Here is a 244,851-nt window from a genome sequence, read left to right as displayed (position 1 = left end):
TGGGCACACAGGGTCGGAGCATAACACCTGACTCTACTTGTGGCAGATTTCACAGGGAAGGGACAGAAAGCACAGAAAAGGGAACCCTAGGCCCAGAGAGGAAGCAGAGGGGTTAGATGGAGCCTGGCTCCTTAGCTCAGCAGATCAGACCCACAGGACTCCAGCTTGGGACTTCTGAGTGCAGAGGCACCAGCAGATATGGGTAAGCTATGCCAGAGGCAAAGCTTCTCTCTGAGGTCTTTCGGCCATTGCTGAATCCAAGGATGGGGAACAGATTAGATGAACACCATGGGACCTTCTTAAGGTCTGTATTAGCTAGCAATGGCTGTGTAACAAGCCGACCTCCATTGCTGGTTGTTTCCTAGGTAACATTCTCCTTCACTGTCCCATGGTTTTGGAAATCCAGATGCAATATCAGAAATTGTGACTCAAGGTCACAATGAAGGAGGGCAGAGTCTCAAATGGAATCTGGGCTTGGCAGCTGGACATTTCCTGTAACAGCAGAGGTTGGGGAGGCTGAGGGAGGAGGAGCAAGTGTTTCAGGTCAGTGTCATGGCACCTGTGTGAAGGTCAGGGGACAACTTATGAGAGTCAATTGTTCTTTTCTCTATGTGGGTTCCAGAGATGGAACTCAGGTCGTTGGGCTTGACACCAAGCCCCCCTCATCTGCCCCGGCCATCTCGCCAGCCCAAACTAAATAGAGAAATATTATTTTTACAGATCTTAATTTCATGGGTATGAGTGTTTGCATTTAAGTTCATTACATGTGTGTACCTGCAGAGGACAGAAGAGGGCACTGGATCACCTGGAACTGTAGTTACAGGTTGTAAGCAGCCTCATGGATGCTGGGAACCTAACTCAGGACTTCTGCAAGAGCAGCCAGCACTCTTAACTACCAAGCTATCTCTCCATCCCCATAAAGCTGTTTTTAATATTTTAAATTTATTTTTTTTTAAATCTCATACATACGTAATTCCCCACCCCCCCTTTATAAATACTTTTGTTGTTGTTTGAGACAGGGTTTCTCTGTGTAGTTTTGGCTGTCCTGGAACTCACTTTGTAGACTAGGCTGGCCTCAAACTCAGAGATCTTTCAGCTTGTCTCCTAAGTGCTGGGATTAAAGGCGTGTACCACCACTACCGAGCCATAAATACTAATTTTTAAAAGGGCTGGTGTCACATGCCTATGATCCTAATATTTGAGGGGTGCTGAGGCAAAAGGATTATCACAGGCTTGAGGACAGCCTGGGCTATACAGCAAGACCCTTTGAAAACAAAAATCAAATGTGGGAGCCACTGGGGCTGTCTTTGGTGGGAACTCATAACAAGGCTTGGCTAACGCCTCCCAAGATGGTGTCCTCCCATGTCCACTCAGGGCTGGTGGCCTGTGGCCTCTTCATGGACTGAAGAGGTCCTCCTGCTTCTGCCTCCCCACTGCCGGAATACCATACGTGTGCCAGCACAGCACGCCTGCTGCACATTTAATTTATTTTTCGTCACAGAGTCTTACCATGTACTTCTGTCTGGCCTAGAACTCAGGATGATCCTCCTGCCTCTTCCTCCAGAGTGCTCTCATTACACATGTGAACCATGGTGCCAGCTTGAGCTACACATTTTAATTAACATTAAAATTATCCATACAAGGTGGGTTTAGAGGTTCATACCTGTTAACACTTAGCACCGCCGAGGCGGAGGCTGGGGGATCACAAGTCTGAGGCCACCTGGGCAGCAGAGCAAAACTTTTGCCTGGAAAACCCAGAAACAAAGCTAACTCTGGCAGCACAGGCTGTTGCCTCAGCTACTCAGAAGACAGAGGCAGGAGGATTCTGAGTTGAATGCCTTCCTTGGCTAAGTCTAAGGCTAGCCTGGGCAAACCCATGAGACGTTGCCTCAGAATAAAAAAATAAAAAGAGGGTTTTGTTGTTGTTGTTAGAAGCCCTGCGTTTGTGGCCAATGGTATACTTCAAGTTTCTCAGGTCGTTTCTTTTTTCTTGAGACAGTTTCACTCTGTGGCCCTGGCTAGCCTGGAACTCTCTCTGTAGACCAGGCTGGCCTTAAATTCACAGAGATCCACTTGCCTCTGCCTCTTGAATGCTGGAAGTAAAGATACTTGGACACACACACAATTTTCTTTTGTTTTTGTTCAATTTCCTTTTGTTCCTTTTTAAAATTTTTTAAAAATTTTTTTGGGTTGTTTGTTTGTTTGTTTGTTTTTCGATTAAATATTTTTGAGACAGAGTATCTCACTGAAGTAACCAGTTTGATGGGGCTACTAGACTGGCTGACCCTCAAGCCCCAGTGGTCCTGTTTGGGTTTTACATGGCTGCTGGGACTTGAACTCAGGGCCTCATGCTTGCACACCAAGCACTTCCCCTATCCTGCCATAGCCCTAGTTTATCTGGCTAATGTTTGTTGCTATTCATATTAACCACATGAATGGCTTGGGTCATTGACTTACTAATACTCTTGGCGCTGGTTAACCTTCGTTGGTATTGTTCAGTTGGTTTGATTTGGGACAGCGTCTCCTGTAGCCCAGGCAGATTTCCAACTCATTAGGTAGCCAAGGCTGGCCTTGAACGGATCCTCCTGTCTCCGCCGCTAAGTGTCCCTACCTCCCGTCATTCAGTGCACCTGGCTGATAGTTTGACAGTGACCTTGTTGACTTATAGAACCTGCTAGCTTAGGTTCAGTTGTCCTTCTGACCCGGCCACCTGGGTCCCTGCAGGTGGACCCTGAGCTGCTGCCCTCAGCAGGAAGGAAGGGCGGGTAGCCCAGCCCCAGGGAGTGGACAGACTGCTTCCGGCAGTCCCCGCCAGCCGTGGGAACTGGCGTCCTTCCCCCTCCCACCCCTCAGCCCTGCTGGGTGGAGGAGCTAGATCCCCAGGGGCGCACAACCCCGGGGTCGCTGCTGTCATCGCAGGGTCCCGCCTGGGAGTCCTTTGCCCTCGCAATGAAAAATGAAAAACACAAATAAATAGAAGACTCTGACGTTGCAGGGCTCTCAGGGAACCCGGACTGGGGCGGGCCCCGCCGGGTGAGCGAGAAGAAACTGAGCGCGAGGAAGGAAACGGGTTTGGGCCTCGGAGAAATCTGGCAGGCAGGGCTTGCCTGTGATTAAGAAGAGGAAGAACCACAAGTCTCCATTTAACTCAGCAGAGCTGCCGTCGGCTACGAGAGGGAAAGTGCTTGCGGCTGGCAGATTGCAGCCACCATCTGGCAAAGGCTGCCAATACCTGATGCTCCGCGCGCGCCTCGGGGCCACAGCGAGGCTGCAGGTACCAGGCAGTCGCCCCAGGTGTTGTAAAGGAGCGTGTTATGAGCCAATCAGGCTAGACTTCACCGAAGCCATCCTTAGATGCTGCGTCCCCAAATGGGGACACCTACCCCAGGCTCTGTGGCAGAGATCATCTGGGCCTTCTCTTTCTCGCGATTCTTCATGGCTCCCCGCCCCCTCTAAAACAAAAACAAACACAAACAAACAACAAGCCAAACCGGACTCAGCACCATGGCCTCCAAGACGGCACGTGTAGGCCGACGTGTTCCTTCTTTGTAGGTGGGGCCATGTCTACTTTCTAACAAGGCACCTTTAGGGCCTTTGCGTCTGCGCTGCTCTGGCTGGGAATGCCTCTCCTCCTCATCATGTGGGAGAGATCTCAGCTTAAATATTACCCAAATATTTCTCTTCCTGCGTCCCAAAGACAGCCCCTAAAGACAACTCCACAACGGAGTTGTCACCGGTGCTGTCTCCTAGCCAGAGTGCCGCCCCAACGAGGGAATCACTAACTTGTGTCTACAAGCACCTTACAGTGCCCATCACATCGTAGACATCGCCTTCGGGCGTTTTTTTTTTTGGGGGGGGGGTGGGCTTCTTCCAAGACATTTTGCTACCAGGCCCCTGCTTGCTGCCGTCCGATTGTAGTGGAAATCCCCACCTACGGGGGAGTCCCTTCCTAGGGCTCCAACGGCAGGCCCGGGGACCGAAGCTCGGTTGGTTAACTGCTCTAATGTGAGCAACTCACTTCTTCCAGTCCCTGAGTGGGCTGGGGACACGTGTTATTTCCATTTCATAGATGAAAAAACTGAGTTGGAGGGGGTCAAGTATTTGGTCCCACGCAAAAAGGGGAAGACAGTGGCTCCAGGGAGCCAGCGGCTCGTGGGAGCCTGTCGTCTGGGAAGGCTTGCAGTGGCCCCTCCAAGCTGGGGGCGTGGGCGGCCTGCTTCCTGTTGGGGGAGGGGGGGAGGGGACAGACATTCCTCTTTCCCCTCCCATCTTAGAGTCGCGGGGAAGACTGGCGTGCAGTGACTCCACTTCAGAACAGGGGCACCCCAGTGTTAGCCGCACCCCCTATGTGGCGACAGAGAAAAGGTAAAGGGCTAAGGGGCGCGCAGACGTGGAAGCTCTAAGGGCTCGGTTGCCAGGGATGCGGAGGAACTCTTGGAGAAGGTTTCATTAAGCTAGAGAGCGGCCGGGCGGCCAGGTAGAGAACAGCCTACTCGGCCCGGTCCGGGACTCCGAGGACCTTAGGAGGGGAGCGGAACACGAAAGGATGGCGCCGCCGAGGCAGGACGGCTCGGCGGAGTCACCGATAGTGGGGCCAGGGCGGGGCTGGCCCCCTTCTCCGGGAGGTGATGAAAGCCGCGGTCGCAGTTGCTAGACCCGGCCGGGGAAGCTCAGATAAGGCTCGGCTGGAGGGAGTCCGCAGGGGCGCGCCCCCACGAGGTTCCGAAGGTCGGGGCGGCCCCGCCCATCGCGCGCCTAGCCCCGCCCCACCCCTTCCAGGAGCCCCGCCCCACTGAGGCACGAGGTGACTGGCCAGCGCGAGAGGGGCGGGGCCGAGCACGCTCCTCCCCTTTGAGATTCTTTTCCCCTTCTTTAGGGGGCACGACGCTACTTGGGGTAAAGAGCGTGCCTTTTGGGGGCGGAGCTTGTCAATATTCTGCCTTCCACCGGACAGGAGGCGGAGGCGCGAGGGGAGGGCGGGGCCTGGATAGGCTCCGCCCCCGCCCTCGGCAGGCGGCACGCGGGGCGTGGCTCGTTGTGGCCACGCCTCTAGGCCACCCTCCTCTGCCGCGCGCGCGGCTCGCGGCCGGTTCCTCTTTACATAACGGCGTGGGGCGGCATGGGCTCGGGCCGTCGCCTCCGCCTGGCCGCTCTCCCGCCCAGACTGTCACGGGCCACGGGGGCCACAGCAGCGGCAGCAGCAGCGTCCCGGAGGCGGCCCGGGACCGCGTCCCCGGGCTGCTGTCAGGAGCTGGCGGCGGAAATGAGGCGCTGGCCGTTTTCCGAGCCGGGGTTTCCTGCCTGAGCGCCGAGAGGCCGTGCGACGCCATGGGCCGGCCGGGCCCCGACCCGCAGCTTGCGCGGTAAGCGCGGCCCGCCGAGCGTGTTGGAGGAACTGGGCCGGGCGGCCGGCCACCCGCCCGCGTCCCGCTTCTGTTTTCTGGCGTTTCCTCATTCTGTTTCTCTTCCCCAATCCCAGACCGCAGTGATGTGGGCGCGGAGGTCAGTGCTTGCAGCTGGGGCCTCCGGAGAGGAGCCTGGCGGGGTGCCGCGGGAGGAACCGAGAGCTGTCCCGGCACACAGCGTGCTTGGCCCCTGCCGGGGGGTTGGGGGTGGACACGTGTGTCACTAGGGCCCTGGTGATCCACAGGGGTGGTATGCGGAGCCCTAAAGGTGAAATCAGGCAGAGATGGTGGGTAGGGGGTGGGCCAGGCCATGACAGGCCAGGGCCCACTGGGGAAGTTGAGGTTGTGAGAGTTTTATGCTCTTAGGACACTTTCTGAACCTTGTCCCATAGGTCCCCTCTGAGAGGAAACGCCATCTGAGCCAAGGGGTGAATACATTCTGGGACTTGTGCAGTCCCTATGGGTGGTCAGCTAGGAAGGGGCTGGCCTGAAGCGGCAGCAGCTGTGGTCTGGGGATTCTCAAGGGCTGGTCAGGGGCAAAAGAGGAAACAGAGGGTCCTAGAGGCAGAACTTGTGTTCTTTCTCCTTTGCTTTCCAAGATGAGGTCCACGACCTCAATTTCCCCTCTGTTAAGTGAATAATAGATTTGCGGCGCAACCCCGTGTGGAAGGCACCTGTGCCTGGCAGGGAGATGGGCTCAATTGCAGGCTGTTGGTTTTCACGCTGTCCAGTTTTATTGACCCTGGCTGTGGGACCTTCCTCAGCTCTCCCGAGCACAGCTGCTCTGGGGTTTCCCAAGTCTGTGGGCAGGGAACTCTGAAGGACCCTGGGCAGGGTCAGATGACAACCCCTTCCTGGTCTCGGTTTCCTCCGTTGACACCTACTTGTGAGGGCCACCAGAGCACAGGATGGCTTGATCAGGAGGGCAGGCAGTCATGACAAGGGTGTTATCTGTTTTGTTGAGGTCATTTCTGCTCCTCTTCCTTCCTGATTCTCTGGCACCAAATGTCACCCAGTGCCTGGTCCGCCACACCGTTCAAAACGTTCTTAGACAATTGACATCCTTTCCTTTGGGTAGCTGGGCTGTGCAGTCAGCTTGTATGCTTCAGGCTATCTAGTCTAGTCAGGCCACCCTCTGGTTTCTTCCTCTTCTGGGATAGAGCTGGAGGTACTTGGGAGCCCCTTCTGGCTGTCAGGCCCAGGGTGCTGTCTCCATCATGAGCTGCTGAGGAGGCTTTTGATGGCCTCTCAAGGATCTAACTGCCTGGGCCTGTATTACACCCTTTGCATAGCAGGTCTCTGGGGGTCCAGCCCACCTTTTGAGGCTAGTCAGCTTCTGAATGCCCCATTGCTGTGACTCTCTTTGGGTGGGCACTTCTCTGAGGCGATGAAGTCATCAAGAGTGGGAAGGGTTTTAACTGCTGGCACACAGAGATGGAGCAGATAGTATTGTTAAAATGAGAGGTCTTTCCTATCAAGTCCCCACTTACTTCTCCCTGGAGCGGCACCCATGTGGAGACTATCCAGACTCTGTCAGGGATGAGGCCCTGGGCAAGTTACCTGACATCTCTTGGGACCTGCACAGTGTCAGGCAAGTCTCGTGCCCCTCTAGGGTAGTTGTGTACCATGGAGGAGCCCCACAAGGAGTAGGTTTGAGGTAGGTTGGCTATAAGTGGCCTGACTCTGAGGCCTTAGGTTTGGGTTTTGGCATCTCTGAGCTACAGGTGTTCTTGGAAGTCTGAAGGAGAGAGTTGTTTGGGGAGAGGCATGCAGTGTTGCCATGTTAGTGCTCGATACATTCAAGCTATTGCTATTAATCCAGGAGTGGTTGGCACTTAATTGCCAGGTTTCCTGGGAAAATGCTCCCCAGGGCCCCTGGGTGTTGAGCATCTCTGGTTGGGCACTGGAGGGCAGGGCAGGAAGCAGCTTCCATCTGGAGTGTCTGGAGGGGCTGCTCAATCTTGCCAGGCCTGTTCCCGGCCGCCCACCCTTCCCGAGGAAACTGAGGCTGGCTGGCTGCTTGGGGAAATGACTCAGTGGGGGTCACTGGCTGAGTCATGCCTGCTTGGACCCAGGAGCCCTGCACCCCAGCCCCCAGCTTCCGGGGCTTGAGGTCCCTCAGGGACTGGGTGGCTGCATGTCCTTGGGCACTGTTAGACACCATCTGCTTGGGCCCCATGATTTGGACAACCAGTGTCTCTTGGTCAGTGCTCTGGGGATCTCATTGACCCCCGCCACTGAGCTCTCCAGCCCAGTACAGTACCCTTCTCATGTGGACAAGAGACAAGTCCCTAAGGGACCTGACGGCCTGCCCCACCCTGGCCAGCCGGAAACCCAGCCGCTGAGCAGATGGCTGAAAGATTTTTCCTCCCACACAACCCTGTCAAGGGTCGGCAGGGGGGCCGGTCCCCTGGCTTCCTTGTGAGCCAGTCCTGGAGCCCCTTGAGGCCTGTCCGGATGTGCCCCCCCCTAGCTGATGGGGGGGTACAGTTTGGTCTCCTGGGAGGCCTGGAGGGAGGAAGTCTGTGCCCTGCTTATGGGGCTGACTCACAGCAGCTGACTGGGGGTGGGGCCAGACTTGGGTGTGGGGGCTCAGTGTAGCCTCTGGATGCAGGAGGTAGACTTGCCTTACACAGGTGGCATCTCCAGAGAGTCCCTAGGACTCATCTGGTGGGGAGGGGCACATAAGGTCCAGAGGCTGTCAGTGTTATCTTCCCCTAGGCCCCAGGCAGTTCAGGAGTTGGTGAGGCTCTCCCTGTCAGTGATACACATCTGCCGTCACTTCTGCCACTGTCAACCCTGGGGCTGGCAAAGGAAGCCCTATCTGGTACTGGGAGGGTACACCAATCTTGGGGGCTGTTCCCTGCTCACCCCACCTCCTGGAGCCTACTTATGATGATAGCTGTCTGGAATGTCAAGTTGTGTGTGTGTGTGGGTGCACCTGGGAGGTAGGGCAGAGGAAGCCAGTCGATACTTCCTATTCTGGCAGACTGGGCCAGCCTGGTGATCTCAGGATGGACCTTACTGGCTGCCAGGTGGTCTAACCTTCGTCTTATAGGGCCAAGCTGATTCCCTTGCACCCTGCTTCCTATGGGCTAGAATGTAGATATGTGCACTGGGTCTTCTGAGTTCTGCAGTATAGTCAGTTTGGAGGAGGCAACCTTTAGAGGATGGCCTGGGGTTTCCTGTCCCAGCATCTATGCCCTCCCAGACCTGCAGGTGGATCGAGCGCTCTCTCTCTCTCTCTCTGTCTCTCTCTCTCTCTCTCTCTCTCTCTCTCTCTTACACACACACACACACACACCCACCCACCCCTCCCTGGGCTGGCAGGTGGCACCTCCAGGTATTGAAGCTTTCTCTGCACCTGTGAGATGGGAGTGTTGGCGACCAAGCTAAGAAGTTGCTGAGCAGTGTTTGCAGTCGTGAGCCAGGGGTGGTCACAGAATCCTCCACCCCCAGCACCCTTCCATTCTTGATTACTGGACAGACCCTTTATGTCCTTGGGATGGTTGGGCCTGGGCAGGAGCACCAGTCAAGCTGTGGCTCCCAGGAACCAGCATTGCCTGTCTGGGCTGCCTGTGGCAGGGCAATGGGGGTATCCAGGGATGCTGCCTGCCTTGCTGACGGGGTGCTCAGGGATGCTGCCTGCCTTGCTGACGGGGTGCTCAGGGATGCTGCCTGCCTTGCTGACTATATTCTGACGTGCTCAGCATGTTTGCTTGTATATTTGGGGTTGGGGGAACAAGCTACCCAGGGCTCAGCTCTTTTTGTCACTCTGGCTCCTATGGGGGTGGGAATCAGGAGAAGCCCCTGAGGCTAAACTCAGGTAGGCAGATGAGACTGTATCATCTGTGGGTGAGAAGAGCCGTGCCTGTAGTCTCACTGACAAGGTGAGACTGACAGGCTGAACTTTGCTCCTTCCTTGTCATGGCTTCTCTACTCTGTCTCTGGGTTATCACAAGCTCAGCAGCTGTGCTTCATCTCCTAGCACATGGAAAGTGTTGTCAGTCACTGGAGGGGACCACCTTTATGCTCCCTAGCCTCCCTGGCCATTCAGCCTGGAGCCGCCTCCCCTGGGATTTCTGTGTTCCACAGCTACGCCTCCCATGCTGCCTGACCCAGAACTGGGTCCCTCCTGAGGCTTGGGCCTTGTAGGTGGGTGGCCTGACTCACCTCTAATGCTGTAAGTGTCAGCAGCCAACAGCACAGCTGCTCTCCTCTCCAGCCTGTGCCACTCCTCAGCTCTCAGTGCCATCAAAGCCTGCCCTGCTGCCCCTGGGCAGGGCTGGATGGAGGCTGTCCCTAATGGTATGGGGGTAGGTCCTAGGGGTGCTCTCTTCCTCCCAGGGGTGTTCCTAGAGTCCCATGTTGGAGTTGAGGTGGGTGGGATGTGACCTGAGCCTGGAGTGCCAGTCTGCCTTGCCCGGCTGCCAGGGATCTGGGGTACTTGATCTGAGCAGACTTGGAAGTGGCAGGTGTACCTCAGAATGGTGAAGATGGATGGGGCGCTGTGACTGACTGGAGCCTGTGCTTGTGAGCAGGCTGGTAGGGATCCCTGCCCTCTAGATGGCATGGCCCTTGAATAAGCCCACCTCCCTCCCATGCCTCCTTTCCCTGTCTCTGACTTAAGGACAGAACACCAGCAGTTTGTATTCAGGGAGCCATTTTCATGTGAGAGGATGAGCTTTGTCTGTGTGTTGCCACTATTTCTAAACAGTTGGTAGGTTTGGGCTGTGGACAGAGGTACTGGTCACTTTCTACTTCAGCAGAGCTGAGACAGTTCTTCACATTCCTGGCTCTCTGCTGTAAGCTCTGTAGGGAAGCAAATTAGTTCCTGGGGGTGCATCTGGGCACTTTGGAGTACTTTCCTTCTGTGAGTGCTGTTACTGGTCACACCATAGGGGTTCTGTGATGCCTGAACTCTGTCTTTGCAGGAGTGGTTAGAACAGTGGCTAGGCGTAGTGGACGCAATGTGAGGGCATTGGAGTGAGCACATGGCTGGGCCTGGCTGTTGGGGAGCGTGGAAGGTCCTGCCAGGGCCTGGCTGTTGGGGAGCGTGGAAGGTCCTGCCAGGGTCTGGCTCTGCAGCTGAGCCTTAGACCCTGGCATACAGAGTGAATAGACAGACACACATTCTAGATGAAGGGGCAGGTGTGGACAGCACAGGGTGCCCAGGAGGCGGGCAGGGCAAGATGGTGGCTGGTGGGTGATATTGATCAGCAGGCACTGTCTGTACACAGGTGGTTATTCTTAGTCTGGTGAATCTTAGTTGGTAGGTACTTAGCACGTGGGAAGCTCTGGGTTCCATTCCTAGCACCACAGAAGCCCAGTACATGCCTGTAAACCCAGCACTCAGGAGCTGGAGGATAGAAGGAGGCCATCCTAAAGAGAAAAAAATATTCCTTATTCATGTCAGGCCTATAGGAGGATGGTGTACCCAAGTCCAATCTGGTCTGCATGGTAAGACGTTTTTGTATGTGTCTTGGATCCCCTGCTATGGCAGGAGAGCAGGTGTGTTCTGGGTCCTGTAGAGATGGCCACTGACAAATCCCCACTGTTCAGGACAGCTGTGACAAGTGTGCTGAGGACAGATTCTGGACTTGCGCTCCTCTTGTGAGGAGGATGATGCAAGAACACAGCCCAGTGGCCCTTGCAGTTGGCAAATGGGGCTGGAGCTATGTGTGCACTCTGCTTGTGGGTCATCCAGGCTATGAAAGCTGCACCTGACTATTGTGTGTCAAGGCCTGGTGTCTGGGGTATGGCACTAACACATGTTTAGCCTATTTCTTTCTGACTCCTGGCTTTTGCTGTTATGTGCAAAGGACCTACTATGTGCTAAGGACCTTATAGTTTTGTGGCATGGTATGCAAAGTACTGACAGAGTGCAGAGTGCCTCCCAGTGAGGCCACAGGCCTTTGCATTAGAATTGAAGTGTCCTGTCAGGTGCTGGCCACCCTTGTCTGTTTTGGGGCGTGCAGAGCACAGGCCACAGAGGAAAAAGTGACTTGGGAGGTAGCGGCAGCAGAAAGTCCCATTCTAGCTAGGGATCCTGACACATATTTAATGAGTGGGAAATTGAGGTGGCCACAAGTTCTGTGTCTGGTCCTCTTGCAGTGAGCTCTGGGTTGGGGGACAAAGCTTGTCTTTTGTTTCTGTTTTGACAGGTCTCACAAGTCACAGGGTGGCCTTGAATGATCTTGAACTCTTTTTTTTTTTTTTTTTTTTTCGAGACAGGGTTTCTCTGTATAGCCCTGGCTGTCCTGGAACTCACTCTGTAGACCAGGCTGGCCTCAAAGAGACCCACCTGCCTCTGCCTCCCAAGTGCTGGGATTAAAGGCATGTGCCACCACCACCCGGCGATCTTGAACTCTTGATCTTTCCAGTACTGGGATTACAGCACAGGCTACCACACTAGCTAAGATGTTAAATCTCTTATCTGCTCACTGTTGTGTCCCTGGGCCCACTGCAGTGCATGGTACACAGTTGACCCTCAGTATTGTGGGAAGAACCTGAGGAAGCAGATGGAGGTGGATCTTGGACACCATGGACAGTGCAGGGTTAACCCACGGGCATCCTGACTTACACTCGTATCTCCCTGAGTTTTCCATCAAGCTTAGAGATGCTTGCATCCCTGAGTCTGGCCATTACAGGCTACTTTTCATCCTCCTCCCCCCCTTACCTTCTCCTTCTTGCTCTGCCCCCCCACTCCCTCCACCCCCCCCTTCCTCCTGTCCAAAGTTTTTTTTTTTTTTTTTTTTTTTTTAAATTATTACATGTAAGTACACTGTAGCTGTCTTCAGACACCCAGAAGAGGGCATCAGATCTTATTATGGATGGTTGTGAGCTTTGAATTCATGACCTCCAGAAGAGCAGTCAGTGCTCTTAACCACTGAGCCATCTCACCAGCCCTGTTTTTCATCTTTTATGTGGCTGTCCCCACACTGGCAACAACACTTACTATGTGAGGACAGCAGCCAGTCACACTGAACTTTCCCAGATTTTAAGCCATTCCTAATTGAGTCTTTGTAACACCCCGAAGTGGGCAGGATGAGTTCCTCTGACATGGGAAACTGAGGTGGAGAGCCATGTGAGGTCACTCAAGATCACTTAACTGGTGAGAGTGGGCCTGGGATTTGGGCCCATGCTTCTAACCATACTTTCTAGAGATACTCCTCTGCCTCAGTCACTCCCATGTACCCCAGATCTGCCCTCACAGTCTTCCATTTCAGGGTGGGTCTGCTCTCCAGGCCTTTCTTGTTCACCATTATGTGTTCCTGTAACAAATGTTTTCCCACACCTGTAAAAACTAGCTGGAAAAAACCGTGAGCCTTGGTTTGTGTGCTGAGTAAATAGGTCCTACAGGATGGAGGGTGGGTTTGAACTTGGAGCTTCCTGGAAGAGGTGGTAGATTGCCCCTTGACTCCTGCTACAGGACAAACCAGGGTACTTGTCTCCCCAGCTTTCCCTGCTAATCCGGGTTGTCAACAACAGCAGGGAGCTGGGGCTCTGGGCCTATGAGCAGTGTTTACCTTAAAAACCTTTAACTGTAGGAAGTGAGTCTAAAATTCCTCTTGTCAGACTGCCGCCCCCCTCCCCGCCCAGAAGCTGGACTGCTTTGGAGCACCCAGCATGGGCGGCGAGAGCCTGTGCTTTAGTCTTTACAAAGCAGCCCTGGCCATCCCATCAGCTTTTACTTGGGTGTGCTATGAGTAGCCAGTTTTCCTAGTAGGAAGTTCTCTTCATCCGATATTTCACTTCATATGGTCAACTGAGGCCTGAAAATACTGGATGGAAAATTCTGGAAAGCACCAAGCGTGGCTCTGAGTGGTGCTGAGCTCTCAGAGCTCCCCCCCACCCCCAAGGAGGCCGCGCCTCCCTGGTAGATCTCGCCTACCCACTGTATCCACTGCGTGGGAGCTGCAGGCCGGCTGGCTTCCACGTGCGGGATGTTTCCGGGGTGGTCGCGGGGGCGGGGACGTTCCCTGGGCTCATTGCCTTCTGACTTGTCTTCCAGCCCGGCCGCCCCGCCTGGCTCTCCACCATGAACGAGCCCACCGTGCAGCCGTCCCGCACATCCTCGGCACCCGCCTCGCCAGCATCCCCGCGCGGCTGGAGCGACTTCTGCGAGCGGCACGCAGCAGCGGCCGCACGGGAGCTGGCCCGCCAGTACTGGCTGTTTGCGCGCGCGCACCCACAGCCACCGCGCGCCGACCTGGTGTCGCTGCAGTTCGCCGAGCTCTTCCAGCGCCACTTCTGCCGGGAGGTGCGTGAGGGTCACGACTACCGTGCTTCTGCCCCTCCCCGCCCCGCACTGCCCAAGGCACGCAGCTCCGAGGACCTGGGCCCGCGGCCCGCCTGCGCCCTGCAGCACCTGCGCCGCGGCCTGCGCCAGCTCTTCCGCCGCCGCTCGGCTGGTGAGCTGCCGGGGGCTGCCAGCGACACCAATGACACCGACACCGTCGCCGTCACCAGGCCGGGCCCAGCGGCCCGCAAGTTGCTACCCTGGAGCCTGCGAGAGCCGTCCGCCGAGGCGCTCAAGGAGGTGGTATTGCGCTACAGCCTGGCGGACGAGGCGGCAATGGACAGTGGCGCGCGCTGGCAGCGGGGTCGCCTGGTGCTTCGGTCTCCAGGTCCAGGCCACGGTCACCTTCTGCAGCTCTTCGATCCGCCCAAGGTGAGCACCCTGGAGAGTGTGCCACAGCGTGCCCACAGCTCGATAGGCACCCTGTGGCCTAGACTCTTCCAGGACAGTGAGTCAGTGAGTTGAAGGACTCTGTTCGTGCTATTGATGGGTTGGAGCATGTTGGTTCTAGTCTTTAAAAGGCCACATATACCTAACGCGGACATTGGAGCTTTCAGGAAATCCATAAACTCCAGTCAGGTTGCCCTGACTTCAGTTACTCTGCTGGCAGGTGAGGCCTAGGGTCTCAGTGCTTCAGCCTGCAGCTGGCATCCATCCCTCCTGTGTGGGTGTGTGTGTGAAGCCTGGCTGCCTGCTGTGATTTCTTCAGTTCTCTGTGTAACAACCTGGCTGTAGGCTAACAGTGATGTGAGCCCAATTCTGCATGGCACTGCTGGTAGTGTTCATGCATATGCTGGGCAATGATCATGGGACAGATACTTACCTACTGTGTGCTAAGCACACATTAGGGGCAGGGAAGCTGTGGAAGGAGCAAGCTGAAAGAGCATACAGTTGGCACTGTTGTAGCAGAAAGGTGGCTGGGTGTGCTAGGGTGGCGAAGGGCCTTGTAAGGCATCTTCCCTGCTAATGACTGCCAGATGGTGGTGCTCTGAGATACTTTCTAGAGATACTCCTCTGCCTCAGTCACTCCCATGTACCCCAGATCTGCCCTCACAGTCTTCCATTTCAGGGTGGGTCTGCTCTCCAGGCCTTTCTTGTTCACCATTATGTGTTCCTGTAACAAATGTTTTACATTTGCCTAGTCTGCTCTTGAACTAGCTATGTAGAGGATGACCTTAAGGTTTGAACACGTCTCTTCCTCCTGGTTACTGGGATTACTAGCATGTCCCACCAGGCCGACTTGGTGGTGTTAGGCATTGGACCTGGGGCATTGTGCATGGTCAGCAGGACTCTACTCGCTGACTTACACCCTCAGTCCCTGTGTGTTTATCTTTGTGTGTTTATGTTCCGTATGCATCTGTGTGAGCACTTGTGTGAGTGCAGCTCAGAGGCCAAAGGTATCCAGTACCCTGGAGTTGGAGGTACAGTTGGTTGGGGGCCAGCTGGTATGGTTCTCTGCAAGGGCAGCAGATGCTCCTAACTGCCTAGCCCCCCCTCTCCCTAGTGTTTGCGTTCATCTTGTGCTGTATGCTTCTCAGTGCCAGCCCTAGCCCGCTCTGGTCGGCTGATGCCTGTTGTGCGCGTGGTTTGGTGGTCCCACTTGAGTGCTTTCTCTCCGTGGCTAGGCTCTTGCTTAGGTCCTCTTGCCTCAGCCTCCCAAGTGCTGGCACCACGAGCGTACATGCTCCTGTACTTGGCTTTTTTGGGACTTTTCTGAGTAATGTCACAGTGACATTCACACACAGGTCTCTGCAGGGCATGTGCTTTCGTTTCTCTTAGGTATATTCCTGGAAGTGACTTCTTAGTATTTCCTGGTGACACTATAACTTTTCCCAAATGCTTTGCCAGCTGGTGTCCTTAGTGGTGGTGGCAGAGAAATCCCTGCTTCTATAGCCTTACCCACTCTTGTCTCTGGTCAGTTCCAGTGGGTATGTGCTTGTCTCAGTGCCTCCTGTTTTCTTGCCGCCTGTGATTTATTCTTGTGAAGAGCCTGTTGTATCCCTACCCTACCCCATCCTTCCCTTTGTGTATCTGTGTTTGGGGGTGCATGTATGTAGAGGCTAGGAGACAACCTCAGGGGTTTCCCCCTTTGTTCTCTACCTTATTTTTTAAGACAAGCTCTCTGAACCTGGAGCTTATCAATTCAGTGAGCCCCAGAGGGTCAGTCTGTCTGTCTGTCTGTTCTCAATGCTGGGCTGAGTTCTTGAGGTCTCATGTTTTTGTGGGTCATGTTTTACCAGCTAAGCCATCTTCTTAGCCGCTCTGCTGCCTTTTCTAAGGACTTCCCGTAGCTTGTGTGTGGTACAGGCATTCCTGTATTGCAGATGTCATGACACACAGTGTGGACTGCCTTCTTATCAACTCAAGTTCCCACCTTTTATGGTGATTCACTCGCTGTAATTTAGGTGCTAGCAGGGATGGGAGGTGTGCCAAGGTCAGAGGGAAACTTGTTGGAGTCCTCTCCTGCCACCACCTAGGTCTTAAGGAATGGAACTCAGGTACCTGCTGAGCCATCTTGACAGCCCTTATTTTTTGAGAAACCATCTCCCTATGTAGCAGAGATTGGCCTTCAACTCTTGAATCTCCTGCCTCAGCATCTTGAGTGCTGGGGAGCATAGGCATGTGTCACCACACTAGACAAGCTCCCCATTTCAGTTCTTTCTGTATCCCATTTAAGAAATACTGGCCCACCGCAGGCTTTGTGGGCACTGTCTTTTCTTCTGGCCTTTCTGGTACACGTTATGCTATGGCACTGGGCATCTAGGCTGAGTTGGTTTGTGGGAATGAGGCGAGGGCACCACACTGTGCCTGTGGCTACTTGGCTGTATGCTGGAGAGACTGTCCTTCCTGTTAGTCAGGAACTGTGCTTCTGCTTCTGGACACCATCTGTCCTGTTGGCCAGTGCTCTAGTTTGTGACAACAGTGCTGACTAAACCACCAGTTTCACTGTCTTTCTTTTCCTCCCCTCCTTTCCCCCCATAAAGGGTCTCATTAAGTAGTGGCCTTGGTGGATCTGCAGATCACTATGTAGCTCAGGTTGGCCTTCAACTGAAGGTAATCTTCCTGCTCCAGCCCTAGTGCTGGGGTCATAGGCATGTGCTCCCACACTTGGTCACTTGTGAGTCTGAAGGGGAACCCACTGCCTGGCAATAGGGGACAGTGTGCCAAAGGCCCCAACGTAGGAGTTGTGGCACATATTTGAAGGGAAAGCCATGCAACTGCCTGGGTTGGGTAGAGGCTATGCTTAGGACTTAACACTGTGCCAGACATGCACACATGAGCAAGTGGACACCTTCACCCTCATTCAAAAGAAACTCTGGGGAGAAAAAATTGTGAGGCCTAAACTGGGTATGGTGGCACACCTGTAATCCCCACAGCTGGGCAGTGACAGCATTGGTTCAATATTAGTCTTGGTTACATATCAAAATATTAGTCTGGGCTACATGAGTTGCTACCTCAAAAACATTAAAAAAAAAAAAAAGACATAAGGCTAGATATGATAAATTCCCCCGCCCGCATTATCCTAGCACCCTGGAAGCTGAGGCAGGAGGACTGTGTGTTCAAAATAATAGGATACAAAATAAGCCCATCTCAAAAAAATAAAACGTCTTGAGACTGACACAGGAAGGTTCCAGCACCTAGCCTTATCTGTGTGGTCAAGTAGAGACTAAAGGGCATCACTAGCTGAGGAGTGGCTTCTCTCCCGGGCAGTGACCAGGGATGCTGTATTGCTGGGGCTGAAGACAGCCTTGTTCCAATGTATGCCCCAGCTGAGGGCACCACAGAGGTACAGGGAACTCTGCACTGCCCAGGGGACCAAAGGCTTTAGGTCGCTGGGCCCTACTGCTCGGCCCAGTTGGCAGGAGTGGTTTTCAGGCCTGATGCTTCTCCTAGTCCCTTGCAGCAGCAGGTCAGGCTAGGCTTAACTGGGATCCCTTTGGTGATCCTGAAAGCCTAGTGCTACCACTCTTTGTGGTTTTCTGTAGTGTCAGGAATGGGAGTGACTCTGGAGTGTGCCTGGGTCACAGCTGGTGGTGGGGGTGAGGGTCAGAGTGCAGCAGGAAGGGAACCAGGTGCAGACCATTCTAGTGCCAGTGGTCCACTTGTCTGTGGCCTGAGAAGTGTTGCAGAAGCAGCTGGGGTGGTGATGGGCACAGGGACAGGGAGGCCAGGAGGCCTGAGGAGCCTGGGACATGCAGGGACCTGGCCTCCCTTCTTCCTCACTGTGTGGGAAAGAGGAAGCAGAAAGAAAGGGCTGGCCACTGCCGGCCTGGCGGTTTCCTCTGGGCTGGGGAGGAGGTGGTGGGGAGGCAGGAGGCCTGGTTCCAGGCTCTGTGGCCCCATAGCCCCACCCCCACTCAGCCATGGGAATGACAGTTGACCCTTGAAAGCAGGTCCCCTCTGGGCCTTTTGAGCTGTTGTCCCTGGTGTAGTGCCTATCCTTTTACGGCTTCACTTTCCCTGTGATAAGCACTAAAGTTGACTCTGCCATGGAGTTCTCCCAAGGTACCTTTGAGGGGCCTATCATGAAGTCACCTCTCAGATGAGAAGACCAAGGTCACACAGCCTAGAGGTGGAGGAGGCAGAAATGGGGTCTTCTGTGAGCACAGGGCAGGGAACAGTAGTGTTGGGGTTGTGTTTAAACCCCCAGTTTGCAAAGCAAGCCCTGCCTGCAGAAGCCACATTCAGATGTCATAGTGCTTGACAGACCCACCCACCTTGGGCCACAGGGGCAGATGCCTACGCCTTTCTGAACTGTGAACAATTAAGGGGCTTGCTCTGTGCTTATGGGGCTGGAAGGAAGAGAGGAAAAAAAGGTGTCAGGGTTCCCAATGGGCAGTTTCTGCTCCCTTAATGGGTTCTGTGGAAAACTGGTGGTCACAGCTCAAGCTGGGCCAACACTGCAGGCAGCTGGTGACTCTCAGGCTTCTTTTAGCTCATTCTGTAAATCCAGAGTAGAACATGCCTGGATTGAGGGAGGTGCCAGTTAATCTCCACTCTGCCCTGGACACTGCCTGTTCATTGCTGCTACCGTCGGGGCTGTGGGCCCAGTGTTGGGATCATGGTGGGCACTGGGAAGGGCAGGTCTGAGCTCATATTTTGGCTTGTGTTCTTGGTCTGAGAACTCGAGTTTGCGAACCTCAGTTTCTCATTATGGCAGACAGAGTGCTCTGGCAAACTCCCATCTTGAGGTGCAGAGATGAGACTTCCTGCATCGAAGGCTCTAGACCCCAGGCCTGGGTCTCCTGGGGGCCTTCACTGTTAGTAGCTCCATGGCCACGCTGGGGAAATCCCCTGCCCACTGCTTTGTTGAGTGCAAGAGGAAACTAAGGCTCCAGAAGGATTCCAGCACAGCCCTGTGGGTAAGGGGGCTTCTAGCCCTCCCTCCTATGTCTCCTGGCCAAGGCTGGGTGAGTGAAGAGAGACCCTCCTGGGGGAGACCAGCCACCTGACTCTGGCCCCAACACAGGCGCAGTAACATTCTTGTTCCTAGGCAGTTGTCTGAAAGGGGCCAAATGAATGCTGCCACCACCTAGGAAGTTGATAAGGATTGTCTAAAGTGACCAAAACCATAGATGCATACTCCCTAACACTTACCTGTCTGTCCCTGGCTGCAGAGAACAAGTGCTAGTGTAGTAGGCAGGTGCTCTAATACTACAGTGGAGACACTAGGGCTGTCTCCCCAGTGCAGTTAACTCAGCGCTGAGCATCCCACCCTCGGCTCCTTGGGCCGAGCTCCTAAGAGGGCAGCATTAGGCTGGGCTCCTCGCAATCTAGGGTGCAGGGTCCACTGGAAGATGACCTCACACCATCAGTTCACTAGTCCAGAATGGCATGGCCATCAACCACCCTCCTAGACGTTAGCTTAGACATTAGACTAGACAAAAGGACTCAGGCTGGACATGACCTTTGTATATCTGTGTTATATCCTTTAGGAGGCTCCCAAGTCACATCCATTGTCTTGTTCCTGTTAATGGCCAGACAACAGTCCCTTGTATGGGCTCCCCATTATTTTCTTTCCTAATTTATGACTAAATGGAAATCAGGTTGTTTCCGCTTGGGGAGTTAGTGAATAATGCTTTGCTCCTCTGTGCAATGCATCTACTAGGTTGTTCAATCTATGCTTAACATTTTGAGGAGCTGCAAAATTCCAACACGGATAGTCCCACAAAAGCACACACAGGTGTCCATGTGACTCGTCACTGTCTATCTCCATATTGCCTGCAGCTGTTGGGGCCTGCAGGAGCTAGGACTGGACGTGGGTTTTGTGGCTGGCTAAGGGTGTCTTTCCTATGTGCGGTGACATTCCAATGCTCTGCTGTATCCTGTACCCTGTGGTGCTAGCACTGTCTGCTAACTTGTAACCCCCACTTTACACTATGGGTTCTCAGCTTAGCTTGGAATTTGTAAATTTGGAATTCCAGCTGAAGCTCAAGGTTTTATGTGCCTGTAGTGGTCAGAAGAGGGTGTTGGATCCTCTGGTGTGGGAAGTGACCATGGGTGCTGGGAACTGGACTTGGGTATTATGGAGCAGCACAAAGGGCTCTGAACTAACTGCTCAACTGTTTCTCCAGCCTAATCTTTTCTGGATATAAGTATGAGAGGCTTTTTTTTTTTTTTTTTTTTTTTTTTTTTTAAAGCAAGGTTTTTTGTGTAGCCCTGATTGTCCTGGGACTCAACTTTGTAAACCAGGCTGACCTCAAACACAGATCCACCTGCCTCTGCCTCCTGAGTGCTGGGATTAAAAGGTGTGTGCCAGCACACTCAGCTGTGTTGCTTTAACATACTTACACAGTTGCAAGTGTCTAATTCTAGATCTCAATTGAGAGGCGTGCACCTCTCAGCAGTCCTTCCTATGTGGGCGGGCCACCCGCTGCTTGTCTCTGGATGGATTCTGCTCCTGTTGTTTCTTGGCCATTTCATTGGAGCTTGGGCCTTAGGATGCATGCTGGGCAGAGTCTGTCACCAAGCCACACCCCAGCTACTCTTGTACTTTAGGTCTCAGTAGGCCACGACTTGCTTCTCTGTACCTTGAGCTCATGATGTAGTCAAGGATTACCTGAACTTCTGATCCTACTGAAATTTGTGCCACATCTGGTTTTTGTGGTGCTGGAGGCCAAATTAGGGCTTTATGCATGTGAAGCAATTTACCAGCCAAGCTCCGTCTCTAGCCTAGTGTCTCTTGCTGATCTGCCTCATGCCGTGGGTCCTGGTCCTGTCACGAGGCAAGCAACTCTTCTGAGCTCTCTGCCACAGTTCACCATTGCTGACTGCCTCCAGGGCTCAACAGTGTCACTTGTGTTCCAGCCCCATTCTCATCCGTAAGGTTTCCTCTGAGGACCCTGATGGGCAGAGTTCTGGGGCTCCCTTATACTTGTAAAGGGTGCTCATTGACTTCCTGTACTGGGAACAGTTGCCTAAGGGGTACTTGGGGCTCTTTTTAACAGGGTTTGCCCCACCTCTGGCACCCCCTTCCCCCCAAAGAGGCTTACATGATGTTGAGGGTTTGCTCTGAACCTTTTCTTTTCTGCTCCTTGGTCCTACAGGCTCTTTTCCCTCAGTTACGTACTATCTTTCCTGCGACTTCTTAGTAACTTTGACTAGCCTGCAAGCCCCATCTCTTGGAAGCATTCTGTTGGGCAGCCTCTCTGTTTCAGTACTAAGGATGCCCCAGCTATAGCTGTGTGTGATCACTGCCTCTGTGGTTGCTCTGGAGCATGCAGTTACGGCTCATGTTGTGCCCGGCCAGGGCCTGCTGTGCTGGGGCAGAGCACTTCCCAAGGGACCCTGGTACTAAGTCTTTTTGACCTGTTGGTAACCTTGGGGGAAAGAGGACTAGCAGAGCCATCGCAGACCTGGCAGGCAAGTGCCATGAGCCTGGAATTTGTAGACTTCCTTACTTGACTCCGATAGCCTAAGACGGAAATGAGGTCCACAATGGGAAAGAACAGAGTCAGGAAGGAGCATGGCCTCAACAGTCTGCAGCCAGACTTGTCTTCAGATTGACTTCTGGTTTGGTTAGCTCCCAAGTGTCTCTGTGTGACCCTATAATCTGACTGAAATCCATTTTGGAACAAAGCAGGGTATCTGTGTTTTTGTTTTCAGACAGTCACACACGCCAGAACTTAATTGCCCTGAGACCTCAGCTCTCTTCCTAGGTCAGTAGGCCCTATTTTTTGTCCTCAGGTCACAGGGTGATGATGGCAGTGAAGCTGGGCTCTAGAATGGAAGCTGTTTGAGCCTCGGTGAGAGTTCAGTAGGCACAGTCTTGGCATACGGCCATTATCATGGTCCTTTAGGTCCCCACACAGTGCCGTTCAGTGGAAGCTTGTGGTCTGCTGAGGCGGACACAGGTTCTTTCTTTGGTGGGTATGGCTTCCCTGGGCCAGTTATCTTCAGAGCCCTATGAAGATGGAGGTACCCTGATGAAATATCTTCAACAGGCTGTTGAAGATACTGCTGGGTGCCAAGACAGGTCTTTTCTGTCCCTTGACACATAATTTAAGAGTGACCAGAAATCAGTACAAGGACCCAAGAGGCAGTCATGGCTCTAGTGTTACCCCCGTTTCCCAGCGGGCTGGAGCTGCAGTGGCAGGACTCCTGGCCTGGCTTCTTTGTGATGTATCACTGTGCTGGGGCTATAGGGGACAGACAACTGTACCGTCATGGCTCACATTGACTGCCACCCCAGAAACATCTCAGGCCTTTAATTCCACCAATCAGACCCACATCGTCTGTCAGGTCTGGAGAGAATCAGAAGCCTGGGGCTGTAGAAGGGCAGAACTGTACCCTACACACCAGAGAGGGCAGGGCAGAGCAAAAGACAGAAGAAAGCCGAGATATTCTGACTTGGTCTGCAAGTGAATGGCATAGGATGTGGTAGTTGGTGCCATTCTGCTTCGAATGGCCCCCAGCCGCCCCAAGCTGGATCTGGGGAAAGCTACTTATTGGTAGGCTTGGCCAGTGAAGCATGTTGGTAAGAAAGAATCTAAGGCCTCCAAATGTACTTAGGGTTCGGGATAGATACTCCCACAACCTGCATTCCCTCAGAAGTCCAACCAGATATACATAGGCCAGTGCTTAGGCACTGACCCCAGCCTAGTATAGGGCCAGGCATCCTAGTAGGTAGCTCAGGACAGGCACTGTGACTCTGATCCTTTTAAGGTTTGTACAGGGAATTTGAAGAGTCTGGACTCTGGCCAGCACACAGCAGTTGTGGACAGGAGTTGGAGTCATGTCTTACCCACTTGGCCAGTCTCCAGCAGGTCCCCCTTCACGCCTATTAACAGGCAGCTGGCCAAAGCTGATGGCATGGGAGTGGACTCTGTTAAAACCCGGCTCTGATGCATTTTGCTAGAACACCTGGTAGTCTCTCTTAACCTGTGACAAAAGCCATGGAGGTAAGGCCTGTCAAGTCCTTTGTCCTTCCTACTTCTCTGGCTCTCCCAGTTACTTATCTCTCTTAGCTTCTGCTAAAGCTGGTCTTTAGCCCCCTCAGCCAACAATCTTACCCAAGAGGAATAAAGACCAGAGGGAAGGGAAGGGGTGGCTTCCCTCCTAGAACTGACCCTGAGAACTGGCATTTGTGGGACCAGCCAAACCCAGAAAGGTGGCATCTCCAAGCTATTATATATATGACTCTTGTGGCTTGCTGAGAACTGTTCCTACAGGTGGGAAGCTGCCAAGAGGAGGGTGTTCTGTGCCTTCTTCCTCTAGAGAGACTACAGACAACCTGAGAGGCCTGAGGGGCGGGTGGAGTTTGAATGACCCTCTTGTTCTCCTAGAGCTCAAAGCCCAAGTTCCAAGAGGCCTGCTCCAGCATCCGGGAGGTCCGACCATGTACGCGCCTGGAGATGCCTGACAACCTATACACCTTTGTGTTGAAGGTGAGTGCCAGGGCTATGGCTCCTTGGGAGACACTGCGCTCTCTTCAGATGCAGAGCTGATGCCTCCTCCTTTCCGCAGGTGCAGGACCAGACAGACATCATCTTTGAGGTGGGAGATGAGCAGCAGCTGAACTCATGGCTGGCAGAGCTCAGGGCAAGCACAGGCCTAGGGTGAGGACTGCCCCTACCCATCCTAGGCTCCCTTTGATAATCCTGGTCGGCTCCCTTCTCACCCAGCCTCTTCCCTACAGGTTGGAGCACCTGGACACAGAGTTACCTCTTTCCTTAGTGACAGAGCCTGGCCCATCTAGATCCCCAGGGGGAAGTACTGACTCCCTGGACCAAGGTATGTGTCAAATCCTTGGTCTCTGGGTGTCCTTGGACATGTGGCCGGCCCCATGCGGGTCACCACCACCATCTTTCTGCCAGGTGCTTCACCTGGGGTGATGCTGGACCCAGCCTGCCAGAAAACAGATCACTTCCTGTCCTGCTATCCCTGGTTCCATGGCCCTATCTCCAGGGTGAGGGCTGCACAGCTGGTTCAGCTGCAGGGCCCTGATGCCCATGGCGTGTTCCTGGTGCGGCAGAGTGAGTCCCGGAGAGGGGAATATGTACTCACATTCAACTTACAGGGCAGAGCCAAGGTAGGAGCAGGAACTGGTGGACCAGGGTGGGGCAGATGCAGCCTGGGCAGCAGGCTCATGTCTTCCCCTTTCCATAGCACCTCCGCCTGGTGCTCACAGAGCGTGGACAGTGCCGGGTGCAGCACCTGCACTTCCCCTCCGTGGTAGACATGCTCCGCCACTTCCAGCGCTCCCCCATCCCACTTGAATGTGGAGCAGCCTGTGATGTCCGACTCTCTGGCTATGTGGTAGTCGTCTCTCAGACCCCAGGTAGGAACCCCGAAAGTTGCTATCAAGGGGTGGTATCACAGCAAGTGCATACATGCACAGAACTTCTTTTCTGGTGCTTTCTTCAGTTTTGAGACTCATCCATGTCATCTCTCCAGGTTCCTCCAACACTGTCCTCTTCCCTTTTTCCCTTCCTCACTGGGACTCGGAGCTGGGTCATCACCACCTCAGCTCTGCTGGCTGTCCCCCCGGCCCTGGTGCGGAGGCTCTCCCTGGCCAAGTGACACCCCCTGAGCAGATCTTCCACCTGGTGCCTTCTCCTGAGGAACTGGCCAACAGTCTGCGGCAGCTGGAGCTTGAGTCTGTGAGCAGTGCCCGGGACTCAGACTATGACATGGACTCCTCATCACGGAGCCACCTTCGGGCCATTGACAACCAGTACACCCCTCTCTCACAGCTGTGCAGAGATGCAAACTTGTGAATGTAAACCATTTTCCTCCCCTCCAGAGAACTACAGGCTGCTGCCAGCCTTCCCCAGCTCAGATGTGCCCCGCTTCCCACACACAAGGCTGTCAGGCTTCCTGTCAGCCGCAGCTAGCCCCTGGCTTTCTCCCACTGTTTACAGATGTAGTTCTTGTGCACAGGTGCCACTACTGGTACCCTAGGCCTAGTCCCCAACCCAGAGGAGGTGGGGCTGCAGGCCCAGAGCTGGCAGTGGAAACTGACAGAGCTGATGACAGACTTCTTACCAGGTAGGGGCATCGGGAAGCACACAACACTAACAGTCCCTGGATTCTCACATGGTGTCCTTCCCTGTAGCTTCAGTTCTGAGGCAAGTCCATGTTCCATGCCACAGGCGATGGACGGAGGAATCCTGCTTCTACTCTTAGCTTCAGGACAGAAGCTCTGCCAGAGGGACAAGCTTAAAGATCAAAAATGATTTAAACATTTTACCTCAGAGTAATTTTTTTTAAAGGATTCAGGTTTCCATTTACTATTCTAGCTTACTTTTCTGCACTGCCCTACTAGAAGCCCTGCCATTCTGAAGTTGGGGGCAGCGAAGTACCCCTGCCTTGCTCACTATGAGCCAAGCTAGCATGCTAGTGTCCTTGTCTGCTCACCCTCAGGACAGTTGCCTGCTATGGGGTAGCCACTGTCCTCCCTAATGTAGAGAATGAAGTGTGTCACCCTTTCAGGGAAATCCAGGCAGCTTGGAGAGAGAGAGGAGGGTGGCAAGAGACATTCCACCCCAGTGCCTTATGCATTAAAAACAAAAACAGGACTCTGGTTTACACCAGCTTTGCAGAGGATGGGATGGATAGGCTGTGGGGTGCCGGGGGGTGGGTGGGGGAAGAGACAAACACAAAAGGAAGGGCTCCTAGGCTTGTTTAGTGAACCCACATTTATAGACTCTACCCCACCCTCCAGCATCTAGTGGCTTGTTGAGTTTGGCTCTTTTGTGAGCCAGAAAGGGAGCTAGCACCGTGCTATGAAGAAGCTCATGTAACAGCCTGTGTTCTGTCCCAGGTGCAGCAGGGGCTCTGGTGGAGGCTATGTTCCATACAATCTTTCCATCTAGACAGTGCCCATCCTGTGACCTTTCATTCATGGGCACAAACAGGCTTACAGCAGCGGCTTTAGGGAGTCACAGCTTAATTCCTAGACAGGTTCAGAGGCAAACATGCTGCTGCCCTGCTGAAGCCAACAGTACTGACCTCCTCATCTGGTCACTCTGTACTCTGCAAGTGTGTGTGTGGGCTTTGGCAAGGGAAGCAGCTGCACCTCCCCTTTGTGTTCACGGACCAAGTGGGTCCAACACAGGTGTGGATTCGTGTTCCATCTTTAAGATAACTAGCTTTCCTTCACTGTACATAAGGTATGAACCAAAGAGATATAAGCAATATTCAAACCAGTGGTCCCGATTGTCTCTAATCTTCATAGGATGGTTGGACAGCTGGGTCCCTGCACCTGGCCAGAAGCTAAACCAACTTCAAACTTGGGGCATTCATTTCTCCAGGGCCTTCAGAAGAGAGACTTGCCAGATGCTGTAAACCAGCACCTCCACCCATAGTGCTGGATTCACCCACTGTGGACAGCTTCCTTTCAAAAAAAATGTCCAAGATATCAGAAAAACGTAAGGCAAAAAAGTATTCTCGTGACTCTGGGACAGAGTGACAACACTAAGCCAACACCTTTTCTTTCTGCTTGAGTAGGTCCAGTTGGCTGAAGGGGACAGGCAGGTTTGAGAGGCCCCAGGCCAGATGCCCTCACCAGTGTGTCAACACCAGACACCATTCCCACCCCCAGCAGTCTTTACTGGTCGCTACTGGCAAGTGAGGCCACCTAGGCAGGAAGTGTCAGTTGACCCTCTAGAGACAAAGTGTAGCCCAGCAGTCCCCACACCCTTGCTTCCTTCTCCTGAGTACTCAACTACATACTAACAGTCACCAGCACCAAAGAGTTAGGTCAACTAACCTGCCTTGACTTTACCAGCAATCCATATGGCTTTATCTGTATAAGTCTTCTGCCTCTGATCATTTCTGGATGGCGTAGGAGAAAGGGATAGCGGTCATTACCATCTTGGGCCAGACAACACTATCTTTACCTAAGCTTCCTAACCTAAATTAAGGAGTCACCTCTTTCCTGAGGGCTCAGTCTCTTGTTGAAATGTTACCTTGGTGCAAATACCAAGTGATAAACTGTCATCACTGCTTCCTAATGAAGAGACATCTGGCCAGTGTGTGGCTGGAGTGAGCAGCACTGTGACCACGGTTATAGCAGAAGGTATGCATATTTGGCAAGTCTTTGTCTTATGTACTGTATGGGTAACTTATTCTTGAATAATGCAGATTTTGCTACAATGTACAAATTGCTATGTGAATTAAAAAGGTTTTCAGAATTACAACCATGATCTCTGTCTGTATCTACACCCCCCCTTCCGTTCTGGCAGCCCGGCCTCGCTCTGTGCGCTCCATCTCCCCTCTCCTCCCTTGCCGCACTAGGGACAGACAAGGCTCTGTGCTACTAGCCGAGTACTTAGCCATTAGCCACTAAGGACAAACCCCCAGCCTGGCCAGATTTCTTTGTTTCCTTTTTAAAGAAGTATCTTCTGCCCCCTGCTGGTAACAGGCCTGAACTGGGATAACGCAGATCAAGAAAGCTTGGTTCTCTAGAAAAGGAAAAATAAGCTTACAGAGTCTGCACCTGCTTGTAGATGTGGACTTTTGAACGCTGCCCACCTCTGGCCAGCCTTCCTTCTGCTGAAGCCAACTGCTAATCCACCCGAGAGGGAATCTCAGTCTTGACTTTTTCTAGATACCTTGAGCCAAAACTAAGGGTGAAGAAGAAAAGTCATTTGGTCAGCACCTCCGCAGAGACTGGCGCAGCACCCCCAGCCTGACTTCCCTGGGGTCCATCTCCCACAGCAGCAGGAGTCACACAAACACGCACTAATTGGGTATCAGTTTTTAAAACTTTTTTTATTTTTTAATTTTTTTTTAGTTTTTATTTTATATTATCTACAAAGTAAAAGTTTTCCCTTAACTTAAAAGTTGAACCACTGTAGACAGTGATCGCCTCATCAAACTTGATTTATAAATAATAATCCGTCAGTTTGGCGGTAAGAATTTACTGAACTTCTGTCAAGTTTAGTAAAAGGGCGTTCCAAGTCTTGATTTTTTTTTTTTTAAAGCGGTAATAGCAGCAAGAATCACTCTTGTTACTTCTGTTGCTAGCTGATGTGTTCATGACTCTCAAGGGCCATTAAAAAATAAATAACTTCCAGTTTCAGCAAGCAGAGCTGGGTACTTGCAGGACCCTGCAACAGCACATGGAATTATGGAACAGCCGCAAGTCCCTACATGCCTCTACTCGGTCCAAACCATCCTCCACTGCAAGTGAACTGTTAGCATTCCTACTGGATGTTAAATCAGTGTATCTTTTTAAAAAACAAAATAAATGAAGTTCTAGTTTTCTGTGCTTCCAGTTGGCAGAAGCAGTAGAAGGGAGGAGGGAATTTGGCCTTTCGGTTCCTCCAGGGCAGCCTTACAACTGCTGTTGGTGGTGGGCTTGTACTGTAAAAAAGAAAAGTGGCTATTTAAACAACACAGGCACCGCTGCCCACCAGCCTAGTGTCTGCAGCACGTGACTGTCAACTACTCTTGTGCTAGCTGAGTAAGACTGGAGGATTAATGCTGCCCCCTCGCCCCTCCAGCTGCAGCCAAGGTGGGGTTGGGGAGGGAAGGGGGGGTGAGGAGAAACAAACCAGTCAGACGTAAAACCACTTCAGATACAAGTCCTGGACTTGCTGCTTGTGGAGCACAGGCCTTCACACCCCCTCCCACTAATGCTAGCCAAGCACCACTGCTTTCCAAGTCACAGGGAAGACAGGTGTCGTCACAGCAGCCATCCAGTACGAGACATCATGGGTGTCCTGTGTCAGGGCACAGGCTGGGGCTAAAACTACACTCAGACCAGTCAGCACACAGCACGTGCTCAGCAGTGTTCTTCTCCAAGCTACAATCAAACTTGGCCATGGGCATGAACCCCCCACATCAGCCTATAAAGGACTCGGGAAGGAACACGCTTGCCCTGTCCAGCCTAGCATACATCCAGGAAGGCCAACTGAGTCCTCGGCATGCATCGGCTACCCAGAATGAGGCTGCTGCTTCTCAAGCCAACCCTGATACCAGCAGAACACACACAGATTCTGATGCTCCCTGACCATCACGATCCCTCCTATGCACACTTGGACGGGCCTTGCTAGTCAGGTTTGCAGCCTGAAGCACTGGTCCTGCCTGCCATTCTACCTCTACGAGCAGAACGCTCGGGGTGCCCCGGCGGCCCCTGCACACACACGCCTCACCTGAAGGGTGCGTCATATAGGGGAAATGCGCTGTTGTCGAGACTGGAATGGGCTGTAGTGCACTTTGAGCGAGGGCGGCCTGGGGACCGCCGGGTGGCTGTGTCGTCATTAGCATCATTGGCGCATGGGCAGTTGGATGAGAAGGAACCATTCCTGACTGTACATGAGCCTGAAACAGAGAGCTCTTTTACGCATACAGGCAACATCTCCTTCTTAAACAACAAGTCAGCTATTCCTTTCAGTGGACTAGGGCTCAAGAAGGGGCAAGATGGACTTCTTGGGTCACCTTGAGATAGATCCTGCAGGGCTAAGATGGGGAAGTTAGCTACAGGCTCCTACTCCAACATGTCTGCTCAGATTACCACACAGGGCAAGGTCCTCACCAAAAGCAGGCCTCTATTGGGGTCGGGGGAAGGGCACTTTCTTAGCTTGCTGTGGCACATAGCCAAAGATATCAATGCCCTTTTCAAGTCAGAAAGCAATTGACAAGGGCCTGTAAGGGGGCTGTCTCCCCAGCACCCTCAGCAGCTTCCTGAACCTCTCCTCTTCTGCCCTTCCCCAGTCGTGATGGGTTCCCCAAAAGTAGGGTGAAGCAGCACTTAGGCCCCTCACTTTAGCTGATGGAGCAAAGGCTGCAGTTAACTGGCTGCACTGAGATGACAGTGATCTGAAGTTGGGTCAACCCGGTGCTCCGTACCAAGTGGCAGCAAATTAGCAAGTTAGAAAGGTGATGTTAGCTAACCAGTTGGTAAGCTCAACCTCGGCTCTGCAGGGGTGGGCAGAGCAGGAAGAGGCTGCTTCCTGCCTCCCATCCTGTGCACTGCTCTAGACCATCCCCAGCGAAGCTGGTTCACACCTTCAAACAGCCCGTGGCTCTCAGCTTTCCCTGTTAGCCTCTCGTACGCAAACACACGAGTGAGGTTTGGGGGAAGCCCATCTTACACTTAAGTTCACAACCTCTGCTGGACACTTACAGGACCTTAAGTCTCACTCCACCAAATCACACTGACCAAACTGGCTACCCTCCCCACTGCTGCCAGCCAATCAACAGGAGCATAATCTACAGACACTCAGCTCTCGGGGAGGACAGTAACAAGCTAGCCCTTCTGCAAGAGACCCAACTACACAGCATCTTTAGCTCACACCTTGCCAGAGCCTCACTGGCACACAGACAGGAAATAGCATCATTCAGTAACTTCTAAGTGAGACCCACCTCAGGGAACTGTGATCAAAAGTAGCAGAGACATCCGATGCAGCCACCTTATGCTAATAGATACAGAGAGGCCTCCCCATGGCCCTGGGCTGCCCTGGCTCCATCAGCAACCACACCTTCCAACCTCAGACTTTGCACTGGGGGATAGAAAGCTCCAGATGATCCAGGGGCTACTCTGGAGCTTCAGTTACACTGCACCACAGTCCAAGGCCAAGCTCAGGAAGCACAACACAGGATCACAGCCGATAGAGGGAACCAGGCAAAACAACTGGGACACTTCTCAGACTTCCTGTGACTAACACTCACGCTAACAGGCCCAGTGCAGTCCCCTCAGAAAGCGAGAACCACTGAAGGCCTGCCTGCCATCCTGCTCTCAGGCTCCCATGTGTGCGTGTGTAGAGGTGTCTGTATGTGTACACATATACACATAGTGGTGAAGCTAGAGAGACGAGGCAAAGCAGACACAGAAAGGAAAGGACTGGGGTGCATTCCAGACTCAGAGTTTTGAGGTCTCAGCTGGGAAATGCTAAATCACAATTTCACTAGTCCATCACAAAATCATAGCAACATTCACCAAGGGCCAGAAGATCACGTACTAAGCAGGAAAGGGGCAGACAGGCAGATGGCACCACACACAGGGTTTCCTGGCTTGGGGAGCAACTGGCTCCTTGCTGCTTATCTGACCACCACCACTCCCTATGTGGCCTTCACAAAAACTTGGCTAGTGCTGGTTTACCTGAGGTACATGAGCCATGTGGGGTGGGGTGGTGTATGCCGGCTGGACGTGAGAAGGGTGGATGGTGAAGACAGTCTGCTGGGCGGCTGGGAAACTGCTCTGTGGAGACTGTGTGTTAGAGGCAGGTGTCATGGAAGGTGGTGTTGGTGCCAGCCCCGCATGATAAATGGCCGACTGCTGCTGTGGACTGGCCAGATGAATAGCCTGGGCGGCCTGGTGCTGATGATGCTGTAAAGCATTGGGAAACTTCTTTACCGAGAAGCCAGTGGAATCAGAGCTTTGTAGAATAAAAGCAACAGGCCAGCATACCCCACCACACCCCATGGAGATGCAGAAAAAAGGGCATGAGGCATCCCCTGTCCATATGGTCTTTTCTGGGTACTCAATCCCAAATCTCAGTTGGGCAGTTAGTTACAAGACCAAACAAGGCCTAAACTGCCCCATTAGCACATGTGGCTGAGGAAGCCAACAGGAAGGCAGCATTATGGCTTGGCTTCAGGAATGACATTCCAGAGTCCTTTATACTTAACTAAGAACGTCAGGATCGAGCAGCTTTTTAACACTTACGTTTCTGGCACTCACCCTTAGGGAATGGCCTACTCCACATGACATTTTCAAGACCTCCCCTGCACCCACAACTGCTCGAAGCTACTTAAGGATGGTGGCCCTGATCACATGGAATCTTGTAAGTAACAGGGACAAGGGAGCACAAGGGAGCAGCTGTGCACGCACAGGCCATGCCTCTCCTTACCTGAACAGGACTGGGTGCAGGATGACTTCCACCATGCTGGCTTTGTTGCTGTCCGGTGGGGGTGGCCGAAGGCTGAGGATGGGGAGGATGAGGATGCAGGGTGGCATTAGGATGTGCGTACTGCTGAGCGAGGGAGCCGGTGGAAACTGAGGTGAAAGGAAAAGGAACTGTGTACAATTGACACGCGCCGATGACCACCGTCAGCCTGCTATGCCTAATGCACAGTGCTTCCCCGAACCACTACAATATAACCCAGGCCACTGCTACTCCCTACAGCCATGTACAACAGGCAGAGTCTGGAAAGTAGATGGAAGGGTTCTGCTTAGCAAGGCCAGCATGTGGCCCATATGCTGTAGCTCTACATCCTACACTGTCACTGAGTTAGTCTGAATTTACTCAGACAGTTCCTGTTTCTCTTGGAGCTTAGGTAGAAACAACTCCAATAACCACACTGGCCCACATGAAGACAGGTGCAGCCTCTCTCTCAAGGTGAGCATCTGATTACCTCACCATGCTACTGCCCTGGAATGGTCCCTGTATGCACACCAGTGAAGAAGCAAGGACAATGTCACTGCCATCTCAATCAATCACAGTACCCACTCCACTATTCTGTTCCCTACTGAGGATCTCATAATATTAGCCTGGAGATGAAACTGACCACCCCATCCTGTTAGCTAGAAAAATACCCAAAGAACAGCTTTTTAACACTCTTAAAAACAAAGACCCACAGGCAGTTCTTTATCATCTAGGAGGACCCCACCTTGGTACCAAACAAGGAGATCAAGTAAGTATTAAGTGAACTTGTGCCTTTACAGAGCAGCAGCCTGAGAATGAAAAGCCCAGTAAGGTCTCAGTGCTCCTGTGACTCTGGACAGCTCATGGGCAGAAACTAAGTAACAAGCAGAAAATGGAATGCTCTCAAGCCCTATCTATTTATCTATCTCAGCATTGAACCCTTAGCCCTCCACAGCCAAGCCCACACACAGATGCTGTCACAATTTACACACTTTAGGTAATATGTCAGCAAACACAGATATGGTGCGGCAGAGAATCAGAACCACTTAGGGTCAGCACCAAAGCTCCCAAGAACAGCCAGCATAGAGGATTCTGGCTGTGTACCAGCTGAGCGATATAGAGGGTTAGGGACAGGAACCATTGAGATGTATTCTATTTCCAATGTGTGGTCTTGAATGGCGAATGCATCTGAGAGGGCAAAGCAGAATGCCAGACCTGGCATGGCCTGTGTATCCAACCGCCACGGCCACAGCCCTCAGCAGTGTCCCTCAGTATCCAGGTGAGACTGATGAAGGCAATTGTGTTTAGAACCTGGTAAAGCTCCCCCGACTGTATTAGTCAACCGATAATGAGAAAACCATAGCAGCCTAATGTCACAATGTTTTCAGTGAGTCAGGGAGAGCAGTCTGTCTTCTAACTCACCGACTGTGAAAAGCCACCCACAACCACCATAGCACTTAAAAACGACTTTTGTTCTTAGATACAGAGTCTGCTAATGTAGACTAGGCTGCTGAATGGTGATAACAGGTCCAAGTGTCTCATTTTAAAACCACAAACACTAAAACCCCATCCACTGTTTATTGAGTGTTTCCTTTATAGCAAGGTTAGGTCCCACTAAGGGAAAACAACCTTAGAATTCCATTTATGGGGTTTCATAAATACAGTGGATATAGAAGCTCAAGAGCTCTAAAATTCCATTAGTAATTAATTCCTAAGTATTCAGAATATAAAAAAGGTAAAAAAAATAAAAATAAAAGGCTTGGAGATACAGCTCAGTGCAGAGCTTTACGCAGAAGGCCCTGAGTTCCAGTCCCAGAACAGGTGGGAAAACAGGTGGAACAAATAACTCTGAAGGAAGCTCTAGCAAATGCTTCCCACCTCACCATGGGACACAGCCACTGCAGTCACAGCAACTATGTCCATCAGGTCTCAGAATTACATTTGCCCAGTGGGGAAATGTCAGTCTTCATACTCTCATCTGGAAAGAGAATTAAAAGATATGTGTCCCTATTTCTTTGTTCTTTCTTCTTTTATAGCTTAAGTTGGCCTGGAACCCACCATCCCCCTGACTCCATCTTCCCAGTGGATCCGCTCCCGGACACCATGCCCAGCCAGATCAGGATCAAACAGCTTTACTACTCACTTACTCAGAGTTTATGCTCAGGCTCAGAACCAGAGCCTCCTGCATAACAAGTACAGTCTACCACTGACCTACACTCTTAGCCATGTTCTCAAGATTTAATAATTAATTAGAGGCAGGGCTTGGTGGAACCCAAGCTACCCTCAAGCTTGACAGGCAGCTGAAAATGACTGTGGACTTCTAACTCAAATCATCTAGTTTTGAATTTTATTTTTCTATATAAGGACATTTAAAGAACAGGGGATGGAGTAGAAGGAGGAGACTCGGCTCTTAAGTGCAAGTTAGCAGAGGAGGTTGTCTCTTTCTACCTTTGTGTGAATTCTGGAGGTGACACTCTAGTAGCCGGGTTCTCACAGAAAGTGCATTTTTATCACTGAGCCATCTTGTTGGCCCTATTATACCTCTTTTAAAAAGATTTATTTTTGTTATATTTATTTTTGTAAGAGTGCAACACACATGTATACAATGCTCAGAGACCAGAAGAGAGTACTGGATCCCATGGAACTGTAGTTATGGGTGGCTGTAAGCGGCCATGTGGGTGCTGGGAACCAAACCCAAGTCCTCTGCAAGAATAACTCGTGCTCTGAACTGCTGAGCTGTCTCTCCAGGCCCACGAGTATGCAATTTAACTCAACACTTTCAGGAGCATCCATAGAAATGTTTTCATCTGCTCACTTTCTGGCTAACAATAGCACCTCCTGCAACCCTTTGCCCTTGAATATAACATGCAACATTTGGGAAATGGGAATCTGACACTGTAATTCCACCAGCAGCAAAGCTAAGGGTGAGAAAAAGTGGGGAGAGAGAAATTATACAAACAACAACAACAACAACAACAACAACAACAACAACAACAAAGCAGAGACAGGGAAGGCGAACAAGAGCAGAATTCTGGGATAATGGCCAAGGCGTTCAACTAAGGGTGGGATTAAATGGCTTCTTCTCTACTGGTTAATTTAACTACCTAGGAATGAATCCTCTCAGAAGCTCTGAAATCACTATTCACCAGCTGCACTGCTTACAAGGCTCGAGGAGTCTCCCGAGAGCCGGGTGAGGTGAAGACAAAGTGCTTCTTGACTTAAGTATTTAAAATTCTAAATATGCCAAATCTTTTTAACATTAACTAGATTCCAGAAATAGTCACTTAAGTCAAAATGTTAACAGAAGTGAATTCAGTCCACAGGGGCAGCCAGATGCTGACTCTGTAACCAGGCTCCATCACTGTGACGTTGGATGCATGTGTCACTGGTGCTCACCAGCACTTGGAGACACTGAGAATAAGCAGAAGAGGTTCCTGCAACTTCAACAATAATTCCACAAAGGGGATAGAACTCAAGGAGCAAATTTCAGGGGGCAGAGGGGATAAAAAACATCAAACTAAGCCAAGGCAAAATGGCAGTAGACTAGGGCAGAAACCTGCGATGACCGCTGGCTCCGGTGCTGACTTTTCATGCTCTGATCTTAGTGTTTAGGAAGAATGCCAGGGAAGTGGCTATGACTGTAGCCAGCAGGGCGGTAAGGACAATGGCATTGGAGAGCTCCAACTCTACATTCTCAACAAGATTCCTTTTCTAAGAGCATCGGAATGGACTCTATTGGTTAACTTGTCCTGGGCACCAAAAAGTAGCAACTAATTTTGGCTTGGCACAATTAATGAAAATTTAAGGTAAAAATGTTTCTGAAACTCTGTATCTGATGATGAGTAGTCATTCCAAAATAGCACAAAATTTAGTCCCTAAATCTTAATGTCTGCTAGAACTCATGTTTCATACAAAGTGACATCAGCACTACACATTTCTAAAAGGTCTCTTAGTAATGAGCAGACTAAAGCCCATGACCTGCTTCACTTTAAAACACTGCCCTGAAAACAGGAAACATCCATCTCTCAAGTTGACTGAGGGAAGAAGGCAGCTCAGACTGCAGACTGTTACAGGCTTCGAGGCCTGTGCTTCCCGAGGCCTTCTCATGCTGAAGGAAGCGCTGGACACAAGACTGCATCTGCTTCCAGTACTTTAAGCCTCTAGTCACACAAACACCAATATGGCAGAACTAACTATCCCTCTAACTCCTTCATCTGCCCTGTGCTACAGGGATCTCAGCAAGGACACTTCTCTGTAGTCCCAGGACACGACAAACCAGTGCTGTAAGCTTTACACAAGCTTGTGGCTTAGTAAAAAATACTATCAATTGTTCAGAAAAAGTTCCCCTGAATGAGGAAAACACAAGGTATTTCCCATATAGCTACACTCTTGCATTACATTCAAAACTGCTTCCTAAAAGAACTCAGTCTTTGACTCCAATTTTCCTAAGCTAAGACATAGTTCTGTCAAAACTCTGAATTATACAAACAGAGCCACAATTTATGTTTTTTGTACTAGGGAATGAATTCAGGGTCTGGTGCATGATAGAGTAAGTACTCCACCACTGAGCTACACCCCAGCCCAGACATGCATACTTTGAATGATTCTGTCTGGTAGAAAGAAAATATTCTCCAACAAGTTAGCTGCTTTAACATGTATCCCTTAAATAGTGTTTACTGTGTAATTAAAATTAGTATAAAAAACCCAACTCACTGGCAAAGTAGAAAGAAGGGCTTGTCTCCTTGTTGTATGGTAATTTGGGACATGCTGAATTTGGGAAATAGAAAGGTAAATTAGCCTCTTGAGGTGTGCATTCCTGATGTTTTCTGGAAAGGCCGACATATTCAGTGATCTTTTGTATTCACGCACGATTCTTTCTGACAGGGGGTGACCAGCACTGTAAATAAGCATTGCTGCAGAGATTTACAAGCGAACAGGACTGAACCGGAAGGCTTTCCTTCTGTACTGAGGTAGCAAGTCCGCACGCTGACTTGCTTAAATAAAAAGAATAAGATTATTATCCGATAGAGAACCATTAACTGATAAAAAGACCAACACGGCACCCATCAAACAGCCTTGATATAAGCAAAGTACCAGATAAAACAGTATTTAAGCAAATTCATGATACATATTTTTTTCACAGCAACACAAATGTCACCTCAAGGCCTTGGGGTAGTAAATCCCAAGGTTCATGATATAAAAATATAAACATAAGTATTACACTAATCATACTAAAATATGTCTGTCTAAAAGGGCATAATTAAAGCACCTGGGAGAATATATGAATATTAACAAGTAGATGTCAGGCAGAAGGATTACGGGGAATTCTATTTCTTTATGCTTATTATACTTAAAAAACACTTATCTGCATTAAACTATACATGTTAAAACTCTTTAGCTGGTGTGGCCTTTCACACCTCTAGTCTCAGTACTTGGGAGGCAGAAGCAGATGAGTCTGAATTCAAGGCCAGCCTGGCCTATATAGAGACAGCAGGGCTATATAGAGACCCTGTCTTCTTTTGGAGGACTCGGAGTGGGGAAGAGTAAGAACACAGTCAGTTCTTCTGGCTGACTTATCAGTCAGATAGCTCTATCATTGTTTCTGAAAGTGAAACCATCGCTGTAATACCAACTCAGATGAGACTGGATATGAGGAAAACAGAAGTTACAGTGACCACTTCAGAGGGCAGAGGCAACAAGGTGACACCACATAGTCCTCCTTAACACAAGGAGGGCCTCTGCCTTGATTGCATCAGTAAGTAACAACAAAAAGGCAAATCAGCAGCAGAACTGAGGACAAAGCATCACTACACTGTAAATCAACATCTTCAAGTATCTGATTTCTTGGGTTACAGAAAATACATACTTTTCAAAGGAAATGAAAACAAATGAGCACTTTCATACAACAGTGTTCAAATAGCATGCATGTTTGGCATAACTCATCTATCGAACAGCCAAAATAACTGAAACAACCGACAAGATAACAACAAACTTGTGGCAACGTATTAAAAAATGATTTGTGACTGTGGGAAAACCCCCAAACAATTCATTTCCTAGTGTGCTTTTTAATATAGGACCTGCAGGACAAAGGCAAACCCAGATCAGCAGCCCTGGAAAGACAGCTTCTGCATAGCACTGCACTGGCAGCCACACTGGCTGTTCCTAAAAGCACTAGAAACTTCGGCTCCAAAGTTTCCTCTTAATCCAATGGGAATATGCCAGAAACTAGCAGGAAAGAGGTGTCTCTTCTCCTTCTGAATCATGCAGTACTCAGCAATGTCCAAACGATTTAAGAACTTCAACTAAGCCTTTAACAAGCTGGAAAACTGTAGAAATGCATGCAAGGAGCAGGAAAGCCAGCTGGAGACACCACCAGGGCCTTTTCATACAAGGTTTCATCTAATCCCAGGGAGAGCACCTGAACACACGCTGGAGGACAGACACATCATGATGAAAATATAAACCAGGCCAGGATGCCACTTTATAAATCGAATTATAGGAGGACTTTTATTTGAGACAAGGCCTTGCTATGCCATGCAGACTGATCCTCCTTTTTCATGGTGTTCTCAGGGCTGAGATTTTTAGGCACTCTCACCATGCCAGGTCAACGGACTGACTGCTTGAAAGAAATGTTTTTTAAAGTACAGCCCTTATTTCCAATGCCTAGTACACACTGACGACGATGGTAGTGATGGTGATGAAAACCCCATGTTAATTCGGAACAAGCAGACTTCAGGGTTTTATAAAGGCAAGTGTTTTCCACAGCATGTATCCTAACTACAAATCAACCCTGGTGACAGGTGTGTGGTCATATCCACAGGGAGGATGCTCAGGGCGCTACTCTTAGTATGCCTGCATGTTAAACCATCAAGAATGATCAAGTGTCTTCCAGAACACAGACTCTTAACTGTCCTGCACATGCTCATTTAAGGCATCAAACTAAGAAGCTGAGACCCAGTATCTGCACAGCTGCATGCACTCTCAGTCCCATGGTATATACTTCTCAACTGATGAATAACCCAAACTTATCTAACATTCCAAAGAATTCAAATGTTACTAGGAAAAATATGTGTTAAGTTTGGTACAGTGCTGTCATTTCAAGTTGGGAGTAATTTAAGATGACTGTAAAATGCAAACAAGCATACTATCAGGTGACTTGACAACTCTCCATGGTAAGATGTGGGAAGAAGGAAAGGCAGTATGGCACACCCTTTCCTGCAAGGCTTAGGCCAGACAAGCACAAGTACATCTTTCTCCAAAAGATGCTCTCTCATTACACACCATCAGTCTTTTGTTTTTTAAATTTTTTTCCTGAAACAGGGTCTTACTATATAGCCCTGACTGCCCTGGACTTGCTTTGTAGACCAGGCTGGCCACAAATTCACAGAGATCCGCCTGCTCCTACCCCCAACCCCAAGTGCTGGGATAGAAGGTGTGCACCACCATACCCGGCTCATTTCATCATGTTTTAAAGAAGGAGAAACATATCAAGACAGGAATTGCAGGTACAAAGTAGAAATAAATTGCCAGTAAGTCAGACCTAAGGTTGCTTTTGTTTTAAGAGTCTCAACACTCACTGTTATAAAGAGTCAGGTTATTTTTACTCCTCCTTGTTTTTTTGAGGTAGGGTTTCTATGTTGCCCAGGCTTGTCTCTCACCCCTTGGCTCAAATGATCCTCTACTTTAGTTTCCCCACCACCACTTGCAGCCAGGAGCCAGTCACACCACTACACCTACCTCAGGCTACTCTTAAACAGAGAATCCTTACAGAGCTTTACACCTACAGTCATACACACAGAAAGGACAACGAAACGTTTCCTACCATACATCGCATGCGTCTGCTCATGAGCCCCGAACTGAGCAGCTGAAGACGACACTAAGCCAGGCTGAGCATGTGCTGGTGGCGCCATCATCCTAGCATTGCCTTGTATGACAGGGCTGTACACATGAGGATGCTGCGTTTAGACAAAAGAACATTAGACCAAAGGAATTCTAGTGTGGATTCTAGTTTAAATTCTTACATCTTTTTTTTTTTTTGTTTGTTTGTTTGTTTTTCGAGACAGGGTTTCTCTGTGTAGCCCTGGCTGTCCTGGAACTCACTCTGTAGACCAGGTTGGCCTCGAACTCAGAAATCCGCCTGCCTCTGCCTCCCAAGTGCTGGGATTAAAGGCGTGCGCCACCACCGCCCGGCCTCTAGTTTAAATTCTTAAAGAAAAAAAAAAAAAAAAAAAGATTCAGAGTGTGTGTGTGTGTGTGTGTGTGTGTGTGTGTGTGTGTGTGTGCAGTGCTGGGAGGAGCCTAGATAAGATATCAGAATCCCCTGGAATTACAGGAAGGCACAGGAAATTGTGAATGGCCATATGGGTTCCCTATCACTCACCTCTGAGCCATTCCTCTGCCCCAGTCACTTCTGATTCCTAGCTTCATGGTTCCCAGAAACATTTCAGAGTTCTATTTCTTGGGTGCTTCCTTTTCAATTTTTTTCTTTTTAATTTAAGATTTATTTTCTTTATGGGTATGGGCCTAGTATTTGTGCTCTGTATGTGTGCAGATGCCCATGGAGACCAAAGGATCTTCATGAAATAGGCATGGGGACATTGGGCCCCTGGGTGTCTGCAAGAGCATGTGCCCTCTCCAAATGGCTCCAAGTTCACCAGGTATGGCATGTGGTTTAAAACATGCAAAAATAATCATACACATAAAAAAAGAAACACATGTAAAAGGCCCCAATTCCTTAACTATCTAATACCTTAAAACAAAGCCAAAAAGCCCATAAACACAAACAGCGGGATGAGATGCTGCTTTTCTAAGGAGTGAGATGAGTTAGGCCACACTGGCCATACCTGAGACTGATAATGTGGCACATGCTGGACCAAAGGCTGACTGGGGAACTGCTGAGGGCTGTAGGCGACGTACTGCGTGGAGTAGGCGGGCGGGGTGGCTACGATGGGCGGCCCAGCGGCGGAGGCAGGGTGCATCAGCGTGCTTTGATGATGCTGGTCTTGTCGCTGTTGGGGCATATTTGGTACTGCAGGAAAGAAAAGGAAATATATTAAAAGGAAATGAAACCTCCTGGGTACAATGCATGCACCGGTGTGGTCTCCAAGGCCCTGTGTGACTTGACTCTGATCCTGCCTTTCAAAGCTGTCTTACCCAGCTCCCACCCCTCTGCAGCTGCTCTGAGCTGCTGTTGCCCTTAGCTTCAGGAAAGTGACTTAGCCTTCAGAGTTTAGCCATGGAGTGACTTTCCCTTCACCTGGTTTTCATAACATAAGATATGATATTAGGATGGTTGAAGAAGAGGACCACAGGGACTATCTGATACTTTAAATTATAAGTGTTTAAAAAGGTCACAAAAGGTTCCTTTCCAAAGAAAAACAAATGGCAAAAAGCCAATACAAACCCAACACCCACCACTCCACTCCTGCTTTATTCCCATCCAGTCTGAGCCACTAAGCTTAGGACCTCTGAGACTGAACAGGGGCTCCACCACTGAGCCACACCCCAGCCCAGCTCTCCTTTGTTTCATCCAATATCACACAGTACCAAGCACACCAAGTAGCAGATTTCTAATTAACACCTCCACCCCCATACTACACAAAAAGAAAAGAAAATTCGCTGTGTGTCTTCCGTATTCCTATAAAGGTTCTATCTCCTGACGCCAGCTAAGAACTGAGCACATCTTTAATCTTAACACGCAGGAGAGAGAGGCAAGAAGACCTGAGTAATGCTGACAAACACCCTCTGTATCACCTGCGCATTTCCTCCCATGACCGCACATCAACTGTAGCCATCATGTCTGTTCTGATGTTATGCTAACTGCAGGAGGAACGGCATGCTCATGAGGGGCATAGCACAGAGAACATGTAACGTGGCTTGTTTACTCGGTCAACAGAACTAAAGCAGCCTATTATTGTTGATGTGTTTATTATTTTAAATATTTAAAAAGGTTGGCTAAACATTTAATGAAACACTATTTTATCTATTTAGAAAGTAAACTTGAAAACAAAAGAAAGCAGTATAATAAAATTTTTCCCAAAATAATATTGATAGTCCCTATGTTAGAAAAAGGAAAGGAAATTTGATTGGGTGAAAAAAAACCCATAAACCGAAATATTACTTTTCTCAAATAAAAAGCTGTCTAGTTAAACAGTAAAATCTCTTTCCTACTTGTGCTATATCTTTATGTGGTGTCCTAAGTCCATCCTCGGCATCACATACACCAGCAGACAGTGCACACCTATACCAAGTCCATTCCCGGCAACACATACACCAGCAGACAGTGCACACCTATACCAAGTCCATCCCCGGCATCACATACACCAGCAGACAGTGCACACCTATACCAAGTCCATCCCCAGCATCACATACACCAGCAGACAGTGCACACCTACCTATACCAAGTCCATCCCCGGCAACACATACACCAGCAGACAGTGCACACTTATACCAAGTCCATCCCCGGCAACACATGGACCAGCAGACAGTGCAGATTCACTGTCATGCAAGAAAAGATGTCTTTTAAATGGTTTGTAGAATTTCAGAAGCCAGCAATTGACTTTGTAAATTTGAAAAATACTAGAAGTATCTTTTTCTAGCACCTCCATTTGTTCAGTAGCAGCACAGGAGTGTGGGGATATAGGAATCACAGAGGCAGGGATGTTCAGTAGCAGCACAGGAGTGCGGGGATATAGGAATCACAGAGGCAGGGATGGCTACTTTCCCAGAACTTTCTAAGTCACACCTTAGAAGATACAAACAGTTGATATTCTTAACAGCAGTTTAAGATGCAGAACCTGTGGAAATGCACGAGATCCTCCATTTATGCACAGAGCAAGTGTATTCTTATTTTCACCTCTGCGAAGGAAGACAATCTCCTCCAGGTTAGCTTCTAACTTTACTGTGTGTAAAGTTACCACCATAAAATATCAGCTAAAAAAACAAGTATGACATCCCGTAAGTTGATAATGCCCAAATATACAACGCATTATTTTTATCTTTGGAGACAGCCTTTAACAAGGCTTTGATAAACATGCCTGTGCCTCCTCTTCAGCTCCTGCGAACTCTACCTCAGGACAATCCACAGTTCTAATGAAGTAATGCTTTGCAACACACGAAGGCTCAGCTGGAAAGCAAAGATGGATGAAAGAAGTGTCACGGCATCACAGGGCCTAGTGACTGACTGAATTTGGGACTACAACATGGTCATCTATGGCAGCAACACAGGCAGGAAGTAGCTAGAAAAGGCATGTGGTGTGCCAAAATGGGGAAGGTGAGTAAAGGGTGTCATGTAGCTCAAGACGACCTTGTGCTCCTGACTTAACTCCTGATCCTTCTGCCTCAGTTTTCCAAGTGTTGGAATCATAATGTGTTCAATGAACAGTTACTGCTTTTCACAATGAGAGATGACATGACATGTCTGCACTGAGGACAGACACCATTCACAACCCAGCACAAACTGAAAGAATACTTCAGTCGGTGACTGTGGCATGAGCTTCAGGCTTCCTGGAACACAGGCAGAGTGTAAGGCTACCTGGGGCAACTTAAAGACTCCCCCCCCCCCCCCCCCCCCCGCCTCAATCATCACACATGAGGCCCTGGGTTCAGTTCTCAGAAATACCATCAGTACCAGAAAAACAAACTAACCAACACACACACACACACACACACACACACCCATCCTTTAAATGAGCACTACCTAACAAGGCAATGATCAGGATTGATATGCTGGAAAGCACTAAAACAAACAACAACAACACACTCAAGGGGATTACAAAAGACTCAAAGAAAAAAAGCTGTCAAGCAAAAGCAGTAATTAAAGTTTTGAGCAGGGAGAGCACTTGGGTCAACACTGTGCTGCTTTTGCATAGGAATAGGGTACTGTTCACAGCATCCCACAGCAGCTCATAGCACCTAGGACTCAGCTCCAGGACAGCCAACACCCTCTCTCTTCAGGCCTCTAAGGCCTTAGCTACATAGTTCAATGAGGCCAGCCTGGAATACAGGAGAATCTCAGGGATAGAGAGCAGCCAGTGTGGTGGCACACATGCCTTTTATTCTAAACATTACGATTACAGAGGAGGCCGAGGATCGCTATGAGTTTGAGGTTAACCTGGTCTACATAGCCAGTTCCAGAATAGTCAGGGTTACACAGTGAGATTATGTCTGAAAACAATTCCAAATAAACCACAAACAAAAAAATTTATGTTAAAATTTCATTAGACTTCAGGTTAAAACTTCTAAAATTTATTTCTTTTGGCAGAAAATACCAAACAGAGGCTAGAGAGATGGCTTATCAGTTAAGGTACTTGATGTTCTTACAGAGGGTCAGAGTTCAGGTTCCCAGCATGGACATGGGAGCTCTCCACTGTCTGTGACACAGTTCCAGGGAATCTACTGCCCTTTTCTGGCTTTCATTTCTGTCAATGCAGTACAAGTACAAACATGCGGGCAAACGTTCAGATATAGAAAACAACAATAAAGATATAAATATTTGTATGTGTATGAGTGTTTTGCCTGCATGTATGTCAATGCACTATGTGTATACCTGGTATGCATGGAGGCCAGAAGGGGGCATTAGATTCCTTGGGGCTGGAGTTAGCTACAGATAAGTTTCGAGGCACCATGTGGGTGCTGGATAACAAGCCTGGGTCCTCTGCAAGAGCAACAAGTACTCTTAAGCAATGATTCAATTCTCCAGCCTCAAAATGCATCTTTAAAAAGAAGGCTAGGTGTGGTGGGCACACCTTTAATCCCAGCACTTGGTGGACAAGACAGACTTATATGAACTCCACGAAAGCTTGGTCTATATAGTAAGTTCCAGGCTGGCCAAGGCTACCAAGTAAGAGGGAGAGAGAGGGGAGAGAGGGGAGAGAGAGAGAGAGAGAGAGAGAGAGAGAGAGAGAGAGAGAGAGAGAGAGAGAGAGAGAATGAGAGAGAATGAGAGAGAGAGAGAATATGAATATGTGTGTGTATGGTGGTGGTAAGAGGCAACAGGAATGGGGATGGGAAGGGACATTTTTTGGGGTGGCAAGATGGCTCAGCAGATAAAGGTACTTGTGGCCAAATCTGATGACCTGAGTTTGATCCTCAGAACCCACAAGGTGGAATTCCTACAGTGTTTCTTTTAACCTCCATGCACACTGTGCACACACACAAACAAACACACTCACCACATACAAAGTTTGTATGTATGTATGTATGTATGTATGTATGTATGTATTTTTCCCCCACATTACTAGGTGATCAAGAGGCACCTGAATACTCACATTGACCATCAGAAGTGAACACATGCCCTGTGAATTCAAGCTGAAGCCAACTACTCATTGCACACTGGTGCTTAATTCATGCAGCATGCAGACACAAGCAAAAACAGGCAGGGTTATTCTCACCTTTACCTGCTCTATATGTCTTGGCTTGGTTCACTGGCATGGGCGTCATAGGTATTGGGTATAAAGGCTTGAGGGAATTGAAAACACATCATTAGATTCATATGGTAACAATATATTCTATCACTGTCTTTTAATATGGTCTGGCCTTCGTTTTCCTGATTCCCTATGAGCTATTCAAATTAATACCCACAAATATAGGAACACCTCTGGACTAGAGTAAACATCAGCTTTAATCCTAAAACTCAGGTCCACATGCTAATGACACAACACACCAGCCCCTACCCACCATCAGGTGTCCACCTAGTGCCAACCGAGGACACCTATGCTAAATGCAAGCTATGGTGTCCAGCAAATCCTAACCCATGGAACTTACTTGCACGCCTGGGCTCACTGGAACGGGATACATCATATTGGGTGCAAAACACACAGGTTGAGTGTACACTGGAGCTGGCTGCTGATGACCCACCATGGAAGGGCTAGGTTGTGCTTGAGGCCGAGGCGATGTTGGGGTAGTAGAAGGCTTTGGCTAAAATAACAGAATTCAACTCAACAATGTCAAGATGAAATGCAACTATGAAAACAATCTTCACAACAGTTTCCCTAATTGTTCTACTGATTTGTTTCTAACTAGCACTTTTTATTCAAAAGATAAAACAAAGCAAGCAAACAAAACACCCAGAATCTAGCATGTAAGTAGCCGATTCAGTCTCCAGGGACTAAAAAGGGGAAAATTTAGGCTGCAGACATTTCTCAGTGTTGGAGGGCTGGCATAAGCAGCTTTGGTGTCAGCACTGTATCTATATCTAATCAAACTAAGATATTTATCAATGAAAAAAATATAAAAGTTGTAGTAATTTTACAAGGAACCAGAAAAGGTCAATCCATTTTCTTTTCATTTTTGTATTTTTGGGTAGGGTCTCACACTGACCAAACTCATGACCCTTTTGCCCCAGCCTCCTGTGTGCTGAGATTACAGGCATGCACTCCCACACCTTCCTGAGGAAATGTTTCAAAGGGCAGAAAACGGACTCTCTTTTGTGTAGTTAGTGGAGCGGGCATCCTTGGCCTGGCAGCCTCACTCATCAGCAAGTTTACATTGTGATCAGTCCTTACAGCTGCAGCTCTCACATGCACAGCGCGACTGAGAAGCTTGGGGAGACAGGCTGTTTCAGTGTCCTACGGCTGGGCTCAGTCAGATGGGGGCACAGCACAGGAGAAAACCATGAAGACCACAGGAAGTATCTTCAGAAACTTGCTATAACGGGCTATAACTCACCTGAGAGAAAGAACGAGGGTTGAACTCCTTTGCATTGGGATTCAATGTTGACTTCCTAACTTGCCTAAATGAGAAAGAAAACAGGCAAGCCAGTGAAACATGGGACTCATGGCTTTCTCAACGCTGCCTGGCACACTCATCAGCTTTCAGAGGACATAGACCAGATCTGAGTAATTCTCCGTGTTTCAGTCTCCTTCACTGAAACACACACCTCTGCTGCTCAATCTGACAAAGAAACTAATCACACAACAACAAATTAAAACCAAAGAAACCACATCCCTCAAAAGCAATCAAGGAATATTTCAACTGAAAGCGCAGTAATCCTGTAGAAACCCCCTTAAAAGGGTGCCTAATGGGGCGAAGAGACAGCTGAGCAGCTGCCCTCCACAGGACTGGGGTTTAATCCATCCATCTACAACTACAGTACAGGCATCTGACACCCTCTTCTGGCCTCTGAAGGCACAGCAAGTATACAGTGTACAGATGGACATGTAGACAAAACACATAAAAATAAATCCATTTTTAAAAAACCCCGACGCTTAATATGAGTTCACAGTATCTCTAATTGATGGGCTTTGCAATGGTTCCAGGCTGGCCTCAAACCTCGGATCAGCGGCCTCAGCTGCCCAAGTGCTGTATAACAAAGCCCTGCCACCATCTGCAGCACATGCAGCTCGCAGCAATTTTAAATGTGTCAAGATGTTTTAATCACATGCCTTGGGAAAGGCCATTGCTCTAGTAAAATTATTTTTCTGAAAATCAAGAATAAACAGTCAACAACCTATCATTCTAAAAGTTAAGGTACACTTAGGTTTTCTTTGTTATTCAGAACATAAAAAGAGTGGTAATGAGGTCTGCGGCTGGCCCTCTAGTATATTTAAGTGCTTTCATATGCCAGATGCACAGAAATAGGGTTTATAAAGATGTGTTTATCAACTCAACACTTCCTCAATGGGGCAGCAAACAGTCCTTGCAGACTGCAGGGTTGGGTAGAACCAGAGTCCCAAGACAGGGCCTTCAAATTTAAACTGTGTTTCTACAGAGGTAGCTTTTCTTACCCCCCACAGCTGCATACAACACAAAATGGGAAGAATCCTAAGAATTCAATGTCCAGATTCAGCTAAGATTTATACATAAGTTACTTTGTGAAAGAGAAAAATCCCTTAAAGCAGGTTACTTGGAGCGAGGATGTGCTAAGGCCCAGGTTACTCACTCAGTTGTGTCTTTCTTCTCTTCTCTGTCATCCTTCTCTTGTTTGCAGGCTGGACTGGAAGTCTGCACCCCTTGGGACGTGACCTCAGGCCCCCTCTTGTGCTCTGCATTACTAAGCACAGAGGGAGAGACGCTAGGGCTACTGGTCTTGCTGCTGCCACTGGTGCAGTTGCTGCTGCTGCTGCTGTCAGTGAAACCATCCTTAGCACTTGCTTCCGTTTTATCTTTGATCAAATCCCGTGACTTTTCTCCTTCTCTATTTTTGCTTAGTAGTTGATCCATAGATTCAGATGTAGAACTTGGCTGTAACTAAATAGAAGAAATAATTTCTCATAAGTATAAGCAAAGTAGTATGTGATGGCAATGAAAATGCTTTGAATAGGTTTTCTGCTCATATTTTCAGAATATGGCCTTTTTGGTTGATTTGTCTGTTTGTTGAGACAGGTTCTCTGTGTGTAACTCTAGCTTTTCTGGAACTCTCTATGTAAACCAGGCTGGCCCCGAACTCACTGTGATCTGCCTTAGTCTGCCTCCTGAGTGCTGGAAGGAACTAAAGGCTACTATGCATGGCTCAGAATATGTCTTTTTAAGGCACAAATAACAAAACGATACACAACACAACTTTAGCAACCAGTATCTAAGACTTAAGAGCTAATTATCAGTCAGGCTGAGCATGGTGGCACAAGCTCTCAGGAAGCAGAGGCAGGTCTGGGAGTTGTAAGCCACCTTAGTCTTCTCACAGTGAGTTCCAGGAGAGCAGGACTATGTAGAGAGACCCTGTCTCAACCTCTCACCCCTGCCTCCTCCACGGCACAACACAAAAGACTTATTAGACTGATGGTGGCTTATGCCTGCAATCTCTGAACTGGAGAGGCAGAGGCAGGAGGACTGGTCAGAGCTAGTCTGGGCTAATTTCAGAATTTTAAGAGGCAGAAACAGGACTGCTGGGCGTTTCAGGTCATCCTGGGCTATAGAGATTCTGTTTCAGGAGACAGAAAAAGAAGTAAGTATTTACTACAGGCCTCCAACACCAGGGCTGTGTGGCTAACAGTGGACAAGATGCAACAGTTCCAATCCCTTGGACACATGAAGGTGAAAAGTTATCATGTGAGGCAGAAAGAAAAAGCAGCCTCCCTGAAGGAACAGCTCCTAAGGAGACTAACATCTAATCTAAACAAAAACTAATTTTAAAATCCCAACAGCATGAGAAAGGGGGAACAGGAGATGGGATGGGCTAAGAGTGTATCATATACATTTATATAAATGTGCTATAAAACCTAGGACAATACACAATGTCCATATGACAATTAAAAATTAGGCCTGGAGTGATGGCTCAGTAGATATTTTGTATGTTCTGTTCTTGCAGAAGACCCAAGTTCAGTTCCTAGCATCTGCTGGGTCACAATTTCTAAAATTTTAGTTTCAAGGGATCTGGTGTCCTCTTTGGGCTCTATGGATACCAGGCACAAATGTAGTGCACTTACAAACAATCCAGGCAACACACCGACATAAAATAAAAATGAATCTTCATAAAAACACGACGGAAAGAGGCTGAAGAGAGGCTCAGGTCTGAAGATGTAAGCTCCGGGACTGGAACCCAGGTCAGCGTGGAAAGAACCAACTCACAGTCCTCTGATCTCTACACACACACGTGTACACACACACACACCCCCATACAAAAACCACACTAGTAATAAAATTTTTAAAAAGCATTTTCCATTTCTATTCTTATAATGGCAAAACTGCCTACAGATCCAAACTGCTTATGTTATTTGCTTAATCCACACAATGGCCCAAATTTTGATGTAGGTACTTTTTTTGTTGTTTTTAAATGTTTATTTATTTTATGTATATGAGTACACTGGAATAATGAATAAATAATAAAGAGAAGCCTGGGGGCAAGGGGCTAGGGTGGTTTAAGACAGGGTTTTTCTGCATAGCTCTGGCTGTCCTAAAATTCATTTCACAGACCAGGTTGGCCTCAAAGATCTGCCTGCCTCTGCCTCTCGAGTGCTGGGATTAAAGGTGTGCGACATTAAAGCTAGAAAGAATAGTCCTTCAAAAAAACATCATCTATAACACAGGGAGAACACATAGACACAGAAAGAAATGGAGACCAAGTACCAAACTTCCATATCTACAAGCAACTTTCAGTCAGAGTGGAGGTAAAAACAGTCCCTTTGTCAACAGATGATGCGGAGATGTGTGGCAGATACAAGTGTGAGCCTCAGTAAGGTGAACCACATAGATGAGAGCTCCCCAGTAAGTCTTTTTTGTTTGTTTGTTTTTGTTGTTGTTTTGTTTTTTTGAGACAGGGTTTCTCTGTGTAGCCCTGGCTGTCCTGGAACTCACTCTGTAGATCAGGCTGCCCTCAAACTCAGAAATCCACCTGCCTCTGCTTCCCAAGTGCTGGGATTAAAGGCGTGCGCCACCACTGCTCCCCACCCCCCAGGAAGTCTTAAGAAAGCAGTTAAGTGTTGTCATCTTCAGGAGATTTAAACAGTAATTTGCAAGATGAGACCCCAAACTCACAAGCTAAGTGACAACTGATACCAACCCCCCCCAAAAAAAACTAGATGTCATTAAATAAAGCCACGTCTCAAGGAAGAGAAAGTGAAAAGCCATGTATACTCAAAGCTTTATTCATCCAAAAAAACTATATCATTTACAGGAAAACAAATATAACAGGAGAGTATCAGATTGAGAAAATTAATTCAGAAAAGACATTTACTGCATGTTTTCTCTCACTTGGGAGTTTTAAGATTTAATATAGACATTTAAAGCATGTCTATATAGGTATATAAAAGCATGACTTTTCCTTCTAGAGAACTAAATTTCGAGACTCCCTGAGCTGGCATTTAAATGTGACTCAGTGGGAGGATGGTGCTCAGTGGTCACGAGCCTGTGCTGCTCTCCCAGAGGATTAGAGTATGGCTCCCAGCACCCAGACTAGGCAGCTCTAATTAGCTCTAGAAAAATATCCCACCACTGGCACCTCCATTCATGTGCCTATTCTAACACAGATACATATACACACAGGTAAAAATAATAAAAATAAAAACCAACAGTATGGGGGTGGGGGGGCTGGAGAGATGGCTCAGAGGTCAAGAGCACTGACTGCTCTTCCAGAGGTCCTGAGTTCAATTCCCAGCAACCACATGGTGGCTCACAACCATCTGTCATGGGATCTGAAGCCCTCTTCTGGTGTGTCTGAAGACAGATACAGTGTACTCATATATATAAAATAAATAAATATTTTTTAAAGATTGATTTATTTACTTCATACATGAGTAGTATACACTATTGCTGTCTTCAGACACACCAGAAGAGGGCATCAGATCCCATGACAGATGGTTGTGATGGTGCAGTGGCTAAAGAGCACTGGCTACTTTTCCTGAAGAACCCAGGGTCAATTCCCAGCATCTCCATGGCTCCTCACAAATGTCTCTAACAACAGTCCCAGGGGGTTCGACACACACACACTCACACAGGGAGAACACCAATGCACATAAATAAAAACAAAACAAAAAAAGATTTAAAAAAATAAATTAAATTAAATTAATTTGGTATCTAAGCTAAAGCTTTTTGTAAATCTTGTGTAGAAGAATGACAAAGTAACCAAGGAGGGCTCTAGAAGCTTGTCTTAGGATAGGAAGTGAGACTACAGGAACACTCTCACCAAGGGAATTCATCCCTGGGTTCAATCCTCAGCACCAAAAAGCATGAACGAACAAATGAACGAATTTACTCACAAATTGGAATGTAAGTGATCTCAGGACATTTGGACGCATTATACCTTCTACTGCACATATTACAAGTACTGGCATGGTTAGCTCTCAAACTTAAGACAAACTTAAGACAGTGAGCTCTAGTGTGCCACTTTCCAAAGTAAGATAATATCCTTTCATTTGTTACCTGCAGTCTTGTTACACACGCACACACACACAATTCAATTCAAACAAAAACCTTGTGACTTTAAGTTATTGTACTCAAGCCGGGCGGTGGTGGTGCACGCCTTTAATCCCAGCACTCGGGAGGCAGAGGCAGGCGGATTTCTGAGTTCGAGGCCAGCCTGGTCTACAGAGTGAGTTCCAGGATAGCCAGGACTACACAGAGAAACCCTGTCTCGAAAAACCAAAAAAAAAAAAAAAAAAAAAAAAAAGTTATTGTACTTAAAACAAAGACATCTATCTTTAAGAATAATTGTCAAGGGCTGGAGAGATGGCTCAGTGGTTAACAGTGTTTACTGCTCTTCTAGAGAATCTAAATTTAATTTCTAACACTCACATCAGGTAGCACTGTTGCCTTAACAGCATCTTCAAGGGTTGACAACTTCTTCTGCCCTTAGAGAGCATTTGAACTTCCAAGTATATACCCTACTCACAGACAGATAAAGCCAGATGTGTGCACACACACACACCCTGTAGGCTGAAGAGAGACATTAGCAGTTAAGAGCACTAGTTGCTCTTCCAGAGGACCTGGTTTCAGCACCCAAAACCTACATGGTAGCTCATGACCATCTGCAACTTCAATTCCAGGAAATCCAGTGTCCTCTTCTGGTCTCAAAGGATACCAAGCTGACCCATGTCTTACATATATAATAAAACACTCATATGCATGAAAAACAACTGAAAAAAAGTTTAGCTTGCTGCACAAATGACTTAAAACTAGAGCAAGAGTGTGTGTATTAATAGCATACTTTTGTGAGATGGTCATATAAAAAAAAAATATCACTGTTTGCTATTTCTTTTTTTAATTCTAACCAGTCAATAGAGAACTTACCCTAAAATCATTCTTAAACTTCTTTAAATCATCAATCTGTTTTCTGTGTTCAGAAACAACTGGTGACATACCTGCAAGACCAAAACCTGTTAGATTCCAATTTACTTCTAACCTTCAACTTAAAATTCTAAGCATGGAAAGTTAGAAACGAGAACAGAGGCCAGGTGTGTTGGTGCATGCCTCTTGCATCTTTAATCCAACACTGGGGGTGAAGGGAGGAAATAAGGAAGACATGAGAACAAATCTATCACCTGAAGACTAGCAATTTCAAGTATCCGTCTGGCTAAACACCTTTTCTATTTGTACAATTGTATCTAAGAACTGTAACAAACTCTAACCTTTGTTTTCAGCTTTTGAAAAGCTAGGTGATGTTTCATTTGCTTTAATATTTTCTTTATTCCCTGCAGCAGAGTTCTGCCTCTGATCTTGAAGCCTGGAATCTTTCGCTAGAAAACAAGTTTAAAAAAGCACAAAACCAGTATTAGACAGAAGCTAGGACAACAGTATGAGTAAACATCAAACACAACTTTCTGGTTTAGGGAAAAAATGGTTTCATTAACCATTTTTTCTAAAAATGGTTTCAGAATTTATTCCCTGTTAGTCATCACATCAAAACTCAGTAAGCATGCTCATACAACAGACATGTCACACTAGGACAGGTCAGAGCCTCTGATGCAGACAGTTAATATACCACAGACAGAAACTTGCATCCACAAAAGCATCGCTGTGCATTTGGAACATAGCTCTTGGCCATACACGGGTTACAACAGGAAGGGCGTCGGGTGCATACCCTCAATAGATGGGGTCAGAGCTCTGTTGGACGCAGGGCTGGCAGGAGTAGGAGATGCAGCGGGAACAGGCATGGAAACAGCTTCAGCAGGGATGATGCCAGCTTGGGGAGAAGCAAGCACAGGCCCACTGGGAGAGTTTCCAATGCTGTTCTGCCTGGGAGACCTGGGTCTGTGAGTTTTGGGAGATAACCTTGGAACTAGAAGCAAAAAGATACTCATTAAATTCTCAGAAATATCTTATGGCAGAAATCACCAATATCTAAGTACCACCATTGTTTCCCTTCTAATTAAAATGAGTTAACGTTGAAGTACTTTTAGTCAAGTTCAACACCTGAGTTCAATGACAGCCAAATCATACTTAAAAAAAAAAAAAAAAAAAAAAAAAAAAAAGCATCCAGAGTATAACAGTTATTTAAGGTGAGAGCTCTCTACCATGCCTCTCCTCTCCTTCCATCAATACAGGAAATAAAATTTATGGTAGCTTGCTGTCAAACCTATGTGCTTTTTCTTGCAACATAAAGATCCATGGCCAGTGCTGAAGGAAATTAGGTCGCACTTAGCCTCAAGGGGTGTGTAACACAGAATGAACGCCTTCTACATAACTGCTTAATGCTTTGAGGTCCATTAAAAAACCTATTTGCAGACTTCAGACTAAAGAGGTTAATGAAAATGGTTCAATTTGCAGCACTTTAGTGACTTTTCTTTTTGAAGTCACAAACATTATACAGAAGGAAACCATTCAGAACTCCAACTTTTCATGGAAAGACTAATCCTGTAACACGATTCTCAGTGTATTCCTCAACTGTCTCTATTCTCGAATTTATAATAAAGTTGCTTATTTATAATAAGGTTAAAACACCTCAAGATTCTTTTCTCACCTTCTATTTTCTTGTTACTCTTCAGTTAAAAAGGCCAAGAAAAACAGCACAAAGGAATTTACAGGGTAATTACTACAACTGCACACCAGATAGGGGTAAGCACACTATATGAAGGTATAGCAAATAAAACCAGCCATTTAGCAGTACTGCATTTTTTGTCTGTTTGTTTTTTAAGCTTACAGACCTCTTTCTGGTAAGAAACAGAACAGGCACAAGCTCAAGCTCTGCACTCCCAGGAGGAAGCACTAAAGACTGACAACAAGACTGCCTCAGCAGCCAGAGCAGTCTGGCCTGATTCTACACCTACTAAGCAGGACCCTGACTGCAGCTGCTGGTGGTCAGAGTGCTTCTCTTCTCAGGCACTCCTAATAAAGCTGAGCTTCTCCTGGTGTAGATGACTCCTTGAGGAGCACCAGTGAGTATCTGTCTACTCCATACACAGATACCATGGAAACATGCTGCAATAAGAAACCTAAACAGGTTTACAAAATGCATACAGGGACAGAGTTCCAGAATGATGGAACAGTTCCTTCAACTAGTGTCTTGAGTACCTGTGGTAATGGGCAACACCTGCTTATGCCACCACATTTAGTTTGTATCTCAGATCTTCAGCTCAGCCCTACTGTACAAGGACAGTCAGCTCTGTCACAGCGTCATACCTACCCCCACTAACCACTGAGGACCACGTTCCCCCTGCAGGACTGGTCCTTGCCACTGGAGGAGCAGCTGCTTCACTTGGGGGATTGTGGGATACAAATTCTAGGCCACTAGATATGGAGCCTCTCCCAGCGGAGACTCTGTGATTCCGAGGGTGCCGCTGTGCCTTTGGAGACATCCTTGGAGGGCCTGAGGAAGACATGAAAGTTGTCACACCAACCTGCAGCATCGCCTTATTGCTGTTTTGCTAGATATAGACATATATTCTTACTTCCTAACAGATTTTCATTGGTTAAAAAATGAATGACTCTGGATCAATTTTTGGCCACACTAAGAATTATCTTGTGGGATGTCAATCATGTAAATACGTTTTATTTTCCCCCTTTTACAATGTTTTCTTACTTTTAACTATCTTATGTGTATGTGTCTATGTGAGGGTATGTGCACATGAGTCCCTCTGGAAAAGGAGAAAGCTCTCTAACAGATGACCTGTCTTTCCAGCCTTATTTCCTTTTATTTTTAAAGCAAGAGAGAAATAAACTTGATGGTGAGAAATCAAACAACATGGCATAACAGTGGATAACTACATTTTGCATTAAAAAATATGTTATAATAAACTTTTAGTAGGAATCCCAGGTGTATGATTGGATATTATCATTTTACCTTTCTACCAGATTTTTTTAAAAGACTTATTTATTATGTAGACAGTGTTTTGTCTGAATGTACACCTGCAGGCCAGAAGAGGGAACCAGATCTCATTTATAGATGGTTGTGAACCATCATGTGGTTGCTGGGAATCGAACTCAGAACCTCTGGAAGAATAGCCAGTGCTCTTAACCTCTGAGCCATCTCTCCAGCCCCAGATTTTGTTACTTCCAAAATGAGACCCAAAAAAATTTATTTATTTATTTATTTATTTATTTATTTATTTATAACAGTGATAGGAACCAAACTGGGAACTCCATACTTGTTAGGCTATCATTCTATCTCTGAGCTACATCCTTTAGGGCTCCAGGGGGGGAAAATTTTTAAACGGAAACCTCAGTTCTTTCCATCTTTTGCCACAATCATCAATTTTACAAATCATGGCTCCGCACGTGTAAGTGGCTGCCATGTAAGAACAACAAGGACTCTGTGTAGAAAGCTGCACTGTGTGAGCTGATGACACTCACCCGCCATCACTGACTCTGGCAGCCAGAGACTGCTGTGACTACAGCCTGTAGCACAACCAGCCAGATTAAAAACCTAAGTCCAGAACTACCCCTCTCAGAGGCCATGAGAGGCTCCTAACACATGCTCTCTGCTGTGTCCTTAAGTGGGAACATAGACATGTGCTCTGAGAAAATGCTAATTCAAGTTAGGATTTTCCTCTTTTTTTTTTTTTTTTTTGAATTTTTAAAATGTATTATTACTATTCTATGTGTGTGGTGTGGGGTGGGTTTGTATGTGCCATGGCATGTATGTGCAGGTATGAAGTCAACTTTGTGGAGTTAGTTCTCTTTTTCCACCTGTACATGAGTTCCAGAGACCATACCCAGGTCATTAGGCTTGCATTGCAAGGACTTTCATCCACAAAGCCACCTTGCCAGCCTACTATTAGGGCTTTCACCTGGAGGAACCCGCACTCTCAAACTGTAGAGCATGCATTCTGGGCAGTCCAAAAGTAGCCCTTTCATCTCACTACGATGCAATGCTTACAGTTCACTTGTGCTCAGTCCTATCTGAAACATCCTCGTAGAATAAGCACCCTTACCCTAATGGTCTGCAATAGCTCCATGTTGCTGCTAGGAGCCACTATGAGAGCATTCATTAAAAGTCAGTGAAATTTGCCTTTGTGACATTGCAATCTTCTGCTATGAAGTTCCCTTCTGCCTGGGCAAAAATTTAACAATATTGGCATACAGTTTATTCCCAAACAGCTTCTTTAGAAAACTTTATCAGTCTTGATCAGCTATATTCATTATGACTTTACCAAGACAAGGTGATTAGAATATAAACAAATCCTCTGAACAAAGGACACTGTCATTTAGAACAAAGGATGTTTTAACTTATAAACTGCATTAAACCAGAATGCTACCTTTTTTTGGGCAGGGTGTCAGGGTGGCTAGGACAGTCTCACTGTATAGTCCTGGCAGGCTTAGAACTTATTATACAAGCCAAACTGACCTTGACTTTCGGCAATCCTCCTGCCTGTATTGTATACCAGGCACTGGGATTACAGACGTGCCATCAATCAAAGTATATGACATGCAACAATGGTGAATTAAGCATTAAATACAATTTGACAAGAGCCAAAAAGACAGAAAAGCCTCAAATCTATACCTGTTTTGTAATGGATAAACTTTAAATAAAGGTCTCCCTACAGATTAAAGCAGTCTTTCACTACAGTGATATTGTAAAACTAATTTAAAATAATTATTCAATTAAATTAGTAATTCCTCAGGCACTCTAAAAACTACTGTTACCTGAGGGCAAGTGTACAAGGCCACTACAAGGGATGTCATGGATCACAAAGGACCCCAAAATAGTACTCCTGCCTTTGGCCAACAGGAAGGTTCACCGGCACCATGACCAGGAAGTTGAATGTGGCGGCCCCCATACCCCACCCACCTCCAGGAGCAGAAAGTGCTCAGTTCGTTCCGTCCCTGTCCTGGGCTGCACAGGAGCACTATTGCTAGACAGGCCAGACCCATCCGTGCACCAGGACAGTGCAGAGCTTTACACGGCACTTAGCACACTTTACTCTAGTGAACAAAAGGTTAATACTTTTAATAAACTAAAGTTAAAACACAAAATTATAGGTTATTAAATAATGAAGAGGAAACTATTTTGTAGTCATAACCTCACAAAGGAGCTAAACAAAGACAAACAAAACCATGAACAAATCGTGGTATTGTACCTTCTGAAGACATGCGTTTAGGCATAGTAGAGACAGGAGCTGGAGAGCCATGAGCAGAGGGGTGAGACGGGGGTCTGGATGGCCTCGAGGGGGGCCTGGAGGGCGGCCGTGTAGGGGTGGCTGCCCGAGGTGGAAGAGAGTTGGGACCTGACTGGTAGCGAGAAGGTGGGCGAGAGGAAGGAGATGGGCAAGGCGATGGCCAGGGAACACCTGACAGAACAAATGATATGAAGGAAAGTATAAAAACTAAAGAAAAAAATGAGGGAAAAAGTAAACAGAAAAAAAAGTAAAATGACAAAAATGATTTCTTGTACATTTTAACCCTTTGAGGACAGTCATTTGATTTGTGATAAGTTTTAGCACAACTTAACTGACACAAATTCACATTTCACTTTAACCTCCTTAAATTTAAGTCTGTTTAAATGAATCCACGTTCCCAAAGGGTTAATTAGGATCTACACATACTACTGAAGAAGACAGTTAAGACTCTGCCTAGTATGCCTACTTCTTCAGCTGTTGTCAGCCATCACTTGTGAAGAGCATGTTGTACACACAGATAACCCCCTCAATAAACACAGTGACTCCTGCTCAGGAAGACAGCCCCTTCACTGGTCTTAGCTCTGAACAATAAACAGAAACAGCAGCCACTAGAGCCACTGTCAAAGCTCTTCTCCTACTCTCACCTGAGCTTCCTCAGGTCTACATCTGAACCAGAATGTCTGTTTCAAAGGCCACTAGGCATGTCCTGTTGAGGTAGAAATGAAACCTTCCTTCTGTTGATTTCTAGAATGCTAGAGTAACAGCACCCTGTGCTTCTGTAAAACGAATCTCATTCTGGCACACGGGAATGGGCCCTGCCTATCTATTGTCTATACACCAACAGTAACCTGTAAGCCGCTGGGCACAAACCTGACCCCAGCCCCGGCATCAGCCACTTCCCTGGTGCTTAGTCAACAGTCCACAGTTCCTCTCCAGCAGGCTAGGGGGCTCCACACACTGGAGTATTATACATTTCTCAGCCCCCTTCATGTTTTTAACTTGAAAATTCTGTTCATAAACAAGTGAAAATCTTCACTCAGTGAGCAAAGAAATTTCACCATCATTACTAAGTAGGGAAACTACTCAAGAGTGTTTCCTTGGAGAGGAATTCTGGAGAAAAGACTCAGCAAAAACAAACGAAACTGGAAACCTAGTGTTCTGCTTTCTCACGCTGACATTCTTCTCCCTCTCCCTTCTTTTCCATGAGGCCTCACGGGACCCAGGCTGACTCAAACTGCCTATGGAGCCTGACGGCTCCTCCTCTGCTCAGGCGTGAGCACCTACCTCATCCAGCTAGCACTGCTCTAACCTTCAAGCTATAATGTCGCCTGTCCACTCTCTTTCCCTGTCAGTTACCATATTTCCATCTTCCAGATTTCTACACACACCTATGATCTGTAGTCAACTGACTGGGGACACTACAGAAAGTGCCTTCCTACTTAGAGATCCAAGCTGATACCCTCTAACACCTACCCTCAGAAATCAAAGCTTGTCTGTGCCGTATTTGTAAGCACAATTCTCTGATGACTTTCGTCACATGACTCTTGCTTATTTCTGATATTACAAATGACCCCAAGTTCTTCCTTGAAGTAAGAGGATGGAATCCACCATAGTTAATGAAAACGAATCTGCACTAACTCAGTGTCTTCCTCATGAACTAGGCCCAGTGTCATTCCCCATTGTTTAGAAGTTTCCTGTCTGTCTGTGGAGTGTCTTAGGCCAAATGAGTAGGAGAGGGTGGAACAGCTCAGTACATGCTGCCACCCGACACACGACAAGGACAAATACAGTGTCATACTGTCTGGTAGCCACAAAACAAACTATATTATAGATAATAAAAACTACTCCAAAATATTCACAAACAGCATGCACATTCCTATCACATATGTAAACTCTTAAATGTTCAGCTCTGTATCTGATCAAAAACATAACAAGTATGGTCTAGCTCTGTATGCAAACAAAACATAACAAGTATGGTCAAAATACTTGCCTCCATTAACTACTCTTTGGTCTGAGCCAGCGTTCGGGTTGAAATCTGAAGTGTGAGCAGCAGCTCTTGATGGCATGGAACCTGGTCCAGGCTGGCCCATCCTTGGTGAGCTCTGTCTCCCACTTCCCCAGGATATGACTTCTCTGTTTCTTTGTCCAGGAGGAATATATTTATTTTCCCTGGAAATGAGAGATCCTCTAAATCATTTATTGTAAAAAGTACTGGACTAACAAAACACACTGAGAGGTCCATTAAGTAGAAGCCTGTCACAGAAGCTTCAGTCTCCAGGCTGCCTCACAGCCCTGCAGGTCTCGGCACCAGCACTTTAACAAGGTGTGCTCACTTTCATCCTAGCACTCTGTGATGATTAGGGAAATCGTAAGACTCAGCTGTGGAATCTTGACGGGAGAATCAGCTTTACCCACAATGCAGCAGGTTTTCTACTGTTTTGAATAAATGACAGTCCCACAGCCCTGTAAATGCACGCAACCACTGTGCATCATTTCTCCTTTCAAAGTCACTCCACACTGCCTGCAGCTCATGTGTTCTCAGAACAAGCATCATCAACAGTTGAATTTTCAAGTAAAGTTCATCTCTCCCTAGTTTTTCCAGCCTTCCTTGACTCTGTCTGGCAGTTTGCCACTTTCTGCTGTAATGGCTCATCACACGGATAGGCTCTCTGCCTCAGTGTCTTTGCTCCTCAAGGCTCCCTACAGGTTACTCGTCAAGCATGGCACACAAGTGCTTCTGTCACCTGCCACCGTAGCGTCAAAAATATTGACCCTGGGTTCTTAGTGTTTACCTGAAGAGGCCAGATTCTCTTACAGGACCATGTTCTACAGAGGTGAAACAATTCCCCACACTACCAGTGGCAGACAGGCTCCATTACTATATTAAAAATGTCACCTCTGGTGAGGTTCTCTTAAACTACACAGGCAATGCTAATTCTTCCCCTCATTGCGATATTCTGATGCTCTGAATAGACCTGCATCATGCAAGCCAGAAGTGCACTACCTAGGTCACTGGGTCCCACTCTGACCTGGTTTTAAGGAGCTCCTCAGGGTCTGGGCTGGGTCCTAACATGGGTCCAACACTTGACTCCGAGAGCTAATCCCAAAAGATACTATTAAAATGACCACAATCTTTTCTCTAACAGAAATTTGTGTGTGTTGGGGAGGGGGGTCCAAGGTTTGCATTGAACTCTGCCTCCCAAGTGCCAGGATTGAAGGCGCATACAACCACTGCCCACCTCTCCAACAAAATCTTAAGCCAAATCAACCACCACTTTCTCCTTATCTTCACGAAAGAGGAAACAGCCAGACTACATCTTCTCACACAGGCTTTGAATCATGTGCCCAAGACAGTGCACTGTAGTTCTGTTTGAATACCTAGTGTTGGTGCCATGCCCCTCCCGGTCACTGCAGTTTCTCTGGACTGCTGTGTATTTTTCTTCCTCACTTCGGTCGTCATTCTCAAGGGCCACACGAGCTTTGTACTGAGCACTGGATTCAATTTCTTCTGCTAACTGGTTTGCCCTCGCCTCCCGTTTTAGAAATTCTTCTGAGTTGTCCCTTTCTAAGGGAACCCTAAACACAAAGACAAGAAGACATAGGTGACCATTCCGACCCTCAGCTAGTAACAAACTCTACAGTATGGAGTCAAGAACATTGACAAAGTTAGGGACTTTGCTATCATAAATCAAAATATGTTTTTTTGTTGTTGCTGTTATATAGAAGAAGATTTACTATATCAAGAACTGGTTCACTCTAACCCTTATCCCTGTTTTAAAAAAAAAAAAAAAAAACTGTAACATTTTTACAATTTAAAAACAAAATGTATTTTGGCCAGAAAACAAAGTATAGGTAAGGAAAAAACATTTATTCTCTGTTTTAATGTGAGTCTGTCAGTCTGAATAGTTAATAAAAACAATGTGATAAGAACAATTTAAGCTGACAAAAATCAAAGACAGATACACTAAAAGGGAACTCAATGAACTTACGTATATGAAGATAAACTGCTATCGTATGTGGACACCACACCGTAATTCTCTTCATTATATCGAAACATATCATTGGGATCCCATCCGTTAGACTAGAAGGAAAATGAAGGTCAACTTTTCAATTCAGCATGTTTACAGTAACATCCAGCAGACTGTGCTGGTTGGCTCTAACTCTCCCCTCCTCCCTACAAAAAGGCAAACTTTACTTTAGCAACCATTAAAGACAAGCTAGCCACAGCTCACACCTGTCATACCAGCACTTAGGAGACTGAGACAAGAGGATATTTTCAGTTCAAGGGTCAGCCTGGGTTACAGAAAAAGAAAAGAAAGGAAAAGGGAAAGGAAAGGGGGAAAAAAAAAGCCCTATATCAAACAAAACCAAAAAACAACTCTTTAGGTAAAGTGTTTCTCTTACACACACCATCCTTTTAAATCAGTAGGGATTACATGAGTTGTACAGGGCCTCTGGATCCAAGTTCTCTCTTCACCTATCTTAACAGCCTTCCCCACAAGCAGAGTCAAAACTTTTTCTACTAGATTTCCATGCAGAACAAAACCATACCCCTCCCCTAGGCAGGTGAGGAAGGGCAGCTTGCTTAAAGCCATAGGAAGAAGGCAAAGGGGATGTCACAGGCTAAGTTTTAAAGCTGTTTCCCATGAAAGGTTGCAGAAGATCCCAGCAACAGCTATGGGTCCCACTATCCTAACTTTCAACGTCAGTACTGTTCCCCTCCATTGGAGGGAGTAAACTGCCACTCTCAAAACACAGGCTGTACTCTTCAACCTGAAAAAATGAGAAAAACACAGCCAGACTCTTTGGTGCCAATCAATCTTGTTAAGGCCTAGGTAACTGTGACCTTTCTAGTCTGCCATTCTGTGCTGTTACTAATGTCATAAGGAACTTTTTCATGCTCTAGTTGATTGCAGATTCCATTAACTTCCATGCTTTGGTGTTCTTGGAAATCAATCACAACAGAAGTCAGTTAGAACCCTTCGAATAGTTAGCCACAATAAGCTTGAACCCAAACCAATTGCCAAGCAGCACTTCCTACATCTATGTATAAGCTTCTATGGTTTTTACTTTTATAAGCTGCCCCCTGGATGGATCCCAATATAAGAGAAACACCTGCACCAATATAAGAAGCTTTTTAGATTAAGACTTCCATTTTGAGTAGGGATCAAGTAAAGTTTAAGTTCCTAAGACCTCCTTGGGAACTGACATCCTACTTGCCAGAAAGAGGTATGTACATGGGTAACTGATATCCTGATTGACAACCTAAGACATGTCCCTGCCACAGTTGAATACTGCAACCAACGGGAGCAGGATAAATGTACAACAAAGACACGTTCCTAAGGAAGTCAGTCCCCTATCCTCGGATCCTGATTGGTGGAATACCATGGCACCAATTTATAGGTTTCAGTCTGTAAGTTTCAGGCTGAAAAGCCCTACAGGATCCTGACCCACTGTCACGGCCAACTCCCGAGTCTGGTCTGCAGCTCTCAACCATTGGTCCTGGGGCGAATGCTCAATAAACTATCCCTGTCTGACAGAGATCCATGTTCATATAATTTGTGAGGCAACTCCTGGGCCCCAGCAAATCTCACATTCAACTCTCCTTTTAAAGACGACAGGCTGATGGCTCAGTAGTCAAGAAAACATATTACTTTACTAAAGCACACAGTGGAGGAAGAGCAGCAACTCCCACCACTCCCACAAGCTGTCCTCGGACTCCACATGCAAGCCACAATACGCACTCTAACTTTCATTAGATACATAGATAGATATTTTTTAATTGGAAGACTATAATTTCAGTAATTTGAGTGATCCATCACACTCAACAGAAAAAAATACACACTAAAACTAACGATTTCAAGTTCCAGGGCACAGAAATAACCACTCTTAGGAGTTTCATGGGCTTCAGCTAATGGTTCCAAGGGTAAGAGCTGCTACTACAGAGCTCAGCACGGTGGCACAGGCCGTTAACCCCAGTACCCACGAGGTAGAGGCAGGCAGAGCTGAGTTCACATAGCCAGGTCTACAGAGTAAGTTCCAAGGCAGTCATGTCTACAGAGAAAATCCCTGTTTCAAAACAAACAAACAACCACCGCCAACAAAAATGTGCTCTTAGAACTCTTGCAGAAGAATTTGCAGCACCTTCGTAGCAGATCTCAACTCCCTGTAACCGAGGACCAGGAGTCAGTCAGAGTAGTCAGTCTCTCTCTCTCTCTCTCTCTCTCTCTCTCTCTCTCTCTCTCTCTCTCTCTCTCTCTCTCTCACACACACACACACACACACACACACACACACAACCTGTGTATTTTTAAAAGTTAAATACAGTATTGCTATTCTTCAGCTTGCTTTTCCTGTTAATAAATGAGTTATCTTTCCTATTTGAATACTGGTTTTTGGTAGCTACATATTTCTATTAAGTATCAGTATTATGCTTTTCTGATGGGAACCTACTAATAGAAATAATGTTGCAAAAAATATCATGACATATAATTATTTCCATGTATTATAGATATATTAGGACTAAGGTACATTCTTTTCTATTTTAAATTTATATATTTCCGTTAAAAAAAAAAAAAAAAAAAAAAAGACAAGGTCTCAAGCCAGGATGTGGTTGCACACCCCTTTAATCTCAGCATTTAGGAGGTAAGAAGAGGCAGGTGGATCTGAGTTTGAGGCCATTGTGGTCTACAGAGTGAGTTCTAGGACAGCCAAGGCTACAGAGAGAAATTATGTCTCAAAAAACCAAAAACAGCATGCTAGAGAGATGGGTCAGTGGTTAAGAGCACTGACTGCTCTTCCAGAGGTCCTGAGTTCAATTCCCAGCAACCACATGATGGCTCACAACCATCTGTAATGGGATCTGATGGCCTCTTCTGGTGTGTCTGAAGATGGCTACAGTGTACTCATATACATAAAATAAATAAATAAATCTTAAAAACAAAACAAAGATAGAGTCCCACAGGGTAGCCCAGGAAGGCCTAGAACTTGCTATGTAGATCAGGTTGGCCTTGAACTCAGAGTCCAAGTGCCTAGCTAGAGTAAATTCTTCATAGTAAGACTAATAGAACAAACCACACTTACATTTTAAATTTTGATAAACTGCCAGAGTCTCCTCCTCAAACCATTAACGAGCTTATCTCCCAAACTGATAAAGTAAAAATTGTACCTCTTTCCCATCACAATGGTGCAGTGATGCACACGTGAAAACCATTATATTAAGTTTTGGTAATTCTTTAAACTTTGAAGACTAATACTGACAACCTCCCGGGGCAGTTTTGTTCTTTGAGGTGGTTGAGCTCTTAGAGAAGATACTATTTCCTATATTACTATGCCTCACACAGCAAATTTGGTTGGTTCTCTGTTCTTTGCTCACTCAACCTTTACTTATGGCACTCCATAGCATTAAATCTCTATGCTCAAGGAGACTGGGGAGATGGCTCAATGGTTGTAAGCACTGGCTGCTTTTCCAAAAGATCCAGGCACAATTTCCAGTACCCAAATAGAAATTCACGGTTGTCTGTAACTCCAGTTCTAGGGGTCTGACACACTCTTCTGGCCTCTCAAGGCATCAGGTATAAGTGCACAGACATATACAATATGCCCATACACATTAAATAAATGTTTAATTAAAGAAAATATAATAAGCTCTATGCTCTATCAAAGTTCACTAAAATTTGCCTTGTAGATGGGATACCAAGAGAAAACAAAAAATAAAAGATGATAAATGGGCATTCAGAAGCAGTTTCTATAGAGAAGGATACTAATTTTAAGTTCAAGAAATTTATGCAATGCTTCAATTTTAATGTAACCTAAGTATTTATCTTTTATGATTGCTATTTTTCATTCACCATCTGGTTGTGTAGCTGTAGCCTCAAACTTGCCATGTAGACCTGTCTGTCTCTGCCTCCTGGTATTAAAGGCAGATAACATGATACCTAGCTGACTTGGGATTTGTTGTTGTTGTTTGGCTTTGAGTCTGGGTCTTATATAGTTCAGGCTAGCCTCAAACTTTCTCTTTAGTGGAGGCTGATCTTGAACTCTTAACCCTTCTACTTCTACCACTGAGTGCTGACCATCACAATTGCCACACCCAACCTGAAACTATCTTAATGACAACGCTTGCTCAAACAAAAAGGCCAGCTTGACCTCATTTCTAAGGAAGTCAACATACAATTAAACACTACCTGCTTGTGGCTGCTTATTTTGCTGGTATTCTAAACAAAACAGGCTGCCATCTTGTAACTGTCGATTTCCTTTAGTAAACTGATCATCACAAAGAAGTAATTTAGGAGTGCTCAGACCTCCAGTCAAGGAGAAATTCTTTCCTTCTCTTACTCTTTACCAACTGCCCAGAGAAAGTGCTGTTCTACGCGTGTTCCCTATGACAGAAACATGCTGACACTGAGAGCTGGGGTGTGCAGAGCACACTGAGAGGGCACTCACCACATCATTCTCCAGAGGCTCCAGCTCTTCGCTGGCTGTGAGCTCCCCTGCATCCCAGGGTTCCAGGTCCTTCTCCTTGTGCTCACCATTCACTTTAGCACTGAGAGCAGAGTCAGTAAAAGCATCTGTAAGAACAACAGGCAGGCGACACTAAGTATCTATAGCCAAATACACTAGTTGTCTTGTTTCTGTGTTGAGACAGTGTCTTACTATGTAGCCCTAGATGGCCTGAAATATAATATGTAGCCCTGGCTAGCCTTGAACTTGTAACCCTCCTTCCTGCACATACCTTCCCAGTGCTGGGATAGCTAGGGAGTGTCTGCCATGTGTGACTAGGCAGAATGATTTTAACTTTCTAAGCTTAGGTCTCCATGTAGGGGTCAGTATCCAAACTTATCTCCTGACAATATATGTATTAAAAAAGACCATTCCTAAGTGATCTGTCCCTTTGCAAAACATTTCTTCAATACCACCTTAAGAAGTTCAGATTCAAGTGGGGCAGTGGTGTTCCACATCTTTAGTCCCAGCACTCAGGAGGTAGAGGCAGGCAGATCTCTGAGTTCAAGGCCAGGCTGGTCTACAGAGTGAGTTCTAGAACAACCAGGGGTACATACAAAAACCCTGTCTCAGAAACCAGAAAAAGAAAACTGTTCAGATTCTGCAGTGCTGCCTGTCTCCCACAGGCTCATGGGCACTTCTAGTAGCCTAAGCTCACTGACATGCACCCAATACCACTCCTTCTAATGTCCCTTGAGGAGTCTACCTTATGAAACTGTTTGGCACCTAATGTTCAGCTGATCTTACACTCTACAGCTGGGAGTTCAAGAGCTAAACAACAACAGGAATGTTCATGGTCACATATCTAACACAGTGATGCTTCTGACCCGCTCTGCTAGAGACTACAAGCTCCCAAACTCTTGTACCCTGACCCTTACTACAAGTTGCTACAAAGAGCAGGAGAATAAAATACCATTAAGATGTAGAATTATTCCACAAAAGTGACTACTCAAGGGGTTTGATCTGGCACTGATACGTATTAGTATCCCCAAGGATCAGGGTATTGCCAAAGTAAGACATGTGGGTGGAAATATTTAATCAGAGCATTGCACGGCTAGCTATCCCTAACCACCTATCATTCCGAATGATGGGCATACAGACATGGATATGCACCGTGCTTACGAGCTGCCTGCCTCCCCAGTAGATGTCTCCTGCTACTATAGCTGTAAGAGCAAAGCATGTGCACAGGGAGCCCCTCAGATCAACAGGAGAACAGAACTGTACTTGGGATAAGCTTTCTGCAGAGGACAAGATGGTGCTCATCTCCTAACACCCCACCAACTAGAAGCCACAGATAGCCCAAAACAACTAGCTTCATTCATTACTTCCTGCTAGCTTGACTCAAACCCTATTCTACATCATCTGATAGCTCTATCAACTACTGGTAAACTTAATTTATGAAGCTGGAGAGGTGGCTCTGCTCTTGCAGAAGATCTGGGTTCAGTTCTCAGCACCTATACCGGGAGCCTCACAACCACCTGTAACTTCAATTCCAGGAGATCTGACGCCCTTCTTCTGGCTTCTGTAGGCACCTGCACTCAGATGAAGATGATTTACTCATATATATTTTCAGGAAGAGGTGAGATTCCAACAATAATAGCAAATAAGTATTTCTTAGGATCTTGATATTCCTTTAACTAAAAGGAATTAAAAACACCAAAGCAGATTACAGGGCACTTAGAACCAGTAATAGTCATCTCTATGTAAAACTGCAACACTGTTCAAAAACAAAATTCTGTTAATATGTTAACCACTAGTTTTTCCAAAGCATGAATTTAAGTGAGTAAGACATCTACATAAATACAAACTCAGCATAAAAAAACCCTAACATTCTCATGCAGGAAGTTAAAGTTAAAGCTAGGAGCTGAGCCCCCAAACAGGGAGGCTTAAGTAGGAGGTTCACTGCTGTACAATACATACAATAAGACCCTATCTTAAAGAAAGAGGAGAGAGAGAGAGTGAGCCAGAGACACAGAGAAAAAAAGGAACAAAGAAACAGAAGAAGAAGATATGATAAAAGTTAAAAGCATAGAAGACTGTCCCACAGCCATACAAATTATATTCCTTTTTTGGAGACTGAACTTTGTCACAGAAATACTCTAGTATGGCGCCCTACAACTCTGAGATTACCCACCTTCAGACTTAGGGAATACAGATGTAGTTAGACCACGGATGGCCTAAAGGGACCTTTTGTGTTCTGGGGGAGGTGTAAAAAATGTCAGCAGGTGTAGGGATGAACCAAAGGCTCCTCTCAAAAGAACCACTGTGGGAGTGGGGGAGCGGGGAGACCAAACCAAAAAACCCACAAAAAACAACCTACAAACTTTGACCTACAATTTTCTGTTCTGATCCTGAGCAGGGTAAGACAACAGTCTATTCAGGAGATAGCTTGGGAGGAATGAGTATGCCAAAAGAACTCCCAGACTCAGGTTCCCATTGCTGTCTACAATGCAGGTTGCATTAAGAGGGCATTTTTATTCATTTTATTTCTCCTACTACATGCATAAAGAAAGAGAACTCATGCACTGTAACTGAGTGCTTACATAGAATCAGGAATGTGTTTGGGGGTGTTTTTCCCTCTCTAGAGATAGGGTTTCTCTGTGTAGCCTGTGTATGCCTATAACTTGATCTGTAGACCAGGCTGGCCTTGAACTCAAAGATCCAATTGCCTCTTGTCTCCTAAGTGCTGGGATTAATGGCATGTGCTACTACCATCCAGCTGAGTTTGTTCTTGAGATTGGAGCTCATTCTGTAACAGTCTAGAATGACCTGAAACTCAGTATGTGGCCTAGGCTAACCTGTAATATTAACCATGTCTGGTTAATCAGAAGCTGAAGAAGGATCAGCTTGAATAGAATAGACAGAAATCATGACTGGCTGAGAGGCAAAATGCATGGCTGTTATGCACAAGGCCTTACTTTCAAGCCTCTGTATCACAAGTATACAGAGTACACAGGCAAGTATAATAGGATACAAATGATACCTCATTTCTGTTTCAAAATACCAAAGTACACTGTGCATGATGGTGTGATGCCTGCCATCCCCAGTGTGTATCCAGGGAGGATGGAGGAGCAGAAGTTAAAAGTCATGCTCAGCTACATAAACGTCTCCAAGACTGCCGGGCGGTGGTGGCGCACACACCTTTGATCCCGGCACTTGGGAGGCAGAGGCAGGCAGATTTCTGAGTTCGAGGCAATCCTGGTCTACAGACTGAGTTCCAGGACAGCCAGGGCTACACAGAGAAACCCTGTCTGGGGGGGGGGGAGGATCTCCAAGCCAGCCTATCATAAGTAAGATCTTGTCCCCCAAACAAACAAACCTTCAAGGGATTGGAAAGATGCCTCAGGCAGTTAACAGTAGCACATACTGCTCTTCAGATAACCCAAACTCAATTCCCAACACCAGTGTTGGACAGACGGCTTACAACCATCTGGTAACTCCAGCTGTAGGGATCCCACACCTATGGTCCACACAGACTCACACGAGCATGTGCACACAGCACACGTATACATAATTTAAAATAAAGGCAGGAGGTGGTGGGACATGATGTTAATCCCAGCACTCAGGAGATGGAGGCAGAGGCAAGTGAAATCTCTGTGAGTTTGAGGCCAGCCTAGTCTACAGAGCAATTCCAGAACAGCCAAGGCCACACAGACTGTCACAGGATATCTCCCCTTGCCCTGAAGCGTGGTGGAGGTGAGAGAGTGCACAGAGCTTATCAGGTCTTCACCATTCCCAGATGAAACACTCCTTAACCCAGAATCTAAAAATCAGGCAGAACACTGTCACAGGAAGCTAGCTTAAAAGGCTTCTATGACTTACCATAAAAAATGCTTGTTATTTCATTTTTCCCAGCATGGCCATTAATAGGGGAGGGGGACACAGGGCAAAGCCAGAGTAAAAATCCTAGCTCCAGAATTTGAGTGGAAAGGTCTTTCTAATCTCACTGGGGCCTCCAAATGTTAATACTGAGATTCAAAAGAGGAAAATCAGTTCCACACTTTTGAGCCTAATTTGAAGGAAGCTTTATTTAAATACTGACCAGGAATGACTTTGGTCAGGACCACTCCTTGTAACTCCCAGTGAGTGGCCCTGAGATATGTGTTATAGGGACTTGAAAGGACAGACCCATATGGCTACTGTATTTTTCCATGTGGCTCTGTACAATCCCCAGAATTCTAGGAAGTTGCCTGGTCCTTGGGTGGGGTTTACAGGTTAATTTTGGGGCTGGAGAGATGGCTCAGTGGTTAAGAGCACTGACTGCTCTTCCAGAGGTCCTGAGTTCAATTCCCAGCAACTACTTGGTGGCTCACAACCATCAGTAATGAGATCCAATGCCTTCTTCTGGTGCACCTGAAGGCAGCTACAGTGTACTTACATACATTTAATTAATTAATTAATTAGCTAAAATAATCAAATATATCTTAAAAATAAAAAAAAGCAAGCAAGCAAACAAACATAGGAGGGCAGGAGAAGAGAAGAACAGTGCTTATGATGGCTGTGGCCCTGTGTAAGCTGCTACACAAGATGTTGAAGGGTAATGTGCCTCTTGGGGTACTGCTCTACTGGAAACAAAACAAACAAGCTATCTGAAAACCCAATCTCTGCCATACACGCCACTAAAAACTTACATCTGATGCATCAAGTCCCTGCCCACAACACAGTGAATGCCAGAAACACACAGCTCTGTTCTACATGCCAACACAGTGCAGCAGCACCTGTTTTGTCGAAAGAAAGAAAGAAAGAAAGAAAGAAAGAAAGAAAGAAAGAAAGAAAGAAAGAAAACCAATAGCAAATACCATCCATTCCAAATGGCTAAGCCCACCGAAAACACATTTACTATTTATCTGATTAAATGTCAGGAAAAGGTTTGTTTTACATACTATAGAAATCATCAAACACATAACCACAAAATGCAAGGCTCTGAAGAACCCCATCATAGCCAGTCAACAGTTGTTCCTTCAACTGGAAACTTTAAAACAGAGAAATAGAAAGAACTATGGTATTAAAATAAAACCAACCCCCAGGCTATCTTTGACTCTCACTGAGGCTGGGTGAGACAGGAAGCCAGGCCTCTCTGGGAACAAAACTGAGGTCCAGCTCATCTTTAAAGATCATTGCAGTAATGGAAACTCTTCTAGGCCACCAGGACTCACTAGCAGATGGAGACATCCCCCTAAACAACAATAGTGAGGACACCAATGTGTCACAACTTTCTGGGGAGCAGGACAGGCATCACAGCAAACCCAGAGACTAAGAGCCACCCAAATACCAAGTCTAAACAAACAGTCGAAGACAACAAACTTCCTACCATAATATAACAGGATGCTACACTTTCAGAGGATCATGTCTGACTGCCTCCAGAATACTGACACCCACAGGGGCTAACTCACTGGTGCCTGCAAAAGGGTCGTTTCCACAGCATGCTCTAGAAGGGGTTGTATATGTGTGATCTTTAGGGATCTTGTAATCCTAGAACTCCAAACTAGGAAGTAGCTAGGCTACTTCCATGCATTCCTTCACAGTGAACACACTGAATGTACAGTTGTAGTTTAAAGGTCACCCACGCACATATAAATACACTAAGGAAAAGTTTAACCCTCAAACAGCTATGCACACATGTTATAATGCTTCTTAGTAAAGAAAGAATTACATGTGCTGGGCTTACTTTTCAAATCTAACACTTTAAAGTTTGTTTTTATTGTCTAAAGTGTATTATGGGGGGCTGGAGAAATGGCTCAGCAGTTAAGAGCATTTGCTGTTCTTGCAGAGGATGTGGGTTTGATTCTCAGCACTGAGAAGGCAGCTCACAATCTTCTGTTAATCTCAGTTATAGGGGAACTAAATGCCCTCTCCTGGCCTCTATGGGTACTAGCCATATACATGCTGTGTATAGAGGCATGCAAGCAAAAGCATACACATATAAAACAAAACATTAAATACGTCCTTTAAAAAAAAATGCATCAAGATGTCTAGAAACAATCTGATACCACAAAAAAATATCATGCTACCAAAAATAACATTTTTAGATTTCTTATGTTTCCCAGAACTGAATGATAAATAAAATGTAGTCTTTGTCTGCAACGATATGCCTATAGAAAAAAAATAATAAATCACTGCTTTTGATTTGGTTCTAAAGATTACGAAATCATCTGGAGAAATGATTATGCAATAAGGACTAAAGAGGGACACATCTTTATTTCTGTAAACAGAAAACTGTTATGGCCTAGGACAGCTAGCTATGCCCACAGCAGACCACTGCTTCTCCAAACATCTCCTCAGGTGCCACAGAAGTCAAGAGGAAGAGTTGTCTGAGGCTCCAGGAAAACCTCATTCTCCTTAGCCCACAGAAACCATGCCAGCTTCATCAACTACATTATGGAGGCTAATTTAGCAAACTAATAATAAAATGCCGAGCTGAAGAGTGACTCGTGTGAGCACTGAAAGTAGTGTGAGCAAAAAAGCTCAGGAGTCTAAAGTGGACAGGTTTGATTTGGTTTTGAAAGTCTGCCTATCACTCTCTGGAGTATTGGGCTCTTTGTTAGAAAGCAAACCCAAGGATAAATAGGGCAGATGAGATAAGCTCAAGAAGGCCATCACTGCTGGAGGGTAACAGAAGAACACTGACAAGAAGTCTACTGTAAATGCCCTAAAGCATATGAAGTTGGCAGCTGTGGGAGCCACGTGCCTTTAAGGTGTGGTGGTGGAATGTATTTGAATTCAAGGCCAGCCAGAGCTACACAGTGAGACTGTGTTTTAAAAAAAAAAAAGTATATGAGTATCGTTTTTTAGGACTAGTACTTGTTTCTCTTTCAGAGGACCTGGGTTCAAGTCCCAGCACCCATATAGAGACAGCCATCTATAACTAGTTCCAGGTATTATCAATGCCCTCTTCTGACCTCAAGAACACAAGGTATACACACACAGGCAAACTCATACATGTAAAATAAATCCAAAAAAAGTTTAAATTCAACTTACTACACTGGCATAGTAACAAGACACCACAGCTCTGAATAGAACCAAGCACAGGGCACAACAAAGCATAATCAGAAATTCATTTATTATTTTTAAAAGATATTTTTAAAAATATGTTTATATGTTTGAGTGTTTTGCCCACATGTATACTTGCTGCACCTGCAGAGCCCACAAGAGGACATCAAATCCCCTGGAACTGGAGTTAGAGAGGGACGAAGAAGCATTTGCGTAGTGGGAGCAGATCTGGGTTTTCTACAAGATGAGCAAGTGCTCTTAACCATTCAGCCTTCTCCACAGCTTCACATCCCCTGACTTCTGTGTTAGCTTCACTTTCAGGAAAGGAACTAAGATACTTTCCTAGGAAGACAGTCTCTGTAACAGATGACGCTTGCCGTGCCTATCCACATATCAACAACTAAGTTAAAGTCCGCCATAAGAGCAGTCAGTTTCAGGGCTCGAGAGAGAAGCTTAGCAGTTAAGAGTCTGGTTCTCTTTCAAAAGGCTGTGCTCAGATCCCAGCACCCACAAAGACACCCAGAACCTCTTGTAACTTTTAGCTCCAGGAGCCAATGCTCTCTTCTGGCCTCCATAGAAACCCACACATGTGGCAGACACACAAATAAATCATATATGTAAATATAAAGGTAAAAAAAAAAAAAAAAAAAAAAAAAGAGCCCAGTCTAATCTACTTAGAGAGTTCCAGGGTAGCAGGGACTTCACACATACCCTATTTCAAAATCAAGTCAAATAAGATAAGGTAAAATACCTAGGTGTGATGGCACATACCTTTAATTCCAGCACTTGAAGGGCAGAGCGGCAGAGGCAGATAGAACTCTTTGAGTTTGAGGGTAGCCTGGTCTATATAGCATGTTCCAGGCCAGCCAGGGCTAGATAATAAGACCTTGTCTCAGATAAACAAAAACATAAGCATACAAACCACAAAAGAACAGGAATAAAAGCCTTCACACACTAAACTTTCATAGGTAAGGAACCAAAGAAAAACAACTGAATGGGACTTTGGCGGGGGAGGGGGATATAATTTTTGCTAAAGCCAAAAAAACTAATTTTAAAAGCTGGGAAAGTTCAAGGCCAGCTTGGTCTACAGAGTGAGTTCCAGGAAAGCCACAGAGAAACGCTGTTTAGAGAAATCAAAACTCAAAAAAGAGGAGCTGGAGAGATGGCTCAGTGGCTAAGAGCACTGACTGCTCTTCCAGAGGTCCTGAGTTAAATGCCCAGCAACCACATGGTGGCTCACAACCATCTGTAATGGGATCTGATGTCCTCTTCTCGTGAAGGCAGATACAGTGTATTCTTATACATAAAACAAGTAAATAATTCTTTTAAAATAAAATAAAATTAAAAAAAGAACAAACGAAGGAAAGAAGGGGAAAAAAAGAAACTCTTGATAGCATGGTATCCCAGCACTTAGGAGGCAGAAGTAGGCCAGTCTGGTATATATAGCAAGTTCAGACTAACCAGGAATACATAGAGACCCTATATCAAAATATATAATTTCAAGAAGAAAAAAGAAGGGGAGCAGAAAAAAAGGGAGAAGAAAAAAGAGAGACTAACTAATTGCAGGGCATGGCAGTGAACCATACCCCAGCACCTGACAGGCGGCAGGGAAGAAACTGGAGCCCTATGTTACCCTAGGCTATACAGCACAGATCTGTTCCCAAAGAAAAAACTTCAAAACAACAAGCTTCAAACGACTAATTTCTTAAAATGATAAACACATGAAATCAAATTTTGTAGTAGACACAAAGAACACTAGGGAAATGACATTTCGTTATGCAGAAATAGACAGGATTACAGCTGTACAGATTCAAATGGGATAGCTTCTGACAGCTTCCAGGGTTTGTCTAGATAATGAACTGACTACATTAAGAAATACCATTGTGGTATAAGTGTCTCTGTACATTGTCTTTGTACAGTATATAAGTGTCTGCAAGTCCATTTCCTGAGAGAGTTCTCTCCTGAGGACTGGAAGTTAGCCAGTTAACTCCTTGATGCATTTACAGTATTTGCATCCTTGACCTGTATGTTGCCCTGGTTGGTCCCTTTTGCTTTCCTTCTGCCTCCTAGAGGTGAGGCCCTCAGACACCACACAACCTACTGTTCTTCAAAACTCATGGAACCAAGGAACCACATCCTGTAGGCTCTGAAACCATGAGTCAGGCTAAAGAATCCCCTGTAAACTGCTTCTATTAGGTTCATCATAGCAGAAAGAAACCAACCAAAACACATGAGGAGAAATCGTGGGTCCTTCTTTGCCAAGATCCATTCACAACCTAACCATGAGGAAAATGCCTTGAGCCTTAGCTTACAACATAATAATATTGGCCAGAACAACACTTATTCTTTTATTGTGATCACACAATGAAGAGATAAGAACTCTAGGAAGAAAATGACCAGAAGGGTTGGCGGAGACATAAGACCTTGGTCTGGAATACTAGCTTCTAAAGTTCAGAGCCGGGGCTGGGGACATGATCCATGGTGAAGAGCACCCAATACACTTTCAGAGGCATGAGCTCAGCTCCCACGTTCACATCTGACAGTTTTACAATCTCCTCTAACTCTAGCTCTGGGAGATTCCACACTGGCTTCATACAGGAACACAAACATATACACAATACATCTTAAAAAAAAAAAATTCTTTTAAAAAAGGCATAGCTGGACAGCAGCAGCACTGCACTCCAAGCACAGGGAAGGCAGCCTAAGGAAGCACCACCTAGGCAGTGTACTCGCTCTAAGGAAACAGGGGGCCTTCTGCAGCTGCCACCTCACAGGGTTAAAGAACCACAGATCCTATAAGCTTATGGCCAGAAGCAAAGCAAAGCAACTGACACCAACCAAATCATTTTATCCACAGTAAGATAGAAATACACTACACTTTAAGCTTATGCATCTCTAAGGCAGGTGGTGGGAGCAGGTAAATACACAAACCCTGGAGCACGTCTCTCCATCTACCGTGCAGTCTCAGGGACTGAGCTCAGGTCCTTAGGCTTAGTGCTGTATGCCTCTACCAGCTGAGCCATCTTACCATCTCCCATATTACTCTTTTTAGGACTTGATGTGGGAACCATTTAAAAGTGTCTGGAAAGAATCAATCTGAAAGAGCAAACACCAATATGCTGTTTTCTTTAAAAAATACAATTTGCTACTTCAAAGTGTCTTGGTTCCACCCATAGATCACAGACCATCCTAAAGGAAAGCCAAGGTAGGAATTCAAGGCAAGAGCTTGAAGCAGACACCTTGATGGAATGCCGCCTGCCGCTCTGATTCTGGGCTTACAGTCTGCTGCCCTTACACAGTCCAGCCACCTGTCCAGAGATCCCACTTCCAAAGAGAGGGATTGATCCTCCTCCAATCAGCAATAAAAAAAAAAAAAGTGTGGTTAGAGAGATGGCTCAGGGGCTAACAGCACTGACTGCTCTTCAGAGGTCCTGAGTTCAATTCCCAGCAACCACATGGTGGTTCACAACCATCTGTAATGGATCTAATGCCCTCTTCTGGTGTGTCTGAAGACAGTGACAGTGTACTCACATACATAAAATAAATAAATCTTTCTTTAAAATGCCCCATAGAGACATCTAAGAGCCAAACTGATGGAAGATATTCTTTTTTTTTTTTTTTTTTTTTTTTTGTTTTGTTTTGTTTTGTTTTTCGAGACAAGGTTTCTCTGTGTAGCTCTGGCTGACCTGGAACTCACTCTGTAGACCAGGCTAGCCTCAAACTCAGAAATCCGCCTGGCTCTGCCTCCCAAGTGCTGGGATTAAAGGCGTGCGCCACCACCACCCGGCCTGGAAGAGATTCTTAACTAAGGTCTTTCTTCCCAATATGTCACCAACCAAGCACATGCACATGCACTTCTCTCTCAAATAATTCAAATGCCAGGTATGCTGTAGCATATATCTGCACCTCATTGCTGTCTTACACTATACTGTGCTGAAATCATGGGAAACAGAAAGCTCATCTCTCCTAAGTGCTATCCAATACTGCTGGCCAATGGCATGCTTGTCTAGACGTGAAGCCTTACCTTTACTGTGCACACACAGACTGAGACACGAATTGAGTCTGTCTGGGGTTTTTTATTCTCTGTCACTACAATACTGAACTCTACAGCACTTTCATGTCTGGGAAGGCAGGTCCTCCCTGTTGCTATGGAAGACAACATTTTCCTCTTCGTTAATTCATGGAAGTGCAGAACTTTATTATTAGCATCACATCAATATACAAAAATGATGCTCTTCTCTTCAGAAATCATAGGATCACTGAGAACTGACCACACGCTACAATATTAAATATATCAATAAAAATGTTGTTAAAAATCTTCAATTTACAAAATCTACTTTAATAATGTTTTTTTGGTTTTATTTTTTTGTTTGTTTGTTTATTTTTCAAGACAGGGTTTCTCTGTGTAGCCCTGGCTGTCCAGGAACTCACTCTGTAGACCAGGCTGGCCTCGAACTCAGAAATCCACCTGCCTCTGCCTCCCAAGTGCTGGGATTAAAGGCGTGTGCCACCATGGCCCAACAATAATGTTTTCATTTATTTAGTATTATTGTTTTTTGCAAGGCTGGGCACTGCACCCAATCAGAGAAACGCAAGTGGGTAATGCTGAGCTAGCAAAGTCCTGTCCATCATACAGAAACCCCTTGGGTGGACTTACAGCACTGAGCAGCAGGCTGTGGTTGTAGTGGACCCCTGGAATGTCCATGGTAGTGGAGTCAGGATCAGAAGCTCAAGACCATCCCTGGCTACACAGCAAGTAGCCTGGATTATAGGAGAGCCTATGGGGATGGGGACCAGACACAGATATACACCCCAGTAAGATAGCTCAGTGGTTAAAGGTACCGGCCACCACACAATACAATTTGTATTGCTGCAGGGCACTCACATAATAGAGAATTGGTTTCCACACGCTGTCCTCTGACATCTATACAGATGCCATAGCACCCAGGCCCACGTACATAATTGATAAATATAAATTTTTTAAAAATGAAATATATCAGAACCCAATCAGGCCACCTTACTCTTACTAGTACTAAACAGCACTCTCCACCCTCCTGCCTCGGCTCCTGGGCAGGATTACAGGGAAGCACTGCCAGGCCCTTTGAAACCTTTCTTGTTTTCAATGCTCTGACCTGCTGCTACACAGCAGGCTCTACACCTGCCAACATCACACACACACACACACACACACACACACACACACACACACACACACACACGAGAAAGGGGGTCTTCGCAGACCAGTAAACAAAAGGTCATGTGGGGATGGGACACGCCAGGCCTGGTGTCAGTCTTTGCCTGCTGCTAATGGCTCCTGATAGCAGACCTCTCAGCTACTTCTCTGGCACCTTGTCTGCCTGAGTGTTGCCAGGCTCCCCACCATGATGATAACGGACTAAACTTTGAAACTATAAGCAAACTCCAATTAAATGTTACTTTCTTTTATAAGAACTGGCATGGTCATGGTGTCTCTTCAGAGACAGAACATTTACTATGACAGTTAGACATGGGGGGGGGGAAACGGGGATGAGGACTTGCAAGATTCCTGAGGGCTAGCCGGGCGGTGGTGGTGCATGCCTTTATTCCCAGCACTTGGGAGGCAGAGGCAGGTGGATTTCTGAGTTCGAGGCCAGCCTGGTCTACAGAGTGAGTTCCAGGACAGCCAGGGCTACACAGAGAAACCCTGTCTCCAAAAACCAAAAAAAAAAAAAAAAAGAAAGAAAAGAAAAGAAAGAAAAAAAAGAAAAAAAAAAAGATTCCTGAGGGCCCTACTAACAGTATACAAAGTCAAAAACTGCTAAGCAGGTTTGCTTGTCAGCTGCACAGAACACCCCAGGGTTGCAGTATTCACCTTATTGCCCATGTTGGGGTGGGTTTCTGGGGTGGAGCTGCTTTTGAGTTACCCCGAATCCTTTTAAGTACTCTCACGCCTAGGAACCCCAGTGAGACTCATTAGTTCATAAACCTCAGAGTGCTGTGACCATCATTACCATGGTCTGCTGATGTGTATCATGTCACACAACATCTGGGCATATGCACGAAAAATACACGAGACAACTTCTGTATTTTCTGAATATCTGGAAATAACTTTAGGAAATCCTTTCCATTTGTATGACTGTCTCCACAAGTGTCTGTATTTGTCTAGAGTGGTATTTAAATATATAAGTTTGTCTTTAGTTCCATAGAGTAAGGAAGCTTCACAAAGGTTTTCAAAACCCTACATCTTTATGGCTGTGCTGTCCAGAGCTTTAAGCAGAGTGACAAGAACATAGCAGGACATTTGTAGCTTTCGAGCGCTCTAGCCATCTTTGGCTAGTTTCATTTACTTTAGGGGTGTATGGGTGTGAGCACGTGTACGGAGGCGCACACTCCTGCACAAGCTAACAAGCAGCACCATGTCACTCATCCTCATGAGTGACCCAGCCTCTTCCTCTGAAGCAGAGTCCCTCCCTACATCTGGGACTTGGTGTTTTCTCCACTAGATTAGAGGCCAGCAAAGTCCAGCAATCTTTCTGTCTCACCCTACAGTGCTGGACCCCGCCTGGCTTGTTACACTGCTGAAGGGGTCCAGACTGAGGTTTCCATAGTGCTGCAGCATGCACTACAGGTCACTGGGTCATCTCCCCAGCCCAACTTCCTAGTCTTCATACAGAATTGTGGTTCTTTAAAAATGTTTCAGAATACTAAATATCATGCATTCAATGACATTACGAGCCCATTTGCTATGTGCCAAGCAAGACACTGGTAGATAATGAGAATGTTTTAAAGATTAAAAGTCAAACAAACAAAGTGCTTCATGCCTGTAATCCTACTACTGAGGAGGCTCAGACAAGAGAACTGCCAAGAGTTCACAGCAAATTCAAGAATAGCCTGGACTACAGAATGAGGTCTTGTCTAAGAAAAATAAAACAAAAAATAAAGACATTACTCAGATTTAAGACCTCAGACTTACTGAGAAAAACATCACCCTCAAACAGCCTGGCCTAAGGGCAATAGCCCGGGCACCAGGGAGGGGTTCACATGAGCCATGAGGCCAGGAGAACACAAGCATGTAAGAGAGCAGTGTGGAAGATGGAGGAACAAGCCAGGAATGAGTCACAAAACACATGATCTATTCAGGAAAGCAAATGAAGAAACTGGTAAATCTGAACAGCCTCAAATGTGGCATGAGAGTCTGAAAGAGCCCAAAAGGATCTGTAAAATAGAGGCTCCATGTGGCCTCAGGTAGGACTGTATGTATGGGGAAGGGGGCTCTTTGCAGGGAAAGGGGACTTGAATACTTTGCAGTCAGATTTGAAGGAATCAGTAGCATGAAGAGTGTAGAGTTTAGAAACAAGTGGTACAAAAGCCCAAGATGATGCCCCATGGCTAACAAGCTGAGTTCAACACCCAGAGCCCTCTACACAGTAACACACACGCTCACCAACCACACACACTTAAGATAAGTAAATGCCAAATGAAAAATTGGGGAGGGGTGGGAATGCTGTGGGGAAACAAATGGAGAAGTGGGTTTAGTTGTTCCTTCCACAAAGACAGAGAAAGAGAATCAAGTCTGCAGAGGGGCAGTGAGTAGCTGCAGTTACTCCGGAGGTCATCCCAATAAACCACCTGCTCATTACTTCTTACTGCATGTGGCATCTCGTAAACAAGTTCTTTGACTGCTTCCACTAGAGTGGTCATAATAAGAAGCTGAATGAGACGACACATGTACACATAATAAGAAGCTGAATGAGACGACACATGAGCCAAGCATCAGCGTTGAATATGAGATGGGACATAAAGCATGTTCTGCTACTGCAGCAAACCAGAACAGCATGGTGCTCTTCTAAAACATCAGTCTGAATAGCTCCAATGCAGAAGAAAGGATGGTTTTTGGCTAAGGGTTGACAAGTTTCCCTGTCAAAGGCCAGATGAGGTGTATATGCAAGGCCTGCTGTCTGTCATTAAGACTGACCTCCAGCTCAACAGGACAGCAGCTGCAGCCAACACAGGAATGAAGAAACACAGTGCTGTTATAATCCAACTTTGTGTGTTACTGTGTCCATCTGCTGACCTACTATCCTGGCTGGCTAAGACCACACAAAGGCCCAAAGCAGTAAAGCGGCAGCATGAGAGACAAGCAAGAGAGAAGCCATAGAAATCCAACACACAGGGAGGTCATCAAAACAAAGGAAACAATACAAACACAAGACTGCTAATCACTAGGGACTAGGGAGCAGGCAGTGACAGCTGATGGTTAGCATGTAGGAAGACCTTTGGAGGGAGCAATGGGAAGATCAGGAAAACAAAACAAAACCAAAAAAATGCAAATCAGACAGGCACACTGGAAAGAACAGAGCAAGAGATACAAGTCCCATTCCAAGACAACCAGCACACGTTCTAGAAGTAGGTGGCAAAAGAGGAAAACATGAAGGCAGAGGACAGGCACAGTGGAAAGACACTTGCAGAGCAAGCATGAAGACCTGAGCTTGAACCCTAGGACCCAGGAAATGCTGCACAACGGTAATCTCAGTGCTAGGGATGCAGATAGGAAAATCCCTAGGATGCAGGCCACCCACTCTAGCCAATCAGTGAGCTCCAGCTTCAGTAAAAAAAAAAACCCTGTTCCAAAAATAAGATAGGACATGACTGAGGAAACCATACGTCTTTGATCCCAGCATTCAGAAGGCAAAGGCGGGCAGATCTCTGAGTTTGGGGCCAGCCTAATCTACATAGGTTCTAGGAAATAAGAGAGTCTGTCTCAAAAACAAAAAGAAGAAAAAAGGAGGTAGGGGACAAAACCTTATCCAACATCTACTTCTGACTCACACATACACAGAGGCCAACAAGCACATACAGACATTACACACACAAGAAAGTGCTCTAAGTCCCATGAAGGCTGAACACCAATCGGGGAGGAATTTGAGAGTGGGAATGGGGGAGTGGGGGGTAGGTGGGGGGTACACCCTTATGGAGGCAGGAGGGGGTATGGGATAGGGGATTCCTAGGTGGTGGGGAGAATGGGATGAGGGGATAAAATCTGAAATGTATAAAAAAATAAAAAAGAAAGAAAGAAAGAAAGAAAGAAAGAAAGAAAGAAAGAAAGAAAGTGTGTGCATGCTCTAGGGCTAGAAGGACGGCTCAGTGAGTAACAGCACTTACCTTGTACACATAAGAATCTGAATCTGAATCCCAAGAACCCAGCTAAGAGCTGGACACATAGTATCAGCTTTTGTGTCCCTAAGCTCCTCTTAAGGGGACATGAGAGTGAAGACAGCATCCCTTAAGTTCACACTTGCAGCTAGTCTGCTGAATACAGCAGAAAAGCTACAAAGAAGCCAATTAAGGCTGAGCATCTTCTGGGCTGTACATACAGAAAACGCAAGCACTCCCCATCTGTCTGCAGCAGAACCGTATCAAGAAAAGACCACAGTGCTGGAGAGATGACAAGCACTGTCTTTCCAGGACCCACCTCGTGGCTATTAACAATCTCTACCTCCAGTTCCATGGGATTCAACATCCTCTTCTGGACACTGTGGACGCTGTACAGAAACATACATACATGCAGGCAAACACTAATACACATAAATAAAAATAAAAGTATAAAATCCTTTAAAAATAAAAACAAACCTAAAACAGTTTACTTTTTAAGAAGCTACGTTTCCATTATGGGCTGCTCTTCCCAGCAATGACTGATGACAGTCACCTGGGCGCTCAGCACACGGGAAGTGAGGCAGAAGGCTTCGCAGTTCAGGACCAGATTCCTCTTCAGAAGCTATTCCAAAGCCACCCTGTCTACACATTCATGAAAGAAAATCACATGACCTGTTCTAGCTATGAGTGAGTTAGAGGGACTCAGTGTGGTGGTGCTGGGGAGGTGCTTTAGTTAAGAGCACTAGCGGCTCTATCAGAGGACTGCTGTTCAAACTACAGCACATACACAGCAGCCAGCACCTACCTCTAACTCTAGTTCCAGGGCATCCAATGCCCTGCTCTGGCCTCCTTGGGCTCCATGCATACGGACAATACAGATATATATATATGGAGGCCAAAAACCCATGTACGTTAAAATTATTTTTTAAAAGATTTACTTATTTTATGTATATGAGTGCTTTATCTGCATGTATACATACATGTTAGAAGAAGGCAGCCGGGCAGTGGTGGCGCACGCCTTTAATCCCAGCACTTGGGAGGCAGAGGCAGGCGGATTTCTGAGTTCGAGGCCAGCCTGCTCTACCGAGTGAGTTCCAGGACAGCCAGGGCTACACAGAGAAACCCTGTCTCGAAAAAACCAAAAAAAAAAAAAAGAAGAAGAAGGCATCCGATCCCATTACAGATGGTTGTGAATCACCATGTGGGTGCTGGGAATTGAACTTAGGAAGAGCAGCCAGTGCTTGCTAACAGCCCCCATAGAAATTCTTTTTAAAAATAGGAGCTGAGGGCTGGAGAGATGGCTCAGTGGTTAAGAGCACTGACTGCTCTTCAAGAGGTCCTGAGTTCAATTCCCAGCACCCACATGGTGGCTCACAGCCATCTGCAATGGGGTCTGATGGCCTCTTCTGGTGTGTCTGAAGAGGGCAATGGTGTACTATTATACATAAAATAAATAAATAACTCTAAAAAAAAAATAGGAGCTGAGGAAGATAGCTCAGTGTTTAACAGAGTTTTGCAGTGTGTAGCCCTGGCTGTCCTGGAACTCACTCTATAGACCAGGATGGCCTCATACTCAGATCTGCCTGCCTTGAATTGCTAGTGCTGGAACAATGACTTTTAAAACATGTTGAACTCAAGCCTCCACAAAGGTTCAGCAGGTAAAGGTATGTGCCACCAAACCTAGCCACTTGAATTGGAGTCTCAGGAACCACATAGAAGGAGAGAGCAGGCTTCCACACCCTGTCCTCTGAGCTCCACATGTACATTAGGGTATGCGAGCACACACGTATATACATGTAGTAAGTTGTTAAAAAATATATATATTATTTATTTAATGTATATGAGCACACTGTCACTGTCTTCAGACACACCAGAAGAGGGCATCAGATCTCATTACAGATGGTTGTGAGCTACCATGTGGTTGCTGGGATTTGAACTCGGGACCTCTGGAAGAGTAGTCAGTGCTCTTAACCACTGAGCCATCTCCTCAGCCCATGTAATAAGTTTTAAAACAACACATTGACAAAAATAAAGTATGTATCAGGGTTCAAAAGCCATACTGACTTGACTTGTAGTTTAGCTAGCAGAGAGTGGTGAGTCCTGCCTAATCTACATAGTGAGACCCTGTCTCAAAAAAATGATTTTCTTTTTCCCTACAAAAGCCAGACATGAAAAATAAAAAATAAAAAATAAAGAATAAAGGAACCTGAACCATATACACTGCCTGCAATGGCTTTGTTTTGGGTTGGTTTTGTTGTTGTTTTGAAACAGGGTCTTGTTATTTATACCAATCTGACCTAGAACTCCAGAGATAGCCTGATATGGCCTTAAATGTATGACCTTCCTGCTACCGCCTCTGCAAAAACAGGGTTACAGGGTCTGCCACCATGCTTAACCTTTCCTTTATCTGTGATATCGTCCTTAATGTTAATAAAGAGCGGACCCCACAATGCTCATCACTACAGCACAGTGCAGAGGACAGATGGGAGTCAGGGTTAAAGAACTGGGCTCTGTCACCACTTGACCACATACTCAGACGCATCTGTTTTCCTACCCAGTAACAACTAGATAAAAAGCATGCCCACGTTAGAAAATTGTGATGACAGTAAAAAGTTTACAGAAACCACAAGGGCCCTGACCTGAGGACAAGAGACAATGGCCCACAGTAAGTGCTGCTGTTCCAGAGACCTGCACACACTGGACAACCACCTTAGCCCCAGGTCTAGGGGATCCAATACCCTCCATGAGTGCATATACCAATATACAGAATTTAAAACTAAAAACTTTTTTTAGAGTCTCCACTATGTAACCTTGGCTATGCTCAAACTCACTATGTGGACCAAGCTGGCCTTAAACTTAGAATAATCTGCCTAGCTCTGTTTTTGCCTTCCAAGGGCTAAAGATGAGACCACAATTCTCAGCTAGTTTTTACCTTTTAAACAAGAATTTAAATGGTTTTATTTTTCAGGGGACAACTTGTAGAGCTGGTTCTCTCTTCCACCATGTGGGTCCCAAGGATGGAACTCTGGGCTGGCAGTAAACATTTTAACTTTTGAGCCATCTAACCAGTCCTTAAAGCACTGCTAGCTTCAAGATGACTGTTCCACGACTTTCCCCCTTCTCCACTGGTGATGGACCCTAGGATCTCATGCAAACCACTCAAACACTTGTCCCCAGTGGTGCTGCTGGGATTTTTTGCTTTTTATTTTTTTTAAATTAAAAATGTGGGGGTATGTGTCTCAGGGTTTCATTGCTGTAAAGAGACACCATGACCAAAGCAACATTTCATTGGGGCTGGCTTACAGATTCAGAGGTTCAGTCCATTATCGTGGTAGGAAGCATGGCAACATCCAGGCAGACACAGTGCAGGAGGAGCTAAGAGTTCTACATCTTCATTTGAAGGCTGCTAGGAAAAGGCTAGCTTCCAGGCAGCTAGGATGAGGACCTTAAACATGCCCACAGTGACATACTTCCTCCAAAAAGGCCACACCCACTCCAAGGTGGCCATACCTCCAAAGGGTGCCACTTCTGGGACCAACCATATTCAAACCGTCACAGGGTGTGTGTGTGTGTGTGTGTGTGTGTGTGTGTGTGTGTGTGTGTGTGTGTCTGTCTGTCTGTCTGTCTGTCTGTCTGTCTGTCTGTGTGTGTGTATGCATGTTTTGTCTATATGTTTATCTGTGCATGGTTGGTCCTTGAGGGTTGTCAGCTCTCCCAGAAGTAAAGTTACAGGCAGTTTCAAGCCCTTCTGTGGGTTCAGAGACCTGAACCCAATTCCTCAAGAAGAGTAGCCAGTGCTCTTAACCACTGAACTATTGCTCCAGCCTTGTCCATTGTTTTTTGAGTTTTTTGTTTTGATTTGGTTTGTTTTTGTTGTTTTTGAGATAAGATCTTACTGGCTTGAACTCATGGCAGTCTCCTGCCTCAGTAACCTAAATGCTGGAGTAACAAGTAGAGTCACCATGCCTAGCTAACAACCTCAAGATTCTGATGGTGGTGTTAAAAATAATAATGATGATGATAAAAACAGAAGCTCCCAGGAAAAATTCATCTCCTTCTGCATTCAGAAAGCTTTGGTGTCAAACTACCACGGATTAGTCGATCTCTAATCGAGGTCTACCTTATTAGTGTAACAGCAAAATCCTTACAAGATAATGGTTAACTCTGAGACAAAAAAAACAAAAAAACAAAACCCACTCTGAGTTACGGAAAGCATGTGACTTCAAGAATCAGAGCTAAGTCACTCCTCAGGACTAGAGGCCCAGGGCTCAGTCCTCATATACCTCATATGCAGAACCTCAAGCAGGCTGGTTTGGGGGTTTGAGGGGAAAGTTGCTTGCTTATGTCTGTGCATCATGTGAGTGCAGTTCCCAAGGAGGCCAGAAGAGGGCGCTGTATCTCTGAAACTGGAGTTGCAGATGGTTATGAGCTACCATTTTGGACGTTAGGAATCAAAACCAGGTCCTCTGGAATAGCAGCCAGTACTCTTAAATTCTGAGTTACTTTCCATTCCACAAGCTGATGTTTGTAAATTAAAATATACCAAAAGGAGGACTGATCATTTGGAAAACATCCCTAAGTATCTAACTGTAACTAGCAAGCATTGGTTCAACTCTATATTCTTTTACTCCAAGAAACTAAAAGGCCAGAAGGTAAATCTCTAAAATATAGACAACTCCTTTTAATGCAGCATTGATTGCCTTACTTTATTTGATCAATGAGACATGACAAATTAGTAACTGAAACTTCTATACATAAGCATAATTCCTACTGCAGCACTTCATTCTCAAAAGATGGTAATCCTAGCACTCAGGAGACAGAGGAAGGTGGATCTCTAGATCAAGGCCAGACTGGTCTACACAGGAAACTCAGCAAGGAGTTCCAGGAAAGCCAGGGCTACACAGAAAAGCCTTGTCTCAAAAAACAAAAACAAACAAACAAAAGACAGCAACTTCTACCAATGTATGTTTCCACACACACACACACACACACACACACACACACACACACACGCAGGCACGCACGCACGTGCGCGTGCAAACCCTGACTCAAGAGCTTAAGAGAGGGTTCAGTGCCATGGAAGCATTTAGATCCAAGATCCAACTTCTATCCCTATAATCCATACAGAAGCCAAGCATAGCTGTGTGTTTATAACTCCTGAACTGAGGAGGCAGAGATAGGTATTCACCAAAGTTTGCTGTCTAGCCTCATCAGTGAGCACCTAGTCCTACCAAGAGACCTTGTCTCAAAACAAGGCGGATGCCTTCTGAAGAACACCACTCAAAGGTAACCTGGCCTTCATGTGCACCTGGCAGAGAATTCTGGCTCAAGGGTCCTAAATTCTTGAAGACAGGCAGAGCTTATCTTTAGTATTCCCAGCACTGAAAAATACAACTGTATAATTAACTCGACCACTGTGGAACTTTTTTTTTTTTTTTGGTTTTTCTTTGTATCCTTGGCGGTCTTGGAACTCACTCTGAGGACCAGGTTGGCCTCAAACTCAGACCTGCCTGCCTCTGACTCCTCTTCCCTCCACAACTGGTTTTCTACAAAATACCTGAAATTACTTTAATATTCATATCTTTATAAGAAAAATTAAACCATTAATACACAGTAAACTATCCTTCTCCTCTCATATGAGTACCATGAACATTTGAAAGCTATTACTGTCATCTGTATTTTATTAGCAGGAGATCCTAAGCCACCTGAGAAATGAAGACATAATGTCGTAATAAAATAAAACCACTGATTTCAAAAAGAATTTTAAAATGCACTGCAAAAACTATCTCAGAATATTTACTTTTTTTCATCCATATTCAAGAAACGCCAATTTACTATTTAAGTTTTAAATAAAAATAGCATGTTCAAGACTAAGGATTCATAATCCCAAGAACCATAAAACAAACAGCCAAGCAACGGTCCAACTCCATGAGTCAAAAAGGTTGAGATAAAGGGATCAATCTGGGGTACAGAACTACTTAAAAGCCAAGTTCCTCTCTCATAATAAATGAGCCAATACATAAGGAATAAAGAAGCAGGCTGGAGATGTAGCTCAGCTGGTGATGCTCACCCAGTATGCATGGGCTGGGGCTAATCCCTAATACTACAAGGGACCTGAGATGCTGGAACACGCCTGCAATCCCAATACTGGGGAGTGGAGACAAGAAGCTTTATCAATGGAGGCCAGTCCTGACTACAAGAGAACCTGTCTTTAAAAACTAAACAAACACAGGGCATAGTGAACATACTTTTAATCCAAACACTCTAGAAGCAAAGGCAGGTAGATCTCTGTTAGTTCCAGAATAGCCAGAAATACATAGTGAGACCCGGTCTGGGGGGGTTCTGGGATAGGAGCAGGGAGTGGGGTAGGGAGGTGGAGGTGGAGGTGGGATGGGTGGGTGGGTGGGTGGGTGGGTGGAGGAAGCAGGGGCTAAGAACAACTAAACGAACAACTAAACAAACAACAAAACCAACATCAGAGCATCAGAACTGGGGATGGGGCTCAGTAGTAGGGTTAACTAGCACATGTAAGGCTACAGGGCAGAGTACCAGCATACAAAACAGCTCAGACAGGGCCTAGTGGGATACAACAATATCATGAGCTCTGCACCCAAGGCTCACAGGTGTGAACTACTACTGGCTAACATTATGTTCACAGAATGTATACTGGGGCTGGAGAGATGGCTCAGTAGGTAGGAGCACCCACATAGTGCCTCATAACCATCAGGAACTCCAGTTCCTAGGGATCCCACATCTTCTTCTGACCTCAATAGCACCAGGTATGCCCATGGTATACATAAATACATTCAGACAAAATGCTCAGATACATAAAATAAATAAATCTAAAAACATGCAAACTGCAGGCTGGAGTGATAGCTCAGCGGTTAAGTGCACTGACTGCTCTTCCAGAGGTCCTGAGTTCAATTCCCGGCAACCACATGGTGGCTCACAACCATCTGGAATGGTATCTGATGCCCTCTTCTGGTGTGTCTGAAGACAGCAATAGTGGACATAAAATAAGTAAATCTTAAAAAAAAAAAAAAAAAAATGCAAGCTGCAATTATGCATTTATGCTTCTAAAGTACTAAGTTATTTTCTGCTGAAGTTTTAAATATTTTAACAAAAATACATAAAAGCTCCCATTTTTATTAGATTAAAAGAAAAAGCTATTCTAGAAAATACCACTAATAAAAGAATGAAAAGAAAAGAAAATCTCATTCCCAGGGCTTAAGGCAAAGGCCTACAATCTCAGCATAGAAAGGCAAAAGCAGGAGAATCAAGAGTTCAAGGCCAGCCTGAGCCACATAGAAAGATCCTGTCCGAAGTGAGGGGACCAAGTCTGTGTGGTGCTAAGGAGCTGCTGCTGGGTGAGCCTAGCACACCAGGGTTAGTTAGGGCAGCCTCGGACACCCACGCCTACCTCTCCGTGCATAACTGGAGTCTGTATCTTTAAACTGTACCACAACGAAGTCTGAGCATTTGAACAAAACGCTCTCCATTATTTCTTCACGTTTTGGCCCCGAACTGGATTCTGTACTTTTCTCATGTGCAGCATCAAGTACCAAATCACACTAAAATAAAAAGATTAATAATATTAAAAACATTGGTTAATAGTATTTATAGGGTTATTTAGCTCATCAAAGCCATTTACTTTTTAAAGCCTATGGCAAAAGTAAGCATCTTGAGAAAACCTGATAATCATGGCCTGTTTAGACTATAATACAAAAATCCTCAAATTTAAATGTTGTTCTTCCTCCGGTGTATCTGAAACACACTAATGTCAACAGTGGAGATGTAAGTCTGGTACATCTTTCTTCTAGCTCACAGTGTCTGAAAATGGCTGAGTATCATAAGCACATACAATATTTTCAGTTTACAAACCAGTCATTAACTAGTAAGAATTTACTATTAGAGAGAGAGAAAAAAGTGGTTTTTAAAAATGGGTAGAGAGTGCAGTGAGCAGAAAAACATTTTTACTTTATCTCATGAGCTCAACTGCCAACTCCACAGTGAGCTTAGCCTACGACAAGACATTCTCAGGAAGCGATAGAAAGAATTAATTAGGCCGGGCGGTGGTGGCGCACGCCTTTAATCCCAGCACTCGGGAGGCAGAGGCAGGCGGATTTCTGAGTTCGAGGCTAGCCTGGTCTACAGAGTGAGTTCCAGGACAGCCAGGACTACACAGAGAAACCCTGTCTCGAAAAAACAAAAACAAAAAAGAATTAATTAATACTTAGTAAGAATTACCTTAGGACTGTATGTTTTGAAAACTCCTTCATATACGCCTCCGTTTTTCACTTGTACTTCACACTTTGATCCCTAAAAAATACAATTTAAAAAAGTAAAGAGTGTAGTCCCAGCATCGGTGTCTGTCTTTCACTTTCTGAAAGGTCTCATTGGATATTGACTGGCAATGATCAAGTTTCAGCATATTAACATTATACCCAATTCTCTATTGGTTCGTGACTGGAAACTCCAAAGTGAGTATATACTAAATCCTAAAGCTACACACTTCTGTCCCTACTACCTGTAGATGACAAAATATTGCACAAAAGACCAGGAGCTATAAACACTATTTTACATGCAACAGGGTTAGCAAGAGTATTTTTATTGTGAGTTATAATTAACTAAATAGCATTCTAATGTAATTTTTAAATTGTCTTTATTACATATAGCCTAATAATATTAGGTTGAGAATTATCTACATTTTAACTCCATGTGATATCCCACCCCAAGGAGTTTATCCCTAATAATCAGGTAACTTACAACAACGGACGTAAGTATATGGACCATCCTCACATTTGCATAGATTCCATCAAAAGAAATCTGGAATATGTAAAAAATATGTAAAAACATTACTGTAAGTTGGTCTTTGTACTTGCCTAGCTATTAAAGCTAACCTTCTCTAGCTGTAAGATATTTGGATTATAATGCACAAAGGAAGAGCTGGTTACTCACATTGTTTCCTTACGAGAAAAGGTTGAGTTTTACACAATTAAATCAAATAACAATTCCAACTAAAAACGACTAGGACATAAAACAAACAAAAACAGGAAACTTAGATCTCCACATGAGAAAGCAAAAAGCTCTAGAGAAGACAAATCAATGTTTGCAAGGGGTCTGTGCTTTGTACAGCTAGCTGCCAGGTAGAGAAATGTGTTGTCCTAAGTATCAGCTGCAGGGTTATAAACTTTTAAAACTGTAGGCACAGCTAGGCCTACAGTTCCAGCTAGGCCTTTAATTCCAGCATTCTGGAAACAGAAGCAGGTGGATCTATGTGAATTCCAGGCTAACTTAGTATATACAGTAAATTTTCAGGCCAGCCAGGATACATATTAAGTAAGTCCTTGTCTCAAAACACACACACACACACACACACACACACACACACCACCTCAAGACAAGGACTGGTAAGATGGCTCAGTGGGTAAAGACACAAGAGCCTGATGTCCTGAGTTCAGTCCCCACACGGAGGCCCTCTGACTATCACGCTTGCACCATGGTGCACCCACTACCCTCACACTAAATAAAACTAAATATAAACCACAACAGAGCCACACATCAGCTAGGCTAGTGAGTAGCTGGATGGCAGAGTGCTTCCCTAACACCTTCAAGAGCCCGAGCACCAAGGGTAGCTGGGTAGCGAGGAAAGACCTCACAACCCATGTCCTAAAAGAGTGCAGTAAATCTCCTGATGAGCAGGGTACACCTTGTACAACCAGCTTCTCTCAACATGTATGAATCAAGGCAACAAAACTATTCCAGGCCAGACTATACAACGGTGCGACCACCTGACTCTCATCAAGATAGCCTGAGCAGCTGTGGTGGCGCACGCCTTTAATCCCAGCACTTGGGAGGCAGGGGCAGAGGATTTCTAAGTTTGAGGCCAGCCTGGTCTACAGAGTGAGTTCCAGGACAGCCAGGGCTACACAGAGAAACCCTGTCTCAACACCCCCCCCCCCCAAAAAAAAAGCCTGAGCAATAAAGACCATGTTTCAAAACTCAGTGACAGCCAGATCTCTATGAGTTTGAGACTAGCCTGGTCTACATAGCAAGTTCCAGACCAGCCAAGACTACATAGTAGACCCAGTGCCCAAAAAACAAACAGGTAGGCAGTAGTGGTTTACACCTTTAATCTCAGCAATCAGGAGGCAGAAGCAGGCAGAAGTCTCTGAGACCAGTCTGGTCTACAGAAGGAGTTCCAAGACAGGATTACACAGAGAAAACCCTATTTGTTTTGTCAAAAAACAAAAACAAACAAACAAAAAACAACAACAACAAACCAAACAAACAAAAACGATGACTCAACGGCAGCTTCTCCTATGGCACTTCATGCTCTTTGGGTCTATTTTAACTTCACTGATAAAAGTTTAAAAATATCAGACCAGAAGGTGTTTTTCAAGAGAAAAAATGAAATAAGTTAAAACAGACAGCACATTAATCCTAACAAAAAGCCCAAAGAACTTTGCAAACTCTGGTCCTAGAACATCAAAACACTTGACTTGGTATTATATAAGCCACAAATACTATTAACAGAAAATTGTATATTTCAGAGTCCTTCCTGAAAAACAACTCATAGATCAACACCTTTGTATTAAACTGACTTATCTATATATTATCTAAATAAGTACAAGCCAAGATTTAATTCTTTGCTTTATTATTGCATCTATGGTTAGAAATCACACTTTATCTATTTTTCCAAACAACATTAAAGTTACTCACCGTAGGCTGAGGCAGTCCTTTGCTACTGTTCCGACCTCTGCAAAGATTAAATATTGTTTTATTAAATTCTATTTTTATTTTATTTAAATTAAAGAGTACATAAATATCATCTTATAATTCTAATCAAACACAGGCCAGGCTGACTGTGAAAGGGCCATCTAATGCAGTGTGACAGGAAATCTCAGTGGCTGTGTGTTACCACAAAGAGGGAAGAAAAGACAAGACTGTTGTATTATCAAAACCAAATAGGTGAGGCAGGCAGAGTGCCACATCCACCCAATCCCAGCTCTAGGGAGACAGAAGCAGGCAGCCTACTCTACACCGTGAACTCCAGGACAGCCAGAGCTACTGAGTGAGACCATGACTGAAAAATAAATAAACAAAAACAAATGCATAACAGAAGAGTGAAGATAGCCTGGCGGGGTGTAGTGGTACGTGGCTGCACTCACCCTTCAGAGGCTGAGGCAGTGGGATGCTGTGGTGTGAACTCAGCCAGAGCCGTAGAGTACACCTTGTCTCCCCACCCCAATAAGCGCATTGAAGGACAATGGTACACAAAGCAACAGCACTCTCAGAAGCGAGGAGTGATTGTACATGCTTGTGATCAACATGGCTGACTGACACCCCAATCAGCTCTCATTCTCCCCGTCTCTAAAAGTAGCTAAGTGTTTATAACTGCAGGAAAAACTACCAAAATCAAGTTAAAATAGGTCTTTTCCAGAAGGCTCAGAAGGTAAAGGCACTTGCTAAAGTGCCTAAAGACTTGAATTCAATCCCCAGGAGCCATACTACAGGAGAATCAACTTCTACAAATTGTCCTCTGACCACTACATGTGTGCTGGGACAAACACAAACACACACATGGAGTAAGTAAATAAATGTTTCAACATCAAATAATTCTAAACACTTTTACTTCTAAATAACATGTGTCTCTGTCAGATTTGGCATGTGATATCGCAGGTCTGGTGGTCCACAGCTGTAATCCCAGCTGAGTCAGTAGCTTCCTTACTTGAGGCTAGCCTACACTACACTGTCAAAATTTAGGAATTGTCCAACAAGTCTTTTCCTTACCAACCTTCTCCCTTTGAAAAGACACAGCACACAAAGCTCAGCTACCAAGTTGGGAATACAGCTCAGTGGCAGATATGCTTGCTTTATGTTTTTGAGCCCTAAATTCAGTTTCCAGCACTGCAGAGACAAACAAAACCTGTATTAAACAACATAAGACCCTGCTATCAAATGGTGCCTTGTAATGTGGACTATTTTCAAGTGAACTGAATCATAATAAACAATACCATTGTTCCTTTGTACTTTAGAGGATTGGTCCAAGATCTCATCAGAACCAAAATTCAATGATGTTCAAATCACTTATATGGTATCTGCATGACCCACATACCTTGTTTATTATTTAATATCCAGTCAAATGTAAATGCTATATATACACACAACTGTATTATTTAGAGAATGACAAGGAAAAAACCATGATGCACAGTCCTTGCTGCTACCACTCCCCACATTCCTTTCCATCTACAATCAACAAGTCTAGAACCTGTACAACCTAAGGCTTCGTCTAACAGGTGGGATTGAGATTCTCACAAATAACAAGGAATTCTACATTTCTGTTCCACATATTGTGGAACACACCTGGAATCCCATTTTAAAGTTGTTGTTGGTTTTTTTTTTTTAAATGTTGTGTGTGGCTGGGCACCTGCCTGTTATGTCTTCGACCTTGTTCATGCCTGGTGCCCACAGGGCCCAGAGGAGGGCACTGGATCCCCAGGAACTGGAGTTACAGAAAATTCTAAGCAGCCAATGTTCATAACCACTGGGCCTTCTGTCTAGCCCTTGAAATCCCATTTCAATACAGTAACCACACACTCAATAAAGAGCAGAAGGCCCAGAGCAGGGCTGCCAGTCATGGCATGCAACCCACTAGCAGGTCTCTCCGCTCTCCAACTGTTCTCACCTCAATCACTCAGCAAATCTGGCTTAGGCTGAATGACCTCTCATCTCTTTCAGAGATACTAGAACCCTAAACTTCACACATTGTAAAAATGTTCTTGGCACCTGGCAAAATGGCTCAGCAGATAAAGGCACTTGCCACCAAGCCTGACAAGCTGAGTTCCATCCTCTGGACCCACAGAGTGGAAGGAGAGAACTCTCACAGGTTGTCCTCTGACCTGTATATTCTAGTCAGGAGTCATTTGAAAAGAAAAAAAGAAATCCAAAAGCCTAAAGAACCTGACTTCTAACTTGTCACAGATCTTGCTATGAACCAAGTACAACATTACACACTGGACTTTGATCAACCACCTGTTTTACAGTTGATGGACATGAACCTTGACCCAAACCACCCAACCCAGTTCATGTACAGTCAAGTCTGCTGCTACTAAGTGCACCTAATCTATACCCAGGCTTTTGTTTCTGGGCTATGCTTTCTTATTCTTAGGAATCACAACCCAAGAACTTCCTGGCCCCCTTCAAACTTTACAATTAATACTTAAAATACAGCCGGGCGGTGGTGTACACCTTTAATCCCAGCACTTGGGAAGCAGGCAGAGGCAGGCGGATTTCTGAGTTCGAGGCCAGCCTGGTCTACAGAGTGAGTTCCAGGTCAGCCTGGGCTAACAGAGAAACCCTGTCTCAAAAAACAAAAAAACAAACAAATAAAAAAAAAAAACTTAAAATGCAGGTTGAAATTAATAATTAATTAATTAATAGTTAAAATGAGGTAACAGAGTATAGCAGATCTTGGTTCTATCCCCAGTACCACACAAAAATCAGGTACAGTGACACACACCTGCAATCTTAGCATTAAAGAAGCAGGTCTAGACCACAAAGATGGCTCAGTGTTAATTAAAGGTATACTTACTGTTCTTCCACAGGTCCAGTTCTATTCCCAGCAACAATGTGGGGTGGCTCAAAACTGCCTGTAACTCTAACATGAGGGGATCTAACTCCTTCTTCTGGCCCTTGCAAGCATTGCACACATATATACACAGTTGAAACACAAATCTTAAAACAGAAGCAGTTTGATGGATCATGCTACCCCATGTCATTAATCCCAACACTGGGGAGGCAGAGGCAGTCGATCTCTGTGGGTTCAAGGCAAGCCTGGTCTACAGAGCAAGCTCCAGGACAGCCAGGCTACACAGAGAAACCCTGCCTCAAAACAAAACAAAACAAAACAAGAAAACCCCCCAAAAACAACAACAAAAAACCAGAGACAGTTCAAGGCCAGCCTCAGCTACACAAGAGCTTGAGCCCAGCCTAGACTATATGAGAACCTGTCTTTAAAAGAGCCACCTTCTCCTTTAGGGTCTAGCCCGGTAAATAAATGGAGAAAAAAAAAATCATATTTAGTATGGAAACCCAGACCCATAAAGACAAATGTCACATGTCCTCTCTCATCTGAGGTGCCTAGTTCCAAATTTTAGATGTGAGTACATTTTCTGGAGCAACTTCAGAAACCAGGAAAGTAAAAAGGAGCCACTGAAGGCAGTCGTAGTGGTGCTCCTTTAATCCCAGCACAGGTAGGAGAGCTGTCATCAGGCCAGCCTGACCAGCATAGTGAATCTGGGGACAGCCAGGACTACACAGAGACCCTGCCTCAAAAAAAAAAAAAAAAAAAAAAAAAGAACAACTGATGGGGTGGGGGGGGAGGGAAACAAGAGATGGGCACAGAAGGGGAATAGTAAAGGAAGGGTCTTTAGGGAGGTAGATAACAGAGGAGGAAAGAGGGTACTATACACAATTTCAATGAATTTTTCTCATCTGAGCTGACACTTTCTCCAAGAGCCAAAGGCAACCTAACAAAAAACCCCAATACTCAGATATGAGAAGCCCTCTTCTGAGTTGTTGCTCAGGGCTGTCCAAGACTCCTAAATAAGCAACCTATTGTTACTGCCTTTGGATGACCCCCAGTGGTGGAAGATAAGTCTCTATTGCTGAAGACACCATGTACTTTAGAGACAGGACCCACACACAGGCACCTGAGCTGGAATTGACCTGAATGCTTCCACCGTAAAGACTAGTTTTCATGGTGCCACTATGCAAGCTTACAAAGGAGGCAAGCAACCAGTAGTCTAACTCTAACCCTACCCAGCTATGATGCCTATGAATCACAACAATGACCAGCATGATGTGATCGACCTAAGGGTGCAGTAGTGGCACCCTTTGGCAGTAACCAAAAACTCTAATTGGACTTAAGATCCACTCAGAAAAACCATGTTCGGGTACTAGAAACCTTGCCAACTACTCAGTGCTTGTTAAGTTGTGGATCTTAAAGAACCTACAATTTTTTACTAAAACAGCAGAACTCTTCGAGGCCAGCCTGGTCTATACAGTGAGTTCCAGGACAGCCAGGGCTATATAGAGAAACCCTGTCTCCAAAAACAAAAACAAAACAACAAAAACAAAAAAACCCCAGCAGAACTCCTAACTCAAATCTAGAAATATGTCCTTATACCCACAGATAAGTGTAGTTTTCACACCTCACCCAGGAAACTTCTCTTTTCGACAGAGACCATTACAGAAACACACACTCAATCAAAATGCAGCATTATGGAGCCCAGTCCCAGTGGATACATCTACAAAACATTCCCACACCTAAGGCTCAGGAAACATTACAGAAGAGAAGGCAGAAAGACTGTAAGAAACAAAGAATCAAGGAGTCTGCTGTGAGACTGTGTCTCCTAGTCGTGTCACAAGCTGTAACCATGAAGTCTCACCAACATGGCTGCCTTAACATGAGCGAAGACAACACTGATAGACACAAAGTGGACGGGAGAAGACCCACAGGCTTACACAGAGAACTACAGGCAACTTAGAAATGCTGAGAGTGAGAGGAAACAGTCTTCTCCAGGAAAGTGTACACTAATTAGTTATCGATGACAAACGGTCAGCCCTGAAAACATACATATGAGAAACAGACTGATCAGGTTATATTTAGGAATATACTCATAAACATATATGCACAAAATAAAAATTAATGAAAAAGAAAGAGGTCATGAATTTGAAAAAGGAGAATAGGAGAGGGAGGGGAATTTGGATGGAGAAAAGGGAATTATTTAATCCTATTATCACATCAGAAAGAAAAAGATATTCACTGGGTATGGTATCATTAACCCCAGGAAGTAGAAGCAGGAGGCTCTCTGAGTTCAAGACAAGGATGGCCTTTCTAAGTGAGTCCCAGGCCAGCCAAGCTACACAATGAGACTTTGTCTCAAAAAGTGAGGGTTGGGAGTCAAGAGAAGGCTCAGTGGCTGGGAACACTGGCTGCTCTTCCAGAGAAGATGCTGGTTCGATGTCAAACTCCCACATCAAGCAGCTCACAACTACCTGTAACTACAACTCCAGGAGCATCCAATACCTTGGGCTTCTGTGGACACCTACACTAACATGCACATTATCCAAAGCAGACACATAAAAATTAAAAATAGCAAAAATAAAATTTTTAAAATTCAATTTTACTGTTACCTGAGCTACACAGTAACTCTCTGTTTGAAAAACAGAAACAGAAAAGATGAAACAGCTGCACCTTGCTAAGAGTTTTCTTTCCCTGATTGCTGAGACACCACTAAGTATCCCTGAACATGGTGTGGCTTCTCCACAGACTCCACAAAGCCATGAGTAAAACTAAACCAGACCACGCCCCGACAGAAGGCACTCCACCTCTTTGCTGCCTATAGCTACAGCTTTGAGTACTACACAGCAATTGCTAGGCAACCCAGTTTACTCAGAACCAAACAATTCAAAAGGAAAACAAAAACTCTCAGTGCTATACAGCAGCAAAGTGTCAAAGAACTGACACCCACCAACCATCATGACCCCCCGAGGCCAGACATGTCAGAGATGAGTCACCGAAGTGCAACAAAGAAAGCTCTGAAAACCAACCCCCCCTTTCAGTCACCTAGACCAGTGCTTCTCACTGTTACCTTTTAATGCACTTCTCATGTTGTGGTGATGCCCAACATACAATTATTATCCTTCCTAATTTACTACTGTAAGTTTGCAGTTGTTACAGATAGTATTGTGGATGTATGGTTTCCAATGGTCCTCACAGTGAATGCAAGGTCATTCAGCACTCCTCTCCAAAGGGGTCTCAAACTTACTTTTAGTTTGGGGGGCTTTGGAGTGGAGATGGAGGGTGGAGACATGAGTCTCATGTATCTCAGGCTGGCTCTGAAGTCAGTACGTAGCAGAGGGTAATCCTAGACTCTTGATCCTCCTGCTTCTACCACCCAAGTGCTGTGGTTACAGGTGAGCACCACAGTGTCCAGTTTTAGGCAAAGCTGGGGACCCATTCTAGCTCCTCCTGAATCCTATGCAAGCATCTACTCACTGAGTCACATTCCCAGCTCTCCATTTCTTCATTAGCACCAGACCCAATCATCTATTTAATAAAAACTATTTTAAGTATGCCTTACTGTAAGTTCTTAGAACAGAAAGGTTTTGGATTTTGGATTTTCAATATCTTTGGACTTTAGACTAAAGAGGTGTCTTGAGATGGAAGGCAAGTTTAATGTTTCATATGTACGTTGTGCACGTAAGCTGAAGGTGTCTGTATGCAGAACCTTAAGTGGTCACACATTCTGACCACATCACCTTTAGCTTGATGCAGAACTTCCCACCTGTAGCATCATGATGGCACTAAACACATGCAGGCTTTGGGACCTGTGGACTTTCTCATTTTCCAACCAAACAGGCTCAACCTGAAATAAACACTGACTCTCAAACACAGTAAAAATGGACCAGCAAAATGTCTCTCAACAGGTAAAGGTACTTACAACTGACCTCTCAGTTCAAATCCCCAGAACCCACATTATAGCAGTCAAATCATCCTCTGACTTCAAGTATATGTGCCCACCACCCCCACCACCCTTTGCACACACACAAATACAAATAGAAGTGTTCCAGACCAGCCACAGTAATTTTTTTTTACACTATCTCAAAAATGGGAAGAGAAAAAAAAAAAAAAAAAAAAAAAAAAAAGAGGTGGAGTCTGGGGTCTAGAGAAACAGCTTAACAAGTAAGAGCACTTCCATCTCTTCCTGAGGGAGGCAGTGCAGTTCCCTGGACCCACATCAGGCAACTCACAGCCATCACAACACCAGCCCCAGGGCATCCATACCTCTGGGAATCTGGAATCATGTGCACATATTCACGTGCAGACACACACACCTATATACAAAACAATAAAAATAACTCTTAAAAATTAAAATACTTGCCCGGTGGTGGTGGTGCACGCCTTTAATCCCAGCACTTGGGAGGCAGAGGCAGGCAGATTTCTGAGTTTGAGGCCAGCCTGGTCTACAGAGTGAGTTTCAGGACAGCCAAGGCTACACAGAGAAACCCTGTCTCGAAAAACCAACAACAACAACAAAAAATTAAAATACTTTAAAATGCTGGCTGTATTATTAACATAAGAAAACCTGCACATAAAATAACTTCTACACGGCTTTAGAGTAACAGGAAGGAGGAAACAGATGGTGTATGAAGCAAGACCAGCGTGACTTGCTAAACACTGCCATGGCAGGGGTTCAAGGGTCATCATACCTGTCTGTCTACTTTCCTGCAAAAATCCCTTAAAGACAGACACCGAGTGCTACAACAGACACTCACCAAGCACCATCTCCATCAGGACAGAGAAGCCCAAACACAAGAGATTCTAACCACCACTGGTAGGTTACACTTGTCAGCTAAATACAAAATGTCATCAATTCAACATAAAAAAGATTTCATTAAGAAATAAATGGAGGTTGGATGGCTCAGATGGTAAAAGCACCTGCTGTCAACTCTGACAACCTGAGTTCAATCCCCTAGACCCACAAGGTGGAAAGAAAACCACTCCAAGAAGCTGTGCTCTGACCTCCATACGAATGCTACAGCTTTTCCGTGCATGTGCCTGCCTGCCTGCCTATATGCCCTCACACTAAATAACAAACAAACAAACAAACACATGGAAGGCACTGGAGAGACTGCACAGTAGTCAAGAGCATTTGTTCTTGCAGAGGACTCAGGTCCGGCAACCGCACAGCAACTCAACCTTTCTGTAACTCTGGTCCCAGGCGATCAAACCCCTACTTCTAGCCTCTCCAAGCATCCACACACACAAACACTTATTTAAAAAGAAAAACCTGAAAGGGAGTGCACAATTTTAATCCCAGCACTTGGGAAAAAGAGGTAAGTGGATCTCTGAGTTTAAGAACAATATGGTTTATATGTAAGTCCTGGGCCAGTCAGGGCTACTTAGTGAGACCTCCTCAAAAGAAAAAAAGGAAATCTAAAATCATGAAACTCTTAGGAAAAACAGCATTGTGACCTTGAATTCTTTGTTCAGTTCTGTTTTTTGAGACAGAATTTCTCTGTGTAGCCCTGGCTGTCCTGAAACTCATTCTGTAGAACAGGATAACCTCAAACTCACGAGATCTGCCTGCCTCTGCCTCCTGACTGTTACAGATGGCTATGACTTTGAATTCTTAAATATGACATCAAAAGCATCCTAACTGGAGAATCAGCGTAGGGCCATGATATATGATGTAGTCTCAGCTGCTTGGGAGACTGAGGAAGGTGCTCTTGAGCTCAGAAACTCAGCACCAGCTTCAATATCATGCAATATGCCTCTTTAAGCCAACATTCAGTACTTGAGGAGGAGCTGTGTGCAGACTCTGTCACTAACACAAATATAACCAACACCCTGGTTCAAAAACAAGAACAAAAAACTACCACCAACAAAACCCATATAGTCAATAATCAGCCAAAAGATGTCCAAAGGTAAATTGAGAACACCTGCTGCTCTTCCAAAGAGCCAAGATGGGCAGATCCAGCACTCACATCTGATGGCTCACAATTCCATGCCTGGGGATCAGACGTCCTTTACTGGACTCTGCAGACACCCATACACATAAATAAATCATGAAATTAATCTAAAAATAAAAAGATGTTCAAGCTGCATATAGTGGCATATCCCTGCAAACTCAGAATTCAGGAGGTTGAGTAAGAGAATCAGGAGTTGAGGGGCATCCCTGCTACATAATGAGCTTGAGAACAGTCTGTATTCCATGAGACCCTGCCTCAAACAAATAAAAATAAAATATTCTCAGCATCACTAGTTTTTTAGGAAATTATACTTCATACCCATTATGGTAGCTTATAGTAGCTCAAGGTTGAAGTATTACCATTCAGGAAGTCATGAATTATTTCCAGCACTGTCTCCAACAAATTCCACAAATAAGCAATTAAGCAAAAGCAGTGGGAAAATCAGAACCCTTGCATACCACTGGTAGGAAGGGAAAATGGTGTGCCACACTGGTTAACATGGTGACTCCCTTTTTTTTTTTTTTTTTAAAGAATTTATTTATTTATTTATTTATTTTATGTAAGTACACTGTAGCTGTCTTCAGACACCCATATGAGGGCATCAGATCTCATTATGGATGGTTGTGAGCCACCATGTGGTTGCTGGGATTTGAACTCATGACCTTTGGAAGAGCAGTCAATGCTCTTAACCACTGAGCCATCTCACCAGCCCCAACATGGTGACTCCTTAAATCATGAAACAGAAGTTGTTGAGACAGCTCACTGAGTAAAGGCATCCCTGGAATCCATAAAATCGAGTGGAAGGAGACCTGGCTTCACAAAGGTCCTCTGGACGGTGTGCACAGAAGCACACGCACATACATACAGTCTGACTGTCTGTCTCTCTCTGACACACCCACATTAATCAAACAGAGAGAGTTGTTGGTCAGGCTCTTGGCAATTGTTCGGTTGCCACCAGAACTAGATAGTACAACTTTTACTACAAAGACACCACAAGTCAGAAGCTTCCCTGCTAGCTAGCTTTCATATCTCCTGAAGGTGCTCACAAGCTTACCGGAAGAAAGATATCAATCTGAACAGAATCTTAACCCTGAAGTGAACCCCACAAGCCACAACATCAACTTACCAGTCAAGGTGTGCACACTGGTACAATAATGGCATTATTTGGTGATAGAGGGTACAGAACCACTTTCTAATTGATCTAAGGCCTGTTCCACAGGAGAATATTCATTACTATCTGATACCATAAAGCCACTCAAAGTCCACAGCTAGGAGAGTTACAGGCTATACAGAGATAATCTAGTGTTGTTTTTCTAAGTGGGCATGGTATCAAGTTATCTCTAACTATTTTTGCTCATCCCTATAGATTAGAGCTGCTCTCTGCCTGGATCGGAGGCTAACAACTAGTCCAACTGTAGAGAACGAGCAACTGTTGAGTGCTACGCCTAAAACAAGTCTTCCGTATGGATCACCCCGCCACATTCAGACAGAACCAGACAAGGGAGGGCACTGGGAGTTTAAGGCCAGAGTGTGGACATATGCCACAGCAGTTGTGCTCAAGAATTTAATTAAGCAGTTGGGGTTACCTGTACAAGACTGTGCACACCCACAATCCTGCACGGACAGGACATGGGATCCTAGGGTTCCAGCCCTCCTTGAGTTGCTGGAGGAGGCGGGTCTTTAGTGCTGTAGTACCCTTACTGCAGTAAGTGACTCCACACCAATACTCAACGTAAGCAACTCTAATAAAGTCAGCAGTCACCAAAAGCCAAACAACAAAAAGACAGGAAAATAGGAGAGGATTGGCTGGGGAAAAGGGTAAGTTTAGCAGGAACGGAATCTAGTAAGGGAATTTCGGGAGTGGAGAACAACCAAGACACTGTATATATCAATGAAATTAATAAAGAACATGGTATTATATACATCAAAAAAACAAAAAAACAAAAAAACAAAAAAACAAAAAACAAAAAAACCAAACTAGAGTAACCAGGAGAAATTTAAATAGAATGACCACAAGATCTAGTAGTTCAGTGTCTGGGCATATATCAGAAAACTTGACTGAAGCAGAGAGTCAGAAGACAATTACATACCATGTTTGTCTACAGCAGTCACTCACTACAAGAAAACCATGCATACTGATGGGTGAGTGACAGACACAGGGACAACATGTGGCCCACTTACAATGAAATACTGTATTAATCATAAAGAAATGAACTCTCCAGAGCCAGAGAGATAACTCAGTACTTACTGCTCTTACACAGGATCTCAGTTCAGTTCCCCGCTTACAGCTGCCTATAACTCCAGCTCCAGGGGAAGGCACCCTCTTCTGGCCTCCAGGGCCACCTACACTCACATGCATATACCCCACAGACCCACATACAGACACACACAGAACTTTAAAAAATAATAAATATAGATTTTACAACTCCATGAAGTTCTGGTATGTTACAACACAAAGGACTCTTGCAGCATGCTAAACTAAATAAGCTAACAGGAAAAAGCAAGCATTACACAACTGAAGTGAGATCTTATATTCACAGTCATAGAAACAAAACAGGATTCCTAGAACCACATAAAGGGAAAAAAGAGAAACCACTGCTTATTGGGTATATAAAATTTCCTTTCTGGCTGGGCAGTGGTGGCGCACGCCTTTAATCCCAGCACTTGGGAGGCAGAGGCAGGTGGATTTCTGAGTTCCAGGCCAGCCTGGTCTACAGAGTGAGTTCTAGGACAGCCAGGGCTACACAGAGAAACCCTGTCTCGAAAAACCAAAATAATAATAATAAAATTAAAAAAATAAAATAAAGAAATGGCTGTTCTTTCAGAGAATCTGGGTTCAAAACCCAGCCCACATGGCAGCTCACAACTGTATGTAACTCCAGGAACACAGGATCCAATACCTTCCTCTGACCTTAGAGAGCAACAAGTATGCACCTAGTATACAAACATACACGCAGGCAAAACACCCACATATATAAAATCGAACGATTAAAATGGCCATGTGGCAGTTGTGGTGCAAGGCAAGACTTTAACCCCAGCACCTGGCAGGTATCTGAGTCTGAGATCATTGTGATCTATAGAATTCCAGGATAAGCAGGACTATGGAGAAACCATGTCTCAACCCTGACTCACAGCAAAAAATAAATAAGTAAATGAATAAATAAATAAAATTTAAAAGTTATGCTATTTTACACAATTTGTCAGAGAGCTTACAATATCTTCCCAAAGGAACATCATTTGCAAAAAAAAAAAAAAAATGCAGAGAACTAAAGTGACTAAGGGAACTTCAGGATTGGACATGGGGACTCAAAAAACAAATAAGAAAAATAAATCTAAGCTGCTTTAAAGTACCCAGCTGTGGTGAAGGCACTAAGCTCGAAATAAATTTAGCTCTAGTAGGTTTGACAGACACATGTGGGAAGGCGACAGGTGAGAAGCTGAAAGACCAATTTCTAACTCTGAGTCCAGGAACTGTCCTTCAAAGGTTCAGATTTGGTCAAATATGTATGTGGAGAAGGTCATGGCCCAGAGTAACAAGACAAGCAAACATGAGGACTTAAGCTCAATCCCCAGCACTGGGTACAGAAGGCTAGGTGCAATGCCAGGCATAGGTCTATAGAAAAACCCTATCTTTTAAAAAATAAATAAATAAATAAATAAATAAATAAATAAATAAATAGTGCTACAAGCACCCTGGCTCATCCAGCAGGTTCACTAAGACAGTGCAAAAACCAAAGTTGGCAGCACCCAAGAATGACCTCTGCCCTCTCACACATCCACACTTTCATACCAAAACTATATATACATACATATATATATATATATGAACAAAAAAATCCAATCAACAGTTAATGTGACATCCTGCAAAACTACTGTGCTCCAGACTGTGGACCTGAAGGCCACAAGCCAGGTATGAGGTGGCCCAACTTCACTGTAGTCATCCAGCTGGCAATACACATTGATGTGCCACACATAAGCCATGGACAGTGGCCCATAAGATTAGACAGCCTCATAACTACAGGAGCCTCGTGCTATGTATTATATTGTGTGTTAGTCCTGTAAGACTCTCTAATAACACAGCTTCTTTATCTTCTTGTAAATATTAACAGCTGGCCCCAAGCTCCAACCCAGAACCAGACTTGCTACAAGGTATTGTCTAAAATATCCACTTTTCAATTAAAAATATCAAATCCCAGGAAATCATGATCTCACCAACTAAGCAGAAAAAAACAGAAAACACAAACTGCTTCTGTGACCCAAAGCACAGTTTAAAAAAAATAAAACTAAAAGTAGTTGGGCATGTTGACCCCCAGCTACAATGCCTGGGCTTGGGAGGCTGAGGCAGGAAGAGCCACCAGGCAGTGGTGAATACATACAGTAGAAAGACCCTGACTCTAAAACTAAAGGCAGTCACTATAAACAGGACCAGCAGCAGGGATGGTGTGATTACTTACTATGCAGCATCAAAAAACTACATAAAAAGAAGTCACTGGAGACAACAGGGTTACAATGCTTACCTGGGGAATGCACAGCCTTAAGCAAAGAAAAGCAATGAAATCCCAGGAAGTGAGATGTTCCAGTGGGTAAAAAATCAATTGTCATGCAGCCTGATGACCGAGTTTGAACCCAAGTATTGACTGGAGAATCTACTCCCAATTGTCCTGATCACTTCAAACACTTCTTGGCACCTTCCTGCCCTCACTCACACCAACCTACATACTATAATAAAGTAGTATGAGAAATGGGTATTCATGCCTTTAACCCCTGTGCTTGGAAGGCAGAGGCTAGAAAATCGTTGTGTTTTCAAGGCTAGCCTGGTTCATATACAGAGTTCCAGGCCAACCAGTGCTCTAGTGAGAACCCTACCATAAAATATATAATAAATGAATTAGCTGATTGATTTAATATATGGGCTGAAAAGATAGCTCAGCAGTAACACAAGCTGCCCTTCAAAAGGCCCTGTGTTGAAGTCCCAGAACCCACTTGGCAACTCACAACCATCTGTAACTCCACCTCCAAGGGATCCAATACCCTCTTTCTGGCATCCGAGGGGCACAGCCTAACACACAAACATATGCATGCACACTCACAAAAACATGAATAATTTTTTAAAAAGAAAAAAAATTTCAAGATGAAAAGCTAACTGACAGAAATTCACTAAACGGGCTCAACAAACATCTCTAACAAGGCAAGAAATAAACTAATAAACTTGTGAGACAACACAGATTAGAAAACCTAAAGAAAGGTTGGTGTGGTGGCATATACCATTAATCCCAACATTCAGGGGCAGAAGTAGGGGAACTCTGTAGGCGGGGAAACCAAGTTCTGCCTGTTCTACATAGCAAGTTCCAGGGTAGCCAAAGCTATAAATAAAGACCCTGTCTTTAAAAAAAAAAAAACTTTTTTAAGCCAAAAGAAGGCATTCTTACAAAACTTTTGAGAGGTTGGGAAGATGATTTACTGTTCAATCTACAACACTAATGTCTACAGAGCTGGGCACCTGCAAGCCCTACAACTATGCTGGGAGAAGGTCACTGGGGATTGTTCACTGACAGCCTAGCTCCAGGTTTCCTGAAGGCCTTGCCTCAAAAGAGTAAATCAGAGTTACAGTGCTGGACACCGAATGTGCTCTGTCAACACACATGTGCACATACACTATACACTAAAGAAGTTCTTAATATAATATATTGCTAGCAAAAGTAGTATCTCTTTTGGTTTGTTTTCTCCAGATAGGATTTCTCTGTGGATCCCTGGCTGTCCTGAAACTCTGTAGACCAGGCAGGCCTTGAACTCACAAAGATCTGCCTGCCTCTGCCTCCCGAATACTGAGATTAAAGATGTGTACCAACACCTGCCCCAAAAGAAACTCTTTAGAGCTGGAACAAACACTAAATGCTAATTCAGTCTCCCTCCTTGACCCCAACACAAATCAAAGAGGAGCTAGGGAGTGAGGTTTGTCTTCACTAGGTAAAAAGTTTGCATATGGCCCTGATTTCCAATACCTAGCACCCACACAAAAGCCAAAAGCCAGGCACAGTAGTATCAATCTGTATACCCAGTACTGAGGAAGCAGAAAGGCAGATCCCCAGAACTCACCAGCCAACCAGTCCAGCCAACTGATTAGCTCTAGGCTCAATGAGAGACAACGTCAGCAGCCAACATCAGCCTCTGACCTACTAATACCCAACCCCTATCCCCAACACACACACACACACACACACACACACACACCCTTAGAAATGTCAATAAAGCTCTGTTCTACTAATTGACATTCAACTATGTAAAACACTGTGTACTATCAGATACATACCTCATAACCATAGTTCAAGCAAGACCTGCTTGAGCTACAGAATAAGGTTTTTATCTTTCCAAGACAGGGTTTGTACCAATCCTGGCCTCCTGGGAACCTGCTTTGTAGATTAAGCTGGCCTGGAACTCACAGAGACCCACCTGCCTCTACCCACTGAGTATTAACTTTTTTTTTTTCTTTAAGCCAAATTTGAAGCAAGTTTTATTAAATACTAACCAAGACAGACTTTGGTCAGAACTACTCCCTGGAACTTCCTCTAGCTAAGTGTGGGGGGGGGGGAAACAAACCAACCAACCTAGGGCCACCAAGGCTCACAACTGGAGTTCTATTCCTGTGACACACACACACATACATTTATGTTCTCATTCTCTCTCTCTCTCTCTCTCTCTCTCTCTCTCTCTCTCTCTCTCTCTCTGTCTCTCTGTCTCTCACACACACACAAGTGGGAGTAAATGGGACCGCATTTGTACACGACCTACAAACACTGCCCATGCACTCTGAGCAATCTCCAGATGTGTACCTAGCAGTTGAAATGTATGCACAGTGCTTCCACTGGACTGCTTAGAGAGTAGCGCAGATTCAATCCCCATGGTTTTGGACACAGGGGGCTAGCTTACTGTGTAACTAAGGTTCATCTCAAACTCACAGCGTTCAGCTCATTTGACCTCAGTATCCAAGCACTTGGAAGGACAGGTGTCTTTCATACTTTTTGTTTTACATGGACTACCTAGTCCAGATAAGTTTCAAACTCACTATGTGACCCAAAGAGTAGTTAAAGCCTCCCAAAGTCTTGGTGATCCTCCTGCCTCAGCCTCTCAAATGCTAGGATTACATATGCACAACCAGGCCCAGCCTGACTTCTAAGAGTTTCTTTTTTTTTTTTTTTTTTGGTTTTTCGAGACAGGGTTTCTCTGTATATCCCTGGGTGTCCTGGAACTCACTCTGTAGACCAGGCTGGCCTCGAACTCAGAAATCTGCCTGCCTCTGCCTCCCAAGTGCTGGGATTAAAGGCGTGTGCCACCACCGCCCCGGCAAGAGTTTCTAATCTGTAAAGGGCTAAGCACATTTTGAATTGTTAAATAAAGTCTACAATATAGTTGATGTGAATTATGACAGGTACTGACTAATTCAGTTTCTCCTTTCTGTAAAGAAAGCTATAGCTGTTACAAAGAAAGACGGGGCTGGGGAAATGGCTCATTTAATAGAGAACTTGCCCTACAAGCAAAAGATCAAAGTTTGGATATCTGAACCAGTGTAAAAAGTTGGGCATGATGACACCCGTCTTTAACAGCAGCAGTGAAGACATGTGGGCTGGTGAAAGGCCTACAATGGACAACGGTAGACCCTGTCTCTAAGCTCTAACAATGTGAGCAGCACTCAACACTGTTCTGACCTTTACCTGAGTACAAGTACCCACACACACATGAACACATACGTACACAGGAAAGAAGCAACTGAGTACATCACAAAACTCTAATCAGAGCACTTACAGTTAACTTGAGGAGAGTCACTTCACTCTTCCCAGTTTGAGTTTATTATTAAAGAGTAACCCAATAACTAAACTTTAATATTAAACAAGTCTTCTCCATGTGAAGTTCTATCCAATAGGAAGAGCAAAGGGGTACCATCAGGAGGTAAAAATTTGCAAGGGGCAGATAGCACAAGATTCTCCACACCTAGGGTGTAAGAACAGACCCAGTGTTGTCCCAACAGAAACTCATGATGATGAAAATTTCATACACTGCCCTGTTTAATATGGCAACCACTGGCCATAAGTGGCAGTGAGTGTTTGAGACAAGGCTGGCATGACTTAGCAACTGTAATGTGAACAAGTTACTTTTGTCTTATGCTTCTTTTGGTGTGTTGCCTGTGTCTATGCACCACAATGCATTAGTTACAAATAGTTGTGAGCTGTCATGTGGGCACTAGGAATTGAACTTGAGTCCTCTGGAAAAATACCCAATGCTCTCAACTACTAAACCCTTATTTTACGTTTCTTAAATACATGTATTTAGCTGGGATGGTATTCAACTTTCCTAGCACTCAGACGGCAGATCTCTGACTTTGAGACCAGCCTGATCTACAGAGTGAGCTCTAAGAGAGCCTGAGCTATCCAGAGAAACTCTGTCTTGAAAAGCCAAACAAGGGCTGGAGAGATGGCTCAGAGGTCAAGAGCACTGACTGCTCTTCCAGAGGTCCTGAGTTCAATTTCCAGCAACCACATGGTGGCTCACAACCATCTGTAATGGGATCCAATGCCCTCTTCTGGTGTGTCTGAAGACAGCGACAGTGTACTCATATACATAAAATAAATCAATCTAAAAAGAAAAGGCAAACAAGCACACGTTTCCGTGTGTATAGGGTACACACGGAGGTCAGAGGATGACTTGCAGAATCCATTCTCTTCTCCCACTGTGTGGGTCCTGGAACCCACTCAGGGCTTCAAACAGTAAGCACCTTTCTTTACCAGCTGTAGCCATCGGCAGCCCTTTTTAAAATCACATTTGAATTTAGTATGTATGAGGGGGAGGGAGAGGGGTACTATGGCACACGTGTGTTGGTCAGAAGACAACCTCTGGGCATGAGCTCTCTTCTTCCACTCTACCTTATCAAATTTGCAGGCTTTCCAATGCTTTTCTTCCCCACCCCCCCTTTTCTTTTTTCCTTTTTTTTTTTTTTTGTTTTTGTTTTTGTTTTTGTTTTTGGAGACAGGGTTTCTCTGTGTAGCCCTGGCTGTCCTGGAACTCACTCTGTAGACCAGGCTGGCCTCGAACTCAGAAATCCGCCTGCCTCTGCCTCCCAAGCCTCTGGGATTAAAGGTGTGAGCCACCACTACCCAGCTCTCCAAGGCTTTACACTGTGACAGACTGTCAGCTTCAGTTTTAACTGAACTAGCCTTGTATGGGTATCAGCCACCATACTGTACCATACAGAAGCACATGGTTCCTTCAACTTCTCCAGACAGGAAGACTAGAGGAAGCATCTTGTCTCTCCAGCCTATATACAATAATGCTTTACACTACACAGTAACCTCAAGTCTCTTCTGCCACTGTTTCATCCACTGGTTTATACCTCATGAAAAAATTAATGTCCTTCAAAACACCATGATAGATGGAATTAGAGATGAAGTAAAAAACTGACCTACTGCTACAACTGGCTGAAGGGTACAGAAGGTTCTTTTAATTGCTCAACTTTTACAAATGAGTGACAGGATATAGTAGTGTGCACCCTTAATCCCAGCAGAGGAGGGAAGATCTATCTCTGTTGGAGACTAAACTAGTCTACAGAAGTTTCAAGACAGCTAGAGCTACACAGAGAAACTGTGTTTTGGGGGGAGGGATACAGAGGAAGCCGACTTAACTCAGCTGGGTGTGGTAGCACACAGTTTTAATCCCAGCATTTATGAGACAGAAACAGGCAGATTTCTGAGAATGAGGCCAGCCTGGTCTACATGGTGAGTTCCAGAACAGCCTGAGCTACATAGTAAGACTGTCTAAAAAGGAAGTCATTCTGGTTCACAGCAGGGCTAACAGTTCACAGAATTATCTGTGCCCACCCTCCTATTCTGCTGCACTGGAGAACCTGGAAAGAGAAACAAACTTTTATTCATCCTTTTAAAGAGTCCTAGTCTAACAGACACAAAGGTACAAAATGAACACATGCTTGGTGGTCACATACAACTGAAATCTAGGAGGTAGTGAAATTAAACTGTAAATTCAAAGCCAACCTAGAAAATATGGCCAGCAAAAAAAAAAAAAAAAAAAAAAAATTATCTGAACATCTAATACAAGCTAGACATTAACTTGAGCACTCAAGAACATGATTTACAGAGAAAAGAACACAAGCCCAAGTGAAGCAGCGGGAAAGAAGACAGGCACTAAGTATCAGTGGTGAGGTCTGGACAGACCATGAAAGGGTTTCCTCTGACCTTGCTTTTGAAGGTAAATGGGACAGTTTCCCTGACTTCTTCATCATGTTGTTGCTGGTATATGGGAGGGAAGGCTACAGATCATTACATTAATTTTACATCCTGTCACTCTGCTGAAAATATTCATTAGTGTCAAAGAGTTTTGGAGTGGGATCTTTAAGATCTTTTACATATAAAACCATATCATAAAACTTGGATCCTCTAGAAGGGCAGCCAGTGCTCATAACTGCTGGTCCATCTCTCCAGCCCACCCCCCAAAAAACAGATTTTATTACATGTATTTATCGGGGGAAATGTACTTACATGGAGGTCAGAAGGCAACCTGCAGGAATGGTTCACTCCTATCAGTATGGGGTTACAGATTCAAATCAGATGACCAATCTTTGAGGCAAGTGCCTTTACCAGAGCCATATGCTAGCCCCTTCTTAGGGGTTTAAGGCAAAGCCCCACTATGTAGCCTAAGTTGTCTACGAGTTCCAAAGTTCAATAAGACAACACACTAGCTCCTCAACTGCCCCAGTCCCATAGACAGGTAGTCATCTGAACTACTTCCTGCTGTCTGCCCTAGTGTGGGAACTTGAAGGAGACACGTCATCTCAGCTGTCCACCACTGTCCTCCAGTCTGAGGAGCTCTAATACGTCATTTCCACAGTGAACCACTGCTATAGTCAGTAACTAACCAGTTACAGACCACACAGGTTTATAGGGCCGTCTGTGTCCTGCTCTAAACCTAGAAGACAATGAGAGCTGACCCCAGAGATGATCAAGAAAGGCTTTAAGCACAGAGATGCGTACTATCACTGGGCATTAGGGAGATACACTGTTTAAAGTTTTATTTTATTTCTATGTATATGGGTGTTTTTACCATCATATACATATGTGCACAACATGCATGCAGTGCCCATGTAGGTCAGAAGAAGGTACTGGATCCTCTGGAACTGGAATTACAGTTGTCAGCCAACATGTAGGTGCGAGGCATTAAACCCAGGTCCTCTGGAAGAGTATTCTTAACCACAGAGTCATCTCTCCAGAGAAATGCACTGAAAGACCACTGTACAGCTACCATTACTAAGTTAAGGGCTAGCACACAAAGTGCTGGCAGAGAAATGAGAACTAGAAAGCTCATACACTTGGCTGGGGGTAACAAACCTCAGCAGTCACAGTTTAGCTACGTAAGTCTTCACTTTAAATTAACACTGCTAGGCGGAGGCGAGTGTAGTTCTGTGGTGAAACACATCCTCTGGTCCCTATCCCCAGTACTGGAGGCATGAGGAGTATTATTTAAAAGCTAGATCTGCATGGTGGCTCATATGTGTAACTGCAACAGGTAGGAGGGCAAGACAGGATAATTACCGGGAGTCTGAAGCAACCACAGTTAGAGACCCTGACTCAAAAACAGGGCATATACTCCACCACAGACCTACGCCCCCACCCTACTTGTGCTTCTTACTAAAGCATAAGAAACACTTTTTACTAGACACAGAAACTGAGTCCTCACACAAGCAGCCAATCACCTTCTCTGGACCAAGAGATACAATCAAACAACAAAGCTGAGCCCTCAAGCAGCCTAACTGAGTTAAGAGGAGGTAAATCAAATCTCTAGCTTCAACTACTGCACCAGAGAACTACTCACTGTGACAATGTAAACCTGATCAAAGCCACTGGCTCAGGAGGGCAGAGCCATACAGAAGAATCTAACTGTGTTGTTCTGCCAAGTGACTTGTAGTCCAACAGCCTTCTAAATACTGCAGCTTATGCTCAAGGATTAGAGCTACTCTCAACTTTGGCAGGAAAATGTTCTTTCTGCAGTGCCAGACTCATACCTGGTCAGAAGCTGCGATTAAGTGATTGCTGAGTGCTTGGCCTGCAGACTCATACCTGGTCAGAAGCTGCGAATAAGTGATTGCTGAGTGCTTGGCCTAAGTAGGGCACCTAGATCAACACACCTAGCCTCAGGCTTCAAGCAACATCATGAAATAAGGGGCAGAAAGAAGTTAAGGAGCAGGGGATGGGGAGGAGTGTTTTAAATGCTGTCTTCCGAACACAACTTGGTCCTTGCACTCACGAGGTCACTGCAGCTACAATCACTTGCACAAGACCTATACGAGAGCAGGCCGGTATCCAGCCACATCTCAACAGACAGCACTAACTGGACTCAGTGGGTTATGAAAAGAGAAAAATGTAGGGCCAGACATTCTGGCGCATACCTTTAATTCCAGAACTAGGAAGGCAGAGGCAGGCACATCTGTCAGAGACCAGCCTGGTCTACATAACACACTGCAACCTAACCAGAGCTACACAGTGAGAAATACTCCCACCTCAACCAAAAACACTTTAAAGTGATTTCATAATCTAATCAGTTATGACCTGCTATTAAAGCTATTAAAAATAATTTAAGCTTATGAATCACCACTGTGAGCATGTTAACTACACTATGCTATAAGGCAGGAACGCCCTGGGGCCTAAGGCCCAGGGTCATCAACTCAGTCAAACTCCCCAAACGCAGGTGTGCTTTCTAAGGTCTCCTGACTGACTACAACCCTGCAATCTCACACTGCTTCTCACTGCTCTCAGTGACAGTTGCCTCGGAAAGTTCTACCTTTTGACTCACTGGCAACCTAACAGCTAAGGAAGTTTTGGGGTTTGTTTGTTTTAAATTAAACTATGCAGGAAACTAAGGCATGCAGTGCTTGCCTGGGACATACTGGCCTTGGCTTCAATGTCAAGCACGGAATAAAACCCTTTCCCTTAGCTACAGACCACATTTAAGGCCAGCCTAGGATGTGGGAGATCCTGTCCCTTAAAAAAGCAAACATTTAAGTAGACCTCACTATACATTTATACAGAATTATACAAACTAAAAACAATTAAGGAACTTACTTAAGTGAGTCAAACTCAAATCCTGTGTTTCCCTTTTGTTTTATTTTCTGTGGTGCTGGGTATGGGTCTAACCCAGAGCCTAACACGAGCAAGGCAAGCACTGTGTTAGTGAGGTGCACGCATAGCCCACCCACCATCTTGTTTATCTCTCTGAATTTGTTGTTGTTGTTGTTGTTGTTTGAGACAGGGATTCTCTGTGTAGCCCTGGCTGTCCTGGAACTCACTCTGTAGACCAGGCTGGCCTCGAACTCAGAAATCCGCCTGCCTCTGCCTCCCAAGCCTCTGGGATTAAAGGCATGCGCCACCACTGCCTGGCCTAGCTCTCTGAATTTAGAGAAGGGGGGATGGAATAAAAAAAATCAATAAAGGTTGCTTTTGGCACGTCACCTAAGCTTCCAAAGCTGAAAGGTTTAGTTCTTTCTATTTTGAAAGATTTTTTTTCTCTTTTTTCAAACTCTAAAATTCTATCATCTCAAGAGAAAAAAAAAAAATTTCAGCCCGGTGGTGGTGGCGCACACCTTTAATCCCAGAGGCTTGGGAGACAAAAGGCAGGCAGATTTCTGAGTTTGAGGCCAGCCTGGTCTACAGAGTGAGTTCCAGGACAGCCAGAGCTACACAGAGAAACCCTGTCTCGAAAAAACAAAACAAAACAAAACAAACAAACAAACAAAAAAAAAACCAAAAAAAAAAAAAAAAAAAGAAGAAGAAGAAGAAGAAAAAATTCTTTAAAATACAAACTACTGAACTCAAAATCTAATCTATGAGGCTGGAGATGGCTCAGCAGTTAGGAGCACCCAGTGCTCTTTCGAAGGACCTAAGTGCCAGCACCCAAGCTGATCAACTCACGCAGCCAGGGGACCTGACACCATCTTCTGGGCCCCAGGAAAACTGCATTCATGCACATTTCTCCCAGAAACACAAAGCTATAACATCCCTAAAAAATTAAATAAGAGACTGGTGAGATGACTCAGTGGTAACAAGCACTTGCTGAATTGTGAAGACACACAATTCAGTTCCCAGCATCCACATGGTAGCTATGTAACTCCATTCTCAGAGTACTTAATAGCTTCTTCTGACCTCCAAAGGCAACAACCATGCACATGGTGCACATATATACAAGGAGGTAAAAACACTCATAAGCATAAAATAATCTAAAGAAATTTTTTTGTTTTTTTGTTTTTCAAAACAGGGTTTCTCTGTATAGCCCTGGCTGTCCTGGAACTCACTCTGTAGAACAGGGAGGCAGATCAAGAGATCTGCCTGCCTCTGCCTCCCAAGTGCTGGGATTAAAGCCGTGCGCCACCACTGCTGGGCTCTAAAAATACTTTTAAGTAAAAATCCTGCCAGGTGGGATGCAGAGGCACGCACATCTGTATGAGTTCCAGTGTAGCCAAGACTATACAGGGAACCTTATCTTGGGGGAAAAAAAAAATCTTTGTACCAAAGCTCTGTTTGTATCATAAATGAACCTGTAATGGTGGTTATTTTAATGAAGGAAAAGAAAAACTTTCAGTATTTGACTTTGCTTCCCAGTGAAATTTTACTTATTCATTGAGATTCTCATTATGTAGTTTGGGCTGGCCTAGAACTCTGATTAGCCTCAAAATAAAGAGACTGCTTGCCTGTCTCTCAAATTCAAGAATTAAAAGCATGTACCAACATGTTTGTCAATATTTTGCTTTTCTGGAAGTAACCTAAAACTTCCAATTATAAGGCAAAAACAATCCCATCTATGTCTAAGTGACTACTCAGCTTACTTATCTCATCAATCAGTCTGTTCTGCACTACAGGACAGTGTTTATTTCTATCACAGACTATGTTCCAAATATATCCCTATTATATACCATATGTCACATGTCTATTTTTCCAAACATTGGACAGACATGGCATATATACAAATTACAGGATCTCAATTGTTTTAAAGAGGAAGGCAGCTTGTGGCACAAGCACCTATAGAACTCAATGTGTGTTTCAATACACATACTTCATCAAGAAGTGCAGCACACTCTATTCAAAAATATGAGGCTCTCTTCCCACTTTAAGAGCATTTGGGTGTGATGGTTCCTGCTATAATCCCAACAGTCAGGAAACTAAAGTAGAACTCTGATTCAAGACAAGCCTAGGAAAAGGAAGGCCATATCCCTAAATAAATAAATCACATTTCCATCATATGTGACACTAGTTTTAAGGTATGGATTCCAAAGTGTCCTTATAGTTCTAGACTCCACCACCACCAACTCCAAGCTTCCTAGCCATCACTAGGCAGTTCCTGAAAGCATGCTCTTTGTGCCTGACAACTAAGTCAGCAGCAGCAAGTGAGCAGCACTGGGCTTGCCGTCCAGGGTCCTACTCCTGAACAGGCACTGCACCCTTACAGTGGTGATGCCAGCACGCATCCCAAACACCCCAAGCACTTTATCACTACCCCTTCACTCACCCCACCCCACCTTTCTGAGACAGGGTCTAGTTTTGCAGCCCTAGCTGGCTGGGAATTCACTATGTACACCATGCTGTCCTCAAACTCACTCACCCATGTATTTCTAATTTTTTTAAAGGCAACTTAAAATCAATGTTGCTGTTTGTTTTTCTTTCTTGCCAGAACCTGAGATTCAATCTAGAGCCTCTTGAATACTAGGCAAACCCTCTACCACTAAGCTACATCCCTCCCCCATGCATTTCCAATTCAAAAACTCCAGCAGCAGGTTAGCCTGCTAATAAATTCCATTTACATCTCCACTGAAGCTGTCACCATCACTTCAAATAACTATAAAAATAGACTTATACCCGCTCAACACTACATAATACTAAAAGCAATTTCTACCTAGCCAAAATAGAACATTATAATTCAAGGAAAAAGTCTCTAAAGAGTGTGTGCGCATGCACACAGCACTATACTAGAATGAAGTTCCAATACAGACAAAGCTGTTTAGAACAAAAAGAATGAGATGTTCTTTAAATCTGTATCATGTGGCTATTAATCACGATGGTGAGTTCCCATCCCCTGTGTAAAACTGCAACTGTTTAATTAGAGAAACAAAAAAACACAAGTTCACATTTAGACAAAGCAGGAATACCATGCCAAATCTCATAAATGTCTCTATACCAGACCTCAGCATGCAGAACTCAAAGCAGCCCCAGGATTTTTTCTTTCAAACACAGATAATTTCCACATATTTGGATAAATCTGGTAAAATATATAAGTCCAAAAGAACAGCAAAACCATGTCTTTCTTTTTTATTAGCAGACTTTAGTAGTTCATCTCTAATGACCGAAAAATTCATTTTTGCTAACTTCAGAATGGCATAATCAAATGACTATCAATACCCCTTCAAAGATGACAAAATGAGCCAGTTTTAACCTTATGAATTGCAACTAACTCAGATTTAAGGCTGAAGGATCTGACCCTCCACTGTTACCTCTTCAAGGAGGCTCCTCTAATCCACTTAAACTTGCATCCATCCCCTCCTCAAACTCTCTATGGCCTTAATCTGCCTCCTCTAATCCCAGCGCCATCAACTGCTGTCCACAGGTGTGTTAGTACTACCTGCCTCTCAGTCAAGGCAAAATAGGTGTGGTGGCCCACACCTGCATTTCCCAGCAAGACAGGGCTGACAGGACAGTCTGGGCCACACACACAGCTAGCTACAAGGCTCAAAAGAGGACCGTGAACTCCAGGAGAGCAAATACCTTTGTTTTAGCCTTAAGTGCATCAATAGAACTTAACATTGCCTTACAGGTAGATACTCAACAATGTATGCTGTGCAGTGTTGTAAGCACTTGAGGTGATATGAACTTATGGAGACGTCTCTGGCATTTAAACAAAAGTACAATGAACAATTTTCAAGACACAATGCCTTAAGAGAATGAAGCCATTAAAAAAAAAAAAAAAAAAAAAAAAAAAACTGAAAAACAAAGCTGAAAAATCAGAGAAAGTTCTTAAGAGTTAGAGAACTGGAAAGATGGCTTAATGAGAAAGGCATTTGCTCCCAGGCTGGCAGGCAACCTGAATTCCATCTCGCTGGCCCACAGGGTGAATAAAGAACCAGCTCCTCCACGTTGTCCTGGGATCTTCAATCACACAACTGTGAGATTCACCTACACACACCTACATATACACACACACTCTCACTCTCTCCAAATGTAATTTATTTTTTATTTTATGTATAGTGGTGCCTTGCCTGCATGTGTGAAGGAGTCAGATTCCCCCGGAACAGGAGTTACAGACATTTGCAAGCTGTCATGTAGGTGCTGGGAACTGAACCCCGGTCCACTGGAAGAGTGGCCAGTGCTCTTAACCACTAAACCATCTCTCCAAGCCCTGCAAATATAATTTTAAAGAAGAAAAAAAAAAAGTGTTTAAAGTAAGAAGTGTAGGGGATCGTAGTATACACACCTAAAATCCCAAATGTGCTTATGAGGCTGAAACAAGGCTGGTCTGAGCTACATTAAAAAAAAAAAAAAAAAAAAAAAAAAAAGTCGGTGTGGGAGCCTGAGGCAGAGGCATGAAGATGCACATGACGGAGTCAAGGAGTTCCAGACAAGCTGGGCAATGGAGGCACATGTCTCTATTCCAACACTCAGAGACAGGTTCTCTTAGAGTTAAGAGACCAGCCTGGACTACATAGTGACTTCCAGGACTGTCAAAACTGTGTAAAAGACCCTGTCTGAAAAAGAATACAAAAACACAAGCTACAAGTCCTGTCTGAGAGTTGACTCCTTAGTTAAGAGTTCGTACCGATCTCCCAGAAGACTCAGGTTCAGTTCACAGTGCCCACATGGCAGCTCACAACTGCCTCTAGCTCCAATTCAGTGCCCTTGCCTGGTTTCCTCAGGCTCCTGCACACATGTGATACACAACCACATAAGCTCATACACATACATTTTCACAAGTAAATTCAAAAAGATGTCTAAGCCTATAAGCCAGGCGTAGCACATGCCTTTAAGCCCAAGGCTACAAACAGTGAGAGTTTTGTCTCAAAACAAAGAAAGCAAACAAAACTGTGGGCAGCCTGGTCTACAAAGTAGATGCTGCCCCTTGCACCACTAAACCCAATAGAGAGGAAAGGGAGGGATATGAACTAACCCGTGATGATTCCCAGCACAGTGACTAAACAGGAGCTGAGCGCAGCTACAGTTGGTGCACACCTACAGTCCCAGCAGTCGGGAGGGGCTAGGCGGGCAGACCAAAGTTCAACGTCATTTCCCGTTGTTCAAAATCAATCAGAAGTTCTGAACTCAGAAAATGATGACATGGTTGTGGACAGGTGGCTGCTCTTGCAGGACCTGTGTTCAGTTCCCAGCACCCACATGGTGGCCCTTGACCACCCATAACTACAGTGCTAGGGCATCTGACCTCCTCAGGCGCCAGACAGACAGGAGGTATGCATAAACATTGAATTTTTTTTTTCAAGACAGGGTTTCTCTGTGTAGCCTTGGCTGCTCTATACAGCAGGCTGCCTGTCTTTGCCTCCCCAACGTTAGTATCAAAGGTGTACAACACATCCAAACAGTAAATGTGTAGCCCAGGCTAGCCTGTAACTCATGATCCTTCTGCCTCATCTCTTTCAGCTAATCCTACCACCATATTTCATCATGAGCTAACTTTTTTTTTCATAAGTGATCATAAACTAACAGCTAATAACACAAGTGAAAGAGGATTAACAATTGAACAGCCTGAAGTTTTAGAATTTCCTCCAGCAATGGATCTGCACTGGTAGTGTACACTACGGGCTCCAAAACATATTCACACACAGTCTCAGTGAAGCTCAGGTAAAACTCAAACACAAGGGCTGAAGTGGTTAAGAGCATGTGTCCTCAGTCTACTCCCTATAGAGACCAGGCTGGCCTCAAGCTCCAAAGATCCACTTGCCCCATCTCAGTACTGGGAGGAAAGGCATGTGGCACCAAGCCTGGCATCTGTTGCTCTTGCAGAGGAACCTAGCACCTATATGGTGGCCTCACAACTATCCCTAACCATCCCAGAAATGATCCAGGGCCCATTTCTGGTCTCCGTGGGCATCAGGCAAGCATGTAGGCACTTACAAACATGCACACAAAATACTCATACACATAAAAAACAATCTTTGAAAAATTCAAAAGGAAAACATCAAGAGGGACAGGATAAATGGCTCAGGAGTGAAGAACAATGGCTACTCTTGCAGAGGACCCAGAGATTCCAGCACCCACATGGTGTTCACAGCTGTCTGGAACTCCAGTACTAGGGAATACAGGGCCCTCTTCTGGTTTCTGTGGACACTGGGCATGCATGCAGTACTTACCATACAAACAGGCAAAGCACTTACACATATAGAAATAAATACGTCTTTAAAAACAGAAATGACCAGGAAACATACATGAAAGCACATGACTGTGAGTGACCCTGATGTTGAATGCAACTTTCCCCAAGAGCATCTAACAAGTACACAGAGCCCATCTCCCGAAGAGCTGCCTTCTTGGCTCCAGACCCCACTGAGTCTGCTGAGAAATGACATGGCACAGCTTGTGAGAGCCATAAAGCCTTAGAGTCCTTGACCTAGTGAAACCATGCCTGGGCACTTTCTCTAGGGAAAGATTAAGATGAAGCAAAAGCTTCTAGTGTGAATAAGCTCAGCGTACCGCCTCTACGAAAACTGAACTATGAAGACAAACTTCCAACGATTAGGGAGAAACCTAGCTTAATATGTAAGTTACTGTTTTTTAAAAAAAAAATCACCAGATTAAAGGGGAAGGCTGATCACACATGAGCACAACCTCACAAAAGGTCAATGTTAAGAGTAAGAAGTGGATTTGGGTGCAACTGTGGTAAGATTTTTAAAAAGTGATCACACACAGTTCTTTTCTAAGAAAGTAGACTCTAAGTGTTGACTAGAAAAAATTGTTCTCAAAGTCACAAAATTCTGTTCACACAAATATCAAGTCAGATCCAGGCTGGCTGAGTAGCACAATCCTTGTCTGGCAAAAGCAAGGCCCTGGGTTAGAGTTCCAGGTTGGGGGAAGGGTCCAGAAATCAAACAGCACTTAAGGCAGCAGTGAACTTCTAGGCTGTGAAGAACATTTTGCTATCTCAAACATGACAACATCAAGGCTACTTTTTCTTTTTTAAGTGTATTTGATGTGGAGGAAGGGAACATGCTCTGGCAGGTGTGTGGAGGTCAGAGGACAACTTGCAGCAGTAGTCAGTTGCTTCCTGCTGTGGTGGTGGTGGTGTGGGACTCCTGATTGATAGGCCTGGCAGCATGCACCTTTACCCACTGAACCACCCCACCAACCCCCAATGCTACAGCTCCTTTCCTCAGCCATGCTGCCAGCCTTAAAGGACACACACAAACAAACCTAAGCAAAACTTAAAAGTCATAATAGATTTACAACCAACCCACAGGAGAATAATAGGAGAACGACATTAACCAAGGCTCTGTACAGAACAAAATTACACATTCTGAACATGAGCACTGTGAAAAACTGTTAAAAAAGAAACCTATGCTCCAAGTAAAAGAACTTAGAGCGAGGAAGACGCCAAAGGCCTTTCACTTTTGCAGTCTCAAGAACAGAAAGGGCCTGGTGGTACTGCTATCTGCTCATCTTCCCGTGTTGTCAATTCAGCTACAATCTAATGCTGACGCCTAAAGAGAGCTAGTGAAGCTTAGAAACTTCAGTTTTAATTCGTATTTAAACCAAAGTGACATATATGTCACTTTCTGACAATTAAAGAGAAAACATGAAAAAGCAAAGAAAAACAGGATGCATCCTTAAAGTTACCTTTAAATATTTTTTTCGCTTTTGCACTAAAAGTCAAGGAAAAAAAAAAAAAAAAAAAAAAAAACCTCATGTTACAAAACCTTAACTTTACAGAGCTGGGGAAATAAAATGAAGGTTTAATTTGAACGAGGCGGGCTAAGCAGGGTTTGAAATGTCTCATGCTAGGGAAAATTGGGAGTGTGGGGGAATAAAGTAAAAAACATACTGTTCCCAGAAGAACTCCTTTAAACCCGGCTCTGATTCACCCTACGGGTTAACTTCTGCTGTAGAACACTCTCTGGAAATGGACAGCCGGACAATGCGGCTAAGAAGAAAACTCCGCACAAGAAAAACCCCCTTGCCCATCTACCACGTCCTGGATGTCTATTTAAGGAGGAGGCTGCTCAAGGCCCTGCCAGCCAGGCCTAGGCCAGAGGGAGGCACAGTAGTGCCTGTAACACAGGGGCACAGGGGAAATGGACTCGCATGCCCTTGGTAAGCTCTGGCGGCGGCGTTTCCCAAGTTAAGGACACCGGCCACAATGGAATGGAGTCTATTGGCATTTGCCTCTCCGTTTTAACACTAAGCATTTTCTTAGTTCGTGAAATACGAACTGACAAGCACCCCCACCCCTCCCCACCCCCGCGCGTACACACCCTCCAGAGTCAAGCCCAGTCACACAGGACAGCACGCAGCCTCCAGCTCCTACCAAGGAAATCAGGCCCAGGAAAGGGGAGAGGGGGACGAGGGCGCAAGCCAACACTCGCGTTGCTGCCTTCGGGGCCCGCACCAACTCCTCTGCTGCGGTTCCTCACCCCTAAAAATTTCAGGAACTGGGACGGAGGTTGCGAGGGAAAATGCGCTGCGTGTCCGGTGCCCGCCGCCAACCCACCTCGCGAGTCCGGCCCTCGCCCACCTCTATTCAAAGGCGCCTTCTGCTCCGCGGACGAGAAACAGCAATGCGGATCGGCCACCACCCGCGCGCAGGGGACCTTGCGGGGAAGGAGGGAGGCGGGCCTGGAGGGAGCCGGGCACTCCCACCCCTTCCCCAGCTGGGGGAGGACGGCCCGCTGCGGGAACCCCGCCGCCCCAGATCTAAAGGGGGATGGGTGCGCAAGGCCGCTGGCCACCCACCTCGCCTCTGTCGCCCACCTTCCCAGGGTCTGCGGGGCGGGGGACATGCAGGACACCCGGCTGACCCTACCTGGGGCGGCTGGGCCGCAATCTCCCCTCCTCCCTCCCGACTCCCCACCCCGCAAAGAAGCTCATTTCAGGAGAGGGTCCCCCCGCGACCCGCACCCTGGCTCAGCCGCCCTTCCATCGCGGGCAGGGGACGCAGCAAGGGGGTGGGGCGGGGATAGCAATCGCCCCTTGCACACAAACCAGGGGCAGGGGGCCGCCCGGGCCGTCCATCTTGGCCGTCTGGGGGGAGGGGACGCGATGGTGCGGGAGGCTGGACACGGCCTGAGAAGCCCAAAGAATCTGCCGGCGCCTCCCGCCCCTCCGCGGGCCCCCGGCCCATCGCGACGCCGGCCGGTCACGGGGCGAGGCGGGGGAGGGGACGAGCAGCGCGGGATCGGCCCGGCGGGCGCGGAGGGGGCTGGGGAGCCGACACCCACCTGCCCAGGCCGGGACGCCCGCCGCCCGCGGCCGCCGAGGAAGACGCCACCGGCGCGGCCGGGGCCGGCACCACGGAAGACGAGGTCGACGCGGCCGAGGCCGGCGCGGCGCCGGGCGACGAGAGCAGGCCGCCGCCGGGCTTGCGGCCACTGGCGGGCGCGGGCGGCTGCGGCTGCGGCTTCAGCGACATGGTGAGCGGCCCATACACCGGCTCGCACGCCGGGCGGGGACAGCCGGGAGCCGGGCGCGCTGAGGAGACGCCGGAGCGCGGCGGGGACGCGCGGACGCCGAGCGGGCAGGCGCGGGCTGGCGCGGTCGCGGGTGCCAGAGGCAGCAGGACGACGACGAAGGGGCGGGGAGGCCCGCAGACACCGAACAGCCGCCGGGAGCCGGGCCGGGACGCGCCGTTGCCGTTGCTACCAAAACAGTCTGAGGCGCAGGGCGGCGAGCGCGGCCCGCGGGGAGGGGCGCCGGGGCCGCGCGGGGGAGGGCCGGCGGAGGGATATGCTACCGCGCCGCCCCGCCCGCCGCGCCGCGCCGTCCGCGGGAGCGAGCGCCGCGCGGCCCAGCCCGACAGGCGGCGCGGCTCGGGGCCTGCCGCGGGCCGCTGAGCGGCGGCGCTCGACGGACGCATGGGAGCCGGGCTCGCGGACGCGTACGGGGCGACGCGGCCTGGAGGGCGCGGAGATGCGAAACAGAGCATGGGGAACTCTTTACCGGAAGTCGGAAGGGTCAGGCGGAAGTCGAACGTGAGAGGGCTCGGGGGCCGATCGGGGACACGTGAGGAGCGGGCGCCGCGCTGGGCCGCGTTCGCTCTCCGGGGTCGGGCTAGGGCCGTGGGGGATCCGCCCTCGCTGAGGCGGGTCTGCCCTTCGGGGAGGGAATGCTGGTCTTCGGCCGCTGGCTCTGCTTCGCGGACCGGCACCGCGAGCTGCTCGGGTGTCCTCAGCCCCCTTCGAGGACCTTGGCTTCCCCCAGCAGATGCAACCTAGAGGATGGCCCGCGGGCGCCTTCGGGGCGGAGACCTGCATTCGGGCTTGGCACACAGTAGGCCCCCAGGTGCCACTGCGTGCTTGGTTTCCCTGCCAGCGTGGGAAGCTTGCCACCACTGAAGCCACCGCCAGCTGCTTCACTTTGCCCCACTTTATTCACCCCAGCGAACTGTTGGGTATCTGACCTTCATTTGAACCCTTTTTCCCCCCTCACTCGAACTTCTTATTCCTCCTTCAGGCGACTCTGAAGGGACATGGACGTGACTGGTAGAGCAGAGTGATGGGGTCTGGCCATGGATAATGGGGTCTCCCTCAGTGGAGACTAAACAGACCTCGCAAGAATGTCAACTTTAGACCTTGACCCTTTTAAAAGTTTTACTTTAACTCAGGAAGGCCACCAAACACTAGTCCGGTTTTTTGTTGTTGTTGTTTGCATTTTTTTGGTTTTGGGGGTTCTTTTTGGGTGTTGTAATTAACTTGGAAGCGTTTTTTGCAATGAGTTTAGGGGTTTTTTTTTTTTCTTTTTTCTTTTTTCTTTTCTTTTTTTTTTTTTCTTTTTCTTTTTTAAGTGAAATTGCTTAAGGAGATGATGGGCCGGAGGACAGCAAAATCCCCCTCAATCTACTAAAACCATTCCCGTGAATTAAAGGCAGGCATGGTGTTCATGCCTGTCATATGAACACGTGGGAAATGGAGGCAGGATTAGCTGGTCAAGGTCATCTTCACCTACAAGGGAATCGTAGGCCAGGCTAAGCTACAAGAGACCCAGTCTGGAGAAAGGCAATTAAATGACTAGTGACCCCTGGTTATGGCACATGCCTTTAATCCCAGCACTGGACAGACAACTAGATCTCTGAGTTTTGACTTGCTTGATCTACATAGATTTTTAAAAAGTAGCTAGCAGATGGCTGAGAAGGTGAAGGCCCAAGCTGGCCACCTAACTCTGACATGTGGAAGAGAAAACCTTGACTCCTTAGAATTGTCCCCAGACCTCCACACTTGGCTTGTGCCAGTTGTGTGCCCACACGTACATAAGCAAAAAGTATGACTTTGGTGGTGGGGGGTTTGTTCTTGTTCTTGTTTGCTTTTTTCCAGACAGGGTTTCTCTGTGTAACAGCCCTGGCTGTTCTGGATCTCACATAATTCCACCTACCTGCTGGGATCAAAGGCCCGCTCCAACTTGACCAGCCATAAATATGACTTTAAAAAAAAAAGAAAAGAAAGATGGATCTGGGGTGTCAGTTTTAGAAAGGGAGCCTAGGACGTAGTGTTGGCTTTCCTGCTCTACACCCTGGTCCACCCATGAGTAATTAAAAAGAAAGACTTAGAGCACATTTAAGAGTCACTAGTAGTCCAGTTAAAATTAAATTAACCTACATAACCCAAATAAAAATTGTCGTATTTGGTGAACACTTTTAAAAAGGCTCATTGTTATTATTACTTCCCAAGAACATGGAGAGAGGGAAACTTAGTCTTCTTAAATGTACTGGTCCTTTAAGAAAGTTAACCTGAAGAAGCCTGACATGAATGCAAAGCCTTGAATCCCAACATTTGGGAGGTAGAGGTCAGAGGGAAAACAGTTCAAGGTCAGCCTTGGCTACTGCTACATGGCACATTTTTACCAGCTATGTGAAACATTGTTTCCCAAAGAAACCAAAATAAGTAACAAATCTAGGTTTTAAAACAGTACTTGGGCTGGAGAGATGGCTCAGTGGTTAAGAGCATTGACTGTTCTTACAGAGGTCCTGAGTTCGATTCCCAGCAACCACATGGTGGCTCACAACCATCTGTAATGGGATCTGACGCCCTCTTCTGGTGTGTCTGAAGACAGTGACTGCACTGGAATACATAAATAAATCTTAAAAAAAAAAAAAAAAAAGTACTTGATTCCTAAATTGAAAATGAGTTAGTAAAATATATACTAATACCAGTAATTTTATGTTAAAGGGGTTTTTTTTTATAATTTATTTTTACTTTATGTGCATTGGTGTTTGGCCTGCACATAGGTCTGTGGGAGGGTGTCAGATCCACTGGAAATTTGAGTTACAGACAGATGTGAGCTGCCATGTGGGTGCTGGGAATTGAACCGTTGTCTTCTAGAAGAGCAGACAATGCAATTATCCACTGAGCCATCTCTTTAGCCCCATTAATGTTATTTTGTTTTTAACCAGTCAGTTTACCTCTATGTGTATAGATGTCAGTGTTAACATGTATGTGCCTGGTGTCTGCAAAGACCATGAGAGGGTATCAAATCCCTGGAACTGGAGTTGATGGTTGTGAACCACCATATGGATGCTCGGAATGGAACCTGGGTCCTCTAGAAGGACAAGCAGTACTCTAACCATTGAGTGTTGAATGATCTCTCTAACACCAAGATAGGCTTTTAAATAACAGAAAGGAAATCAGGAAAAAAGACTAAGAAAAAACTTGAATAAACAGAACAACTAAGGCCAAGTGCCAAGCACACTGTGAAGGAGAAAGAATTTGGACAATAATGTCTGATGTTAATAGCTACATATAATAAGAAAAGGCCCGAGGATCTGAATTCAAGCCCCAGGACCCATTTGTTAGGAGAGAATAGACTCCCACTATAACTGTCTGCTGGCTTGCTACAGGTGCACACCCACACACATGTAACACACACACACACAAAATACATATATGTAAAATAAAAAAATCTAGCTGTAAAATTCTAAATTGACTTTTGCTGATACTTGGCAAGGATCTGAGGTCTCAACTAACAGTCAGCAGGGACCTGATGGCTACCATGTGAATAAACTTGGTAATAAGTCATACCTTAGTCAAGCCTCCATATGTCTGAAGCCTTTGCCTACATCTTATTTGGCACCACTAGAGACCTGGAACTTGGATCACCAAGTTGAACTTCACTGTGCATGTATATGCCTCTGTGTGTGTGTGTGTGTGTGTGTGTGTGTGTGTGTGTGTGTGTGTGTGTGTGTGTGTGTGTGTAAGTGCTGGAGCTGGGCAATGGTGGCGCACGCCTTTAATCCCAGCACTTGGGAGACAGAGGCAGGCAGATCTCTGAGTTCGAGACCAGCCTGGTCTACAGAGTGAGTGCCAGGGCAGCCAGGGCTACACAGAGAAACCCTGTCTCAAAAAACAAAAAAGTTCTGGAAGTGTTAGTGCGTGTCTGTGTGTGTGTGTGTGTGTTTATGTGTTTAAAGAGGCCAGAGTTCCTGAATCCATCTCTACCTTGTAGTCCAGTCCTAGCTGGCCTGGAATTCACAGAGATCTGACTGTCTCTGAGTGCTGGGATTAAAAGTGAGCCAGCACACCTGGCACATCCAACATTTTCAGTTGGCCTAGGGATCAAACTCCAAGTCAGGTCATGTTTGCTCAGTTTCCCAGCTGAGCCATCTCTCTAGGACTGGACTGCAGCTGAACTCTTAACCGTGTGTTGTGTTGCTGATGTTGCCAGTCCAGGGTCATTTTCACACATGAAATAATCCGATGGTGGTGTGAGTGGACCAGTCAGTGGCTCTGAGTTCTCACCCTCAAGCATCCTCAATGACATGTCATGGTCCCTACATTATAATCCGTTGCTCAGCAATGGGGCGCTCGTCTACATGACCCACATGTGCTAAGTGTGCTTCCTGCAAGCCCCATGTGCCTTTGGGATTCTTTGCAGGCAAATCTGAGACTGAGCTAATACCATTCTATATTATTAGCAGCTTCTTACTTAGACCTGTGTGTGTGAAAGTGGATGCAGACCAGGATTCATGGGGAAGTGAGAGAACAACTTTCAGGAGTCAGTTTCCTCCTGCTGCTGTGTGTGTGGCCTGGGAAGGGAGCCTGGGTCCTCAGGCTTGGGAGCAGTCACCTTCACATGCTGGACCGTCTTGTCTCTCAGGACTCTTAGTTAATGGAATCCCAGCCTGTGGAAGGTGGAGGCAGAAGGAACAGGGAGGGATTTGTGATATTCTTCTGTTAGTTGGTTGAGTCAGCATGAGCTATGTGAGACCAGGCCTCAACACACACACACACACACACACACACACACACACACACACACACACACACCATCATAAAAATGAAGATGGGAGGCTGGGCGGTGGTGGCGCACACCTTTAATCCCAGCACTTGGGAGGCAGAGGCAGGCAGATTTCTGAGTTCGAGGCCAGCCTGGTCTACAGAGTGAGTTCCAGGTCAGCCAAGGCTATACAGAGAAACCCTGTCTCCAAAAACCAAAAACCAAAACAAACAAACAAACAAAAAAAAAATGAAGATGGGAGGAGGGATGGCTCAGTGGTTAAAAGCATGTACTAATTTTACAGAGGACTGAGCAACCACGTAGGGCAGCTTACAAACTAATTCCTCCTACAGGAGAGATCCAGTGCCCTCTTGCCCTGTGCTTCCTCCTCCTCCTCTTCTTCCTCTTCCTTCTTCTTCTTTCTTCTTTTTCTTGAGACAGGGTTTCTCTGTATAGCCCTGGCTGTCCTGCAACTGACTCTGTAGACCAGGCTGGCCTTGAACTCAGAAATCTGCCTGCCTCTGCCTCCCAAATGCTGGGATTGAAGACAAGTTCTACCACCACCCAGTTCAGTGCTCTCTTCTGACTTCCAGCGGCATTATATTCATATGCACAGACCCCATTCCTACACACACACATACACACACAATTTGTTAAAGTGCTTTTTATTTTTTTTTAAGAGTCTCAATAATCAGCTGGCTTTGAATTCAGAGGGATTCTACTTCTTCTGCCTCCTGAGTATTGGGACTAAAGGCATGTGCCACCACAGCTGGAATAAGTATTCTTTTAAAGAATGGATAATGAAAAGACCAGCTTTAATTCCAACACTGGAATCAAAGAGTCAGGTGGATCTCTGAGTTCAAGAACAGCCAGACCCCTTCTCTCATACATAAATAAATAAATAAATAAGAAAAGACATTGAAGAAGAATATTCTAAGAGACTTCTGCTACTGAAATGCATTGCTGGGGCTGCTGAGATGGCTCAGCAGTGGACAAGGTTCAATTCCCAGCACCCACATGAGGGACCTCACGACTACCTATGACACCAGTTCCAGGGGTTCCAGTGCCCTCTGACCTCAGTGGACACCTATATGCACACACTTCAGATAAATTCATGCAGGCACATGTGTATACATAAACATCTTGCCGGGCAGTGATGGCGCACGCCTTTAATCCCAGCACTTGGGAGGCAGAGGCAGGTGGGTTTCTGAGTTCGAGGCCAGCCTGGTCTACAGAGTGAGTTCCAGGACAACCAGAGCTACACAGAGAAACCCTGTCTCGGAAAAAACAATAAATAAATAAATAAATAAATAAATAAATAAATATCTTAAACAAAATAAATAAATAAATAAATAAATAAAAAGCCAAACAAACCTAAGTTGTTTTATATTTTGAGATAGGGCTTCTCTATGTAGTCCTAGCTGAAGAAAAGTATTCTTAATATTTAACCTATAAAAATAGATATGATCAAGCCAGCAAGATGGTTCATCAGGCAAAGAAACTGGCTCCTGAACCCAAAGATCTGAGCTAGATCCTGGGACAACCCACATGGTAGAAAGAAATAACCAACACTCTCTCTCTCTCTCTCTCTCTCTCTCTCTCTCTCTCGCTCTCGCTCTCGCTCTCGCTCTCTTGCTCTCTCTTTGTCTCTCTTCTCTCTGTCTCTCTCCGTGTGTGTATATATAGAAATATAAATATACATAGTTTAAAATTATATAAATATGATTGTTTGTTTTAACCGACAACACAGTACACACTTAAAATTCTAGTACTTGGGAGGTAGAGGCAGAAGGATCAGGGCTTCAGAGTTAGCCAGGCATGGTAGCCCACGCCTTTAATTCCAGCACTTGGAAGGCAGACATAGCTAGGGAGAATATAGTGAGACCTCTGAAAACAAACAGAAAGGGCAGGAGCGGGGCCAGAATATTTCGGCAATAAGAGCGTTGGTAACTGAGTCCTGTGGCCACTCCACTTGATGTACAATTTCAGTGACCCCTCAGCACGCCACGCAGCACTTATAGCAAGCTGCCTGTTAATTCTGAACACTTCAATGATTAATCGAGTCTCAGGATCTGGAGGCAGGTTATGAGTGATTTGCTGTCGCAGGCTACAACACCATGGGTCACGTGACCCTTGTGCCCAGTGATTTGTTTTTCCTGCAATCATTTCTCTTCAGCTCACTTTGACTGCGACTGTTCCCAGTGTGATGACACATTCTTCCCTCAATGCTCTTGATTTCACTGTCAAAGGCATGAAGATTCCAATCAGCGCCCCCCACCCCCGCCCCGATTTATTCCCTTCAAGTTTTTGCAGATGTAATTTCAAAAATAGGACCATGGCTAATTACAGCAAGGATTTTTTTCCCCCCTAACTACAGTTTACTCTGAATTCTTAGAGGCTAATCTATTTGTGGACACTCCAGGAATCCCAAAAGATTAGAGGGGGTGGGGGTCGAGTGGAGCAGGGCAGGGGCTTGCAGAAAGTGGATAGTCAAGGCATTGTGTAGAGTAACAGCTTCCTGTTGTTCTGAGGACTTGAGGGTCCTGCACTGACGAAGCCCAGAACACAGTGAGCACCTGGCAGAGCATCTGAGAGCCAGATTCTTCCAGTGTGAGGATGCTCGGTTCGTTTCAGCGTAAGGGATAGAATACTGATGCTGTGACATTGTTCCCAGAGCAGAAGCTGGGTACCAGCTGACACAGACAGAGGAAAGAACTCTTTTTTCAGTAGAAATGTCTAATGAAAGTTTTGGTGGCTCCAACTCTAGCTCAGAACTCTGGACATAGACCAGGCTGGCCTTGAATTTACAGACATCCACCTTCACCTGCCTCTTCTGTGCCGGCATAAAAAGTGTGTATACCATGAGGATGGAGCAACCCTTTTTTGTTTTTATTTACTTTCCCAGGGAAATTTTGTGTGCAGCCTATGGTTTCAGAGTTGGCCTCAAACCAACAGAGATCTGCCTGCCTCTGCCCCCCAAGTACTTGGATTAAAGGTGTGCCTACCATCAGCAGGCATTAAAAATATTTAATCCCAGCACTCGGGAGGCAGAGGCAGGTGGATTTCTGAGTTCGAGGCTAGCCTGGTCTACAGAGTGAGGTCCAGGACAGCCAGAGCTACACAGAGAAACCCTGTCTCGAAAAACAAAAAAAAAAAAAAAAAAAAAAAATTTTAAAACTAAGTCTAAAACAACCTGATGGTGGAGACATGGCCCAGTGGTTACAAGCACTTGGTGCTCAAAAATGAGGGCCAGAATTCAGTGCCCAGCAACTACGTGGGCCAGCTCAGAAGCCGCCTGAAGCTCTGGCTCCAGGGAATCTGATGCCATCTTCTGGCCTCTGAGGGCTCACTTGCACTCACTTGCACATACCCTCCCCCCCCCCCACACACACTTATGCATACATCTTAGACTGTTACTTAGTACTTGTTAAGTAGAAACAGGAAGGTAAGTTCAGGATCATCCTCAACAGTACAATAAGTTCAAGGCCAACCTGGGCATTGAAAACAACACCCCTATCTCCATGGAAACAATGGAAGTCACCAAGATGGCTCAGCGTATTAGGACACTTGCTACGAAGCCTGATGTTTGATCCCTAGGTCCTTCGAGGCAGAGACAACATATTCCCAAAAGTTGCCCTTTGACCCCCCCACAGGCATTCCAACCTCCACTTCTCTCTCAAAACACGCACACACACACACACACACACACACACACACACACACACACACACAAAACGCAAAAGAAAGAAGCCCTTACTCTCAGTACTCAGGTGGCCGAGATAAGGTGGCAAGTCCTTACTTTTTTTCTTTCAAGGCAGGGTCTTGCTAAGTAATCCTGGCTAGCCCCTTGGCCTCTATGTAGTCCAGGCTGGCCTCAGGCTGATGAGATTATAGCACAATTACATAGTCCCTGTCTCCAGGAATTATCTAATGTCTATACCTCTGACTTTGACACAACCATCTGTGACTCTAGCTCCAGGGGTCCAGTGCCTCTGACCTTCACAGGTACCCGGAACTCAAGTGTACGTGCATACATTCATCCACAACTGGGTCTGTGCTCATAACAGCAGCATTTGGGAGGCAGACGCACAGAGACCAAAGAGATCAAGATCTTCAGCTACAGGGCAAGTTCCGGACCAGCCTGAGACACCATAATAATAAATAATGAACAAAAATAAAAGAAGCCCATGAATGAGAAGCTCACAGCCCTGAATCATATTCCACTATAATCAGATCATAACTGATTTTTTTTTCCTTGTATTTTTGAAGAGAAGTTGGGATTTCAGAAGGGGTTTTTCTCACCCAGGGCCAGCTGGAACATTCTCAAACCCATGGATGCAGAGACATTTGCACCTAATCCTCTGGGCAATGCCAGAAAAGGCAGAGCCGTAACAACACCAGTGTTCAGGAGATGCCAGGCAGCAGGTTTGTAAGATCAAAGGAGGCGATGTCACCAAGCAGTAATGGAAGTGACAAGGAGTTAAGTTTTATTTGTCCTTTTTTTTTTCTTTTTTTTTGGGGGGGGGGGTTGGGTTTGTTTGTTTCTTGTCATATGGTAACTCTAAATTTAATTCTTAGATACTGTCATCCCTGCTCCAAGTTTTGTGTTTACAGAGCCTTGTTTACAGGGCTCACAGATGCCAAAAGACAGAGACAAACAGCCCAAGTGCCCATGAGCAGGTGAGGCAGAAACCAGAGGTGATATGGCCATGCAGTAGAATACCACACAAAATGCCAGCATGTACTGCCATGGGTGAGTCTCAGACCTGGGCACATAACACAAGTCACATGTCCCAGAAGTCCATGCAAATGCAGAGTCCTGAAGAAGCAAGCTCTCTGGGGGACAGAGCGACCAGCTCTTACAGAGCCTGGGAGAGGGGAAGGGAAGACCTGTCTTCTCTTTGGGGAAGAATGTTCTAAAAGCATATGAAAGTACTGGTTATGCCAAGCATTAAATGCCACCAAAATAGTCACTCTGATGTGGCTGAGACGTGACTGAAGCTGTGGCTCCCTTGGTAAAGTGTTTGGCTAGCATGCACAAAACCCTGGGGTCTTATCTGAAGTTATCCGTCAAGCGTGTTGAATGGATGTTCAGGGTCATCCTGGCCTCTGTATGGAGCTTGAGACCAGCCTAAGCTACAAGAGACCCCTGTCTCAAGGCATTCAAATGCAACCAGCATAGTGGTGAACGCCTGTGAGCCCAACACTCAGAGGCTGAGGCAGGAGGTTTGCTTCAAGTTCAAAGCCATTTGGCTACACAGCAAGACCCTGTCTATAAGATTAAAAAAAAAAAGAAAAGAAAATGGTTACTTTTATGCTATATGCATTTGACTTTGATTTTGAAAACGAGATCTTTCTCTTAATACCTTGACATTCATCATGAAATAGTTAACTCTTTTTTTTGTTGTTGTTTTGTTTTCTTAAATTGGGCAATTAAAAAGAGATACAATATTACAAAATTTCCAGGACAGAGGGGACCTAACAGGACTCTGAGTCAGAAAATGAATCCCCATTCATCTTCTCCCTCCACTTCTGGTAAACATACACTTGGAATGAAGCCGGGGTTTAACTGGGAGTTAAATTTAGCTGGCCTGCCTCCGAAGCTGCCTGCCTGCCTGCCTGTCGCAGCTCCTCGCCCCCAGCTCCTGGAGGCTCCATGCGTTGTCAGCCTCCGCTTTCCCTGCCTCCTCCATTCAGGCATTCCCCTGCTCCCACGCGGAAGTCGCTCTCAGCCCTAGTCCCAGCAGTGACTAACCCTGGGATGAGCCACTCTCTGTGAGGCCCAAACTTGAGAGAGGGTGGCTGAGAGACTCACAAAAACATAGCCCTGGTGTCCCCAGGTGTCCACACAGAACAACAATCCGTGAGCTGTATAGCAAGCTGAACTTACTGGCACAGGCCTGAGGTCCCAGATTCTAGACAGGACAATTACTTAGACCCAGGATTTGGAGACCAGTTTGCATAACAGAACAAAATCATGTCTAAAAAAATTCAAACAGAGCCAGGCAATGCTGACATAACACCTTTAAACCCAGCACTCAGGAAGGAGAAGCAGGTGGATCCTTGTTAAATTTGAGGCCAGTCTGATCTACATAGTGAGTTTTAGGACTTAGGGAGGCTCTGCCCCAAAGCAACACAAAACTACCACAAAGAGGGGGTTGGGGGGGGATGGGAACAGGCAGAGAACTGGTCTGGTCATGGTGCTTGTCAGCAAGCCTGACACTTGACTTTGATCCCCAGAACCCATACAGTGGGGGAACTATTCCTAAAAGCTGCCCTCTGACCTCTGCAGCACACGGTAGAACTTGTACACACACTGGATAAATGTCATTAAAACAAACATGGGGTTGGGGCGGCAAAGGTCTATAATTCTATCATTTTGGAGGTGGAGACAGCAGGTTCAGGAGTTCAAGGCCATCCTCAGCTACATACCTATTTTGAGACCAGCCTGGGCTACATGAGATCCTCTCTTAAAACACCAACAGAGTCTGGAGAGATGAGGTGACTCAGGGGTTAAGAACACACTCCTCTCTCTATCTCTCCAATATACATAATATAATACATACTATGAATACATAATATATAACACATATTAATATAGTATATAATATATAATATGATATATAATGAATATAAATAAATATAAGCAAATATAAACATTTATAAATTCTAAAATGATATATTTCGACACATATATTATCTCTCTAATATACATATAAAACTTGTTCATAATTAATGTGCACAGGTATGTTTTGCCTGCATGAATGTCTGTGTAAGAAGCCGTGGAGTTGGAGTTATAGACAGGTGGGAGTTGCCACGTGGATACTGGGAATTGAACCCTGGTCCTCTGGAAGAGCAACTAGTACTCTTAACCACTGAGCCATCTCTGCAGCCAATACTTACTGCTCTTAGCAGAGCAGTGAATCCAAGTTCCGTTATGAATAGACCCACACATAGACATAATTAAACATAAAATATGTCTTTTAAAGAGCCTACACCAAGCACTCAGGACGTAGAAACAGGCAGATCTCTGTGATTTCACGGCTAGCCTGGTCTACAGAGTGAGTTCCAGGACATCCAGGGCTACACAGAGAAACCCTGTCTCGAAGGAGGAAAAAAAAAGCCCACACTGTGGTTGTTTGAATATTTTTGGCCCAGGGACTGGCACTCTTTGGAGGTGTGGCCTTGTTAGAGGAAATATGTCACCCTGGGCGTGGGCTTTAAGATCTTCCTTCTAACCACGTGGGAGCTCTTCAGCTAGCTGCCTTTGGAACTGGAGATGGATCTCTCCAGCCCCACGTCTGCCTGGATGCTGCCATGCTCCTGCCTTGATGATAATGGACTGAACCTCTGAACCTGCAAACCAGCCCCAATTAAATGCCATCCTTATAAGAGTTGCCGTGGTCATGGTGTCTGTTCACAGCACTGAAACCCTATCTGAGACACACACCAAAGTAAAGACATTGACCAACAGACCCAGCTCTAGCTATTCATCCAAAGGATTCACAGTCGACATGTCACAGATCCCTGCTCAGCAGAATTCACCGTCCCTCTAACACAACACTGTGTGGAACCACCCTGGGCGTCTCTCAACAGAGGAATGGGTTTAAACAAAATGCGACATGCCTACAAAATGAAATTAGCCAAAAAGAATGAGAAATTGTGTCTCAGAGAGACAGGTCATGCATGCTTACAGGACCTAGAGAAAGAAATGGCAGTAAGAACAGAGGGCACTGGTAACGGAAGGATGAGGAAGAGGGTGCAGGGGAATTCTCTCCAAGTACAGCATGTAGTCATTAGTACGGAACCCAGTTCCAGATACACTAATAGAAATAAACAGATGTGTGTGTGTGTATGTGTGTGTGTGTATACACGCCTCTGGGCTGTTCCCCCTTAAGCAATGACAAAGTAGCTCTAGGTTTCCGTTCTGACCAGTGTGGCAATCGTTGGGCAGGAGTTTGTTGCACGGTCTTTCATGAATCTGTGTCCAGAGATTGCCCAGACCAGAGTAACATGACTACTGACCGAGTAGGAGTAAGCTATAGTCTCAGGACCGGGCAAAAGTGTGTTTGCCAAAGGAAAGAGGTGCTTAGGAGAGGGAGGCCACAATCTCAGGTCTTCACCTGACTTTCTGTTTTAAGACAGTGCCTTCTGTCTTACTCTACCTACTGAAGGCTTGGAATACAGAGTTGTTGGAGCTGGAACCCAGGGCTCTGTGCATGCTGGGCAAGTGTTCCATGCACCCATCTCTTACATCTCAACAGGTTTCATTAAGTCCCTGGTTGCCTCTTGTCCAAGTGTCCCCGAATAATTCCTAGGCTCAAACCGTGTGTCTCTCTGAGCCTCTGCCCACTCTAGTTTTCTGGCAGAGGTTCCTAGACTCCAGTGGCTGCCATCTTCCCTACTTCACTTCCTCTTCAGTCCATGCTGGGTGACAAAGAATTTAGTCCTTCTACTTCACCATGTTGCTCTGGTAGTGGTCGCCAGAAACCCATAGTCTCTCCCTGCTTAACTTGCTCTCTGCCCACCTAAACAACTGAGCTGGTGTGTGTGTGTAGGGTGTGTGTGTGTGTCTGTGTGTGACTTCTTGAGACATGGTCTCATTCTATAGCCCAGGCTAGACTTAAATCCTGCCATTGTCCTGAGTGTTGAAATTATACGTTTTATCACCAGATCCATCTGAATAAAACCCTGTTGTCTTTTTTTTTTTCCTTCTTGGTTTTTTGAGATGGGGTTTCTCTGTATACCCCTGACTATCCTGGAACTCACTCTGTAGACCAGGCTGGACTTGAACTTAAAGGCACACTGCCAACCAGCAACACCCTGTTGTCTTAAAGCTCCTGTCTTCCTACCTATTCTTTTTCATGCACTCAGGGTTGGCTACACATCCTGTAGAAACTGAGTCCTGTTCTGATCTCTGGGTCCCAAGTAACAGCCATCTCCTCTTTACCCCAACAGGTCCAAACTTTTACCCTTGTCCTTCCTACTTCCGGGCAACGTGACACGGGGACACTGCCCTTGGTAGAATACTTATTCCCTGACGGCCAGGTGACTGTAGGACAAGTGGCTTCACCTGTGCCTCAGTTTCCTTGTCAACAAAGTGACAGTGGCACCTGCCTGAGAGAGTTGGCTGGTATGCTCTCTGACACTGGATATGACGTAAGCATAGAGCTTAGGGTCAGGCAGAAAGCTGGGACCAAATGACAATTGACAAGCAGCTCCCAGGCTGGGTGGCAAGGTCACCACCATGAGCAGTTTACAAGTCAAAGTTCAAACAAACCAAAAAGGGATATTACTATGTCAGTTAAAAATTTGCAAACAGAGAATCAAAACAAAACAAAACAAAAACAAAACAAAACAAAAAAACAAAACAAAGAAACCACTTAAAACCTCAACACTCAGAAGGTTGAGGTAGGATTTTAAGTTCCAGGCCAGCCTGGGCTACATAATGAGTTTAGTGCCAGCTTGGGCCATGTATCAAGATCCTGTCTTGTCAACAATGGTGTGGGGGTGGGCTGCGCACACTGGCAGCTTTCAGGAATCTCCTCCTCCCGCACAGCCCAGTGCCTGCCCCTTACTGTGCTCACTAATCTTGGCCTCAGAAACTTGGGAACAATGTCACCATTTGTTTCTACCTCCTCATCCTGACAAGGAGTCACCATCTTTCCCTGAGTTTGTGGGGGAGAATAAAAGGTGGAGTGTATGTATCCGTGCCAGCAGAGATCTGCAGAAAGACAGGCCTGTGCACTGGGGCTCGGTGGAAGGCCTCGGCTAAAGCTAGGAGCCAGGAGCTGGGAGCTGATGGCATAGAACTGGTTTCCGATCACAGTTGGGGCAGGCACGGTGGTGTGATCCTAGGACTTGGGGGGCCAAGGCAAGAAGATGAGGAGTCTGAAAGCAGCCTAGGCTGCAAAGCAAGACTCGGTCTCAAAGTGGAGAGAGAAAGAGAAAAAAGTCACAGCGGGGGTGGGCAGGGGTGGGGGGAGCAGAGGACACAATTCCATATAACCAGAGGCCTGACCCTCCAGCATCTGCTGGAGCCTAGTTGACAACCCAGGAGACAACAGATTGCAGGATTCATAAGGCGGTTGTCTTCTTTGTCTACACATGACAGTGAAGGGCCAGCAAGATGGCTCAGCGGGTTAAAGGTGTTTGCTGCCAAGCCCCGAGGATCTGAGTTTGATCCCCAGAACCCATATGGTTGGAAAAAGAGAACCAATTCCACAAGTGGTCCTCTGATTTCTACATTGGATGGCATGTATGTGCTTGAGCATGCACACACACACACACACACACAAATAAATAACTAAAATGCAACAGATAAATAAAATGACCCATAGTGTCACTTCTGGTTGTTCCCAAGAGCGTTTGTGTTCCCATAGCCTTCCTAATACAGGGGTCATAGGTGAGTGCCATCTCTCCTGGCCTTATCACCAGGTGTTCCTCAGTTCCTCAGTTTGCCTTCCTCTCTGCTTCCCAGAGCGGGGCACCAAACACAGCAGAGTCCATTACAGAATGCCAAGCTCTCTCTCTCAAGAGTGACAGTAGTCTTTAGTCCCAGCACTTGGGAGGCAGAGGCAGGCGGATCTCTGAGTTCAAAGCCAGCCTGGTCTACAGAGTGAGCTCCAGGACAGTCAGAACTACACAGAGAAACCCTGTCTCTAAAACAAACAAATGAAAAAAAGTATGGCAGTCAGAGAGACCACATAGGGGACATGCTTGAGGGTAGACCATGGCCAGAAAGATTTCAAGCAGGCTTTGTGCTATTTTGTTTTTAACTTTTCACTTCATTTATTTTTATGCGTATGGGTGTTTTGCCTGTATGTAGGTCTGCATACCATGTGCATGTGTGATTCTCTGAGATCAGAAGTGGACAGTTGGATCTCCCTGGGTCTGCAGTTACAGGTGGTTGTGGGCCACCCTATGGGTGCTGGGAACTAAGCCCAGGCCTGTAAAGAACAACAAGCCCTCTCATCTGCTTAGCCATCTCTGTTATTGATGTTGATTACGATGGTGGTATATGCATGAGTGTGGAGGTCCAAACTTTGTGGAGTCAAGTCTCTCGTCTGGCCTTTACGTGGGTCATTTTAAGGATCAAAGTCAGATCATCAAGTGCCCTTACCAGCTGAGCCATCTTGCTGATTCCTAAGTGTACTTTGTTGTTTTAGAGACAGGGTGTCTCTACATAGCCCTGGCTGTTCTGGAACTTACTCTGTAGACTCTTCTGGCTTCAAACCCACAAAGATGCACCTGCCTCTGCCTCTGCCTCTGCCTCTGCCTCTGCCTCCGCCTCTGCCTCTGCCCCTGGAATGCTGAGATTAAAGGCGTGTGCCATCATGCCAGGTCCCTAAACTATTAAAAGTCCATAGAAGGGAAAGCATTCCTGAGGGGTGCTCTCAAACCACAAGTGATTGACAGGCACATTTGGATTAACTCTTAAGGGCAATGCGGTGTTGGTCTTTGTTCGTTACCAGATGGTAATCTTTCAGAGAGTTGGGGCCAGCCAGCCCCCACCCAGGCCAGAGCTGTCCCTCAGCTGCTCCTATGACCAAGACTCAGGATAGTTTCAGAATGTTGGTTATACTGGCTGCCAAGGAGCCCGGAGGAGCTCATCTCTAGTCACCTAGAAGCCTTCCAATATCTGAGTAACTACCCAACAGCCAGAGTCCAGTCAAGGCTTAGGATTCCGGAGATGCTGATCACTGCTTTGTCATTTTCAGCCTGGTGACTGGAGTCCAGGCTGTCCAAGTCCTTTGCTGTTTGCACTGAGCCTTGATTTTCCCAGTGTTTGTAATGGGTTAACTGGGCTGACCTGACAGGGCTGTGACCAGAGTAGTCAGGGCCAACTTCACAAATGAGATGTGGCCTTGGGGTTCACTAGGCAAACAGCAGCTCAGGAGTGGCTCCCACCTGAGACACTTGGCAAGCACAAGCCCCCTCTGGCAGGAAGGTGGGTTGGGTCTGCCTGTCTGGATTGCCTAATTGGATGACCAGTGTTGGAAGATGGGTTCACATGGGAATGTTCTAGACTTTTCTGTGTCACATACACTAATAGTAACCCATTGTGGGTCCCTTAGAATCAACGATGTCCCGAATGTTATATCAGTGAGGACATGGTTTTCTAGAAATCAACAAAGCTGATGGAAAAGGAGGGGCTTGGTGCCTGTTCAATACTATTACTATTATTATTTAATATTAATTAACAAAATGATGATGGTGATGGTGATGATAGTGATGATGATGGTGATGGTGATGATGGTGATGATGATGGTGATGGTGATGATGATGAAGAAGAAATCCTATTTAGAGGCCAGTGTAATGGTTTAGTGGGTAGAGCTATTTGGTACCAAGCCTGACCACCTGAGTTTGATGCCCGGGAACCAACTCCTGAAGGCTGTTCTCTAACCTTCACATAGGAAGCATGGCTCCGCATGAACTTGCACGCGCGCGCGCGCACACACACACACACACACAGAAACACACAAATTATGGCACATGTATAGAGGTTAGACAAGAGCTGGCAGGAATCAGTTCTCTCTTTCCACCATGTGGGTCCCAGTTGCCAGGCTCGGCACAGTGAGCATCCTTCCTCCTGAGCCGTCTTGCTTTCCCTGGGTTTCTTTTATGACTTTTACTTATTGAGGTTATTTTTTGAAAGCCATAGCACTGGGGTCTTCATAAAAAGCCAGATACAGTGGCTGTGTATCCGGAACCCCAACCTCCTATAGAAAGAGGGGAGGCACAAACAGGAAAGCCTCTTAGCTGTGTTCTGCAGGCCTGCCAGACTAGAGTGCACCACCCAGCAGCAGGAAGAAGCCCCGCCTCTGAGACAAATTCTGAAAGTTGTCCTCTGACCTTCACATGGTTTTTTGTTTTGTTTTTTGTTTTTTTTGAGACAAGTTTTCTCTGTGTAGCCCTGGCTGTCCTGGAACTCACTCTGTAGACCAGGCTGGCCTCAAACTCAGAAATCCACCTGCCTCTGCCTCCCAGGTGCTGGGACTAAAGATGTGCGCCACCACCGCCTGGCTTGAAGTACAAGTACCGGAATATTCTAACTTACAACCCGGAGAGGCAGAGAGGCAGCCCCCGGGAAGGGCAAGGGGGAGGGGTTGGTGTGTGTGATGGGAGAAGCAGCCAATTTCCAGAGGAATAAACAAGGGAGCAAACTTTAGCATTTTTGCAGCCAAATAGGACCAAGAATCCTGCCAAAGAGAAAGTGCAGGGTTGGAGGCAAGTGTGGTCTAGCATGGACATTCCGAACAGGTTCTAGGCTTCAGTGTGGAGCCTGCCCCTCTGGATCAAGAAAATTCTGACAGTCCCCAGCCCAGAGAAGTGCCTACTTAACTGAAGGTGAATGTGCTGGGGGAGGGGGTGGATAGAGGCCTTTGGGCCTTCCTGGAGAGTCCTGTGTCCTGCACTTAGCCCTTCCTGGGATCCAAGCCAGTTAGTGTTAATTCTTAGCAGCTTGGGAACAAATGCAAGAAGCTGCTTTCTTGAGGTCTGCCTGCACTTAAAAGAGGATTTTAGGTCCCCTTACTACCACCACCACCACCACCACCACAAAGAACAGGTCAGGGAGTGTGCCTTGGCTCTGGTGTCACAGGAGGCTGGGGAGACTATCTGGGGCTGCGTGCTTCCGCCTGACTGGAAAGGAATCAGAAGATGAAGGGGCCTAGCTTGCGTGTCTCATCACAGATGACTCTAAGGCATTTCTGGTGGCTCTAGCCGAGCAGGCAGAACCTCTGCCCAAAGGAGATAAGTCAGTTTGTTCTCTGTAGGAACATTTCCAAGAGGAACTCTCTACTGTTTCCTAATGGCTTCTGCTCACTCTCCACTTCCAGGCCTTTCCCTGGGAGCCCGTGGCCCTTGTCAGTTCATGCAGGAGCCTCATGGTAGGAAGCATTCCTAACTAATGTAAGGTGACACAGGCCAGTTTCTCCGGTGGTGAGGGTGTCTCATTCTACAGAGCTAGCCAGAACAGCTAGCTGATGCTTTGGTGGCAGATCCCTGCAGCTGTGGGGCTCTGCAGTCTCCTATTATTATTGGATGGTGGCACTGGAAATAATGCACACTTGACCTTTTAAATTTTCTAGACTGTAGGCAGTGGTGGTGCACGGATTTAATCCCAGCACTTGGGAGGCAGAGGCAGGTGGATTTCTGAGTTTGAGGCCAGCCTGGTCTACAGACTGAATTTCAGGACAGCCAATGCTACACAGAAAACCCTGTCTTGAAAAACTTAAAAAAAAAAAATTAAAATTTTTATTTTTTTATTTTTTGTGCACCTGCTGCCCACAAAGGCCAGAAAAGAGCTTTGGGGATGCGGGGACTGGAGTTTGGGATGGCTGTGAGCCACCATATGGGTGTTAGAAACCAAACACAGGTCCTCTGCAAGGGCAGCCAGTGTTTGTAAACACTGGGCTGCCTCTCCAGCCCCCATACTTTAATTGTGTGTGTGTGTGTGTGTGTGTGTGTGTGTGTGTGTTTTCATGCACCTGCTTGTGGAGGATGGAGGTCACCCTCAGATGCCATTCCCTAGGTGGTACAGGGCAACTCCTCCCACCTTGAGATATAGTCTCTTGTTGGGACCTGGGTTCATTAATTTGGTTGGGCAGCCATTGATGGCCAGAGACCCTGTCTCTACTCTCTAGTGCTGGGATCACAAATACACAGTTATGCCTGCCTTTTTACATGGGTGCTAGGGATCAGATTCAGGCCATCACCAGCATGGCAAGCACTTTACTCATACAGCTAGCTACCTCCCCTGACCGCACCAGCCTTGGGGCTCTTCTTTGTAAATCAGGACACTAACATACAAGAGGCTTAGTGTACAATCTGCTACTTCTGGGCGAAGCATGGTAGAAGGTAGCTCTGTGGAGAGAGGTCAGAATGGCTCCTCCTACATGACATCTTAGCTGCAAGGGACAGACCAGTTTTGAGCGTGCTACAAGAATTGTACCACAGCCACATCATGTCAGGTTGGGATTATTCTGGGTTTCCAGGGCCTTTGTGTGGAGGGCACAGAAGGGGAAGTCGCTCTTTTCCAGGCAGAATCAGGCTGGATCTGAGAGTCTTGGAGTCAGGGCCCTAGAGCAACTCTTGGACAGAAAACAAAGCTGCTTTAGTTCGTGCAATGAGCTTGGTAGTTGGCCTGGCGTACGATGCTATGTGCGGCAGAGTAGCTCTGTGCCAAGTACCAAAGCCACAGGTTTTTTTTTTCCAGATAATTCCAGTGAGAAATTTTTGACCCAAAGCCATTCAGCATTAGGCCCCGAGGGCTGTAATCACTTGCGTGAAATGACAGATTGTCTCTTCCTTTGATGCGGCAGGAACGCAGGATCCTAAACTGCTGCCGCCGAAGTCATGTTCCCTCGGCTTCCAGGTTCATAGCGCAGATGTACTGCAGCCCAGGCTAGCAGCTCTGAGGAATAAAAGCCTGAGGCTTGTGGGCAGTCTGAGAGACATCTCGCCATGTTCAGAGACTCAAGGTCTTGAAGTTTCATTACAAAATGAAGATGGCCAGGTGTGGTGGGTCATGCCTGTAATCCCAGCACGAGGGTGGGGAGGCAGGTGGATCTCCTAGTGAGTTCCAGGGCAGCCAGAGCTATGGAAAGAAAGAGCCCTGTCTCAAAAAAGTAAACCAAAGTGACAACAAAATTCACATCTGTAATTAGAGCTCTTGGGAGGTTGAGGCAGGAGGACTGCCATGAGCTCAAGGCCAGCCTTTGCTACAGTGAAATTCTTTATTAAAAAGGGGTGGGGAGTAGTGTTTGAGGTGATGGATCAGTGGGTATTTGCTGTATAGGCATGATGGCCCAGGTTCGAACCCCCAGTACCCGTGTAAAAAGCTGGACATAGCCATGAGACCTGTAACCCCATAAGACAGGAGTATCACTGGGGCTTGCTGCCTGTCAGCCTAGTTTCAGGCTTAGTGAGACCTTGTCTCAAAACATGGCGGAATGACAGAGGCCTTCTCTGGCCTCTGTAAGGACACACACACACAGGGTCTAACATGATTATGGCAGTGTCCAGTCAGCACAGAGACTATAAGCACCTCTTTCCAGGAGTAAGCTCTCCTAATGCACAAGTGAGAACTCTCCTCCTAAATGGCTTAAGGGGAAACATCAAGTTCACAGCAGAGCAGGGAAAGGAAATGGGGCTCTGACACTGGGGAAAACTGAGGGGTCCAGAAGGGAAAGGTCTTCCTCCTCATCATTTAATAATGTTTTCATTTCACTGGGCATGGCAGTGCAGGCCTTTAATCCCAGCACTGAGGCAGAGGCAGATGGATCTCTCCCCTAATAGTGTTGATGGACAGCCAGGGCTGTTACATAGAAAAAGCCGGTCTCAAACAAACAAACAAACAAAAGCAGGCTACTGACACTCTGAGACACATGCTCCCAAGCAACACCATAGATGCAAACTTCATTGGCCAAGGGAGTGTGGGAAAGGCTGGTGCTTCATCTTTGTTCTGAAGAACACACGAACAGATTCAAACACAACTCTTTGACCTTTTAAAATAACATTTTATTTACACATCTTGATTTTTGTTTTCCTGGAACATTTTTAAAGACCTTCAAGTAGTTTGGAAACCTCTGCCCATCGGCTGCTTCCTCTGGCCACAGCCTTCCCAGGCATTTTCCCCAACCTGTGTTGTGAAGCTCTGCTCTGCTCTCATCTGGGTGGCAGGGCTGCTGGGTGGGTTGTAATGAAATGGCGAGCCAGCTTTGAAAACTACTTCCAATTCTCTTAATTAGCATGCTACCACCCACCCCAGCTTCTGCAAGGTCAGATGTGCAGGACAAGCGGGGCTGAGCCGGCAAGGCTGTAACAGTGTAAAACTCGTTCTAGATAAAATAGAAGCTCTGTAAGAGGTGGCTCAGGCCTGAAGATCCGGAGTGCTGGCCTGCAGAGCCACAGAGGTCTGCGTCTGAGCAGTCATTCTGCAGTCACAGGTGGGGTTTTGGGAAATGCCACCGCACATTCCACAGAACTGGATGGTAATCAGCAACACAGGCAACGTGGTGACTTGTCAGACATTCCGGTCAAAGGATGAGGTCCAGTCAGTTGGAAAAAAAAAGTCCCTAAAGTGTGACATTTTAAACCTTTGGCTGATGATAAAGCAAAAAATTAAACTGTACTACACACAACTGCCCCGGCTCTTCTAGAAGCTAAATCCAAACACGGTGTCCCCTCAATTCTGTTCCATTAATTTGTTACAAGTTACCTGATGTTCCTGGCTCTAGAGAGAGGCACACAGCCCCTCTGTTGGTCACAGTAAGTACTGTATGGCTGTTTGGAAAAGGCTCTGCTCAAGCCGTTTTCTGGAGTGACAAGCAGCCTTTGAAACTATCATAAAAGAGTAACTGAAATCTGCCCAAGCTCCCTCTAGCTGCGACCCGAACATGAAGCCCTGCTTGTAAATAGTCAGTATACATTGACCCCAGCAACACATCAGCTTGTCGGAGGCCTCTCGCTAGGCTTGCCCTGAGCTGAGGAGGAGCCAGCAAGGCTTTTCTTGTCTGACAGGCACATTTCATGTGGAGTCATTAGAAATAACGAGAGCTGTCCCAGTCACCACCTCTCTAAACTTCGTCTACTCCAGCTGTCCCAAGCCAGGCCACTGAGGACAGGCCTGTGCCTGGTTTATAACCTAGCCCCTTCTCTCTGACGTGCAAGCTGCTCTTCAACTCTGCAAGGGAAGGGAGGAGTGGGTGGCAGGGAGGCCCTCTGCAGTGGGCAGTGGGCAGCAGGCTCCTCTCCTGAAGGCGCTGGGGCCTCTGGGAGGATTGTGCTTTAGTGCTGGGTAATGCTGCCCGGGAGGTCACAGCACAAATGTCACACATTTACCCTGGAACCCACTGCAAGCGCTCCAACTGAATAAATACAATGGAAAGACGCACAAGCCTGGGGCTACCCAGTTGGAAGGCAGAATGGCCATGAGGTGTCTGAGTTGTGACTCACCCTTGGGAAGTGCTGCCAACGCCTCCCCCTTTTAGTCTCCTCACACCACACGCAACAAATGAAGGAGCCACACGACCGACCGCAGTTCGTCCTTAGACGTACTTATTAGGGCCCACCCTCCCTCTCAGCAAAGGTCCCAGCACACCCTGTGGTGCCCAGGAAGTCTCAGGGACAAGTCTCTGAAGGTCACTTGCCCCTCTTGCTGCGGCCCTTCCTGGACTGCAGCTTCCCACCAGCACCCGACGGGGCTGGGTTGGGGGCTGAGGCCATGGCGATGTTGATCTGCCCTTCCTGGATCTCCTGTCTCGTCTCTGCTGGCAGGTGGCTGATCTGCTGCTGTGTCTCCAGGTAGAACATGACATCACGCAGCTGCTCCTGGATCTCAGTGATCTGCAGGTCCTTCTGGGCACAAGTTTCCTTCAGCAGCTTTTCCTCCTCCTTCAGCTTGTTCTGTAGCAGCAGCTGGTTGGCACGGAGACACTTGTTCAGCTCCTGCTCCTCCTGTAGCTCCGTGCTGAGCTTGGCCACTCTGGTGTTCAGCTGAGTACACCTGGAGCAAAACAGACGGAGACAGAGCTGGCTTCCCCTGGGACCTCAGAAGCCATCAGTGCTGAGCTCAGCAGGAGCAGCTCTGTCAGAGACACAGCCATGATGAGAAAGCTACCAGCAAAGTATTCTCCGAGACAAGTGCTCTGCCCTCACTGATTTGCTAACGGAGGAAAGGGGTCAGGAGTGGGGCGCTCTGCCCTCAATGTTCACTCGTCCATGGAGAATTACAAACCAAGACACCAGAGGAGGTAGGTACCATTTTTATGTGTCAGAATGCCAAAGAAGCCAGTTATGGTGGCTCCAGCCTCAGCATTCAAGAAGCTAAGCTAGCAGGAGGATTCAAACGCAGGGCTAGTACAGGCCGCAGCATGAGACTCCGTCTCAGAACCCAACTGAAGCTTAGTTTTGTGGCATCCTTAATCCCAGCACCAGGGAGAAGTGGCAGGCAGATCTCTTTGAGTTCCAGGTCTGGCCTATATACAGTGAGATCAGGCCAGCCAGGGCTACCTAGTAATATCCTGTTTCAAAAATAAAATAAAACAACCAAGATGAGGAACAATAAAGGAAGATATCCAGTTCTGACCTCTGGCCACCTGTGAACATGCCACACACACATATCACACAGTTGCACAAAAACACACACCACACAGGCACACATACCACACATACATGCACTCATGCACACACAAATGGAAAGTAGTTTTGTGTAACACAATTATCCACCATTAAAAATAAACATTATGCCAGGCATAGTGATTCAAGCTTACATCTCGGCACTTAGGAAGAGGCAGGCAGATCTCTGAATTCAAGACCAGCTTAGTCTATAAAGAGAGACTCTGTTTAAACAAACAAACAAACAAACAAACAAACAAACAAAGTACCTCTATCTATTGTACTGTATGTTCAGAAAAACAATCTTGTTACCTCTACAGTATAACTGAAACCAGGGAGGGAATCTTACCCTCTTCAATGCTTGGGCCCTGTACATGCTGGGAAAATGCTCTGCCATGAACAGCAGGATAGCAGCAGCCAGCAGTGACACCCACCCTCCCCACTGTGGCAGCAGCAGCGGTCTTGCTACCTGCTCATGGGCATTTTGCTCCATGCTCAGTATCATTAGCTATCAGATCCTGTCCAAGGGGGAGTCTGTGACACTGCCTTAGATAAAGTGTCTGTCCTAACTGCCAGCTCTCAGTCAAGATGGCTCAGAAGCTGCAGGCAGAAATGGAAGGCATCTTACATGGACTGTAGGGAGTTTGGTGTTCCACCTGGCACCCACCTCAAATGGAACAGCAACTGGACCTTTTTTGTTTTTAACATTTATTTGTATGTATTTGTACACATGTGCCAAGGTACACATGTGGAAGTCAGCTCTTTGCTTTTATCATGGGAGTTTTGGGTTCCACATAGATTGTCAGGAGTGGCAGCTGAGCCATCTTACTTGTCCCTAACAACATGAATGAGAAGTCACTGTTACTTTACACCAACTATAAGCAGACCTCCCAAAAACCTGTATGATGTACATGCTGAAAATGGGGGTGTTCCCTTCCCAAGGAAGCAAGGGCGCTTCTGTAAAAGAACCTGTTGGCACACATGACTGCTAAGAACCAAGAGATACTTACTTCCTTTCCACAGACTGCTTCTCCTTCAGAAGGTCACTGAGCCTGAGCTCCAGGCTGTCACACTTCTCGATGGTCTCTTTAAACTTGGTCTTCATGTTGTTAATCTGAAAGTGCAAATGGAGGTCAGGCAGATTCATACAGTTCTTGGGACTGCTCCTACCACTGTCTTTATAACCAGGACAAACCAAATTTAAGTCGAGCTGAGCCATTTCAATGGAATTGTGACAGAAAAAAAAAATTCATGAGAAACTAGAGAACAATTTTCTTTAAGATAAACACGGACTAGGAGCTGGTGTGTACCCAGGGAAACTGCTGATGGACACCCAAGAACTAGTGAGGAGCTGGAGTGGAACCTCCCACCTGCAGTCCCAACAGGAGGAGGGGGTGAAGTTATTAGCTAGATCATGTAGGAAATGAAAAGACTTCATTTACTACTATGAAAAGTGGCTACTAGCTACACACAAGACACACATGCACATGTTCAAATCCTCTTCTCTGTAACCCTCAAGGTTCCTTGAACATGCTACAAGATAGAAAATGAAGCACATAGAACTCAGGTCTTCTACACAGGTTTCTGCAAAATCACATCACGTTCTGTGTGCTGAAACCTAAAGCCAAACCAACAAAAAAACTTATCTTGGGGGTATGGGAAATGGTTCACTGGTTAAGAGCATTGTCTCCCCTTGTAGGGGGAACCTTGGTTTAGGTCCTAGTACCCATTGTAGCTCAGAGCCACTTGTAACTCCAATTCCAGGGGAACTAATGTCGTCCTCTTCTGGCTTCAAAAGGCACTGCACATATGGGTATACAGTCAAACACTCATACACAATATACAATCTTCAGATAATAAAATTTAAAAAATACATACTCTGAGGCCTCAAACTTCTGAGATTAAACAATCCTCTTGCCTCTGCCTCCAGAGTATACAAAGCTACAGGTATAGGCCATCGGGCATGTCACATTTAAGGGAATCAGTTAAAATCTGGTAACTGCAGCCCCGAACCAGTAATTCTCCAGGGAGACCACAGAAGCTCCACCGTTTCTGCCTAATTTATTTCCCTTAGTTTACAACGCTACAGAAGCACACCTAGCTCCCAAAGTCACTGTTCCCAAGCTGATGGGCCAGCAGCTGACCCATGCTGCAAAATCTTCACACAGACTTTCTCAGGGTCAGGGTTGTGCTAGGTGGAGCCTAGATTGAATACACAGAGGCAGCAGAGGCTGGGCTGTGCGGTCACTTTGTGCAGCCTACCCATTTTTACATTCTTACTGAGATTATACAAAGTGCTTGCTCTGAGAGGTGAGAGACACTACACCTTAAGATCCCAACGATCGAGACCATGTAAGTCCATGTAAGTCGACAATTTCCTTTTAGAGGTGGAGGAAGAATTCTCCATCACTAGCCATCAGAGGGAAGGTCCTCATTGTCCTTTTCCCTGCACTCTACCCTCTCCACCTGGCAGCCACCCTGCTATGGCACTTCAGTCGTGAAGTCATTTACCTCCTCGGCCGTGTCTTTCTCTATGCGCACAATCTTGTTTTCCCAGTATATCCGCTGCGATTCCAGCTGGCTTGTCAGCAAGTATGAGTACTAGAAACAGAACAATGGGAGATGAGAGCCATCCCCAACCACGACACCCAGCAACACTGACCTCCTGACAGCTTCTACAACTCCTTCCTTCCAGAGCCAAGGTCTCCACAGCCACTGGTGCTCTTATATCCACAATATAACCACATGAAATTAGAGAACACATACACATCTGCTGGGCTGGGTATGCCTTTAATCCCAACACTCCAGGCCAGCCAGGACTACATAGACAGGCCTTATTGCAAGAAATGGGGGGGGGGGGGGGGGGGGGGGGAGAAGGAGAGGGAGGGAGGAGCATGGTTTTGCCCTGCTGTCTTACGTGTGAAGCACTGGCAACCTCCCAACCTTATCAACGGGGGACTTCAGGCCTGCACTCACACATCAGTCTCACCAGAAAGTGCGTTACACTTGGGTCTGGCTAAAGTCAGCAAGCACTGGGTCGGCGGTACAGAGTAGAACTGGCAATCTAACTGGGAAAACTATAAGACTGCAAGCTTACTTTTGTCTTTAAGATGCTCTGTATATACCCTTTGATGATGACCTTGTTAATCATATGTATGGGGGTACAGGCACATGAATGCAGGTGACCACAGCAGTCAGAGTGTCACACTGCTATAGAGCTGGGGTTACAGATAGTTCTAAGCCACCTGATGTGGGTGCTGGGAATCAAACTCAGGTCCTCAGAGAAGAGAAATTATGTGCTCACACTGTGCCATCTCTCCAGGCCACATATTCTATTCATGTGTGTACGTGGGGTGAAGGCAGAATCAGCCTCAGATATCATTCCTCAGGTACTGTCTACCTTAGTTTTGAGACAGGGTTTCTCTCTGGGCTAGAACTCACCAAGTAGGTTAGGCTGGCAGGACAATGGGCCCCAAGGATCCATGTCCACCTCTCCAGTGTTGGGATTACAAACTTGTATCACTACTTCTATTTTTTTAAAATTTAGGTTCTGGGAACTGAACTCAGGTTCTCATGCTGGCATGGCAAACAACTGACTGAGCCGTCTTCTAAAATGTTTATGATTTTTATAAAGGGTCTCTTACAGGCCTCAAATCTCCAGGATGGACTTGAGCTCCTGATCTTCCTACCTCTACCTCTTTAGTGTGAATGCACATTATACAAATTTATTCTGAGCCGGGCGGTGGTGGCGCACGCCTTTAATCCCAGCACTTGGGAGGCACTTGGGAGGCAGAGGCAGGCGGGTTTCTGAGGCCAGCCTGGTCTGCCGAGTGAGTTCCAGGACAGCCAGGGCTACACAGAGAAACCCTGTCTCGAAAAACCAAAAAAAAAACCAAAAAAAAAAACCAAAAAAAAAAAAAAAAAAAAAAAAAAAAAAATTTATTCTGGTCCAAACAATTTTAAGAATGGAGGTTTTGAATTTATGTAAAATTTGAGCTACAGGTATAGCTTAGTGGTAAAGTGTGAGCTCAGCATACATGAGACTCTTGGGTCCATATTCAGCACCCCCTCTCCACATAGAAAAGTCTAACTAACTCCCCTATGTCAGCACCCTGGGGAAATGTCCCCTCTGCACTCCCTCTGCTAACTACAGTAGCACTTATCTGAAGGTTTACCTACCAACCTCCCTGCCTAGACTGTGAAATCTGGAAATGAAGGCTACATGTGGTCTCTGGTCTCCACTGCTACATGATGACACAAACCCATAGTACTGTCTGGCCAAAGGCTTCAGTAGGGCCGCTAGGACTTCTGGGAATAGGTGAGACTCAGAGGCTGTTGACAGACATGAGACATGAATAGACACCTGCACTTTGAGAAAGCAGGACCAGCTACAGGGCCTCTTTATCTAAAGGACAACAAAGATGCTAGGTGTGCACACAGCGAGTGGGGCTGTGAGTGTGAAGACTTGTGGGTAAGGTCAGGTGTATTGGGGCATCCACAGGTCTTTACTCCTAGCATGTGGGAAACACAAATATCTTTAGTTGAAGGCCAGTGAGTTCCAGAACACCCAGCGGTGGTGAAAGCTGGGTAGGTTTCTTACCACTGAGATACATACAATTCTATCCTGATAAACTAATTTTTGAGTATCTAAAATGTGTATGGCTCCCTTAGTCAGTGTTCATATGGAAGAGATACTTATTCTAAACAATGTCAAGGATTTGTTTTTCTCTGTCACTATAATAATTTATTCAGAGTATAAGCTGTTATGAAGGCTACTTTCTGAATCTATCAGAGCTATCAAGTCTACAAATGAGGAGCTGGAGAGATGGCTCAGTGGAAAACATACAGGCTACTCTTCTAGATACAGGCTACTCTTCTAGAGAACCCAGGTTCAATCCCCAGCACACACATGTGGCTCACAACTGTCTATACCTCCAGTTCCTCCAGTTCCTCCAGTTCCAGGGGGTCCAAGGCCCATTTCTGGCCTCCTCAGGCACCAAGCATGAACACATGCAGGCAAACTCATACATAGTAAATTAAAAAAAAAAAAAAAAAATCTCAAAGAGTCTACAAATGAACTAATTTCCAAAGTCCATTCCCTCTGAAAGACAGAGGTTTGGGTTAGTTCTCCTGGTTAAACTTTTTTTTTTTTTAAATTTACATAAAACAGGACTCAGTCTGAGTCTTTCTCCTCATTAACATAGAATTTTGTGTGGGCATGCCAGCACGCTCCTGTCCTTTACACTCCTGTCCTTTTATCACCAGGGAAGTGGAGACAGGAGGATGATGAGTTTGAGGTCAATCTGGAACTACTTGATGAGACTATCTTAAAACTAAAACCAAACCAGATCCACAAAAGAAAACAAAACATCACCAAGCAAACAAGTGGCAGCACAGGACTGCCCTGCACGCACAGCCATCTACAACAGGTAGGCTTCACTTCTCAGAAGAAAATCCCAATGTGCTAAATGTGTTGGTTCTTCAAATATATAAACCCCAAATGCCTTTAAATAACTGAGCCCCCAACTCACAAAGCATGTACGTTAGACACACAGCTCTGCATGAATGGCCAGGGAAGAAGGGCACTGCTGGGTCCACTCTGACTGGTCTATCCCATGTCCAGCTTCTGTGGAGCCACCAGGAACACGCTACCTTCTGGCGTCACTGCTACTGAGGAAGACGGCCTGAGTTACCTTAACTAATGCACCTGAACTTAAGACGACCAGGAACATCACAGTCAAACAGTAGCAAGGCTCAGGGAAGCTTAGACTTTCAAAAAAGAAGCATTTTAGAAATTCTTCAGCAATGACACAAGGCAGATGACAACATGAAAAGGTCAAAACACCTTTCTTGGGAAAAATGGAAACACACAGCAACAGCAGTTGCTAAGTGACAGCTAAGAGCTTCTCACCTCTAACTGTAAGGCATCTATCTTCTCTTCCTGGCACGTGTCGCCTTCACACTCGTACTGAACAATCTTTCCGTCTGTCTTGCTTGCAACCAGCCGATGGACATAATTATCTAAAGAAAGAAGTTAGCCAGAGGCAGCTTCTTAGGAATGGAAAGTTCTCTGTGCTTTTTCAAGACAGGATTTCTCTGTGTAGCCCTGGCTATCCTAGAACCACCTGCCGGGCAGTGGTGGCGCTCGCCTTTAATCCCAGCACTTGGGAGGCAGAGGCAGGTGGATTTCTGAGTTCAAGGCCAGCCTGGTCTACAGAGTGAGTTCTAGGACAGCCAGGGCTACACAGAGAAACCCCGTCTCAAAAAAAACAAAACAAAACAAAAAAAACCAAAACAACAACAACAAAAAAAAAAACAAAAAGAAAGAAAGAAAGAAAGAAATCTAAATAAACTGATGTTTTTCTTTAAAAATGAGTCATTTGACCATTAGAGAGTGAGAGTGGGCAAGAACAAACATCTAAACTGTCTCTATAATTCTTTGTTTTTTTTTATTTTAATTACTTTATTTATTTTTGTCACTATAATTCTTGATTCAGGTCATCTCAAAGCATGGCACCCTCTGAGTTTGCCATTGCAAGTTGTGAGAAGTTTCCACAGGAAAGAATCCAAATCAGGGAACGGCCGCGTACTCACCTCCGGCATAGTCCCAGACGCGATGGTTGGTGAGCTGCATGGCATACGTGTGCTGGGTCTCCTCAAAGTGCTTGTAAGCATGTCGACTTACGTACCGCCCACATCCTATGTGGCCACATATTAAACAAATCCAGAGGTTCTGCCAAGAGAGGAGATCTGAACTGGTGACTGGGGAGGGGAGGCACATGACCTGGCTCATATGGCTTGGAAAGAAGACTTAGGAGCTTCCTCCACAGGCTTCTGAATAATACAGTTCTAGGACCCACCCTTCCAGGGTCCTTAGTGGTCAACCATTTCCCTTCTCTGGCTTTTGCCGTCTGAAGTACAGGTTCACAAGTGAAGACTGGTGAGTATCTCAGTCTTTAAAAAAATAGTATGAAAATAAAAGCATGAAGAATCTGTGTGCGCACACACCTGACTACAGAAGAATCTGTGTGCGCACACACCTGACTACAGACAAAAGAGAATCAGTGTCACAGAACCTAAGATACACTGGGCAGAAGAGAATCCAGACCAATAGAGCTGTTCACCATCCTCTTCCCCAGTTACTTACTTCCTGGACACCGCACTCAAAACACTTGTTTTCTTCCACTGGCTCTGGCGTTTGACAGTACCGGCACACAGGACACCTATCCAGGACATGAAGATAAGGATGAAGTTATATACAGGTGTTGAAACCTGGACTCTAAACAGTCCTTCTTTATGCTTTCGCCTTTTCTTTCTTTTCTCTCAAATTTATTTACATAATGGAGGCAGGATCTCATGATCCTAGCTGCCCTGAACTCACCATGTAGACCAGGTTTACGTCAAGCTCACTGAGAACAGCTGACAGCTGATCCAAAGTTCTGAGACTCCAGATGTGAGCTACCACACACAACCAATAATTTTTATTGCTTTTTTGAGACAAGGTCTCACTATGTACCCTTGACTGACTTGGAACTTGCTATGTAGACCAGGCTGACCTACAACTCAGAGATCTGCCTGCCTCTGTTTCCCATGGACTGGAATTAAATGCATTTGTAACTATACCTGGTTCTGAGCCAATCTTTAAAAAAGGCTTATTGTCCTTTGTATGTGTGTGCCTACCAAGGCCAGAAGAGGGTGTTAGATCCCTGGAGCTGGAGTTCTAAGTGCCTGTGAATAATCCAATGTAGGTCCTAGGAGCCTAACCTGGGCCTTCTGCAAGAGCAGCCAGTGCACTTCACTGCTGAGCTGCCTTTCTCTCCTGATCTTCCTGCCTCCACCTCCCAAGTGTTAGCATTACAGGTGTGTGCCAGCATGCCCAACTGGGGTAACCCTTCCCTACCACAATCAAGGTGAACTAATATTCAATGGGCATTAATATATTTTGTTCCATGGGTCAATTTTTGTCAGAAAGTGAGATATGGCTGTAACTGACTAAACTGCCACCAAGAGAGCAAGTTCAAGGGGTAGCGACCATCCATTCCTTTCTTGGCTAGGACATGAAGAGCAAGGAAAAGGCACAAGCAGGCAGAAGGCAAGAAGGAAGCTCCAGTCCACCTGCCTTTCCTTAGTCCTGAAGACGATGGCAGGTGCAGAGGGGCGTGTGTGTGTGGGGAGCACTCAGGGGAGACGGGAAGGACACCATAACTTCAAGGCTAGCTTTGGTTACACGAGTGCCAGATCAGCTGGGCTTAGGAGTAAGGGCGTGCTTCCAATTTTAAAGATTTGATTTATAATGTATGTCCACATGTGTGTGCTTGAGTATATTCTATACAGTATGTGAAGCAGTACCTGCAGAAGCCAGAAGAGACCATTAGATTCCTGGTTTGAAGTAACAACCAGCCGTGAGCTGTTCAACCAAACCTGTGACTCTGCAAGAGCAGGAAATGTTCTAACCGCTGAACACCTCTCTGCCCCCCTTGTTTGCTTCTGAGATGGGTCTTGTGTAGACTAGGCTAGCCTCAAGCTTTCTATATAGCCAAGGATGACCTTGAATTCCGGGTCCTCCAGACTCCAATTCCTTAGAACTGGGATGCACTATGTCTGGTTTAGGCAGTGCTAGGAATTCCACCCAGGGTGTCCTGGTTGGGGCTTGCCTCGCTTCTATGCTGGGCAAGAATTCACCAACAGAACTACAGCTCTGGACCTGAGACCTTGTTTCCATTCAAACAACAGATAGTCAGGGAATGAGAGGTTAGAGGTAGAACTGTACTTAGCAAGGAGGAAGGGAGAGAGAGGAGAGAAGACAGGGAGGAAGATGGGGAGAGAGGGCAGAGGAGAGGAAGAGACAGAAAGAAACTGGGAAGTAGAGCTAGAAATGGCTGCTGGCATAGGCAGAGCAGCTGCACAGGTAGACAATGGCTTCCTGTCACCATCTGCCTGTGTGGAGGCTGTGGCCGACACTGCACAGGAAACAAGCTAACGCTGAGATGGAATTCTGACTACACATGTGCTAGAGTCCAGGGAAAACATTCAGAACCTAGCTGTTGTAGCACACAGTGAGTACATGCAGACACTCCACACCATCTACGAAAACATCAAAGGTATGCAACAACTGAAGCACCTTCCAAAATCCAGCTCCTCTGGACTAAAGGCTTGGATGGCTACACGCTTGGACATGACCTCCTTTTTTTGTGAAGTGCCATCACTCTGTAGCTCAGGCTGCCTTTAAATTCCTAACCTTCCAATCTTCAGTCCACATTATAGAATTACAGGCGTGGCCACTCACCTGACATTTGAATGAAGCTATGTAATTTGCGTGGAGGTCAAAGTTCTGTGGAACTGGTGCTGTTTCCTTCCACCGTGTGACTCCTGGGGAATCTAACTCAAGCATTGGGCTTGATATAAGTGAGTCATCTTGTCAACTCTAAGCTTCAACAATTTCTTCTATTTTTACTTATCTTTTAGTTTTTCATGACAAGATTTCTCTGTGTAACCCTGGCTGTCTTTGGCTCTACTCACTCTGTACACGATGGCCTCAAACTCAGAGATTCACCTGCCTCTGCCTTCCGAATGCTGGGGTTAAAGGCATGCACCATCTTTGCTCAGCTCATTTGTGTGTGTGTATGCACATGTATGCAGGTGCCTACAGAGGCCAGAAGAGGGTTTTTAAAGGGTCTTGGTATTTGAAGCACAATTTTGGATGGCAGAGATGGCCCAGAGGTTAAGAGCCCTTCCTGCCTTTGCAGAAAGACCCAGGTTCCATTCCCAGCACCCCCAGAGCAGCTCACAACCACCCACTGACTCCAGTTTCAGAGAACATGATGCCCTCTGGCATCCTGGGGCACCTGCATGCACATGCTGCACATAAACTCACAAACACACATCCACACACAAATAAAAAGTATTAAACAAATGACACTCTCCACAAGGCCTGACAGAATGGGAGGAGAAACACTGAGGTCTCTTCACTACTGAGATCCCAGCTCTGCAGATCTAAGACCAGCAGTGTGTGTTGAGGGGCATTTTGGATTCCAAGAAGAGGTCATAAAGGGCCCACATGGTGTGGGCAGCCCCTGCACTCACGTGGTGTCATCCCACCGCTGCAGACACTGGCTATGGAAGCTGTGGTTGCATAGGGTGGTGAGGATGCCGTTCACAGACTCGTCCATTCGCTCCAGACACACAGTGCACTTAGGGAGCTCCGTCAGGTCCATCACAGGGAGGCTGGCGCCCTACAGGAAACATCTGGTTAAGGCCCACCCTTCAGCCTCTGCCATCTTCTTCTTCAAACAAAAGACTTCTTGTTGCTTCTATTGTTCAGTTTTGGAGACAGAGCCTCACTCTGGACCAAGCTCACCTGGAACTCTTTAACAACCCTGAATCAGATTTGCAAGGACTCAGAGAGTAAGCTGCATCTGCTGCTTCTCTTTACTTTTTAAAGAGATTTAACAGTTTTCATTTTTTAAAAAAATATTTGAAAAAAATTTTTTTTATAAATGATTTCTTTATATGAGTACACTGTAGCTGTCTTCAGACACACCAGAAGAGGGCATCAGATCCCATTACAGATGGTTGTGAGCCACCATGTGGTTGCTGGGCATTTAACTCAGGATCTCTGGAAGAGCAGTCAGTGAGTCATCTCTCCAGCCCCACTCTTTTTATTTTTATCTGTATTGGTGTTTTGCCAGCATGAGTGTCTGGGTACTAAACATATGTGCAGTGCCCATGAGGGCCAGAAGAGGGCAACAGATCCTCTGGAATCGAAGCTAACAAGATGGTTGTGGGCTGTCTCCTGGGTGCTGGGAACTTCCATATTAGCAGCCAGAGCTTAACTGTTAGCCACCTCTCCAGTGGCCGCCACCCCCACCCTTACTCCACTTTTGAAATCTTGCTTTTTGTTTGTTTTGGAGGTACAGCTTAACTCAGGTAGGCTTCAAACTTGTGAAGTAGCTGAAGAGGCCTTGATGTTCTAATACTCTTCCCACTACCCTTTTAATTCTAAAAAGTGTATTTGTGTATGTCTATATCTGAGAGAGAGAGAGAGAGAGAGAGAGAGAGAGAGAGAGAGAGAGAGAGAATGAGAATGAATGTGTGTGTGTGTGTGTGTGTACATGTCTACACACTTGTAGAAACCAAAGAACAATTGAACTTAATTCAGCAGGCTTTGTGGTAGGAAACACCTTTATCTGCTGAGTCTGTGAAACCCTGACTGTTCTGGAACTCAATTTGTAGAGCAGATATTGGACTCAAACTCAGAGATCTGCCTTCCTCTGCCTCAAGTACTCAGATTAAAAGTGTAAGAAAGCCTGGCTACTGAGATCTTCTTGAAAAAAGAGAAAAATCTTATAGCACCATGGAGGCACTCTGACCTCCAGAGCCAAACCTGCTATTTACTATAAATGACCTGGCGGCCAGTATCACAGGCCAGGCTCTGAGGAGCTGCCCTGCTCCTGCTGAGAGCTGGAGCATGTAGACAACAGGACTCAACTTTAGCACTCAGGAGGCAGAGACAGGAGGAGCTCTATGAATTTGAGGCCATCCTACTATACACTGTGAGTGCTAGGATACCCTGCCTTAAAAAAATAAAACAAAAATCTGAGCATGGTAGCACATGCCTTTAATACTAGTACTTGGGAAACAGAGGCAGATGAATTTCTGTGAGTTCGAGGTCAGCATGGTCTACACAGTGACATTCAGGACAGCCAGGGCTACACAGGGAAGCCCTAAAACAAAAAGCTAGAAAGGACATTAGAGTTAATAGTCTGAGCAAACATGTTTCTTTCTGCTGCAAACTGTCTTCCATCGTTCTGGGACAGTTTTAACAGTCTTAAAGCAGAATTCTTTTCTTTACTCTGATCTGGGGACAGGGTCTTGTTACATAGCCGAGGCTGGCCTCCACTCAGTAACTTCTGCTTCCTGAGTGCTGGGTCAAGGCATGTGCTACCACACTTTTTTCTTCATCTTAAAAAGAAGATATAATTTTCCACTATGTTTTTTTTTTTTTTTTTTTTTTTGAAAGAAGGGCTTTGCAATGATAGCTTTGACTTTGCCAAGCCACCTGTGAATTCATGCCACTCCCCACCCCAGTAATCTCCATTTTAAACTCAGTGGTTTTTAGTATGTCCACACCAACAACTCCCTTGTGTATCCAGCACCACCATCCATCAACAATCCATCACCCCAGAAGAACCTCCACATCTGTTAGCTGGCCCCTCCCACTCTGCTTTTCTTCCAGACCCCAGAACCTGTCTTCTGTTTCTACTCTCAGTCTCTACAGTAAGGCCTATTTCTGATGTTTGTGCAAGCATCCTAACATTCAATTTGGTAGGGATCGACATGTCTCATCAGATTTAAGAAGTCTTCACACTTACATCCTCAGATTTCAGCACTTCAGCCCTTTCCACATAGACCAGCTGGCAGACGTCATCTTCAATGGAGTTGAACTGGCGGCCGTTGCATGCCATGTAGAAACTATCCGCATCAGCCTGTGCACACCGATGGGAAAGACAGAGATAAAGGCTGGTCATGGAAGATGCGCTCTCCATTCCCCCACAGTTACAGTCAGGAGAAGGCAAGCACTACAAGTAGCAAGCCCTGGAGCTAGCAAGTCAGCAGAAGGCACTGCTGTGTGCTGAGCAGAGAATATTCAACCTGCCATCTGTCCACAAGTTCCTGGACCGTTCTTTCCCTGGTAGTCATTATTTTTGTGGCACTTGGAAGAAGACACAGAGATACTTTTTTAAAATTCTGGAACTAAATTGTAACCGTCACAGAAAAACTCTAAAATAAAAGGGAGGAGGTGCTGAAGAGATGGCTCAGTGGTTAGGAACACTGATTGCACTTCCAGAGGTCTTGAGTTCAACCACATGGTGGCTTACAATCATCTATCTGTAATGGGATTCCATGCCCACTTCTGGTGTGTCTGAAGACAGCTACAGTGTACTCACATAAATTAAATAAACAAACAAACAAACAAACAAACAATGCCCTTAAAAAAAACCCATCATTTCATTTGAAGAAAAAAAAAAAAAGCTGTGGTTTGGTGATGCATGTCTTTAATTCTAGTGCTTCCAAGGCAGAGGCAAGTGAATCTCTCTCAAGAATCTCTCTCAGCTCAAGATGGCTGCTGCAAGGATGATAGCCGCCTTCTGTCGGCTCCCCACAATCACTGAGTTCAAGATAAGCCTGTTCTACCGAGTGAGTTCCAAGTCATCCAGGGCAACACGGAGAAACCCTGTCTCAAAAAAAAACCCAACAAAACAAAACAAAACAAACCCAAAACCAAACCAAAGCTAGCCTCTGTGTTAAGGAGTAAGGAACACTGTGAATGAAAAGCCTGCTTCTCCTCTGTAACTGAGTAAGCACAGCACAAGATGAAGCACTGCACTAAGAATCCAAGACCATGTCAGGACGCCTAGTGCAGGCCCAGGTGTTGGAGACTAGGGCTGGAGACATGGCTCAGTGTAAAGAGCACTTGCTCTTTCAGGGCACCCAGATTTAAGTCCCAGCACCCACATGGTGCTCACAACCATCCTTAACTTCAGTTCTAGGCAGTCAGACGCACTCTTCTGAGCTCCAAGGACACACGCACATTACAGTACATGACATACACGCAGGCAAACCACTCACACACAGAAAATACTGTTTGAGGGCAGTTTTCATGACCTCAGGAGACCTTGTCCTTAAAGAGACTAAACGCTAGAATTATATACAACCAGAAATTTAAAGAATGCCAACTTCAGGTTTTGCTGAATTTTGTTGTTCTACTCAGAGAACAATCCATTATGATCAGGGCTTCCTCTGCCTTACTGTCAGAGACCACCGCAGAGCTGACTGTGTTTTTACTGACTGACTGACTGTCTGTTTTCAAGATGCTGAGGCATCCCTCCTCACTGAGGGACCAGCCACACATAGGTATAGTATAGAATAGAGTTTACTCAGGGCATAGGGAGGGGAGCCAGGAGGGTAGTAGAGGCAGAGGAGAGAGAGAGAGAGAGAGAGAGAGAGAGAGAGAGAGAGAGAGAGAGTGGGGAGGGAAGGGAGAAGGGAGGGAAGGAATAAGGGAGGGAGAGGGAAAGAGAGAAAGAGAGAGAGAGAGAGAGAGAGAGAGTGAGAGAGAGAGAGAGTGAGTAGAGGATGGTCTTAAGCACGTGGAGAGAAGGGGAAGTGGCGAAGTAAGAGGCAAAAGAAGAGCAAGAGATCAAGAAAGAGAGGAGGGAGAGGAGGGGGCAAGCAGCCCCCTTTTACAGTGGGCCAGACCTACCTGGCTGTTGCCAGGTAACTGTGGGGGTGGAGTTTAGACAGAATGCAAACAGCAGCAAGCCTGACAGCCCCGGGTTTTGTAGTGAGCATTTAGGTTTCTTTAAAAACCCAGTTATGTTATGTGAATGTTTTGTTTTAAGCCCAGGTATGGGATATGGAGCAGCTTCAGACTGTGCACGGCCGTTAGCTATGACTGTCTCCTGCTCTAGAGGGGCTTGATTTTTGCCAGCTGTAGATAGTTTACATTTAGGACTGGAGAGGGTGTCAATGGGAAAGCCCCAGGAGCCTGTGGTGGCCGCCACTGTAGTCCCTGCTGCTGGGCTTTTTGTTGTTGGGTTGCTGGCTGGAGATATTCTCACCACAAAGACTGGACAAGCCCAGGGAACTCTAGACAGCAGGAAGTGGTCTGAGGAGAGCCCTTTCCTCTAACCTTTTCTACTACTCAGTGTTGGGGGCGAGGTGTTGGAAGGTGTCAGATATGAGAACTGAATAATGCACCCCAAGAAAGTCTGACTCCTGAAACCCACACAGGCAGAAGGGACTGCCGCCAACACACACAAAAGTAAACGTAGACAGTTAGGGCCAACAGAAGTCACAAGACATTCAGAGACCACCGACAGCTGCCCTTCTATGGACTCAAGCTACACTCTTCACAGGATGCTTCTGACCTAACTTTGGGAAGTGATTAGTTGCATCCTGTTCGCACCTGTTCTCTGGGTCCCTTCAAAGCAGAGTTCTCTAAGAGTACACAGCTGTCGTCTAGCGGTGGTGGTGCAAGCCTTCAATCTTAGCACTTGATTTGGGAGGCAGATGCAGGTGGATCTCTGTGAGCTTGGGGCCAGCCTGATCTGTGGAAAGTAAATTCCAGGACAGCCAGGACTGTTACATGAAAAAACCCTGTCTTAAAAAACCAAAACTAAACAAAAGAGCACACAGTGGTCAATTTGACTTTACAAAGAATCCTAGGAATATTAAAAATGGTTTTTAGAGCTGGAAAGATGGCTCAGTGGTTAATGGCATTGGCTGCTCTTTCTGAGGACCCAGGTTTGGTTCAGCAACACATGGCTCATAACCATCTGCAAAACATGTTCCAGACGAATGTCCTGCCCTCTTCTGGCCTCCATGGACACTGCACAGAAATGGTACACAGACATACATGCAAGCAAAACACATATACATGTAAAATAAAAATGTTTTTGTTGGGCTGGTGAGATGGCTCAGCCATCAGGAGCACTGACTGCTCTTCTGGAGGTCATGAGTTCAAATCCCAGCAACCACATGGTAGCTCACAACCATCTGTAATGAGTTCTGATGCCCACATAGAAGTGTCTGAAGTGTCTGAAGGGTATAATTATTTACATATAATAAATGAAAACCTTTGGCCGGGAGTGAGTAAGGGCCAGAGCAAGAGGGAGAAGGGAAGGGGAAAGAAAAAAAAAAGTTGAGTCTACTAAGTAAATCAGGCTTGCCTCCGACTCAAATTCCTCTGCCTTTGCTTCCTGAGTACTGGGATTAAAGGCATGTGTCGCTACGCCCCAGAAAATAAATCCTAAAAAAATTAAAAACACAAAAGCCAAGGTGTTCAACTCTGCTGTAGACCCAGATTCAGAAGGTAACACTAAGGTCAAATATACCTCACCCCTGACTGACAGGAAGTCTCCTGAGGTGCTTCAGAAATCCCAGCCAGTGGCTCCAGTTAGCACCAAGGATAGTGATCATATCACCGGCCCCGTGATAGTTGACTTTGTCCTCACAGTCCTGCCTGCTGGCCAGACACTTGGTTAGAGTCCCCTGGAGGCATGAGGACTCTGTTTTCTTTGTTTCAAAGGTGAGGGAACTGGCTGCAGAGAGCTTAGTGATTAGTTACACTACTAGACATTAATAACCAAGAGAGAAAAGGCCACATTTCATAGCTAGGACTGGGACACAGGAGTGGGCGAGGGGACAGTCATTGTAAGTCACTAGGAACAGCAATACTTTATAGTGTCTACAACTATGATTAACAAGTACCATGAAGGGAAAAGCACAGAAGTGAACTGGAAAATGTCTAAGAACGTAATTAAGCCAGATTTGACATTTACATTCACGCCAGTAATCCCAGGTCGAGACTGAGGTAAAGAACATGTCTTGAGAGTTCAAGGCCAGTCTGGGATAAATAGGAAAATCTACGGCATCATAAACTACAGATGAGACCTTGTTGGAAATAAAATGAAAGGAACTGTCTTTAAATATTATATCTGGAGATGTGGTAGTACGTATCTTTAAGCCAAACACTTTGGAGGCAGAGTGCCTGGTAGAAGTGGTTAATTCCAATCCAGCCAGAACTACATAGTAAACCACTGCCATAACAAAAGATTATGTGGGATGGCTCAGCAAGAGAAGACACCGCCGCCGGCTACCGAGCCTCACAGTCCGAGCCTCACAGTCCGAGCCTCACATGGTAGAAGAAAACCAACTCCTGAAAGTTGTCTTCTGATTTCCACACGTGACCAAACATACATACGCATACAAAATAAATACATGATATGCAATCTGTAAAAGTTGTATACAGGCGCCAGTGAGATGGCTTAGTGGGAAAAGTCACTCGGCCCAAGCCTAACAATGCGAATCCCTGTAACCTACATGACAGCTGATTCCTGTAAGCTGTCCTCCCTGACCACACACACATGCTCACACACATAAGCACATATTACTGAACACCTACCATGGCTGTCCACCCTGTATCCCTCAACAAGGAAGCCTGTGTCATGAGTTCACTTTACCCACAAACCTTTGTAACCCATTAGAGTGGTAAGAACAAATGATCTGTCAAACACCCATTTGTAAACTAGCAGGATGGGACAGTTTATCTGGAGGAAACTGTTGACCAAGGAGCTGAGAGAAGTTAACTTTCCACAAATTAGAGCCCTGTGTAGCCATGGTTGTCCTGGAACTCATTCTGTAGACCAGTGTAGCCTCAAACTTAAGAGATCACCAGCCTCTGCCTCTGTAGTGGTTGGATTGAAGGCTTGTGCCATCACCACCCTACCTAACATAGTCAAATTTCAATGGACAAATATTACAGGATATAAAAACATAAAAAAAAAAAAAAAGCTTGTGTAAACCCAAAGCTCGGACATCCCCTCAGTGACACCCCTCAGTGGGTAAAACTCACCTCATGTTTATGTTCATATACAAACACACATGCTCTTAAGAACCAGCATGCTTACAGCAGTACAAGGAAGAGAGGCAATGACAAAGCCTTCCTGATTCCAAACTGCACAAGTACTTTCAGGTCTAAGAACATCTCTGTTCTTTTACTAAAAAATCTTTTTTAAAGAAGGAAGGGACTTCAGGGCAGGCAGTCCCACAGAAGATGACAGTTTAGTATGGCGCTTGTGTGCTGGGGACACAGCTAGACAACCACTCTCTGGGCTCCTGTGTCCCTTGGGCTAATCCTCACTGGATAAGAAGACACAAGCTGGATTTCACACCCGGTCTGATGCATAGAGATCATGAGTCAGGTGTGGTGGTGCCAGTCTGTCATCAAACTACGTGGGAGACAGAGGATGAGAATACAAGTTCAGTGTACACCTGAGGTACAGTGAGACAAGGGTAGCCTGGGCAACTTAGTGAGACCCTGTCTCAAAATATAAAAAGATAAAAAGAGAGCCGGGGATGTCATCAGTGGCAGAGCATGTAAAAGGCGTTGGCACCTATCTTCAGAACCAAAAAAATAAGAATTAAAAAAATGTCTTTTAAATTATGGGACTATAGGCTAGTGGAACAATGGGTAATAACTCTAATAAAGATCAGAAGATTCCAGGTTCTACTCATGGCTGGTTTGGTCATCTTGGGTTTCTTTTGTTAGGTGTGGTAGTTCCAACACTTGGGAGACAAAGGCAGACATATCTCTGTGAATTCCAGGCTAGCCTGTCTTCAAAGCAAGTAACAGGCCAGCCAGGGCTAGACAGTAATACCTTATTCAAAATAAAATAAAATAAAATTAGGACTGAAAAGGTGGCTCAGCAGTTAAAAACTGCTCTTCTAGAAGTTCTGAGTTCAATTCCCAGCAACCACATGGTGGCTCACAACCATCTGTAATGGGAACTGATGCCCTCTTCTGGTGTGTCTGAAGAGATCGACAGTGTACTCATACACATAAAAAAGAGGAAATAAATCTTAAAAAACAAGCCAATGTAATCGTATTTCTAATGGCCTAATAGCCATGGGGTTACAACCACACTGACCCCACCCTAGATGCCATTTCTGAACGCGAGGCGTACCACACACAACTGGCAGCACAGTTTCCACGGCGCGTCTGCAGCAGGGGATGTCTAGTCTCTTAGCTTTTACCTGTGCACTGAACTTGACCAGCACCATGTATTGATTCGGAGTGGAGTCCCTGATGATTTTCATTTGTTCAATTACATCATTGAACGGGGCAACAAACTTCATGAGGTCATGACTGGTCATGGTGGCAGGGACCGTGAGGACACACAGCATGGCACTGCGCCGCACGTCTTCTTTCAGGGAGGTCATCTTACTAAGAGGAAGACAATGAGACCGTCTTGAAAAGTCTGGAGAACGATACCAAACAACTCTTTTGTCTGAGAAAATATGAAAAATAAAATGGCTAATATTTCACAAATCAACTCGAATAACTGTTGAGTTTACTTGAAAACACACACTCCTGAGTGCCTGAGTCCTTTTCTATGAGTTCGCAGTGCACTTTAAGGGAAGCCCTAAACATTCTATATTACCTCCACCTGAGTTTTCAATCTTTTTTTTTTTTTTTTTTTTTCCCGAGACAGGTTTCTCTGTATAGCCCTTGCTGTTGAGTTTTCAATCTTAAAAAAACATATTTGGCCAGACGGTGGTGGGGCACGCCTTTAATCCCAGCACTTGGGAGGCAGAGGCAGGTGGATTTCTGAGTTCGAGGCTAGCCTGGTCTACAGAGTGAGTTCCAGGACAGCCAGGGCTACACAGAGAAACCCTGTCTTGAAAAAACAAACCAAACAAACAAACAAAAAAAAAAAAGATATTTGATTGGTTCTTTGAGAATTTCACACAACATATTTTGATTGTATTCACCTCACATAGTATTTCTCCAGAACTTTCAATTATGATTTAAACAGTTGTTAATTTATATGACCAGACTCAGTGTTTTATTCTCTTTTCAAAAAATATTTATTTTTCTGTGTATGAGTGTTTGCCTACACATTTGTCTGTGTACCACATGCAGGCCTGGTGGCTTAGAAGAAGCCGTGGACCTCATGGAACTGGAGTTAAAGATGGTTGTGAGTCACCTTGTGGGTGCTGAGAACTGAACCTGGGTCCTCTACAATACCAGCCACTGCTCTTAACCTCTGAGCCACGTCTCCAACGCCATGTTTCAGTTTCTTTAATTTTTGAATAATAATCTACTGTTGAGTAACTATGAGGCACAGTGCTACTGTGAGGTTCTCTTAAGAGCTCCATAAGAAGAGTGAGCACCCACCAGTCAAAGATAGTTGATATATCTAGGTTGGGTAGTGGGTTACACCTCTGATTGAACAATACCAAACTTATAAAGCCTATGATTAACATTTCTTAAAAAAATGTATAAATGCAAAATGAAAAGGGGGCATGGGATAGGGGTTTTCTAAGGGGGGGGAATGGGGAAACAGGATGGTATCTGAAGTGTAAATGAAAGATCTAATAAAAAAAAAAAAAAAAAAAAAGAAGAGTGAGCACAAATCTATTAGACAATTCTAACCTCTGACAATGCGACTGAAAAGTAGAAAAAGTACTGTCGATCTGAACTGATGTGCGGGAGGAAGAGAAACCTTCTACAGTGCCATTTGCTTTTGATATACTGAAAATGAACGTGACAGCTGGGATCCAAATGGCTACCTGATGACTGGCTATCTCCCAGTTCCCTGGAGGGACATGGCAGGCAAGTTAGGGCAAAGATAGTTGTTGAGACATCACCAATTACCGTATGCAGAGAGCTGATGATCCAGCTGTTGGGTTATCTGTCTAAGTGCTTCCTTTCCTTGAGCTTCTAAAAGAAAGTTGTTTTTTGTTTGTTTGTTTGTTTTTAAACAAGGGAAAAAAACTGTAAAAGCCAGGTCTGTGGTGTACACCTTTACAGGCAGATGTCTATGAGTTCCAAGCCAGCCAGGGTTATCAGTGAGACCTTGTCAAACCGAAGCCTTGAAAACAGGTACTTCAAGGAACCTCAGCTGGCTTCTGGGGTTTGGTATGGTTATGGTAAAGACAGGAGCATGGGATGCTATGGCTCCTTTGGTTTTCAGTGCCCCAATCAGTGCCCATACCTACTGTTTAACAGAGTGTGTCCCAAGCTTTTCTTATGGGCATGCAGAGGTTCATTTGAGTAAGGAAAGCTTTGGCCCAGTCTCCACTGTCCAACACAGCACTCACAACTGTGTAGTCCACAGTACCTAGTACAGTGGTTGTCAAAGCCTTAGCCTGACCTCGTTCCAGGCACACAGAGTGTTCTCCCTACTCAAGCAAGACCAAAGCAGTCTGAAGGAAGACAGCTTTGCTTACTTTGTCTTGTACAGGTGCATGATGCCGTGGACTATTTCAACGGAAGGGTTGCCGCTGAAGAAGGAGATCTGGTCTGGGAGCTGCTTGGATGGAGACTCTGGGGCTGTGGTCACAGGCTCACTCTGCTCTCTACTTCTCTGTACAGAGACGGGGGCTGCTGAGGGCTTCTTTTCTTCTGTTGTGTCTCTCAACTCATCTTACAAAAGTGAAAATTAGCAGATCACCAACAGCTGGGAATAAGCTTAAGGGGCCTAAGAGAATTAGGATTTCAAGCGGAACAGTAAATTGTGACAGAGAAACTGGACTGTATTACATTAAGAACCATATTCATGCTGGGTGTGGCAGCTCATGCCCGTAATCCCAACACCAGGAGGATGGAGCAGTAAAGCTGCAGATGTAAGAGACTCTGTCACAAAAAACCAACAAACCATACTGTTGAATTGTTGGGTTTGGGAATATCCCAAGAACATTTAAAGCTCTCTTTAGCTAAAAACATATCCAAGTAAAAATCACTTAACACTGGGGGTGAGGGGAAGGGCAACATTTGGAATGTAAATAAATAATAATAATAAAAAAAATCTCTCAATACTCTCAAACCCCAACAGAAGCTCCCCCCACCCATCCAGCAGCACCCCAACATAAGCAGGCGACATTTACTGCCAGCTCCTCGGTGTGACAGTCAGTCAGGGCTCTCTGAAAACTGAACCTTCCAGTTCTGACCACACCTATGAGGGAGATGCAGAAGGCATCCACTCCCTCGGCTGTGCAGGCCAGTAAGGCAGCGAGCCTGCAGCAGGCTTCCCCAAGGACGCACTGCTCCACTGGAGCCCAGTTAGCAGTGGTGAGCACTCCCGCCAGAGTGAAGAACCCACCTTCTTACAATCGGTCTAGTTTTTCCTGTATTACTACTCTTTTAAAACAGGGTCTTAGGTTATCTGTTTCCAAACTGGAGGGTTTAAATAACCCTTTGCCCCTGAGTAGGTAGGACTAAAGGCATGCACCTTTGCATCCAAATATATTACTAATTTAGAAAAAAAAAAAAGGACAATGAAATATGCTTCAAAAGTCACATAAAGAACACAAGTACTTAAAAGAAATACACACGCTGGAACTGTGGCTCACTTGGTGGCGTGTTAGCCTTACAGGCATGAAGCCCTGGGTCTGTGCGCAGCAGCACACAAACTGGATGTCCTGGCGTATACACATAATCCCACCACTCAGGAGGCGAATGGACAAAGATTAAAGCTTTGATAATAAAGTCATCCTAATTAATAAGTACACCAGAGCTGAGCCTCATCTGCTCACCAACCAAAGAGGAAACACACAGCCAGGGGCTCACAGTACGAGGGTACAGCCAGGCTTCCTGAGGGCATACCTGTGCTGGCCTTCATGGTCTCAATAATCACATCGGTCATTTCCCGACGGCCAAGGTGCTGGTGGATGATGGCTGCTTTCTCCCCTGGTGACTTCCCTTCTAGGCAGGCGGCAGCTGAAGCCAATGTCTTCGTTTTGATCTCCTCATTGGACATCTCTCCAGCTGAAGAACACATGAAAGATTAATACCTTACGACAGAACAAATTCCTCTCACTTCTCAGCACTCCAATCAATGTCTTTCTTCCTCCTCCTCTACCGTGCTTCACTGTGCCCATGGATGAGGCCTTTTCCAGTGCCTGCCTCAGTCCCTCTGGGAGTTCTATTCATGAATAAGCGGCATTTCAGAATCCCTGAGATGTGACTGAAATGACCTTAACATCAGGTCTGAGGCAGACCCCAGGCTTGTCCAACCCAGGACACAGTAGGAGCTCTCACCCTAGGCTCTGCTGCATAAATGTCTCCATGACTAGGCCTGTATGAAGTTACCTGTTTGTGCCTAGTGCCAACTGAGCTGACTTTCAGATCTAGGGGTCACTTTGAGCTCTTGAAAGCCGCTTGTAACCTTGAAATAAATCAGTCATTTGAGTCTGACAGGACAAGAAAGACCACAACTCAATTCTTCTTCTGCAATTCCAAAGGCTGGACTCACAGAGTGTCCAGTGATGCCATTCTTCTTGTTCTAAGCGCCAGTCCAGTTCTCCAACCTAAGTAAGTGTTCCTGTTTCTCTTTTCCATCAACTTACGACATTGAACCCTTATGGCACAAATCAGAGACCAAGTCTGATTCAGGGCACGACAAAAACTCTGACAGATATCAAGCAACTACCCTCCCACACACACCTTTTCTCTCTGTCTGTTTGTTTAGACAGGTTTCCCCGGAACCCGGACTGGCTTGTGGTTGCCGGTCCAATTGCCTTCCCCTCAGGAGCCTCAATGTTAATCAGGTAAGGTTGTGACGATCAAAGGAGAGGCGAAGCTGCATGGCCCACTAAGGAAGTCTGTGGCTGGTGGGGAAGACGTCGGATCCTCGGGACCGGCTGGGTTAGAACCCGTGTTTCCAGCCACTCATATCTAACTTTGGGCAAATCGTTTAACCACTGGCCTGTCTTCCAGTTTGGGAAAAGCGCATCGCATCCCCTCCCCACCCCGCCCCAGGCCGCGCTCTCTCGCAGCGAGGGCGGCGTCGAGCGGAGGAACCTGGCGAGCCCGGGGGCGGGTGGAGCGAGGGCTGCCGACCCGCCGGCCCTGCGCGAGGCCGCGCACTCACCGGCGGCGCTGAAGTCGAAGTCGGCGGGGACCGGCGAGTGACCCGCGAGCTCCAGTCGGATGACCACCAGTGACACACTCATAGGACAGGTGCTGGTCGGCGTGGGCCCCGGTGGGCTGAGGGAAGACTGCGGGCCGAGCCCAGAGGCCGAGCGGCCCGCGGTCGGCAGCGCCGCCACCGCCTCAGTGCCGCGGCCGCCGCCTAAGCAGCGGCAGCCCCTCTCGCGCAGCCGGCCGAGCCACAACAACCTACACTTCCGCCTCTCGGCCGCCGTCTCTGACCCGCGGGGTCGCGCACGCGCACGCGCACGGGCCGGCGGCAAGGGGCGAGGCCCCGGGCGCGCATGCGCTTTCGGCAGTCGCTTCTGAACCTTAGTTGTCTGGACGTGACAGTGTACGAGGAGCGTGCGCAGTCCGTGCAGAGCGTTCTGGCTTATTTCTTTTACGTTTGATCCCTCTCTCCGTTTGTCCTGCCTAGTATCCCCGCAGGGTTCACCGAGACTCTGAGGGTTCGCAGAGACTCTGAGGGTTCCTGGGTCTTCGACCTCGGGGTTGTAACTTTCTGCAGGTATGGCGATGGGCTGGTTAGGAGCGCCACGGCTTCACAGATATTCCACTGAGAGCTGAACACTGCGGGGCTGCCTGGGGTGATGATTTTGCAGGCACCGAAAACAGCCCCAGACAGGGCAACCTCCGGCACTCGTGCGATCTTGAGCTAGTTGTTGCATAATGAAACGCTGTGTAGAGACAGGGATACGCTGGAAAGCCTATAGGTCATGGTTAAGTTTGGTTTAATTGTTTGGTTATGTTTGGTTTTGGTTTTATTTTTTGGCTTTGTTGTTGTTGTTGGTTTTTGTGGTTGTTTTTGTTTGTTTGTTTGTTTTTTGAGTCATAGTTTCTCCATGAACACCTGACTGTCCTGGAACACTGTAGACCGGTCTGGCCTCGAACTCAAGAGATCCTCCTGCCTCTGCCTCCAAACTTGTGTGATACAGGCCTGCCCACCACCGTCTGGCCACTGTTTAGCTGTTTGGAGTTGTTTGGAGACAAGGTTTGGTGTAGCCCAAGAAAGCTCTAACTCTATATATTGGAGAAAAGATAAGCCGTGTTCTCTGTATATTGGAAACAGGTGTCCTTGAACTTCTGACCCTCCTGCCTCTTCCACCTCACCAGTGCTAGGGTTACAGGCTTCTGCTGAAGGCCTTGTGCCTCACAAGATGGCAGGATAGAACTAACTCAAGGATTGTGCTCTGTGCAGGTGCCATGGTGAGCACACACACCGAGGAATGTACCTCAGTGGTAGAATGCTTGGGGTATAGGCTCTGTGTTCAGTGTCTAGTACACACACACACACACACATGAGAAAAGCCAGGTAAAATCAGTGCATGTATGGAGAAAAAGCATGACATGACAGGATGCCCTTCTGTACATGCTGGAGAGTAAGAGCTGCAGGAGAGGCCGTGCATACAAACTGTACTGGAACAGGAAAGCAGAGTATATGGCGGTGCTTGTGCTATTTCCTGTGTAATATGTCTCATACCCCTTTAATGCCAGCGTTTCCCAACTTCTGCTCACATTTCAGGACCTGAAAACCATATCAGAATGCGTGCATGTGTGTCTGTGCATCATAGACATCAGTAGTATTGTCACCTTGTGGTGACCACCAAAAAAGATGCCCAGATATCACCAAATGTCCACTCTGCAGCCCAAATCATACCCTCCCCCAGAGAATAATGGGCTTACATGACAGTACATAAGCCACCCACACAGTGAAGATCATCTGACCCTGTGTCAGACATTGGTTTATGGTGCTGAGGTTGACCTATGGCCTTCAACATGCTAAGTACATGCCATCTGCTGAGGCACACCCCCAACTCAAGTGTTACATAACCTTAAATGGTGTACCACACACTAACTTGATAGCTGGACATTCTTTACCTTAGGCACTGGTGACACTCCCCACCCCACTTGCAATAGGTACAGTAATTGTCCCCATTTTACAGAGGAGGAACCTGAGGCTTAGAAGGTAATGTACCCAAGACCTCACTACCCCATGTCTGTAATATAAAACTGTACACTCTGTGGGTGTGGATGGAATATGACTGAGGCATTAGTCTAACCTCATTCTGGTTGACAAGCTTTGTGCCATAGAAGATGTCAGTTCCAGGAAACTAGCATTGTTAACCAGGCATGGGCAAGCTGTCACAGCTCTTTGTGGCTGTCAGCCACTCAAGTGTGTCCCTAGCTCTTCCTTCCCTATATCCCTCTCTGCCTTTTCATGCTGGCTAGCCTGGGCTAGCTTGACATTCAAGGCTGCCCCTGAAGAAGAAAGCAAGGCTAAGGTGTAAAACTGAGTGGAAATTCACCAGGCAGACAGACGAAGCAGGGGGAAAAGGTTGTGGTCTGCTGGCACAGCAGGTGCCAAGTTCTGGTGAGAAGGGAGACAGAGAGCTTGCCAAGTGTGCGCAAAGGCCAGAGTCCGATTCCCCAGGGATACACAACCCAGAAGTGGTAGCATAAGACTAATCTCGGCCTCCACGTCAGTTTGTTGTCCATCATAGACTTTGACCTCAGCATAGAAGATTGAAAGAGAGTCATCAGCCTTGAAGTTTGGGGTTTGGGAGGTTTGTTATGTTTTTTTTAACTACCAAATTCAGCCAAATTTTGATGACTAAGTACGTCATGCCGTTTTCAAGATTTACTCTTTAATCTTTTGTTAGCTGGGTACAGCAGTCCTTATTAGCCTGCCATACCAGCTAACTAGGGAGACTAAGGCAGGAGGATTGCCTGGACCCAAGCACTTGAGACCAGCTCGGGCAGCAGAGCAAGACCCATCTCAATAAAAGAGAAAAAAAAAAAAAGACAGGGTTTTTTTGTTTAGGTCTTGGTTTTGTTTGCTTGTGAAGTTTTGTGTCTATCCAAGGTTTGTTTGTGTGTGTAAGATAGGGTCTCATTATGTAGCCCTGGCTGCTCTGGAGACAGAGATTCCCTGCCTCTGTTTCCCCAGTGCTGAGATTATAGGTGTGTACCTGCAAGCCCCAATAAAAACCTAATTTCACATAGGAAATTAGGCCTCCAAGTTAGGAAACCAGGCCTCTTGAAGGGATCCAGAGACAGTTTCCTCTGAGGGCTCTGGACCCAATCAGTGCATTGATCCCATGACAGATTTGTAGTGAGATAACTTTGTGGAAGCTGGTGAATCCTGGGAGGTGGGGCCCAGCTAGAGGAAGCAAGTTCCTGGTGTGTGTCCTGGTGTCTTTTCCTGGCCATTTCCTATGTTCCTTCTCTCTGCTTCCTTCCTGGCCATGAAGCACAAACGTCTTTTCTGTCATGATGTTCTGGCCAAGTGCATGGAGCTTCATGCACAGCCACAAATTAAGCTCTCTGAAATTGTACCCCGAAACAAGTTTTTCCATTGTGCTGCTCTGTCAGAAAGTGGGTCACAGCAATGAAAACAGTTACTAACACACAGGTTCTTTGTGTTGCCCAGGCTAGCCCGGAACTTAGCAACCTTGCCTTAGTATCTACTGTAGTCGGGGTACTACATGCTGTTTCCAATGAAGGTTTTAAATGGGGTTAAGGCAGGCTTCTGGTACAGAGCTTTAATCCTAGCACTTGGGAGGCAGAAACAAGGTGATCTCTGAATTCAAGGCCAGCCTTGTCTACAGAGTGAGTTCTAAGACAGCCATTGATAATAAACCTTGTGTCAAAACAAACAAGCAAACAAACCATGAAATAAAAATGGAGTTAAGATGTGGTCACATCTGCAGCTTTGAAGGATTCCTCGGGCTGATGAGGGAGGAAGGTGGAAAGAAGAGGCCAGGAACCTTCAGGGTCTCTGAAGAGAAGTCTGCACTGAGAGAAGAAGGCAGAGATGGGGTTCTCAGGAGGAAGCACAGGCAGGGCTGAGGCAGCTGATTTGGGATTGAGGAAAGGCAGGGCTGAAAACCTCTTTTCCGTGGTTATAGCAGTGGAGGAGCAAAGACCACTTGGTGAACAGTCATTGAGGCCAGCTGTGGGTGGGGCTTGAGAGTTCCTCAGCTAGGAGCTGTGGGTGGCACCAAGCTCAGGGATACCCTAACCCTAACCCTAACTTAACCCTAGTTCTAACTTAACCCTAACCCTGTACGGAAGCTGTGTCTCAAGCCGCCCTGAACCTTCTCCCCACACAGCCTCCCATCTCACCATGTGCATAAGGAGGCTTTTCCAGCCTTCCTCTCTCCACTGGGCATGGAGGACCACTGCCCTGAAACATCCCCTGAGCAGGCATCAGGGAGCCCTCCGCTGGACACATTCTAAAGGCCGGAGTTACAGAGCAGTCATTTTTGACATGGGCGGAGTTCTCGTGCCTTCTCCAGGGACAGTGGCTGCGGGTAAGCTCCTTACTCTTGGTAACTTTTAGAGGCTAAGTGGAGTGTGAAAGTAGAGACAGACAGGCCCTAGAGTCCAATTCTAATCCCCACTTAATGCAGTGTGTGGGGCAGTTACTCAGCTGCTCTGAGCCATGGCTGCTTGTCATCAAATCAGGGCTAAGAAGGGACCCTCCTTCCCGGGGAACTGAGGGAGAGTTAAAGGAAATGACCGATGGAAATTATGATAGGTCAATTGGTAGCATGCACAGAGCCCTGGGTTCAGTCTCTACCTCACAAGCCAGGTGTAGCATTTGGTACTTTGAAGCAGGAGGATCAGGTAGGTATTCAGGGTCATCCTCAGCTAACCAGCAGGTTCAAAGGTAGCCTGAGCTAGAAGAAAGGTTGTCTATAAATAAATAGTAACACAGGAACTTTGCCTTCTGCCTGAGTGTCGTGATGTGGGCTGTTAGGTTCTGCTATGCCAGTGACCAAAGCCTCGGAACCTGAGTCCAAGTAACTCTTTTCTCCCTTAATAATGACTAAACCAGTAACAGCCAGAGAAAAAGTACGAAAACGGAGTCCCCAACCTTGGCAGTAACAAACCTGAAGCTGTCCCAGCACAACCTAGCTAGGGTGTGCACTCCCCACAGCCAGCCTCAAGCCTGTGTTACCTTCTGGAGTTTTTGTCATACGTGATATGACTTCATTGTGAGCTCACAGCTTAAGTCAAGGATGGGCTAGCATTTCCAAGAAGAGGCAAAAGGTCAGGATCTTAGTCACTGAGAGCTATAGAGTCTCTGCTGAAAGCACGTGAATGCTGCCCATTCAGAGTCAGAGCAGCCCGGGATGGTGGTAAATGAAGGCATAACAGGCAGTCTGTCAGGGACCAATGGGATTTTCATGTGTCACAAGATACTGTTTTGTTGGGTTGGTATTCAACTTCCTCAGAAGGCAAAGCCATTCTGACTCACAGGCCATATAAAAGTGACAGTGGCTAGCTTTGGCACAGGCTGGCCCACTAGGCCCAGGAAGTACAGCATTTGGGCTGGAATGTAGCTCAGTGGTAGAGGGCTTGTCTAGTACCCACAAGGCCCTGGGTCCATTCTCAGCACCGCAAGAAGAAAGTCAGGGAGGGGAGGAGACTGGGAGGACCCGAAGGTCACACAGCCTCTTCCCAGCTGTGTACCACATACCTGGGTTCCAGTGCAAGGAAGGAAGCTTCTTTGTTGTCATCCTGTCCTCGCCCCTACCTGTTGCCATGATAAACACCATGACCAAGGGCAGCCTGGGAGGAAAGAGTTGTCTCTATGGAGTTCCACACCCTAGCCAGAGTATGTCATGGAGGGAACTCACAGCAGAAGTTCAAGGCAGGAACCTGGGGGCAGGAACAGAATCAGAGGCCATGGAGGACTGTTGCTTGTTGGCTTGCTCCCTCCCCATGGCTTGCCCACCCCTCAAATGGCACCACTCACACAGACCAGGCTCACTCCATCGATCACTGGTTGAGAAATGCCCCACAGACTTGCCCACAGAACAGTCTGCCAGAGGGATTTTCTCAAGTGAACTTCTGCCTTCTCATATAACCCTAGCGTGGGTCAAATTGACAAAAACAAACAAACAAAAAAAACCAAACCCACTAACCCAACACAAGTCCCTAGTTTATCATTCCCAAGCCTTAGAAATTAACTAACATATGTAAGGCAAGTGAAGAGAGAAGCCAATCCCTGCTAGGGCTGTGGCTCAGGGCAAAGTCCGCCTAGCAGTGCTAAGTGACCCGTGTGCACCACTATGCCCAGCACTGCCTCCATCTGATGTCTTGTGGGTCTCCGGTTGCCTCTTTCTATATGTCTGTAGGTCACTTAGATTTCTTTTTCTGTGAGTCCCTCGTGTTTCTTGCTGAATTGCAGCAAGAGCCTTTTGTCAGGTAGATTAGGTATCTTAGATGGCTTTGGAGATTTATTCATTGGTTTTGTTTATGTGCATTTGTGTGCACCTGCCTGAGTTTATGGTGTGCAGGTGCCTGCAGAAGCTGAAGTTGGGTTCATTCAGGAATAGTAAAGACTCCTAACTACCAAGCCATCTCTCCAGCCCCCATCCTTTGATTTTATTTATAATATTTCTGATGGTTCTTTATCTTTTCTTTTGAGAAAGGATCCATACCGAAATTTGCATTTTTAAAGTACCATTAGGGCCATCTGTTTCTTTCTTCATAGTTTTTGACTTTTGAGTCTTAGTCGAGAAAATCTTTTCTAGACAGTTCAAATCTGTAATTCTAATTACATGGGAATCTGAGGCAGGAGAATCACTGAGAGTTCAGAGGCAGCCTGGGCTATTGTAGTGCGGTCCAGGTGAACCTGGGTTACAGGCCCAGGTATGCCAACCTCATTTATGGACCACTCCAGGCTAGAAGAACGTGGATGCACACCTGAGAAGAGAGTTCAGTAAGAAATTGCTTGTCTCAGAAGCATGAGGAGCTGTTCTGTACCAGGATCCATGTAAAAAGGCTGAATAAGGTGCCCTATGCTCGTAAACCGTGCACTGGTTAGGTGGAGGCCCAAGGATCCCTGGGACTGGACAACCAGCCAGTTAGACATATGAGTGAATGCCAGTTATTGAGAGCACCTGTCTTAGACGGGATGGGTGGCATTCCTAGGGAGGACAACAGAGCTTGTCATCCTACCTTTGTTTGTGTGTGAGCGGATGGGCGTGAGTGTGTGGACATCCTGTCCAGACTGCTCTCTGTCTTCTTTTGCCTGACCTGGTAGATGATTCCGGCAACTTTTCTTTTTCATGGTGGTAGGATCTGGGCAGGCCTTGTGTATGCTAAGCAAGGACTCCACTGGAACTCTCCCCTCTGTCACTGCACCTCCCCACCCCAACCCCCACTGGCCTTCCCTATGTATTCATGTCAGTAGGTGTAAGTTTCCTCTAAGGGCTAGCACGCTTTTCCTCTGAGGACCATGTCAGTTTTATGAGCTGTGCCATCTCTGCCACAAATAGGTTTCCGAGTTCGTCACCTTTGTCACTGTTGTGAGAATATATGTGTGGCTACGTTCCAGTAAGACTTAACAGCTAAGGTGGGGTGTGCTTCTGGTTGGGCGCTTGCCTTGGGGTCAATCCTAGTGCTGGAGAAACAAAACCCCAGAACCCAGAGAGATGAATGGGGCTCCTGAGCCATAATCATAACTGACATAACAAGCCCTCTGTCCACACAGATTTACCTTTCAGAGCTTTACACGCAGTTCGACATACGCAGCCTTGGAGGGAGCCTTCACTTCCTTTGTAAATGTATCTGGAAGAGATTCCTGGAAGTGAAGATGGGATATCAAACACACACTGAAGATTTTTGACAGAAACTGCCAAATTTTGCTTTCCACAGAGGCTGTCCTTGTTTACATCCAAGAACAGTACACAAGGGTGCCAGTTCCTTCCGTGCTTGCCAGCTCTGGTGTAAAGCAGAAAGGCCGAACCCTTCAGAGTGCTTGGAGGCTGAGGAAGCTTTGCTTTTAAGGCCTTGATGTCCTCTGCCTTGTACGTGGCCTTGACAGTGGTCGTCTGGAGAACCTGACTGCTTCTCTCTATACCTTTCCATATTGCCCAGTAGTCCCAAGACACAGGTTCCACTTTCTTAGAAAAAGTGCCTCAAAAGAGAAGTTCCGTGCTGGAGAGATGCTGACGGTCAAGCTCGCCTACTGCTCCTGCAGAGGCCTGAGTTTAGTTCCCTGCCCCATGGCTCTCAACCGCCAGTAACTCCAGCTTCAGGGGAGCTGATGTCCTCTTGTGGCCTCTGCAGGAGACTCAAGTGAGGGTGAGACTGGACCGTCAGTAGCCCTGCTCCCCATCTGTGTTTGTCTCTCCTCAGAGTGAGAATACAGACTTCCCAGGAGCACACGCAGCCACCACAGTGCTACCACAAGACCTGGAGCTGTCACTCCCCAGCTCTGCAAACCCCAGCTTTCCTCATCCCATGTGTGTTCTGTCCTTCAGGATGGGAGGTGCAGAATCATGTCCCTTCTGGAACTATACTGAAGGCTTTGATCAGAGGTGGCGACAGTGGGCCCTGGATGAGGTTTATGAAAGGAGAGATGACGACCGAGGCCTTCTTGGAAGAATTTGGGAGACTGTGCTCTGAGATCGTGAGTGACTGACGAATGTGCCTTTCCTTGCTTTCCCCCCCCCCCTTTCTCTTTGATCAGGGGAGGGGTGTTGAGATAGGTTTGTAGTCCAACAGCAGCCTTGAGCTCACCCCGGATTCGGACAGACATGTGACTAAAATCCCAAGATGACCTTGAAGAGCTGACCCTCCGGCATCTGCCTCCAAGGTGCTTGGGTTACAGCCGTGAGCCACCATGTCTAGCTTTCTCCTGGTTTTCTCTTGGCCTCAGGTATGCTCCCATTCAGCCACAGCATTGATTTAAATGAGCAGAAATGAAAACCTCAGAGCCCGTCTTTGTTTTTAAGTTCGTCCTTCCATGCCTAGGCATTCAGCATTGGGTTTGTGCAGGAGTAAATCACTCTTGCTCTTTTCTTCGAGCTACAGCGGACACTGAAACAGGAGCCATCAGCCTAATGGTTTTGAGCCAAAGCTTATTAAATCAATAAACAGTGCCCACTTTCTCCACATCGTGCACTGTTTAAGCTTTGTGTGCACAGTGACTTCTGTACCCTTCAAATCTCCACTGAAATACAATTTAAACACAGTAATTCCGTCCATGGAAGGAAGGTATGGTGGGGGACACTGGCGAAAGTATCTTTTATGTTGCTGAGTTAATATGCTTAAAATTTCTGCAGTGGTGCTAGCAAGATGGCTCAACCAGTTATGGTGCTTGCCACCAAGCCTGTCGGCCTAAGTTCACCTTTCAGAATCTAAATGATGGAGGGAAGGCCTGACCTCTGACCTTCACAAGTGTAAGATGCCTCTGTCACACCCACACTTAAGTAAATGTAATTTGTTTGTTTATTTATCTATTTATTTATTTATCTTTAAAACAAGGTTTCTCTGTGTAGCCCTGGCTGTCCTGGAACTCACTCTGTAAACCAGGCCATTCTGGAACTCATAGAAATCCACCTGCCTCTGCCTCCAGAATGCTAGGATTAAAGGTGTGTATCACCACACCCCTGCATGAAAAAAATGCAATTTTTAAAATGTTGAAAACAACAGCAAGCCTTGAAACTGTGCTAGCTGGTCAAAGCTCAGAGGGTGGCACTGAGGTCCTACAGGTGAGATGCCATGTCGCTTGAGTCTGCAGGTACAAGAAGCATATGGTGGGTTTCTAGGAGGTAAAAATGGAGGTTGTTCCTGGTTTCTCTTTAGGACAGTAAGTTCGAGTTTGATGGTGATGGTTGCACAACTTTGTGAGTATTAGAAACCATTGTCAGAGTCTGGTGGATCATCTGTCCCTTTCTTCCCAATACTCAGCAGGCTGAGGTAGGACGATTAAGAAAAATAAAACAATATGGCTGAGGTATTGTCCACCTTTAGTCCTGGCACTGAGGAGGCAAGGGCAGGGGATCTCTGTGAGTGCCAGGCCAGCCAGGGCTTCAGAGTGAGACCATCTCAAAAACACAAAAACCAAACTAAGAAGAGCCGTTGACCTGCACACACCATCTAGGCAGACTGCCTGGTATTAGTTACATTTCTATATAACTATTAGGAAATCTACCTGGGCCTACAACACTCTGCACTTGCAGATTTTGAAACCTGTTTGCAAAACCACACAGATTGAAATTTTAAAACAAGCAAACATTGGGCCGGAGAGATGGCGCCGCAGTTGAGAGCGCGTGCTGCTCCTACAGAAGACTGGGTTCAATTTCCATCACCCACCTTGTCACAAGGTCACCTTGTGTGACTCCACTTCTTGGGATCCAACACCCTCTTCTGGACTCTGCGGGCTCCAGGGAAACACATGGTGCATATACATACATGCATGCAAAAGACCCACATATAAAATAAAATACTTAAGATTTTTTTAAAAACCTAAAATTGATCTGCAGCTAAAGTTCATGAAGCTGTTGCACAACACAGATCATGCAGGGCTGCAGGCTATTAATGAGAAATGATACCGGATGAAGATGCCTTAGAGTTTAACGGATCCTCTTCTGACGGTTCTGCCTTTCTGACTGTCAAGCTACGAGCGGAATGAAGAACTCTTGTGACCACAGTGGGGACACATCTCTGGTTGTTTCAACCATTCTAACTCTAATTTTAAATCAAGGGATGTGTTTTTTCTTTTTCATTTTTGAAGCAGGGTTTGAGAAGGGGTCTCTCTGGTGCCCTGGCTACCATCAAAGCTCAGATCCTCCTCCCTCACCTCCCAGGGTTGGAATTAAAGCCCAGCTCTTAAGTGAGGTTTTAAAGACTGCCTTACACCCAGGGAAGGTGGTATTTACCTGTTGTCCTGGTTACTATGGAGACTGAGGCTGAGGATCACTTGGCCCCAGGCACTGGAGGCTCGTGTGCTCAGTATACTGAGAACTCTCAAAATACCAGTGTGGACTCTAACTTCATGGGCATCAGGCCCTGGGCTCTCACATCCAGGCAGCAGTAGGAGGCCAGGAATGGATTTCGCCTCTGGGCCATGAGGGACCACACTAATGGCCACACTAACTGTCCGGCTCCTCTCCTGTTCACAGGCAGAGACTTCTGTGCCTGTGACCTCCTTTTTCTCTCTGCTGACCAGTGAGCGAGTGGCAAAGCAGTTCCCGGTGATGACACAGGCCATCGCTCAGATCAGAGCACAGGGCCTCCAGACTGCTGTCCTGACCAATAACTTTCCCCTTTCCAATGGGAAAAGCTTTTTGCCCCTGGACCGGAATCAGTTTGACGTGGTAAGTGTAAGGGGATGGATGTGCTGGATGCTCTGAGTTCTGCTTTAATGCTGCCTGCTAGCAGTCCCAGGAAGTGGGATTTTAGTCACATGTCTGTCCAAATCCAGTTTAGGTGTAGTAAGTTGAAAATTATCTTTTATGTTTGGTCTTTTTATTATCTGTTTATCTATCTATCTATCTATCTATCTATCTATCTATCTATCTATCTATCTATGTATTCTCAAGTCAGAGTTTCTCTGTGTTACCCTTACTGTCCTGGAAAGTATTCTGTAGACCTGGCTGACCTTGAACTCACAGGGATCCACTTGCCTCTGTCTCTCCCATGCTGGGATTAAAGGCCTGGCCTTATTTTATTTTATTAAAAAAAAACAAAACAGGGTATAACATAGCCCTGGCACCCTGGAACTTGCTATGTAGACCATGCTGGAACTACAAAGGCCCACCTGCTTTTGCCTCCCAAATGCTGGGACCAAAGTTATGCGCTACCACATCCAGCAAAATGGCCCTTGAAACATAATTGAGCTCAGGGCTGGAGAGATGGCCCAGAGGTTAAACACATTAGCTGCTCTTTGAGAGGTCCCTACAACCACATACATGGTGGCTCAGAACCATCTGTGATGGGATCTGATTCTTTCTTCTGGTATGCATTAAGACAGAGCACTTGGGCAGGAGAGATGGCTCAGCAGTTTAGAGCACTGACTGTTCTTCCAGAGGTCCTGATTTCAATTCCCAGCAACCATATGGTGGCTCACAACCATATATAATGGATCTTCTTCTGGTGTATCTGAAGAAAGCTACAATGTACCCATATACATAAAATAAATAAATAATTTTAAAAATAGGAGAACTTGTATACATAAAATATATAAATAAATCTTTTGGGAAAAAAACCCTAATTGTGCCTATGGCCAAGTATTGATGAGGTGGAGACCCCTTTACGCTGCACACTCAAACCCTCACCTATATTCCCACATCTCATGTAGATTCTGACTCCACTGTTTGTCTGAGGCTAATTCCAGACCAGTGCCATCCCATAATACCTCGCTACCTGAGTCCTACCCACCATTCCCACAGCATGACGGGCGTTTGTGAGGTGTCCAGCTCCTTTCCTTGGGGTTGACACTGAGTGTAAGCCCCTAGGTTGTATCCCAAATTTTTCTAATCCCTCATTTTAAGAAGGCAACATCATTTTACATAACGCTTCCTGTTACAGGAAATAACCCCACACCATCTTCTTCCTTTCAAAACCTGTGCCAGTGTGCTTGTGGGAGCTGCCCCTGTAGAGCCACCCTCTCTCTCTAGGTGGTGGAGTCCTGCCTGGAAGGCATCTGTAAGCCAGATCCCAGGATATTCCAGCTGTGCCTGCAGCAGCTGAACCTGCAGCCCTCAGAGGCTGTTTTTCTTGATGATCTGGGACCAAATCTAAAAGCGGCTGCCAGCCTGGGCATTCACACCATTAAGGTAATCCTGACTGTCCGGAGCCCCTTCCTAGTTAACACAAGTATGTCCATATTATCTTTACTTGTTTGTGCCTGTAGCTTTCTTTGGTAACTCTCTGGACATAGTCCCTCTGCTTCTGACTAACTATAAGATATGTAACCAGCCACTCATACCTGCAGTGTGGGAAGGAGGAGCGTGGGGAAAGTGGGCTTTGACTGTCACAGACAAAGCAATCCTTTTCTAGATGGAGGGGCCAGGAGCCGCAGGCCACATGGATCACTTTAGGTCCTAGCAGGGATGCATAGCAGCTGCAGGAGGTGGGGGTCCCAAGGCAGGGTTGAAGGTGGGGGTCCTGAGGCAGGGTTGTTTGTCTGCATTTTCACTGCTAAACTCACAGGCCACAGAGCCAGCTCAGCCTTCTGCCCTTTGTAAAGTATGGCATGGGCTGTTTTTTGTTTGTCGTTTGTTATAGATAAAGACTCTGTGTATCCCAGGCTGGCCTGGAACTCTGGATCACCCATCTGTATCTTCCCAGACTGTAGGGTGTGTCACCATCCTGGCCTCTTGACAGCCTGTCTGTGGTACTCTTCTGTGAAGGCGAGGCTCAGGATTAGATGGAAGAGGAAAGTCGTTGTGCTTCCTCTGAGCTGAGAAGCTCCCATGGCCATGGTCTGAGAATTGACCTCAGACTTCTGGGCTGGTCCCTCTAAGGCAGCAGTTCTCAACCTGTGGGTCACATCCCCTCTGGGAAGTATAGCAGACATCTGTATATCTGAGATTTATATTATGTTCATAACAGTAGCGAAACTATAGCTCTGAAGTAACAACCTATATAACTTCATGGTCAGGGTCACCACAACATGAGGAACTGCAGAAAAGGGTCACAGCATGAGAGAGTTGTGAACCACTGCGCTCAGATGTGGCCCTCACGGAAGAAGGCAGGGTGAGGGCCAGGCTGATGGGCACAAATTGGGATTTTTTTTTTCCTGAAACCAGGTTGACAATCCTGAGACAGCAGTGAAGGAACTGGAAGCGCTTCTGGGTTTCCCACTGCACGTGGGCGTTCCCAACACTCGTCCTGTCAGGAAGACCATGGAGATTCCACAAGATGCCTTGGAGAAGTACCTGAAGGGCTTGCTGGGGACCCACTACACCGGTAGGGAAGGTTTCCTGTCTAGAACTTTCTCTCCAGCGTGGACTGCAGTGTGGTTGCCCATTGCCAGCCCTACTGTAACATGCAGATGCTATAACAGACCCATAAGAGCACAACCTCCCCTCATCCCAGTGCTCCATCTTAGAGTTTGGGGGGCAGCCTTTGCCTGAGAATAGCCACTGAGGAGGAGGGATCTTGGAGAGACAGCATATGCAGTGAGCGATTCAGACTTTTAAAGACAATAGTCTGTTTTGAGGCAGTGACTATATGTTCTGCAACTTTAGATACTGGGAATCCAGCTCAGTATAGAACAGTCGCCCTGGTTCTTCTGTCCTGTGGTAGCTTTGGCTCTGCCTGGCATGGTTTGGTGGAGCACGGGTGAGGACAGACACAGGCACATTAGGACACTGCTTTGGGCCAGATGTGCTGCCACAACTGTTAGGACTGAGAAACAGAAGCCATGAGCTTGTGTTCACAGGGCTGGCAGGGAGATGTACACTCAGACAGAGAGAAGAGGTGACCATTGTGTTGAGAAAGTGCCCTTTGAGGCTGTCACCGTGTGTAGGTCTGAGTATATATGCCTGAGCTCAGCTGTGCCCAGGGGGAGGGTGGTGTCTCTTGCTCAGGATCTTTCAGGAAGACATCATGCATGCCTGGGAAGAAGGGCTACCCATGTGTCCAGATCACAGAGGAACTGGCTCCCTTCTGAGTGCTCTGTCCTGTCAAAATTGCAGGTCCTATGGAGCTCCTTCAGTTTGATCACGGACAGTCAAACCCAACATACTACATCAGGCTGCCTGACCGTCAGCTGGTCCTGAGGAAGAAACCCCCGGGGACCCTCCTTCCCTCTGCGCATGCCATAGAAAGGGAGTTCAGGTAAGTTTCTGAGGGGGGCCGGAGGGTGTTTGTCTAGCTGGTGTCCCCAGCACACAAGCACCATACTAAACTGTCAAGTCAGCTTCTGTGGGACTGCCCTGAAGTCCCTCCCTTCTTTAAAAAAGATTTTATATTTAATTATATGTGTGTATATATGTGCATGTATCTGTGTGTTTCTGTGTGTGTGTGTCTGTGTGTGCATATGCACATGAGTGTGGGTGACCATGGAGGACAAAAGAGAGTGTTTGGTCCCCTTGGTCTGGAGTTACAGGCTGTCATGTGGGTGTTGGGAGTGTACACATTCTTTTTATTTTATGTGTATTAATGTGTTGCTCGCATGGACGTATGTACATCTATCACGTGTCCATGGAAGTTAGAAGGTGTTGGCTTCCCTGGAACTGGAGTTACAGATAGTTGTGAGCCACTCTGTGGGTGCTGGGAACTAACTTCAGGTCCTCTGCAAAAGCAACCAGTGCTCTTAACTACTGAGCCATCTCTTCAGCCTCTCTCAAACACGGCTTGTTTTCTGAAACACGATCTCATTATTTAGCCCTGACTGACTGGCTCTATAGACCAGGCTGGCCTTGACCTCAGAGAGATTTACCTGCCCCTGCCTCTAAGTGCCAGGACTAAAGGCATGCACTGCACCACTATGCCCTGCCGCCCTCAAGTTTTAAAGCTGTAATTATCAGTCTCCATCTGATGAGAACATGTTACCTACTTTTGTTCTGGTTTTGGTTTAATATGGAAGTCTGCTCAGACTGCTCTCTAATCCCCAGACTCAAATGATCCTCCTGCCTCAGCCTCCCAGGTACCCAATTTTTTCTTTCTCCTGCACCCCTCCCCCTTTTTGAGACAGTTTTAGGTCGTCTGTGCTGGCTTCAAACATAGCCAAGGAAGACCATGGACTCCTGGTTCTTTCCCCTGAGCATCACCAGTGGGATTGGAAGTCACTCCTGCTCTTTTTACATCAAATTATTTTAAATTAATTTCAATTAATTATTTTAATTCAGGGTGTGCATAAGTGTGTGCATGTTTGTGTGTGTCCATGTAGAGGTGAGAGGTCAACTTTGGGTATGGGTCCTCGATGGTCATTTGATTTTTGACATGATTTCTTCCCCCCCCCCCCCCCGGGACCTGGCTCTCTGACTAGGCTAGACTGACTGGCCAGTCCCTGGGATCCACCTGTCTCCACCTCCTGCCTCTGGGATTACCAGCACGCCACTGTGCTGGGCCTTTAACGTGGTGCTGTGAATTGAACTTGGGGTGCTGAAGATTGTGCAGGAGCCATGGCACTGGCTGGGCTAACTTTCAGCCCTTTAGAAAAGAGGGGGTTTTGTTTTGTTTTGTTTTTTTCTGAGGCAGGATGGCTCAGCAGGCGAAGGCACTTGCTGTGTAAGCCTAGTGGCCTGAGCTCATTCCCTGAAATGCACAGGAAGATGGAAGAAGAGTCCTCTCCCCACAGAGCTGTCCTCTGACTCCACATGACACTTGTGTCTCCACACGGTGCATACACATGTCCACGATAATAGATTGTTGTCAATGTTCTTAGCATGTACTCTCTCAGCCATGGTCTCTCCAGCTTGCTCAGATAAGGGCCTGAATCTCAGACCTTTTGGCCTCAGCTTCCCTGGTAGCTGGTATTCCAGACCTGTGCCACCAGGACAGTTTAACCGTACATAACAGGATTCTAGCTCCAGATCTCTTGAGTAGAAGGGAAAGCCCTTAGAAGCCTTGTCCGGAGTCTCTCCAGGGAGGCTCTTTGTCCTCCTCCTCCTGCAGTGTGTGTGACGGAGGGGAAGTGTGATACCCTGGCCTCTTTTTCTTGTTTGTCTCACCCAGCATTGGATGCTGGGTCACAGGCACACAGCTGAGCTTGGTGTAGTCTTCCTCCCATCTCCTTCCCTTCCTTCCGTCTGCCACACTGGTGATGGAGGCCTGGGCCTGTGTATGCTAGGTGAGCCTCCTCCCACAGAATACAGCCCACCCCAACATATTATTCCTAACTTTATTGCATGTGTTATGTTTCGTATGCGTGTGTGTGGTATGTGCACATGTGCATTTGGTGTGCCTGGACATGTGTGCATGTATGTGGAGGCCTCCGCCACTCTCCACCTTTATGATTTTTTTTTGTGTACGGGTGTTTTGCCTGACCATGTGTCTGCACTAGATGCACACAGTGCCCACAAAGGCCAGAAGAGGGTATTGGAGCTCCTGGAACTGAAGTTTTTGGAAGGTCCTGAGCTGCCAAGTGGGTGCTGGGAACCAAACCTGAGTCCTCTACAAGAGGACTGGCTGCAGAGCCATCTGTTGTTTTTCTGAGACAGGGTCTCACTATGAAGCCCTGGCTGTCCTGGAACTCACTCTGTAGACCAGGCTGGCCTGGAACTCAGAGATCCTCCTGCCTCGGCTTCCCGAGAGCTGGGACTAAAGATGTGCCCGCCATGTTGTGGCTTATCCACCTTTATGTTTTGACATAAAGAGCTTTTGTTGAGCCGGAAGCTGTGCTAGTCAGGGAGTTTAGCCATCTGCTTGTCTTCACCCTGACTGCACCGCATGGCTGGCATTGGAGACCCTCGCTACCATGCTCAGCTTTCTACATGGGTGCTGGGGACCTAAGCACAGGTCTTTGAGACTGTGTCACAGACATTTTACCAATGGAACCATTTCCCACTCTGATAATGTACCATTTTTTAAAACAGAAAAGCAATTTGAAGAAAATCTTACCACTTTAGCCTACAATGATAAGTTTCTGTTTGTCCTGGCAGGATCATGAAAGCCCTTGGGAACGCAGGAGTCCCTGTCCCCACTGTTCTTGATCTCTGTGAAGACTCAAGGTAAAGATCTGTGTATTTTGTCACTGTGTCCTCAGGCTACAGGAGACAAGCTCGTTTGCTAACTCAAGGGCCCATGCCTTAGAGATGAGAAAATCACCTGCAGCTACCTCCCGAGAAGCCCCGACACAGTCCCTCAGAAAGCTTGTCCACTCCCAGAAGAGCTTTCTTAGCATTCCAAATACGTATCAACGTAGCTGGATGTGATACATCTGTAATCCAGCACCTGGAAGGCAGAGACGGAAGGCTACATAGAGAGTCGGCCTCCCACACCAGGTTTCTTTGTCTAACAGAGCCCTGGTTGTCCTGGATCTCACTCTGTAGACCAGGCTGTCCTCAAACTCACAGAGTCCATGTGCCTCTGCTTCCTGAGTGCTGTGGTATTTTTGTTGTTGTTGTTGTTTGGGGACAGGGTTTCTCTGTGTAGCCCTGGCTGTCCCAGAACTCACTCTGTGGCCAAACTGGCTTTGAACTCCTGAATGCTGGGATTAAAGGTGTGTTCCACCACTGCCCTGCAAGAGACCCTCTCTTTAAGCAAATAATACACACACAGACACAGACACAGACACAGACACACACACACACACACACACACACACACAGAGGGAGGGGGGAAGGAAGGATGGAGGGATGGTTTACTGAGTTTCAAGTTGCTTGGTTTTGTTCTTTTTTTAAATTGTGCTCTAAAATGTTTTGCTTCTTGAGATAAGGTCTCTCTTTGTAGCTAAAGCTATTCTGAAATTTGTAGACCATGCTGGCCTTGAACTCACAGGGATCCACCCATTTTCCCTCCTGAGTGTTCTTAACAGAAGTGTCCCATCATGCCCTGTACTACTTTTAAGTGTTTTAAACTGCTGTAGCTTTTCTTCTCCCTCTCCCTTCCCCTAACACTCCCCTGCCTCTACGTGCGTGTCTGAGTCTGTCTGTCTTTGAGACAGTTGTATCCAACAATGACTTTGATCAGCTCATCTCTCTGCTTACACCTCCTGAGTTCGAGGGTTAGAGCACACAGGCTGTCTGGGTGCTGGGATGGAGCCAGGCTCTGTGCTAAGCCAGCACTGTGCCTTCCTACTAAGCTGTTCTCCCAGCTTAGTCTCTCCTTTTTTCTTAATTTTTGATTAGGAAGAATAATCGAAAGAAAACACAACACAGAAACATCTATTTACACTTTGGATAAAACTGCTGTTAATATTTGCCACATGTTCATATATATGAAGTCATTTATATGCCCATTCATTTATTTGGCCATTTATTGAGATGGGATCTTACCATGTAGCCCAGACTGACTCTTAATTCCGAGTTCTTCTGCCTCAGCCTCCCAAATGCTAGAATTACTCCAACTACCTCCCAGGAATGTTATGTGTGTGTTGCATGTTAATGAGTGTGAGCGCACATGTATGTATAAGCATGTGGAGACTACCCTTGAGTGTGGTTCCTCAAGGGCCATACTGTTTGTTGGACAAAGAGTCCCTCACTGGGACCTGAAGCCCTCTAGGCTAAGCTGGCTTGCCAGAGCCCCAGAGGTCCACCCGTCCACCCATCCACCCATCCACCTGTTCAGTGCTTCAATGATCACATACCTTTTTTTTTTTTTCCTGTGAGATCTGCCAACCAAACTCAGATCACCGTGCTTGTGCAGTGAATATTTTACTGACTGAGCCATCTCCTCAGCTCCTCTAAGAGTGTCTTCTATGGGGCTGGAGAGATGGCTCAGTGGTTGAGAGCACTTGCCAATATTGCAGAATACATAGGTTTGATCCTAGCATCCACATGACAGCTCACGGCTATCACTCCAGTTCCGAGGGATCCAATGCCTACCTCTGGCCTCCGCAAGCACCTAGCACGCATGCGCTGCACAGACATACATGGGGGGCAAAACACTCATATACATTTTAAAAAAAAAAAGTGTTTCAAGTCAGGATAAACACATATAATTGAAGAATTTTTAGAACCACTTTTTGGAGCAGTAAAATACTGTCAGTGACTTTAAGTAATGGTACATTAACTACTCACATTTAATGGTAAATTAAATCATCACAAGTAAGGAGGGATGCTGATGGCTGCCCAGGATCTCTGTGTATTCATTTTCTCTGTTTTAAAACTGGGTAAGTTTTACAGGTAAAAAGAAGCAATAGGAACCACCTATCACTCCAGCTCCGGGTTATTCCACGCCCTGTCTGGCTTCTACTAGCACTTGGTGCACAGATACAATACAGGCAAAACACAGAAAATAAAATGAAAAAGAAAAAAGACACCAGGGGCTGGAGAGGTGGCTCAGTAGGTAAAAGCGCTTTCTGTACAAGTGTAAGGACCCAAGTTCAAATCCCACATAAAAGCTGGGTGGATTGTGAGAGTACCTGTCACCCCAGCAGTCCTGCAGCAAGATGGGAGGCAGAAATAGGAGAATCCCCAAAGCCTGCAAGCCAGCTAGCCTGCTGCACGCACTCGGAAAGTGAGACGCTGCCTTAGACAAGGAGGAAGGTGAACCCACCCCCGAGGCTGCCCTCTGACCCCTATATCTGTGCTGCATGACGTGTGTGCCTTCACCTTTGCTCTCACACACTCATACCATATGTCACAGGCCTGTAATTCCAGCATGCTAGAGGCTGAGGCAGGAGGATCTAGAGTTCAAAGATAACCCGTGCTATGTGATGAGACCCTGTGTCAAAAGAGCCAAATTGGGGGGGGGGGGGAATGGGGAAACGGGATGGTATCTGAAGTGTAAATGAAAGATCTAATAATAATAAAAAAAAAAAAAAAAAAAAAAAAAAAAAAGAGCCAAATGAAAGATGGAAACCTTCAGACAGGCTTCTTAAGAAGTCTCCTGGGCGTGCACAGGCAGTCAAGGGCAGAAGTGAGACTTCAAGCTGCTTCTAGACTCCAGACCCACTCCTCTGTCAGCGATTGGGTTTTATAATGATCACATTTAAACCTCTTCAATGGTTTCTGCACATGGGCCAAGGAAGGGAGAGCCTGCTGGTGTCTACACACGTAGGTGGGCATGTAGGGGGGTGTTGGGGACCTCAGTTCTCTGTGCAAAGGAGAGGGAAGGAGCTCTGCCCCCTCTCTCAGATTCTCCTCCCAGGAACTGAGGGGTCCCGTGGCTGACAGACCCTGTGGTGCTTACCCCCACCTGTGTCCCTGCCAGCATCATCGGCACCCCCTTCTACCTGATGGAGTACTGCCCGGGCATCATCTACAAAGACCCCTCCCTGCCAGGCTTGGAGCCCAGCCGGCGGGAAGCCATATACACTGCCATGAACCAAGTCTTGTGCAGAATTCACAGTGTGGACCTGCAGGCCACAGGCCTGGACAGCTTCGGGAAGCAAGGTGGGCAGGGGCAGCCCATCCTTCACTGATGGTTCCTCTCACAAAGCAAAGCTCTGCTCTTGTGGTCTGGGAGGTTAGGGGTGCTGACACACAACCCTGCCCATGTTCTAAACCCAGGCTAACCATAACTGGTTCTGTTTACCCCTCACTTCATCCTCGGATAAGGACATCACAGGCTTAACTGAGGACTCTGTTCTCCTTGGCGCTTTTTGTCAGTCAGCTGCTTAATCCTTCCTTTCTTTCCAATGCTGGTCATAGTATTTAGCATACAGTCCTTTCACCTCATCCTTCTTTTCTTCTTTTTTTTTTTAAAAAAAAAAATTATTTTTTTAATTTTATTGAAGCTGGGCGGTGGTGATTTACAGCTTTGATCCCAGCACTCAGGAGGCAGAAGCAGACAGATCTCTGAATTTGAGGCCAGCCTGGTCTACAGAGTGAGTTCCAGGATAGCCAGGGCTACACAGAAACCCTGTCTTGAAAACAAACAAACAAACAAACAAACAAATGTGGCTAAAGATGACTTTGAACTCCTGATCCCCCTGCTTCTGCTTCACACGTGGTGGGTCCATAGGTATGCCACCACGCTTGTCCTTTTCCCCCTAGTCAAGGTTTCTCTGTGTAGTCCTGGCTGTTCTGAAACTCACTTTGTAGACAAGGCTCGCCTTGAACAGGAGGCAGAGATCCACCTGCCTCTACCTCCTGAGTGCTGGGATTAAAGGCATGCCCACTGCTGGCTACACTTGGCCTCTATTTTTAAAAAAGAAAAAGATTATTTTACTATGTCAGGGGACTCAACATATAGCCAAGCTGGCCTTGAACTTGTCTCAAATGATCTTCCCACCCAACTTTATCTACTTTATTTTAATACTATTTATTTATCTTGGGTTTTTAAGACAAATTTTTCTAGGTAGCCTTGGCTGTCTAGGAATTCTTTCTATAAACCAGGCTGGCCTTAAACTCAGAGATCTACCTGCTTCTTCCTCTCAAGTACCAAGGTTAAAAGAGTGTTCTACCATGCCAGACTCATCCTGGTGTATTTATCCTCCATTCATCTCTGAGAGGAGCCTTTTAAGAGGAGAAAAGGAAGGCCCAGAAGGGTTAGGCATGTGCTTGTCATCACAGAGATGGAATGTGGCAGAGCTGGATTCCACCCGTGTTGCCCGACTCCATGATCTTAGCCAAGAAGATCCCCAGGCTATTTGTGAGAAAGCTCAACAAACCCTCAAAGAGGATCAGGGGTCAGGCTTGAAGCTTCGTTGTGGAGGAATAATGCCTAGACCATGCTGAGCCAACTGAGACAAAGTAGCTGGTCGCTTCCATGTTGGCAGGAGCATCTCATAGGAATTGTCCCTGTCACAGAAACGTGTTCAAACACACAGCACTGTCACAGAGCTGCAGATGTTTTCATGGCTCTGGCGAACTTGCCAAGTATCTAAGGCTATTGGAATAGCATTCCATGTCCTAACCCTCTGTCCCTCAGGGGACTATATTCCTCGCCAGGTGCAAACCTGGACCAAGCAGTACCGAGCAGCAGAAACCAGCAGCATCCCAGCAATGGAAAGGCTTATCCAGTGGCTGCCGCTTCACCTTCCCAGGCAACAGAGAACCACGGTGGTACACGGTGACTTCAGGTAGACACACCTGCCAGGGGGCTGAGCATCCCATGTGGAACCTGATGGGCAAGGTTTGTGCAGGGGAAGATCAAGCCAGTGGTCTTCATCCATACTGCAGATGGGAATCATCTCTTAGGAGATGGAGCATCATTCCTGGCTTCTGCTCACTAAATGTCAATAGCAGCCCCTCTCCCAAGTTGTAACCACAGAAACTTTGTGCAGACATTGTCCCATCTGCCTCTAGGGAGGAGGTGTCTGCTGGGTGGGGAAACGCTATTGAGATCAGGTAGAACTACAGCGTTCTCACTTCCTGTGGGGTCAGTGTTGGATGGGGTTTCCTGGGGTGTGTGCTGAGTCTAGGGCCCGCCTTCATCAGTGTGACTTCCATCTACTAGGTGTCCAGCTGACCTCCCATGGCTGCCCTGGATTCTGTCCTTGTGGCACTTGGGGAACATTTTACCATTTCCTGCTTCCAGCAGCTCCTGCAGGCCTGCCTTTGAGCCACACATGTCATTCAGGCCCTGCCCCACTTGATAATTTTCTCGCTCATCCTTCATGCATTTAACTATGCTCTACCTAGGCCTCTAGAACTCTACCCTTCCCCGCCCCATGCAACCCTCCCTCTTTGGTGGGGAAGAGTAGCTACAGGTGAGCACTGGGTACCACTGCTCCATGGCCTTTGTCTTTGCCACTCCTCAAGTGTCCACCAATGTGACTAAGTACAAGAGCATGCAGGAGACACCCAGCAGTGGTCTAAAGGCCTCTGAGCTGTGGGGAAGCTCATGACACAGTTGGAAAAGCTCCCCTTAGAAGTAACATTTCCCATCAAAGACAGATCCATCTGCCGCCACATGGCAGAGGGCGTCTTGATGGAGGCAGGAATCTAAAACTGCTGGATGTGAAAACCTACAGCCATTAAAGCAGGCAAAGGGAGCCTGCCACAAGCACCCATTCCCCTCCTATGGCCTTGCACCTTTGCATGGTAGTCTCGGCAAGGACGACTGCATGCTGCTGCTTGTCGCCCACGATAAGCCGTGTTTGGTGGAGTGTTGGTATCCTACGTAGCAGGTAATATCTGCTGGTTGGCCCTATTTGAGTCAACCTAAATAAATCTCAGGGGGCTCATGCTGAGGAGAAAAGATTCAGTTCCCAAAGGATAAGTACGTGTTATATTTAAATGCAGGTTTACCAAGGGGTAAGAGAATGCTATCTGTGGTTTCAAAGTGTACACATAGCTAAAAGAAACAGAAAACCATGAGACAAATGCCCACTACGTTCAAGGAAGGTGGGGAGGAAGGGTGGAGGCTGTTAGGTGAACTTGAACCATTTGTGTGTTAGAGATTCAAAGGAAAACCAGCAACACAGCACGTGTGGCTTGGCTCAGAAGACAGCACGTGGTCTGTGTGTCATTCTTATATTTTATTGCATGTTTGGGTATTTTTCTTTCTACGATTAATTTCACTTTTGATTATGTGTGTACTTGTGAGTGCACATACCCATGGAAGTCAGTCCTGGGCTGGTGGCTGTAAGCCAGGTGCTGGGACCCAAACTCAGGATTTATTAAGAGCTGCACATGCTCTTAAGCACTGAGCTCCCTCTCCAGCCCCTCCCATTTATTTTAAATCAGGCCTACACTAGTGTCTAGTCAGGGATCAAAGGACTCAGAGGCCACAGAATAGACCGGAACTACAACGGGATTCCTAAGCAGCAGGCTCTGCCTGGGCCAGCATGCTTTGCCGTAGCTTACTGCCTAAGGAACTTCACCAAAGCCCCTTAGCTGACAGCTGGGACAGACCAGCATGTTTCCACCAGGGTGGCTCTCTGGCTGGGGTTGTAGTCATCTGCAGGTTTGCTCAGCCCACAGCTGGGCTCTTCTGGCCATTTTCTGTGGCTTTGTGATTTCCCAGCATGGTAGCCCTAGGGAACAGGATGTACCTGGTGGCTCTGGTCTCCAGAGGAGCATGTACTAAAGAAACTATATTTTCTCCCATGACCTCCGCCACCCCAGAAGTCCCTCAGCACCACTTGACACTTATTAGAAGCCAGGTACTTCATGGAGTGAAGAACTGGCAAGTATGTCAAAAAAGTCCGCAGGCTTGCTTTAGGGACATCACAGAGGGTGTACGAATCCCATGTGGCTCTTGACTTTCCCCAGTAGGGGAGTTGGGAGAACAAACAGCTAAGCTCATCCCATGCCGTGCTGATGCTTTTGACTGACTGAGGCCAGCTAAAAGCTGGAGGACTTGAGAGCCCTAGAGGTTGGCCTTGTTACAATAGACATGATGGTGGAGGGTGACCCTGGAAGGGCAAATAGTGTCCCCAGCTGTGTCCATTCCTTCTGTGGTTTCTCAGGCTGGACAACCTGATATTCCATCCTGAAAAGGCGGAAGTGCTCGCTGTCCTGGACTGGGAACTTTCCACCTTAGGAGACCCCTTTGCTGACGTGGCCTACAGCTGCCTGGCTCACTACCTGCCGTCCAGCTTTCCCATGCTGAGAGGTAGGAGCCATTTCCACAGCAAGCACAGGGGCACATGCTGACTGATGTGACTGTGTGGGGCTTGAAAGTGAGGTTTAGGTGGCATAAGTAATATTGCCCCTGGAATGTGGGGGTAAGAATCAGATGTATCTCCTGTCGTTTATTCTGCATTCCTTCTGTTCCTGTTGCACTTCAGTTGCGTCTTGACTCTCGTGAATGCCAGCTGACACTCTAGCATCAAGCTGAGGCATCAGCTTGCATTTTACCATAGGTTCTGGACAAGCGCTTGCCAATCTGCCCAGGCTCACCTTGTGCCTTCCATTCCATCTACACATCGATCTTTGTCTTTTGTTTCTGTTGTTTCTGGGTTGTTTGGTGTGAGATAGCCTCTCATGGCTGGCTGTCCTTGAACTCTCAATGTAGCAGAGGCTGGCTTCAAACTCCTGGTCCTCCTGCCTCCGCTTCCTGGGTGCTGGGATTTCAGGCATGCATTACTGAATCCAGTCTACTATTGAAACAAAACATGACCCTATAATTATTATTCCACTTAGTTGTATACTTTGCTTCGGTCTTCTGTGATGGTTGTCTCCAGGTAGCCTTGGATGTCCTGGAACTCACTCTGTAGACCAGGCTAGCCTCACACTTACAGAGATAACACTGCTTCAGCCTTCCAAGTGCTGGGATAGAAGGAATGCTCCAAACATGTCCAGTTGATTTGTTTTTGAGACCTATTTTTAATTGCGTGCATATGTGTGGGCAGGTGTGTACACAGACAGGTAGGTTCCATAGAGTTGAAGGGCAGGCGTCGAAACTCTCCCTCAGCCTAGGTCATAGGCAGCTGCCTGGCATAGGTGCTGAGAACCTACCTCTGGTCCTCTGTAAGAGCAGCAAGCACCCTTAGTCACTGGGCCATCTCTGTAGCCCTTTATTGGTTTTGAGACAGGGTCTCACTGTGTAGTCCTGTGAGTGTATTGGAACTTGCTCGTGGCCCAGGCTGGCCTTAAACTCCAATGATCTTCCCACCTCTGCCTCAGAGTGGTAGGATTACAGGCCTGTGCTGCCATGCCCAGTCTAGGAGTATAGTTTGAACAGATGCTCATTACATATTTTTGTAAAGATTTATTCATTTACTTACATATGAATAAACTGTAATTGTCTTCAGACACACCAGAAGAGGGCACCAGATCCCATTACAGATGGTTGTGAGCCAACTTGTGGTTGCTGGGAATTGAATTCAGGTTAAGAGCACTGACTGCTCTTAACCCCTGAGCCATCTCTCCAGCCCTTGATTTATTTCTTACTTACTTTCTTTGTTCAGGCTTCTAGTCAGGTGCCACATGTCACAGTATAAGTAAATCATCAAAGCTGACACACTGTCATCTTTATCTGCTTCATAACAGTGAGATTTTTCTTCTGATGTCTGTACCTGTCTGTGTGTGTCTGAGCCTCTCTGTGAGCATGAACCAGGCATCACCCCGGGGCCTAGCACAAGTGCTAGGCAAGTGCTGTGGTTCTGACCTCTACACCCAGCCCCTCTGGGACTGCTTCTGATGAAATGACTAGTTGAAGATGGCTCCATCTGGGAGCTGTGGTCCAGGGAGAATCCTTTGTTGACTGTTAATTTGGTCTGAAACCTTGAGGGAACGATCTGTAAGTGGCTTACCTCAGGCCAGTGGCAAGAGCAAGGAGCCACAGGACTCACAAGGTGCCTCATAGCAGTGAGAGTTGTTCAGGAGCATAGAGGCCTTCAGAATATCAGGGTTACTAGTGGTACGGAAACGAAGGTACCAATCACTCTGGGACAGCTCTGTCTTTCATCTCAGGGTTCAGGGACCAGGATGTGACGAAGCTGGGCATCCCCACCGTGGAGGAGTACTTCAGGATGTACTGTCTTCACACGGGCATCCCACCCATAGACAACTGGAACTTCTACATGGCTTTCTCCTTTTTCCGTGTGGCTGCAATCCTACAGGGAGTCTACAAGCGGTCACTCACTGGTAAGCTTTGGCCTCATGGACACAAAGGCCTTGAGGAGATGGTTTGGCCAGAGTAGTGTAAGGCTCAAATTATTTTCCCGTCATCATGAAAGTGGGTGTGTGTAGAGCCAGCAGTGGTGGCACACACTTGGAAAATGGGGATACAAGGACGGAGAGCTCAAGGGTATCCTCCTCTGTTTCTGGGAAGCTCCAGGAAGCCCTGTGTGGGTGTGTGGGTGGGTGAGGGACAGAGAGAGGAAAATGCCAGCATGGTCCATGACACTGGCATTATTACCCAGAGAAGATAGTGCCGAGGAACTGGCCCTGTCATTTTCTCCCCAGAGCTAATCATGTAGAATCTCTTACTGTTCCTGGTACTGCAGAAATGATTTGGAGTGTCACTCATCAAACCAGCCTTTTCTTGTTCTGTTTGCTTTTACCTGTTTGGTTGGCTTTTAGAGAAAGGGTTATTACTCTGTGTAGTTCTGGCTGTCCTAGAACTTGCTCTGTCCCAGCCTGGCCTCAAACTCAGAGATCTGCCTGCCACCACCTCCTAAATTAATAGTGTGCGGCATCTTAAATTAGTTTCTTGAGGAAAACAAAGGCCAAACAGCAGTGGACATCCAACATCCAATTTCTGGTTCTGAGGCCACTGACTTATCACCCTCTCCAGACTCAGTTTCCCTGCCCATCATGTTCAGATTCAGGTCCTAGTGCTCCCTGGGAGTGCAGGGCCCTGGCCCTGGTGTGGACCGGTGTTCAGCCAGTGGCTGGGTCTGCCCACAGGGTTTCAGCCATGTCACTGACTCACACATCATCAGGGTGGTGATGGGTAATCAGTTCTCCCTCCATTCTCCACAGGACAGGCAAGCTCAGCAACAGCCGAACAGAGTGGAAAGCTCACTGAGTCCATGGCTGAGCTGGCCTGGGATTTTGCCATCAAAGAAGGGTTCCGGGTTTTCAAAGAGATGCCAGCCACCCAAACACTGACAAGATCCTACCATGCATGGGCTGGGCCGCGGTCCCCAAGGACTCCCACGGGTGTGAGGAGTCACAGCACTACAGCAGCTGCTTCCCCTTCTGACGAGGCAAAGGGAGGCCTGATCATCTCTCCAGAGGGCCTGTCTCCCCGGGTCAGAAAGTTGTATGACCAGCTATTGCAGTTTATAGAACAGAAGGTGTACCCCCTGGAGCCAGAGCTGCAGAGACACCAGGCCTCAGCCGACAGGTGGAGCCCTTCCCCTCTGATAGAAGACCTCAAGGTAAGCCAGCCTGTCAGTGTGGCAGACCCTAGCCACTGAGGCCAGAGGCAAGGAGGCTGAGTGGAATCCTCTTGGGTTCCTATCACTAGAGAGAGGCAGCTGCTAGTTGATCAGGTTTCATCCTGTCACAGTGTGTGTGTGTGTGTGTGTGTGTGTGTGTGTGTGTGTGTGTGTGTCTGGGATGAGAAAGGAGAGTGGTAAGCTGGGTGGAGTTCTTCTCCTGTGATCTTCATACTTGGGAGGTAGAGGCAGGAGAAGAAAAAGTTCAAGCCAACCTCAACTACTTGAGACTCCATCTCAAAATTGGGAAATATGACCTGTGGCTTGGAGAGACTCATCAGGTCAGATGGGCATCTGTCACACAGATTTGAGAAACAAGCCACATTATGGGAACTCTGTAGCCAAATTCTCTTGCCAGAGGTATCAGAAGCAGAGATCTGGGCGTTTATAAAGGGTCCTCCTCACCCTGCTTTGGCTGATAAGTTCTCTCACTGTTCTGACAACACCTTCAGTCTGTGGTGCCTGTGGTCAGTCAGGACAACACAGTGAGGGAACCTGTGGAAAGCAGCTCATCCCAGGGTGACAGTCAGAGGCAGAAGGAGACACATGAACCTATAGCAGAGGCCTTCCTTTCTTCACCTTTTATTCCATATGGTCGTCCAGCCTAGGGGATGGTGCCACCCACATCAGTAGGAAGGTTCGTTACTCACCTCTGGAAAAGAGGCTTGTTCAGGGCCTGTCCTCAAAGGTCTCAGGAGCCTCCCAGGAGCTGGCTGTGTCCCAATAGGATCCCTGACTGTGCTAGTGTTACTCCTGATGAGTGAGGCATGGGGGGTGGGATATGCAGACCTGGAATGAGCTCACCTGGGCCTTGCTAGTTCTCTCTGGTTTATACCACCCACACCTGAAGGTTTGTTTCCAGCCAGTGGGTCTGCCTTGGCACTGCTTTGAGTATATGCTGTGTCTCTGACTGTACCTTGCTCTCTCTTTGTGTGCCACTGGTCAAGATAAGATTTGATCTCAGCTGGAGAGATGACTCAACGTTAAGAGAATGTTCTGCTATTGTAGAGGACCCAAGTTCAGTTCCCAGCACCCACATCAGGAGACTCACAGCTGCCTATAACTCTGGGTTCTGGCATTCCAATACCACACCCCTCACCTCCATGGGCCTCTGCATTCACATTCATACACATATACATACTTATATTGAGTTTATTTCTTTGATTGATTGAATGATTAATTTTGAGACAGAGTTTCTTTGTGTAGCCCTGGCTGTCTTTAAATTTGCCTTGTAGACCAGGTTGGCCTTGAACTCACAGAGATACATGTTGTGTAAATATTTTAAAAAGCGGTTGCCGGTCAGGCCAACTATCTAAGCTGTGGCGGCAGTTCCTAGCTCAGCGGCCATGTTCTGTGGCCAGAGGACACACACACACACAAAAAAAGGTAAGAATAATATATATGATATATAATAATATGTACTCTATGATATATATCAATATACATATATAATAATACATATATATAGTGCATGTGTGTACACACATACACACACCCTTTTAAAAGTAAGATTCAGTGATTATTGCTCCCCCTTTCCCTGGACAGGAGAAAGCCAAGGCTGAAGGACTTTGGAATCTTTTCCTACCCTTGGAGACAGATCCTGAGAAAAAGTATGGAGCGGGACTGACTAATGTTGAATATGCACATCTGTGTGAAGTGATGGGCACGTCTCTCTATGCTTCTGAGGTACAGTCTTCACAGTTCTCACAGCATGTGAAAATATGTCCTGGACCCCACCCCAACATGGCCAGCAGAAACTTTTTTTTTTTTTTTTTTTTTTTTTTTTTTTTTTTGGTTTTTCGAGACAGGGTTTCTCTGTGTGACCCTGTCTGTCCTAGAACTCACTCTGTAGACCAGGTTGGCCTTGAACTCAGAAATCTGCCTGCCTCTGCCTCCCCAGTGATGGGATTAAAGGCATGTGCCACCACTGCCTGGCTGGCCAGCAGAAACTTCTGCATGTGAAATATCCATCTAAGAGCATCATACAGCCAGAATCTCTGAAGGGCAAGGTGGGCCAGCATAGGCAGCTGAATAAAGCCTGTATAGTGAATACACTCAGGAGGGGAGACACCTAGGGGTGTGGCCTGTGCGAGCTTCTAGCCCCTGGCTTCAGGGTCCTTAAACTCAGAGAGCAGTAGTTGAGATTCAATTTTAGTGTGTCACTTGGGAAAGGAAACACTTTCATGAGTGGTCAGAGTGTCAGAGATGTGGAAGGGATCCTGCCTCACCTATCTACGAGGTCAGAGATGTAGGGGACACAAATCTGTTTCTTCTCCTCAGATATTTAATTGTTCTGCCCCGGATACGGGGAATATGGAGATCCTGGTACGGTATGGCACTGAGGAGCAGAAGGCCCGCTGGCTGGTGCCCCTGCTGGAGGGCAGGATCCGTTCCTGCTTCGCCATGACTGAGCCCCAGGTACTGTGTTCATAGCTTTGCCTTTGGCTGGGCCGCAGCTGCTCTCTGCTCCTACATGATATAAGTCCCTAGGAGCTCTAAACAGAATGTGGTCTCTCTCATACAGGTGGCCTCCTCAGATGCCTCTAACATCGAGGCTTCCATCAAAGAGGAAGATGGCACCTATGTCATAAATGGTCACAAGTGGTGGACCTCAGGTACTTGGCCTGAAGTATGGTTCTCAAACGCTTCAGTCTGTGTGGATGGGCAAGCCTGAGGCCTAGTATGAGCAGCATGGAAGGGGTTGGGGGATTGTGGAGGCCCTTGAGGGCCAGATGACCACACCTATAGCTGAACCCCTGCAGGATTCAGGGTTATCTGTAGGAATCTGTTAACTGAATCTTCTCTCTTTATTCTGCCCTTGCCATTTTGGCCGGAAGTCTTGGTGGCTTCCCTTTGTCTTGAAGTCAGGTGTATTGTGTCTTAGGGGCTTCCGAGTCCTGTGCCTCAGCTCACAGAGCCCCCATACTTCCCTTACTGCAGAGATTCCCAGGCCCCATCCCATTTCACAGGAAGAAACCAGGACTTGGGGTGACCGGTCACTTACCTAGGGCTGTAGCAGCTGGCGGGCGTTTTTAAGATGAGGTATCACGTACTCTATGCTGACCTCAGACTGCTATGTAGCTGACTCTGGCCTTGATCTCTGCATCCTCATGCCTCTGCATTCCAAGTGCTGGGACTGCAGGTGTGTGCCACACACCAGGCTCAGATTTATGTATTTGTCAAAAATCCACGTACTTGCTAGACATGGTGTTGTGCAAACTGTAATCCCAGGGCCTGGGAGGTAGTGGTAGAGGTTAACACAAATGTGGGGATGTCACCTTGGTCATGAGTTAGAGGCCAGCCTGGGCTACATAAGAACCTGTCTGGAAAAACAAAAATAAACAACAAATCCAAATGCTACATTGTCCACAGGATTTTAATAGGTTTCTTTATGATTCCTTTGTTTGTTTGTTTTTGGGTTTTGTTGTTGCTGCTGCTGCTGTTGCTGCTGTTGTATTTGTTTTTGAGATAGGGGCTGTCTGCCTTGGAACTTGTTTACCTAGAAGAGGCTGGCCTTGAACTCCCAGGCATCCACTTGCCTCTTTTTCCAAGTTGTGAGGCTAAAGGCTTAGGCCACTACACCCAGCTTCGTTATGTTTCTTAAGCAGTGGGCTGGAGAGATGGGTCAGGGGTTAAGAGCACTTGTTCTCACAGGGGACCTGGGTTCATTTCCCAGCACCCACATGCTGCTCATGTCTTACCATTCCAATTCCAGGGATCTGATGCCCTCTTCTGAATTTCTTGAGCACCAGGAATCATGTGCTCATACATACAAACATGCATGCAAAACACATACAAAAATTAATGTTTTTAATTTTATAATTGTTATGAAGTGAACACTTACCACTTGTTCACTGAGACATGTGACTCTTACTGCATCCACTCTGTAATGAAGATTCTGACTCAGGTCACAGAAGCCCTCAAAGAACTCATCCTCCTCCTGTTGTCTTATGTTCCTAGGAACCTGTTGACCCTGTGGGGAAAATCTAATATTCAGAACCACCTATGACTAGAGGAGTAGTGGGGAAGGGGATGTTTGGGAGGAGGGAGAGAGAGATAGGAAGAGAGAGAGAGAGAGAGTGAAGTGTGCCTCGTGGTTTGGGCAAGTGGTCCATCTTGAGCTGTGTTCCCAGTCTCTCTGTCCCATCATGGTGGATTCTGAACCACTAGCTCCATTATGCAGTGTGCAGTTGGGTGTCTTGGGCATATGTTTTATACTTTTGTCATGGAGAGAACACAGCTGATATTCTCACAGAGGCCAGCCAGAGAGGCTTCCAGATCTCACACAAAACACAACAATGGCCTGCTGGAGGCACACACCACAAGGGAAGCCTGGGAAGCAGTTCAGTTGTCTTCTGGGTGTGTCCAGGATTGCCTCTGTCCTGGGTCTGCAACCAACATTGTCCACAAGAGGGCAGACTCTCCTCAAAGCCTTTTGTAGCCAGTGCTATCTTGGCTGCTCACCAGGGATGGATATGTGAGCTGTTTTGTACCATCCATGGTGGAAATCTCCATGTTGCCCACTACCTCACATGGACCTCAGCGAGCTAGAGACACTGTCCATAGCCGCTCTGATATCTTGTTTATGTTTTTTAAAGTCTAACATGGTTTTTATTTAACCTTTTTTCTCATGGAGATGGACAGAGGTCTCAGCAGTTAAAGGCACTGGGTGCTTTTGCAGTGGACCAGCACCCACCCACATGGCAGCTCACAACTATCTGTGACTCTAGCTCCAGAAGATCTGACACCCTCTTCTGGCCTGTGTGGGTACTGCACACACATACAGACAAAAACACAGGAAACTTAACACATTGCTCTTACAGTGAGTGTGGTAAGTTCCCACGTACCTGCAATGTTTTGTCTGCCCTTGAGGCTGCATGTCTCTCTCTGATCATGGAGATCTATTAGGGTGCTGGAGCCTGTACTTGGTTCTCTGAGCTTGTAGATCTTTCAGGGTCATAGGTTTGCTTTCCACAGGCCGGGACTGCATGTGGTTAGAGACTCCATAGTCCTGGAATCCACTGATAGGCCTGTCCCTCTTCTTCCTGGCAGGTATCCTGGATCCACGCTGCAAACTCTGTGTGTTTATGGGAAAAACAGACCCACAGGCTCCAAGGCACCAGCAACAGTCTATGCTCTTGGTTCCCATGGACACGCCAGGAATCAAAGTCATCCGGCCTCTGTCGGTGTTTGGGTTAGAGGATCCTCCAGGTTAGACCTTCCAGAGTCAGTCACCCTGAGTGTGGCTCTAATATATGACAGCAGTTTGGGGAGCCCTGGTTCTGTGCAGAATTTGCCACATGCCAAGGATCTGAAGGTACTGGTGAGGCCCAGCCTTTCCTTTCCTAAGGAGCATGGCCCCCTCAGCAGACTGCCTGTGAGTGCTTATGCTTTCCTTTCCCTCCTAAGCTCAGAAGCAGGAGTCCTAGGGAGGAGACAGGCAGGCAGAGGCACCAGGCCTGCATCCTCCTGGCTTTGTCTTGTGTGAGCACACGCCAGTGGACTCCCTCACTTATGTGTGGGGAGGGACCTGTCCAGTGACAACATTCACACCCACACTAATGCCATCTCCAGAGGACTGACTCACCACTCCTCATCTAGGGCCTCTGGCCTGCATCCTATTTTAACCATGAGACCAGCGAGATGCTCAGTGGGTATTTCCACCAATCCTGATGACCTGAGCTCAGTCCTTGGGACCCACATGGAACAGTGAATGAGCTGGCTGTGCTAGCTGTCCTCTGAGCTCCTCACACATGCTTGGGCACCTGTGTACTTCATCCCGCCCCAAATACAACCACGAAATAATACATGTAAAAAGAAAAAATAAACAAGACCATATCTGTGGCCAGCTAGTTGCTCAGTAGATGAAGATGCTTGCTGCAGGCCAGACAGCCTGAGTTCATTCCCCAGGACGTACATGGTAGAAGAGACCTGACTCCTGGAAGTTGTCTTTGGACCTTCCCACATGTACCGTGTCTATATGCTGACATTACACACATGCAGTGGTGGCACATGCATTTCATCCCAGCCCGTGGGAGGCGGAGGCAGGCAGGTGTCTGAGTTCACGGCCAGTCTGAACCATACAGAGAAACTATGTCTCAAAATAAATAAAAAATATAAAAAGAACTAGAATAATTTGTTTTACTGTAGACATCAATTCTCTTTCTGTTTTTGTCCCATCCCTAGCTGTGACCCAGTTAGAAGCCTAAGGGCTGGGAACAGTGGCAGTGATAGCCGTAACCTAAGCAAGGTATACAGACATCCAAAGAAACTGCACTTTGGTCTTTCAGGTGGTCATGGTGAGGTACGGTTCAAGGACGTGCGTGTGCCAAAGGATAACATGCTTCTGGGCCCTGGCCGAGGCTTTGAGATTGCTCAGGGCAGGCTGGGGCCTGGCCGGATTCATCACTGCATGAGGTTGATCGGGTATTCAGAGAGGGCCCTGGCACTCATGAAGGCACGGGTAAGCCCCCCTTCCCCCTTGTGCCAACATTGCCTCAAAGCCACTGTTGTTGGCTAGGGAAATCCAACACAGGTACCCTTCTGAGAACAGGCCTCATAGGATGGTGTCCATGCCTGGAATCTGCATCTCTGCTTTGCATATACTATACTTGGCCACAGCTGATGTCCAGAGTAGGATGGGCACCTCTCTATCTTGGTGGCCAGAAGCCGAGGCCAGGCTTTATGGTGGCTGAGAGCAAGGTTCCAAACCCCAGAGGATTGTGGTCAGCCAGAAACCATTTGTGTTCCCAGCAGGTGATTAAAACTCAGAGCCCAAGGAGAAACTGCATGGCCTGTTTGTGCCCTGGGGGCACAGGACCTGGCCCCGAGCATAACAGCTTCTTGTCCAGTATGTCCAGGCATGATGTTTTAAGCATATAATTCTAGCACTCAGAAGCTGAGGCAGGAGGATTGTTGAAACTTCAAGACTAGCCTGTAGACAGTGTCCATTGTATGTCATTGTCTCAAACAACAAAAGTCCTTTGCTATGGCCCCCTTAAAAGCTCAGGTCTCTATTACAACCACCATGGCAGCAGAGTGAGGATCTGCAGGAAGCAAGAAGGCGGTTCTGTTAGTTGTGACCAAGCTGGTGTGGGTTCAGACTTCAGGAGTCTTGCCTTGTTTTAGGCATCTTTAAGGAGCACAGTTTGGTGAAAATGAGTAAACCCTGCTTGCACATCAAAGAATACAGGAATCTCTCTGAGAAACAAAGTAAGCTAAATATCACGCAGAAGTGACTCCATTGAGACTCTTTGTAAAGACCATGCGACACTCCATGAAGATGGTTCTATACATTGCTTAAGAGAAACGAGGCTATAGAAGGCTCTGGGGGAGGGTGCCTCTGCAGGAGGATCTGGTGTGGTCTCCAGCCACAAAGATAACATAAAGGGCTCCAGACTTTTAACTGCATCCTCTCTCATGGCTCAGGGTCTCTTACAGCCCATGCTGGCCTGGAACTCTCCATGTAGGCAGGGATGACCTTGTTGGGATTCAGGTGCAGGCAGCACACCATCCCTGGTTGGAAAGGAACTTCTTAGTATAAAAATGAGCTCATTGTGATCCTAAATGTTTTTAAAGCAGGCTGCCAGGGACAGATGTCATGATGTTTGCCTTGAACCCCAGCTCTCTGTAGACAGAGGATGGTGGGTCTCTCTTAGTGACAGAGGCCACCGTGGTCTGCATAGCAAGTTCCAGGAGAGCCAGGGCTACATGGAAAGACCTTGTCTCAAATGAACAAATAGGCAGAGGTCACTGAACTGTACATGCACTGGCACTGTGTTTCTAATGGCGGGAGTGAGAACAGTGTGCTGGCCCAGCATATGAAGGTATCTGCTGCCAAGGCTGATGAAGTGAGTTGGATTTCTGGGACCTACATAGCAGAAGGAGAGATCTAACTGCTCCAAACTTGTCCTCTGACCCTCATGCTCAAAATATATGAGAAGACTTTAAAACTATCTATGTGCACATTTTAATGTATGTGCATTAAAATTAATGAATTAAAATTAATGAAGTGTGGAAGGACAAATAACATTCATGTTTTTGAGATGGGTTCACTGTGCTGCCCAGATTGCTCTCAAGCTTTTAGACTCAACCAGCCTTCCTACATCAGCCATCCAAACAGCTCATTCTTCTGATACACCAAGCCCTGGACAGCCACCTGCTGTCACTATCAGCAGGTAGGTGGTGGGACACTAGGTATTTTTTTCTCTCTTTTGAATGAAAATTGACAGTCATGTCACAGATATATTGTTTCTGTAAAAATTACTTTCCCAAGATACATAAATAAAACATGGGAGAGAAGAGAGATTTGATTCTCATTGCCCCTTCTAAGCTGGAGCTCCAGGATATGAGGCTGGCCATCGCCAGCAGGTGGCAAATTGCCCCTTGCTGGATACCCTCAGATCTTCCTTCCCCTTCCTGGGAGCAGCTGGCTGGGCCATTTCTGTTGCTTCAAGAGCAGAGCTTCACTAAAGGGGACTTAGAAGTTCTAGGCAGGGCAATGGTGGTACATGCCTTTAATCCCAGCACTAGGAAGGCAAAGGCAGGCAGATCTCTCTGGAGTTTGAGACCAGCCTGGTCTACAGGACCAGGGCATCCAGGGCTGTATAGAAAAACCCTGTCTTGAATAACAAATCAGTGTGGCTCTCAGCTCAAAGAAGTTTATTTCAGAGCCATGTGTGAGTGAGCACTGTTCAGGAATACAGATTTAGATTACCTCAGATTCCCCTGTGCAATGTGCTAAGTTTTACAACATTTCTTGTTGTTTTGTGGTTTTGTTGTTTTGTTTTTTCAGACATGGCTTCTCTCTGTAACTCTGATTGTCCTAAACTTGCTTTGTAAACCAGCCTGGCCTTGAACTCACTGAGATCCACCTGCCTCTGCCTCTCAAGTGCTAGGATCAAAGGCAAGTGCCACAACTGCCTGGCTCTGTTTTCTTGGCAGACATGATCTAATGATGAATCACACACACACACAGCATAGACCTCATAGAGATCCCCCTGCCTCTGCCTTTGGGATGAAGCATGTGTGCTGCCCGCCCAGCTTCATGAAGTCTGTATAGTAACAAAGGAGGAAGTCACAGAACACTTGCAGGTGCACAGATAGTGCTTTAGGCAGGCGAGGAACAACACAAGTGGAAACATCTCTGCTGTGTCTCTGGCACTACCTGATGACTTTCTTAGCTCTTGGGTTGGTGGAAGGTAGTGCTCTTCACATCCCAGAAGGATTAACCTTGGTCACAAGGTCTTTGTCAAGCACAACAGAGGATAAGAAATGACTATTGAGATGCTGTGATAGCAGGACATTCCTGGCTGTTGACCTGTAGCATTCCAGGCTCTGCAGGATCACTGTAGCTGTGATCAGCCATCAGCCTCTGGAGGGTGTCCTCTATAGGTGTGGCATGTGTAATGAGCAGTGCATTGCCTAACTCACACCCTCACCACCAGTTAGCTGTCAGGCAGGCTGCTCCCACATCTGCTCTCTGATCCTGTGTGCCCAGCTCCTCTGCGGGTCATCCAGTTTGAGCTTCCCAGGGCCACTCGAGGCCCAGCTCCTCAGCCTTGTCTCTCTGGTATCTGTAGGTGATGACCCGCACGGCCTTTGGGAAGCCCCTCGTGGAGCACAGCACCATCCTGGCAGACATTGCCCGGTCACGTGTGGACATCGAGCAGGCACGGCTGCTGGTGCTGAAAGCTGCCCACCTCATGGATGTGGCCGGAAATAAGGTGGGAGGCCTCAGAGGTGACAGGAGTCACCCTGAGGTGACACTAGAATCTTCCTGTCTCTCATTGTTTGGCAGCTGTGGGGATGGCTCAGTCTTGGACACTGATGGCTGCTAATGATCTTTTGAACTCTAGAGGGTCATCTATTGCAAAGCAGACAAGGCTGGGGGAGAGACGTGAACTTCCACCAAATAGTCAGCCCTGTACTCCCAGGTCTTCAACAAGACCAGGTGCAGGAGGTAGATGAAGGAGGAGAGCTGGGAGAAGGGACACCCCCAGACCTGGTCCAAATACAGGATTAGCCTACAGAGGAGCTTGTTCCCATAGCAACATTACCCATTTCCTATAGTGGGTGGCCATGATGCATGTGGACTGCTGTGTTATCCAGCCTCCCATGCAGGGGCCCTAGAGTATGGCAAGAGCTGCCCTACCAGGTAGTGGATTCAGGTATTCTGTCCCTGGTTCTTTGGTGCCCTCGTTGCTGGTTGCTTGAGGATGCCCAAGTCTAGCTTTGGTCCACTGTTGCCTGCAGCAGTGTCTCTAGCATCTACCCTGACAGTCAGGTTGTCTTTCTGTTGTCCTTCTAGCTCCTCATCCTATTCTTCTAACTCTGCCTTCTCTTGTAGGCTGCAGCTTTAGACATTGCCATGATTAAAATGGTAGCCCCTTCCATGGCCTATCGTGTAATTGACCGTGCTATTCAGGTGAGCTTCCCTGGACTGGCCTCTGCCTGTGCCTGCTGCCTTCCTCTCCAAACAGAGCTTGTGCAGGCCCCACCCCTTGCCCTCCCTGGACAGTAGGACAGTATGTGCCTTGCTCAGTGCATTCTGCTTGCAAATAGGGGGCCTCAGGCCTTAGGGAGCCCTGTTGCTGCTCAGACCCAGTGCCCTGACTATGTGGGGTGCACATCCTGACACCTGGTCCCACACAGAACTTTCTCAGTAGCAGAAGCAAACCTGGTAGAATGGGCTTGGTGAGCCATCCATTCAAAGGATGGCAATATGGCCCTATGTGACATCTGGAACACAGAGTGGTACATGGGACCTCTGGCGAGAAAGCAGTCGCCAGCTGTTTTGAGCAGGCTGTCACTTTTAGAACTCAGGCTTTCTTCTGTCTTGTGTTTGCAGGCCTTTGGAGCAGCAGGCCTCAGCAGTGACTACCCCCTGGCTCAGTTCTTTGGCTGGGCCCGAGCCCTGCGCTTTGCTGATGGCCCTGATGAAGTACACCAGCTGACAGTGGCTAAGATGGAACTGAAGAATCACTCCAGGCTGCAGGAGCCAGCAGCATCCAGAGTGTAGATGCTGTGTCTGGAAAGGCCTGGTTTGTATGGTTCTTACATCTCATCCATCACCTCAGTCTGGGACAGTTACTGTCACCTGAGCCTTCTGGGGTCTCTTCCGGAAGATGTTTCTGGAGAGACTGGGTTAGAGCATGTTTTAAGCAGAGAGGAAGGAGATTTGGGTACAGGTTTTTTTTTTTTTTGAGACAAGGTCTCACTATGTACCCTTGACTGACTTGGAACTGGCTATGTAGACCAGGCTGACCTACAACTCAGAGATCTGCCTGTCTCTGTTTCCCATGGACTGGAATTAAATGCATTTGTAACTATACCTGGTTCTGAGCCAATCTTTAAAAAAGGCTTATTGTCCTTTGTATGTGTGTGCCTACCAAGGCCAGAAGAGGGTGTTAGATCCCTGGAGCTGGAGTTCTAAGTGCCTGTGAATAATCCAATGTAGGTCCTAGGAGCCTAACCTGGGCCTTCTGCAAGAGCAGCCAGTGCACTTCACTGCTGAGCTGCCTTTCTCTCCTGATCTTCCTGCCTCCACCTCCCAAGTGTTAGCATTACAGGTGTGTGCCAGCATGCCCAACTGGGGTAACCCTTCCCTACCACAATCAAGGTGAACTAATATTCAATGGGCATTAATATATTTTGTTCCATGGGTCAATTTTTGTCAGAAAGTGAGATATGGCTGTAACTGACTAAACTGCCACCAAGAGAGCAAGTTCAAGGGGTAGCGACCATCCATTCCTTTTTTGGCTAGGACATGAAGAGCAAGGAAAAGGCACAAGCAGGCAGAAGGCAAGAAGGAAGCTCCAGTCCACCTGCCTTTCCTTAGTCCTGAAGACGATGGCAGGTGCAGAGGGGCGTGTGTGTGTGGAGCACCCAGGGGAGACGGGAAGGACACCATAACTTCAAGGCTAGCTTTGGTTACACGAGTGCCAGATCAGCTGGGCTTAGGAGTAAGGGCGTGCTTCCAATTTTAAGGATTTGATTTATAATGTATGTCCACATGTGTGTGCTTGAGTATATTCTATACAGTATGTGAAGCAGTACCTGCAGAAGCCAGAAGAGACCATTAGATTCCTGGTTTGAAGTAACAACCAGCCGTGAGCTGTTCAACCAAACCTGTGACTCTGCAAGAGCAGGAAATGTTCTAACCGCTGAGCACCTCTCTGCCCCCCTTGTTTGCTTCTGAGATGGGTCTTGTGTAGACTAGGCTAGCCTCAAGCTTTCTATATAGCCAAGGATGACCTTGAATTCCGGGTCCTGCAGACTCCAATTCCCTAGAACTGGGATGCACTATGTCTGGTTTAGGCAGTGCTAGGAATTCCACCCAGGGTGTCCTGGTTGGGGCTTGCCTCGCTTCTATGCTGGGCAAGAATTCACCAACAGAACTACAGCTCTGGACCTGAGACCTTGTTTCCATTCAAACAACAGACAGTCAGGGAATGAGAGGTTAGAGGTAGAACTGTACTTAACAAGGAGGAAGAGAGAGGCAGAGGGAGAGAGAGGAGAGAAGACAGGGAGGAAGATGGGGAGAGAGGGCAGAGGAGAGGAAGAGACAGAAAGAAACTGGGAAGTAGAGCTAGAAATGGCTGCTGGCATAGGCAGAGCAGCTGCACAGGTAGACAATGGCTTCCTGTCACCATCTGCCTGTGTGGAGGCTGTGGCCGACACTGCACAGGAAACAAGCTAACGCTGAGATGGAATTCTGACTACACATGTGCTAGAGTCCAGGGAAAACATTCAGAACCTAGCTGTTGTAGCACACAGTGAGTACATGCAGACACTCCACACCATCTACGAAAACATCAAAGGTATGCAACAACTGAAGCACCTTCCAAAATCCAGCTCCTCTGGACTAAAGGTGTTCTAAGGTGTCAGATATGAGAACTGAAGAATGCATCCCAAGAAAGTCCGGTTACAGGGTCTGACTCCTGAAACCCACACAGGCAGAAGGGACTGCTGCCAACACACACAAAAATAAATGTGTAGACCGTTAGGGCCAACAGAAGTCACAAGACATTCAAAGACCTCTGAGTGCGCTGGTGGTGCAAGCCTTTAATCTTAGCACTTGATTTGGGAGGCAGGTGCAGGTGGATCTCTGTGAGTTTGGGGCCAGCCTGATCTGTGGAAATTCCAGGACAGCCAGGACTGTTACATGAAAAAACCCTGTCTTAAAAAACCAAAACTAAACAAAAGAGCACACAGTGGTCAATTTGACTTTACAAAAAATCCTAGGAATATTAAAAATGGTTTTTAGAGCTGGAAAGATGGCTCAGTGGTTAATGGCACTGGCTGTTCTTTCTGAGGACCCAGGTTTGGTTTAACACATGGCTCATAACCATCTGCAATCCATGTTCCAGACGAATGTCCTGCCCTCTTCTGGCCTCCATGGACACTGCACACAAATGCAATGGACACAGAGCCTCACAGTCGGAGCCTCACATGGTAGAAGAAAACCAGCTCCTGAAAGTTGTCTTCTGATCTCCACACGTGCCCAAACATACATACGCATACAAAATAAATACATGATATGCAATCTGTAAAAGTTGTATACAGGCGCCAGTGAGATGGCTTAGTGGGAAAAGTCACTCGCCTCAAGCCTAACATTGCGAACCCAATCCCTGTAACCTACATGACGTAGACAGCCGATTCCTGCAAACTGTCCTCCCTGACCACACACACATGCTCACACACATAAACACATATTATCGAACACCTACCACGGCTGTCCACCCTGTATCCCTCAACAAGGAAGCCTGTGTCATGAGTTCCCTTTACACACAAACCTTAGCGGGCTGAGGGAAGACTGCGGGCCGAGCCCAGAGGCCGAGCGGCCCGCAGTCGGCAGCGCCGCCACCCCTTCAGTGCCGCGGCCGCCGCCTCAGCAGCGGCAGCCCCTCTCGCGCAGCCGGCCGAGCCACAACAACCTACACTTCCGCCTCTCGGCCGCCGTCTCTGACCCGCAGGGTCGCGCACGCGCCGGCGGCAAGGGGGCGAGGCCCCGGGCGCGCATGCGCTTTCGGCAGTCGCTTCTGAACCTTAGCTGACTGTCTGGACAGGACAGTGTCCGAGGAGCGTGCGCAGTCCGTGCAGAGCGTTCTGGCTTATTTCTTTTACGTTTGACCCCTCTCTCCGTTTGTCCCGCCTAGTATCCCCGCAGGGTTCACCGAGACTCTGAGGGTTCGCAGAGACTCTGAGGGTTCCTGGGTCTTCGACCTCGAGGTTGTAACTTTCTGCAGGTATGGCGATGGGCTGGTTAGGAGCGCCACGGCTTCACAGATATTCCACTGAGAGCTGAACACTGCGGGGCTGCCTGGGGTGATGATTTTGCAGGCACCGAAAACAGCCCCAGACAGGACAACCTCCGGCACTCGTGCGATCTTAAGCTAATTGTTGCATAACCACGCGGTTGTGTGAAATGAAACGCTGTGTAGAGACAGGGATACGCTGGAAAGCCTATAGGTCATGGTTAAGTTTGGGTTTGTTGTGATTGGTTTCGTTTTTATTTTATTTTTGTTTGTTCATGTTGTTATTGTTGTTTTCCGAATCAGAGTTTCTCCATATATGCCTGACTGTCCTGGAACTCATTCTGTAGACCGGCTGGCCTCCAACTCAGAGATCTGCCTGCCTGCCTCTGCCTCCAAACTTGTGTGATACAGGCCTGCCCACCACCGTCCTGCCATTTTTAGCTGTTTGGAGTTGTTTGGAGACAAGGTTTGGTGTAGCCCAAGATAGCTCTAACTCTATATATTGGAGAAAAGATAAGCCGTGTTGTCTGTATATTGGAAACAGGTGTCCTTGAACTTTTGACCCTCCTGCCTCTTCCACCTCACCAGTGCAAGGGTTACAGGCTTCTGCTGAAGGCTTTGTGCCTCACAAGATGGCAGGATAGAACTAACTCAAGGATTGTGCTCTGTGCACGTGCCATGGTGAGCACACGCAACGGGGAATGTACCTCAGTGGTACAATGCTTGGGGTATAGGCTCTGTGTTCAGTGTCTAGTACACACACACACACACACACACACACAGTGTGTAGTACACACACACACATGAGAAAAGCCAGGTAAAATCAGTGCATGTATGGAGAAAAAGCATGACATGACAGGATGCCCTTCTGTACATGCTGGAGAGTAAGAGCTGCAGGAGAGGCCGTGCATACAAACTGTACTGGAACAGGAAAGCAGAGTATATGGCGGTGCTTGTGCTATTTCCTGTGTATGTCTCATACCCCTTTAATGCCAGGGTTTCCCAACTTCTGCTCACGTCCTGATAACTCTTTCAGAGTGCATGCATGTGTGTCTGTGCACCTGTAAGACCCCAAAAGGGGACTCTCACCCAAGTCCGGACCTGTACGAACCCAAGGACACACGAGAAACCTTCTTGATGCAATTGCAGAGGAGGTTTAATGACGAGGGCCCTCGGGCCGGAATATATCTCACGCAGGAGATAGGGATTCCGACCCTCTAGCCCTGGAAACTTGGGATATTTATGGGTAGGGGTTGGGGAGAGCGGGAAAGTTTGGCGCGGTTACATATGATTGGATATCTCAAACATCCGTTCCCAAGCCTGGTTTCCATCTAGCCCCCATCCCAATTACCCTAATTTACATCTGTATCTTGCTCCTGGGAGAATTCCTTTCAAGTGACTTCCGTTTACCCAGGTATTTTATTGCCTCTATCTTGGGTCTTTTGTGCCTTTGAAATGTTTATTTAAGCCCTTGGAATGCACCCCAGGGGCAGCTAACACTTGAGTGTAAATTGAAACTCTGAACCTAAGAAACCTATGTAAATTGAAACTCTGAACCTAAGAAACCTAATTTTGAGACCTAAAATTTCATTTTTACAATTTATTCTTTCATTTCCTCCTTTTCTCTCATGGTCAAATTCCAATCTTGGAATTATGAATCATCATCTGGGTGTAAAGAGTGATATTGTTGTCTAAGCATCTAATTATATCTTTGTCATTGAATCTTAAACTATCTTTTTCTCACCCCCTGGATGGTTTCTAGTATGTACTTTAGGTAAAGTAGCTGTCTCTCTCTCTCTCTCTCTACATATACATATACATATACATATATATATATACACACACTGATGGGCCTGTTGGCTTTTTTTTATCTCGGGGATGTACATATGTAGCTTAAGTCCCACTCTTTAAGGCTGTGTCTGGGACACAGTTTAGATTCAAATGTCTCTTATCTCTGACAATTGGGCAATCTCTATCCCTGTGTCTCCAGGATGGGCATATCTCAGGAGTCAAGGCCTGCTGGTCCTTGGCCTTGTAGAACGGCAGGTGATCTTGAGCCTGAGGAGGTTGTTCAGGTGTCTGGCTGTTCTCTCCAGTTGGCATCAGACGCAGGTGTTGGCACGAGTTATGTTCGACAGCATCAGGAATAGTTTCTTAGTAGCCTGAAAAATCATCTCTCACAGAAGAGGGACATTCTGGGTTTGGAATAGGGACAAGGAAAGGGACACTCTAGCCAGCGCCAGTTCTCAGGGGTAATTTAGTTTTTTAGGGTTCTGTTTATTCTCTCTACCTGTCTTAAGCTCTGGAGACAGTATAAACAGTGGAGCTTCTAATTAGTCTGTAATATTTTTGACAATTTCTGACTTATCTTACAAACAAAGGCAAGGCTATTATCTGATCTAATTATCTCAGATGTTTGAAAACCTCGGGACAACTTTTATTCTAGGCTGTTCCCTTTTAACTCTTATTCTTATTTATTTTAAGTCTCATAAGCCTTTATTTGTTGGCATATCCTACACTGTCTTATCATTTCCCTGGCCCAAAACCTGAGGTCTATTATATGTTTTTAAATCTCTTGGCTGCTTGGTTGTACTCTTATCTTAAGAGTCTATCTATGTATTTAACCTGGTAAATCTTTTGTTTTCTGGGGAGTATAGTTCTCCCTTCTTGTGTGCACCATTTTATATTTTTTTTTAGATAGTATCTGGCAGGATGGCTAGTAATCTGAGTTCTTTCTCTTATTCTGTGTTTTAAGTGAGGCCATCTCTTAGGCCCACAACTGGAACAGGCTCTCATATCAAGACACTTGATTTGTCCAGTTATTGCCTCAGGCCACTGAATCTCTTTCCTTTTGGTGTCCTGGGCAATGAGTACTCACAGTTGCTGGCTTCATCAGGGTTTTCTCTCTTGGTATATAGTCCTGCAGACATGGGCTATGGCAAAAGCATATCTGTTGTCCATGTAGATGTTGGTTTTCTCGTCAGCCCCACAAGTTCCAAGGTTGCTCTCTGTACCGACGAGGCCAGGGGTGGGGAGTCAGCCCAGATGACATTTGTCCACCACAGTAACACAGTAAGTTGGCTTGTCTCTGACCAGCATGGAGAAAACTGCTCCCGTCTGTAAAGCAGGTTATCTCGGCTCCTGGCTGAAGTCAGTCTTCTATCCGTTGAATTCTTGTCAGCTAGTTGCAGCCCAGGAAGTGTTGTATCTGGATGTCCATCTTAGGGGGTATCCCCTCAACCAGACAGGGGATAGGAGCAGCCTAGGATGACCATAAATGAATGGGATACCCAGCCCATCTCTTAGTCCACCATTTTCGGGTAGTCCATGAATACGTTTTGACCCATTGGCCTGGAGGAAGCCCCCATGTCTATCAAAAGTTGGGTGGCCCCATCTATCTCAATAGCCGTCTTCACACAGAGCTGTTATTTTCACCACTTGGGGTGGGTGTTTTTCGAGGCCTGGGATTTTCTGGCCCTGGCTTCTATTTGTTAGGGCCCTCTTGGACCCTGAAGCTGGCTCCTTTACTTGCAATGCACACACTGGTCTTTTTCAAAGAGTTTTATCTCTCTTTGATTGGAGTCTCTTTTTTTTTTTGCTTTCTGTAAATTCTTTCCTGTCACCTTTTTCTTTCTTCACCTCTCTCTATTCCTCTCTATTCCTCTCTATTCTTCTGAACTCACAGCAACTTATCTCTATTCTTTTTCTCTACTCTTTTCTTCTAGACTTACACTAAACCTTCTCTATTCCTCTTCTCTATTCCTTTCTTTTAAATCTTCTCTCACTTGCTATTACCATCAATCATTTTAATATGTAGTATACTTCCTAAATCTTTCAATGACTTATCTTGTAGTCTCTGTAGCCTCTGGAGCCTTGTCTACACTGACAGAATGTCTCTATGAGCTAGTCTAGAAAGGCTGTGGGTAACTTATCTGATCTCTGCTTAACCTCATGTGTCCTGATCAAACTTAGTGGGGTCTCATATAATCTTCTCTCTCAAGACCTATCAGCGGAATCTGGCGTGGGCCTCTGGGTGTCCCTTACCTTCTGTCACATGAAGGTCTCAGTCAAATCTGCTCCAAATTGACCTGCTGCTGACCACGGCCTGATCAATTGACGGGGTCCCCAATCTGAAGACCAGAACCTGCAAAGGTCTTGTGAAAGCAAAGCTTTTACCTTATTTATTGCTTTGAACTCTGTGTAGACTGATGCATTTGTGAGGCTGCATGACTGCTGTTCACATCACACTAGAAACCACAACCTAATTCAGTCTGTAAACCTTGTCCACAGGTGTAATGTGAGCTCACCTCTGAAGCTCTAAGAAAGAAATCAAATCAGAACAAATAGCTTTATCTATAGCATTTCACAGTAAGGACTATTACGATGTTGAAGGTTCATACAGTTATTAACAATTTTTAAAAGGCAACTTGAGTTACATTTGACACTTATTTGAATTTAACTTTTAACAAAATAGAAACTTTGGTAGAAGTGATATACAACAAGAACAACAAAGTAAACATTTTATATCTAACATAAGAGCACAAGTCCTCACCACTTCTTCTTGTCTGAATTTTCACCTTTGAACCAAATCTTAATGGAAGTCTCATATAAATAATGAAATTATCTCAGACAGCAATGGCTAGAAAGTCTATCAAAATAGAAGCTTACATATATATATATATATATATATATATATATATATATATATATATATATATATTTCTGACTCAGGACAGCCTGTAACTTTTTAGCTGTAACTAAAGGAAAAAAGTGCTCTTTTATTTATTAAACTAGGAAAACTCACTATCAACTCTCTTATTATAGAAGCTAAAACAACTGTTGGCCCCCTTCTAAGAGCCGCTTATGAAAACAGTCTGTTCTCTTCAAGGTTCTTTCTGTTGGTGTCTTTTTCTTGGCCACAGAGCAGGGCGAATTATCAGTTTTTCTTGTGCAAATTGAGACTGTCTCACAAGTAAGTTTTAAACTAAATTAAGTAAGCAGTTTTAGTAGTTCATCACATCAAATCAGGCACCTGACACACTCTGTCTCTTTCTCCAGAGGAACAGAGCTTTCTCTTGGCCACAAGCTATGGAACAGGACTTGCCTGTCTCATTGTTTCTGCTTTTAAAACTCAGGATGTTAACACAGTATCAGTCCAGAAGAAAGAAAAGGAACGTCAATTGTCAGTCAGAGTCCAAGAACATGTGAAACAAATAACACAGAACGAAGTTTATCAAGAAAAGACAAGGAAAGACAACACAATAGACTGCCCCTATCACTATATCAGAGGCACAGAATTGTCAACAATCGCAGCGGTGTCTGGAAACCGCATGGCCTGTTGGGAAACGTAGTTCTCAGGCCGGCTGCCATCTTGGATATAATTGTCAAAGTTGCAAGGCCTGTTGGGAAACGTAGTTCTCAGGATGTCGCGCGCACTCACTAAAGCCCTTATCTCTCGCTAGCCGCCCGCCTGTATGTGTTCGCCACCCGCCTCTCGCTTCCCGCTCGTACTTAATTCATCACACAGGAGGCTGGAAACTCATCTCCTGCCTTTCTGCAGCTATATTTTTGTACCGGCGGCTTTATTCCTCTCTGCCGGCAATCATGTTACCTATTTCTAACTCAAGATGTTTAACACAGCAGATTAACAGCTAACACACAGATGATTTGCCAAGAAAAGACACACACATATAAAAAAACAACACAAATAGCTCACCCCTCTCACGAGCAGCATATAAAACACAGATAGCTCACCCCTGCCACGGGTGGCACAAATAACACTTAACCACATTTGGTCATGACCCCAGATGGAGAAGGATTCCACGTCTTCTCCCCAAGTAGGAGCGCTCCTGTCTCCTTGTTCCAAAACAGGGCAGCCAGACCACTCTGACTCCCTAACCACCCGGGAAGCGTCCTTCTCGGGCTGCAGCCTGTGGGTATCAACACGTCTGTCCATCCACAATCATTTGGGCCCTCACGGTCCACAATGACAGCTGCGCTCAGTCTCCGATGGGGAAAATTCCCCTCACCAAAGAAACCAATATCAAACACAGAAACAAGGACAGCAGCAGAAACCAAAACACAGAGACAAAAAACAGCAGCGCTGCACTCAGACACACTCCACTCATACAGACCTACCTCCAAGGGGCCATCGTGAGTCCTGGGGTCGTGCATTTCCCGGTCAGGGAACCAAATGTAAGACCCCAAAAGGGGACTCTCACCCAAGTCCGGACCTGTACGAACCCAAGGACACACGAGAAACCTTCTTGATGCAATTGCAGAGGAGGTTTAATGACGAGGGCCCTCGGGCCGGAATATATCTCACGCAGGAGATAGGGATTCCGACCCTCTAGCCCTGGAAACTTGGGATATTTATGGGTAGGGGTTGGGGAGAGCGGGAAAGTTTGGCGCGGTTACATATGATTGGATATCTCAAACATCCGTTCCCAAGCCTGGTTTCCATCTAGCCCCCATCCCAATTACCCTAATTTACATCTGTATCTTGCTCCTGGGAGAATTCCTTTCAAGTGACTTCCGTTTACCCAGGTATTTTATTGCCTCTATCTTGGGTCTTTTGTGCCTTTGAAATGTTTATTTAAGCCCTTGGAATGCACCCCAGGGGCAGCTAACACTTGAGTGTAAATTGAAACTCTGAACCTAAGAAACCTATGTAAATTGAAACTCTGAACCTAAGAAACCTAATTTTGAGACCTAAAATTTCATTTTTACAATTTATTCTTTCACACCATAAACATCAGTAGTATTGTCAGCTGGTGGTGACCACCAAAAAAGATGCCCAGATATCGCCAAATGTCCACTCTGCAGCCAAAATCACGATCCCCCCACCCCTACCCCAGAGAATAATGGGCTTACATGACAGGACATAAGCCACCCACACCGTGAAGATCATCTGACCCTGTGTCAGACATTGGTTTATGGTGCTGAGGTTGACCTATGGCCTTCACCATGCTAAGCACATGCCATCTGCTGAGGCACACCCCCAACTCAAGTGTTACATAACCTTAAATGGTGTACCACACACTAACTTGATAGCTGGACATTCTTTACCTTAGGCAGTGGTGACACTCCGCACCCCCCGCCTTGCAATAGGTACAGTAATTGTCCCCATTTTACAGAGGAGGAACCTGAGGCTCAGAAGGTAACGTACCCAGAACCTCACTCTCAGTGGGTAGCAGAGTCAGATTTGGAAACCAGTCAGTCCAGACCACTTAGGTCTTTACTACCCATGTCTGTAATATAAAACTGTACACTCTGTGGGTGTGGATGGAATATGACTGAGGCATTAGTCTAACCTCATTCTGGTTGACAAGCTTTGTGCCATAGAAGATGCCAGTTCCAGGAAACTAGCATTGTTAACCAGGCATGGGCAAGCTGTCACAGCTCTTTGTGGCTGTCAGCCACTAGTGTGTCCCTAGCTCTTTCCTCCCTGCATCTCTCTCTCTCTCTTTTCTTGCTGGCTTGCCTGGGCTAGCCTGGCGTTGAAGGCTGCCCCACCTCTGCCTCTCTTGTGCTAGGGATACAGTCATGCTTACTCACTACTCCATGCTACTTTCTGATCTATCTGGTTTCCTCTTCCTTCAGGTCCTTTAGCCTGAGGAGCTGTCTGACTCTAGCACCAAGCCCCAGGGGGCTCCTTCAGTCCTTGCCTGAGGGAGCTGACTACAGGGGCAGATAGGAGAGCAGTTAGTGTGTGGAGGTTAAATACGCCACAACTGGGATGGAAAGGGGACTTTGCGGGTGGGAGTCCTCCACAAAATGGTCACACTCAGCTTGGGAGAAGAAATAAGTTCTACAGAGAAGGCCAGGCTGGGGTGTAAAAGTGAGTGGACATTCACCAGTCAGATGAGGCAGGCTCTGGTCTGCCAGCACAGCAGGTGCCAAGGCCTGGTGAGAAGGGAAACAGCTTGCCAGGTGTGCACAAAGGCCGGACTTCGATTCCCCAGGGATACACAACACAGATGTGGTAACATAAGCCTGTAATCTCTGTCTCCAAGTCAGTTTGTTGTCCATCATAGACTTTGGCCTCCCATAGCAGTAAAATTGAGAGAGGTTATCAGCCTTGAAGTTTGGGGTTTGAGGAATTTGTGTTTATTTGTTTTGTTTGGGTTTTTTTGGTTTTCTTAAAGTTTAATCATTTTTTAAAATTCTTTTTTTTTTTTCAAGATATATTTATTTTATGTATTCACCATGTATTCAGACACACCAGAAGAGGGCACAACATTCCATTGCAGAGGGTTGTAAGCCACCATGTGGTTGCTGGGAATTGAATTCAGGACCTCTGGAAGAGCAGTCAGTGATCTTAACCTCTGAGACATCTCTCCAGCCCTTGTTTTGTTTTTTAACTACCAGATTCAGCCAGATTTTGATGACTAAGTACATCATGCCACTTTTAAGATTCACCATTTAGTCTTTTGTTAGCTGGGTACAGCAGTCCTTATGTGCCTGCCATACCAGCTAACTAGGGAGACTAAGGCAGGAGGATTGCCTGACCCCAAGCACTTGAGACCAGCTCGGGCAGCAGAGCAAGACCCATCTCAATAACAGAGAAAAAGAAGAAAGATTCCTTTGTTTAGGTCTTGGTTTTGTTTGCTTGTGAGTTTTTATGTATATCCCAGGTTTGTTTGTGTGTGTGAGATAGGGTCTCATTATGTAGCCCTGGCTGCTCTGGAGACAGAGATCCCCTGACTCTGTTTCCCCAGTGCTGAGATTATAGGTGTATACCTGTAAGCCCCAATAAAAACCTAATTTCTCATACTTGATTAGGAAGGCCTCCAAAGTTAGGAAACCAGGCCTCTTGAAGGGATCCAGAGACAGTTTCCTCTGAGAGCTCTGGACCCAATCAGTGCATTGATCCCATGACAGATTTACAGTGAGATACTTTTGCTGGGAGCTGGTGAATCCTGGGAGGTGGGGCCCAGCTAGAGGAAGCAAGTTCCTGGTGTGTGTCCTGGTGTCTTTTCCTGGCCATTTCCTATGTTCCTTCTCTCTGCTTCCTTCCTGGCGTTTAAAGCACAAACGTCTTTTCTGTCATGATGTTCTGGCCAAGTTCATGGAGCTTCATGCACAGCCACAAATTAAGCTCTCTGAAGCTGTACCCCGAAACAAACTTTTCCATTGTGCTGCTCTGTCACGGAGTGGGTCACAGCAATGAAAACAGTTACTAACACACAGGTCCTTTAAGTTGCCCAGGCTAGCCCAGAACTCAGCAATCTTGCCTTAGTATCTACTGTAGCTGGGCTACTACATGCTGTTTCCAATGAAAGTTTTAAGTGGGGTTAAGGCAGGCTTCTGGTGCAAGATTTTAATCCTAGTCCTTGGGAGGCAGAGGCAGGGTGATCTCTGAGTTCAAGGCCAGCCTTGGCTACAGAGTGAGTTCTAAGACAGCCATTGATAATAAACCTTGTGTCAAAACAAACAAGCAAACAAACAGTGAAATAAAAATGGAGTTAAGATGTGGTCACATCCACTTGGAAGGCAGAGGCAGACAGATTTCTGAGTTCGAGGCCAGCCTGGTCTACAGAGTGAGTTCCAGGGCAGCCAGGGCTATACAGAGAAACCTTGTCTCGAAAAACCAAAAAAAAAAAAAAAAAAAAAAAAAAAAAAAAAAAAAATGTGGTCACATCTGCAGCTCTCAAGGATTCCTCGGGCTGATGAGGGAGGAAGGTGGAAAGAAGAGGCCAGGAACCTTCAGGGTCTCTGAAGAGAAGTCTGCACTGAGAGAAGAAGGCAGAGATGGGGTTCTCAGGAGGAAGCACAGGCAGGGCTGAGGCAACTGATTTGGGATTGAGGAAAGGCAGGACTGAAAACCTCTTTTCCATGGTTATAGTAGTGGAGGGGCAAAGACCACTTGGTGAACAGTCATTGAGGCCAGCTGTGGGTGGGGCTTGAGAGTTCCTCAGCTAGGAGCTGTGGGTGGCACCAAGCTCAGGGATACCCTAACCCTAACCCTAACTTAATCCTAGTTCTAACTTAACCCTAACCCTGTACTCAAGCCGCCCTGAACCTTCTCCCCACACAGCCTCCCATCTCACCATGTGCATAAGGAGGCTTTTCCAGCCTTCCTCTCTCCACTGGGCATGGAGGACCACTGCCCTGAAACATCCCCTGAGCAGGCATCAGGAAGCCCTCCGCTGGACACATTCTAAAGGCCGGAGTTACAGAGCAGTCATTTTTGACATGGGCGGAGTTCTCGTGCCTTCTCCAGGGACAGTGGCTGCGGGTAAGCTCCTTACTCTTGGTAACTTTTAGAGGCTAAGTGGAGTGTGAAAGTAGAGACAGACAGGCCCTAGAGTCCAATTCTAATCCCCACTTAATGCAGTGTGTGGGGCAGTTACTCAGCTGCTCTGAGCCATGGCTGCTTGTCAGCGAATCAGGGCTAAGAAGGGACCCTCCTTCCCGGGGAACTGAGGGAGGGTTAAAGGAAATGACCTATGGAAATTATGATAGGTCAATTGGTAGCATGCACAGAGCCCTGGGTTCAGTCTCTACCTCACAAGCCAGGTGTGGCATTTGGTACTTTGAAGCTGGAGGATCAGGTAGGTATTCAGGGTCATCCTCAGCTAACCAGCAGGTTCAAAGGTAGCCTGAGCTAGAAGAAAGGTTGTCTATAAATAAATAGTAACACGGGAACTTTGCCTTCTGCCTGAGTGTCGTGATGTGGGCTGTTAGGTTCTGCTATGCCAGTGACCAAAGCCTCGGAACCTGAGTCCAAGTAACTCTTTTCTCCCTTAATAATGACTAAACCAGTAACAGCCAGAGAAAAAGTACGAAAACGGAGTCCCCAACCTTGGCAGTAACAAACCTGAAGCTGTCCCAGCACAACCTAGCTAGGGTGTGCACTCCCCACAGCCAGACTCAAGCCTGTGTTACCTTCTGGAGTTTTTGTCATACGTGATATGACTTCATTGTGAGCTCACAGCTTAAGTCAAGGATGGGCTAGCATTTCCAAGAAGAGGCAAAAGGTCAGGATCTTAGTCACTGAGAGCTATAGAGTCTCTGCTGAAAGCACGTGAATGCTGCCCATTCAGAGTCAGAGCAGCCCGGGATGGTGGTAAATGAAGGCATAGCAGGCAGTCTGTCAGGGACCAATGGGATTTTCATGTGTCACAAGATACTGTTTTGTTGGGTTGGTATTCAACTTCCTCAGAAGGCAAAGCCATTCTGACTCACAGGCCATATAAAAAGTGACATTGGCTAGCTTTGGCACAGGCTGGCCCACTAGGCCCAGGAAGTACAGTGTTAGACCCTGGGTCCATTCTCAGCACTGCAGGAAGACTGGGGCAGGGGAGGAGACTGGGAGGACCCGAAGGTCACACAGCCTCTTCCCAGCTGTGTACCACATACCTGGGTTCCAGTGCAAGGAAAGAAGCTTCTTTGTTGTCGTCCTGTCCTCACCCCTACCTGTTGCCATGATAAACACCATGACCAAGGGCAGCTTGGGAGGAAAAAGTTGTCTCTATGGAGTTCTAAACCCTAGCCAAAGTCTGTCATGGAGGGAACTCAGAGCAGAAGTTCAAGGCAGGAACCTGGGGGCAGGAACAGAATCAGAGGCCATGGAGGACTGTTGCTTGTTGGCTTGCTCCCTCCCCATAGCTTGCCCATCCTGCTTGCTTGCTTGCTTTTTCTTTCTTTCTTCCTTCCTTTCTTTTACTTTTTAAAAGATTTATTCATTTTTATTTATATGAAAACATTATAGCTGTCTTCAGACACACCAGAAGAGGGCATTAGATCCCATTACAGATGGTTGTGAGCCACCATGTGGTTGCTGGGAATTGAACTCAGGACCTCTGGTCGTGTCTCTCTTTTTTTTTTTTTTTTTTTTTTTTTTTTTCCCCATCACCTGTCTTCTGACACAATAAAGTAAAACACTAGACATCTTTCTAGTCATCTAATTCCCAGGACACAGGGTGTTCTGACTTCTAATCAGGTGCCACATGTCATGGTGCAAGCAAATCAGTGAAGCTGTCCTGTTTTTTTTTTTCCTTCTTTCTTCCTTTCTTCCTTTCTTCCTTTCTTCCTTTCTTCCTTCCTTCCTTCCTTCCTTCCTTCCTTCCTTCCTTCCTTCTGTCCTTCCTTCCTTCCTTCTGTCCTTCCTTCCTTCCTTTCTTTCTTTCTTCTTTCTTTTTTGTTTGTTTTTCGAGACAGGGTTTCTCTGTGTAGCCCTGGCTGTCCTGGAACTCACTCTGTAGACCAGGCTGGCCTCGAACTCAGAAATCCGCCTGCCTCTGCCTCCCAAGTGCTGGGATTAAAGGTGTGCGCCACCAGTGCCCGGCGTCCTGTTATCTTTATCTGCTTCATAATTCAGTGAGATTGTTCTTCTCATGCCTGTGCGTGTCTATGTGTGGCTGTACACCTGTATCTGGGTGTCTCTGTGAGCGAGAGCCGGGCATCACCCCAGGGCCTCGCAGGTGCTGTGGCACTGAGATCTACACCTAGCCCCCCTGGGACTGCTTCTGATCAAATGACCAGTTGAGGATGGCTCCAATGGGCATCCCCACCGTGGAGGAGTACTTCAGGATGTACTGTCTTCACACGGGCATCCCACCCATAGACAACTGGAACTTCTACATGGCTTTCTCCTTTTTCCGTGTGGCTGCAATCCTACAGGGAGTCTACAAGCGGTCACTCACTGGTAAGCTTTGGCCTCATGGACACAAAGGCCTTGAGGAGATGGTTTGGCCAGAGTGGTGTAAGGCTCAAATTATTTTCCCGTCATCATGAAAGTGGGTGTGTGTAGAGCCAGCAGTGGTGGCACACACTTGGAAAGTGGGGATACAAGGACGGAGAGCTCAAGGGTATCCTCGTCTGTTTCTGGGAAGCTCCAGGAAGCCCTGTGTGGGTGTGTGGGTGGGTGAGGGACAGAGAGAGGAAAATGCCAGCATGCTCCATGACATTGGCATTATTACCCAGAGAAGATAGTGCCGAGGAACTGGCCCTGTCATTTTCTCCCCAGAGCTAATCATGTAGAATCTCTTACTGTTCCTGGTACTGCAGAAATGATTTGGAGTGTCACTCATCAAACCAGCCTTTTCTTGTTCTGTTTGCTTTTACCTGTTTGGTTGGCTTTTAGAGAAAGGGTTATTACTCTGTGTAGTTCTGGCTGTCCTAGAACTTGCTCTGTCCCAGCCTGGCCTCAAACTCAGAGATCTGCCTGCCACCACCTCCTAAATTAATAGTGTGCGGCATCTTAAATTAGTTTCTTGAGGAAAACAAAGGCCAAACAGCAGTGGACATCCAACCTCCAATTTCTGGTTCTGCGGCCACTGACTTATCACCCTCTCCAGACTCAGTTTCCCTGCCCATCATGTTCAGATTCAGGTCCTAGTGCTCCCTGGGAGTGCAGGGCCCTGGCCCTGGTGTGGACCGGTGTTCATCCAGTGGCTGGGTCTGCCCACAGGGTTTCAGCCATGTCACTGACTCACACATCATCAGGGTGGTGATGGGTAATCAGTTCTCCCTCCATTCTCCACAGGACAGGCAAGCTCAGCAACAGCCGAACAGAGTGGAAAGCTCACTGAGTCCATGGCTGAGCTGGCCTGGGATTTTGCCATCAAAGAAGGGTTCCGGGTTTTCAAAGAGATGCCAGCCACCCAAACACTGACAAGATCCTACCATGCATGGGCTGGGCCGCGGTCCCCAAGGACTCCCACGGGTGTGAGGAGTCACAGCACTACAGCAGCTGCTTCCCCTTCTGACGAGGCAAAGGGAGGCCTGATCATCTCTCCAGAGGGCCTGTCTCCCCGGGTCAGAAAGTTGTATGACCAGCTATTGCAGTTTATAGAACAGAAGGTGTACCCCCTGGAGCCAGAGCTGCAGAGACACCAGGCCTCAGCCGACAGGTGGAGCCCTTCCCCTCTGATAGAAGACCTCAAGGTAAGCCAGCCTGTCAGTGTGGCAGACCCTAGCCACTGAGGCCAGAGGCAAGGAGGCTGAGTGGAATCCTCTTGGGTTCCTATCACTAGAGAGAGGCAGCTGCTGGTTGATCAGGTTTCATCCTGTCACAGTGTGTGTGTGTGTGTGTGTGTGTGTGTGTGTGTGTGTGTGTGTGTGTCTGGGATGAGAAAGGAGAGTGGTAAGCTGGGTGGAGTTCTTCTCCTGTGATCTTCATACTTGGGAGGTAGAGGCAGGAGAAGAAAAAGTTCAAGCCAACCTCAACTACTTGAGACCCCATCTCAAAATTGAGAAATATGACCTGTGGCTTGGAGAGACTCATCAGGTCAGATGGGCATCTGTCACACAGATTTGAGAAACAAGCCACATTATGGGAACTCTGTAGCCAAATTCTCTTGCCAGAGGTATCAGAAGCAGAGATCTGGGCGTTTATAAAGGGTCCTCCTCACCCTGCTTTGGCTGATAAGTTCTCTCACTGTTCTGACAACACCTTCAGTCTATGGGGCCTGTGGTCAGTCAGGACAACACAGTGAGGGAACCTGTGAAAAGCAGCTCATCCCAGGGTGACAGTCAGAGGCAGAAGGAGACACATGAACCTATAGCAGAGGCCTTCCTTTCTTCACCTTTTATTCCATATGGTCGTCCAGCCTAGGGAATGGTGCCACCCACATCAGTAGGAAGGTTCGTTACTCACCTCTGGAAAAAAGGCTTCCTCAGGGCCTGTCCTCAAAGGTCTCAGGAGCCTCCCAGGAGCTGGCTGTGTCCCAATAGGATCCCTGACTGTGCTAGTGTTACTCCTGATGAGTGAGGCATGGGGGGTGGGATATGCAGACCTGGAATGAGCTCACCTGGGCCTTGCTAGTTCTCTCTGGTTTATGCCACCCACACCTGCAGGTTTGTGTCCAGCCAGTGGGTCTGCCTTGGCACTGCTTTGAGTATATGCTGTGTCTCTGACTGTACCTTGCTCTCTCTTTGTGAGCCACTGGTCAAGATAAGATTTGATCTCGGCTGGAGAGATGACTCAACGTTAAGAGAACGTTCTGCAATTGTAGAGGACCCAAGTTCAGTTCCCAGCACCCACATCAGGAGACTCACAACTGCCTATAATTCTAGGTCCAGGCATTCCAGTATTCCATGGAGGCAATCCTCTCGCATCCATGGGCCTGTGCATTCACATTCTTCCACATACACATGCTTGGGTTTTTTTCTTTGTTTGCTTTTTTTTTTTTTTTTTTTGAGATGGGGTTTGTCTGTGTAGCCCTGGCTCTCCTGGAACTTGCTTTGAAGACCAGGTTAGCCTTTAACTTCCAGATCCTCTAGTCTCTGCCTCCCTCCTGGTTGAGCACCACCACAACACATCTTTTGTTATGTTGATTTGTTTTGTTTTTGTTTTTTGAGGCAGCTTCTCTCTGTGCAGCCCTAGCTGGCCTGAAATTCAACATGTATAGCAGCAGCCTAGCCTCAAACACACACACACAGATACACACACACACACACACACACACACACACACACATACATTTTTTAAAAGTAATGTTCAGTGATTATTGTTCTCTCTTTCCCGGACAGGAGAAAGCCAAGGCTGAAGGACTTTGGAACCTTTTCCTACCCTTGGAGACAGATCCTGAGAAAAAGTACGGAGCAGGGCTGACTATGGTGGAATCCGCTTATCTGTGTGAAGTGATGGGCTTGTCTCCGTATACTTCTGAGGTACAGTCTTCACAGTTTTCTGAGCATGTGAGAACATGGCACCTCTCCCCAAACAGATAGCCAGGGGAAAACCCTGCATGGGAAAAGTCCATCTCAGAGCATCACACAGCCAGAATCCCTGATGGGCAAGGCATGCCAGCATAGGCACTTGACTAAAGCCTGACTCAGCAGGGGAGATACCTAGGGGTGTGGCCTGTGGGAGCTTCTAGCCCCTGGCTTCAGGGTCCTTAAACTCAGAGAGCAGCCGTTGAGATTCAATTTTAGTGTGTCAGTTGGGGGAGGAAACACTTTCATGAGTGGTCAGAGTATCAGTGATGTGGAAGGGATCCTGCCTCACCTATCTACGAGGTCAGAGATGTGGGGAACACAAATCTGTTTCTTCTCCTCAGATATTTAATTGCTCTGCCCCGGATACGGGGAATATGGAGATCCTGGTACGGTATGGCACTGAGGAGCAGAAGGCCCGCTGGCTGGTGCCTCTGCTGGAGGGCAGGATCCGTTCCTGCTTCGCCATGACTGAGCCCCAGGTACTGTGTTCATAGCTTTGCCTTTGGCTGGGCCGCAGCTGCTCTCTGCTCCTGCATGATATAAGTCCCTAGGAGCTCTAAACAGAATGTGGTCTCTCTCATACAGGTGGCCTCCTCAGATGCCTCTAACATCGAGGCTTCCATCAAAGAGGAAGACGGCACCTATGTCATAAATGGTCACAAGTGGTGGACCGCAGGTACTAGGCCTGAAGTATGCTTCTCAAATGCTTCAGTCTGTGTGGATGGGCAAGCCTGAGGCCTAGTATGAGCTGCATGGAGTGGTTTAGGGGTGTTGCTGAGGCCTTTGAGGGCCAGGTGATGACACCTATGGCTGAACTACTGCAGACAGATCTGTAGGAATCTGTTAACTGAATCTTCTCTCTTTATTTTACCCTTCCCATTTTGGCCGGAAGTCTTCTTGGTGGCTTCCCTTTGTCTTGAAGTCAGGTGTATTGTGTCATAGGGGCTTCCGAGTCTCTGTGCCTCAGCTCACAGAGCCCCCATACTTCCCTTACTGCAGAGATTCCGAGGTCCCATCCCATTTCACAGGAGGAAACCAGGACTTGGGGTGACCAGTCACTTACCTAGGGCTGTAGCAGCTGGTGGGCGTTTTTGAGATGAGGTTTCACCGTACTCTATGCTGACCTCAGACTGCTATGTAGCTGACTCTGGCCTTGATCTCTGCATCCTCATGCCTCTGCATTCCAAGTGCTGGGACTGCAGGTGTGTGCCACACACCAGGCTCAGATTTATGTATTTGTCAAAAATCCACGTACTTGCTAGACATGGTGTTGTGCAAACTGTAATCCCAGGGCCTGGGAGGTAGTGGTAGAGGTTAACACAAATGTGGCGATGTCCTCCGAGTTAGAGGCCAGCCTGAGCTACATAAGAACCTATCTAGAAAAAAACAAAAATAAACAACAAATCCAAATGCTACATTGTCTACAGGATTTTAATAGGTTTCTTTATAATTCCTTTGCTTGTTTGTTTTTGGGTTTTGTTGCTGCTGCTGCTGTTGCTGCTGTTGTATTTGTTTTTGAGATAGGGGCTGTCTGCCTTGGAACTTGTTTACCTAGAAGAGGCTGCCCTTGAACTCCCAGGCATCCACTTGCCTCTTTTTCCAAGTTGTGAGGCTAAAGGCTTAGGCCACTACACCCAGCTTCGTTATGTTTCTTAAGCAGTGGGCTGGAGAGATGGGTCAGGGGTTAAGAGCACTTGTTCTCACAGGGGACCTGGGTTCATTTCCCAGCACCCACATGCTGCTCATGTCTTACCATTCCAATTCCAGGGATCTGATGCCCTCTTCTGACTTTCTTGAGCACCAGGAATCATGTGCTCATACATACAAACATGCATGCAAAACACATACAAAACTTAATGTTTTTAATTTTATAATTGTTATGAAGTGAACACTTACCACTTGTTCACTGAGACATGTGACTCTTACTGTATCCACTCAGTAATGAAGATTCTGACTCAGGTCACAGAAGCCCTCAAAGAACTCATCCTCCTCCTGTTGTCTAATTTCCTAGGAACCTGTTGACCCTGTGGGGAAAATCTAATATTCAGAACCACCTATGACTAGAGGAGGAAGGAAGAGAGGGGAGGGGAGAGAGGGAGGCAGGGAAGGAGGGAGGGAGGGAGCGAGGGAGGGAGAGAGAAAGAAAGAGAGAGAGAGAGAGAGAGAGAGAGAGAGAGAGAGAGGGGTGTGCCTTGTGGTTTGGGCAAGTGGTCCATCTTGAGCTGTGTCCCCAGTCCCTCTGTCCATCATGGTGGATTCTGAACCACTAGCTCCATTATGCAGTGTGCAGTTGGGTGTCTTGAGCATATGTGTCACATTTTTGACATGGAGAGAACACAGCTGATATTCTCACAGAGGCCACCCAGAGAGGCTTCCAGATCTCCCACAAAACACAACAGTGGCCTGCTGGAGGCACACACCACAAGGGAAGCCTGGGAAGCAGTTCAGTTGTCTTCTGGGTGTGTCCAGGATTGCCTCTGTCCTGGGTCTGCAACCAACATTGTCCACAAGAGGGCACACTCTCGTCAAAGGTTTTTGTAGCCAGTGCTATCTTGGCTGCTCACCAGGGATGGATTTGTCAGCTGTTTTGTAGCATCCATGGTGGAAATCTCCATGTTGCCCACTACCTCACATGGACCTCAGCGAGCTAGAGACACTGTCCATAGCCGCTCTGATATCTTGTTTATGTTTTTTAAAGTCTAACATGGTTTTTATTTAACCTTTTTTTCTCATGGAGATAGACAGAGGTCTCGGCAGTTAAAGGCACTGGGTGCATTTACAGAGGACTAGCACCCACCCACACGTCAGCTCACAACTATCTGTGACTCTAGCTCCAGAAGATCTGACACCCTCTTCTGGCCTGTGTGGGTACTGCACACACATACAGACAAAAACTTACACAGGAAACTTAACACATTGCTCTTACAGTGAGTGTGGTAAGTTCCCACGTCCCTGCAATGTTTTGTCTGCCCTTGAGGCTGCATGTCTCTCTCTGATCATGGAGATCTATCAGGGTGCTGGAGCCTGTACTCGGTTCTCTGAGCCTGTAGATCTTTCAGGGTCATAGGTTTGCTTTCCACAGGCCGGGACTGCATGTGGTTAGAGACTCCATAGTCCTGGAATCCACTGATAGGCCTGTCCCTCTTCTTCCTGGCAGGCATCCTGGATCCACGCTGCAAACTCTGTGTGTTTATGGGAAAAACAGACCCACAGGCTCCAAGGCACCAGCAACAGTCTATGCTCTTGGTTCCCATGGACACGCCAGGAATCAAAGTCATCCGGCCTCTGTCGGTGTTTGGGTTAGAGGATCCTCCAGGTTAGACCTTCCAGAGTCAGTCACCCTGAGTGTGGCTCTAATATATGACAGCAGTTTGGGGAGCTCTGGTTCTGTGCAGAATTTGCCACATGCCAAGGATCTGAAGGTACTGGTGAGGCCCAGCCTTTCCTTTCCTAAGGAGCATGGCCCCCTCAGCAGACTGCCTGTGAGTGCTTATGCTTTCCTTTCCCTTCTAAGCTCAGAAGCAGGAGTCCTAGGGAGGAGACAGGCAGGCAGAGGCACCAGGCCTGCATCCTCCTGGCTTTGTCTTGTGTGAGCACACGCCAGTGGACTCCCTCACTTATGTGTGGGGAGGGACCTGTCCAGTGACAACATTCACACCCACACTTCTGCCATCTCCAGAGGACTGACTCACCACTCCTCATCTAGGACCTCTGGCCTGCATCCTATTTTAACCATGAGGCCAGCGAGATGCTCAGTGGGTATTTCCACCAATCCTGATGACCTGAGCTCAGTCCCTGGGACCCACATGGAACAGCGAATGAGCTGGCTGTGCTAGCTGTCCCCTGAGCTCCTCACACATGCTTGGGCACCTGTGTACTTCATCCCACCCCAAATACAACCACGAAATAATACACGTAAAAAGAAAAAATAAACAAAACAATATCTGTGGCCAGCTAGTTGCTCAGTAGATAAAGATGCTTGCTGCAAGCCAGACAGCCTGAGTTCATTCCCCAGGACATACATGGTAGAAGAGACCTGACTCCTGGAAGTTGTCTTTGGACCTTCCCACATGTACCGTGCCTATATGCTGACATTACACACATGCAGTGGTGGCACATGCATTTCATCTCAGCCGGTGGGAGGCGGAGGCAGGCAGGTGTCTGAGTTCACGGCCAGTCTAGTCCACACACTGTAGGTATGAATTCTCTTTCTGTTTTTGTCCCATCCCTAGCTGTGACCCAGTTAGAAGCCTAAGGGCTGTGAACAGTGGTAGTGATAGCCATAACCTAAGCAAGGTATACAGACATCCAAAGAAACTGCACTTTGGTCTTTCAGGTGGTCATGGTGAGGTACGGTTCAAGGACGTGCGTGTGCCAAAGGACAACATGCTTCTGGGCCCTGGCCGAGCCTTTGAGATCGCTCGGGGCAGGCTGGGACCTGCCCGGATTCATCACTGCATGAGGTTGATCGGGTATTCAGAGAGGGCCCTGGCACTCATGAAGGCAAGGGTAAGCCCCCCTTTTGCCAACACTGCCTCAAAGCCACTGTTGTTGGCTAGGGAAATCCAACACAGGTACCCTTCTGAGAACAGGCCTCATAGGATGGTGTCCATGCCTGGAATCTGCATCTCTGCTTTGCATATGCTATACTTGGCCACAGCTGATGTCCAGAGTGGGATGGGCACCTCTCTATCTTTGGTGGCCAGAAGCCGAGGCCAGGCTTTATGGTGGCTGAGAGCAAGGTTCCAAACCCCAGAGGATTGTGGGCAGCCAGAAGCCATTTGTGTTTGCAATAGGTGATTAAAACTCAGAGCCCAAGGAGAAACTGCATGGCCTGTTTGTGCCCTGGGGGCACAGGACCTGGCCCCAAGCATAACAGCTTCTTGTCCAGTATGTCCAGGCATGATATTTTAAGCATATAATTCTAGCACTCAGAAGCTGAGGCAGGAGGATTGTTGAAACTTCAAGACTAGCCTGTAGACAGTGTCCATCATATGTCATTGTCTCAAACAACAAAAGTCCTTTGCCATGGGCCCCTTAAAAGCTGAGGTCTCTATTACAACCACCATGGCAGCAGAGTGAGGATCTGCAGGAAGCAAGAAGGCGGTTCTGTTAGTTGTGACCGAGCTGGTGTAGGTTCAGACTTCAGGAGTCTTGCCTCACACAGTTTGTTTTAGGCATCTTTAAGGAGCACACAGTTTGGTAAAAACTTATTCTGGTGATGAGTAAACCCTGCCTGCACATCAAAGAATACAGGAATCTCTCTGAGAAACAAAGTAAGCTAAATATCACTCAGAAGTGACTCCATTGAGACTCTTTGTAAAGACCATGTGACGCTTTTCATGAAGATGGTTCTATACATTGCTTAAGAGAAACGAGCCTATAGAAGGCTCTGGGGGAGGGTGCCTCTGCAGGAGGATCTGGTGTGGTCTCCAGCCACAAAGATAAAACAAAGGGCTCCAGACTTTTAACTGCATCCTCTCTCATGGCTCAGGGTCTCTTACAGCCCACGCTGGCCTGGCACTCTCCATATAGGCAGGGATGACCTTGTTGGGACTCAGGTGCAGGCAGCACACCATCCCTGGTTGGAAAGGAACTTCTTAGTATAGAGATGAACTCACTGTGATCCTAAGTGTTTTTAAAGCAGGCTGCCAGGGACAGATGTCATGATGTTTGCCTTGAACCCCAGCTCTCTGTAGACAGAGGAAGGTGGGTCTCTCTTAGTGACAGAGGCCACCATGGTCTGCATAGCAAGTTCCAGGAGAGCCAGGGCTACATGGAAAGACCTTGTCTCAAATGAACAAATAGGCAGAGGTCACTGAACTGTACATGCACTGGCACTGTGTTTCTAATGGCGGGAGTGAGAACAGTGTGCTGGCCCAGCATATGAAGGTATCTGCTGCCAAGGCTGATGAAGTGAGTTGGATTTCTGGGACCTACATAGCGGAAGGAGAGATCTAACTGCTCCAAACTTGTCCTCTGACCCTCATGCTCAAAATATATAAGACTTTAAAACTGTATCTATGTGCACATTTTAATGCATGCAGGAAATGTGGAAGGACAAATAACAATCATCATTTTTTTAAAGATTTATTTATTTTATGTATATGAATACATTATTGCTCTCTTCAGACACACCAGAAGAGGGCATCGGATCTCATTACATATGGTTGTGAGCCACCATGTGGTTTCTGGGAACTGAACTCAGGACCTCTGGAAGAGCAGTCAGTGCTCTTAACTGCTGAGCCATCTCTCCAGCCCCCAACAACCATGTTTTTGAGATGGGTTCACTGTGCTGCACAGATTGCTCTCAAGCTTTTAGACTCAACCAGCCTTCCTACATCAGCCATCCAAACAGCTCACTCTTCTGATACACCAAGCCCTGGACAGCCACCTGCTGTCACTATCAGCAGGTAGGTGGTGGGACACTAAGTATTTTTTTTTCTTTTGAATGAAAATTGACAGTCATGTCACAGATATATTGTTTCTGTAAAAATTACTTTTCCAGGATAGATAAATAAAACATGGGAAAGAAGAGAGCTTTTGATTCTCGTTGTCCCTTCTAAGTTGGAGCTCCAGGCTGTGAGGCTGGCCATCACCAGCAGGTGGCAAATTGCCCCTTGGTGGATACCCTCAGACCTTCCTTCCCCTTCCTGGGAGCAGCTGGCTGGGGCCATTTCTCTTGCCTTAAGCCCACAGCTTCACCAAAGGGGACTTAGAAGTTCTAGATCAGGCATTGGTGGTGCACGCCTTTAATCCTAGTACTAGGAAGGCAGAGGCAGGCATATCTCTCTGGAGTTTGAGACCAGCCTTGCCTACAGGACCAGAGCATCCAGGGGTACACAGAGAAACCCTGTCTTGAAAAACAAAACCATGTGGCTCTCAGCTCAAAGAAGCTTATTTCAGAGCCACGTGTGAGTGAGCACTGTTCAGGAATATAGATTTAATTACCTCAGATTCCACTGTGCAATGTGCTAAGTTTTACAGCGTTTCTTGTTCATTTGTGGTTTTTCGTTTTTGGGTTTTTTTTTTGTTTGTTTGTTTTGTTTTGTTTTTTTGCTTGCTTGTTTGTTTGTTTGTTTTTTGCTTTGTTTTCTTCAGACATGGTTTCTCTTTGTAGAGCTGGCTGTCCTGGAACTTGCTTTGTAAACCAGCCTGGCCTTGAACTCACAGAGATCCACCTGCCTCTGCCTCTCAAGTGCTAGGATCAAAGGCAAGTGCCACAACTGCCTGGCTCTGTTTTCTTGGCAGACATGATCTAATGATGAATCACACACACACACAGCATAGACCTCATAGAGATCCCCCTGCCTCTGCCTTTGGGATGAAGCATGTGTGCTGCCCGCCCAGCTTCATGAAGTCTGTATAGTAACAAAGGAGGAAGTCACAGAACACTTGCAGGTGCACTGATGATGCTTCAGGCAGGCAAGGAACAACACAAGTGGAAACATCTCTGCTGTGTCTCTGGCACTACCTGATGACTTTCTTAGCTCTTGGGTTGGTGGAAGGTAGTGCTCTTCACATCCCAGAAGGATTAACCTTGGTCACAAGGTCGTTGTCAAGCACAACAGAGGATAAGAAATGACTATTGAGATGCTGTGATAGCAGGACATTCCTGGCTGTTGACCTGTAGCATTCCAGGCTCTGCAGGATCACTGTAGCTGTGATCAGCCATCAGCCTCTGGAGGGTGTCCTCTATAGGTGTGGCATGTGTAATGAGCAGTGCATTGCCTAACTCACACCCTCACCACCAGTTAGCTGTCAGGCAGGCTGCTCCTACATCTGCTCTCTCATCCTGTGTGCCCAGCTCCTCTGCGGGTCATCCAGTCTGAGCTTCCCAGGGCCACTCGAGGCCCAGCTCCTCAGCCTTGTCTCTCTGGTATCTGTAGGTGATGACCCGCACGGCCTTTGGGAAGCCCCTCGTGGAGCACAGCACCATCCTGGCAGACATTGCCCGGTCACGTGTGGACATCGAGCAGGCACGGCTGCTGGTGCTGAAAGCTGCCCACCTCATGGATGTGGCCGGAAATAAGGTGGGAGGCCTCAGAGGTGACAGGAGTCACCCTGAGGTGACACTAGAATCTTCCTGTCTCTCATTGTTTGGCAGCTGTGGGGATGGCTCAGTCTTGGACACTGATGGCTGCTAATGATCTTTTGAACACTAGAGGGTCATCTATTGCAAAGCAGACAAGGCTGGGGGAGAGACGTGAACTTCCACCAAATAGTCAGCCCTGTACTCCCAGGTCTTCAACAAGACCAGGTGCAGGAGGTAGATGAAGGAGGAGAGCTGGGAGAAGGGACACCCCCAGACCTGGTCCAAATACATTAGCCTACAGAGGAGCTTGTTCCCATAGCAACATTACCCATTTCCTATAGTGGGTGGCCATGATGCATGTGGACTGCTGTGTTATCCAGCCTCCCATGCAGGGGCCCTAGAGTATGGCAAGAGCTGCCCTACCAGGTAGTGGATTCAGGTATTCTGTCCCTGGTTCTTTGGTGCCCTCGTTGCTGGTTGCTTGAGGATGCCCAGGTCTAGCTTTGGTCCACTGTTGCCTGCAGCAGTGTCTCTAGCATCTACCCTGACAGTCAGGTTGTCTTTCTGTTGTCCTCCTAGCTCCTCATCCTGTTCTTCTAACTCTGCCTTCTCCTGCAGGCTGCAGCTTTAGAGATTGCCATGATTAAAATGGTAGTCCCTTCCATGGCCTATCGTGTAATTGACCGTGCTATTCAGGTGAGCTGCCCTGGACTGGCCTCTGCCTGTGCCTGCTGCCTTCCTCTCTAAACAGAGCTTGTGCAGGCCCTACCCCTTGCCCTCCTGGGACAGTAGGACAGTAGGACAGTAGGACAGTATGTGCCTTGCTCAGTGCATTCTGCTTGCATGTAGGGCGTCAAATGACAATATGGCCCTATGTGAAATCTGGAACATAGAGTGGAACATGGGACCTCTGGTGAGAAAGCAGTTGCCAGCTGTTTTGAATAGACTGTCACTTTTAGAACTCAGGCTTTCTTCTGTCTTGTGTTTGCAGGCCTTTGGAGCAGCAGGCCTCAGCAGTGACTACCCCCTGGCTCAGTTCTTTGGCTGGGCCAGAACCCTGCGCTTAGGTGATGGTCAGCTGACAGTGGCTAAGATGGAACTGAAGAATCACTCCAGGCTGCAGGAGCCAGCAGCGTCCAGAGTGTAGATGCTGTGTCTGGAAAGGCCTGGTTTGTGTGGTTCTTACATCGCATCCATCACCTCAGTCTGGGACAGTTACTGTCACCTGAGCCTTCTGGGGTCTCTTCCAGAAGATGTTTCTGGAGAGGCTGAGTTAGAGCATGTTTTAGGCATGGAGGAAGCAGATTTGAGTGCAGGCCTGGGTAGCTGTTCTTGAGTTCTTCAGAGTTGACCTGTGACCCCTTTCCTCCAGGCTCTAGAAATCTGAACACCATGTGCTCTGATCTCTCCAGAGGTGATGAGGGTCCTTCTTGGGGCTTCCAGGAAAGCAGAGGGAATGGGTCACCGCAGATGTTCCTGGGAACTGGGATGAAGCCACTCTGTGATGCCCCAGAAGTGCCCACGCATGGAATACTGATTCAGATTCTCTGTTGGAAAGGGGCTTTGGGGACAGAAAGAATCTGTCTATTTCCTATGTCACATGAAGGGCATGGGGGATAAAGGTTCCCACTGCCCCCTGACTCAGGTAGCTTTCCCAGTGCTGGCCTTATGTCCCAGGGTCCCATGGGACATGGACGCCACAGCTCCTGATAATGCCATGTGTCTTCTTCACACCTCACCAGCTGTTCAGAAACCTCACCAGAGGAGCCATGCCATCTGAGTAAGACCCTCTGTAACTGTCACTATCTGCCACCTGCCCTCTTGGTTGTGTTGGGGCACGGAGGGTGTCAGGCAACATGCCACTGAGATTTGAAGAGTACTGTGCCCTCTCTCCGGATGGGTAATGGTCACCTCTGCAAGGTCTGGCTTCTCCAAAAAGCAAGGGCAGCACCATCCCAGAAAAAGATGGAGTCATGGTTGGAAGGAGTCAAGCTTAAGGTGCTGCCACAGGCCAGGTCAGGTCAGGTAGCCTGGCAGACACCATCATGTGCTATCCTGTAGACTTACCTCAAGGGACCTGCCTTCCCCTCATTGCCCTGCTGCTGCAGCCTGGGCCATGCACTGCAGACTGCACAGTTGCCACAGGCTCCTGAATAGGTTTCCCAGGTGTGCTAGTCCCCACTTGGGCTGGGGACACAGGTGCCACCACACCTGAAGGAAGATCCATGAGGGGCCCAGCAAATTCCAGCAACCTGAGCCCCACTTCTGTTTCAGGCCTGAGAGAAAAACAAGGGTTTATAAAACAGGAAGTGGTTATCACATAGCATGTGATGTGGGCCTTAGAATGTCTCTTGACCTCTGAGGTTAACACTTGCTCTACTGCCATGCTAAGGCATGATGACCCCATGTCTGCCTCAGACTAGCTGCTTCAAGGCTGCATGCAAGCTCCTGGTCTTAACCACTGAACCATCTATCTAACCCCCAGTTTTGATTTGTAAAAGACCCTTCTGGGGCTGGGAAGCATGCTATGCAGGGAAAGTCTTTGCTGCCCAAGCATAAGCTCCTGACTTTGTGCTCCAGAACCCACATGGGAAAGTTGGGTGTCTGCGGCATTGCACTTGTGATCAATGGGAGAGCCATCAGAGGAGAGTCCTGGTGGATGAGCAGCTAGCCTTGCCTGCTTAGGCCCTATCTCAACAATCAATGTAGCCACCTCCTGAAGAATTACACCCAAGGTTGTTCTCTGGCCTCCACACACACATGGACACATGAAACACTTGTGTACACACACACACACACACTTGCTATACTGGCTGGTTTTGTGTGTCAACTTGACACAAGCTGGAGTTACCACAGAGAAAGGAGCCTCCCTTGAGGAAATGCCTTCATGAGATCCAGCTGTAAGGCATTTAAGGCATTTTCTCAGTGATCAAGGGTGGGAGGGCCCGGCCCATTGTGATGGTTATCACATAGCATGTGATGTGGCCTGGGCTGGTGGTCCTGGGTTCTATAAGAAAGCAAGCTGAGCAAGCCATGAGGAGCAAGCCAGTAAGATCTCTCCATGGCATGGTTGAGTTCCAGTCCTGACTTACTTTGGTGATGAACAGCAATATGGAAGTGTAAGCTGAATAAACCCTTTGCTCCCCAATTTCCTTCTTGGTCATGATGTTTTGTGCAGGAATAGAAACCCTGACTAAGACATTTGTGCACATGCACTCACATGTGCACACACATACACATGCACACACAGAGTGCATAACTCCTTCACTCTTCACGTTGGGGTTTGTTTGAATTGAGAATGTAATGAACTTGTGACTTGTGTAGACATCCAGTGTTGCTATTTTTCAAGGACGTTGGGAAGGCCAAAAAATGCAGGAAGGAACAGAAGGAACACAAGAATGCCCGCCACCTGCCTCAGTTTCTAGACAAGAAAGACGGCCTTCTGAGTACAGTCAACACTGCTGTGCTTTATTTAACCATGGAGAGGCACACTTCTCTGCCGAACTGGAAAAGCTATTAACAAAGTAGCTGTAACAATCAAAGTGACTCTTGCTGGGCAAAACTGCACTCACTTGCTCTGGGAAGCTGCCTGGAGTTCCCTGGTTTCCACTTTCAGTTCCTCCTGCATTTATCAAGAGAATCAATTTGACCAACCTCTCAGAAATGTTTACCACCCGTTCAAGGGGAAGCTCCCCAATGTCCATGGACTCCAGTGGAGTCTCCCACAAGAACAGATGAGAGAGAGAGGAGCCGTGGCTTCAGAAGACACAAGGGAAGGACCCCTCCCTGCCTTCTTCAGATCTGACCATCCGGGGTCAGTTGGGAACTGTCCTGGTACCCAGTAGGGAAGGACATGTGACTTTGAGCAGGCTGCTCTGTGATCCAATGGGCTAGCTTTGGTGATGGTGAAGTCTGACCAGTTTTATGCGATTGCCACCATGCTGGCCGATGTGTCTATAAAGAGGATCAAGGCAGAGCAATTCTGTATTCTCTCACCACAGGGTCTATCTTACAACAGGGATGACAACATATCCCCTGGGCTTCTCTTGCCACACATCAGGCTGGATTCCCATAGGGACGGTGACACAGTCTGACACTGGGGGTCCTGTCCTACCCAGTCCTTTTACTGGGTTTTGACAGGATCTACAGAGGACTCAGCATAGCAGGCAAGAGCTTGCCACTGAGTTACATCCCTCACCCCACAATGATAGCTTTCTTTTTGTTCTGTTTGATTCGGTTCCAAAGTTTGGCTTTTGAAACAGAATCTCTTTATATAGTCCAGGCTAGCCTTTAAACCAGGGTCCTGTCTCTGAGTGTGGGCATTAAATGGTGGGGGTTAAACTTAAGGGAGGACGTTCTTCACAGTAGTAAAATAGGGTTGGGGACAGGGGGTATGTTGCTCAGTGGTTAGAGCATGCCCTGGCGTCCATGGAAGCCCAGGTTTCCCCCTCAGCATATAAACCAGTGTGGTAGTCATAATCTGTTTTTCAGAGAAGGGGCAGGAAGGCCCTGACTCAATAAATAAACAAGAAAACAAACAAAAAGGTTAAAAAGACAAGAAATCAATAAAAGTGATGTCAAACTGGTCTGTGTGATAGATGATCAAACAGTCTGTAGTTCAGAAATCCCTGTCTCCTTACCATTTGCCAATAAGAAATGATAAACAATAGGAAGGACACCACATTGAGGGACACACACACACACACACACACACAGAGACAGTACTGGGTATAGTAGCACATATAGATGCCTCTGAGCTGGAGGACAACTTGATCTACATAAGGAGACCTTGGCTAAAACCAGTAACAAAAACAAACACACAGGGCTTCTTCAACTCAAATTCAAAAGGACAGTCATCTACCAAGGGGGAAAATGAGCCAGCATATGAACATCTAAAACCTAGCAGAGAAAACACAGGCTGCACACAGACAAAGACATTTTATTTAATCTCACTCGAAATGCAGAATAGAACAATCGCTGGCTTTGAGAACAGATACTAACAGAATTGATAACAATATCGGGAAAGGGGTAAGGGTGTGGCAGTGCTGGGGCCGACAGCCAAGGATAGAGACTTTGTTTGAGACAGGGTTTTTCTGTGTAGCCTGGCTGTCCCTGAAATTCATTCCATAGACCAGGCTGCCCTCATAGGCATGACTGACTCTGCCTCCCAAGTGTTGGGAATAAAGACGTGTTATCAATGACACTGCCGGGCAAGGCTATAGAGTTTTGTTTTGTTTTGAGACAGGGTTTTTCTGTGTAGCCCTGGCTGTCCTGGAACTCACTCTGTAGACCAGGCTGGCCTCCAGCTCAGAAATCCACCTGCCTCTGCCTCCCAAGTGCTGGGATTAAAGGCGTGCGCTATAGACTTTTTGAACGTGGATTCTTTTTTTTCCCTAGCTAACTATAGGATGCTCCGCCAGCCGAGCTCCCAGTCAGCCCGAAGTCACGAGGGCCAGACACAGACACTGCACAGCACGGTCTAATAGCTAAGCTGTGTTGTGTGGCAGGGTAGGTGCATCAAAGTCATTTGTTTGTTTGAGATAAGAGTCTCCCGTAGCCCAGACTAGTCCGGAACTCTTCCAAGTGGCTCAGGTTGGTCTTTAAGTCTTTTTTTTTTTTTTTTTTTTTTGTTTTTTTGTTTTTTTGTTTTTGTTTTTCGAGGCAGGGTTTCACTGTGTAGCCTTGGCTGTCCTGGAACTCACTTGGTAGAGCAGGCTGGCCTCGAACTCAGAAATCCGCCTGCCTCTGCCTCCCAAGTGCTGGGATTAAAGGCGTGCGCCACCACCGCCCCGCGGTCTTTAAGTCTTAATCCTCAGTGCTGAAGTTACAGGGCAGGTACCACAAGAAAGTAGACTTTCTTAAAAGTCATTCTTTGTTTTAGAGTTTTTTTAATTTTTATTTTATGTGCGTGAATATACTGTCACTGTCTTCTGACACACCAGAAGAGGCCATCGGATCCCATTACAGATGATTGTGAGCCACCATGTTGTTACTGGGAATTGAACTGGGGATCCTCTGGAAGAGCAGTTGGTGCTCTTAACCACTGGGCCATCTCTCCAGCCCGAAAGAATTTCAACACATTCTTGATTTGTGATACTTCCAACTTGAGAAGGGTTATAGGCCACATCCCATCGTAAATCAGGGAGCTCGCATGTAGCACTATATGTATTTAATTAGGAAATATCCTGTGACTTAGTGTCTCTACCTTTGTGAATTACTCAGTAAGTCAAAAGACAGATACAAACCGGGGCATTGTTTGTAATCGCACAAGATTGAAAGCCACCTAAAAGACGCCCATAGAACATTCTTTAAATGGGCATGTACGTGTAGCCAGCGAAACAGCAGGTAGCCATTTAAAAAGTAGTCAGTGAGGAAATGGGTGTGGAGATTCAAGATCCTGAACACAATCCAAAACATTTTGGCAAGGCAAAATGGTTTAATTCTGCACAAGGCTACATTGCCAGGCTGAGCAACGCGTACGCTGGTGACTTTTTTTAAAAAGGATCTCACTATATATATAGTGATGGCTAGCCAGAACTCGTATGTAGACCACCAGGCT

The 244,851-nt window shown here is 46.7% G+C and overlaps 5 protein-coding genes and 1 long non-coding RNA gene across 23 annotated transcripts; 3 read left to right on the top strand and 3 right to left on the bottom strand.

The window, feature by feature from the left end:
• The first annotated feature begins 5,084 nt into the window (after window positions 1–5,084).
• Window positions 5,085–27,350, top strand: Sh2b3 (SH2B adaptor protein 3). 2 transcript variants are annotated; one of them, XM_076922728.1, is made up of 8 exons: window positions 5,085–5,363; window positions 13,420–14,079; window positions 23,493–23,594; window positions 23,674–23,765; window positions 23,846–23,940; window positions 24,024–24,238; window positions 24,316–24,487; window positions 24,604–27,350. In XM_076922728.1, the coding sequence occupies exons 2-8, from the start codon at window positions 13,447–13,449 to the stop codon at window positions 24,924–24,926; spliced, it is 1,632 nt and encodes a 543-aa protein (XP_076778843.1). In that variant the 5' UTR covers window positions 5,085–5,363; window positions 13,420–13,446; the 3' UTR covers window positions 24,927–27,350. The 2 variants fall into 2 exon arrangements, with proteins under 2 accessions (XP_076778843.1, XP_076778844.1); XM_076922729.1 differs by having other exon boundaries at window positions 5,361–5,502; window positions 24,604–25,077.
• Window positions 27,351–27,905: 555 nt separating this feature from the next.
• On the bottom strand, window positions 27,906–125,323 carry Atxn2 (ataxin 2). 10 transcript variants are annotated; one of them, XM_076922725.1, is made up of 25 exons: window positions 123,884–123,957; window positions 93,296–93,332; window positions 91,340–91,399; window positions 90,821–90,892; window positions 89,994–90,144; window positions 66,395–66,519; window positions 61,939–62,030; window positions 61,328–61,525; window positions 59,940–60,118; window positions 57,911–58,120; window positions 55,018–55,200; window positions 53,476–53,673; window positions 53,024–53,131; window positions 52,686–52,756; window positions 47,905–48,212; window positions 46,692–46,755; window positions 45,789–45,941; window positions 45,422–45,482; window positions 40,868–41,052; window positions 39,847–39,979; window positions 36,738–36,791; window positions 32,010–32,155; window positions 31,259–31,486; window positions 29,310–29,478; window positions 27,906–28,518 (listed from the first exon to the last, which is right to left on the bottom strand). In XM_076922725.1, the coding sequence occupies exons 3-25, from the start codon at window positions 91,364–91,366 to the stop codon at window positions 28,490–28,492; spliced, it is 3,144 nt and encodes a 1,047-aa protein (XP_076778840.1). In that variant the 5' UTR covers window positions 91,367–91,399; window positions 93,296–93,332; window positions 123,884–123,957; the 3' UTR covers window positions 27,906–28,489. The 10 variants fall into 10 exon arrangements, with proteins under 10 accessions (XP_076778840.1, XP_076778842.1, XP_076778832.1 ...); XM_076922727.1 differs by lacking the exon at window positions 123,884–123,957 and adding an exon at window positions 125,305–125,323 and having other exon boundaries at window positions 28,393–28,518; window positions 45,416–45,482; XM_076922717.1 differs by lacking the exon at window positions 123,884–123,957 and adding an exon at window positions 124,587–125,073 and having other exon boundaries at window positions 28,393–28,518; window positions 45,416–45,482.
• A 20,749-nt stretch (window positions 125,324–146,072) lies between these two features.
• Brap (BRCA1 associated protein) lies at window positions 146,073–177,837 on the bottom strand. Of its 3 annotated transcripts, none has more exons than XM_076922710.1 (12): window positions 177,675–177,837; window positions 170,864–171,025; window positions 169,489–169,684; window positions 167,290–167,479; window positions 161,064–161,177; window positions 158,776–158,924; window positions 155,840–155,915; window positions 155,287–155,425; window positions 154,604–154,713; window positions 151,204–151,293; window positions 149,703–149,806; window positions 146,073–148,081 (listed from the first exon to the last, which is right to left on the bottom strand). In XM_076922710.1, the coding sequence occupies exons 1-12, from the start codon at window positions 177,751–177,753 to the stop codon at window positions 147,718–147,720; spliced, it is 1,773 nt and encodes a 590-aa protein (XP_076778825.1). In that variant the 5' UTR covers window positions 177,754–177,837; the 3' UTR covers window positions 146,073–147,717. The 3 variants fall into 3 exon arrangements, with proteins under 3 accessions (XP_076778825.1, XP_076778826.1, XP_076778827.1); XM_076922711.1 differs by lacking the exon at window positions 177,675–177,837 and adding an exon at window positions 172,131–172,486; XM_076922712.1 differs by lacking the exons at window positions 169,489–169,684; window positions 177,675–177,837 and having other exon boundaries at window positions 170,864–170,989.
• On the top strand, window positions 172,105–213,876 carry LOC143437720 (acyl-CoA dehydrogenase family member 10). 4 transcript variants are annotated; one of them, XM_076922707.1, is made up of 22 exons: window positions 172,544–172,697; window positions 176,302–176,502; window positions 180,469–180,617; window positions 183,115–183,309; window positions 184,612–184,770; window positions 185,746–185,905; window positions 186,637–186,778; window positions 189,547–189,615; window positions 192,761–192,942; window positions 194,423–194,573; window positions 196,908–197,053; window positions 198,856–199,029; window positions 199,870–200,270; window positions 201,876–202,016; window positions 202,611–202,748; window positions 202,855–202,945; window positions 205,383–205,541; window positions 206,621–206,793; window positions 209,912–210,055; window positions 210,679–210,756; window positions 211,180–211,372; window positions 213,701–213,876. In XM_076922707.1, exons 2-21 carry the CDS (start codon window positions 176,316–176,318, stop codon window positions 211,348–211,350), a joined length of 3,210 nt encoding a protein of 1,069 aa, XP_076778822.1. In that variant the 5' UTR covers window positions 172,544–172,697; window positions 176,302–176,315; the 3' UTR covers window positions 211,351–211,372; window positions 213,701–213,876. The 4 variants fall into 4 exon arrangements, with proteins under 4 accessions (XP_076778821.1, XP_076778822.1, XP_076778820.1 ...); XM_076922706.1 differs by lacking the exons at window positions 172,544–172,697; window positions 213,701–213,876 and adding an exon at window positions 172,105–172,219 and having other exon boundaries at window positions 211,180–211,662; XM_076922705.1 differs by lacking the exon at window positions 213,701–213,876 and having other exon boundaries at window positions 172,545–172,697; window positions 211,180–211,662.
• On the bottom strand, window positions 203,374–205,385 carry LOC143437724 (uncharacterized). Its single transcript, XR_013107042.1, has 2 exons — window positions 204,175–205,385; window positions 203,374–203,653 (listed from the first exon to the last, which is right to left on the bottom strand). It is a non-coding gene; the product is annotated as an uncharacterized LOC143437724 (long non-coding RNA).
• Window positions 213,877–214,326: 450 nt separating the features above from the next.
• On the top strand, window positions 214,327–242,878 carry LOC143437722 (acyl-CoA dehydrogenase family member 10-like). 3 transcript variants are annotated; one of them, XM_076922714.1, is made up of 13 exons: window positions 214,401–214,579; window positions 224,628–224,828; window positions 227,160–227,240; window positions 228,081–228,481; window positions 230,069–230,209; window positions 230,599–230,736; window positions 230,843–230,933; window positions 233,415–233,573; window positions 234,594–234,766; window positions 238,147–238,290; window positions 238,911–238,988; window positions 239,284–239,461; window positions 239,665–242,878. In XM_076922714.1, the coding sequence occupies exons 2-12, from the start codon at window positions 224,642–224,644 to the stop codon at window positions 239,437–239,439; spliced, it is 1,749 nt and encodes a 582-aa protein (XP_076778829.1). In that variant the 5' UTR covers window positions 214,401–214,579; window positions 224,628–224,641; the 3' UTR covers window positions 239,440–239,461; window positions 239,665–242,878. The 3 variants fall into 3 exon arrangements, with proteins under 3 accessions (XP_076778830.1, XP_076778829.1, XP_076778828.1); XM_076922713.1 differs by having other exon boundaries at window positions 239,284–242,878; XM_076922715.1 differs by lacking the exon at window positions 227,160–227,240 and having other exon boundaries at window positions 214,327–214,579; window positions 239,284–242,878.
• Window positions 242,879–244,851: the final 1,973 nt, after the last annotated feature.

The sequence above is a fragment of the Arvicanthis niloticus genome, chromosome 24 (genome assembly GCF_011762505.2).
Source record: "Arvicanthis niloticus isolate mArvNil1 chromosome 24, mArvNil1.pat.X, whole genome shotgun sequence".
Classification (NCBI taxonomy): Eukaryota; Metazoa; Chordata; class Mammalia; order Rodentia; family Muridae; genus Arvicanthis; species Arvicanthis niloticus.
This window is presented reverse-complemented; position numbering and strand designations above follow the sequence as displayed.

Excerpts from the sequence above, each read along its gene's own strand:
- Sh2b3 (XM_076922728.1), top strand. The coding sequence starts at position 13,447 with ATGAACGAGCCCACCGTGCAGCCGTCCCGCACATCCTCGGCACCCGCC. Across the intron at positions 23,766-23,845 it reads AGGGCAAGCACAGGCCTAGG|GTTGGAGCACCTGGACACAG; the intron begins GTGAGGACTGCC and ends TCTTCCCTACAG. Across the intron at positions 23,941-24,023 it reads TACTGACTCCCTGGACCAAG|GTGCTTCACCTGGGGTGATG; the intron begins GTATGTGTCAAA and ends TCTTTCTGCCAG.
- Atxn2 (XM_076922717.1), bottom strand. The coding sequence starts at position 124,777 with ATGTCGCTGAAGCCGCAGCCGCAGCCGCCCGCGCCCGCCAGTGGCCGC. Across the intron at positions 46,756-47,904 it reads GAGAAGAAAGACACAACTGA|GCAAGTTAGGAAGTCAACAT; the intron begins GTGAGTAACCTG and ends TTTCTCATTTAG. Across the intron at positions 32,156-36,737 it reads CCCTTCTTTCTACTTTGCCA|TTTCCACCGGCTCCCTCGCT; the intron begins GTGAGTTGGGTT and ends CTTTCACCTCAG.
- Brap (XM_076922711.1), bottom strand. The coding sequence starts at position 172,212 with ATGAGTGTGTCACTGGTGGTCATCCGACTGGAGCTCGCGGGTCACTCG. Across the intron at positions 171,026-172,130 it reads CTTCGACTTCAGCGCCGCCG|CTGGAGAGATGTCCAATGAG; the intron begins GTGAGTGCGCGG and ends TGTGTTCTTCAG. Across the intron at positions 155,916-158,775 it reads CAGCGGTGGGATGACACCAC|GTGTCCTGTGTGCCGGTACT; the intron begins GTGAGTGCAGGG and ends TGTCCTGGATAG.
- LOC143437720 (XM_076922707.1), top strand. The coding sequence starts at position 176,316 with ATGTGCATAAGGAGGCTTTTCCAGCCTTCCTCTCTCCACTGGGCATGG. Across the intron at positions 183,310-184,611 it reads ACCGGAATCAGTTTGACGTG|GTGGTGGAGTCCTGCCTGGA; the intron begins GTAAGTGTAAGG and ends CTCTCTCTCTAG. Across the intron at positions 202,946-205,382 it reads TCACAAGTGGTGGACCTCAG|GTATCCTGGATCCACGCTGC; the intron begins GTACTTGGCCTG and ends TCTTCCTGGCAG.
- LOC143437722 (XM_076922714.1), top strand. The coding sequence starts at position 224,642 with ATGTGCATAAGGAGGCTTTTCCAGCCTTCCTCTCTCCACTGGGCATGG. Across the intron at positions 230,737-230,842 it reads TCGCCATGACTGAGCCCCAG|GTGGCCTCCTCAGATGCCTC; the intron begins GTACTGTGTTCA and ends TCTCTCATACAG. Across the intron at positions 233,574-234,593 it reads TGGGTTAGAGGATCCTCCAG|GTGGTCATGGTGAGGTACGG; the intron begins GTTAGACCTTCC and ends TTGGTCTTTCAG.